At 45.9% G+C, this 266,607-nt stretch overlaps 1 protein-coding gene across 2 annotated transcripts; it reads left to right on the forward strand.

Moving 5' to 3' along the window:
* The first annotated feature begins 75,660 nt into the window (after positions 1-75,660).
* On the forward strand, positions 75,661-178,570 carry LOC146201570 (stearoyl-CoA desaturase 5-like). Of its 2 annotated transcripts, none has more exons than XM_084587652.1 (6): positions 75,661-75,687; positions 124,101-124,280; positions 161,614-161,809; positions 162,468-162,598; positions 174,408-174,613; positions 176,484-178,570. In XM_084587652.1, exons 2-6 carry the CDS (start codon positions 124,110-124,112, stop codon positions 176,941-176,943), a joined length of 1,164 nt encoding a protein of 387 aa, XP_084443778.1. In that variant the 5' UTR covers positions 75,661-75,687; positions 124,101-124,109; the 3' UTR covers positions 176,944-178,570. The 2 variants fall into 2 exon arrangements, with proteins under 2 accessions (XP_084443778.1, XP_084443777.1); XM_084587651.1 differs by lacking the exon at positions 75,661-75,687 and adding an exon at positions 88,711-89,029.
* Positions 178,571-266,607: the final 88,037 nt, after the last annotated feature.

The raw sequence follows: 266,607 nt of genomic DNA on the forward strand, positions 1-266,607 counted from the left end.
AAAAAGGTGTCCCAAATTCCTGCACTTGTTTTCGTGTACTAGTTAGCTTGCAATAAGCGCAACAACTAAATCAGCATTGCTAAAACTGGCTGTCGAATTTACTGTTATCGAATTTAAACGCTTATGAATGCACGCAAACCCACACAACGGCTTAAGTGGAGAGGCGCCGGCCAGTAGAAAAGACCTGAGCCGTCATCTATCAGTGCTCCCTGCCTAACAGCGACCAACCGTGAGGCGACCGTACCGGGTTCTTCTGCCCCCGTAAAACTTTCAGTCACTAATGCCAATCGTCTCTCGCTAATTAATATTTGTTGAGGTTTTGTTATCGATGATTTGTTCGTAATGTGCCGCGAAAACTTGGTCTAGAAATACGGCTGATTTCCTCACTTCTCGGTGGACACTTCAACCAAACAGCCACACAGTGAGAGAACAGAAGGACATGGCTGATGAAGGAGACGGTGGCGCCAGCACATGCTGCCCGGACGGTGGGAAGGTCCTAGAGTTTTGTATACTGCTTTCTGGCAATATACGCGTTGCGAAAGAAGCCTAGCTTATTAAAGGCTGTCTCCTTAAGACTCGAGGGCAGCCGCGCCGTCTAGGAGGCGCTCTGGAACGCGGCACGTTTGTCCGTTTGGTCATCTCATGTTTACATCTACTGTCGACGAAGTAATCGACTGTTAATTTTTGCACACATTAAGCTTGAGCGCTAATTACAAAAAAAAATCGCTTTTTTGTAAGCTCTCCTTGCGTTGTTATAGGAGTACACAGAAGGAGCTTGTGCACGTCGTCCCAGGGACAGCGTTCCTGAAAATAAGATGTCATAGCTAAAAAATTAGAATTATAACAGAGATGCATGTGAGAGAAAAAATAGTACCTTGAGCAGAAAGAAACGTAGAGTAATTAGCATATTGATTTGGAACCACTGGCTAATGCAAATGCAGCGAGAGATAACGATTTTAATAAGAGAAAAAAAAAAGGGGGGGGGGGAAGGAGCAGGCACATACGACACCTTTACTGCCATAACATTGCCTCTTGAAGTCTTCGCCATTTATATTTTCTGCAACAAAAGCGGGCTTACAGGGAGGGAGCAGGTGATCATATACATGGTGTGTAAAATATTACCGATGCTAAACCTTAGGCAGTACAAGATTTTTGTATGAATGTGAGACAGCATAAGGTGCTGCGGGAGTCTCCTCGGGGGATGCTAATCATAAGTGGAGTCTAAAGGCGCAACGCCAGCTCTGCCAAAGAGAGCTTTGCCTAACATGTTTGGTCTGGTATAGCGTGAGGTCAGAGACTCATTTTTCTGAGCACATTGCCGTAGAGAAGCTGGGCTCCAGGCCAAGAGAGTGCTTGTAACCGCTGAAAATCCAGTGTCTAGACGGTGGCATAATGGAGCTGGAACTCCACAGCTTCCGCAAAGGCGATAGACGTTCAAAACCCCTAAGTCATGATGGTAATCTTTCGCAGCAAGAAAATGCCTTTTTTAATAAGCCGAACAACTAATTTTCTCAGCAATGAGCCGCGGACGATTTATACATGCAGAATATGCAGATCACGAAGTAAGCCACTCTTGGCATGATTTCCGAAAGGGCTAAGCGAGTGTAGTGAAGTCATTGCTTTTCTTGATTGTTGTTGTTGTTTTTTTTTTTGGCTCTCGTCGAGGTGTCCGAGGAACGTTACTCAAGCGGTATACGGCGAGGGCCTGAACGCGCTGTCGTTACGCATTTAGATGCGTGCGTCGCCAAACGTCGCACGGCTCTCGCCCTGCAATTACAACGTTTACATTTTTAATTGTACAACCTGAGTGGCATGTGAGCCATATTTGTCTCGAAAAAGCATCAGTCTTACCTGCAGCAAAAAAAAAAAAAAAAAGTTATCGTGCAGCAAACTGCAGCCTTTGCCGACTCGTCTTCACTCATTGCACTTGTTTGCAGACTTGATGTCTACGCCACTTAAGTCCCTCGTGGTTTGTCGTCATATTTTATTCCGCCCTTCGGGATGTGATTTAAGGTAGGTCAACTTTATTTTTATCATTGAAAGCATGTCCGCTAACATCAACAAAGCTTAAATTATGCTGGCTCCATTTGAGGCAAAATGGTTTAATTAATACTCTTCGAGGCAACGTGGAGCACTAAAGAGTAATGAATTTTGATAGCTATAACCCATCAACCACAGTATCAAGCTATGTCGAGAGAGTTGCAACACATAAAAGAAAGAGTATCAGAGTAACTATAGCAATACTTAGTTTTATTGCGAATGTTCTGAACATTCTGAATATTTCAGTAACAAATGAGGAGATAGAAAAAACGGCAGTGTTGGCCTTTAACGACATTGATTTCGGGCAGCATACAGGTGTTTTCACATTCAGGTCCCATCAAAATGGAGTTGCAGCGTCCGTAACACGATACCTCGCGCTCAGAGGCACAACACCGTAGCCGCTGTACCGTCGCTGTTTGTTTCACCACTTGCAACTGCTGATATTGTGTAAGGAGTTCAGTAAGCCAATGTAACCATTTGAAGGTTGCGTCAGGGAGCGGGCTTGAAACTATGCCAATTGCCCGCACTAGTTTACTGCTCCACATGCCGCTTTTATGGGGACAGTATTACGTTAACCTTACGGGCGTGGGCTTCAAAGATTTAAACGAACAAAGAACTTCGTAAAACAGTCAGGCCTCGTCACCTTTACAGCCTTTCTAGCTGCTGCAGCAGCCAGCATATCACGGGCGGAATGATGAATGCCCGTCATACTTGAACGGTTCGCGGCCTAGGTTATTCCGCAAGAAAAAACTATGCGGCAGTAATCGCCGCCCATCCTGCACCGTTCTGACACGCTAAACGTTCGCGGGAATTTCGGCCCGTGACTTGTTGCTGCCATCTGTAACTTTCAGTTTAGTGTGAATGAAGATGTAGCATACAACGTGCAATAATAATAATAATAATAATAATAATAATAATAATAATAATAATAATAATAATAATAATAATAATAATAATAATAATAATAATAATAATAATAATAATAATAATAATAATAATAATAATAATATTAATAATCAATCTTTATTTATTTAACGTGCACAGGAACAACCATGTGGTCTTTGTGCTGCAGAACAAAAAAAATGCAAACAAAAGATTTTCACACACACACAGAACACGAACGAAGTAACAAATTTCACACGAGATGAAACAGACGAAATGAGTGACGGAGAGCAAGAAATAAATGAATAGCATGTCTTGTATACACGGTGAGAGAATTGTAGAGCGCATCACAAAGTAAAAGAAACGATAGATAGAGGAAAAAAAAACACAAATAAATGTCATTGACTATGTAATAAAGAAGTATACATAAAATAAACAACCACTCGAGGCGCATGAAGTATTTGGTATCTAAAACAAAGGATAGAAATAGAGGGAAATACAGTAAAGAAATAGAGTTGAACGTGGGACAGTAAGATTCGAATATAAAGTTTAAAGTTGAAATATAAGTAAGAAACGGATAAAAAGCCGTTCAAGATACAGGCAGCATTGAACAGGAGGAAAAAGCAAAAAATGAAGTAAATACAATAATTAGGCTAGAAAGTGGAATTTATATGTGGTAAAGTACTGTTCAAAATACAACGCTACGAACATCCAATATAAATGAACAAAGCGAGTTTTGGAAGATGTCAAGGTGAGGACAAAAAGAGTTAAATAACCACTGCATTCCGTCCAGACAGGAATGGGAATGAAGAGACGGAGAAACATGAAATGGTCTGAATTCCCTCATGCTCTTTCTCGGAACGTGCAGTAAGATGTACTTACTCTAAGAGCTGAGGGCACATAATGTGACCATGAAGGAATTTGTACAGAAAAATCATATGTACTCTGACACGACGGCAGTGAAGAGAAGGAAAATTCAGTTTGGTGCAGCTCCTGGTGGACCGAGAGGAGGAAGTTGCGCAAGGAAAGCAATATCGAAATATTCGTAAAATTTTTCTGTGCTCTCAACCTTGTCCAAGTTCGATTTGCAAGTGCCATTCCAAACAACCGACGCGTACTCCAAAAGCAGCAAGCATATGGACAGGTGCAGCTTTAAGAACGGAAGTGGAGTGCGGAACTCTCTCGAAAGTCTGCAAATGAATCTGAGTTTGCGCATAGCCCGCTGAGCAATGTATTTAGTATGTGAGGAGAAGCTGAGGGTGCGGTCAAAAAGTACATCAAGGTCATTAATTTCATCAACCCTGTCCAACAGCCCAGAATTCACAGTATAATGGTAGAGAAAGCTGTGCGTTTTACGTGTAAATGAGACAACCCTAGTTTTGGAAGCATTGAGGGTAAGTCGATTCTTCGCACACCAATCAGAAAAAACAGATATGTCCGATTGCGACAACAAGCAATCTTGAAAAGAATGTATGACCTTGAATATTTTTATATCACCAGCGTAAAGAAGAAACGAGGAGTTCTTGATCGCGGAAGAAACGCCATTAATAAAAACGGAGAAGAGAAGCGGGCCTAATACAGAACCTTGAGGAACTCCACTGGTTGCAGGGTAAACGACGGTCTGTCCATTGACATTGACAAAGCAGGAGCGATCAAGAAGGAGGAGGAGCAGAAAACATTTATTTACGATGATATGATTTGGAAAGAGAGGTGTGTTTCATTGTGGAGCTGAGTGGCAGACCCTATTCCGGGACGCCATCGGCCGCCGCCGCTTCCCGAGCTCTCTGGTCCAGGACACGCTGGGCCACCAGGTCCGAGCTGGACAGGGCCGCCTCCCAGCCCTCCCTAGTTGGCTGTTTTATAGCTTTTATTTTTGTATTTTGCTGGCAGCCCCACACCATATGGTATATAGTTGGGTAGGAGGGCTACGAGTGGGACTGCAACGCCAGAGAATAGTAATAATAATAATAATAATAATAATAATAATAATAATAATAATAATAATAATAATAATGATAATAATAATAATAATAATAATAATATTAATAATAATAATAATAATAATAATAATAATAATAATAATAATAATAATAATAATAATAATAATAATAATAATAATACCGGCGCAGCAGAGGACAACGGATTATTGTTGAGAAATGAACCAACTGCGTGTTTTTCGGCATCAAGGGACGTAGAGCCCGAGAGGTGAAAGAGAAGTGCCCCCACGCTGGACAGTCCCGTCGGCGCTTGGCAATGCTTTTGGTAGCTCCGGCCACAGTTGCAGTAGGCTCGAAGAGGGTGTGACAAAGGCCACATGCGCCTGCAACTGAATAACTCCTCCTACGACACCGATGAAGGCTCACCTGGCTTCAGCGGCTGCATTATAGTATACCATAGTATCAGATTCGTCCAAGATAAGCTGCACCTAAGCTGTTATCCAACAGTGGTTTTCAGCTGGTGCCGCACTCGGCAAACGGGCATGAACAGCTCCAAGAGAAGTAAAATTGCCATAACGCAAAAGAAGCATTCACTCCAATGTGCTTACAAAATTAAAGCCTTCTTAGCATTGGTGTAACGACGACGTTCTGGTTCTGGTTATTAAAGCACTACCTAAATCATTCCACCGGCAACAATGCTGCATTTCATCACTTGCGCATGCAAGCGGTCACTGCCGCAAGACGTCGACGGTGTCTGCAACAAAGGAAGAAATAAATGTCCTTGAAAGTAACTAAAGGAAAACACTCTACTTTATTTATCGCGCTGACGGGAAACACGTCTAGGTACCTGTTCGGCTCAGCAGACAATGAAATTCCCACGTTTGCATCGTGTCCAACAGCGCACCGTTCAACAACGCTCTTGAATATAATACACAATAATAAAGCAAAACTGAAATTTCACAGTTACGTGCATTGCGACACAACGCACAAGGACTAAAGCATATTTCTTTTCGTTTTTTTCCCTCACTACTTCTTTCTGATAGGTATCGATCGCCACGTCCCGTTAGCGAACTGGTATCATCGTAATTTGTTTTTTTCTATACTGTAGCTTTGCATGCGTCCCAGCTGTGTGTTTACTGTGCTGCGCACATTTTGGTTCTTTTGTTCTTGTTCACTCTGGTCCGACTGAGGTGGGATGGTTTGCCTGTAGAAAAGTACACTCTTTAGTCTCATATTTGTGGTTGCTTTAAACAGTTATGCATTCACGCGTTAATCCCCCTTTCTTTTGTTATTGTGCATCCTTTCGAATCTTGTATTATCAGTCCCCAAATTTCGAGGGACACATGTAGTCAAAAAAATTTAAAAAAAAAACAGGTATTCTACCTCTGTCTTGCTACTCAGTTGCGTGGTATTGTCGTCAGCAGATGAAAAACGAATATATACTATATCCTTTGTAAATAATATATACTGCTCAAACGTTTTGCTTTTAACACGTATAAGGACTGTAATACAACATCCCTGCAAGTCTCAAGTCTAGGAGGGCCGAGGATGAAAGTTCTTCTAACCGTCCATAAATTTGGAACCCTGCTGATGTATCACGCCATGTTCAGCAATGTCCAGTATATTTCTACAAATGGTGTATGTTCCGTGATACACTACCATACTTCAGGAGGCACTGACTACACCGAAAAAAAGAATTTCCAATGACCTGTCCCGCATACCTTTCCTACCGACAGCGCCACTCCTGCCTTGACAGCCAATAGAAAGTGGGCACTGTTCCCAAAAAGATATATATATATATATATATATATATATATATATATATACCGGGTGTCCCAACTAACTTGAACCAAGGGATGCAAAATAATGCATTTGAGGTAGGTCAGTGAAACCAATTGCATTCAAATGCCATCCTCCTTGCGCACTACAGGCGATTTTTTGTTTTGCAATTACTTAATTAGCGAATTATGTTAATTTTTCTAATTTAATAAATATCGGCTTTAGACCAAACATGTGAATTGGAAAGTTGTAGAGCACCTTCAGAAACCCCCATTCCATTAATTGCGAAAAAGAAAGTCTCACGTGTATCTTATTTTCTGGGCTCAAAAGAAAGCCCGCGAAATACAAATAATACCACGTGACTAGTGCATTTGTGCGCCGCGATTGTGGTGCTCTCAGTCGTGGTTTGAGCGAACGAAATTAGCTGCGGCCGTGTCTCCTTTGCCCCGTTAAAGCGGCAGGCCGATATGCCTGCGATGGCTTCTTCGCCCGCGTCCGGCAGCCGGCCCACGTGATGGTGCAGTAGCACCGAGAGCGGCGAGCCGACACCACCGGGATTCTAACAAACCCTCCTTCTCTCCCATCAGCGAACTTTACGGCAAACGGATCAGCGATAAGGTATCAGCTGAATCTGCGCATACAGGCTTGGGTAAAGGGGCGAGATGACATGTGACTCGACTAAAACTAGCGCTGCACCTTCATTTGCCGGTTCTTTATCGTCATCCGCCTGTCGTGATGTAGGCTGCTGCGGTGCACAGGCCTGGCCAAGATCGCGGTGACGACGGGCGAGCTCGAGCTCGCTCCAACCATCGCTAACATTTCTGCCTGCCGCTGCAACGGGACCATCGGGTCACGGCCGCAGCTGATATATATATATATATATATATATATATATATATATATATATATATATATATATATATATATATATATATATATATATATATATATATATATATATATTTCAATGCGATAGCATACAAGTGCATTGTGGGCGTATGTGTCTGTACATGACGACATAATAAAATATAACGAAAAACTCGCATATACCCCGAACTTCGATATAATGAAAAGATCGGGCATAACGAAAACTTGGATATAAGCTTTGTTGAAAATGCGCAATTTCCGCATTTCTTTCGCACCAACCTAATTGACTGCCACTGTATTTTTCTCTTTTTATTCTCTTTGGGGTACTTTATGTGGAGCACCCTTGCGTACTCTTTCTCCTTTCCACACCCTCCACTGGGCTCTACTTTACTGGCGCCTACAAACCAAGTGCCGAATCCTCAAGGAAGCTTTTCACTCCTGTGATAGAACAGGGCAAGACAAGGAGACACTTTTACCGTTGCCGTTCCACGACGAAAAGTTACGATTGTTGAAGAGAAGATCCCCCGCAAGTCACGAAGCATTCGTACGCATGGCATGCTCTGATCATTCAGTCCCCGATTTGTTGAAACCAAATTCAGCTTGCCCTTAAATCATTGCTGACAGCTTGCTAGAGAAAAGAAACCAGTGAAATCAAAAGCGACTGCTCTTATGCCCTGTTATTCCATTCGAATAGCGATAGAATAATCTCCTATTCGATTCGCTGAACGAATTAAATACTGCGCATTATAAATACTCTAATATTTTGAGGGAGCGCCCCCCTCTAAATATCGTCCACTCATAATATCTAATTCGCCAAAACGTCCCGAACACCGTCTACCCCTTATAAATCGTGGGAAGCTCGGAAAAAGCGTCAAGTGGTCCCAAACGACCCATTCGTGAACACTGCTGGTGAACCACTTAAAACAAAAGAGAGAATTTGGAGAAGATTATATTGATTCTTTTCCAGAGAGTAGGGTTCTAAGCGAGACGCAGGCCCTCCAATGAAACGAAGCTCCATGTGGGTGCATGTCTGTCCTCCGGCACGCCGACGTATGCTAAATGAAGCCGTTTAAGGATTCCCTGATAAATTTGTGACCTTCGCCCTTGCGGGAAGGGGCTGTCACCACTAACGGGAACTTCAACAAGCTGTCGTGCAGCATTTTTATAAATTTAGCGTCCGAGGCTCGGGCTGCTCTTTGAAGGGATACCATCCTGGTGTCCTCTACTACGGTATCTTGACGCGTATCGACACCTCTGAAGATGGAACATCTGACTACCGCATGGCATGTTCAAGCACTAAATATATCGCCGATAATAAATGAGGCTCGGGAAAGCGCGGGAGAAGAAGCGTTGCTGCTCCTGCATGATAATTAGTTTCGCGTCTTTCAGTCGCTTCACTGGCGATGACTGAGGAAATAAAAACAGTCGTACTACTGTTGCTTTATTCAGGCTAATCTTTTTTTTTTAGCTTTCTGGAACTTCACCAGAAACTTAACCCAAGCTCGTATTTTTTCTTGATACCTACGTAGGCATTCTCTCGAACTTTATTTCGAAACGATACGAATACGGTCTCAATTTTCGATTACTTTCGGAATAAACAACATGAACTTCTAACCTGGCTAGCCGTAGTTTTCTCGGACGGTGGTTTCAAAAACATCACCCGCACCGCAATGCCGCTCAAAATGCGTCACTGGTCTGCGCATTCAGCACCAGGACGTGGTCCTTTCTGCGCGGTCCAGACATACAAACATAAAATGCCTTTAGCTCCCGTCGTCGGTGCGCGCCGGTGACCTTAGCGCCAGAACGAAGAGACAACCCCAAGGCCACGATACTGAACGAACTTTTGAAGTTTCGTTGGTCACCTTTTATGGCCTACTTGCTGCGCTACCTCTGGAGCAGTGCATGCATCAACATATGTCTTCCTTGTACCGCGCTGGGCGAAGTCAACGTGCGGCACAAAAGTGACCACGCTCAGCCCTTCAGCCCCATCGCATCATGCGCAGCCCTGGCGGCGCTATAGACGAGAAAGGCGACAGCGCATAGTGAGTTGCCTCACTGTGCGCAAAAGTTATCGCAGGGATGATATATATGCACGCGACAAGAAGAAAAAATCTAGTGGGCACATGTAAGCTCCACCTTTAAGGGTATGACGCAACAGCGTTCAAGGCTCCCATCCTCTGCTCCCCTTGAGAATGCCTATCCATCAATGCCTTAATTCGTGCCTCTGTTATCTCACACAGGCTCTTTAGCAAACAGTCATAAGCTATCAGATAATGTGAAAGGCCACCCAACATAGAGATCAGTTCCGCTTAACCAAGCCTCACGTATATCTATCTACCTGCGTGGACTATTAGAATGTCCGAGTCGGAACCGAAGGGTCGTGGAAGGCTCGATTCCCCTCCCATACGAAATGAGAAGCCTCAGTTGGCAGCTGCTGTATAATCGCCTGTGTCTACGGCCAATCCATTCCCGGTCGTGTCAGCTGCCAGTTACCGCCTGCCAGAGCCACGTCTGTGAATTTTCACTCACAACGCCGACACCGTATTTCTTGCATAAGGGGGATTATAACGCAAAACTCAGCCAGAGATGTTGAGGCGTGCTACGCTGGTAATAAACGCATTTCATGCTTACACCTACGCCTAATTACAGTAACAGCAGTGTTTTTTTTTTTTTTTTTATGCCCCGTTCAGATTATCTGCATTTCCGTTCTTTAGAAGTTGCTTTTCACGGTAGGTGCAGCATTCACGCAAGAATTGCTGCTCCGATGCCGCAAGGGGAAACAAAGGGGGAGACACTCAAGTTCCACCGTTAGGAGCATGACGCAACTTCGTTAATGGCTGCCGTCTGTCTTCGCCAGTTGCAGAGCCTCGTGCTTCTAGCTTAATCATTTATTCCATGCTCCGTGCCTCATAAGCATACAGTCGTAAGACAACACAGTATGCGAAAGACCACCGGACCACTTGAACATGCCAGCGTGGCCTAAATTAGCGTGTCTTACGAGGGGCTCTAAGGTTTCGGAGGGTTTGATTATCCCCTCAGAGCATAAGCCTAAGTTTTCAGCTGCTGCCAACTCGACTATGCCGTGGATTTTCGTGAAGTCGGGCGATCCACCGACACAATCTTATCCGCCGGTGCCAGCCACCGCCTGCCAGCACCCTGCTCGTGATTTTCCGCTCAAAGCACGCCAACTGCAGATTTTCTATAGAACGGAAACTTTAAGATATCGCGTTGCTAAAGCACACATCCTCATCAAATTTGATCTTTGTGCAAAGCCAATGAAATTTTATTCATGCACTGTACGACAAGGCTGAAATACCACTGACAGTCTTGTTACCCAAGCTCTTCATCTTTGCGCTCTTTATTTTAAGCCTCAAAATATGCTAGGCTTAATAAAAAAAAAATAAAAAAACTCCCGTTTGGCGCCTGATGGCCTTAGTAGGCTACATACTATTAAATTCAACTCGACTCAACTCAACTAAAAAAAAAAAAAAAAAAAAGGGGGTAACATTTAGGTTCCGCCTTTAAGGCTGTTGTTAATGACTCCCGTCCATGGCTCCACTTGCAGTCCTTCGTTCGCGTGCATGCAGCCTTTAGTAACTTAATTACCAATCCCTTAATTTGCACCACTAATGTATCACACATTCTTATTAGCGTACAGTCATAAAACCACTTTATCTGTAGCTATCGGCCACAAGCGACTGCCCGGCATAAACCCATACGAGCATGCCGGCGTGGCCTAGGGAGAGCGGCCCTGACTCGGCATTTAAGAGCCCGGTAATGTTGATTCCTATCCCAACATCCTGCTCATATTAACAACTCGAGTTGGCAGCGCCTCCCAACTACGTGATATCATTTGATCTCGTTACGTCACGCAGCCCATCAAAGAATCAGTGTCACCTGCCAAAGTCATGCCCGGGATTTTTCGCGCACATCACGAACAACCCGACAACGACGGATTTTCTGCATAGTCGGGCATTAAGCGCTGTCCTATTAAAATCCCCCCGTTAAAATCCCCGTTAAAATCGATTTTCGACAAGTTGACTGCCATTCAGCCCCACTGCTGTTGCCATTTTCACGTTGTTACTACTCTAATAGGCATTCTTTCGCAGATTAACAAAAGTAATTCCATTCAAGTAACGTCTGACTGCTGTCATGATATTTATAAGCAGAAGCGGTACACTTTAACAAATGTTTTCCTTTCAACTTTCCCCTGACGACACTGGGACAGAATATCATTGCAGAAAACAAAACTGCAGTGAGAAAGAGAGTGGACGCGTGTTTTCGACCATTCGAGTACACAACTTCAAGCGCAGCAAATAATTCTAGACCCTTTACCACATGCGTCAATCGCCGTTGCCGCTTGGGAACAACTTGACGACGCGTCTCTCACAGGCCTGTGTGAGAGAAATTTTACTAACGAGGGAGAGCAGTTCCCCGGCTGAAGACGCAGTGACACCGCCCTTTCGGTGTAAAGCCGAAAAGCTCGATGCTGAATCGTTTGTTTGCGCGTTCACGTGTTGCGCGATTTTTTTCCCACCGGCTGCGCAGTTCGTGGAACGCGCGAGAATGGCGACTCCGCTGGGCACATTATTTGCCCGGCCGTTCCGCGTGTGGAATACTTATCACATGCCCTCTCTGAGAAAAGAATCAAACCGCGCTGTTCACCGTTTCTTTTCTTTCCCTCCTTTCTCTGCTTGCCGAAGAATGTTTAGATACGTGTCGAGAACGAGTGAAACCTGATTACCATTGTGCAAGCTCCAATTTAGGGCTTCTAGAAATAAATAAAGGCCTCGTTTTGCCTGCTTTCTTTGTTCCCCCTCCTCATGCTACAACGTCAAAGGCGCTGTATGCCCCCCTAGGAGCCGTGCTGATTCGAGAGAATGGAAGCACTTCACGTGCACGCTACGGAAAATCTAGGACGTGACATCGTCACTGCTGAAGAACATGGTGTAGGCATCGGGTTTTGCCCAGGAGCCAAATGCGAGTGAAATGCAGTGCGCCAAGCGGTGCTGACCTTGCAAGCGTGAGAACTTTTCCCAGAGAGGCTATCACTGAGTTTCCAATTCAGGAGGCATAATCACGCATGACGAAACATTTCAAATTTGATTTCCTTTTTTTTTTTTTTTTTTGCAAGGAAGAGGAGAGGCTATTTATTAGTCATTATTTTTACTTTATTTTGCCGACAACAGTCATGCTGGTATTCTAAGTGGTTAGAGTGGTTTGCTGGGGACCCTGCCCTGCTAGTGCGCTACAAAACGCTAGAAAACGCTAGTGCGAGCTTAACGTGGATGGACGCTACAAACTAGTGCCGTTGGTTAGTTTGGTGCACTCCATAGAACACCGGCTGGCCTTAATTTATCTGGTACCCTGCTATGGAACAAGTCATTCTTAACTCGTCATCGGCTTAGTTATGTCTGCGACAGTCTTCTGCACCGTCAGTTGTGCTCTCCCTTGCGCCTTTTATTGAAACGAAAGCCTCACTATGCCGTGTAAAGCGAAGGTCGTATTGCTGATCCGAAGCCGCTACTGCGCATGTGCTGTAACCATGGCAACCAGCTGCGCCGTTCCACAGGTGTTCCGTTACTGCGCTCGCTACAAAGAGGAGCAGGGCAAGGTCCTCACTGCGCATGCGCGCGCCCCCGCGGAGAGCTGACCGAGTGTAACAGGAAAGCGTCTGCCGACATCGCACGCGCAGGGCATGGAAGTGGATTCTACTTAGAACGCTGGTGAACTTTGATACGTTCAACGGAACGCTGGTTGTGTTCGACGCAACGCTCGGTCGCCCGCAGCCAAAGCTTCCGCTCCGCATTCGGTTGGGCAGCGTTGAACCCCTATCATTTTTGTTATTGCCTCAAGTCTGTGCTCGACTAAAATCTTCTGCGGCAATATTACGTTCCATCTCCCAGACGCACACAATTACATGGACACCTGGACACGAAGGCCTAGAAGGAAATGAGGTAGCGAATGATCTAGCCCGAGCTCTCACAAACCGGGCGGATCCCCATCCCTACCTCACCCCTCTCCTAGGACCCTACGGCGACAGGATGGAACACCTACGGTTAGAAAGAAGAATTTTCTCACCACCACACAAACAACTTCCTTCCTCGGACGCTATAGACTGGAGAAAAATACAAACAAACACATTCCCTAATCTTCAAATTTTAAATAAGATAAGCCCAACAAAATACACGAGTTACTGTCCTTGGTGCGGTGCAAGCCCCACACTCTATCACATCTCTTGGGAATGCTAGGACAAACCTGACCCAACGTTAATAGTGCCATGCCCGAGACACGAGCAGTGGGAGGCGGCCCTGGCCAGCGACAACCTGGACCAGCAAGCCTGGATTATCCAGCTAGTCTGCAAGTCAGCTGCTGCCAGCGGAGCCCTGGACTAGGGGCACCGACCACCCAGCTCCTGCGAATTTTTACTGAATATTATGCTCCTTAAAAGTTCTCTCTCTCTCTCTCTCTCTCTCTCTCTCTCTCTGCAGCACTTCGTCCTCCCCATTCTCTACGAATATAATGTCATTACCGTGGTATATTAAACAACTTGCTCTGAAATTGCATACCTCTAAGTTTATGCATAATACGAAACAGCCTACATTTACATGTTCACAAAAAATGATGGAACGGAATCTGAAACAAATATTCGGGGCAAAAACGAACGCAGTTTTGGTGAATTTCGAAAGCTAATGCTGGTACTCTGTCATTGGAGCGTTCCTTTCAAATACCCTGTTGATTCGAATAGGCTACATGCTTTAAAATATATGTACTGCCCAGAATTGAGCACGCATTCCCGTAATCAAAGCGATGTCCCCTTCTTATCCTGAAACTTGTAAGGCTCAGTTCCTCTTCCCAACTTATCTCGGCCATTCATATGACTCAACATGCGGTGGGTGGAATTACTGAGGTCGTTTAAAAAAATGGTAGCGTTTTAACGTGTTTTTTTAAACCACATAGGAAGAGCGACAGCTTTTGCGCCCAGAAGGAAGTTGGTGTGTGTGTGTGTGTGTGTGTGTGTGTGTGTGTGTGTGTGTGTGTGTGTGTGTGTGTGTGTGTGTGTGTGTGTGTGTGTGTGTGTGTGTGTGTGTGTGTGTGTGTGTGTGTGTGTGTGTGTGCGTGTGTGCGTGTGTGTGTGTGTGTGTGTGTGTGTGTGTGTGTGTGTGTGTGTGTGTGTGTGTGTGTGTGTGTGTGTGTGTGTGTGTGTGTGTGTGTGTGTGTGTGTGTGTGTGTGTGTGTGTGTGTGTGTGTGTGTGTGTGTGTGTGTGTGTGTGTGTGTGTGTGTGTGTGTGTGTGTGTGTGTGTGTGTGTGTGTGTGTGTGTGTGTGTGTGTGTGTGTGTGTGTGTGTGTGTGTGTGTGTGTGTGTGTGTGTGTGTGTGTGTGTGTGTGTGTGTGTGTGTGTGTGTGTGTGTGTGTGTGTGTGTGTGTGTGTGTGTGTGTGTGTGTGTGTGTGTGTGTGTGTGTGTGTGTGTGTGTGTGTGTGTGTGTGTGTGTGTGTGTGTGTGTGTGTGTGTGTGTGTGTGTGTGTGTGTGTGTGTGTGTGTGTGTGTGTGTGTGTGTGTGTGTGTGTGTGTGTGTGTGTGTGTGTGTGTGTGTGTGTGTGTGTGTGTGTGTGTGTGTGTGTGTGTGTGTGTGTGTGTGTGTGTGTGTGTGTGTGTGTGTGTGTGTGTGTGTGTGTGTGTGTGTGTGAGAGAGAGAGAGAGAGAGAGAGAGAGAGAGGTACAGAAACTGTGATGTTAATGCTCCATTGGGTTTGCTGCTCACAAAGAAGGAAAACATTTTATTTAGAAGTTTGTTACCGACAGTGAGGTGACAAAGAGCTTGTTGAACCAGGCCCCAGTATAAAGGTAGGTCTGGGCAAGGTTGTGTAGTACGTTGCATTTCGCGCAGCAGGCAGAGTGTATTGGTGGCACATCGTTTGAAGGCCTCTCTGACGTTTTCATAATACCTACTCATGTTGAACGGTATGCACCTGTGGGTGAAAAAGGCAAGCTGATTACATAAGCTGGTGTGCGATGCCGCAGGCGAGCTGGTGAATCGGCTCAGCTTCCGCGATCCCAGTATGACAATAGACCGATCATAAAGAAGGGTGCGAAGATTATCTCGAAGGTGTAGAATGCGTGCTTGTTTTGATGTGCCCTGATAGCCATCGTAGTGTCTGTATAGCGTTTTGAAATATGTTCATTTTATACACATTCCTCGTTCGCTTAGCTTTCCATGTTGTGAGCATTATGTACAAGCCTTTTCAATTGAAAGGCCAGCATGCACAGGCAGAAGACGAATTATCTGGTTATTTGTTGAAAATGACTTGTAAAGTAAATGGAAAGAAACAAAATTGGCGGAAATTATGTAAAGGCGTGCTTGTCACACACGTTAATGGTGTAATCATATTCTGAATGCTCATAGTGTAGCTTCCTCTTCGGTCTTCAAGTTCTTCCGCAGTCTGCTTGAAAGTGTTACACGTTTTATTAGTGTACAATAACCTCTAGTCACACATCGCCTTAACAATGCATGTGATGATTATGGTTATTTTATTGTGACCAAGATTTTGTAGTCATTCAGCAATCACTCTAGGCGCTGCAGCCTAGTAACTGTACACAATTCTCCTAGCAGCTGCTACAGAATTTAGCACTGAGCAAGATCTCTAGTAGAATACCATCCCGCTGGCATTGATGTTTCTTATATGTAACACGCAGGTGCGGACATAAGTAAACGGAGCATGCTTTTCCGTTCAAATTAAAATCACGCCTTCTGCACAGGAGATAAGAAAACAATATTTGTCCATATAAAAAAGGCACTGACGGTTCACACGTACCACGACTGCCAGTTTAAATTATGCAACGCGTGAGAATTTTTAGAAGCAAATAGCGTGCTCCGTTTACTTTTGTCCGCAGGGGTACTGCACCATGCGTACAGTACCTATTTGCATAGGTAGCTTCAATATAAAGAAAACGGCTTCTTTGGGCCCAATAATTTATTCTGATATGCACATGTCAATGTTGTATGGTCATTGTACATCAAGGTAAGTGTGTTTGTACATATGCTTACTCTTTTGGAATAAAACCACTTGATTGAAATTATGCGCCCAAGAAATAAAAGCATTTCTAGTGAATATATGTGGCAGTAAAATAATATCTGGTGGTATATTTCAACCAGCATCACGTACATTTACTGCCCTGCTGCAATGCTGCACTACCTCAATTTAAGCATGTTTACTACACAGCTAGTGACCACAGCCAATTGTACCAGGCTAGCAGAGAAGGGACAGCAAGTTGGGTCTGGAATGGCTTGTAACTGGTGTAAGCAACCATGATTCCAGGGGATAGCCCCTGTTTTCTGCATAACGACAAAATGACATCCACTTAGGCCTACCTTTCGCTAATCCCAACAGCCCTAGAGTATGTTCTGGCATACAATCGAAGGTCCATACAAAGTAGCCCATAACCAGAGGCGTAAACATTCATAGGAATGCTGGCAGCGTGGGACAGGACTGCTTAAGAGAGCATCTATGTAAGGACAGCCTTGTACCTTCATATTGATATAAACGATGTGCTATTATTACCTTCATAACACATGCGCCACGGTTCCTTAAGTAAGAAATAGATTCAAAAATTGAATATTTGTCTCCTGTTGCTGCTGCCATAACACCAAAATTGGCTTTTTCAGGCAATGGATCACTTACCGAAATCTAAGCAGCTTCTCTCCAAGGCTTGTTTTCCAACCAAAAGATATCGTACCAGACAACACTCTCCACTCGCAGTATTTGCTGAAAGGAAAAAAGCAGGCGCCTTATACGGTGCATTCAAAATTTCGGGTCGCGAACGTGTCTCAGCGAGGGAGCGTGACGAATGGGCCGAAAGCAGTCATGCTCTAGATGCAAGGCGCTATGCCCCCTACCCATTTCATTCTCTATTTCAGATATAAACGGGAATGGGAGGTATGCAGCCATTGAACCCTTTTGACAGCTCTCGCTGAGTCATCTTGAAGACAACTGTTGAGAAGAAAAGAAAACTTGTCTCTGCTCATTTATAAAAACAGTGCGAGAGTGGCGTATGGGAAAGAGACCTTTTGGTTGGAAAGCAAGCCTTGCAGAAAGGCGGACTTACAGTCCATTGCACAGGTGAGTAGAATAATTGAGATCGTTTCTGACCTACACGGGTTTTTTAGAGCGGACCCAGGAAAATGTTGCAGGCGCTCGACAGATCTTCGTTCACCTTTTAGTCACAGGAGTACCCCTAGACAAACAGGTCGTGGTGGAGGCGTTGTTCCGGGGCAGCGAGGGTCAGGAATGTGCATGTTCGTGTCTGAGGTAAAACAGCAATAGTACAAATTAACTGCGAAATTCTGAACTCGTACCCAAACACACGCAGTCAAAAATTGCCTAGCGACTTGTTTCAATATCTTTCCGCCGAGCCATGACAGCAATTAGCCTTCCATCCGGTGGCTTCCGCTACCTGCGCATCCACCTGCCGACCTATGTCAGCGCGATGAAAATGATATTACGTTCAAAATGTAAGATTGAAGCCTCTGGTAGCAAATATATATATATATATATATATATATATATATATATATATATATATATATATATATATATATATATATATATATATATATATATATATATATATATATATATATATATATATATATATATGTATATATATATATATATATATGCAGTGCGCATTCCCCGCAGTGACGGTGCACTCGCCCTCAATCCTTTGTCGATTGATGTTCGTCGGCAGTCTCCACTTTCTGCTGGCTTCCAACAACAACTTGTCCGGCAAGTCAAATGCGTCTTCGTGCTCCATTCTTCGCTGTGGATCGCGACAACACAACTGTCTCATAGCCTGCGCATCTCAATGTACACAGCCGCCATTTTCTCTGTACTTAATTTGACTGGTTTAGGGGCTACCCGTTTTGCTCACAACTCCAATCGCAATTCAGCGCAGTCACCTTTTTAGCCTTGTTTATTATGTAAACCGCAGGGACTGGTGAGTCGGTGGTGATGCAGAAATTCATTATGTCTGCCGACCAATAGGAGCGGGGCATACTGAGCGGTTTAAGACTGGTTTTTGTATTGAGAGCGGTATATAATCTCCCCCCCCCCCCCCCCCCCCCCCCTGTTTTGCATGCGTCTCTGCTAGCATCGCGGGCGACGAGAACGGAGCTACCTCTTAACGGTTACGCATAGTGCTGTTCATGACAACGTTGGTTGTGTGTCCTTCGTTCTGGATGAACATTAAGAAATAAATGAGAACAGGTTATAAATGCAGCGCCAAAGCACACACAGCGCCATGAATAGCTGTGTCCCTCTGGGTATTGAACTATTGATCATCAAATGCAGCGCAGAGTGCTCAAAATTATGATTTCGTGATTTTTAATAAACAAAGAGCAGCCCACAAAAGCCGCTTTCACACACAAGTTATTCTACTAGGTAAGGAGAAAATACTTAGTTTCATTTTGTATTCGATATGGGCCAAATTCACTATAAAAACGTGAATGTTAATTATCCGAGAAACCGTAGCTCTATCCCAACAGTTATGTATACTCACCAGAACAGACAGACAGCGGGAAAGAGCTCATACTACACGTACTGAGCCTAGGTGGGTGAAAGGCAGCACTGGCGGCTGCAGTGTTGCTTTGGGCACTGCATGTCTACACGTGGACAGAAAAAGCGGGAGACCAGGAGAGCAAAGAGCTCCTTGGGGGTCTAAAGAAGGACACCCAGGACATCAACCTACAATTTGTGAGAATAGGTAACTTCAATCCCCATATTGACACGCTGGTGAAATCCACAGACCGAAACGGTAAGATGCTTCTGCAGTGGGTGGATGAGAGAGTCAGTGATAGTAAACACAACGCCAAAGTGCTGAACGAAAACGACAGGGGCAATTGGGGATAGGTCTGCCATAGTGGAATATTTATTTATTTATTTATTTGTTTGTTTGTTTGTTTGTTTGTTTGTTTGTTTGTTTGTTTGTTTGTTTGTTTGTTTGTTTGTTTGTTTGTTTGTTTGTTTGTTTGTTTGTTTGTTTGTTTGTTTGTTTGTTTGTTTGTTTGTTTGTTTGTTTGTTTGTTTGTTTTAGATACCGTCAGGGCCAAAGACCTAACAGAGAAAAGTAGTTAGAGAAGAAAAATACAGGCATAAATAGTTCCTAGTTAGTTATGTTAGCTAAAAATTGTTTACAAATTGTGTTATATTCATAAATTATATAATCTTAGCTAAGGCACTGCGAAAACGCGACGGATCAACAGTGGAAATCACCGATCCAGGAAGGCAGTTCTAGTCCTGGGAAGTGCGGGGGTAAGGGGAATGAATGACTGAAGGAAGGTAATATGGTAGTAAACGCTGCCAACTTTTGGGGCATAATGATTGCGAGGAGAGATATACAAAAGAGGAATAAGAAGGTCATCACGCAGGACCGGATTATAAAAAAAAAATCCCTAAATAAACACACGCAAGAAAATTTACGTCGAGATGCCAGTGATGTAAGTTCGAAAGTTCATGGTGGAAACAGCGCTCGCTAACACAGGACGGAGCAAGAACACAACACAGGCGCCCACAACACACACCTCAGTCCAACTCTCCACTCTTCTGAGCTCTCATGAGGTTTTCATTGATGTTATTCTAACCATGTGTTATAATTACTAATAATGAACAGAACGGACTTATTTTGAACCAATTCAAGAGAACAGAGTAAGTTTTCGCCACTTGGGTCCCAGATGGATGCGGCTTGTCCAAGCTGGTGGCAAATTAATGATTTAGTTTTAGGAGTACAGCTATACTGTAAATGTTACCGCACAATGTCCTAACATGCGGTTACCACTGTTAACTAGTTACTAATATGTAATGAGCAATTACGTTTAGAAATGATGTTAACACTAAGATAATGATGTAAAGAAACAGATTCCAAGGTCGTGTTACGAAAAGAGTAGATGGGAGCAGTATAGGTGCAGGAGACACAAATTACTTTGCATTTAGAAATGTTTAATTGCATTAGCGAGAGGTAAAACCAATTGAAAATACACTAATATCATTTTGCAGTATGATGACATTGCTCGTGTTATTAATCTCACGAAAGTCTACACAATCAACAGCAAATAAATGTATATTAAAGGACACGCATTGGCTTAAATCATCAATACAGATAAGGATTCGGCTTTTGGTTTCTATGGCGTTTAACGTGGCAAAGCGCCTCAGGCTATGAGAGCCGCCGTAATGAAGGGTTCCAGAAATTTCAATCACCTGGGGTTCTTTAACATGCACTGGCAGCGCACAGCACACGGGCGCCTTGCTTTTCGCCTCCATCGAAAGGAGGCCGCCGCAGCCGGGATTCGATCCCGCATACTTGGGCACAGTGGTCGAACGCTCTAACCACTGCGCCACCCCGGCGCGGAAATATACATAAGGAATAACAGGGGACCTGAAACAGGTCCTTGTGATACACAGGAATGAACGGAATTTAGTGGGGGAGCTGAAACCATTAACTGAGACGAACTGCGATAGGTTAGATTGGAAATGCTCCAGCCAAGTTGAATTCTTGCTATCCATGTTCCATTGGTTTAGTTTAAAAAGAAGGAGCTTATAAAAATCTTTTTCAAAGGCTTTAGAAAAGTCAGAGAAAACACAATCAGCTCTTGATCAACGGTTTTCAACTCACTTAGTTTAAAAAGGAGGAGCTTATGAGAGACTTTTTCAATGCCTTTAGAAAAGTCAAGGAAAACACAATGAGCTCTTGATCGACCATCAAGAATGATATGAAGTTTATCGGTGAATGACGTAAGGTGTGTTTCGCAAGAAAGGTTGTTGCGGAAGCTATATTGCGCGTGTGAAAAAAAAAAGGAGTTAATTTCAAGGAAGTTGACAATGCCGTGTAAAGTGCGTGTTAAAGTGTTTTGCAGGGGATGCTAGTTAATCGTTGAGTGATTCTTTAGATCCTGATTTGTGGGCTGGAACTATCTTGCGGATCTTCCATTCTGAGGAGAGGGTGCTGTCGTCAAGAGTTTGCTGGAAAATCTGAGACAGAATAAGCGAGGAATGCGGTTTTTTTTTTTTTGCTTTCATGAATTTTGGATCGATTTGATCAATTTCCGGACTAGAAGGCATTTTCAGTCAGTTATCCATTCAGCGCCTATAGCTCCGATAATTACTGGGTCCATGGGTAGAAATTCACGACATGACATGGCTAGGATAAGGTTGCACCGGCGGAGTCACGTAAGGTTATTACTTCTTTTTTGTTAGGGGTGCACACAACGCGCTAGAATTTTAGGTTTTGTTTTTTTTTTGTGTTTTTTTTTTTGGTAAGCATCGACGGTAATGTATTTCTGGAAGAAGTTAGTTCTCGGGGCTTTTAGTGCGGATACACAAGCGGAAATAACAGCCCTATAAGTTATCCATCACTCATCACAGGAACGGCCTTTGGCAGAACGGAATATTCGTGTTTTTTTTTTCTTTGCTTAGTCGTTTATGTGCGCGTTATACCCGGGTACTTGTCATTGATAAGAAACTGTGCATTCGCGACGTAAACGGTTCAATTTCCTTGCACTGTTCGGCTATCAAATGTTTTGTTTGGAAAAAGAAAGTAACGAAATTAGAACTGTCACAGTTAATTGCTTCAATCTTCGCTTTACTATAATCCCGAATGCGCCTTTTTGTTCTTACGTTTTCTATGGGAGGATTTTTATTTGAAAAGAAAGAGACACGTGATGGCTTAAATCAGGTATGTATCATACGTCTGCAACCTGATCGAGCCCAGATGTTAATTATTGATGGTGTCACGCGTTGTTCTTGCTGGTTGGTTGGCAACTTGAACTAAGGATAATAGCGAACAAATGTTCAAAAATTCGTTAGCTGCGCATTAGGATGGAACAGAAGCTGGAAGATCAAAAGACCGTACAATGTTGAGGAAATTGAATATAATAAATGGTATAATGGTCTCCTGAATTGTTTGGCAATTAAGCTTGATGAAATGGAGATCGATGAGGATGGGAACCGAAGCATAGGAAGTGGCCACAGCAGTTTCACATTGTCTTTTGGAGAAACAGCATCGAACAAGATAGACCAACCATGGCAAGGCCCAAGACCACTTGTGCCTTCCACACAAGTAGAACAATGACGACGCCACTGGAGAAAGAAGCAGAGAATAAACAATGCATGTTTATGAGGGCTTCATATGATAGATATGCTACAAGGCCCGAACTATGCAGCCAACAGCTCCCTGTAGTCGAGGCCGGAGAAGAAGGAAGATGTGGTGAGACAAAGAAGTGTCTGCGACCATAGACGCCTGAAAGACGGCATGCCGGGAATACAGACAGCACAGATAGGGAGTTTATGAGAAAAATACAAAGTCGTTACTTATAACGGGGTTAGGAGTTTGCTTTTCCAAGAGGCCAATCGATGGTATCTTTGAAAATTACATAGCACGTCGTACACAGAATGTAGCATTAAGAGATATTCGAAGTGAGCCGATAGCCACCACAAAAGTTGCTTCATAGAGTTCTATTTTAACACCTCTAATATTTAATCTCTATGTAAGCGATCTTATTACCACGCTTAACAGTAGGGTCTTCCAATAAGCATATGACACCCTCCTAATTACTCGCCATCATAACTATAACCAGGCCATCTAAAATTTTCAACATAAATTACACCAAGACATGAGCTGGTCTCATAATAACTTAATCAACGTTAAAAGCGGGAAAACTAAACTTTTCTGTTTTCACAGTCCTTATAAACAAATTCATGATTAGTTGGTTGGTTTGTGGGACTTAACGTCCGAAAGCGACTCAGGCTATGAAAGACGCCGTAGTGGAGGGCTCCGAAAATTTCGACCTTAACCTTTGTTCGCTATTCTCCTTAGTTCAAGTTGCCAACCAACCAGCACAGCACCCGAGAGCGTTGCTTTTCGCCTCCATCGAAAGGCGGCCTTTTTGTTTCTTGTTTCTGTACACTCACCAACCAGTAATAAATGTACTTATTTTCCTATAAAATGTCCGCCATCTGTTAAACACCCGGGAATTCAACCTGACACATGTCCTGGAACACGCATCTAGCACGTGTATGCACTATGCTGCGTACGGTAGCATATATTTGCCCTTTGGAAACCCTTGAAAATGTCACTACACTAGCTTACTGTGTATTACGATATGGTGTAACCTGTTTTCATCACTGTTCCAGTTATAACATGATAAAGTTAACAGATTTTTGAAACATTTGCTGAAACCTCTGCCACGATATGTCTTTGTCTTTGAATACGAATGTGTTCACACACTTGCACATCCCTTATTTTGACCACCTGTACAAATTAACAGTTGTGCTAAAATATGTATGCACAAGAGAATTTTGCAATTTGTATACACCAGTAAGAGAGCTTCGGCCAAGGGAACGATTTATTTCACCTCGCGCGGGGCCAAAGTACGGAGAATCTGTACGGCCCTGTTACGTATCTCAGATGCTGAATTGCTTGTCTGATAATGTTCTTGCTCTAACAAGCCGAAAACTTATGAAACAATACATTTTGGGGGCAACTGCCTTCAGATCTGTATTTCCCCCTGAGTTGTATTTTTTCTTGCAATGTCTATTTTCATTTCGGTTTTTAATCTTGTGACTTTTTTTATATGCCAATGTGTAGCATTAACATTGCTGTTCGTCTACTGCCAGGCACTGTCCTCCCTTGTCTATGGCAGACCTGAGTTTGTATTATGCTCGTTGAAGAGAAAAAGATTATCATTAAATTATTATTTGAATTCGGCAGCGGCTGTGCAAACTAAGTAACAAGCATGGGATCTAAGAGTTATTCTACATTAATGTTACATCCGAAATTAATCCTTCCTATACAAATAGTAGCCACAAACCCTCTACAAAGCGAGAAGTAGACCACCTTTCCTGATGTTTCCGGTCTGCGTGTGTGATTTCGTGCGCACTAATCAATATAGAAAGCTAACACCACTATCCCTGGTGATCAGTTTTAAGCTTGATGACGAAGACAATCATTCCTTCGTTATCATTGCTTTCTGAGTTCAGATCATCCGCCAGTCTCTTGTCATCATGTGCAGTCGATCGTAAAGCAGAGCTAGAAAAGGAATATTTAAAACCGCTCTAGATCTTTTAAGAGTGCGAGCAAAAAAATGATAAAAACGGTTTTGAGGCGTTGCCTCATTATAAACCGTACATAAGCAGGATCTGGCTGTTTGTTCATCTGACACAGTATTTGCGCACAAATTTTCTAGGCGCTAAAAAAGGTTAACTTCGTTATAACCACTTCCTTTAAAAAAAAAAAAAAAAAAAAAAAAAACGATCTATGTGATCATCTCATTCTGTTCAGTCGTTCAGTCGTGTCCGACTCTTCGTGACCCTATGAACCATATCACGCCACGCTTTACGGTCTGTCACTATCTTCCTAACACCACATAACTTCATATGCAGCGCCTCGAGGATGCCATCTAACCATCGCGTTCGCTGCCTACCACTTCTCCGGTAACCCACCCACAACCTTTCCCAACATCAAAGCTTTCTCCAGCCACTCCTCTCTTCTCATCAGATGACCAAAGTAGCTAAGCTTTAACTTTAGAATTTGACCCTCCAGTGAGCAGTCAGGGTTTATGGTCGACAATATCGACTGATTTGATCTTCTGGCAGTCCAAGGAACTCTCAAGAGTCCCCGCCAGCACCCCAATTAAAACGCGTCAATTCTTCGCATAATCAATAAAGCAGAAGTAGATGGGCTTCTGGAACTCTCTTGCTTTTTCCATGATCCAGCGAAGGTTGGCTATTTGGTCTCTAGTTCCTCTGCCCTTGCGAAACCCAGCTTGCACGTCCGGAAGCTCCCGATCCACATACTGCTGCAGCCTACCTTGGAGGATTTTCAACATCACCTTGCTAGCATGCGAAATATGCGCGATCGTGCGGTAGTTGGAACAATCTTTGGCACTGCCTTTCTTTGGAATGGGGATGTAAACTGACCTCCTCCAATCCTGTGGCCACTGCAGGGTTGTCCAAATCTTCTGACATAAGTTAAACAGAACGTTAACAGCGTATTGTGGCTGGCCATAGGGTTTTCTTGGCAGAAAATACTGGAGTGGGTTGCCATTACCTTCTCCAGTGGACCACATTTTGTCAGAACTCTCTGCTGGGACCTGTCTGTCTTGGGTGGCCCTACACATGTGATTATCTAAATATAATAAAATATTGTGTGTGTATGTTTCTTCATTTGGTTCATTTCTAAATACTCTTCAATATTCCTCGTTAAAAGGTTAGCTAAAATCAGTATCAGTAAAGAACCAAGTAAACATTGGCCTACTGCATCTACCGTAAAGACTCATATTGAAAGCATAGAGACAGTCGCACGTACTCTTTTCGGCAACCGTGTTGCAAACTATTTGCCCCTAAAGTTTTAAAGAGTCGTCGTAGCTATATATATATATATATATATATATATAGAGAGAGAGAGAGAGAGAGAAGCATACGAAGCCCTGGCAATTCATTCCTGTCATGTATTACGCTTTCAATATTACTGGTATGTTAACAGACATAAGGGTAGGCTGTTATAGAGCGCACCCAAATTATGCCATGTCTACACAAGAATTACATCGAAAGCAGAAGAGGAGGTCAAAATGAGGATGTAAATAGGAAAAGACTGTTGCGAGGGCCCGCCAGCGAGCTCACGTGTCCTCGCCAGCCGCAGCCATCATGCTGACAGGTAGCCGCGTAGGCTCGGGGGCTGCGGTGTTAGCAGTTTTCGGGCCTCGTCTGCATTATGGCATTGCACCATGGCACCAGCAACTGCGCCACAACACTTCGTAAGACTCCAAGAGGCGCATACATTCGCGCAGACGGCCCGGGATCTGAGAAGAGCAGTTGATTGCAGCCAGAAGTGTTTCGGCCGCGGTCTAGCCCGTGAAACAAGATCCGCTTCGCGGGCCCGGCAAACTGTGGGAGTGGCGCCGGGCCATCTTGTGATTGTGTGCTGCATCGCGCTGGGCCTGCAAAGAAAAGGTGCGCCATGGCTGAGTCCACCGTGAGCCCCATACTTTTCGTATGTTTAGAGCAGCGATATGTAGGCAGCGCCGCAGAGGTAATCCTCCTCGAGAGGAAGTCCTCAAGCGCCTTCTGCTCGCCGCTGCCTGAAACACGTGCTAAACACCGCGAAGTCCCTTTTGCGTCGGCTGCAAGTTATCCGCTCGCAGTCGGTGCGGAGCCACATCGTTTAAGGTTGTGGATGCGCTGTTCGGCGGAACCAGAGCAACCAAAGTGTAGGTCGATCAAATGCGCGAACCGCTCTTTGGCTCAGCGTGCTTGGAATTGGCGCGTGGCTGGTGCGACGCTGCGCTGAATCTGTCTATCGATGCTCCATCCACTGGAACCGCAGGCTGACAGTGTTTCCCGCGCGCGCCGCGATCTTTTCCCGTGCCAAGCCAACGAAGAGGCAATCCTCGCCGCTTCCTGAACCCCGAGCGCTGGCCGTGAGGTCGCAAGAAGCGCCAGCGCACATCACGGCGGTGGAGCCTCGAGTTAAGACGCTGACCGATGCGGAGCTGCCACTTCAGCGGTGTCGGACGACACTGGCCGCGTGAGCTGTATAAACTCGTAATCTTTGACGCAGCTTCCGTGGATTGAAAGTCTTCCCCGATATTCCAAAGTGTATCGCCACGCGTATGTACTATGTACAGCCTGCGTCTTACACGTGCCGCTCACGGACGCTCTGTACTTTTTCGCTTTCGCCAAGAGTGTCTAACGTATATATAACTTCTAAGGCCCCGCACCAATGGAACAAAGATCCACTCACCCCGAATGCCAAGCGAGTGATGACAAAGTGGCCCATTGATTGCTGCCTTGTAGAACGCAGGCATAAAAGTGGCCCGTCACCGTCCAGCGCGCGATGCAACTGCAGGGTCAATACGGCGCACTCGATGTTGGCCAAGCAATCTTAGCCTCCTCACCCCTCCCTCCCCCTTATTCTTGTCTCTGCAAGTATTTCGATGCAGAAAGGCCTGTTGCTTTTGGGCCGGCTTCTGCAGAGTGATAGGCGGAAGTCTGACGAGCGCTCGACGAATGAAACGCGAAGACACAAGGGAAATGTCTTGCTTGTTTTTGGCGCTTCTTGATTCGTTTTGGAAGTTTCTTTTAGGAAAATGATAGATTCAACGAAAATATTTCTCAATACCTTATTGATCAGGCTCTCCAACGTCAGTAAACACATGTAAACGATTCCTGAAGCATGTGCGCGATTTCTTGAAGGCCGGATTCGCTCGCATTGCGTTTAATTACTTGACCACACAGCCCGAGCGGGATATTATCACTCTCCGCTACTCTGCCTCGGCTGGGATGGGATCGCGGGCGCGGCACTCGTTCCTCGGCTCTGCCGGTCATCCCCCCAGCAAACCAATCTAATCAACTAGCCCACCCTCCCACCACCCTAAATAAAAGATGGAATTGGAGTAAATCAGAAAAAAAATGCGGTACAACAAGGACATGACCCCCAGCCCAACGGGGACTCAAGACAACTCAGTTGGTCCAAGGCCAAGCAATGCCCAGAATGAGGCCTAGCCTCAGCAACGGAGCTAGCTACCCTCTATGGGTCAGCCCCAACTGGCTCACAACAATAAGCCAAGCACCTAAACTAAGGCCTCCGGCCTCCATACCACCAGAGCAGGTTACCCTTGATGGGCCCCGCAAATGGCACCGAGCAGGTTGCAAAAAACCAGCAATCGGTGCTGCACACTCACTTAGCGTCCCCAGTTAGAAACGCGAGTGGCAGAGGCTACACCAAGCTCGACAGCCCTGCTGCGCAGTACTGCTGTCTGCCGGCCACTGATCCAACACTAGGCTCGGCAAGGGCAAGGGCCATTTCACTATACTCTGTACACTGGCTATCCCACTACAGGATAGCAGACGGGTGAGCTCGCACAAGCAACATCCAGTAAGCCGAGGGTGGTCAGTCGCTCACCGAAGCGGCTCCCGGCGGAGGCTAGTAACCACGCCCGGGACCTTCAAGAACTTCAATATCCACCAGAACATCAAGGCTCGGGGTACAAAAAAAAAACACTGCTCAATCGGAAACAAAAGGAAGAGGCTGTGGGGGACTCTAACTTCCACTTAAGAATTCCTGGATCCCCAAGAAGCCACCAACTATTCTGCCACTACTCTACGGAATCAAGCAGGACAGTTTCAAGCCCAGGACATCCAGCTTCCACCAACTGACGCAAGCCCTGCCCCTTCATCCACCCCTCTCTCTGATCCGGAAAACAACTAATTAACGAAAAAGTTGTCAGCAAGAATTTATGTAAAACGCGCTACATCAAACTCGAGATCAAAAGAAAGCACGAAAATCGAAAGAAATAAAACCGCTATGAGCTGGTCCGTTCCCGTGACGGAGGTTGCGCTGGATAGTAGAACCTATTTAATTTAATTTTTTTTTTCCTTTTTCCCCCTCCTCTTTGTTTTTGTCTTCTCCTCTTTTCTTCAATGCAGGTTTTTTTGTTTTTTTGTTTTTTTTTTGGAGCAATCCCTATTCATTTTTCTCGCTATTAGTTTAAGACTGTTATACCTAGTGGCACGGGCAGAGGCATATTATTTTCTATTACTTTTGGGCAACCTCATCATAATATATGTCCATTAGTTGTAACAGGTACGGCACCTCTACGGAGACCCTTTCGTACGCATATGGCAGCTTCTGTCTGCTGTTAGGATAACTTCAAATATCCTGCAAGGTGCATCGAAGTGTGCATCTATCAGTCTGGTCATCATCTGATCGAATGTCATTATTTCCTATGAATTCGCAAATATATCGCAGATGAGATCTGCTTTGCTAACATTGGGAATGTTTACTTGACAAAAGGAAGCTATAATTAAAACAAGGTTATGCTACGTTATATACGCAGTTATCTACTACAGGATGTAAAGTTGACTCGTGTATATTTTATAGAAAAGAAAATGGTTGGTTGGTTGGTTTGTGGGGTTTAACGTCCCAAAGCAGCTCAGGCTATGAGAGACGCCGTAGTGGAGGACTCCGGAAATTTCGACCACCTGGGGATCTTTAACGTGATATTGCTCGAAATTTAGGGAGCCCCATAACAACAATAGCTTTGGATCACAGTTAAAAAAAAAAAGCTCGCCTAGTAGCTTAATAATATATTCCTATGGTGAGCAACTCTTCTGCACTATGTGAATATTTATAAGCATTGTGAAACGTTCCTTCATATTGCTGGCAGACAAAGCACCACCCATGAGACCCTTCGGCACTGCTCGACACAACTTCTAGTCGAGAGCAACCTCGTATTCTGCAACGTTCCTTAAACTTCAGCCATTCTTAGCTGGTCATTTAAGAGTTAAAGAAATTAACTTTGTAATATATGAAATTCTTATAACTGGGAAAATAACTTGAAGCAATGCGTGGCATGGAGGAAGTATTCTTTTGCTTAAAATATATGTTGCGTCCTCATGCTTCCATTCCAAATTAGGGCAAATTTGATGACAAAATAAATATTTCCAGAGCGTTGAATGGACAATGCGATGCTTCCACATTGCAGCCGCAATTCTAGAAGTGGTGAGAGGCATTTCTTCAAGGTGTTTCTTCAAGGCAAGATATTTTACTCTGTCGATGACATAAATTTGGCAAAAACTACAATGCGCGCGCAAATTGATCTCTCAGTGGTACTCTATCTACACCATCAATAATTTGTGGAATACGTTTACTTCTTTTAAACTGCTATAAAGCACAGTAGCTATGCTGAACCTAAAAAAGAACATTTTTATTTTTCGTAGCCATCCTAAAATTTCATGCTGTTTTGTGATTTCTTGAAATCTACCCATTGTTATGCCCCTATTCTTAGCAGATAGGTCAGTTAATTTTGTACTGTTCAGTAGGTAAGTTAATGTAGAACGCACAGTTAGGCACTTGCTCTTAGAGCCTACATATTTGTTTAGATATAAAGCTCCAAATGTTTTAAAAAATACTCTCCCTCTCCCAAATTTGCGGAATTTTTTAAAGAAAATAATATTTCAAAAATTAGCCAAAATAACTGGGTGGATTCTAAAACGTAGACCTGCATAATATTTTGGCAATATGTATTCAATTATTCGTCACCCAAATTGACAAAAACAGCAGTCTGCATAGCTCCCGAGCCACAAATGTTTTTTGCTGGGAAATATGTTTCGAAACAAAAAAATTGCAGATTGCTTATTTGCAAGCATCAGGCATTCATATATAAAAAATATTTAAAATATTTAGTAGGTCCGTTGATTTGAATATTTAAATGAATACTGTATGTGTTGATTCCTTTGATATATCGCGTGTAAGTGTCGCATAATGCTTTTTTTTTTATATACTTCACATACACAAGAGGTGTGTTCTATTGTCTGCTGTTCTCTGCTGTTTGTTTTGGGAGCCAAGGCCCAGTCAGACTTGCCACCTTTTGCCTTGGCTTCCCCTTTCTTTTAGAAAGAAGGAAATAAACTCCAACTCCTACTCCAATATATGAGATGCCCACCTGCCGCCCACTGCATAACCTAAAACCCAAATTTTCTAGAAGCAATTCTCTCTGCTTTCTGAATTTTCTCTCGTGTCTGAAGTGCTTAATGGATGCCGCTATTTGTCGAGTGATGCAGTTCATTAGCAATACCGGTTGGTGAGCTGTTTTGGAACATTCTAGTTTCCCGGCAGTTCTTTTTTACGAAGTTGAATTTATCAAGTTTCGCTCCTATGCAAAGAGACGTATTTTATTGCCTATTTGCTAGAAGCACGACTAATTTTAGAAAACCGCTTAACGCACAACATAAAACAAGAATACTGGAGTATAAAGACACCTCCGAGGTCAATAAGAACTACCCAAGTCTGCCATAAATAAGCGTTGAAAGGCATGCGTTTCACAGTGTTCGCATTTCCACTATGGCACTAGGCCACTTGTACTTACCTATACTTACCTATGAGGCTGAAACGTGGAGGCTAACCAAGAGGGTTCAACTTAAGTTGAGGACAACGCAGAGGGCTATGGAACGAAAAATGGTAGGGATAACATTAAGAGATAGGAAGCGTGCAGATTGGGTCAGAGAAATAACTCAAGTTACTGACATTCTAGCGGAAATTAAGAAGAAGAAATGGACATGGGCAGGACATGTAGTGCGAAGAGAGGATAACTGATGTTCGCTTAGGGTAACAAACTGGATTCCAAGGGAAGGAAAGCGTAGCAGGGGGCGGCAGAAAGTTAGGTGGGCGGATGAGGTTAAGAAGTTCGCAGGGGTCAAGTGGATGCATCTAGCACAGGACCAGGTTAATTTGGAGGAATATGGGAGAGGCCTCCGGCCTGCAGTGGGTATAGTCAGGTTGATGATGATGATGATGACTATGCTCTCACTGAACGTGTTCAAAAGCTGGACAAATAATTTAGAATAATTAAGTGAAGAAACAAAAACAAGGAGATGGGAAAATGATCGCTAACATGACCAGTCTGTTTTTACTAATAAACAGGAAAGGCTCAAGAAAAGCAGCTACTATAACACACCAGATAGACCTTTCAATGACATAACCGCTCATTAAAAAACTGATTTCTGCCTAATGCGCAAGGATAAATTTTGTGCATTTAGCGCTAACGCTTCTGCGGAGAAAGCACACGACATGGAACATGGCAAACGAGAATATCTTTTGTCGGAATTAAAAAGGAAAGACTGCAATTGGGAATTATCAAGACAAAACATTCATATGATATGTGCCAGTTTTCTTCACTTCCATCTCATAGCCAACAGAAAAGTACGGTAAAATCTCATGTCAGCTTTCACACCGAGTTTGCGAGAGATGGGCAGTGAAATGTGCACAGGGCTTTTTTTTTTTTTTTTTTTACTGTCTACCGGCCATTATTTTAAGCCCTGTGAAAGAAACGTCAGTGGGCTCTATGCAGTTGGATTGTACAGCAAGGTGCAGATTAGTTAGGTACGTAATAGGTTCAGTAACTAAATAATTAATTCACTAAAATTAACTAATAAACTTTCTTATTTTGTTTTAGAGGCCAAATATTTATTTTAAAAATGAAAGCCGTGAATAGAAAAGCTAAGTGCAGCTCTTAAATTTTCATTATAGGCACTGCAGTTCGAAATACTTAACGTCAAATATACGCATTTTTCAGCTCGTGAACCTGGATTCCCGCAATGCAAATTTTTAAAATGGTGTCGCTTTGTCCATTCCATGACGTTGAATCAGGGAGAGTTATTTTCGTGGCAATACCACGCCCGGCAAAGCAGCTTTAAAAATGTGCATTGCGGGAAGTCAGATTTAAGACCTAAAATGCGCATTTTTGACGGTAAATGTTTGCAACCCCATCCCATGTAAAGAAATTTAACATCTGGACTCGACTTTTGTATTAACAGCCTTCATTTTCTTTATATAATGTTGATTTCTAAAGTGAAGAATAAAAAAGTTGGTTTGTGAAGTTTAGTTCCTCAATTGCTTAATTACTGAGCTCCATCACGTGCATAATGTGCGCTTTGCTGTAGAATCCACGTGCACAGATCGCACTGTCGTATCTCGCGCAGGATTTAAAATAACGACCGGTAACAGTTAAAAAAATCACCCTGTATAGCAAAACGTTCACCACTTTTACAATCATAACGCATGTTCATACTTCTGTATTCGGTTAGCAAGGTTTAACATACCGAAGTGACGTTGGCTCTAAAGGTCGTCATAGTGCGGGGCTCCGGAGAATTCCATCACTTGCTGGGGTCTTTATCTTTACTGACATCACACAATACCCGGGTGCATCGCGTTTTGCCTACATCGAAACGCAGCCGTGACGGGTGGAACCGATCACTTAAACGCCACACTACGCATGACTTGCTTTGATCCTACAAAATATCTTCGCCTTATGCAGGGAATCTCAGCTAAATGCAACCAAACTTCTAAGGAAACTCTGTGTTCTAGCGGAGCGAAAGCAATTGAAGTCATGTTTAGCGTCGCTGTTCTAGTGTGCTAGATATTTTCAGTTTTTCAAAGTTTCTTACCATATCGAATACCAAATATCTAACTTCTTTCATTATTAGCTACAGGGACAAAGTGGATTTCGGTAGTTTTATACAGCCTTGAAAAACAGCTGACTAAAATATTTGCATCCAGCAGATGTTTGCGAAAAGTAATTGTTTTTAGCGGGCTTAAACGATAATTCGTGCAATAAAGAAGAGCTTGCACGTGACAAGGCGCTACTTTAAAGTCTCATGATGCGCCTCAGAGCACAAAAAAAAGGGGGGTTTTCTTTAAGCGCTCTCTCAAATGGGCCTTTTCTTATGCACTAGTCGAATGATTTTAGTGAGCAGCTGGTCACGTGATAGCCTTCTTTTAAGGACAGCAAGTCAAGCTGTCTAAACGACACCGAGGTGCAAACATTGAAACTAGCCATTTTTCAAACCTGTCTACAACTTCGAAACTGACACACTGTTCCTGAAGCCAGTCATTGCGAAGCTACCTAATTAGTCATCGCCAACCTTAAGGCGCTCAAAATGCCGCAGACTAGGCCACGTTACTCTCAATACCCAAGGTAGGCTACAATCGCTGCTAGTTTCTTCAAAAGCTAGATTATATTTTGCTAGGACACTTTGTGTATCATTTCACCTCGCATCACCGACACAATGCACGACCACTCACTGTTGTTGCAGGTGCCCGTACATGAAGGCATCAAAAGAGCTTTCGGTTAATCTTCCAAACAGTCATCCCAAAGCGATATCCTACATCAACCACAAAGGCATTTAAAGAAAGCTTCCTGGTTGCACTAGGCACCTAGTTGCGACGGTATATAAGCGCTCACTACCTAGACGACATAAACATCATCGCAACTGGGGCTCAACGGTGCACACTTTTACGAGGCTTGCAGCGCGTCAGAAAATAAGGGACGTTGGTCTCCGTCCGTTATTTTCCTAACCGCTATAGCCTCTCAAACATAGTAATGCACCGGAGCAGCATGATGCCAGCAGAGCTGAGATCAACCTCGCAGCTTACTACGAAACACTGCTTCTTCGCTTACCGGATACTCTTCAGGCCGAACAGTATCGAAGTGTTAACAGGTTAACAGCGTCAATAGCCGCTACAATTGTGCTGACAGAGCGGCCAAATGAAAAAGCACTCACACGTAGCCGACAATAACGCAGCGTTCGGAGAGAAATTCAGTTTACAATCGAATCTATCGGTACTACAAAGCACGCAGCCACAGGCGTCGATGTCACGAGGTTCGTAGAGGCCAGCCAAGGCCTTCATAAGTACATATGTTGTAAAAGAGTGCAAAGAAGAAGATAAATTGCTATGATAAAATAAGCATGGTGACTTCCAAGCGCATGTTCGTTACTGAACGATATTTAAGTAACAGAAGCTCCGAAGATCGTTTATTATTTTAAAGGTTTTAAACTGCGAATATAATAATATGCACAGATCACTTTCTTCACTAATATCTTCACATCCAATTCATAGCCGGGCTTCACCGTACTCGCAAAGGGAGGTGTTGCTTACAATTGATCCTGGACTACTTTGGAGCTTGGACTTCTAGAGAACTTCAATTCACCTAATACCTGAGAGAAACAAAAAGGGGGGGGGGGGAGGGAGGGGGGCTGGTTTAAAGAGCGATAACTGCTAGTGGTGCCACCACATGAATTATAGCACCATCCGAGATGACTTTATCAGACCTGTCAAACGAACCTTGCATGCGGACGTAACACAACCATCGTTGCAGGTGCGGCAGTGGGCACTGTGCACCATATAGTTTAAGGGAGAAGTATGCAAGGATTGGTCCAGGAGTGCTGATCTTGTGTTTGGTCCGTGGCACTGTTGCAGTAATGGATCCATTAGGGAGCGTCAACGGTGGCAGGCAAATATCCTTGATACGCTGGAGGCGTGGTGGGTGATATCACTTGCTTAACTTCTACAATTATCCACAGAAGAACGTCCCAGTGTCGTGGCGTCATACGACGCGCAAGTGAGGAGCAGCTCCTGGGCGCGTAAGCACAAAGCGAGAGACGTCTGCTCTCCGCCTAGTTAAAACGCTCTCGTCGAGAGAGCTAACAAGGAAATTGATGCATGTTTCATCCGGAAGCTTGACATTAATGGGTTTGCGAGAGTGCCTGATTACTTACATTGACAAGCCTTAAGTGAGACGATCACGTGGAGGAAATCAGTTGTGCCGTGTCACGTTACCGTGGTTACTAAGATGATTTTGTCCGTTAGTTTAAGCTGAAAATGGAACCATACTGGCGGTGTGCATAGACTGCTGAGTACATTATTTTTCTTGTTTCCCTTTTAAAGCATCCCTCTTCTGTCTCCACTGTTAGAATTTATTATCATTATCATTCGCTCTTTACCGCCGGGGAGCGAGTTATCTCTCGCGTTCTCTTTGAAAGCGACTAGATTTTTGCTCGAAAGAGCCACGCGTAGGCGATCCTCCCACATACGAGTCTATTCCCGACGACGGAAATTCGTTATCGGCAGTCCCTAGTCACCCACACAATCTACTGTCGTATCCATGGTCATTCTGATTGACACGGCAGCCAAGTTAACTTGCTGCTATCACCGACTGTCGAGTTCCTTTCTTCCTTTCAAGGGTGTGAACTTGTCCAATAAACAGATTTCTGCACGAGCGTTTTAACGCCTCTCTGCATTTCTTCTTGCCGCCCCCACTGCTTGACCATATTCAACTCATCGGTCGGTTGTGTTCGGGATATGTGATGCGGACAGCTCGTGGTGTATGTGAGGCACGGTGAGTACTGCATCAGTCTGCACCATTCTACAAATTCTGGCATAAGTGGGACTTTTCAGGAATAGATGGTGAAATGAAATTGCTTCCGAGTAAAATGAAGAGGCAATGCCTGCTCATTCCAGCGTGCACCTTACAGCCCGCAGCCGAAGTCCGATCAGTGCGAATGCTGCGAAGAAGTTGAAGTTCCTCATTTCCTTGTGTTCCTGTTATTTAAGAGTGACAGAGTGCTTGCTAATGTAGCCTGCTTTTAGGAGTGACACAGTGACACAGCGTATGCTTAGCCTGCGCTTTGTCACTGATACAAACGCAGAATGCACCTCTCAGCTTCTTGGTGCATGCTTGCAATTGTTGCGATCGAATTCGCTAGCATATTCTGCTGGATGCATGCCGTAAGTTTTGTAAGGGTAAATATGCTCATACTGGCTGCGCAGAAATACTGTGGTCAAATAGCGCGATATCTCAAGCATATCGCGCTGACTCTGCACGGTGCTTCACGAAATCTGTGCTGAAATTTTTTCACAAAATGAGCCACTACTCCTCATCACCGTAGTCATTACGTGCCCCATTTTTATGCACCAAGGTCAAAGTTTCCTGGAAAAAAATTATTTACAAAAATTCCAGAATGAATGTGAATTCATCGCGCCAAATTTTGTGGGGCGAGAACGTAAATTGTAAGTTGCCAAGTTTAACTTTCCGAAGAAGCAGACGGGCTTTGAAAGACACCATAGCTACGGATGTACAGCCTCCCACTTTTTAACCTGAACGCACGAGCGTCAACTGTCGAGTCGATAAGCGCCGTACGACGGAGCACAACGGCAAAATGAGCGAGAATACGCGCATGCGCGAAATGAGCATTCCGGTGCAGCTGTCCTCTGCCAGGCTGTTCTGGGAATGGGACCTCACCCCTGCTTCCTTTGAGCACCGTTATTGTCATCATTCTTTTTCTTTTCTGAACGCTCCCATCAAGTTATAAATAAGCAGTCATGTAGATAGCACCAGCGCGGATGGAATGCGATATACGCCCGCTGATTATACTACATGCGTATCAGCATTTTGTTTCTTTTTGCTATGTGATTACTTCGCATATCAATTCACACCTTCACCTTATGCAGGAAAGAAGGCGGTTACACGTGGCATTTTCTAAGCTTTTCCCAGCGGCATGCAGAAAACAGAAGGAATTGCAATAACGCACAATAAAGCAGGTGGGGTTGGATCCGGTTACAATAACAGCCTGGCAGCGGACAGCTGCACCGGAGTGCTCACTGCGCACACGCGCATATTCTCGCTCATTTCGCCTATGTGTTCTGTCGTATGGCGCTTATCGACTCGGTAGTCGACGCTCGTGCGTTCAGGTTAAAAAGTGGGAGGGTGTACATGTACTTTAACCCCCTTGGCTTCTGAAAATGGGCGCACACCGAACAATATAGGGGCGGTCTTGTAATTTCCTTCATCGAAATGAAGCGACCACGGCCGGAATCAAACCCCGTTAACTTGTGACCAGCAGCCGAATGCCAATACCGTTTAGCCCCACTGCGGCAGGTAGGCTACGGTAACGCATTAAGTTGGACTGAATGAGAACACAGAACTTCTTTATGCTACGAGGCGAACGCTGCGAACGCGTATAGTATCCAAATAGTGTTTAGTTGCGCGAAGCAGTCTTTGTTCTATGTAAAAACATTAGCCGTATAGAATTAAGCAACGTGGACGAAACGCCAACATTCATCTCGTCGACACTCAGGGCACCACAGATTACTTATCTGAGACATTTGTTGATACTGTTTGGTCACGTTTCTTGTTGCGCGGCTCCCGCATATAGCATACTTGTTCATTCCACCACTGATATCAATCGTTGCAACCTGACCTATTGCTCGCTCACGCTCCTTTTCATCTTCTCGATCCGTACTCCGTCCAGGTTCTATCCTTTGGGAGTAACACGCCTCGGGTGTCAGAAATAACTTGGCATTCGAGACTAGCCACTCCGTTAGTTTTTGCAACTGCTCTCTTCGGCAGCCTTGCGAACCTGATTTTGACGCGCTGCAGATGTATACCGCACGACCGCCACCCGGAGGGGGCAAAAGAAAAACCGGAAAATTTTGGGGTCTTTTGGCAAGCGGTTATCTCTCGAACCAGATGCACAGGGAAGGAGTCCCTCCTGTGGCACTTGACGACAGGCACAAAATTTAGGATTAAGGGGGAGGGGAGGGGGGGGGGGGAGGGGGGATCACAAGACGTAGGGTCACCTTGGCTGCTCACGAGATGCTCAATCTCGGCGATCTGCTTGCTATCCCATTGCGTAATCTAAATAAATTGCCGCAATTCACCTTCACGCACAAAGCCAAACAAACAGCTTTCCCAAAGCGCAGGACTGTGTCACTCTTTCACCGTGTGCCCAAAATTCCTGGCAGCGTCTTTTGGTTCGCGTGATGAGCTAAGCCCTGTGCAATCCTGCGATTCATTTCAAAGAATTGCGCGCGCCTAAAAAAAATACCCTGCCTATCAAGCAGCCGGAAGGATATATAAGCAGTCGTTTTATTACAGGCGCGTAAGAACAGTAGTTCACCAGCAGTGTAGCTGCATAGCAATGGGAGCTGCATTACAAACATGCTAGCTGATACGTGCTCACTTCTTGATAACTTGTACAGCCCTACCTGCCATCTAGTGTACAAGTTTGGTTAGGTTTACATGTTTTAACATCCCAAAGCGACTCAGGCTATGAGTGTTGTCGTAGTGAAGGACTCCGGAAACTTTGACCACCTGAGGTTTTTTACATGCACTGACATTGCACTGACATTGCACAGCACACGTACACCTCGCTTTTCACCTCCATCGAAAATCGGTCGCGTGGCAGGGATTCGATCCCGCGTTCTCGGGAACAGTAGTAGAGCGCCGTAACCACTCAGCCATCACGGCCGGGATTCTAGTGTACAGTTGTGGCTTGGCGTTTGTAGAACATATTTAGCATGCCATACTAGTCGTTTTAATAGTTATTGTAAACAACGTCACTCGAGCAATGATTGCAAGAGCATAGCTCCGTTCTCAATAAGAAAGTTGACGGTTTCAGTTTTGGCTATTCCAGTGACGTAAGGGTTTTGCGTGATCACCATGTTACCACCATGGTCAGTATTTTCGAAAACCGCTGATGGAGTGAACTCCACCCGTAAGCACATGCTACTTCAAAGGCATCTAGATACCTACCTGAAAAATGCTTAAAGGTACAACATATATTTCCTCACGTTGAATGACAGCTGTTATAAAAAGAGGTCGCGTATTACGCGCTAAGTCTATTTTTCTGGCTTGGCTTTAGTAGTTCGCATGGAAAGGCTATAGGGTCGTAATCGGCAATGAACCATTTGCCATGTACAAACAGAGCTCAATAGGCCAGCGGGGCAGTATATGTGCAGGCTCTCTACTTCGGCTCGCTCCGGTTGCTAACTTGTTCCTAAATATTTTGTACTTATCCCTTCATATTAGCGCCGTTCAGTGTATTTTTGCTGCCTTTATAGAAACTGAAGTAACAGCCCGTTTACGCAGCACAGCTCATCTGCAGAGCCTCAGAAGAAATGCAAGCGTCGTTGAAGAGGAAATTTTCTTCGCTTCACAACTGCCGTTCAATGCAATGTGTCGAATGCGGTGAAGTATGGCTTAGTAGCCAAACTTCGCTTAATTAGTGGTCCAACATATTCATTGGAACTTAGGTGACAGCTCTTTGAGTTGCCCTGGCTAATTTATAAGGAGCTGCGTTACGCAAAATTCAACCAGCTTTTCTGTTCTTTGAGACGTTCGAAGACGAGAGAGATACCACAGTAATATACTTTTTTCTCTTGGGCTGTGATCTGCAGTATTCAACTGTTTTATGGACGTATGCCCTGGGGACTTTGGCAGGTGATATTCTTGTAGCACATTTTTGAGTGATCGCTCTACGGCAAGTGGCAAGCAGGTAATTTTTACAAGGAATCTCCCCCCGTGAGAACCTTAGAAAAGAGTCGGCTTATGCAGACTCAAAACAAGGATTGTGGCAGTACAGGTAAATTAAAAGTTGTTCTTAATAAAATGGCATTGAGGCCAAACTAAGCTTCGCTACGGATGGTAGCCATGAACGACGTTACATGGATTGGGGTAGAGCTATGTATTTTGTTTCTTTATGGGGAAGGGCGGTGCTTCAACCAAATGTCTTTCTCCTTTCAGGCACTCCCAGCCTTAACACTCTTGCTACGCGATGTCTATTACCAACTGCATGATGACAGCGAAATTCTCGACGCCTATCCTACGAATGCAACGCATTCATCCCTAAAGTGTGCAGGTTTCTCCGCAAGTTAGGTACTACGTCCAGCATTAATTATTGCTGCTTGATTAATTTTTACCTCCGTCAGGGTTTCTGTGAGTGCCCAGAAAATGAGCTTTGAATGTAATACGCTTATACTGTTTCGTGATGTCAGACAGCTGGAGGAGACATGGAGAAAGCCGCTACACGAACGTCTCTGGCACAAAGTGCGACGGTTTTCAGCGTCGAGAGAAATAGAAATAACTGAGAAAGGAAAGGCCGAGTTGGACACCACTGTTGGTGGCGTTTCCCTATACAGTCCTCGTGTCGCTACGTTCCGCGTTTGGTCTCGTTGTAATTCTTTGCTGCGTGATACTGTACCAATTGCGCCAACTATTTTGCGCTGTTAGACTTCACACTGCAATACAGGAACGAACAGATAGCTTCACACACAACAACTTAAATCGTCTAGAGAGAAATTATTCCGCTGTTAACGCTCGTGCATAGGATTAAACAATCAGTTATTAATTAGACGACGGTCTTTAACGGTAACAAAGTTAGCTTCAAAAGAAGGCAAGCCCTGCTAGGAGCGCGGAAGTCAGGTGGACGGATGAGATGAGTAACTTCACGACGATAAGGTAGCTGCAGCTGACCGGTGACGTTGTCAGTTGGAGAGATATGGAACAGTCCTTTCTCCTGTATTGGGCGTTGCTAGGCTTGCGATGTTCATATTGGTACATCAAGAGTGATCATGGAAAGTGACAGCGCAAAAAAAAAAAAAGTGATGAAGGGGAAGAAACATAGACGACAGCAGAAGTGCTGAACCACCAAGTGAAATTTATTGAAGAAAAGGCAATGGCGTGCTTTTCAATAAAATTCAGTTGGGGTTCAACGCTTATCCTGTCGTCCATGTTTCTTCACCTTCGTCCCGGTTTCTTTTGTGCTTTTGGATGGTGGATCATAGGCTAGTCAGCACTAATATATTATTCGATGCATTAAGAGTTATAATTCACCCTGTTTACACTGTACGTTAGCCGTGCTCACGTGAAATCATTGGTGTTTTTGCAGGCGCCAAGCCACTCACGAGGATTCGTTATGGGCTAGTCCGTACGCGCTCTTGCCGTGGATGACCATTTTGTAGGCTCTCAATAAAACAAGGTTCGCAGACAGTGCTGACACTCGCCTTGTTTATGGGAACCCTTGACTGGTCAAGCAAGCTTCGCTCCAATTTTTCTGCTGCGCAGCCAGACAGTACCGAAAAAAGCCGAGAGCAACTTACATAGCGAATAAACCGAGACCTCATTCCGACACACATGCACCTAGCTGACAGCGTTCCTCGTTTTGGTGCGCGCGGTCCAACTATATTTTCCGCGATACCTTACATAAGGCAAGCAGACACCCGCTGTTGCGTCAGCTGAGTGCTAACTCTTGTGTCCCTAAATATTTTCGGGCAGGCGGCGTCGGAAATGCACCCCGAACCGTACTATTACTTTGTGATTCCACTCGGTTGAGCATGAGCCTGTTGTCCTGACTGCCATGCTGCGCCGCTTGGATCCTCGTTTCCTTACGAAACTCAAGTTTCTGGCAACTTGGACTACACGTTTGTCTTTAAGAAAGTCAGTGAAGGCGCTACCGACACTCCTAAAGATCTCAGTGCTGACTTCAAGGCTGGGATGTGATCCTTGAGCCCTAACAGTGATGGCCTGTGAACAATTTGGAAACTGATTAATATTGCCTCTATTGGTCGAAAAGCTTTTCTTACCGGTGCGGTTAACACAATGTGATCTTCACAGAACAAAATCATAGTGAACCATCGGGCCACACCCACTATCATTGATACCCTGTGATAAATGAGTGCTGGATTTTTTGTGCATAGACCATATATTTTCGTATTTCTGTGATAACGCAGGACTTTCTGTCATGTGCACACATTTAAAGTTAAATATAATATGTATTGTAGTCGACAGTGAGGCGTGTAGATGACAACTCATGGTGAACTATCAGCGCGAAAAATAACAGAGACGAAGGAGGGGAAAAACGTATACTGCTGGCACGCCTGAAATCTTTGTCCTGCCGGCGTCAACTACGATACTGCTCACAACAAGGCACAAGCAGTGAAGTCATTAAAATAACGAGCCTGTGCCTGTCATTGACACGTAGGCTTTCGGAAAATTCGTCCTGCAGCGTCCAGCTCACCGTTCCAAAGTCTGACACAGGTGCTGAATTTCCAAGAGACTTAACTGACCCTCCCTTAACGTGTCAGCCCCCCCCCCCCCCCTCGCGCTCGACGCAAGCACGCAAGCACGCACGTACACACGGACATACGCACGCGCAAATCACACACAAATGCCATATGAAACAATTTCACGCAGGCCGGATTAGATTAGTTAAATGACCTTTAATGCTCTAGAAAGAGCAGGAGGCAATAAAGATGCACTGGGGCCGGATAGCCCAGTGCCCGCATCGATACGATTCATAATGGAACAACAGCGCTAAAAACAGCGGAACGACGGGCTACACCAAAACTAGCACTGATCCACGCTGAACTTGAGTAAGCATGGCCGACTCACTGGACGGCCCTGGCTGTCCTTGCCACGCTGATTGAAGACTTGTGATGAACTTATCCGTCAGCTTGGCCTCTCCTTTCCCGTGCTCTAAGTTAATCATGACAAAGAAAAACAAAAAGCAGCCATGTGTGCGGCGCCCTTTGCATATCTTATGAACGAATTAACCTTGAGTAAAAGATGTGTCTAGAAATTCGGCAAGTTAGTTTTTTTTTTTCTGATCCGATTAGAAATTCAGGTAAAACCGCGCTTGGCTATATTTGAAGGCATTCTCTTTAATTGCTACAGGAAAACAAAAGAAGGTATAATTTATACATTATGTGCATCGAATGCACGTGATCGAATGTCACTATCATTTACGAACGTCACGCATGGATACGATGTTGGTGTAGCCTCTTTATCCATGGTGTAGCCTCGTTATCCAGAAAGTTGCATCGAAATTTGCAAAGAATTCTGGTCGCAAAAGGATTTTGATTGCGGTTATACAGCAGAAGAGCACAGTGCAAGGCACATTTCACGCGGTGTACGGAAATGAGTAGAAGACCTGGGCCCGCTTGCACGAAACGATCTTAAGACTGTCATAGTTAAGTCCGCATTTAAAGTTAAATATAATATGTATTGTAGTCGACAGTGAGGCGTGTAGATGACAACTCAAGGATAGGCTGCTTAAGACTGGAGTCAAGACTGGGCTTCAGTCCTGACTTGAGTAAGTCGCTTGTACGATTACGACTCTAGTGCCGTCTTAGTTAAGACACAAGGACGCCAGGTATTTAAATGGAGAAATTAGTAAAATACGGGGATGCGCTGTCCCTGTCCCCGCTGTAAGATGTAAACATTCCGTCATTCTCGCATGGTGTGAAATCCGTGCCATTACTTTTTGCGGCTTAAGATTTTATTACGAGGAAGAATTCCCCCAAGTGGTTGCTGAGGGCGTTCAGGGAAGCCACTCTGGTGAACACGAGCTGAACCAAGGCGTTCGGCGTTGGGAACACGAGCCGTTTTAAAAAGTCTGGTCTTACTAAAGACATTGTTTAAGTCTTGACTTAGCTCCGACTTTATCGTGTAAGCCGGCCTTAATATCTTTTTCCTGTTCAATAAAGGACGTGTGAATATGTCACAGCGTGGCAAAGAAGGCAGATGTGGACACATTTGCAACAAAAAAAAAAAAAGTGCTTCGGCTGCTCTGAAGCGCATTAATCAGCTATGGGGCAGCGCTTGATGTCCGAACAAAAAAAATATATATAATAATCGCAAATTTGCACGCCGGTCGGCGATCCGTCGCCTTTTCATGCATGGAGTACATCTTTGCCGAGCTTTATATAACCGAGAAAAATAAAAGGTATAGATTTAACGTGGTTAAAATGAATTGTCGAGCAAAGCTCTGTTTTACTTTGCTTAGCTTGATTTATCTTCGCAGCAATTCACTCGCATGATGAATTGCTGTAAATCACGCACGCGGTATGCATTCGCAGAAGAATTGATTGTCAAAGGTTGTTCTGCTTTCGCTGATAGTAGACCACTTTTCCTGCCAGTCTTGCTCCTGTTGCTCTTCAGGGAGCTTATCTTGGTAGATGTGAATGAGATCGTCACTCTTTTCTCACGCTCTGCACGCCGCTTGGCGCGGCGTATCTGAATTCCTGACAACTGCCGCGAAGGACGTCACTGTTGACATCGTGCACACGTTCAACGCCAGCAAACACAAAGGCAAGTGACTTCAAGACAAGTACGTCACAGAAATCGCCGACCAATCAGTCTCCCTCCACCAGCCAACTTCCCCTGCTATAGAGTCGCGCTCGTGAGGAAAAGAATGATGAACGATCATCCCCGCTTTAACCTGGCCTTACTAAATGTACCTGCGTGGCCTAGCGGCCCAGTGCATAACTCGGGTCCCAATAGCAATGTAAGGATCTCACCCTCCCATCTCACTGGTGGAGTCTGATTTGGCAGTGCCTGCTAGTCCGGCCATGATATGTGTTTTTTTCTAGTGTCACAGAAAAAGGCGCCCAATCACTGCATGCCTTGCCGTATGTCACCTACCAGCCACCACCTCCGAGTGGCTTCACACTCCGCCTGGCTTGCAGCTTTGGCCGTGGAGTACAGGTGTCGCTCCATAGGCATTTTTAAAATACCACGTCATGCTTGTCCTTCGCATAGTGCCTAAAGCGGGCTGAATTGTTTATTTTTGCTTTATTTCCACCGGCAATGGCACGCGAGCGCAAGAGACCTTTCTGTCGATGAAGAAATACTGCGAGCGTTATCGTGGCCTATGCTCCTCTATAAGCTTTCTTCTGCGTCTACTGAGCTCTCGTGGACGTGAGTTACACTCTCGGCTACTTCGGTAGCCTCTGCTTCAACCGCCAGTCTGTGAAATCCAGCTCAGCTATGTCTCTGTGGAGGGAAATGATGCGCGCCATCCCGAGGGTGAACTTGAACGCACCTCTCTCAACTGCGGTTGCATTCGCTTTCTGCTGGTCAGTATTGCACGCAGACGTGTTGTCTTCCCACAATTTCGCGGCGCCTAATTGGCAGCCTTCACGTGTGGAATAATGTACACCCTCGGGCGGATCGCAGGCAGCGGCGAACACTCAAACTTCTGTCTCCGCAACGGCGACTTGGGACGCTGGGGTTGGCTGACCCCATATCAGTCTTCGGTCGCACACGCTTTTTCTGTACCAAGGCACGTCCAACAATGTTTCCCACGCTTTTCATCTGTAGTCAACGAGCGATTTACGCCGCGCTTGAAATGCCGTCTCTCAAACTTAATGACGAGAAGCGGACAGGCGGAGAAAGGCCGCGACGCGTGGGCAAACGGCACCGCACGTAAGAAAATGTGCGCACTCCTTCGTAACACCGAGGGGCCAGCGGAGAGTCTTCATACGCACCACCTGCTGGCCACGCGCCCATCTAGGCAAGAAGCACGAAAGGGGGGGGAGACTCTGGGGATTGGCTCGTACTTTAATAATACCACTCTACCACTCTCGTCAACGCTGTTTTATTAGCTTTATTTATCAGTGACAAATATGAGCTTTCCTAACGTATGATATGATATATCGATCAGTTAGTACAGACTTCAGGTTACATATATCATATTGTGCAAATCACTGCCGGATCTCTCACATACACAATAAGTTTGCCCCTCAAGCCCCAAACTTTCACCGCCATGCTGGATGTATGTTCGAAAAGGTTGCTGGTTTATGCACTGCAGTCGTAAGCGATCACGATAGGCAAAACACGTAACGTATATGCCGCCTACAAACAGCACTATCGTCTTCCTCGGTTGCAGTGGACGCGTTAAAAAGCTATCCAGAACTGCAGGCGAGAGTGCAGGGTAACCGCACAGGTGTGCCATGGCTTGCAAGTACGACTGGTTTACTTTTTAGAGGCAAACCGGAAAGAAAGAAACTGATCGGAATTCCCCGCAGGACGCAAGGTCACGGTGTGCAGTATAGGGGAGGTTTACAAGGTTACAAGGTACCTCCTTTTTCTCGGTTATCAGACAGAGTATGGTCAAGGCTCGTCGACAGTGTATGGGATTTTCGCACTGATAGCTCCACAGCCAACTTTCCCTGCGGTGCACGTAATCCGCGTTATTTTCACGGTGTGCCGCAACAGAAAGCCCCCGCCTTCAACTATCAGTCTCTAACAAACTACAGCTAGTGAGCGAGGGAATGAGAGATAGTTATCTCTGAAAAATGCCCCAGGCTATTATAGTAAAAAAATGTGGACTTCAAACACATGTTCTGCGCGATACATGAGCGTTGCATGTTGACGCGATATGAGACAATTATTTGACGTCTTCTGCTACGTTTCCCACTACAGTAAGCGTATAACCAGATTGCAGTAGCAGAACACCACAGTTGCTCCAGATTAAAATAACTTAGTCACAACTCCCTCGGTCACTCATGCCACGTACTGTAGCGCGAAATTATGTCGCGTCTGTATACAAAGCAGTTGCAGAATGTTTTTCAGGGCTCACTTTCACGGCTCGCTCCCTTCATTCAACGGCGCCGTTACTGGCTACCCCAATCTGTCTTCTGCAATTGTCTCGGTTTGGCAAAGGCACAATCACTACGCACTCAGTGTAGAAAGGATGCTGACCACTTACCCTTACACGCTAATATGAAATTATTTTTCTTCTCTCTGCCACATACAATTCTCGCGGAATTAATGGAAATCCTTGTTTAGCTATATGGTAGAGTAAATTCAAAGTCAATGAGACCAGTCTTTTTTATTCCACTTCGGTTAACCTGGCCGATTATAATGATCGTGGGGACAGTTGTGTCGGTCACGGTGGTGACTGTGTGCTAGTGCGCATTTTAATGCGTTGTCATTAGAAGCTGCATCATGAAGGAAAGCAAGAGGTCGGCGTAGTGTCGTGTACACCTGGACGGAGGGCAGCCCCTCTCCACTTGTCAGGTGACTGCCATGGGAAGAACGCCCCCAAGCAATGGAATAATTAAATTACTTAGTAAAATTGATAATGAATATTAGTAACTAAGAATCACTGACAAAAACAAAAAGAGGCAAGTACAACTCAGCAAAGATCAAAATGACCTGGAATGTTTTAGCAAAGTTGAGCGCAGAACTTTTAATGAGCCAAGAAATGCATGACAAAACATATAAAAAAATGCGAGGAGTATATAAGGGCTAGAAGATAAGCAATCAAAGGAAAGGAAACAAAGAACCCATTCTAATGCACTGTTATCGTATAATTGTCATTAAGCGCCCCTGTAATTTTGTTTTTCTATACCTTGCAACAAGCTTACATTTGTAAGCATTCATAATCAAACGCGCTGGTGACCTGATGTAGTTGCGTCCAGTTCCTGAGCTCGACTGTTCCTCAATTTATAGTTTGGACCAATGTACATCGGCTAATGATTTTCTTAACTTTCAGTTAGAATGGCAACCAGCCGCTATCGATATGGTCACATCATGCTAGTCTTGGATTCCCCTTGCTATATCGCCTTTTGTTGTCATTACTGCAGTAGTCGTGCTTCATTGCGCTACAAATGCCATGTCTCCGAGCAAGGATTGTCTTTTTGAACATTGGAAGACACTCTCTACGTTTACATCATTCACACTCAAGAATACGGTCCCCCACGAACTTCAGTTCTCTGTCGCAGTATGAAATAAAGGTAAGCATTAGAAGTCCGACGCTGAAGCTCCTTTCAACAACGCTTTAGAATTAATGATTTATTTTTTTTCGCCGAGGAAAACGGACGCTTCAGAGATACCCAAGCAAGGGCGCGCCGACGAACAAACAAATAATAAAAAGAGAAGGAAAGTGTGCCGATCGACAACGAAAACATTAAATGCAGCCTTCGGTCATTGATCGATGTGAGTAGCGTGAGAAACGATGTGTCGCAAGCGTTAAATTAATTCAATAGCACGCCAGATTTTTTTCGCAGTCGCATCACCGTGTTAATTGGCTCAGTAGGTCACGTCCTTCGACACGCAGAATAATAGCGGTGCTTCTGAGAAATCTCGAACAGCCGACGCAAACAACAGAACGCGGGAAAAATAAAGCATAGCGGGACAACGACCGCGAGTTTTCGCAGGTTTCGTGAGTTGAATCCTGCGCGCAGTGATCTGATGGGGCAATCAGCACCGTGAATTTTCTCCTTCCTTACAGTCTTTGTAACGAGTTCGCCTTCTTGGGACTTCTCCGGTTGCCCTCCCCGATTTGCCACCAGCCACATATCTTCATTTTCTTTCAGCTATGAAACGCATTATTTTTTTTTTACTTCTTAATTTCCTCTGCCAATGCAGTAACTTTCAAAGCTACCGAGATGCATTGACTGTGCGCCTTACGTTCGAGTAAAAATAGCCCTGATTTCTTTTTCCGAGCAGCGTTTACCAACGTGAACAAAATATTATTTGTCATTATGCATCTGCGTTGATGATGCAAAAAAAAAAAAGTTTAAGACCCTGGTGTTTTTTACTACTGCCCTTGGTGTCATTCTTTCAGGCGTCATCCCCTGTATGCAGCGAAAACGTTAATTACGGCTGAATAAGTCACCTCAGCGCATCCCCCAGTACGCCTGCATTCCTCGGTACAAATTTGGCAGTGCTTGGTAAAATGAAACCTCTATTTTGCTCTGCTGGACTTTTACTGATGCTACTGGTGGAACCGACACGTCTGTCGCTTAATAAAGCTCGATGACTTTTTTTTTTTTTTTTTTCTGCGCCGAGGAGGAAAGAAGCTAGCTAGTCGAAGTTAGTCAATGCTGCAATGCTTGTAGTGAAAGAAAACTTAAGGAAGTCACTCCTGCGGGATGAAAATTGCGCTTCACTTTATTCACCGGCTTAGATCCCCCCCCCCCTCCCCGCACTCCTTTCAATCCCCCTCTCCGCATAAAGTTCCCGGACCCAGTCAAGAGATTAGATAAAATCGAAAAGCGTAATTTACGCTGAATACAAACCAGGTCATTTAACGATCCACGCTATCGAGCCAGGTTCCTCTTGGGCCAAAGTACATTTTGCGGGCAGAAAGCAGATTTGCAGCTGATCGTATGAGCCTGCCAAGCTGATGAGGCCTTGGGCACTATAGAACAGCAAACTTCGGACGGGTAGGAGGCACCCTGTCCAGTGCGGACCTCGAGGACCAATGCACCCTCGTGCAAATAGCGAGGGGCGCGCCCTTGGCCACCAGAATCCCGAACCAATGATCCGACCAACTTCCCCATATCTTCTCCTCCCTTTTTCCTTTCAATAAACGTTTTCACGAACATATCCGCCTAAGAACATAAAGCCAAATAGGAATTGATAGTCGCCTTTTCTTTTTAAAACTACAGTCTGCACTGAAAACATGTGACAACGCCGTGAAATCGCGCCAATATTTCCCTGATGCCGTTGATAAAGAGAAGTTCAACCAACCAAAACAACTCTGAAGCGCTTCTATCGCGGTTATTACCGTAATGAGCGATGAGAACAATGGGTCATGGCTTGCATGCGGGGATTCGTTCGCGTATATCAAGATATTCCCTGCAACTGCTACTTGCGCTTCAGAGAATGCGATTTGGGGGCATGTTCTTTGTTGTTCACTTGCTCGTGGTCCGAATCCTCCGCAGTCCAGCCCAGTTTTGCGAGAGAGACACTGTTATATGCCCTCGCACTCAGTTGTTTGCCTCTTCTTTTCCTCTTGCGCTGTCCAGGTGGAGCTGGAGTTGAAAGAAAGAAAGAAAGAAAGAAAGAAAGAAAGAAAGAAAGAAAGAAAGAAAGAAAGAAAGAAAGAAAGAAAGAAAGAAAGAAAGAAAGAAAGAAAGAAAGAAAGAAAGAAAGAAAGAATGAAATGAAAAAAATGAAATGAAAGAATGAAAGAAAGATTGAAAGAAAGATGCGTCGATTGCTCTTTTTCGCTTTGTATTTCTTTCTGAAAAGCTTCCTTGCTTTGATTCTGCGTTACCAGATTCTTTGCCCATGAAAACGCGGTCCGCACTGCCCGCTGTAAGGGAGACGTCCAGAGCTCGCGCTCTAAGCGACGAATACACTCCGATCCCACAAAGGCAGCACACGACGCTGTCATTCGTCTCAGTTATGATAGAACGGTAACAAGTTCTTCGTACAAACCTGCTCAAAAAAAAAAAAAAAATAGGCTCTGAAAACAGAACGTGGAAACAGCAGTAACACAAGTTCCAACACTTCACAGCGGTGTAATCGAAAATCGCTCGCTGTGTTCGAAAGCTGCGGTTACGTTATACCTAGATCAACCTTGACCTCCGACGCTGTTGGCTAACGAAACTACCTTCACAGTGCTAATCCCCGAGGCAGCGGCACAGTGCCAGTACGCGATCGAGGTTTGGTTTCACGGCCGCAGCGGCCGCGTTTCGAGGGCGGCAAAATGCAATAAAAGCACCTGCGCCGAGGCTTTTATGCGAGCAACGAAAACTAAATAAAATCGAAGCAGGCGCCTGTTGTGAGCCGTTGTCAGATGAAAATGAATCCATTTGTGCATTTTTTTTTTTTTTTGCTTAATCCTAGCATGGTTGTCTTTGAGCATGAAAGCAATGGGGCTATGGTGAGGGATGTATACTGTCCCTAAAGTTGTGGTTCCTGTGTCTTCGGTGCAAGTTTTCCATGCTGTGGTTACTCGACATTCGAAAAGAAGCTACGTAACCCTAATAAAGTGAATGTTTATCCTTGCTTGACTGCACTTATGGCTGTGAAATGTGCTGCTTTTACCAGAAACGAAGCTTTAAAAGAGTTGAGGCATCCATTTTTTTTTCTCCCGCGTTCTTTGTTTCAAACGGGGCTCAGTACTTCAGGATTCCTGTATCACGGGATAAATAATTTAGCATAGCGTTACTTAACCTGAGCGATTCCAGTTGGTTCCAATTTCTAGACGCCAGGCTGTACTGTGACGTCTGCAAAAAGCGCGTACCCTGGACACATGGGCCTCAAAAGTTGTGAAGCTTGTATTGCTGCATCGTTTTTTCTCGTACATACCATCGCTTTCCGAAATGATGGCCAATGTGGTCGGTACTACAATGAGATAAGAAAAACCAAGCGAGCGGAAGACACCGCCAAGTCCTAAAAAAGACAGCAGGTCACTGGGGCCGATCTCAGTCGACAGACCGCATATGCCAACGCGGCTTCTGCGCTGCGTTTAGCTTTGCCACACTACGTCGATGCGATGCTTGGTGAACCTCTCCCTCGGTGAGACGTAGCCGGAAACGCCCCTATTGGCAGGTATTTCGGACGAACTCGCTGCTCTAACCAATGTCCGTCGCCCTCTTCCCTTCGTCCGACCCTGAAAAATACCCCCCCCCCCCCCCCCCCCTTCTCTTTCCAATACTCATCCCTGGATAATACAGAGAGGTAATAGAGAAATAGATACCGTTTTTTTTTGTCTGTTTTTTTTTTTTTGACGACGTCATACAAGGAAAAAAAACAGGTAAAATCGTGAAATTGCACCAGTATTGCCCAGATGCAGTTGTCACAAAGAAGTTCCTGACAACCAAGAGAACTCTAAGCGGCTTCTTTCTCGATTCTTCCCGTAATGAGCGATTAGACCCCTGGGTCATGGCTTGCAAGATGGAGTGTATTACGCATATCAAGACATCCCAGCAACCATATATCATGATTACAGTCGGCCGTCTTCCGTTTTCACTCCAGAGGGTTAGCTGGTTAACTCCGCCTTTCGAATGTAGACCCTCTTTGGAAAAAAAAAAATTGCAGTTAGTATAAGGACTTGTGTAAGGGACGAGCAGCTAAAGGCGAACCCATGCTATTTTTTGCTCTATATTTCTTTCAAAAACGTTTGAATCTGTGCTGTCATATTCCTTGTCATGTGGTTCATGAAAACGCGATACGCACTGCCCGCCGTGAGGGGGATATCCTGAGCTCACACTATAAGCGACAAGGGCAACACTCCGGTCCAACAAATGCAACATATGTCTCTGGCATTCCGTACCAGTTATGATACAACGCTAACAATTTTTTCGTACAGAGCTGCTCAAAAGACGACCTTTGGAAACAGAATGTGGCAATCGCAGGAAAACATGTTCCAACACTTCATGGCGGTGTAGCTGAAAATCACTCTCTGTTCGATAGCAGTGGTTACATTACATCTAATTCAACCTTGACCTCCGACGCTGTTGCCTAACGTAATTACCTTCACGTTACAAATACCCGAGGCAGTGGCACAGTGCCAGTACGAGATCAAGGTTTCGTTTCACGGCCTCAGCGACCGCGTTTCGGCGGCGACAAAATGCAATAAAGGCACCTGCGCCGAGGCTTCTAGCAACGAAAACGAAATAAGCACAACGCAAGCGCCCGTTAAGCGCTAGTGAACTTTTGCTAGATGAAAATCAGTCTATTTTTAAGCATGAAAGCACTGCCTGTAGTAATATATGCTGTCTCTATATTGTAGCGGTGAGTGCCTCTTCTTCGGTGCAAGTGTTTTGCTCTGTGGAATAGGAGTTAAGCAACATCACGCGAAGAAACTATACCTGAATTGAATATTGGGTTGAATAAATTTAACATTTTTCGTTACTTCCCTTTTAAGACTGTCAAATGTGCTGCTTTCGCCAGAAACGAAGTTTTAAAGGAGCATATTTAGCGAAGTTTTAAAAGAGAGTGCTGAAGCATTTAAGGTTTTAAATGATCAAACTTTTTGTTTGCGCATTCTTTTCTTTCAAGCATTCCATGATGCTCCACGACGCGTAATGCATGCTCTAGTATTATATGTATGTCGTAAATAATTTGTTACTGCATCATATGTACTGAGTGACTGCTGTTTCGATGACATGCCGTGCTGCGACGTCTGAACCAGGAGAAGCGGCCGCCCTGGACGGGGGCCTCAAAAGTTTTGACGCGCGACTTGCTGCATGATTTGTTCTCGCACGTACCAGCGCTTTTCGAAATGCTGGCCAATGGCTCGGTCTGTACAACGATACGATAAGTAGAGTCGAGCGAGTGACAAACGCCGCCAAGTTCAAAATAAAAACGGGTCACTGGGACCGATCTCAGTCGACAGACCGCATATGCCAACGTGGTTTCTGTCTTGTATTAAGCTTTGCCAAACTATGCCGATGCCGGTGCTTGGAGGACGTCTGCCTCGGTGAGACGCATACCCGTTAGCGCCCCGATAGCTGTATGCCGTCGTCACATTTCAGACGAACTCGCTATCCGTGCCAACGATATTGGTCCCGCCCAGTCTACTCCGCCTTCTGTAACTAACGGTTTTCATATCTGCTGTGCGCTCTTTTGTGCTGCTTGTTATCGAACAGTCGGTGCATTCGCTAAATTGCTGCTTCCAGACAAAGCTGCATGACTCGGTTCAGCATTTACCGCCAGAAAGCGCAATTCGCCCGGAATGCTTTGACGGCTGCACCTTAGGGCTTGTTTACATAGCGTGCGTGCGTTGTGGCAGTAACTGTGTTTTTGTTCGACACAGCATTCAAGCGGCTTGTTACTTGGTAAAGCAAAATTTTATCTTTTCTTGCATCCGGTGTCTGCTTTGCTTGATTTCGTGCTTGGATAACTCTGCACAATGATTTGATGAATACGATCTCCAGCCCAGGAAACGCTTCATAGAAGAGCAGTTAACGCAGAGTAGAACCGGCGTTAATCACTCATTGTATCTGCTTTCTCCGATGCACCAGCATGGTTGATTTTAAAAATTTTTGTATGCAAAAGCGTTCTGCAATAAAACTGATAGTTGAGCTAGTTGGTGCAGCATTTATTAAGCTCACAGCGCAACAGACGAAGGACAGGCGAGTAGACGGGAACAGCGCTGTTCCCGTCTACTCAATTGTCCTTCGTCTGTTGCGCTGTGTGTTTAAGCAAACAAGTTCAATGCCCAACGGCTATATCTCAAGAGTAGCAAAACACTTCAGCTTAACGTTTAGAGTATAGAAGCGCTACGTCCTTTAACACCGCCTTTTCATTCCGCGAGTTTTCGACATTGAGAAACTGGCGCAGAGTTTGCCCAAGTTTTAGACATCTTTAGATGATTTGGCTTTCTTGGAGAAGCAGGCGCACTACCTATCTCACTTTTCGGCGGACACCTACAATTAACGGCATGCAATTGGAGGTAGATATGTCGGCGGTTCGAATCTCTATCTAGCCTCCAAATTGACTGGCTGATGGATGCTAAACGGGAAACTAAACGGTGTGACATCTTCCTGAAAGATAGTTCAAGAACGTAAGTTGCTGGGCAAGTTGGTTCAGGGTGTTTATAAAGATGGAACCAGCTAAGAAAGGCGCACGACAAGAAGAGGTACATGCACAACATCGCTGAACCCACCAGCACCAGCGGTGTTGTGCGTGTACCTGCTATTCTTGACCTGCGCCTTTCTTCGCTGGTTCCATCTTCCTAAACGCCCTGAAATCTACACAAAGGCCGGTTGCGTCACAGTTCTCACACAAAATTACTGGCGTATTTTTTTTTTTTCGGACAAGTATTTTTTTTTTTAATATAGGGCACTGCGACGACTTGATTTTAGGCCCAACGAACCCTATAAGCGCTATCGCGTAAAAGGGTGCAATTGGGGTTCGCAAGTGACGCCGATGGCTGCAACATTGGTCGGCAGACTAGGCGCCTATATATAGCCTGTAGCAACGGTGCTTCGCGCTCATTCTGTACGCGTCAGAGGATGTAAATAATCGTCGATTTCAGGTCACTGTCGTCAAAACTATAATCGATGAGCAATTTCATTCGCTAAATCTTCCGAACTCACTCTGCACACACCGACATCGCACTTACCAACCCAGTGGACTCGATAGGCTATATAGTCGACGCGGAATGGGCCCGGCGTCGAGTAAAATTCTGTGTTTACTGCTCAGCGTCAGAGAGTAAACATAAGATGCAATCCTCTTGTCGCTTATTTACAATGCGGAGAACATACAGACGAGAGGGGATATTGAGGTCGTTGTCCGAACGCCGTGAAGGCTTCGCTCGGCGGCCGATGCAGGTGCGTCACCGACGACGTCTGCCTATCGGACCACCGACTGCCCACGCAACACCTGGCCAATGTCGCGCGTCACCGATCGTAATACGTAATGTTGCTGAGGTCTGACACCAGTAGTATTTACTGATATCGTTCCCAGTCCCCTACGTGAGTAACTTTAACCCTAGCGATCGGTATATTGATCGCGAGGAAGTGCTTTGAACGACTCCTTGGAGTTGAATTAAAAAAATATTTTAAGTGTTTGTTGCCTCCAATACTTGGCCGCGGGTCACCTTACGTACAGAGGAAGCAAACGAAATACTTTTTATAGCCTCTGAATTTTGGTGTCTCACTAACTTTAATAAGCAACGACCGTGCTGCTGTCCTTCCGCACATGAATAAATTGTTACGAATTTAGGACGGGAAGCTTGTTTCCCCTGTTTAAAATAGCACTCACAGCACAATAAATTAAGGCATTTTCTGACTTAGAAGAGTTTCATTAAAGCTATGCATGAGCTTAAGAAACCAAAGCACGAACAGCAGAGAAACTGCAAAATAAAAAAAAATAAAAAAAAAGTCAGTAATATGTCATGCGTCACGCGTCCGACCCAATAGAGGGCACGATGTTCTGACGCCGCACATGACATCATATTCAAACCTTATGGATCCAGAGAATACAAATTTATTTACTCGGTTTTGAGAAAGAGAGAGCGAAAAAAAAAACTTTCCACGCCGACCCAAACAGAGGTAATTGTAAAGGGGTGCAACGTGTCCACCGAGATTATATAAAAGAAAAGAACCACGCGCAGGGCTGGTCAAAATTTCTCAGACCGCCGTGTTCGCTTTTAAGCATTATAGCCGGGCATTTAAGGCGTCTATGAAGCCACCAACAAGATCCTCAGAGGTGAGAACAATCCTTCACTAACTTGCTACGCAGATATTTAGTTTCGGGGGTGTCGTCAACACCCAGCAACGTGGCTAAAAAGCAGACCCTGTGAACTGGGAACTTTTGAGCCAACCCTGTAAAAAAGAGGAGGTCAATTTACACTTGTATTAAATGCCGATAACTTGCAAGACAACGCGTTAAAGCGTTCGTACATATGCCTCGACATTATGTACTGTCAAATTTAGGGCAAACAAGTCCAGCTTGATTGGAGATTAATTTTAATTGTGAAAAAAAAAAACTGTGGAATGTTGCAAAACGATGTTCCGGTAATAATGAATAGAATGGAGCGATCTTCCGATGCACAGTAAAAATATTTCTTTTAAAGTTTGTCCTTCACTCGCATCAAGTTGTCAGGACGGCCACAGAAGCACAGTACTTATTGACAATAGCAATGATGTCAGTAGCAAAACCTACGAACCTTTACAGGTGGAATCTTCTTGTGTATTGATTAATATACGAAAATTTTGCGACATGAAAGGAAATGACTTTATAAACAACTTCCCATTGTAGAACTATGCTCTCCTCCAGAATGCCTGGATATGCTTGCTTCTGCCCTATATCACTATATAGGTCAATCAAACTTGATTTTTCTCTACAGGCGTGGGTAAGTGAGAAATAAAAGAGGAAATGAATTAGAATAACTGTCTCCAATTACCTTCCGCTTCGACAACGGCAGCTGCACACAGTTCATACCGCGAATCGAACGCAATGAACGCACCCCCCTTCGGACGGGTGCGTTCATTTCGCTGCTGACGTACCTCACGCGGTATCTATGAGCTAACGAAGAAAATGCTGCCGAGCGTTCGAGGGAATTTAAACGGAGAGGCGAGCGTCTCTGTCGAATCAGTTACGCCGCAACCCGGTTTCATCAGAGATCGGATGCCGAGACTGCTGCGCTTTCGATGCCAACACCAATAAAACCAGCTAGCTCGGTCGCTTCACTTGGCCGCCAGCACTCGATGACACTCAGATATCGATCTCCCATAAGCGATGATAAACTCTACGCTGTACTGAGTGTACGTTATAAAAGCACTTCGGTATATCTTCATTCTCGTCGCATGAGCGTGTCCATATTTCTATATACAAACCCGGGGCCGCGCCTCTGCGGCTGTGCCGCCCCGGCGAATGCGCTCGTGGTGTTTGTGGCGTTAGCGGCGACGACTACCAGATTCCATATGGCCGCGTTGGCTAAGGAAGTAGTTTGACGGCCTTCACGCGAACGGTGCCAGTGTAAGCTGGTTGCCGTCTCGAGTTGAAAGCGATCCCGATGGAAACTCCTTCACCGCGACCTTTTTTTTTAGCCATTGTTGAGTGCGCCCAAGGGCCTTGGCGACTGGCAGTATTCCATACCATGAGTCTTTATTGGCATCACTCAAGGCTTCATTTTCCGCTATAGCTCGACATCCAAACTGCAAAAGGCACAACGGTCCCCGAGCTTGGATGGCTGCGGACTACTGGGGACGTCATAGCACAAAACTTACCTCTGATTGCGATTGCTTTGGGCATTTTAGCGTGCACGTAAGTGTCAGTGCTCAGCCTTTGCTTCGTGCTGCGACTGTGTCGAATCGCGGCCTCTTTTATCTCAGATCGAAACCGCGATTTCGAGATCAGCTAGAATGATGCCGCGCCCCCTTTTCTTCCTCCACGAGTTAGTCCTATATGAACAAAACGTGCCTGTCTCGGCAGTTGGCGGGGAGGAGGCAGTTTGTTTGCTGCTACGACCACTCTGTCCTACTGCCTTCCTCACTCGAAGGGCGCGCTGCTGAGTACCGGTGTAAACATAGAAGCGATCGGTGATCGGTGCTGAGAACGTTGGTCATTGGTTCTTATCCTGTGAAGGACATCCTTGTCACAGCAGCATGTAAACTCCATGAGGTACTGAAATATTCATCCGGGTGACCTTGCTAATAAGCTGGGTGATCGTCATTGAAAATTGTCATGGTTTCTTTCTGAGTATTACAGTTCTTGCGCAGCCAGCTACTCGATCTAATATTTAGGAATGGGAGAAAATTTAGAATATCCCTCAGCAATGTCAGTTTTACTGTTGTCATATATTCTTGTCAAGTAACTTCGCAGGTTAAGGGGATGAAAGATGTTTGGGGAAGCCCAGCCAATCTCAGATTTACTAAAGACATATTCCTGCCCCTGCCAAGTAGCTTACAAGTAAATCATAGCACTTATTTGACAAACTCAATGGCACGCTTAAAGAAAAACATGAACGTAATTAAGAGCGACATTAAGCAAGCTAAAAAGATATAAGTCACGGCATTGAGGTACTAAGAATGAGTTCGTATGTCACAAGCCTTGCAAAAGGACACTTAGAACGGGTTCCGGAAGCAACGCTTAGGCCATTTGGAGTTATTTGCCCGTTCCGTTGGAAACAAAAGCCAGAGGCTGTAAAAAATAATTATTATTTTATTAATATATCGCCTGTGGGAGCAAGTAATGTAGTTGAGGTACGCCACTAAAACAAGAAGCTAGCTTACATTTTTTTTCCTTCTGGAGGAAATTATTGATTCAAAGTTTGCGTATCCTCCTACATGCACTGCCTCGTTAACTTCTTTTCTTTCTTTTACGGCTAAATACTTCGCAAGAAGTTCAATTATAGATTATTTGTTACAGAAGGAAGCGTCACTTCAACTGGCTGCTGTAATTAGCGTTCAGTTCTTATTTTTTTTTATTCTTCCGAAGCAATGAAAGCAAGAAAGGTGTGCACGGTTTGAAAAATCCTCGCACGCTGCTTGGAACCAGAAAGCAACTAAGTCCACTCCGCGCAGTTATTTATTATCTTTAAATCGACATTGGCATAGCGCATGGATCTTTGCCAAATTGTGTCCGTTTAAAATCTGGTCCATCGTTTGATGAAGAGCGACCAATGTGATGCCAGGCAAACACTATAAATAATAGTGCACGTCGAAATCTTCCGAAGAGTTAAGAGGAGTTTCACACTTCATCATCATCATCAGCAGCCTGACTATACCCACTGCAGGGCGAAGGCCTCTCCCATATTTCTCCAATTAACCCGGTTTTGTTCTAGCTGCATCCACTTGACCCCTGCGAACTTCTTAACCTTATCCGCCCACCTAAATTTCTGCCGCCCTCTGCTACGTTTTCCTTCCCTTGGAATCCAGTTCGTTACCCTAAGCGACCATCGGTTATCCTCTCTTCGCACTACATGTCCTGCCCATGCCCATTTCTTCTTCTTGATTTCCACTAGAATGTCAGTTTCACACTTGCGTATACCATGAAGCCATTTCATCGGCTTCGTTGCGACTAAGCGAACCCCAGAGAAATAACTCAAGTTACCGACATCCTAATGGAAATTTAAAAAAAATGGGCGTGGGAGGACATGTAGTGCGAAGAGAGGATAACCGATGGTCGCTTAGGGTAACGAACTGGATTCCAAGGGAAGGAAAGCGTAGCAAGGGGCGGCAGAAAGTTAGGTGGGCGGATGAGGTTAAGAAGTTCGCAGGGGTCAAGTAGATGCAGCTAGCACAGAACCAGGTTAAGTGGAGAAATATGGGAGAGGCCTTCGCTCTGCAGTGGGTATAGTCAGGCTGATGATGATGATGATCAACCCCAAAAATCGGCCCCGAAGAGTTTTCTTTTTTCGCATTTATATTCTTAACTTCCATTGGCTAGCGATTATGCCTCACACATTTTGACGTTTACCCGTAAAAACCACAAAATGAGATTACGTACGCTTAACTGAACGGTAACAATGGTAGATGTCGGAGTAGTTACGCTGGCACCAACGGACAGTGCAGGTCGGTAACATGCATGCGGTAGCCATAGCGTACCGCTGGGTCTTCACTGTCTTGCAAGCAAGTTTCACAGGCAAATCCGCTTCCTCAGCGCTGTACGCGGCATAGCATGCAGGTTACATGGGAACGTGCACTTTTCCTTGCGCATGGGCTTATTTAGTTTTAGAGCGCAGCTCTTTGGCGCCCGTTCCTGGTTTCGCGTCATTGTCGTCGTCGTCGACCGCGTCGGCCTCGTAACCAGCTCCGCCCCCTTTCATCCCCCTAGCTCGAGCCGGCGCTTCGGCAACCGGAGCCTCGCAGGAAGAGGGGAGGGGGGTACACTTAGCGGCGAACGATAGGGGCAGGAGCGCGCGCAGCAACCGGAGAACAAAAAGGGGGGGGGGGGGGGGTGATCGCCGGAGGTAGCGCTAGCAGCGACTGACTGATGCCACTGCCGCCGCTAGCGAGTCAAGACGACGTGACTGCGTAGAACACCGTCGCCGCCATGTAGAAAGAGGAGGGGCTCCCCCCCTCTTCAATGCGTGGCGGCGAGGGTGCTCTCCGGTTGCCGGCTCGCTGTCAGCGGATCACGGTTCGTGCATCCCGTTCTCACTCGCTTCACTCGCTAGCGGCGTCAGCGGCATTAGATCTGTTCGTCGCGCAACGTTCCTTTGGGCCCACGCACTGCTCCCCCAAAACCTTCCCATAATATAATTGCTCTCTTCTTTTCTCCGACCACAAAGATTCTTTCTTGAAAGCCAAGAACTGTTAGTGGAGTGTTTCTTGATGGAATACGTGTGAAAAATTTGTAATTGTACAAACGTGTCTTGCTCGAAATATTTGCCTCAATCTATCGAAAAGATGAAACAGCTGATAAGATGCGCGTAAATTTCGCATTAGGAAGTAGGGTAATCATGGGCAATTTTTTTTTCTGTATAAAATAGGCATTCCACATTACCAAAGAAAATACTTCAGTGAAGCTGAATGGAAGTTAAAACGGCATGCATTGCAGCCAGTTTTCATGACGACTGTCTCCAATTATACTGTGGACGCTAAACCTACAGGGCTTTACGTGTATCCTACCCATTCGCCGAAAAGAACTGCTAAAGAACGTATCGCCTCCTGTTGCACGCAATATCCAGGTAATGAGGACAGCAAGCGTTAATAAACCAATAGACGAGGCACACCAACCGCTCCAAGCTTCGACTGATTTCTTGACACCGTTTTATAAGCAGCGCCGTGCCACGTATACTAGACTAACAAGCACTGAGTAGGGGAGGGGTAGGGGGCGGAAGGCGTTGTGCGGGCGCGCTCTTTGTCTTCATAAAGAGGTGTTTCATGCTTACACCCGGGTCGCAACAAGCAAGCTTTCAGGCAAAGAGGTTTGTTTCAGGCTAGTTATTGCTGGTGTGTTACTCTCGCAATAATGAAAGTGCGTCCATGAACAATGAACTCGATATCAATCGTGATATTTTGAATGCATGCAATAAATACGGCTCAGTTTAATTTTGAGAGCACTGGATATTAAGACGAAGGTTCCTTGGCCACGCGAAGCACTTGAGTCTGCCTAAATTAATCATTCGCTAGTTAACTTTCTGGAAGCGAAAGGCAAAATAATTGTATCACCTTTAAGTTCGCACATCAGCCGCGCCATAAGAGTCGGGAGGAAGGAGGGGTTGTAAGAATGAAGGGAGAAAGAGGCTCCGTAATGCAGGGCTCCGGATAAATTTCGACCACCTGGGTAAATTTAAAGCGCACTGGTATCACTGAGCACAAGCGCATCTTTTTAGTAAGCACTTTCTTCTGGACAAGTTGGTTCTTATTAGCAAAAAGGAATAAACTTGAGCGAAAATTTGAGGAAGAGGCATGACAACAAGACAGAGTTGTCCTGTGTCCTGTTGTCAAGTCTTTTTCTTCCTCAACATTTTGCGCAAGTTTATTCCCTTTTTTCGTTTTTTTTTTTTTTTTTTTTTTTACGTTTCGATGGAGGTGGCAGCCATGGCAAGGGCTAAAAAACCAGCTTCGCGTCTGGCTGTATCGCTGCAAGGTGTGCAAGACGTGACGAGAAAGCGTTGTGCTCGACAAAGGATGCACTCCTGATTTACAGCGGTGCTTTGCACCATGGCATGTCCCTTTCAGTGCCTTCTTATTTCCTGCAAGGATCAGTACAGGAGTGCGCCCAGACAGAGAGTGCTACTATGTCTTTTCTTTATACTTTTACTAATAACCCATAGGGGCATGGCTACTATTTTGCTTGTGATTACGTCCCTACTTTGGGCGATCGGGTGCAGGCCCCTTTGGGCAGGTCTCTCGTGTCTCGGGCTGGGCCGCGAGATTTTTGGCATCGCAAAATCCCTCAGGGGCCGCCTCAAGGCTGCTTCCTTCGGTCGCTAGCCTGGATTAAGGCATTGTCTCTAGCTTGGAAAACTTCCTTGGAGGGTGTTAGGGAGCGCTGACGTTTCACTGTCACGATATCGCACCAGTCGTGTGGCTGGAGATCGCGTCATTCGCCCGGAGGAACAGGCGGCCTCTGTGCCTAGCCAAGGTCTTCAACTAGAACCCAAAACGATCCCCCGAGCCCCAATGGCCCTAAGGGGAAGGTGTAGAAGGGACGATGATGGGTCGATGAGTTATGTGTGACTCCAGGGCACTTTCGGGTGCCAAGTCCCCTTTCTGTCTGACAAAGCTAGCAGCGCAATGCACAGTCTCGGGAGAAGAACGCGGCGCGTAAACAAGCGGCCAGGACTCGCAAACGGCAAGAGGTGTGAAAGTAACAAGCTCCGTCTCGTCGGCATAAGGTTTCACAGCAGGAGCAGAAACATGGAGGGACACTAAGGTTCGCCTTAAGAGTATTACGCGATGGTGTTAGATAGTTCCTTCCTGTACGTTTACACAATTCCACACATACACTTTTCAACTACGCCTTGTTGAGCTGTAATCTTTGTGGGTTTGTGGGTAGAAGAACGCGTGCAAGGCCTCCGTTTATCCCCACTGAGCGAGCGTTCCCTGGCGGCACATTTCTTCGTTTTAAATACGCACAACGTGTGGTTCCTTATGGCCAGCCAATATGACCACACGCCTAGGACATCAATTTTCTACATTCCGGTATTGTATAGTTTCTTCGGAACACATTTCGGCCAGATGATGCTGCAGGTGAGGTAAATCAGCGAATAAACGTGACTTTCTACCGGACTGGTTGGTTGATGTGCTGTCTTTTCTTGGCACCAAGATGTATTAGCTGTGTATTTGTGCTTATCTGTTTTTTGATTGCCAAGTTGCTGCAGCCCAGCACCTGGTGTGCTACGTACAGCCTTTGTCAAGAGTGTAGAGCCCAGGTGATCTGCTCCTGAGCTGTGTAGTACGCTGATTTAGCATTAGTGGAGGTCCTTCGCACTGGAGGGGGTAGGACAAAAAATCTTCTTACCTTCAAGAGATTCGTAATACCGGAAATGCATTACAAGCCGCGCGAAGTTGCTCAGAAGCAGACCCCCCATGGACTCTAAATTCTCACGAAGACTGCACTTCAAAGATAATCAATGCATATAGATCATAACGGCGTCAGATGGGCAAGTTTAATTACAAATCTTGAAAGCATAAACAGGATAAATTTAACGAGGGAACTTAAGACTGCTTATGTGCTGTGATGTGAAATTATTAATATGCACCTTTACAAAAAAAGTTGGGACGGATATGGGGACGCTAGCTACTCCTAGCTGCGCCCTTCGACTTTTCAGTGGAGCACGCTACGCTTACGCAATTACTCCTCGCTATGCCCCTATCGTCCGAGCTGATACAGTCATCCTACTCTGAAGCTCAGCGCCGCCGTAGTGCTGCAGTGGTAAGGACGCTCGACTGCTGTACCCAAGGATGCAGGATCGAATCCTTCCCCATGGAGGGGAAGAGCGAGGCGCCTATGTGCTGTGCGATGTCAGTGCACTTTAAAGAACCCCAGGTGGTTGAAATTTCCGGAGCCATCCACTAAGGCGTCTCTTGGCCTGAGTCGCTTTGCGACGCTATACCCCATAAATTAAACCAAATCTATTCTAAAGCTCACTAATATGCATCCTCAATTATTTTCCGAGGTTCGTTGGCCACACGAGATCACGTAAACCGTCCCTTAATCCCAAGCTGTACAGGCCTGCGTGCAGGAGTATTATACCGGTTTTTGCCTACGGGGGAAGGTTGCAACGTCCCACGTGATTTGTTTCTTCTTTTTCTTGCGCTCATGGTACTCTTTAGTCCCTGGAATAGCCTCATGACAGTTGGCCACGCACAGACGCCACATTCGTCGAAGTTTCTGTTCAAAGGTAGAGTGATCTGGTGCGGGGCCTGGGTTGCGCAATGTCGACCTTTTGTGCAACTGTCTTTGCTCGAAGCATGACTGTACCTTTCAGAATTTTCGCCTGCAAGCCGAGCGATAGCCTGATTGTGGTGTTATTATGCATGACCCATGATGCGGCCTGGATGAGTACACTGTAAAATATGTGTGAAATTACAGGTATTTTTAAAGAAAATTTCAGTCCTCGTACAGAGAAAATCTCTTCTAGTTCATATACCGAAATACGTTCACGAAAAAAAGCAGGAATGTTCTGTTTTCCACTCGAAACCTCAATTGGAAGGCAAACAATTCGATATATTTTTGTCGCCTGTTCTATTTTCTACCGCAAACTCATTTTTACTTGAATAGTAGGTAAATGCTGAATGGAAAGCGAAATGTTAGGACAACCCCGAAGGCGCTGTCCGACGAACGGGTGCGAAACAATTTCGATTCGAAGGAATATAAATAATGGCGCCACATTGAGGTCCATTGTTGGTTGGCTCCCTGCTGCAGTGGTATCTGTTAGGCATTCTTCACTTGCCTATTTTCGGTGGGTAGGCAACGACTGTTGCGCGGCCAACTTTATGGGTGTCATCGGCTATTGCTAGCGCCACGAGATATTTGTGACATGGATTTGCAAGGATTTCGCCTTAGAAATGGTGTTTATTAAAGAAATTGGCGCTTAACGCAACTTAACTTTGTTGTTACAGATAGAAAATGTGAAATGAAAGACAAGTAAAAAAAAAGATATATTTGGATCATTCTTTTCACGGCGACGGAAAAATAAAAAAAAAACAAGAAACGCCGTATAACAAAACAATTTTGCCAATTCACAAAAATTTTCTATCAGTTGTAAACAGAAAAAACTGTAAAATGACAGAAAAAAAATTTAAAAACAGAAAACATAGCAGAACAGAAAATTTCTGGCAGGACAACTGCCAGAAAATTTCTGTATTTTTCAACAAACATTTTTTACAGTGCATGGTTAGAAGTCAGGCAGTCAGTGTTGTTGTGGTTGCATACACACAAAATAAAATAATAAAGCGTGGGCTGCGTGACCTGGACAATGACGCGGTTGGCACGCAACCCGAGGGTTGTAGATTGAAACGTCGCTTATCACGCAAACTTGTTATTTAATCGAAATCAATTATATTATAAAGTTGAATCTATTCAGGCACTGCCTGTCATGTTTTAACCACTTTCACTCAACGCGCAAGTAGGCAAAGATTAACGTTAGCTTTGTGGCGTGTTTGAAATTCCCCCACGAGGTCACACTGCTGTGACGCCCTAATCCTATGCAAGTAGCTGTCGACATATCGTTTTTGAACGCTGATGTGCAAGTACTAGCGAACATGTGCTGCTATGGAACACTCGCTCTGTTTTCTGCAGGTGGCCCTGCTATGTCTGCAGCCAAACCCCTCGCACCAGGTGGTGATTACGCCGCTGTGTATTGCATCAGGACGAGCCATGCGCTACCGGCTCCGGACAAGCAACATAACAGCGAGCGATACAGGAGCGAGCGCATCGAACGAGGCCTAACTGCTTCAGCACTTCTTTGCAGGTGCGTAAAGTTTGATTTACTGTTAAAGAGACCACGAAAACCTATTTATTAAAAACAAAAAGCACTCCTGAATGATCAGTAGTGCGTTAACCCTGCCCGCAACGCAAAAATTTTCAAGCTTACGAAACTAACACCGAAAATATTGGCGATCTATAATCATGTTCCTCATTACGCCCTTAACTCAGTGCATGCCGGCCCACAAAAAAAAAGAATGAAAGAAAAAAAAAGAATTTAAAACTTACGATGCCGCCCCACCGCGGCCGTCCTACACGCGTCACTTTGGAGTGCCCAATCAGAGAGAGAACCCAGAAAGCCCAGTGACGCCAACAGGAAAGAGACGGCTACTAAAACGCGCTGAGGTGTTGCTCTAATCGGTGTTTAAAACGCATTTTCACGCATTATAAGCTGTACGCAAGAATTTTAAAATTTGACTCGAATATTCACAAAGACCACCTCTGAAGATTTGTTGCACTAGGATGTTGCCTCCAATATCATTTCATGGTCCCTTTAACAAGAGCATCTTTGTTACAGCTGTTCGAGCTACAGGTTCGTGCAGGTTGCAAGTAAAGAGAGGTCATCTACTAACGATATCATATTTTTTTTGTCAGCATTACAAAAAAAAAAATGATGCATTGCATTAAACATCGTTCGATTTCAATGGCTAAAGGAATGCGCAAAGACAAAAATAAGCAAATGGCTGTTAGGGAGCTGAAAACGAAAATACAGAATTCAAGACAGCACTTCGCGCACACCGAACTGAGTTCGTTAGGAATTAGCCCCAAAAGTTTTGCCGGCCTCCATGAAAACCTGGTAGCACACTCAGTAAATTGGAAATTTCCGGTTTAGTTGTTGAAGATACGTTTACCCTTACAAGCTTCTTCAATGCCTCTTTCCGGTCGGTGTTTTTTTAAGTACTAGCACCATATTTCTCGGCGACGGAGTGTGCGTCAGCAGTGCCAAGGATTGCGATAACAGAACCTTATATTCCTAACCCTATTTTGCTGATAGGGATAAAAACAAGCATCCAGTCCAGACAACATTTTCAGTACGTTTCTTGAACGTCATGTGGCTTAGCTAACCCCTTTCTTGAATACATTCTTATGTATCCCACTGGAAACGTGTGTGCCTCCTGCAAAATTTCTGGGCGCTAGGATCATGTCCATTAACAAAGGCGGAAACAACCAAGCTCTTGAGGCGTACAAGCCATGTTCATGTGGGTTCTGTAAAATACTGGAACACGTCATTAATAACGCAGCTTAGAGTAATCTGGCCGTGATTTACTTCCTGTAGTTAAGACAGTATGGATTCGGAAGAGGGCTCTGTCCTGGACCGCAACTGGTCACAATCACGCATGATCTAGACACAAACATTCTGGACTTCAAACTGATGCAAATGTTTATATTTTTTTGTCAAGACTTTCGACTGCTTCTTCCACCCTCAGTTATCAAAAAAAAAATAATAAAAAAAAAAGGAAGAAAGCTTGCGTGTTCCAGCACGCGTTCTAAAACTTAACTCTACAATCGCGCCCATTTTGTTATTGTACGGTGCTGTTCAGTCAGGTCACCTATACGTCTTCTCTGGTGTACCACAGGAGTTTGTGCTCGGTTCGACGCTCTTTTTCATATATGTGAACGAAATGTATCATAGGATGAAGCCATGGCGGCAACTGCGGCTTTCTGCACGCACAGAAAAAAAAAATCTAACGGCTAGCTAAAGTTCAATAGATCACTTCGGTATGTTACCTTGTGTAATAGCTGGTTAATTGGAATTAGTAATAATGAGACATGTAGCACCATAACTAGTAAAAGAACATCTCTTGATTCACCTATCCGGTAAACGGCACTGCCACAAGCCTGGTCTGGAGGGTTAAATGCTTATGTGTCCCGAAAGGGCAGCCATTAAAATTGGTCGCTGAAATAGTATTTCAATCAAGCAATCTAACTGTTCGGTTTCTTAAAAATAAGGCTCGCAGGAATATCCTGAGGTATGAAATTAACCGCGTAAAAAAATAGTAAGATCAACGTTAGAACATGCAGACATAGTCTGCAATCCTAACCAAATTCACTCGATTGAAACGTTAGAAAAAACGGAGATTGTGAAGCTAAGATTTTTCTGATCCAAGATAAATTAGTTTTTTCTTGGAAAGGCAGAGAGGTCCTTTGGAAAGTTGAATATCTGGCCTGCTACTCTGCTATGAGGAAGGAGAAGAAGGGGAGAAAGTGTAGCGTTAAGAATGGGTGACCATGTGGTGAGGGGTGTCTACTGAAAACATTCTAGGTATCGCGGCATAACGGCACACTGCATCCAAGCGCGTTTACCTACCTTGGCTAATCGGTGAAATCTGGCTTCTTTGGAGTTTCTCTTCGAAATTTATCATCTCCATGTAAATATTAGCAACAAGGATCTGCCGACGCGTTCGTACCGCGTTTTGGAGTGTATTTGTACTCTGCCTACATGGCACATTAGTTTTGTTTCTACTGGTAACAACCACGACGTCGTGAACTGGCGTATGCCGTTCAATCTTCAGTTTGTCCAAAACTACAATTATGTTCGCTCACTTGGCATACTGTGTTCTCTTCTTTGTTTTTGTCGTTGTCCATGCCATTGTGTTCTTACGTCTTGTCATAAAATTTCTCTAAAATGATCTATGTATTTTGAGTGCCCTTTCCTGCATGAGCGTGACAAACTTCGAAGTATTAAAAATTTAAAAAAAAAATGAAATAAATCTCCTTGTACCTGAATGCCCCCTATGCCCTAAGTCAGAACACTGCTTAACATGGCATTGCCAGATGAAAAACCAAATTCGCAGACGATAAGTAATCAGTTAAAATCATGCTCCATGTACACGTGAGCGTTAAGCAGAGGTAAATTAATGCTCTTTTCTGAATTATCATGATCATCATCAACCTGACTATACCTACTGTATGGCAAATGCCATCTCCCATATCCCTCCAATTAACCCGGTCCTGTACCAGCTGCATCCAATTGATACTCTCAAACATCCTAACTTCATCCGCCCCCCTAATTTCTGCTACCCCAAGCAATGCTTGCCTTAACTTTAAATCCAAACTGTTACCCTTAGTGACACCCTGCTATGTTGCATTCGCATTACATGTCCTGTGCACGCCCACTTTTCCTTCTTGATTTCGAGTATTATGAAATTAACTTGCATTTGTTCCCTGAACCACAGCATACCGAGGTGCGGCAAGCGAACACAATCCGTTTTTCTCCAAAACGTTCAACTTCCAGATGGGGCTTTCTGTGCGTGTGCGTTGGGCGAGTGATACGAGCCAGTAGCTGGTCACGAGATAGCTTTCTTTGAAGGCCAGTCAATAAGCTCCGTAAACTATATCTTAGAGCGTACGTTGCAGCTATCTGTGTTTCAAGAAAATCTACAACATTTCAGTTGAGACATTTTCGTAAAGCCAATAATTAAAAGGCTGGCTAATTAGCCCTTACCGATTGTTTACTTTGGAGAATAAAAAACTACGGCGGTTTATGCATAGCAGAACTTTCAAAAGCCCTCAAGTAGTTGCCCAGAGCTACGACTATACGTTACTTTTTTTTTTTCTTTTAATGTATGGCTACGTTTGGCTGGGATACCTCGTGTTGGCCTATTTTCATGAAATCGACGCCACGCCGCGGCGGCACCGCGAACTAAGGAGCGCGGTAGCGCGAAGAACCGTCTCTTTGCTCCTCTTCAACTGCTCCGTCGGCCTATTCAGAAGTTATCTCTTTTGTTTTTTTTTTTTGTTTTTTTTTACGGGAATATCGGCAATTTTCACGCCATCGACACCACACTGCCTTCGCTTCGCGATATCGTCGACTGAGCATACGCTTGGCAGATTCGTGCCGCATGCTGCTGGTGCTGCGTTGCAAGTACTTCCGGTTGCTTTCCCGGGAACTGGGTCGTGGCAAAAAGAAGGCTCGGCAGCAATGCTGCATGCCTTTACGCACGTCACCTGGGTAGAAAAGCCAAAGGCGGCATTCCATTGCTTTCCCTCTGCCAGCAGCCCGAAGAGGAGACAGCTTCGGGTACACAGACCGCGGACTGGCGCAAGCCAGTCATGACGTCAATGATTGCGGATTCGCTGCATTCTTATGGAGACCGCTTCAATACAAGCAAGGACTCGATGCATTTATAGCTTCATTTCCTTTTAGTTGAACGACTGAAGCGATTGTCGTGTCTGGTAACCCAATTTGCAGTTACGGCCGCGGCATCTCGTTTCTTTTTTATTTTATTTTTTCTTTCCGTCAGCATTTTACACTTTGGCAATCATGTTTCTCTGTTCTAAACAGCTGTGCCTCACTGTCCGCCAAATTAAACCTCAGAGTCACTTGATCGAAGCGGAGAGAGATGAGCACATTTGCGACGGTAGAAGCCGGCGGGCAAGACAAAAGTAAAGGGGTGAGGCAAGTAGAATTAACTCGTCTGCAAGGTAGGATTTCACGCTAGACCCGATCGATACATTGCTTTTAACCCGTTTCACGCCTCGAGATTGGATGATGGGCAAGGGATTAGTAGGAACAGAAGGCCACCTCGGTTGTCCGCGTCGTCGAGTTCACGTCACGATGTAAAGACGTAATAAGGTCTACCTCGAAGCACTCGAGCGGTCCTCTGAAGAGCAAACTAAGCAGCTTTTTACAGCAGGTACTGAGTTGCGTGGTCAGTGCTAGCGCTAACGCAAAGATGCATACAAACCTGCGCAAAGAACGAGCACTTGAACGCACTAATTGCGCGCTATGATTTGCCCCGTAGCACAGCGATCCAGTCACGCAAACACGCGAATGTATGTTTACGTACGTACTATGCAAGGACTTTGCTTCATCCACTGAAGTGATGGCTACGCATAAATTGTAGTGGCCTTCAGTGGAGTTCATTTCAAATCGAGGCATGCTATGGTCGGAAGTGGAGCCATCGTGAATAATTTCAGCTTTGGGCATCACGCAATCATTTTAAATAATTGCTTACCTGTAACAATGCAGAATAAGCCCGAGAAGTACCAGCATTTTTATCACTATTCCGACTTAAGGTAACACTCAGCGATTGCGACATTGATATTGCTCAAACGCCCTAGAGGCGGGAAACGACCGTCTGCTCCTTCTCTTGCACGGCGTAGGTTTGCATAATTGAGGAGTACTTGTAGATGGGCGTGCATATTCAGGAAGTCACAGGAGCGCAGAAAAGGGTGCACGGATGTGCTCCCGTACCTTCCTGAGTGCGTTTACATACCCAGATTGTCACTCCCGAGTTAGTCATCAGTAATTATTTTACGGAAACTAATGCAGAGTGCTTAGCGGAAACTAGACACTTGCCTACAGAATTTAATCATCATCATCATCAGCCTGACTATGCCCACTGCAGGGCGAAGGCCTCTCCCATATTTCTCCAATTAGCCCTGTTCTGTGCTACCTGCATCCACTTGACCCCTGCGAACTTCTTAACCTCATCCGCCCACCTAACTTTCTGCCGCCCCCTGCTACGCTTTCCTTCCCTTGGAATCCAGTTTGTTACCCTAAGCGACCACCGGTTATCCTCTCTTCGCACTGCATGTCCTGCCCGTGCCCAATTCTTCTTCTTGATTTCCACTAGAATATCGGTAACTTGAGTTATTTCTCTGACCCACTCTGCACGCTTCCCATCTCTTAATGTTACCCCTACCATTTTTCGTTCCATAGCCCTCTGGGTTGTCCTCAACTTAAGTAGAAATCTCTTGGTTAACCTCCACGTTTCAGCCCCATAGGTGAGTACAGGTAAGATGCAACTGTTGTATACTTTCCCCTTGAGCGATACCGGTAAGCTGCTAGTCATAATCTGCGAGTGCTTGCCAAATGCGCTCCATCCCAATCTTATTCTTCTTGTTATTTCCTTTTCATGGTCCGGATCTGCGGTTACTACCTGTCCTAAGTAGACATAATCGCCTAATACTTCCAGTACTTCGCTACCTAATGTAAACTGCTGTTCCTTCCCAAGGCTCTTGAACATTACCTTAGTCTTCTGCATATTGATTTTCAAGCCTACCTTTCTACTTTTCCTATCTAGGTCATCAATCATTATTTGCAGTTCATCCCCCGAGTTACTTAGCAAGGCAATGTCATCAGCGAATCGCAGATTACTGAGGTATTCTCCATCTACCCTTATCCCTAACTGCTCCCATTCCAAGTCTCTGAATACTTACTCTAAACAAGCTGTGAATAGTACTGGGGAGATCGTGTCTCCTTGCCTAACACCTTTCTTTATGGGAATTTTGTTACTTTCTTTATGCAGAACTATGGTTCCTGTGCAGTCCCTATATATATCTTCCAGCACTTTACCGTACGGCTCGTCTACCCCCTGATTTCGCAATGTCTGCATCACCACGAAGTTTCAACTGAGTCAAATGCTTTTTCGTAATCAATGAATGCTATGTTGCTATGTATAAGGGCTGGTTATATTCCGGGCATTTTTCTATCACTTGGTTGATGGTATGGATATGATCGATAGTAGAGTACCGTTTCCGAAAACCTGCTTGATCCTTTGCTTGATTGCAGTCTAAGGTTGTCCTGATTCTGTTAGCGATTACCTTAGTAAATACCTTATACGTAACAGACAGTAATCTGGTTGGTCTGTAATTTTTAAGGTCCTTAGAGTCCCCTTTCTTATGAATGAGGATAATGTTTGCATTCTTCCATGGTTCCGGTACCGTCGATGACACTAGGCACTGCGTATACAGGGTGGCCAGTTTTTGTAGCACGGTATTCCCCCCGTTTTTTAACAAATCTGTAGTTATCTGATCCTCTCCAGCTGATTTCCCCCTTTTGATAGTTTCTAATGCTTTCTTGACCTCGTCCTTCATCACTGGTGTAACGTCTGACTGTTTTTCCCTACCGCCAATCTCATTACGGTCCTCACTACTTTGGCTGCTGTAGAGATCTGTATAGAACTTCTCGGCTACTTTGACTATCTTGTCCATATTCGTGATGACGTTGCCCGCCTTGTCCCTTATCGCATACATCTGGTTTTTGCCTATGCCCAATTTCTTCTTTACCGCTTTACAGAATGGAAGATGGAGTCCAAAGTCAGACTCCGCCCGCACCACTAATGTATCGCGGGTAGGCACTCACCTACATATTCTATGCTGAGGCATGCAAAAGTAAAGAAAAATAAAGAGCCTCTGCCCGCTACAGTGAAATAAAGCAATTCAGTCATTCAATCAAGGAAACTTGTCCTTGAGCCTAGGCTCATCATTCCTGGAGCCCTTGCTAAGGTCGCCATCTGGTCTCGACTGTGACGCAGGCATATATATATATACGTATATACGTATATATCGAGTGGTCCGTAATTTATTTCGGTGAACTGATGATACGACATTGAAACATGGTGAAATTCACCGCCGCCAAATGTCATTGTTTCTCATTCTCATTCAATAATAGGGTGATTCGAAGAAATTTCTTTTAGTGGGCTGAGTTGTACGGTACTAGGATCACTCAAGTCAAGTATCGAAGTTGCATGAGCCGTCACTCTGATGGGCTATCGGTCTCTTGACGTCATTAATGCGAATGACGTAATTAACCATTGTCATAGCAACCAACACCCGGTGGCTGCGACTGTAGCACCCCGTTCGGAGCTCGCAGCCTCAACGAATCGCGCATCTGGCCGGTGGTATTTGGTAGGTGACAAGGCCGCGAGCGCTGATTAATTGGCGGCTTGTGTGATGTGACGGGACCAGATGCGGGCTCGAGTTGGAATGAACTCTCTGCTCAGGCAGCTCCTTCCATATGTAAAGGAAAGAGGAGAATCGAACACGGTCGAACATTGTGTGTTATCGCCCCGATTGACTAAGTTGTGTCGTGACGTCTGAACTACGTGGTAATTGAAACTATGACCTGTATAGCTTAGCCGATGTCTGATCAATGACTGCCCTTTGCCTGAACTTTTACCTGGACCTTTGATTTAACATTTGACCTTCACCTAAGCCATGAGCCAAACCAGTGCTTCTCAGCACACTCCCATAAAGAGGTAATTCTTCTCCTATGTTCTCTTGAGCATACATACCCTGGTCAGTCGCCATTCTCAGAAATACTTGGGGCTAACAATTGCGTTCCATTTATTTTAGTGCTTAGCACTCTCGTTTGTTCATTCTTTTTTCTGCTAGCAAGAAACCAAACGCAGAAGGCATGACCATACCGTGTGCGGATAGCTGGTGCAAAAGGCAGATTTTTCTCATGTAGATGTTCAGCCCCTCAAGGTGAGCAAATTCATAACTGCGTGAAGAAGACGAGAGAAAAAAAAGAGGCAAAGTCGTACGCACATAACGCAGAAGCCCAACTTGAGTCTTTTCCAAATAAATAAAATTTCGAAAGAGCCTCTGTCTGATTTTGAGACTTAAGTCAGGACGGTATCAGGCTTGATTTTCTTCGAGGCTTGATACCTGGCTTGCTTTGGAACACGGCGCGAATATCAATCAGTTTGATGTTCTTAAGGACTGCTTCTTGGACTTCTTTTTTTTTTTTTTTTAAACATGCCGTCCGCTATGACGATAAAGTCGCCCTTATTAGATTTCATTTTGGACATTTGGATTTTCTTAATGTAGGAAACTATTCTCTTTACCTAGACTGTCGTCGAAGTGAGGCGACTTATGTTTCGTAACAGGCAGTCAGTCCACACTGCCAGGCATGGCACGCTCCATAGCCTGGTGAGAGACAAGCTGACCGACACATCGCACAGTGGCAGTAGTTCTGAACGGGCAGTCGGAGGTTCGACGTAAAACTTCGATCCTTTTTGTAGTGTCTCTTTAATAACTTCCAGCAGGTTAAAACTTTCTAGAAGAGAAAACAGCACTCTCCACCGTGGGCGTTCATCTTGCGATCGTAAGAGTAAGGCGCGTTCTGTGCCACAGAAATTCGGTAGTGTGCGTGGAGAGGGGTAAGGATTACTGAAACAGCTTCGTCGTGATCTAATCGTCGAACCCCTCAAAGACGACGACGTTCATCCAGTCCGAGTAAAGCCTCGCTCCCTTCCATGTAGGCTTCTGATTTCAAGATCTTACATATTCTACGAGCGTGGCCACAGAAAGGTTCCAGAGCACCGAACATCCTCTCGGTTTTGGGCGTTAGAAGCTTTTGTTAGAGGCAGTATGCCAAGATTCTGGACTGCCACGTTCACGGCGCAATCAGGTTTGCGTAGGTGACTGCGGCTTGTTTTCTGTTTCTTTGGGGTGCCTTGAAAATAGACTAAAAAAAACACCACAACAAAATAAAAAATCCGGCAAGCAGCGCAGCTGTCACTCTGGCTGTCAGTGCATGTGGCGTTCAACTCTGGAGCCAGTAGTTGTTATCCGGTTCCCGCCAGCATATCCATGGAGGAGAAATGCAAATTATCCCTTATGTAGAGGTTTGCCTTCCGCGTCTCTCATAGCCTTAGTCGCTTTGGAATGTTAAACCCTATTAATTAAACTCTTGCTTTGCACAGTGGCGTGACGAGAGGTTCTCTGCCATGTACGTAAATTTTTGTTTTTGTTTTTTTAAATCATATTTGGAGTTGTACGTCGGCTGAGAATGGGGGACTGCTTGCAAGCATGAATATTCTTTTTGTTCCGGAAAGTGTAATTTTGTGAAAGTGATATGTCTGAACCAACGCTCCTTGCAGGTGCAAGAAGATGAATTTCACCGACTTATACCCTCCGTGTAAGGTGAGGTTGTGTTATTGCTTATTTTTGGTTTTTGTCATGCTATCGAATGTATGTTGCAAATCTGAACACCGCCTGAAATCTTGTGATCGTATTGCCAAAGGTGTCTATCAAAAGAGTATTACCATCAGGGGAAAGAATATTTCCGTTTTATAACTGTCGACCCTGTTGCACTATGTCCGAGTAAAGACGGTGTAAGTTCTGTTCCTTCGACTGGGAGTGTTCTGCCAAGAGTACAGTGAACTGGGAAACACAACAGATACATCACCTGTTTGTCGTGTCTCCTCTGAGAATAAAGGCCGAGGTGTGCAACCTCTGCCCTTATCGATAATATTAATACACAAGTGCCTTCCGGAGTGTAGCCTGATGCGATAGCATTAGGAGTGCCCCGAACGCCTGAACTGTCCTCTGTCAGCGTCAGCGTCGGCGCGGGCATCGGCGTCTGCGTGAAGACTACACCTGGTTACCGTGGCAGATGGTAGGTGTTGTTTATATGGATTTCCCCCTATTAAAATAAAAGCAGCCTACGGTGCCTTAGGTGGCGTGGGCTGGGCAATATTATATTTATTTCTTGCTTTTATAGCCATACTAACAAGCACATTTTCCAACTAACCTGCAATACTTTAAGCGGTGTGGGGAGTCTCCTCACATCAGACTCACCTACATTCTGCCCACCTGACACAGTGGCAGGTGGTAAAGGCGAGAACTGTCTGGAGTCGTCGAGAGCGTCTTTGTGAAAGCTCGGTGTTAAAGTGGTCTGAGGTCTGTAGACGAGAAGCGACTGCGGATACAAACAGAAGACAAATAGAATGAGAATTTAAATGGAATCAGAACTGAAATAGAATATAATTGCAAACGAATCGCAATAGATAAAATTGAAATTCAAATAAATTGACGAGTGGGAAAGAAGTGCAATCGCATTTCCTCAGTGTCAATATAATTATTCGCCCCTACATATTTTTTAATGGGAACTTCTATCCCTTTTTTGCGTAACCAAGCCAATTTAACATCCGCCAAACCACTTTCCCTAGCTTCCACTGTATATTGAGTGCGTGAGCTAAGAACTTTCCAATATGGGAAGATGAATGGAGCCATTACTTTCTCACATTAATTTTTTTTTTTGCTATTTTAGTAAACATCGCTGCTGGACTATGGGGAAGGAAAGTGGAGGCTAGCGAAACGGATCCAAACTGATATGCAAAGGAAAATTTTAGCTATAGCGCTAAGGTACAGAAAGAGATAGGAGGGGGTCAGGCAACTAACCGAGGTAATAATGTTCTAATCGAAATCAAGAGGAAGAAATTGGCTGCGCAGGTCATATAATCTAAGTCAATATAACCGATGGTCACTGAAGGCAACAAATTGGATTCGAAAAAAAAAAAAAAGCAAGCATAGCAGAATCAGAGTCAGGTGAGCGGATGCGGTTAGCAAGCTTGCGGCGAATAAGGTGGTGGTAGATGGCACAAAAACTTGTTTATGGCAGCGATATGAAAGATGTCTTTAGCCTGGAAGAGGGCGTATTCAGGCTGATAACATGGTGATCTCAGTAAAGAAAGAAGAATCCAAGAAAAACAAGAGCCAGAAGAGGAGTTTGGACTATTTATTGTATCGAAATGGTTTCGTTTAGTTTATAGGGTTTAACGTCCCAAAGCGAGTTCAGTATATGAAAGACGCCATAGTGGAGGGCTCCGGAAATTTCGACCATCTGGGGTTCTTTAAAGGGTAACTGCGCACTTTTTGCAGAAATCGAGATTTTAAGGGCTTATAACGGTTTCTCACGCCGCGAACTCGACTATCTAATTAAATTTAGGCAGAAACAAGCGCCAATTGTCTTTTTTTAAGTTAAAATATGCGACCGGTACTGCCGCACCTCGAGACACGCCGCGGACCGTACCGCCGCCTGCGATTGGTCCAGCTATCGTGACGTCGTCGTGAGGACCCGAGACGCTGCCGATATGCATCCTGCGCTGCGCGGCATGTAGATCGCAGCTGTCACAGCTCTATGCGGCTTTATAAAAGCTGTTGCGGCACGCTAAAGTGACTATCTGGGCCTCGTCGTATGTATACGCACCAGATACGGCCGCAAACGACGCAGCATCGACGAAGCGAAGGCCAGCCATCTGCGTCCACTAGCATCGAAATGTGGCTCTGGCATGTAGAACGGCATTTTGCAAAGCTGCATAGGTTTTTATTAGCCGAAATTAGATGTATATGTGGGAGCGTTTCTACGACGAAGCGCTTCTAACATTACCTTTCTGACTCGGAGGCAGATCCAGGCGTCCCTAACGCTCTGCCTAGTAGAGAAGTGACTAAACCCGTTGAGGTGTTTGCTTGTTGTCTGACTAGCTGCGTGCGAACCGAGTACACGGTATATTCTTGATTGTGGTGTAGAGTGTTTTCGATTCTCTCGAGACATGGTGAGACCGATGATTCGGAACTGCATGTTCCAGCCACATATTTTGAACATCGAATCGCTTCCCGAAATGTTTGCATACAAATAAGATTCAGTTACCAGTAAAATAGTGTCATCGCTGCTGCGCTTGACGGTACTGAAGCTTGGTCGCACTTTTTTCCTTGAAGAGTTATGCTACGGCTCCGTGTTCAGCGAAAATTACGCCCAAGGTAGCAGAGCACCACCGAAGAGCCGGCGCTGGTAAATATGCCAGCAATGTCAAAGTCGACATGTTAAAATGATATCAGTGCACAAAATAGTGCGCGTAGGCATCCAGAACATTAGGTGCAAGTCGTGAGAGCAGGCAGCAAGCTCCAATGGTCAAGAATTTGTAATTGTTGGAACGGCAGCAACGGCCTGTATATTTCGAAACATCAAGTCCCCTTATGGATGCGATAATGACGTAACAGACAAAAATGTTTGAAAGCATCTTTGTCTTCGGCGTGGCCGAGTGGTTAGCGTAGAGAGCTACGGAGTAAGAGGTACAGAATTCGAAGCGCGCTAGTGCTGCAGTTTATTATTTCCGCAATTTTCGTTTTTAGCTTTTTATAACATAGTTGAAGTGCTTCGTTACTTTTCAGCTTTTATTTTTATCCGAGGCGTATTTTTTCTCCGGGCGACCAGTACGGCGCGTGCCATAATGCCGCGCCTCAATACGCACAGTCTCCAGCGTCATACAGGGTCCATAATCAGGTATGGCACTGGGGCGCTGGGACCCAGCGGCACTAGTTTGCAGTAGGGATGCGGCAGTGGAATATGCTATTTTAGCTTTCATATGTGCCTTAATCCATAGCAGTATATTCGCAATATCGCTTTGTATGTTTATGCTCGAGTGGTAACTATACGGGAAGCTTGACGCAACAGATAGTCGAGGCTCGCAGCCGCTGGTGGAAACCCTCCTTCCGAAAGGGAACTGTCCAAATTCGCTCGTGGTCAATAAAAAAAAAAAAAATCGGCTGCATGCCCTTTGCTCGACTGCGATTTTTTTCGTGCGAATAATCGTATTTTCGCGTAGGACTTTATATTATTTCACAGTAGGTGTTTATATATTGCTAGAAAATAGCTCTGCCATGTGCATTGCAGCTGGTCTCAGAATACAACATACTGAATTCAGCAATTATTGCAGTTTCCATTGCCCAGTAAAATTGTCGGCGTAAGCTTGTCGGTTTTCACAGAAGCGACCCACTGCGCTCGAAGCTTTTTGTCTTGCGGGAACTTGTGGAAACTGACATCGTCGCAGCCGAAGGTGCTCGTACACCAGAAAGCACAGCAGTACCGCATGTTGGGACGGGTGTTCAACTCAAGCGACACGTTGAACTTCCCCAACTTCGAAACACGAGCAACAACACAGGCTAAAAACGCACTCGGGCTGCTGGGAGCGCCTGGCCTATCCTCACGGTGACGTCACGCACGCCGGCGCGGGTGAGGTTTTTCTCATCACTCTCCTTCTCTCTTGCGCCATCGCGGGCCGCGGGAAGTTTGAACGGTGCGCTTTCAATCGGCGATTGCTTTGGTGTTTTCGCAATAATCGCAAAAATAACTTCACAGACCTGACCAACAATGAGTCTACTTCAGTATAGTTGAAGGTGAGCAAGTTTGAAAACCACTGCAGTTTCCCTTGAACGTGCATTGGCATCACACAGTATGCAAGTGCCTTTGTTTTCGCCTCCATCGAAAAGCGGCTCCGCGGTCGGGATCGGAAAGAGCAAACGATGGCGACTCTGCTGACAGCAGAGAAATCTGGTTCGCGGGTATATTGTCGCCACCTATTATTTAGCACGTTAATCCTCCGAGGTCGCCACCTTCCAAGCGACAGTTCTACGAGCTGCTCAACGTTTTCCAACCAGTACCGACGATTGCATGAAATCATACACGAGATGCAGGTATCCCGCACTAGCTGAAGTGTCCTGGTGTATACATCTCAGAGTAGTCCTGCACACGCAATCTGAAATATTTGCTCACTCTAGTCACGCAGCGGTATTGAAAGCGTCGCCTTGTATACTCTTGACAACTGCAACAGCTACTGTTTCCATTTGTGCATCAGCGACGGCCTAACGAAGGACACGGCCTTCACTCTCGCCTCCCTTACGTACGATGAGATGCGGGACATTCTGGAATTCCCGTGATTACTGACACTGAAGCACAGTACGTCGAAGGCTATAGGAACCTTGCTCAAAATGCTTATGCCTTGCGAGTGCCTTATCAAGTCTGCTCGAATTGCGAAGCGCGCGAGCATCGCGTGATTGATGGCACATGTTCCGAAATTAAGAAGGACCCTCCGCGTTTGCCCGGCAGCTCAGCGGGTTCGCGGGTCTCATCTCGACCTCGGCTGCCTCATTTTGATTGGGGCGAAATAAAGAAAATTATTTTTATTCATATTGCACGTACGCTTAAGAATCCCGGGTGATCGAAATTAACCAGGTGCTCTGCACTTTACCACGGCCCTCCCAGTTTTCAGTGTTGCTTTAGAGTCTGAAAATTGTTAATGTATTGAAGCAATTCATATACAGAAGCAGATCAGGAGGAAAAAAGTTATCAGTGTTACTTTGCCCCTTTCTTACCGTAACATGACGCAAAAGTACAGTAGTTTTCCTCCGTAGAATAGCCTCGCAACCATATCAAAGTTATTGCGCAGAGATAGCTACGAGATATGATCCAGAGAGAGCATAGTCCTTTCTAGCACCCACTGTCTTCCACCCCATTTGAGTTTGTACTTTTGCCGGCAGGCAGGAACCGCGTAAACGCTAAAAGCTGCTTTTCCTTGTCCCCTCGACGGCGTGCATGACTCACTCCGGTTTCAGTGAGTACGTATAATACGTCGCTGCGAAAGACCTGCGATAGCATGACACGAGGTGAAGGAACGGCAGTGGGCATCCATAGGCATGAGCGCTGCATGCCATTTGTGGCGCGTCCCTGTAGACAAAGCGGCGTGTCATCACTGGGCGGAAAAGTTGCACTACGCAGACGATTGCACGTACCGACGCCGTGGAGTTTGTTGCGCGAGCAACACTTGATTGTTAGTATTATTTCTGTCGCTCAGTCTCTGCGAACACTCTTCTTTATTTTTTCTTTTTCGCCCCATCCCCCCGAGCGACATCCGCGAAAGAATTTCGCGAAGGCGTGGGCACCCATTCCTCGTCCCACTGTGCCAGCGCTCAGCGCAGGAGCTGGAGAAAGTTAGCCTCTGCTACGAGGGCCCCGCTTAAGCTTTCCGAAACCACAGGAAACTATGCGGGCCCAATAAACACTGTGCAGTATCTGCGCACAGATGCTCTTTTGCGGGGAATAGTAATAACAAGGGGCAACGCGAGGCCCAGATCAACTCGTTTCCACCGCTTTCTCGTCTCGTTTTTCAGCGTTTCATCATGGATAAGGTACAGAATATTTATGACAGGTTACGAGGTCCGCGTGATATTAATATTCTCTCAGGTGGCCTCGAGTTTAACCTGCTTAGGGGCACACACTCGGCCTTCATCAAAATGTGCCTAATTCTGTCTTATCTTACTTTATAATGGGCTTTTCATGAGACAGAATGCTTGGATTAGTACGCGAAACTCGCAACTTTAGGCGACCTCCATAGTGTGCAAACCAAACTGAATTCGTTGGGCTTCCTTTCTTTTTCTTTAACGAAAACTCAAATTCCGAGAAATATGCGAGATTCAGACTTTCATTCCGCTTCTAATGCAGAAAGAAATTCTCGAGAGTGCAACAAGTTTTAACTGAGGCCACTTCTAATAATGTTTGTTAAGTAACAGCAGTTGTTGGCGAGAATAAAAGTAGCAGTGAGAGCAGCCAAAGCAAGCATGCAACTGGTAATTATTGCATATCGCATAACGCATATCGTGCCATAAATAAAATACAAGCACAATACATCAAAACCTACATAAACAAGCAACAAGCAAAATAATTGTCGCACATCAAGTTTTAAGGTGAAATATATAAAATTGGCATCTAAGCCAACCTAAAGATGGTGCTACTAAACAGTACACCGTAACGAAATCTAAAATTTGGAAAATTAAACCACAGGGGTTTGAAACGCAAACGTAGTACAAATGTTTTGTGGGTAATATAATGCTGTATTACTAAAATTTGAATTGGTAAAATTATCAGTGATAGTAAATTGTTGCAAACTGTGACCAATAGTTACCGGTAACCAAGTGCATCAACAATAAATTTGGCGAGCTCTGTAATACGGAGCACATTAAGTACGCGATATAACCGGCGTATGTAGAGAGTACCGAGTGTTCCGAGTACCATACATCTGCAGGCATACTGAATATGCTGAAGAGGCACTAGTTGCCAGTGATATGTCAATAGGAAAGTTGTTATGCAGTAGTCTAAGTTAACTATTGAGCTCGTGAAATGTTACGTCATGAACGGAAATAAATAAAGGAAAATTCTCCTGAATAAAACCTTACCAACTACAAGATTAATTCACCCGTCCCCTTAGCCCTACTGGTCGTATTTAGGTTTTGCTTTGACTTGAGGTGAGTACGGGCTTCCTGAGGCGCGTGCTGTCCCAGTGCAGTTCGCCATGCGAAACAGTTTGAACATCATAACAAGGCATTTCCGCAACCAGGACATGCCACACGCATTATCAAAGCAGTTCTCTTCACCATTTTAACCCGTCCTTAGCGAAGGCTGCCACATTTCCCCTTGAATGCCACTTACGCGACGGCCACAACGTGCGTGTTTGCGACGATGCTCTGTGTCATGTCTTATGCAATAGACATACGATCCGGGGCTGCGACGCTTAAGTAAGAGCGACGCTGCTGATTTATGAAAAGAAGGCCCGTCTGCAGCTTCTGATTTCCGTGAATCATCTGCGGCGCTTAGAAGCCGGCATGTTGTGCACATTTCCGCCGAACTTCCAAGGCGACAAAGTTTGCCCCCATACGTTACGCAAACTGCTCGGATGGCTGAGCGTCAAGGCTGTAGCAGTTGCGGCGGAAGTGAAGCTCTTATCCTCTCACTAAGCCAGATTTGCTACGGGTTACTTCACCAGCCCGCAGAACTAGAGCGCTTCGAGAGAAAGGCGCAATAATGAGCACACCGCGGGCCCTGTTTCGTTTGACCGCTGGTATACGAGACCGCATTCGAGCAGAGCCTCCGATGTTTGTCGGCTTGAATACGCTAAGGACTGGAGTGCCGCAACCAGAGTTGACTGTTGATCGTGGTTTATCGTCAAAAGCAGCAGCAATATTCTCGGTCCCGTCCAGTGCCGCACAAATGCACTTCCCGGGTATCTCCAAAAGCCCAGTCCTTCGCGTTGTTGCAGCGTCTAAACATTTGGCGCATGGAGACAAAGAAATCTAATTATAAAAGGTTATGTTTTAATTCATCGAGTCATTTGGGGCGATAACAAGCCGCCCAAAGCACACCACCAAACCATATTATTAAAAGTTTAACTCATTTTTTCCTGCCTGACATAAATACCAGGCAGAGTGAAACCTTATGCTAATGAACTTCGGACTTACTTCGATAATAGTGAGTTCTGTTTTAGTTCTGTTTTAGTTCTGTTTTAAAATTTTTTTTACGCGCGGTTTTTCTTATGTTTTTAAATTGAATAGTAGACCCAAGGGTTCAAATCCGCATATAGTCTCGGGCAACGCGCGAGTAAGTACATTTTCCGTTTCTCTCCGCCTCTCTTCTTTCTCTTGATTCAAAGATGGTTTCGTTGGAAAAGTTAAAAACTCTCGGAACTTATTCTTTACTTGAGTTCGGAATGTACTCGCTTTCTGATGTGTAGTTTCTTGAAGTGTATTTTAGCAATTTAGCTGAATTGGCGCGTTGCGCCGAGTAAGCACATGGCTACAGAAGCAACCTGGGAGAGAAATATACGAAAGGACTCCGGGGAAAGGAGAGAGAGGGTAAAGTGGATTCGACAAAGCAGTGAAAGCGAGAAGGCCTTTTATGGTTTCATACTTTTAAGGTCGCTTGACCTCCTAAAAACGGCAAGGACTCGCTGTCTGGCACGAAGAGTCGAGGACTGGTTGCCCCACCTCTTCGAATGCAATTCTCGTCTGTCGAATTCACGAGGCACGCCGCACGCATGGTGAATAACATATCCGAGACGAAATAGGGTTTGGCTTGGCTGGTTTTGTTTATAGGGATTAACGTCCTAAAGCGACTCAGACTATGAAGACGCCGTAGTGGAGGACTCCGGAAATTTAGACCACCTGGGGTTCTTTAACGTGCACTGACATCGCATAGCACACGGGCGCCTTGCTTTTCACCTCGAGAAGAAAGAGGCAGGAGGACATACAAAAAAATATTGCAGACGATATTCGCTTTATTGATGTCCTCATGTGGGTATCCTTAAGTTCGTAATGAACTATATTGAAGCAGCTTAGACCAAAAGCAATGGCACATGTACATTAGGCTCTTTTTGTACCTTAAGTCCGATTTGGCAATTTATCTACGGAGGATGGATACAAATCCTGTACAAGGTTATCAGATAATTACATCCAAAAGCGTCGGGAGATAAAATGGCACTTTGGTTTGGTACCTAGTGGTCCGTCAACGCATTTCTTGTTGCACTGGATATTACAAAACGCACTGTGGTGGCATTAGTCCTTTTTTCCTTCGCATATCACCAGACGCCCAGTAACATAAAACATATACCTTTTTGACTTTATTTAACGCATTCAAACCTTTTGACAAGCAGCGAGAAAAGTTGATGCCGAAATGCTCCAACATCAAAAAAAAAAAAAAAAAAAACTCAACTACTTTCTTCAAGAATTGTACAGAAAGAAAACTGTCATTTTTAAACTAAAAATTACATTTTTTCAATACTTCGAGAAAGCTGCTTAAAAAAATAATCCAAGCGGTCTATACGAAATGGGAGATACTGACATTTATTTTAGAAATTTTGAGATGTTTGGCCTGTGACAATAACGCGCATCCGACCGGCCAGCAAGGAATGTGAAATGACAGAGCGTACCACCGCTGACGCTGAATTTTCAAATTCCGGCAGCGGCCTGTCCTCTCTGACCTTTCATGATCAAATGAGTCCACTGATCAAAGATTTAGCACTCCTTGCACGCTGCTGTCTTTCAGGTATCTCCGATAACGTCGAGTTGAGAGCGCCCGACTTTGTTCGCGATTTTTGGTTTTGACGGTCCCCAGCGGTCGAACTCTTGAAGTGATCTTCATTATCCCGCCAGGCCAAACAGCTGAGCGCCGTCGTGTCTTTTGCACCTTCCATCACATCGGTCAGGAAAGCTGGCCTAATGCGATACCGGCAAGATGAACGTGACACATTTGAGGACGCGGAATCGTGGGGTGCATTCGCAAGGCGCCGGGCGCACTGGCGCCGACTCGGACATGATTTCGGGAGGCCTATCGGGGCGGAAGCGCGTACGACTGAGGCGCCGAAGCTCTTGTTATTGAGAATCAGCAAGCAAAAATTCGTAGAGGCTCAATTTTCTTTTTTTTTTTTTTCTTATTGCGCTCATTCTGCTCTGCCCAGCGTTCCGCTGGAGACTGCGGAGCCACCACACCGCGAGAATGGCCGGGAAAAAGCGGTAGAAGCCGGTTTCTTTCATTCGCGCTGATAAGGTGAAAAGAGAGACTGCCGAGAGAGCCGGATACTGTAAAAGCAAACTTCAAAAACTCAGCTCTCAGACGAGGAAAAACATTGAAAGTAGAGAAATACGAACGGGAAAGAGAAAGTAGAAACTAACTGAAATTAATTGTGGCCAGCATTTATTGCCACTTGACACATTCGAGGCGCGTGCATGTGGGCTTTTTTTTTTTTCTCTCCTCGTGTAAATGTCTACCCTTTACATACCGCACTTGGTTTAGTTTAGGTTTTTAGGTTTTAAAATCCCAAACTGACTCAGGATGAGGGGCGGCGTACATGAGGACTCCGGAAATTTCGACCACCTAGCAATCTTTAACGTGCGCTGGCATCGAAAAGTACACGGGCATATCTCCATCGCAATTGTTCATTTAAACACCTCGAGGAATGAAAAAATATATCCTACTCACTAAAAGGATTGGGGGAAAGCGTATACTGGAACACTGCTTTCCGAACGCTGCTCTTAGCCGCTTACTTTTCGTCCTCTAATGGCAGTTGGCGTATATAAGACCGCCAAAATACGCTCCAGGGAATATTGAAAATGAACGTAGATGGAGAGACGCGTAGTAAAATCTGAAGCGTCCGAATAGTGGCACTCAAAGAAGAAAAAAAATAGCCCACTTAATAGCCCTATTCGTTCATCAATTAAATCACTCAAAATTTTCAGTGTTTACGTTTTGAACGCTCACCCGTGCAACTGTAAAAATTTGGGCGCCATTTTTCTTTTACTGCACTGATTGTGACTAAAAGAAAGTCGGTTCTATCACATTCATTTCGACATCTGAACAATGGCGCCCATTATGTGCCGGCCTTCACGCCTTATATAGGCAGTAATTTCGCCTTTCACAATCTCGACGCCTCCATCGTCGTATGGTAGGCTGCTCAATCAGCAACAAAGGCTACGAAAAATCTCAAAATTTCATCGCAAGCCCTCCTGTGAGTGCATTGTCCAGTTCACCTGCGGAATCCTCAGAGCTCTGCCGGCGGAACGCGTGTAGTGGGGTGAAGCAGGCTTGAGAGAAAGTTTTCTGCTATCCACCCTTATTTGACTCCTGACAAATTCCTGTGATATTTACGCGCCTCAGGTCTATCCTCTTGTTTCATCTAACACTTGCGAAATCTAAAAGAGGTCCTGAGTTAAACGCCAAAATAAGTTTCGTATATATAGGCCATTTACTCCTCGTGTATTAGTATTTGTTCTTTTTTTATTTTTGCTCATCTCTTGTAACACTCCACTGCGAATTATGACCTTTTTTTTTTTTTGTTAGGCGGTGGCGGTTCCTCTGATTTCTTTTTTTTCTTGCATGCATGTATTCTGTCTTTTTCCGCTGAGGGCACAAGAGTATTTGAAAGGTTGTAGTGTGGCCGTGTGCAGTGTTGCCGGCAACTAAGGTACCGAGACCTAGCCAAGCGTCACAGCTTATATTGCCATGATTATTTGTGTATGTGTCGAAGCATTATTGTGTTACCTGATTTTGTTGATAAGTAGACAAAGGAACAAAGAAAGTAATTAAGCAAGCAATTCAGCTCATATTAAAGCTACCGATTGAACACTCAGGGATTGAACGGATGAAGCCATACCAAACCACCAACCATACTGGCCCGGCAAATCTCTTAAAATTAAACGCAATCTCCAGCTTGCCGACCCAATGAATATAGACATTAACTTTTTTATGTTTATTTGATTTCTGTGTTTTAATGTCCCGAAATCACTCCGGGCAAAGGACGCCGAAGTGGAGGGCTCCGGATAATTTGGACCCCATTGGGGTCTTTAACGTGCACCGACATCGCACAGCACACAAGGAAATCGCATTTCGCCTCCATCGAAATACGGCCGCCGCGGCCTGGGTCAAACCCGTGTTCTCTTACTGTAATCAAGCTTCTTGATCCCGGAACCTTTCCTGAGAAATTGGGCAACCGTATTGAGAAAAATGATGAAATCGTGGAAAATCCTGAAACTTCAGCGGAAGCCTGAAAACGCCGCATGTTGCGAGAAAAAAAAAGACAGTTAAAACGAATCGTACTAAGGTAAACGCGAACTACTGCGGCGTCTCGCCGAGCTCGTTAAGTGACTAGAGAAAAGCGATAAGTCGCCCAGACGCAAACGCCCTCACTTCGTCCTCCTTTCTCGGGCGGCGAACGTATCAAACCTACTGGGTCGGCGACAAGAGCGAATGCAAGAGCGCAGCAGCCCGAAGGCTCTAGACTAGACGTATCCTCCAAGGTCACGTGATCCACTCTGCCCAAAATTCGGCATCAGGACCCGCGGGCACCGAGCAGCGTATGCAGCGTAAGGAGACGCATGCTATGACACAGGGGAAGAGTGCAATAGGGGGGGGGGGGGGGGGGGGGGGCGGCATCTTACTGGGTCACGGCTGCCTGCGGCGGTAGCAGCACCTTGACAGTGAAGATGGGAGGGAGAACGCATTCTTCTCAGTCACTTTGCGGGAGGAGCATTGCACTGAGGTCTCCCCAGTCTCGGTTAAGGCGTATCAGCCGCCAGGTGAGCAACTGGGCAGCGCCGCCGCGTGCCCGTCGACAGAATTCGGGCAGCGCCCGTGGCTGGCCCGCGGAGCTGAGGCAACGGCGACGCAACTTGTTCGCCGTCATACTCGCCGAAAGGAGGCAACGAACTATCGCGCGAGTGCGGAAAACGGGCGGCAGAGACAGAGGCACGCGGAGAGGGGGCGAAGCGGACCGTTGAGCGACCCAGACCCAGTTATTTTGTGTTTGCATCCGCGCTGCGTCCCTCCTCTCTCCCGCCGCTCCTCTCGCTCTTCCTGCATTCACTTCCCCTTCTCTCCGCTCAGGCCGGCATCTTCCGCGCGGGGCTACGGGGCCACGCATCGCCGCCTCCCACATCCTCTCTCCTCTTCTAGCTCTCTCTCCCCCACTCTCACGTAATATGGCCTCTCCCCGCTACACAAGCGACGTAGCCCTCCTCCAAAAAGACTGAGGGAGAGAAGAAGCCACCCGTTGTTAGGTCATAACGTCAGCCGGTCCTGGCCAAAAACGCAGTCGAGGCCCCACCAAGAACGTGACTCCTTCGCGGAGAGACCAGCCCTAGCGCCGGCACTGCGCCGCCAATCTGTCCATGTGCCATCATCCCGCACGCACCTGAGTTCCGACCTGCCGACTTCCGTCTTCTCGTCCGAGGAGTTTCTTGCGGGCTCAACTGTTTCGTATTGTCCGGTGGTGACTTACTGTTGGCGAGCGCGAGTCTAGCGCCGTACCCCTTCTCCAGCACGGACCCAAAAGCGCCGCCGCTGGGCCAAGATTTGCTCGAGGACTAACCGTCCACGTCAACCCAGGTGAGGGCGGCGACGTTCGTACATCTCGCTGAATAGGAGCCAACTAGTGCCTCCTCGCGGTACCCCCGCTCGGTTCTCGTGAGATTCTGTAGGGCAACCTAAAAGTGGCGACTTCAGATTTCTTCTTCGTTCCGGTCTGCGTAGTACAAGGCATGTGCCGGCGGCGTGCACTGGTCCAACCTGCGCAGCGAACGTGGGCGCGCGCAGGCGCAGCAGCCTGCATCCTCGGCTTTCTGAGCATACCTATATCTGTCCTCATGGGTTTTTACACAGCCTACTTTGTTCGTTCATATCCTGTCCATTCTCAGCGTCTGAAACGACCTCGGTCTCCTCTTCCTAGTGGCCTGTCTACAGAGCGCTTTGAATCCGCAAACAAGGCCGCAGATCGACTACTGTTTTCTTTTACCATTTGTGTTGTTGGCTGGTGCCCAGCGGTAAGAATTGGCTAACACAATCCTTTCAGGCAGCAGGTCTCGTTGGAGATAAAAAGGGGAGGCTTTTTTTATCTCCAATGACGCCGTCATCAAGCGATAAAGCAGTAGTGAACTAGATATGTGTACATCTCTACTTAGGTTTTCTGAATATCGGTTCCATCAATTGTCCGTCCGTTATTATATCCCGCCCGAATGTAAATTTTATTTGGGCTGCCCCTCAGGAAGTGTGGTGCAGATATAGGGGAAACGGGGAGGGGGGGGGGGGGGGGGGGGGGGGGGGGCACTGAAATTTCTAAGTGGCATTTGAATGACCGCAGGACATACTCCCCTTATCCTGTTTCCTGGAAATTTCATTTCCCTTTCTGCTGCTTGAGTGACCCACTACATTCATTTTTACTTGGTTGATGAAGCCTGGCTGTTTGTCACATGGGCCTTTTCGTAGCTCGGTCAGATCGGTGTATGGAGCAAATCAGCGAAGTAAAAGTGGGTGATATTTGTAGGGAAGCAACACTCTTAGGTATCGTCTAATGACTAGTGAATAAAGAATAGTTGCGTAGGGTAAATGTTAAATGCGACTCCATTTCGCCGGAGCTGCAGTGGCTCAATATCCTGCATTTTCCTTCCGCACCATAGCAGCAATGCGGCTCAAACAATGACTTGAATAATTTATTGTTCCTCAAAAATAATCAACATCAACAATGAAAGGACATCGCACGGTTCGCAAGATCCCGCATGTACCTACGCAGAAATAATTTTCGTTTCTGGTTAACGCTATGCAGCGGTTGGCGCGAAGCATCCGTATACCCCATACAACAGTGGTCCAAGTGTGACGAGGTCGAGCAAAGGTTTCGGAAACACGAGAACAATTTGAGACACGTGAAGCTGCATAAAGTCTTCAAGCACGTCGACGACAAAGCTTCGTTTCTTTTGCAGAATTCAGTATGTGTTCGGTAAGGTGTCACCAACAGTATGCATTGATGTAGACTCGGGAACTTGACGCTGTCATAAGGCAAATTACGGCCTTTCGCTGCATTCAAGTATTTATTAACAGCTCCCTCCTCGGATTACATGTTTCCAGTGTTTAGGGGTTTGTTTTCAGCTTTGGCGTGCCGTAGCCGAAAGGTCGCGCTCTCTCCCGCAGGCCTGGGCTACAGATAAGGATCACCTGAGCCGACGATCAATCCGGCACTCTTGAGGATGCGCAGTGTAGAGTCACGTGCTCGAGAAGTGAGTGGAGGAGTAAGGATTGAAGGACAATGCAGTGGGTGTAATTACGAATAATAGATGCCTCAGAGTTTAACATTTCTTACCCGTCTAGAAGCTGGATCTATTGCAATTACGAATACGCTTGAGGCGCTGAGTCCTTCGAGGACAACCAGAGTAGCCTTATGAAGCGTGAATGGGCTGTTTTCTTATACATCTGTGAAAGTAACAGTGTGCGATATGATGCAACGTCGTAGGTCCGGAATAATTCCGATCACCAGGATTTCTCCAACGTGCGCCATGATCTCGGTACAAGGGCGTTATCGCAATCCGCCTTCATCTAAATGCGGCCGCCGCCGCGGCGGGCATCCGATCCTGCCAACTCGCGGTCCGCAGCCAAGCGCCTTTGAGGCGCTCGGCCACCGCGCAGTTTCTCGGGTCTAGACGTAAGTCGCCGCCGTAAGTGGTTCAAGGCCGCAGCTGAAAGCGTTGAGAGTGTAGTAAAATAAACTACCTTAACGTATACCGGAGACTCTGCAGCACAGTCTATCAGTGTCTGCAGTACGAGCGTCGGGTTCGCGTGTAAAGCTCAGTTTAGCAGGTGCCGATGTCTCAGTGCGTGAATTTTCCTTAGCATTGTCATCAGACCGACAGGCTGTCCCGTGGCCTTGATATCATTCGCGCAGCGCGGGCCTATTGTTGTTGTACTTCGAGCTAAAACAATATGATACGGAAGCGGGCGCTGCACTGCAAAGGAAAACAAAAAGTTATTTTTTTTTTTTCATCACGGGAAAGCACCACTTTGCAAAAGTCACCAGCAGGACGCGTTTTCAACAGCAACATTGTATGCACGGTCCACTGAAGCGGACGACAAGTCTAAGAAAACACACACTGCGCGCGGTAGCTGGCGCTCACGCAACGTGCCTCCTCAGCGCTCCCCCGCAAAATCAAAAGTTGCACAACAACTCGGGGCTAAGAGGCGCACAGAGACACGCAGGGGGAGGCCGCTGAGACACCAAAGAGTTGCGGCCCCCCATCGGCCGCCGCCATGAGTAGCTGACCTCGAACTCTGCGCCGCGGAAACAAAGGGCCGATTGTGGCCTCGCGTTCTCACGTTGACCTCCTCTTGGGGCGGGTTACATAACGGAGCGGAAAGTCTGCGCTCATCGCGCGCCCGGACAGACGCGGAGGCGCAGCGCCGGCTGCCGACGGCCTATGAGAAGCAACGAAACACCACTCGGCACGTATGCCAAGCGGGTTGCAGTGACAAGCGCAGAAGCCTCCGGTACCGCCGGCGGCTGGTTGACCTGATCTGCGGCCGTCGTGGGCTCCTCAAAGGGCGGTGTTGCTTCCACGGAGAAAACTGCGCGCTCACTTGCCCATCCGCTCGGTCACTTTGGAAAATGACGGTCCCATTTTCGCCGCCGCAGCGAAGTGTTTCTGACAGCTTATAAAAGCGCGGTTTAGCCATTAACAATACTGTGTCTTCTTCTGCACAATAGACACAGAGTCGCGCGCTTTCGCGAAAGTCAGTACGAAAGCTTACCGCTTGGAGGCCCTTGTTATTAGGCTGGCCTCATTATCCTCGCGGTAAATGTGTCGGCAATCGTGCTATCTGTACCCTCCATCTGAAAAAGAATTGCAACTTCTAACGCGCAGCGTAAAGTAGTAACTTTAGCGAACGTAGCTTTCGTTAAAAGCGCCATTAGAGCGAACGCGCACTAGTGTTGACATATACAGCATGCCACACCTACACCAGTAATCGATCCACTGTTGTATTTGAAGATCTTTTCAGAAGTCCTGCAGATGCAAGGCGATTGTCCCATTGTTTTCTTGGTTACTTTGCCGCGACAAACTGTCAGCGAAGCTTCCTGCGGTTACTTGTGAAATCAGAAAAAGGGCTGTCAAGGAAGCCATGCTGTGCTTAGTGGCATGAGTAACTGTGCTTCTATAACAGAAATGCCTTGCCGGGCTGTGTCTTTAGCCGCTTTAACAGCCGGTATATTCTGTTGGATATAACGTCCCAAAGCTGTCCGTTGTCAAAAGGGGGACGCCTTAGGGGGAGGGGGGGGGGGGAGTTTGTTGACAACGAGGGATACCTTGGGAGGGGAAGCTTCTGTTAATCTTGATCACCCGCGGTCCTATAATGTGCACTGCCAACACACACACACACAAAAAAAAAATTGCCGATGGTTACTTTACTTCCTAATGCGAAATTTCACCGCAGCTCATCAGTAATTTCAGCTTTTCGATAGATTGAGGCAGAGCTTTCGAACAAGACATGTATATACAATTACAGACAACATTTTTTTTTCACACATATTCCTTCAAGAAACACTCCACTAACCGTTCTTGACTGTCATGAAGGAAGCTTAGTGGTCGGAGAAATGAAGAGAGAAATTAAGTTATCGGGAGGTTGCGGCAGGCAACGCGTGGGCCCATAGGAACGTTGCGCGGTGAAGAGATAGCAGCGACTGACTGATGCCGCTGACGCCGCTAGAGAGTCAAGACAAAGTGGCCCTGCATTTTGGCTTGGGATGCACGCGCCGTGATCCTCTGATAGCGAGCCGGCGTTTCGGCAACCGGAGAACATCGTCACCGCCACGCATGAAGAAGGGGAGGGGGCTACATACTCAGCGGCGAACGGTAGTGGCAGGAGTGCGCGCAGTAATCGGAGAACACGCGCGGTCTGGGGGCTGAGAGGGAGGCGCAGCTGCACGAAACCCTAGAACCGGCGCCAAAAAGGTGCGCTCTAAAAATAACGGGCGTTTTTGCCAGTTTAATTCACCAAGACATGACCGCCGTGGCCTGTATACACTCGATTGATGACGAGACCTTTGATCTCATTGACAGCAGTCGAGAAAACGTTAGACGCATGCAGCGCCGTATTTGCTGGGGCCGCTTCTTCCGCTCATCGCTTGGCAATTAATGGCTGTGGGTTAAGTTACAAAGGGTAAATTTGCGTGCAAGATCTTTTTTTTTTTTTTTTCATCCTTCGTGCCGACCTCTGCGCGCAGACTGTACAGTGGCGTATGCCCGGTCTTGAATAGCTTCAGAGACGAGAGCTGATCAGCAGATTCTTGTTGGCAGCTGCGTGAGCAATCATATGATCTTTTCTCCGGGGATTCCGCAGCTTGAGGAAAAGGCAACGACACCCTGGGAAGAGTGGGCCCGCGCGCACTTGAAAGGATGCCAAATGAGTATCGCCCTTCGTAACTCTAGGTTGTTGATCTTCCTTTTTGTGTTGCGCTAGAGTGCGCATTCCTACGACGCAGAAGCAAGGTGTTTCCTTGCGTCAACGGACAAAATATGTGCTCAGAGTTGCTGGAAACGGTATTTTTCATGCTAAAAACAATAATGAAAATACTAAAAACAATCCCAGACCCAGGTCAGTCCCGAAGGTAGAGGTTGCACAGTTAGTTGCTGTTTTTGCAGATGCACAACCTCAAAACCCTCAACCTAGCAACGCCTCAAGACCGACGTCTCGAACTATATGAAAGGGACGAGGTACTGGAGGTTTCCAGAATAATCACCTCCAAAAGGGCGAATAATAAGCTCCAGCAGGTGTCTCAAGAGCCCAACCTTAATTTAATGCGACCGCCGCGGGCGAGTATCGAAGTCACGACCTCCTGTCCAAAAGTTTAGTGCCACCACCTTCGCTCAGCTACCACGTTCACTGAAAAGTAAGGGAACTGGTGTCGTGAGGTGCCTTCATCGTAACAACAGATGTGTAGCTGACCGATATTAACAGCCGCAATTGTTTCTATGCTATCAGCTGTGCAATTCCCTTTGGTACAGGAGCTCACAGAATGCTGATTTTCTTGGTGCATTGGGGCGAAACAGTGAGTCCGAAGAGCGCACTCAGCTGCAATCGCCAGCAGATGCCACTCGGCAGCCTGATTGCTTGAACTGGCATCATTCGCCTGGGGCCCCTTGTCACCCTTCATCTTGCGTTGTGGGGTGTTAACGAAACCGGAACTCTTTCAATAACAGCGTACGACGCCGAATGATGTGTGCTCACGGACGCGGCTGAGCGCGGCCCGTCGACCTTGAATTTCCCGAACACAGCATCTACCGTAAAGTGGTACGGTCATTACTCGCTACGAGCTACGAATTGTTACTTCTCGGCTTCACTGAATATCTCTCGGCCGCTTTCTCACTCAAGCAAGCGCTGATATTATAGAGAACCTACCTTTTCAGCTAAAAACTGTACCTTTTATTATCAGCGAAAGTCGTTACTGAAACATCCGGCACATTTCGTATTTATAGACCACGGAGCAGTGACTGTCTAAATGGTTACCACGATTTGTTCCTCCCTCCAACGAACTTCACGCTGCAAATTACCCTAGAAAAAAAAAAATTACGCTGCTCACGATGAGCGCTTACAAGCGCGAGAACGGCTTCAATTACGCAGTGGCGGGTGAGATCCGTAGCGTCGGTGCAAATACGGTATGGCATGCATTACTTTGTCGCTCAGTCGCAGTTTTCCCACCGCACTGGCTTTCCTTTTCTCTTAATGCTCCGAGCTTGCAAGCAGAGATTCACGGCTGGTCGCGGAGTCTCCTTCGCCGATGGTTATCGGCGGGTTCGCAGGTCGTAACGAATGCAAAGAGCGGCAAAGCCGGCGGCGGTGGTAATTGCACGCGTGCATATGCGCGTTACATGCTTCGCCAACGCAGCGAAAGCGACAAATTCTCGTTGTTCGCGCTTACTGCATGCAAAAAGCGAAATAAATGAGAAAGGACGTTGCGGGCGAGGGGGAGTTTCGCAATCGCGGTGAGTCCTTCTGGGCCAACGTTTCTCTGTTCTGTCAAGTTTGTGGATTGTTTATTCACTGTGTGGGCGTGACTTTCTCTGCTGTGAAATGCCGTCATATGCAGGGGCAGCCGCCCCGTCAAGCTGCTCTTCGAAGCAGCTTTTTAGCGGCTGCTCCTTTCCTTTCCTTGTAGTAAAGGAAAAATAAACTGTTATTATTATTATTATTATTATTATTATTATTATTATTATTATTATTATTATTATTATTATTATTATTATTATTATTATTATTATTATTATTATTATTATTATTATTATTAAAGTGCAGCAGGAAGCGCATGTGTGGTTATATGACTGAGCTGTGCTCGTGCGTGCGCGTGTATTTCTTTGCATGGGCACAGTTCATAATTTGCATTGGGCAGTTTACATCTCTGAGTTTGCGACACTAAAATTGGTGGTAAAATATATACTAAACGAGTCCATTCTGTGGAAAGCTCTGAATGAGATCGCTGTTGAAAGTACTAGCAATTAGATAGCTTTAGTATAGGGAGCCCCTATTGGTTATTAAAATAGGAGAGAGAGATATATATTTTAATGGCAACAGGCGTATGGGAGGCGGCGGGTAAGTTGTCCGTGCAGCCGGAGGCAATTGCAGCCCAGGTTGGTTTGGCGATAGTGTGCAGCGGGTTATTAAAATAGGGTTATAGCAGAGTGCGAATGCGCATGCTCAAAGTGATTACCGCACCTCCCGCCTGTTCATCGCAGCACTCCGCGCGTGCGCATTGTCGCCCCGTAATTACCCTATCCCCCTAACCGGTAGTGTTCCCCGAAATTTCAAAGCCCGGTACGCCATCCGCATGTTGCCGCCGTGTGCTGATGCAGTGGCTGCCATGGGCCTGATTACGCATTTCTGTTGTGAAATTAACAAAATAAAATGGGTATCTTGGTGCTCTTACCAGCATTTCAAAGAGTTTACTACAAATATATATTTGTGGTCGTTAACTTTCGGACCTATACATATATATATATATATATATATATATATATATATATATATATATATATATATATATATATATATATAACCAGTATAGTGCAGTGTAAATAATCATGCGAGTATATTGTAAGATGCATTTTAGAACGCGGTTCCCAACTTTCCAGACGAAGTCCAGCTTATTTTGCACTTAATTCAATTGGGAGACAACTGTATTGAATGTTGGCGGATATCGTTAAGAACGTATTTATAAGAACGGCGCTATATTTCGATCCGCAGTAAATTCTTACTTTTAAGGTTTTTCCTGCGCTCGTACTGAGTGATTAAGATTGCTGTCGGAAGCCAATTGGTTGGGGTGTTTTAGATAATAAATAGCAAAATAAACTACAAGCGTCCCGACCAATGATCGCAATGATCGACGGCAAGGATAGTGATTGTTATCGGGTAATCTTGCGACATGAGTACAAATTGCGTTGATGACTTGCAGCTGAAAAAAAAAAAAAAAAAACGCTTGCACAAGATGTCTGGGTACACATCTATAGATCATTGAGAAGCACAGAATTCTCCCTTTGCCAGCACTATCCCTTCCTTTCCGCCGCCCTATGTCAGGTGCTTCAGATATTTTGATAGCAAATGCCAGAGCAGGCAAACATCTTTTTCACTCCCGTTTTTGTTTATTTTACAATAAATTACCACTTACTACTGCTACCAACCTGCTGCAGTGGCTCGCTGGCTAAAGCGTCAGGTTGTTGGTCCTGAAGTCACGGGGCCTATAATGCCGGCCGCGGCGGCGTCATTACGGTGTTGTAACGCGAATATACCCGTGCGCTGCGTGATGGCTTTGCGCGTTATAAAGAACGTCATGTGGATGAAAGTGATCTAGTCATCGACTGCGGCATCTCTTACAGCCTTTGCAACATGCCAGTGTAACATTGGGTAGCTGAACCCCACACACCCACCTGTTTTCCTCATAGCAGCCAGTTGGAGGTGCAGTTGTCTGCGCGTTACCATTTCCCGGGTTGAACGGAAAGCTTCCGTCAAGCCATTACAATGACTTGCAACATCGCTACAGCAGTCCAGGTGGACGCTGAGGTATAATTCGCAAACCGGCGTTAGTTTTCCTTCTTTTTTTATCTTTAAACACTTCATTCTTCACGCCAACTTCCCCGCTTAGGCTTCAGCTTGCAGTTCCAAACTCTTGATGCGCCTCAGAAATGCGAAGAAATACAACCACTAGCACCCTGTTAACATGAACCCTATAACCTTAGGATTAGAAGAATTACTGCCTGCCAATCTGAACACCAGATAAATTGCAAATTACGGCTTCGATGCAAGAAATCTTGAAGCTGCCAGCAAAATCTTGTCGTTGTCAAGCGTATACATCCGAGGCTATAAACGTTTTCAGTCAATCGAAACTGACGACCGTCTGCGAAGTTTATGGCACGCGCCTTCTGCTCAAGTCGTCGCCGACGCGTCTGATTCCTCAGTTGAGACTCTGCTCCGAATATCCATTTGGCTTGGTGCCCACTGCTTCCTGCTCGCTGAGGCTGTCTTCGGCGGCGCCGCGTTCGTGGAACATGTTTGGTTTCGGACTCTTGGCAACCTCCCGACTGTCTCGGTAATCCCGAGATTTTTCGAGAGGCTCTGACGTTCTTGCTCCCAAGAACCGCAAGCCTTCGAACTCGCTCGAACTTCGGCCTTCCCGCATCCGGCAGTCTTCAGCGTCGAGATTCTAACCAGACTATTGTTCACTATGTACACATAATGACAGCCAGTCTCATACTGGCAACTGATCTCATCGTCACTCAGATGCTGAGATTTCGCTCAGGAATCTGCTCCTATTGAGCCTAATAACTGACTAAGCCAGAAAGAATTCGCTTCAGATGTAGCTTCATTGCAGCTACTATCCACCGCATCAGCAAAAAAGAAGGAAGGGGGGAGGCAAGTGAAGAAAGAAAATCTACTACTTGTGACTCAATAATATATACAAGGGTACCAGTTGTCGATGACTCATTTCGTGGTAGGCTAGCCTCGAAACAACCATCCCTATAATGTTATGGGCTGACTACCACAGAGATTAAAGGTCGTCTTTCTCTCGTCAACTGCGATGAAGTCGTCAAAACGACCCACATTAGCCTCCTTGCCGCTGTGATTAACGGCCTTTCATTCGTTTGATCCAAACGAAAACAATACGACACTTACGTCTCTTGGCTACGTGCAGCGTTCGATGGACATTCCGAAGAGTTTGGTGGTGCCTTACTATATACCGCACATCCTGCCCGGTATCAATAACGTTTGTGCAAAGCAAGAGGTTCGAAGTGCGTGTAGCGTGTGGTTGCGTGATCTAGAGCGCGCGCGCAACCATAGCACGTCCAAGGTACTAAATACACTGTAAAAAGAAATTGCGCCATTGAGGATGCGTTTCCGCGTCTATAACTCCCGCCCTGACACCCTCAAAAAATAGGTGCAAAATATGGCTGCCACCCCTACGCAGGGAGACGTGGCAGGTACAGTTACAGCTTTTATTGAGAAAGCAATACTACTCTCGGTTTCGAGCCTTCAGCGTAGCGCGGCCGGTAGCCACGTCTTACCCACGTGACACTGTGACGTCACACCCAACGTGACACAAAAACGAGGGGCTGGCAGAAGCTGTCAACTTGGGTATCTCGTTTCACATGGAACGGTTATGTCAGAATCAGCCCGCTAGGCCCTGATATTCATATTACCCCTATCGGCCAATAAGGCACATTCATACGGGTTGGTTAAAGCGGGGCTTTATATGTGGACTGAGGAAGAAGAAAAAGAGAAGAACGCTCGGTCACCCGCAGCTAATGCTTTCGCTCAATATTTGTGTTCAGCAGCGTTGAACCCTTGTAATTTTATGTTTTCCGGCTGCTTTGCAGCTACACAGGCCTTAATTGCTTTACAGTTCTACAGGTATGGACTGCTTTAAAAGACGCATGGTCGTCTACGCGGAGCGCGCAAACGGCCAGCTCTATGGCGGGAGTTAGCCCTTTCAAAAACTGACAACCATCGCGCGCCCATCCTATGATTGCACATAGCGTGAACTCACTCTCTCTGCTTATCTTATGCGCCTTTTCAATGAGTTCCTGTATGAATCAAAGGGCGCATAGCAGTTTGTCTGAAATAATTCAGTTATTTCTGACTACGTAGTGCCGAAAATCGCAGTCGAAGCTGCGTATGTCACGTCTGCAACTATATAATCTAATTTGAAGGCTCGAATATCTGGCAGCATATTAAATGGAGGCTTGGTGAAAACCTGAGAACCTACTCGAAGAGTTGGAAAAGGCGCGTAACTCCTCAAGCATTCCAGGGTAGATGGGTGCTTTAAATGGCGTTGGCCTGCTTAGCGCACCCTTTTCGTAAAGATAGGAAAGTTAGGGGCGTGCAAATGGTTCCCTGGTTAGTGTTACGCCATTAAAGGTGCAATTTATTTTACATTCATAGGGCGTATGCATGGGGTGGTCGTACGTGATCGCACAACTGACCGATCTGGCGGGCTCCAGAGAGCGGGAACCTAACGATAGACATTCTAGCTGCAACAGAACATAATAGCACCAGTGTTCAGTGAAGCCTTCGCTCGTCGTCGTCACCCGAAAAACACCACGAGTTGGGAAAATGTCCGCCTGAATTGATGAAGCGGTATAGAGCGCTATGACAGTGTAAACGAACCCAGTGGGTCAATATGCCGCATTTCATAAGGGACCCTCTTTTCACCGCTGGAAAAGGCGTCCAGGTTTTGCAAGAGAGGAGAAAAAACGCTGCTGGCGGCTGGCGCGCCGATGAAGAGGAAAGCAGTCCACGCGAGCGAGATTAGGCAATCTCAGATAACGGCAAATGGGCCGCGCGTTCGCGGTGGGCAGAGGCGCGTGTCTCGGTCAGTTCCGCCTCTCGAGCCACAGCTTAGCTTTCGTACCCGGCGAGAACACAGTATTCTTATGGGCTGCTTTTTGGCAGCGGGCAATGCACTCTAGCCTTAAGTCAGCCGTTCCACATTGCTCGTGCAGCTACACACGCAGCCTGCTGGTTGTGCAATGCCTTCTTTACGGGGCAATCATTGCATAATTTGAGATAATAAAAGGGCATATTAATTGATGCTATCCGAATAAATACAGGCAGTCGTAAAAAATTATCTACATTTATGTATTTCGCCCCTGAGTGCTTCCCATCGCCAGCTTCAGCAAAAGAAACCGTATCAACTTCTGTTCCTTTTCTGAGCTTTCGTAGCTCTTGCTCTGGTCAGCCGAATTTTAGAAAACAAACGGATCGTCCTCCAATCCTGTGCCTTTAGAATAATGTTCGCCAGTTAAGTTAAAATAGTGCAGTATTGTAATATTGTTGCATGCTTCGTGTTAAAAATTAAGGGAGTGTTTGATTTTACGCTTATAGTGCTGGAACCTAAGCTCCTTCACACCAGCTACTTTCTCCCGAGCATGGCCCTTTTAGGAATCCGGTAATTCAGGAATATCATCTTTGGCCTCCGCTAAAACTGGTTTCGAATAGAGTCATTCATCGACGATGGTACTCGACGATGGAGTAAAGCCCTGGTAAAAGTCCATGCAATGGCGAATACGGTAACAGCCGCTATCTTCGTGGAAATCCCCCCGCCGAGTGGCGCAGTTGTTAGGGTACTCGACTACTATGCCGAAGGATGCGGGATCGAATCCCGGCCACGGCAGCTGCTTTTCGACAAGGGCGAAACGCCAGGCTCCCGTGTGCCATACGGTGTCAGTGCAAATGAAAAACCTCCAGGTAGTCTGAATCTCGCAGCCCTCCACTACGGCGTCTCTCATATAGCCTGGGGCGATAAACTCCACTAATCAGACCAAACGAAAGGAAACCTAAGTGCAAATCGGAAGGTTCGTTTACACACGTCAATTACGCCAAGTTTGACTAAGCAATTCAAATTCAACTAAACGTCCAGACTTACAGTTCGGTCAGTTAAATGAGCGATGTAATTATTCATACTAGCCACGATAACGCAGAAAGACCTTGCTTGGACCGCATATGGAGGTGATGACGCATTACAAGGCTTAAAGGTCACCGACGAAAAAAAAATATAATCTGAGATTTAACATCAGAAAGTAACCATTATTTTGAAAATTACCTGCCCACATGCGAAAACTGCTGCATCACAAACCTACTGGGCGCCGGCAGGTGCAAATAACGCAGTAGTTCCTTCACTGACTGCAAGGTTACGCCCGGTAGCAGTAGGACACTCAGCTAGCAAACCAAATTAAGTTACCGCCACTTAAAACTTGCCGAAATGTTGCGTTTCTTCGCATGGGAAACATTTGAGAGCCGCGGGAAATTACACGTGCTCACAAAATACAAGAAAACAACTCCTATAACAGCCTGATGTGCGTGATATGGCTGAACATCAGGCGATCGCCGGCAAACATTTTTCTTCTCTTCCAGATTGGGGCCGGGCCGATGCAGTCTTTGATTTCGCACAAGCCGGCTGTGTAAACACGTCATAAAGGAACGCTCTCGCGAAGCGTGAAAAAATCACGTGCTGACGCACGCGCGATTGAATGAGCGGATGTGTCCCACCTTGATGAGGCTAGCGGCGGGTTCATTAGGTTAAAATTCTCAACTGACTGACCTCCTTATTCGGGAATATTCGCTCTTTCGTTGAAAAGCTCAGGTCATCGAACTTCATGACGTGTATTGGTGCCCGAAATAAGAAAAAAAAAGAGTTCAAGAACAAAAAAGATGTAGGGAGACAAATGTACAACATTGGCTCCACAAGAACACGCTAGCTGTCGTTGACCATCAAGCGGGGAACCTGGCGACAAAAGACGCTGAATGTACTATTGATCAGCCCTTCACAAGGTGTCACTTGGTAAGTAGCACCATAGTAGCACGTCGCGAATACACAAGCCGTGTGACAGAAATTTGTAGAGAGGGGACAAGTGTCGGGCGCGGTGAGACGGTGAGGGGTGTTCAGAGGCCGAGTTGAGTAGAAGAGAGAGAGGACGGCGGCATGCACCGGGGAGGAGGAAAGCGGCGCCTCCTCTCCGTGGTGAATGCGACGCGGTTCGTTCCCAGAGGTGCGAAGGAGACGTCGCGCTGGCCGCGCAACACTGCAACTTTCCAGATCGAAGGAAAAAAGGAAGAAAAACGAAAGGTGAGGGTGAAAATACGAATTGTGGGCGAGCACCGCGCACTTCATCGCCCACGAGCGCCAGCGCGAGCGGCATCGGGTTTCCTCTTAAAAGTGGTATATATTTAAACAGCCACCCTTTTGCAAGTGCCAGCAGCAGGGAATTTGCCGCATCTCCGCATCGCCTCCTTCTAGTGCTCACGCAGTGACAGCACCGAGCGTCGAATTTGTTCACCGAAGAGCAGAGAAAGAAAGAGAACCAGACAGAAGGAGAGGTAGCTAGCAGATCACTGTGGAATAACGTGGTCGCAAATCGTCGGCTCTACCAGCTTTGTGCCCGGATCATCTCCCCCCAAAAAATTCGGATACCAAAACAGGTGAGCCGCTCGCGTCTGCTAATCCGGGGCACGCCGGCATACGCACAGCGCGGACATGTGACCGCAGTGTAGGACACATTTCCAGCGAACGATGGATTAGCAGCGGTGCGGCGAAATGTTGCCGGAACAGTCCCTCGCTTCAAGCTTGCCTCCAGCATCATCCACAGGCAGGAGAAGTATGTTAGTTTACTACTGACTATGCGTTGTCTTCTTTACTTTTGAATTAGTACCTCCGAATGCATTGGCATGGTGCAGTCAGGTTCACGCAAGATGATGCTGGAAGGGGGGGGGGGGGGGAGAGATGAAGCTTGTATTTCACTGCCCTGTACCGAGACAGGTCGAATTTATCTGTGCCAAGCGCGATTCACCGAAGTCACCCTATTCTCTATTTTCTTTGAACTGTGATGCTTGTCAAGAAGAGCAAAAGTGACGCCCCTGTTCGTGAAAGTCCATCATGATATTTTGAGGGTACTGCTGAAAACGGGGCATATTATAAATGAAGCTGAGGCAGACTAAGACAGAGAACGGTAACATTTCAATATTTGAATGGGAGTGAGGAGTCTTCTCTCTGTTTTTTTTTTTCTCGTGTCGCGTTATGTGTGTGATTGTGGACTTTTGAATGCTTATATTCAACATTATAATGAGCAGTGAATTGTTATTTGCTTCAACTAACCTTGTAAACATTATGAGCTTAAAGCCTTGCGTGTTTGTTGGGATAGTTGAAGCAACTCACAAAAATGGAGGACGTTGGTGTCGCGATCTGAGTGCTGTTTATGTATCCAACCAAAGTAATTTTTTTACTGTCACGAAGGAGGGAAAAGCTCCAATAACCTGCTGTGCACAGGTTTCATTTTATGTTGTCTAAAATGTTCTTGCATGCGATTATATTTCATAAAACGCGACAGTGTTTTGGTTGCTTGTGTTCATGTTGCAAAACTGCTGTTTGTGAATTCAGTAGTCTCATGTGATCCCCTCTGAACAAACGCTTGTATATGGATCATGCAGCTCAAATATTCTAGGCATTTTTAATAATAACAAAAAAAATTTTGAAAAATAACAACAGCGCTAATTATTCGGCCACCTTGAAGCCTCTAGAAATATTTTTTTTTTTTTCTGAGGGGGGGTGGTGCGTGTCATTGTGGAGAGCGCTGCACTAGAACAAGCACGAGGTAAGATCCTGTCGAGATGGCCAGGTGACCGCGGCATCACTAACTACCGATGGTTATCGAGTGGATACATCTCGCAAACTGAAACCTCTAATGAAACTAGGTATACAAGCACAAAAAAACGGTACTATTAAAGCATGCTTACGATACGTATAGTCGTGAGCAACAGCGGTACACAACACTCAGCCTGTGGCTGAGCTCGAGAAAACTGCATCCCTACTTTATCTAGAAACTGCTATCTAAGGTATGGAGAATAGTGGCGATATCCCATTTTATCCACATGCATGTGCCGATGCCGCTGTCCCATACGCTATCACTAGATGATATTTCAATGCAGTTTTCCCTTTTCCGAGCCCTGTCACTGGCTCAGTGTTTTATGCCACTTTTGCTCACGACTGTGCATTCTTACGCCTAATGGTGCTAACGCACATGTTCTTTTTGCGCCTACTCGGCAAAGGAAATCGTATAAAGGCCGTACACAATGAAAGCGTTGATGTCTTTTCACCTGCTTCGACTGCCCATTCATGTCCGCTTCGATGGAACACTGCGTGAAAAGCTCGATCACGGCATTAATACGAAGAGGCTAATAATATATTTGTAGGCGCTGGGCAGTCAAGGTGCCGGTCATTTGTACACCGTTTTCAGACTCTAAGCATTTGGGCCCAGCCCAAACAGCAAGTCAAGTCAACGTTGGTCACGCGACTCGACCAGCACCACCCATTCATTGTTAATAGTGCATCTCGTGGCCGAAGACCTTCGCGGCCTAAGCGTTATCCTGTGACCGCTTACGTCTGGTCTTCTGTCTCGGAGCGCAGCATGATGCGCGCATGGATGCATCGAGACACGTCGTCGTATTCGCATGCCAAGCGTAACCCGCGACACGAAAAAACAACATGGCAGCATGAGGGTTCGGGCTCGGACGGAGAAGAAGAAAGAAGAGAAGAAAAACAGCACTTTTCCTGCTCCTATCCTGTACGGTTCCTGCGCTATGAATTTTATAACTAGTACTCGTTTGCTTGTGCTTGCCTGAGCTTCCCTGCTGGTTCGTTTGAACGCATTGTCGTGCATTCTAGGGACAAGTTCGTACCTGGGGTGCACACAGACGCGAGGGTTTTCTCTTTTTTTTTTTCTTTTTTTTTTTTTTTTTTTTTTGTTCGAGAAGAATGCAACATCGGCCGGTGGTTGGTGCCTGCGCACGCGTCTTTTCGGTCAGCTTTCCGGCACAGCATACCATCTCCACGAGGGCGTGAAGGGGTGGCTGCGTTTCCGCGTTTTGGCACGTGTGGACAAAGGCGCTGCACTGCTGCCGAACTCACTACGGCTTTGGTGCACAAACGTCAAGGCGTCAAGGGTCGACTCCCTCCGAAAGCAAAGAGAACATCGTGGCGAGGACAATCACCTTGCCTCGGGAAGAATTTCTCGCGAGCGTGAGTCGCACGCTATTGTCAGCCGAAGACCGGACAATCGAGAATAACTACCGCGTCCACGTGCGCTTCTTCACCTGGGCGAGTTGCGGAGGGAGCATAATCGGGGGGAAGGGGCCGCTGGCGTCGACAATTGCGTAGTAGTGGTGCCGTGGTCCAAGTGTCCGCGCTGCGTTCATAGTATTAGTACTGGCTGGGAACCCATCTTCGCGTTCCTCCTTTTGTCATCTTTCCGAGTTCATAAACCACTAACATTCACGTTATTTGTCTTGCCTGTACCAGGATATAGAATGCTTTATTGCGTTTCCGTGTTCGGCTGTTGGCGGTTTTTGGACAATAGTTCGGGGATCTGAGGAGTTTTGTGGGCGCAAGGAGGGAATTTTTTGTCATCCCAGTCATGGCATGCGGCGAAATCGAGCGTTCGACACGAAGTCGCTGAAGCCTCGGCCCTCTGTATTCATGTTCTCGGCTGTGTGGTTAGTTACACGGCACCTTCGGTCCTTCCGCGAGAGGGCAGCTTGCTACTTGTGTTCCTTATTCTTTTATTGTTTGTGTTAATCGCTGTTTTCGTTTCTTACTTATTCACTTCTTTTATCTAACACATCGCCTGAAAGCATGTCATCATCATCATCAGCCTGATTATACCCACTGCAGGGCGAAGGCCTCTCCCATATTTCTCCACTTAACCCGGTTCTGTGCTAGCTGCATCCACTTGACCCCTGCGAACTTCTTAATCTCATCCGCCCACCTAACTTTCTGCCGCCCCCTGCTACGCTTTCCTTCCCTTGGAATCCAGTTTGTTACCCTCAGCGGCCATCGGTTATCCTCTCTTCGCACTACATGTCCTGCCCATGTCCATTTCTTAATTTCCACTAGAATGTCGGTAACTTGAGTTATTTCTCTGACCCACTCTGCACGCTTTCTATCTCTTAATGTTACCCCTACCATTTTTCGTTCCATAGTCCTCTGGGTTGTCCTCAACTTAAGTAGAACTCTCTTGGTTAGCCTCCACGTTTCAGCCCCATAGGTGAGTACAGGCAAGATGCAACTGTTGTATACTTTCCTCTTGAGCGATACCGGTAAGCTGCTAGTCATAATCTACGAGTGCTTGCCAAATGCGCTCCATCCCAATCTTATTCTTCTTGTTATTTCCTTTCCATGGTCTGGATCTGCGGTTACTACCTGTCCTAAGTAGACATATTCGCCTACTGCTTCTAGTATTTCGCTACCTAATGTAAACTGCTGTTCCTTCCCGAGGCTGTTGAACATTACCTTAGTCTTCTACATATTGATTTTCAAGCCTACCTTTCTACTTTTTCTGTCTAGGTCATCAATCATTATTTGCAGTTAATCCCCCGAGTTGCTTAGCAAGGCAATGTCATCAGCAAATCGCAAAAGCATCTACCAACCCCTAAAACCGCCTTCATTTTAGCGACATTCAGACTGTCTTGGAACAAGACAGTCTGGATGTCTCTGGGAGAACCGCATCAGTTCTTCAAATGTACGATGACCAACCACGCTGTATCATATTATGTCCTTGTGCTTAATGTTAAACAAACCATGCAGCTTCGCCTATCTTGTATAGCTTATATAGGAAGACTTTTGTTCGCCCATTCAGTCTTCACTGCAACCGCCGTAAAACAACGTCGCGGTGCCAGGTGACGGAACGCGCTGCAGTCTCTCGTCTTCGACGTGCGACGTCTTCGTCCAGCACGCGCGTCAAATACTCACGCATATCTGTGAGACAGGACAAATGGAAGAGGTGGCAGCCCGCCCGCCAGTGCGCTGTCGCGACCACGTCAGACGTAGAGGAAGGGGCGAAGTGGCGCTGCACACCGGAGCAGGAAAACGAGGCGGAGGATTCCTATACCCCTGAACTCGACCTCGATACGGGTTGCCCGCCGCGGCGCTCCCTCAGCCGCTTACCGCATATCCTCGATCGTAAGGCGACGAATGCACCGTGATTGCAGAACGCGTTTTCGTAGCCCCGCGGCAGTGTTGGTACAGCACGGTGCCGATTAAAAGCGAACCGCTGTTCGCCGTACTGACATCGTGCTTAACAGATTCACCTTGATGCGTTTGTGCACTGTTCACTCGACCCTGAACCGCCGGCTGTCCGAATGGGCACTTTCTGATCCGCCCGTCGAGAACGGAGCGTTACAAAACAAAGCAGTATTGTTGTCGTTGCACTCCACTCTCCGCCAGCTCTCGCTGACAACAAATAGCGCAAATCAGGACTTTTGCCCGTTTTCTGCAAGACGCAGCGCTTCCTGAAGTGACTCCGTTTTAACACACATCCCCTCGCCCCCCCCCCCCCTTTTTTTTTTTTTTTTTTTACAAATGCGCAAACAATTTGGCCACAAATACTCTTGCGTTTAAGCTTCTTGAGGCCGATTCTTTGCATCGCGCTGCCGGCTGGTGCGACTGGTATGGTTTCAAGTTGCGGCCGCGCTATTAACTTACTGCGAGCGCTGAGTGATTAGCCGACGCAGCAGCTTGGTCCAAGCAGGATAAACAAGGGAAAGAGTACCTGCCATCCGCATGCAACCTATTATGCAAAAGATTTGGTTGATGCCCACGCGCGTGATTCACAAATGTCCTCCGGTGAGCTGTTTTACTGCCTTGCTGGCGCCTCTTTCGGTGACCGTTACCAGGCCGCACCATTGACCATTTGATTATCTGAATGCGCCGGGATCGTTCCTCGCTCTTACGTAAGAACAGTTCCGCTTTCGATATTAAGGCAGACCACATGTGAATTTCTTGTAAAGTAAGGGTCCTGGCGATGCCATTAGCAGCGGGGTGCAAAGCTACCGTCACTAGAACTGTTAGATTAAAATATGGCCTCTCTTTCCGACTGGGCAGCATGAAAACACCAATCAGTCAGTACAGCTAGCAGGGCAGGGCGGCCGGGGAAGGCTCCGGTCTGAGGCGAAACACTGTGTTATACGGGGAAACGTGTAACGAGAGGTTTACGAGTACGGGGTCAGTTTCTTTTTGACCCACGTTGCTCGTACAAGCAAATAACGTGGTGGAATTTTAATGCGTGCCGGGAGCTGTCGCGAGAGAAAGTTGGACAGAATACAGCTTCGGAATAGGCTTCAGCAATGTTCGCCAGCTTTCCTCGGCAAAAGATCGGGCTTCCGCGTGGGAATAATTGCCTGACTCATGAGAGGGTTCGACTTCTGAACGCAGGATCAGGTGTATTGTTTTATCAAAAGACAGTACAGCATGGATAACATATTCAGAGGTAGACTCCGTAGTCAAAGACTGTACTGGTGCCAGTACAAACATTGTTCCAGAAAGTAAGTTTGAAAAAATAGTGGGCTCAAAAGAAACAAAAATATTTGCACTCTCTGCCGCGCAGACAAAATATAATGCAAAACTTTATCATTATTGAGCCAATATATAAAACCGACTTATTAACCTTTTAATTATCGCAGTGGGGTGGACAGTCCCAATGAGGAATTCGAACCTATGAGCAAAACGATGCCATATCAGTTTTTGCAACGAAGCAAAGCTCATTTCTTGGAGCCCTGGGAAGAGAGGAAATCCGACGGCTTTTTCTCTATGAAACCTAAACTGACCGCAAAAGATGCGCGAGAACCTAGTTTCAGAAGCGGCGAACTGTGATGACGCGAGCAGCGGCAATGACGCTTTGTTTGAAGAGCGAGCGGTATTTCGCCACGTTAGGTGCACTTTTTTGCTTCGCAGCTTTGCGCTACGGAAGCGCTAGCCATATACTGCCGCGTGGTCATTATGTTTAAAAGCGACTGGGCTAAATGAAGTGCATGACACATCACAGTAGAGCTGGCGATTCGAATTTGGCGCCTTTTCCTTTGCGTAACGTCATCACCGGACGTCGCTTGTGCGCCGAGGTCCCTGCCTGTCTCTTGCACTCAGCTTTGGTTTTGCACGAAAAAAAAAAAAAAAAAAGTCTCGGATTTTTTCAAACTTCAGGACTCGAGTAAATGAGTTCTTCGTTTCAAAAACCGGTATGGCATCGTCTTGTTACGGCTTCGAACTCTTCATTGAAGCTAACCACATAGCTGCTTAACTGAAAGTTGATTAGTGGGTCTTAGTTAATTACCTGAACAGTATAGGAGTATTGCAGCATATTGTGTCCGCTGTGGTAGAGAGTTTGTTGCTACACACATTTTCTTTTTTTTGTTATTTTGGACCATTTTTATTTTACAATTACTTAATGTCTTCCATGAAACGCCGTGTAGCCTGGAATTCTGGTTTCCTTCTCTCTTTTTTCTTTCTTGCTTCTTTACATGTGCTCTCTACTGTCTATCAGGCGTTAAGTTACGCAGAATTTCGGAATAAAAACAAGGAACATTCATGCCTCTGCCATCAGTGATGAGCATGATGAGCAAAGATTCAGTCCAGCACATTAACGAGGCGCTGCATTAATTATATTGTGCCGGGAAGAGTTTGGTACCTCCGTATTGAATTTCATTGTGCCCTGCTTTCATTCTTTTTTTTTTTTTCTTTTTTTTTTTTTTTACGCCGGTCTGAAAGGCTCAGCAATACAACTGAAAGGTTGGAGGATAGATTTTATTTATATTAGCATTCAAAGGGCACACGTCTGAGCATGAGTGGAAGCGTCAGTGTGTTGAAAAAATAAAAGGCTCGGCTGAATAAGGAGCTCTCTGGCACTATATTAGGTAAACTACTCTCTGTAGCCAAAGTCCTAAAACAGTTAGACGACGCAAGCATTTCGATGTCGAAAGCCGCCGCCAATGTTTTGCAGAAAATTGAAAGTTTTATCATAGCGCCGACGTATTAATAGCCAGATTCAGAATAACGTTGCCCTATTGTTAGGAGGATAGAAGAATAACGGGGCACAAATGCGCATGCGCCGAATGATACGATGAATGGGCGAATAGTGTGGCTAGGTGCTGTGCTCCGAGCCTATTTACAATGGGGTCGGAAGGGATAGTGGGACGCTAACCACACCCAGCCACACATTTAGCTCTTTCAACATAGGATTCTGCCCGTGCGCACTAACGCACAGTTAGTCCTCTATCACCCTAACAGGTTCACCCTGCACTAAAGCTGGCTATATTGTCATTTATGTCGGATTTACGTATGCCTGCTGCGCGCGCTCAGGATGAGGTGCAATGTGGGCACGCATATGTTGGGGTAAAGCGCATAAGGTTAATCTTCCACGCTAATAAATATCCGCTGTGCTGAGCCCATCTAGTGCCAAATGTTAACGAAGCGAAGGGAAGATGTGGAAATCCCGCCGCCTGGCTTTCGACGTCGCCTACTATAGTTAATGAAACTGCGCACTTTCGTTTGCTTGCAGGAATCACCACAGGCTATAAACAGACTAGTCATTCGTCGGCTCTTAAGGAAAAGACATTTCTGAGTGCAGGCAGCCAAGGGATAAGCGGAGTTAGAATTCCTTTTATTTATTTTTTTCACCCACTGTGGGCAATGCGCCGCGTGTAATCTGCTTCTGAGGCGCTGTCCTCGCGGCTTTAGCCATCTTGCCAAAATCGCCTCGATACGCGGATGACCGAGAACTTGGCGTCTTCCGTGCATCTCTTTATGCACTTGCATGTATGGATGCGTATTCTTGGAACCAGAATGTCGAGGGATAGTTTCTGCGTTTATTTTTGACTCGCATTTATGCCTTCTTGCCGTGACGCCGACATACAGAGAGAGGAGACATGAGAAGGGAGAGGGGGGGGGGGGGGGGGGACAGGGAAAACGTTGCGAGTTTTTCTACGCAATATCGACCAGACGGGGCATAAAAACAAAATAAAATGAGCAGTATAGCAAAACGTCATGTAGTTCAGCCCGAGATATGCCTGCCCGCCATATATAAACAGTCGCTAAAAAGGCGATAGCAAATGGACAGCGCTATCGTTGTGTGCGCGGAGGCGTCTAATGAGGGTGTTTTCTTTTAACGCGCGCGCACAACTGCCTGCGGACCGTTAGCGCTCGCCCGCCCGCCAGCGGTACGTCACGTGGCTCGGCAGCTGAGAATGGGCATCCGTTGAAGAGCGCCCATTACGAGAAGGACCCCTTAATTGCGAGCAATCTGCTGCTGCCCGCGTTCTTATTCACCCGAGCCCACTATCTCTCTGAAGTCGCACCTTACACGCGCGTCTGTGTGTATGTCCTTACGTCTCGCCGGGGGGTGGTTGCCGGGAGCCCACTTTTCGACCGACGGCAGCCAGTGCTGAACCGGTTGAAACTACTGCAGCGCCACCGGACAGGAAGCGAGCCCGGTCGTTTGCTGGATGTGACGCGATCTGGCGTGGCACCGCTGCGGTACACCCGGTGCGTCGGGGACCAGCTGAGGCCCGAGCGAGACGCACACATACACATACAAAATGACAAAATGCGCGAGGTATGGCAGCGGTCACGAAACCGTTCTCTCAGTGTCAAGTGCGCGGCTGCGGCGATCACGAGAGGCGCTCCGCGGCCGGCCCCGTTTCCTACGTGTAGCGCTGAATGGGGCGTGTACGGCAGGATGCGCTGCTCTCATTTGTTTGCTTTCGTCTCACCTGCTTGAAATATATTTATTTTGTTTGCGCTTCGCACTTGAGAAGCCTCCGAATAGAGGATGTAGTGACTTCGCAAGCTGCTTTGCCGTGCGCCGTTGCTGTCGGCGGCTGAGAACAGTGCTCTGAAAGCTTCCAGCAATAGGCACTGCCGTCGTGGCCCAGTGCGCTGCGAGGCGTAAGGATAGGCCTCGTACCCTCACTGTTGGTTTCCAGGGCTCGCGAGAAAATCTGGGCGATGAAGTATTGCGAAGGGGGACGAGGAGTGCGCGGAGTGGAAAGAATAGAAGCGTCCTCCATTACCTGCATCGACTGAGAGATCGACAGGCAGGTCCGCTTGTGTGGCCGCTGATAATAAACATTGACTTCTATGCTCGCCTGAGGCGAATTAAGTGCAAAGACGTCCTTTTTATTTTATTTTTTCTTCTCCTGATCGAAACAGGTTTTGAAGGGTTCAGGTGTGCGACGAAAAGGCGTTTCGCAATGTTGCGCCCATCAGCGTCGTTGCATAAGTAATAACAGCCTTTCAGACGGAAGCACTTTTATGTGGATTGCTGCCTTTATGCGCCATTTTTAGCGTTCATTTATTACGACACTGCCGACCTGCACGATCACGCTTTAACGCAAACCTTCGGATCTGTAAAATTCATTACAACGATCGTTTTTAGCTGCACCTGCATCCATAACGATTTTCATCCCAGCGTTCACGGCCAGTCAGAGCAATTCCAGAACTGAAGCCAGATGCTTTTATGGGCGCACTTGGTTTACGGTTGGTCATGTGCAATTGGGGAAGGCGCTTCGCAATAGGGAGCTTTGAAACATACAACTTTCGAATGTTTATATTACAAACTGATAACAATTGTTTTTTGATAACGATACGTTCGAAACATGGCAGCCTGAGAAGTTACGTTGCGGTGGGATACAACTCGTCTGCAGCGACCGCCGCATGCGATTCGTCTGTAACAGAAAGCAGTAATCTGCCAAAGCTTTTCTTTTCGCCTAAAGGAAAACCTGAACATCAGAGCGAATCATAAACGGAGTAGTTTTGATGCTTTTGACTTGTTTGATATAGTCACATGTCAAAAACAGAATTCTTCTACTATTCAACACAGTAATACGCCGCGTACCAGGGCCCATAGTTAACAATTATACAATTTTTTTTAATTTTTATTCTACTATAGTAATAAAAAACCGTCGTTTAAAAATCCCTCGAAATATAAATTGCAATGCGATCACTGGAACTAGATACGCGTTCTTAATATGAAAAACTCATTTTGTCAATATTGTAAGCACTGTGAGTGAACATCATCTTCATCTGTACATATCCACCATCATCGGTCATCTCGTCGGAGAGAAAACGAAGTGAGAATAAAACGCTGTTGGTTTGTAGCTGCTGTTTCGGCTGGGCTGACAATAGAAAGTGAACCTGCCGGTGCTTCCTCCTGTCTCACAAATTAAGATGTGTATCTTCGCGCTTGCCAGTATCTTCATGCGTCCCTCGTAGCTTAAGTCGCTGTGTGATGTCAAATCCTATACACTAAACCACACCTATGCACCTTCATGCTTTGCGCTGAAGAAGTTGCATAAAATGTGTCGAGTTGTTTAATAATTTTGCAGCATCTCTTTCAGGTTCAATGATTCACACCAGGCTTCATTCGAACTGTCTGTAGGCTGATGTTGCCGTCGGTTAGTCGTAGATCGCGTTATGGTTCCCCGCGTCGCTTAATGCAGCCCAAAACGCACTGCCTCTCTCGTGACCAGCGAACACACTCACATTTAGTCACCCGTAGTGCCAAGTGCACGTCAGTTTGCGTGGCAAAGAAAAGTCGTCGTTCGGCCCATTATCCTTGCCAATCAGCGCGGTATTTCGTTTTAGGTGCACGCCATCGCGGGTGTCCGTGCGTTTCAAACGCGTCGAATCGTGAAAACGGGTGCATATTTGCCGTATATCGTCAAAAGTCAAGCTCGCGCCTTCATCCTCCAGCCACGGCACCCCAGGTTGCTCCAGATGCGCGGCCTGTTCCGAGACTCGGGAGCCACGCCTAAGGCAAACAGCAAAGCGTGCTTTACACGAAAAATTCGCCGAGGCGTGAGAAGCGGTGCGGCTCTGAAACGACGGCCACCGCGCATTAACGCGAAGAAAAAAAAAAAAAACAAACGGGCCGTCCCTTCGCGTTTTGACACGGCAGCTGTGTAGCAGAGCGGGCGCGTGCGACGTCCTGGAGGACACGTTATGCAGTGGCAGTCCGAGCGCCACGGGTGGCGTTCGTGCGAGGCTTCGGCCGGTCACGGTTGTGTGCGTTGGGATGCCGCGTGGCCATCGGGACGCGAGCGTGCGCCACTCGGTGCGGGGGAACGGACACTGCGCACAGACGGATCCCGCTTCGGCTTTGGCGTTAGCGTAGCAGCGAATCGGTCACGCACGACCGTCACTCCGGCGGACAAATTTTTGAGATCGCCGGCAGTGCACGGCGCCACCGCTTACTTTAGAGATCCGGCGAGCCATGAAAAAGAGGTGTGAATGGGCGGCTGTTATAAGTAGGGGTTGGTCATTGCGGTTGTTACTTTTAGTTTTTTTTTAACTTCAGTGCCCCCCCCCCCCCCCCTCTCCTACTTTTTTTGTTAAAGCTCGCTAAAGAATAGCATTGGCGCTTTTTATTGTTTTGTTCTTTTTTTTTTTTGCGTCAACCGTGTAGTCCAACCCTCAACGATGGCATACATGGCGAGTGATTGTTGTTTGCGTGGACGCGACAAACCGCGCTTCGGCGGCTGCGCGAAAAGAGAGTGGCGAGTGACGAAGTCGCACGCACATGTCGACCAATGTTTCACCCGTTTCCTCCGGCCCAACACGCGTTGCAGGACCTCTGTTGCATGCGGAGAGCGAAGCGCAGACCTGCCATCTTAAGGACACCCGCGGAACAGAAACACGTGATGCAAGCGCTTTAGCGCAGGGGCAAACTGGGGTATTCTCGTGGCAGGACGGCCCTGCCTCAGATTGTTCGCGTAGTGCCGTCAGTTTTGTGCTGCTACCAGCTCGGCTGCAACAGCGGCATCAGGTGTTTCTGGTCTGCTGGTAACGGCGTCACAACTCGCGGTACGAAAGCGACACTCGAGGTCGCTCTCGTTATAAGAACTCGCCGATTTACCTTGAAGTATACGGTGAATCGTCCCTAAAAGAGGTGAAGGCAAAAGCGGTATCAGCGCAACTCTACGGGTGATTTTGTTGCAGTTGTGTGCGGCACTCCAAGTGGTCTTGGAAGCACGACCGAAACGAGACCATTACGCTTTGGCGCCAGTATGGTGCTCGCGTCGCGGGTACCGCCAACAGACGCACTTGATGACGCATTCCGTTCAGCCTAATATCAGGGCTACACGCACTCCAAATATAGCCCAGAATGTTGCAAGCTGTCATGAGTTGCCTACTGTTCCACGCGAACGATTTTGATGTCTTCCGATACGATGTAATGCGGAGCCATTTCAGCACAATTCGTTACCCTCGCCCCATTGGCCATGAACAAATGTATTCTAGCTCATGCGAAACATCATAGTATCAGGTAGCAATCCATACTATGAGATATTCATTTAGTCTTCGGCTTAGCATGAGTGCTTGCGGTGCGGTGGAGCGTCGAGAGGCGAAACAAATCTTTACTTATTGTCCTTTATATTGCTGAGCCACTCAACCCACTCGCGCGCCTACCCATGACGGTGCTAAAATGCAAAGCAATGAAGTGCTATGCCTCTTGAAGCTTTCTCGTTGGAACCAAAGAGAATTCGGGAAAATTCGAGCATCGTCCCTCTTACACATGTCCTTGGCCCTGTTGGTCCTGCTTTGGCTCTGTCGTTCGAAATATTTAATTGCACGCCCGTAGCAACAAGCTTGCTGAGGACATATTATAGCACAGCCTGACGCACGCAAGGCGGTCATGGATGCCTGCCGCCACGACCGATCAATAAACACACGCACACGTCAGAGGCATGGCTCCGTATTCGGTCACGGTGCCTGTCATGTGTGTCACGTCGTCATGCGAGTACCACGTCGCCGATGGGTTTCCCTCGGCTGGCAGCTGGTACGTGCACACTCAACCCTGGTGGGCATGTGTATGTGAATGTGTGTGCGCGCGTACGCGCAGCCTGCGTCCTTACGAGTGCATCACGAAAGATGAAGCGTGACCGCGAAGGCCGAGGCCCATGCGCCGCGCATTAAACATCCCTCGCTACTTCCTCCAAGAAGTTTGTTTTCTCTCTCTGTTTGTGCTTCCCCCCCGCTTTACGCTCGTACTTCGGTTCTTGAAACCACGGCGTTGTGATGGTGAAGTCGCCGTATAAAATAAGCGAAATTTCGCGCCTCTAATGAGGGTCGTCGCCGAGCCACCTCGCGGTAGGCAGTCGCTCAATATCGGAGTGAGCGGCAGTGTAACAATAGCAGACATAACGGCTTCCGTTGCTTCAGCAATCTGAGGTGTTTCGCGCCGTTGCAGATTGGCGCATGCGCTCTCTCGTCGAGAGTAATTTGATAAACTGCACGGATTCCAGCCACCCCTAACCCTATTGCATTTTTCCATGACATATACGGTGACTTGTGCCGACAAACGGTTGCCGCGACACTCCATTCTTGCTAGGAAGCGTCTACTCCAAACCCAATATACGCCTTGACAGTACCGAAACCAAAGACTTGGCAGGATTCGCTGCGCATTTTCCCTAAAGGAAGCACACTCCGTATATTTTGATGTTGCTTTCGATGTATTAAATTCTCAATATTCTTCTTAGTTCTGTCATTTTCACGTGGCCACCAGGTGAGACTTCTGGGGGCTCCGTGCAACCGGAAGTACTATCGCTTCGAGACGTACAAGCTTTAAGCGTGGCCTCCACATTCACTGCCCGTAAGAACCTCGCACACGGTTCTCAATGTCGCTTGCAGGAAAAGCTCGTGCACGATCCCCGATGGCCACGTCCTAAAAGGAAGTAAGCATGGCAATTTCGATAGGATAAAATGCAGCAAGGGCAAGCAGTCGCTGAAAGGTTTTGCTCCCTGGAGTTCTCGCAGTCCGCATTAAGAGCTGCACGTGCTTGTATCCTGCTTCAGCCACGTACACTCGCGCACACAAAACAGGGCTGCCTTGCAACTGTGACTCCAGTGATTAAAGAGAGGTGATAAAAAAATTTAAAAAAAAATGTGGGGCAGGGGAACGATGGATTAATTTGCTTGTTTGGTAAGCGGGTAAAAAGTACTTTTGCCCTCCCCGAGTGCAGAGTAGCAGACCAGATGCTCAATTTTCCATTCCATAAACGCATCTATCTATCTGCGTGTGTCACTTGGTGCTAACAATAGCTGCCATTTCGATGCCCGAGTGCCCCGTTCTGTCGTCCAGTGACGACGTGTTCGACGCACATCGCGAACTTCTGCGTTACTTGCAGTATCAGCTGCTATTTTTTCAAGCGAGAGACGATATTACCTCTTTATGCCGTACTGTGTTGCTCGATTATGAAGCTTTACTAGACTAGCGCAGTAAGCCGTTTGCTGTGCGATTCGTACTCATTGATTTTTTGAGAGGCAATACATTAAGATGCGAGCTCACCGCGTGCACCTGCGCCTCAACCGTCCGCACACACGCTTACCCACGTACTTGCCTTCATAGCGCAGCCGCTCTTGTCACGCGCGCATTTTCACCGGACGCGAATGGCCTTTGGGTTTTGTCTCCGGTTAGCCGCAAAATGCTGGTCGACCGCAAAGCCCCGACATGGGCTCGTGTCAACAACGTCGCTCCTACGGGCCAGCGCTCGCGGGAACTGACGCCGCTGCAAATTGGGTTACTGAACCGCGCCCTAAACTCTGAGGCGGCCGGCGGCGGAGACGACGGAAGGGGGCAAACAGGACTGTTCGCCCCGTAATCTCGGTTGGAAACAACCCACATTGATTACGAGACCGACTATGTCGCACCCGCGCCCACTCCGCCTGCATGCAGAGCTGGGATGCTTTCGTAGGGCGACGGTTGCTGCGGCCCCCCTGAGGTTCCATTCTTCTTCTTTCTCTTCCCCCTATTTTCTTCCTCATTCGTACGTTCGAATAGTCACGAGCGGGTCGTGCACGTAGGCTTTGGAGGGAGGACCGGTTCCCGAATGACGCCGCGTGGGCAGCGCCGGCGCGGTGATGAGATGAACTGCTTGATGAAACTTGATGAAAGACGCGCAGCTGTGTCCTAATGGCGAGTCACGCTTGAATGATTTCCAGGAAAGAACTAATAAAAAGATTCGTCTCGGCGGGCACCAGCACTGGCGCACAACAAATCTGAGCCGATATGTTGCTCTGTGAGTAAAACGAGGAAGAAACTAACATAGCATGCACAGAAATATCGTATCAAGGCCAGGAATTGCATGTATGGTGGCGTATCGAAATATCAGCACTTATTGCATATACGGGTTAGAAGTGATACCGATCGACTTTTGATTCAGTGAAATTTCTTGAAGAAACGCGTCGCCGTTCACTTTAAGCGCGGTGCTGTTCACAAGCGTTGTCTAAGTTTCATCGTAGTCGCCGGATTCGGCCTTCGTCGCAGCCTGTTATAAATAGTTGATGCGGGTAGTGCGTGGGGAGCGACAGCATGCATGTGTCGCTTTTTTTTTTTTTTTATTGCAGACTTCTATGGTACCCACACAAAGTTCTTGCTCTGCGCTGCCAAACGTCCAACGGGGCTTACTGACACCACCATTTTTATTGCGAAAGCAATACTGCTTACAGTTTGAGCCTTCAGCGTGGAACGGCGGTGACCACCATTGACCTTTGACCTTTAGACGACCCCCGTAGACGAGCCCAAGCTGGCAGGAGCATGCCAACCTGAGTCTCTCGTTTCACATGGGACGGTTATGTCAGAATCAGCCTGTCAGGACCCTGGCATTCACGTTACTCCTAGAGCCCAATAAGGCACGTTCATACGGCTTGGTTAAAGAGGGGCTTTATATGTGGACTGGGGAATAATAAGAAGAAGAATTAGAAGAATGCTCGGTCACCCGCAGCTATTGTTTTCGCTCAATATTCGGTTCAGCAGCGTTGAACTCTTCTAATTTTTTTACAGAAGGCGAATGACTTCAGCGTCAAAATGAATAGTAACAGTTCCCTGCTGATGAATTTAGCTGTACGCAGTTTGGACATTTGCAACTGAAATTATAGCTTCAAATACGCAATGACCTGGTATTCATAAACAGATATAAAATGTTCAACACAACTTCGGCGCGCCAAACTCACCTGCGATTTGAAGCGTAAATGTTTTGCCCTTTCATTATTACATTCAGACTCACCTCAAACGAAACATGAAATAGATTACCGCTGCCTTGTTATATAGGCTCCAAAACAACAGGTGACAGTGTTTCCGCAGAGCAAATGGCAGCGTCTGCATCCATTTTATTTGTCGTGCTGACAAGGAATGGAATAACGCCACCAAGAATAATATGCCAGAAACAGAGAGGGGTCAAAGGCAGGCTTTGACGATAACTAGATAATTTTAGTTCAGCCCTAGCGTTATAGCCTGGTTCGTTTGTTCGGGAAACAGATTAAAATGTATTTGCTCCGCATTTTTTGTTTCTTTTCTTTTTCTACCCATTGCATAGATTACATATGACAAATAAATTTATTGTTATTTTTCTCTGTGGTTCCCGGAGCCGGTAGGAATAGCCACGATCCCCTTAAAAAGTATTTGCTTTTCAGGAGCTAGTCATTTGCCTTATAGAGAGGGGCAATTGTTTTTCTCTGTATGGCTCTGTGCGCAGGCTTTTCTATGCTGATTTAACTCTCCCAGGACACACAAATACGAAGACAATGACGTCCATCCGGCATACAATCAGGCGAACGAGTACAAGCAGGTACAGGAAGCAGGCGCGCGCACGCACTGTTAGAAAAGCTAGTTATTCAAGCGTACGTAATCAGCGTGTCACCCATGATTGCTGCCCAACGATTTGGACTGCTCTAAACGAGGCGCAAAAGGAAGACCAAAGGAGAAAAGGAACAGGACAGTACCACAGTCTGCGCCCGCGTCGAACAATGTTCATCGCCTATGCTTTCGCATCAAGACCGTCTTCTTCTTCTTCTTCTTCTTCTTCTTCTTCTTCTTCTTCTTCTTCTTCTTCTTCTTCTTCTTCTTCTTCTTCTTCTTCTTCTTCTTCTTCTTCTTCTTCTTCTTCTTCTTCTTTTCCTTTTTCTTTTTCTTCTTCTTCTACTTCTTCTTCTTCTTCTTCTTCTTCTTCCTTGATATCAAGACCGCCACCGTGTGTGTTGCGATTTCCTATTTCACACAGAATTCTACACGTCTCCCTATATATCGTTCTGCATTTTTTTCTACACTTTATGAGCATGCTGAATGATTTTGAGCACTCGCGTTCAATCCCCAAGTATCTAATTGTATGTGTTTCAAATCCGCTCCGAACAGAAGGAAACAATTGGTATTCGAGGAGAAAGAGAGGTCGAAAACAAGCTTTAAAGCGACACTGAAAAGAAAATGAGGTCGGATTGTATCGATAGAATACCTGCTCCTTATCGCAAAATACCACTCTTACTGAACACAAAGCCCTCCAATATGTAAAAAACGACTGCACCAGCGCAAAAAAAAAAGAAGAAAAAAAGAAAAAAAAAAAAGAAGAGTGCCCCGCCGCGGTGGGGCAGTGGTAAGACGCCCGTCTACTGGGTCGGAGTTCCCGGGTTCGATCCCGACCGCAGGCGGCTGCGTTTCGATGGAGGCGAAACGAAGAGGCGCACGTGTGCCGCGCGATATCAGTGCACGTTAAAGATCCCCAGGTGGTCGAAATTACTCCGTAGCCCTCCACTACAGCTCCTCTTTCTCTGTTTCCACTTTCACTCCCACCTTCCCCTACGGCGTGGTTCAGGAGCCCACAGAACAGATACTTCACCTTTCCTTTCCTCTGAACCAATTATTATTATTATTATTATTATTATTATTATTATTATTATTATTATTATTATTATTATTATTATTATTATTATTATTATTATTATTATTATTATTATTATTATTATTATTATTAACTCCAAAGAGAGATGCATGGTTGCGTGCCGTGTTTTTTCTATAATTCGCTCTTCTTTTCAGCAGCGTTGGCATATTCTATAGTTTTTTTTTTCGCCAAAATTGCAAAACCACACGCACTAAACCACTCATCCACTGCAGAGGCCACTTTTTATCCGCCAGAAAGCCCGTCATAAACGTGGAGAGCACCCGGAGCCGCGTAACTTTCTGCCAGCGCCGCCGGCTGCCGATCCACACTACCGAAAGGACGGTGGCAGTAAACGTTAAATGAAAGAGAGGTTGGCTGCTTTACATTATGAAATACAACAGCGAAGGAAACTGAAGAAGTTGCTAAATGCAAACCCTGTGTTCTCTTTTTCGTTTTTGTTTTCTTCCTCGTTTCATGGTTCACCCATTGCTACAATTTGTCCCGAAGCGGTGGTGCAGTGGTTAAGGCGCTCGACTTCTGTGCCCAAGGATGCGGGATCGAATCCACGCCGCGACGGCCGCTTTTTGATGGAGGCAAAAAGCAAGGCGCCCGTGTGCTGCGCGGCGTCAGTGCACGTTAAAGAACCTCAGGTGGTCGAAATTTGCGGAGCCCTCCACTACGGCGTCTCTCATAACCTAAGTAGTTTTTGGTACCTTAAACCCCACAACCCAACCCAAACCAAACCTTGCTACAATTTAAAAACTCTCGTAGGTCACAGTAAGCCATGACGGTGGCCCGGCGATGTCAACGGCTGCACACGCTTCGCTTGCCGCCGACAATGTCGCCTCAAGGTCACCGTGCGCTCTGTGGTGTCGAATTCGCTAAAGTGCTGGCCGGCGTACGCGGCGAGAACTTCGTTGTGGAACTCGGGAACGATATCTATGCCTGGCGCAAAGATAGGCCAGGGGTACTTTTGATATCGGTTGCTGCTGGAGCACTTCGGTCGCTGCGCACCAGCAATGACGGAGTTCCCGTTTAAGTCAAGGTTGGCCTCATTTCCTTGGTAGGGGAAAGCATTTTATATCACAGCGACCGAAAAAAAAAAAGTATATTCAACTTCGAATCAAAATATCTCAGCAATAGACGCTCATTTATTGCCGGACAAGGGGCAAGCATAGCGCGAAAGGCCACGCTATCGGAGTTTGCTGACATAAAAGTTGTAATGGAGATGTCTTCAGTGCACCTTTAATGAGAAGTGGATAGTTCTAGTTCTACCATGGCCATTACCATGATAATCGGACACGAAGACAGCTATCGGGCGGCAGTGAGGCGCCGCTTAGCCCGCCGGTCTCCTGGAAACCGAATTGCTGTTAAATACTGCACGTACACTACACTGCCGCCCGTATTCGTGTCTCTTCTGCTCTCCCCTAAAATCAGGATCTTTGACAGCGCATACCGCGACGGCTAAGGTGGACAGTACCGACCATCGCTTTTCCTTCGGCGACTGTGGTGCTCCTCTGAGAGCGGCCGGGTATCGTCGGTGGGCGACCGCCGCTTTCGACTAATATTGGGTTCTTCTCCGCTGGTGGGTCTCTTAGGCAATGGCGTCTGCGAAAGAAGGCGCGCGCGCGGATGTAATGTGCGGCTTGTGCCGAATTCGGCAGCACTCGCGAGCTAACGGAGAGGAATGTGAGTACAGCGCTGCGATTCTGATTGCGCTTCCTCTGAGGCGCAAGACCGAAAAGAAAGAAAAACACGAGAAGGGAGAACTCCTGCCGCCGCGGGCGCCTCGCTTGAGCGACTCCAATTACTCGACGGAGGCCCCGCATGGGAAGCGGTCCGCGGCGCGCCAAGGGCGATCCGAATTTTCGCTCGCTTTGCTCACCGAGGTCTAGGCCGCCGTGAACGCTGGAAGAAGCGCCTCTCCCCCTCGTCTTCCGCGTGTGTGGCGGTTGCCACGGCGCTGCTGCACTGTCTCTACCTTGCCGTGCGCCGTCGAGTGGCTGGCGGTGTGGCTTGGGTTGCGGGCCTTCGGCCGGAAATGCGCGGGAGTAGCGTCGGCCGCTGACTGCGTGGTCGAACCGCACGAGCCCAGGATCGTCATCGAACGCGGAGTGAGGTGTAGGATGCGTCCATTTATTTGTGCGGTGGTTGAGTCTCGGACACAGTGCAGCCTGCGGACAGGCCTCGCCACAGCTGCTCTAGGCGTGAATCTAGGCGGAAGCGTCCTGGCCTCCAAAATTTTACTTGCCTTTATTTTTATTTTTCTCCTTATTCTAGCCCGTCCTGAAGGAAAAGTCACTATATAACAGAAGAGCCAATAGCCAAGCGTATGTACTACATTGGCCGATTTGCGTTGGTATTAGAGTCTGTGAAGCGAAACGAATGCCACACAGCCACTGCCTCGACTTCGCTCTTGTGTCAAGCGGGCTACCCCAAACTTTTGCTCCAATTTTCTCTGTTGGGAGAGCATTTTTCTTCGTTTCTTTTTCTTACTTCCAACTGTTTGTGTACTTCGCAGCTATCTGTGCTCGCTTTAGGGCTGCTATTTCTCACTGCCCTTTGCTACGCACGAAAGCTGCAGTTGAGTTTTGCGTCTGTGAAGTTAACGTGTCGGCTAGAAGCGGGTGAAATCCCGCATGGCGTGCGCCCTTGTGAGCACCGCGACGCGGCTGGCATGACGAGCTGACACACATTGCAATACTGTGAACGTCGAGTCTGATCGCAGTCCTCCCGCTTAAGTTTACGAGAAAAAAGAAATGCTACAACCGGTGTACCCTCGCTATAAACGCCCCCCCCCCCCCCCCCTTTTCTTTTCTTGTAGGCCAGGAAACCATTTCATACAACAAAAAAACCCTCAAATCACGTCACCGTTTTCGTGGCTCCAGTACTCTGCCGCCGCTCGTTGCAGCGTACAATTATACCTAAAGGATAAAATCTCTCTCAGCGGTCAGAGGGGAAAGTCTGCGTGTAGCTGGTGGCACATTTTGAGGCTGCTCATAATCTGTATACCTGCAAACTTGCATTATGTCCACGCTGTTTTTCCATGAGGTTTAACATTCGACTTATCGCCCAGTTTGCTTTTTTTTTTTTTTTTTGCTCACTCTCCTTTGTTATCTTGTTTTGTGTGCAGAGGTTCGCCATGAGCAACGATATGAAGCCTGAGAGGACCGCTGCGACCACGCCGGCCGACCTGCTGCCCCGCAATGGCACGGGTCTGCGGAAGCGTGATTTGGACCTCATCGACGCCATGGATCTGATCAAGCAGACCGAGTACGTCTCCCTGAGCAAGACAGATCTGCTCGACCACGAGGTGGGTGCTCCTCTCGTGATATGCGCGCATCGATCGAATACTAAGCGCCTAAAAAAAAAAAAAAAAAGAAAATAAAGCAGAAAAAAAAAATGGGGGGGATAAGGTGTTGTCGCGCTGTCTCTACCTGGCTCCGCGCATTTCAAATTCCGCGAGTCTCGCTCGACCTCGTTCTCTCACCCCGTTCGGCGCACTGGAAACAGGGCTTCGGTTTGGCAATGAAGGGCGGAAAATACATATGCGCCAGATTTTTTTTTTTTTTTTTCGAACGAGGCATGGCGCCCCGACTTCTCCTCGTGAAACCTTCCTCGGCTCGAGGTTAAAAGGTGAAGCGTAAATCCCATTTTGCGCGAGCACAACAGGCGCGCTTCTACCGCACACAGTGTCTGTGTGAAATGCAAACTTTAAAAGCTGGTGAAATTGGGCATAAAAGCCGCTCTAAATATGCTCGTTCTGTGAAGGCTGGGCGGAAAACCTGTCACGCAAGATGGCGGGCTAAAAACAAAACAAAGAAGTGGAAGATAGAGGACGAGACGAAGAACTAAACACCAAGAACGAGATCTAACGGTGCACTTATCTCGACGCCGGAAGCAGCAAGACCAAAAAGAGTGATGCTTGTAATCGGGCTAAACTTGACCCATATTTGAGTCAGGATGCTCTCGGGAAGCAGGAGCTGCGCGCGCCGGACGTTCTTCGGCGGCGGGCGGCGTGGAAGCGTGCGTTACGGCCAGGACGGAAAGAAACCGGAGCATGCTCGCGCGTCTGCATTCTTCTCTTGCGTGGCCGCCTCTTACCGCGCTCTGCGTTGGTGTGCATGCATCGAGTGTCGTTATAGGCAAAAGAGTCCGATGTTGGCTTCACCCGTCGGCTTTCTCAGATTCACACGCACAGATCTGTTATCGTGTTACTTGCATACAAATGTCTCGCAAGCGTTGTTGAACGCGAAATCAGTTGGGGCTTTTGCTACACAGCTTGCTTTTTTTTATACCGTTGGTCTACGCGATCACCGAAGTCGCATTTTTACCGTGGGAAGTAAGACAGGCCTACGCCATCGCAGATCCACTTTCTCATTCAAGATGCATCTCTTCAGGTTCTTAATCGGTATGCTGTGCGCGCTAGAACGTTTCATTCATTACGCGACGCTGTGCTGTCCACGGGTTTGCTCAGCCGTGGCGAAATCGATTTGCGAACGTTCTTTCTTACAGCCCCTTTATGCACTTGCCCGAGACGCAAATGTTATCGCTCCATGGTTACCCCATTTTGCGTTGGATCACCACATCTGCAGTTCGCTGGCAGCGCGTAAACTAAGTAATAGACAGCGATAGAGAGAACGAAAGTTCGCTTTCCTGTTTTCTTTTTTCGATGTCACCACGATGCTCTCGTCTCGTTGGCCTGAACAGAAGAAATAACCGGTGGGGCGTAACGCGCTAAGTGCACATATTACAACCTCACCCAGCGCGAGAAAGAAAAGAAATAAGAAAAAACAGACTCCTGACTAAGTCTGACTTACGCTAAGCAATACACAAGACGACGAATCATATCAGGCATCAGGCTATAAGTAAATATATCCAGCGGTGCAGGTAATTTATTTCCTCCATGTTGACTGAGAAGCCACTGACAACCCTTCGTTTTTCCTCCTGCTGCCCTCGCCCCTGAAGTTCATCACTTCGAAAGCCCACTTTGTTGTATATGCCAGCCCGGGGGGCCATAGCAACGCTGCGGCCAGGTGTTTGCTGAGCTGCCAGGGCTGGCGCACCGCACGCAATGTGTGGCGCGTCGAGCCAGGGGTCCCGTCCTTGGTCAACCGTCATGTAGTTGTTCCTTCCCCATGATAGCGGTCGCGTTCCTTCCTCATTGGGGTGATTAGTTCTCCCCGCGACTTCGGTGTAACCATACATGTGCGCGGCCTTGGGTGTTCGCGGAAGAGAAACAAAAACAAGACTGCAGAGTCAACGTCGATGCGGCCCGATCCGCGCGGCGGCACGCACACAGCCGCCACAGGTCCCGGCGCTGGGGGCACCGCGGCGGACTCTGATGATGACGCTTTGTCTTCGGGAAGATGTCGCCCAAGAAAATACGGCGAATTTACGGCACGAGGAAGGAGGAAACGACTGGCCGCCTCGGGCCGGAATTTTCGACGCCGCTGTCACGTTACAGGGCTCATTTCCAGACGATTGGTCGCCTCCAGTCGAAAGTTGTTTACTGTACTTCCTTTTCTTTATCTGCGAGAACCCATCCTTTCATTCTTTTTTTTTTTTTTTTTTTTTTTTGCATGCTCAGCATATGACAACATTAGCAAGGAGCTGGGTCGTGAGGTAGTGCTACAATTTTTTTTTTCTTTTTTTTTTTTTCTGAGACCACGGATCCCTTAAGCTTTATTGGCTGGTAGCACATACGAAATGCGCAAATGTGCATTGTGTGCTTATTGTTAAGGGGGCCGTCAAAGTACAATTTCTATGTTAAATTTTGTTCAAAACTGAATGTCAAAGCACATCCAGAGCATTACTTGCACTCCTGTCAATTCTGTCGTTGTGTTTCTCTTTTCTCTGTTACGTTCGGAACATCCTCATATCAATTTATGCCATTGTTCTTGTCAAGTATGAGACCAAATATATACAGCATCTGTTACGGGTGGCTCTCTTGGCCGAGTTCTCCAGACTCATTGCATATGCCCAGCTTCTCTGCTGCTATTGTTTAGAGAAGCGTAAATTTTTGTGATTATTCGGACAATACTCGCCTATGTGCTTTATGCCCTGCAGAAGAAGGCGACGCTTCATACACTAAATGGCTTACCAGCTTAAAACGAACAAAGAAACAGGAATATTTCACAGCCAAACTTGCCCTTCGCGATTAAAGCTTGAGCGTGCATAACTATTTCAGAGGTCGGGTACGCTCTTTGATTGCGTTGGTTAGGCTGTGGTTGTGGTTGTACTGTGTATTGGTTGGTACAGGTGCAACCGACCACTTTCGGCGCGTGGAAAAAAATCCCACAATTAATTTCGTAACATCTTGTGAAGTAGGAAACTTTTAAGTAGTCATACAAATACACATCGTCCGTTTCCACTTCTCACATTTCTCATTGAACGAACCTTAGTTTATCAGCTCCCGCTTCTTGTTTCTTGTAACGCAGATGCAGCTGCGAATGCGAGTATGGAGTAGTTAGTTAATAAGTGTAAAATAGCAGTGATGGCAGCATTCAGGTGAGCACCGTGGCATAATTTGGCTTTGGGTGCTAAGGTGTGGCTGTTGAGTACAATGGCGACTTCCTTTCTCAACCATGGCATACACTGGCACAAAGCGGTAGTTCTTCTCTTTTATACAGTATAAAATTTGAAACATGTGCGTGAAATTTTTTATTTTCCCTATCGGCATCGCCAGTGAACATTTTGATCGGACCAGGCTAATCTGCGGTCATAACACGTGGTTACTTATCTCGTACGCAGCTGAGAAAAGAGGCGATATAGTTACTCCCTGAACCATACCATTTAAGAAGTGTTACATGATTACACCAGAATAAGGAGATCGTCTAGAAAAATAATAAGATCCACAAAAACTTTGTTCGATAACACTGTTTCTGGCATCTCCAGTTTCCATTAGCAAAACTTTCCAGTTTTGCACTAAGACCAATGCCGGCTTTCGCAGGAAACAGATGGCTTGGAAAGGGTAGCAATCGCGTCCTTCGACTGCCGCAATTTCCTAACTGGACAGAGGTGCCATTGTTATGGTCCGCATGCTAATGACTTACGCCATAAAAACTAGGCTAGACAAGATTTACATCTCCTATTTTTTTTGTGCATACTTTTTAGTGTCTTACTATCATTCCCTGTGGCTATTGCGCTCATTTTTAAACTCTTTGGTCCAGCTAGGCGCACGGAACCGCTGGTAACAGGTGCAAAAACGTAGCTCAGTTCTGGACATCTTTCCGCGAGGTATACGTGCGTACACTGAGCGCCGAAATTTCTTTGACGCCTGAAATCGCGACAGCTCCATCATCTTTAAAAAGCAATGCCCTGGCGAGTGAATTTGTAGAGCCAGGATAGTAGAGGGGAGCTAATTTGTACAAGAGCGCTCCCGCGCGATTGCATGCAATTGAAAATTCAGTGTGGCGCTGAAAAAATGTACATTGATTCCAGCTCTGCGAAACTTTACAATGGCTTTTTTTATTTACCTTATAGTACAATTACGTAGGGAATCCAAATGCTTCATTGTTCGCAATGTGACCTGCGGCTTTTTGTTACTCATGAGAAAATTTTCTACTGCTGGTCACAATTAAGGTATGATCCCGGCCGCTTTTCGATGATGCATGGTGAACAGCAAGGCGCCAGTGCGTTTTCTGCGCACGTTAAAGAACCCCAGGTGGTCGAAATTATCCGGAGCCCTCCACTACGGCGTCCCACATAGCATGAGTCGCTGTTGGACGCCAGGGCGACACGCCATTTTGCTTTAACGGGAAGGCGAAACCCATTCGCTTAGCCTATGTAATCGTCTGGTAATGGCGAAAACAAGACAGAGCCCGCGTGTAGCCAGCAGTCTCTCTCAACGGCGACTTCTCGTCCACCAAGGCGTCGGGATTGCCGTTCGGGAAATGGTACTACGAACCGCTCTGCCTATCACAAGGGCGGGCACGGCAAAACGGTCTGATGTGCTATTATTTAAGCAAACGGACGAACAGACGCACATATTCAATCGGCCGTGTAAAGAGCCGTCTTGCATTTGCCGTACGCCGACAGTGCATCGGCGTTTCGCAGCTCCAACACGTATTCCTCTTTAACTGTGCGAGCCGGTCTCTTCGGTTCGCCGTGCAGAGTGCACAGTGCCTTTTGACGTGGGCAGCGTCTTGACCGGCAAACATTTATTGCGTCAATACGGCCACGCTGCGCTCTGCACCGCAACCGTCGTAAGCGCCGACACGCTGCATTTAAACAGCGCCATGGAGGATTGCGAGTTTTTTTAATGGAAGTATACCCTCGACAAAGGGGAAATTAGAATTGATTTTTTCAGTGTAAACTGATCTGTAGCTCCGGCCGGAACTACAAAATCATTCGTGGTAAATGCATCGATGTAGTGATCATTTAAATGCCGAACTGTTCAGAAAAAGATTGACTTATTTATTGCCTGATTTCAGAAGCGGGAAAGCAACGCTGATATCTACGCAGCCTGCTGTAGACGATGACTTTGGATTGTTTCCGGCCACCTGGGCTTCTTTAACTTCCAGTGAACAGCATTTGGTCTCCACCTGAATACGGATGGCGCGTTCATCGGTGACTCTTGCGAACAGTTCTGAGCACCACGGTGGTTGTACAATGGACGAAGATGTCATGCAGTTCACACTGAAGTCCATTGTAAGACGTTCTCATGTTTGTTCCGGCCGCGTAGGTCCGATTCATCGACATCAGGGATCGCGGAGTTTCGCCCTGCTGGCAAAACAGAGAAAAATAAGGAATAATCAACTTGTAAGAGGACAGCGCCGCAAATGCGTGCACGAGCTATGCAAGCGATGCATTTGTGTGCAGATTAGCTTCGGCACATGCGAGAAAGGCTTCGATGGAAGAAAAAAAAAAGTGAGGGAAAAACAACAATGGAAAGGATAGAGTCGAGGAACAGAGCGAAAATCTCCGATACAATGAATTAGGCGTTTCTTTTTCTTTGTCGCCACGTTTGAATACGCGACTCCATTGTTCCCCACAGGGCCCCCCCTCCTCCGGTCCGTCTTTGTCCTTGCTCAGACTTCGCGCTGAGTGTAGATCCGAATCAGCCCGACGCACGCGAATAACAACAGTGCGCTCGAGCTTACTCGAAGAGCAGGACAACCAAATCGTAACAAATTACTCGACGTCCTGTGTGTGCGGTACATGCGCGCGCGTGTTTAGTTTCTTTTCATTTTTTTGTTTTGTTTCGTTTCCTGGAATGTGTGCGCGTGGTGCTTGCTTCTATAGCGCGGGCCACTCAAGTGGCAGACATCGGTACGGTGAGGAAATTAACTTCCGTAGGGAGCGCAATAATTAACAGAGATAAGCACTAGTATTTTGGTGTGACAGAATAAGCACCGAAATATAAGAGAACGCCAGCCGTGCAGCGTCACAGGATCAGGTGCAATCGCGACGCCTGGTAATTTACTTGGATAACACGTGGCTCGACATAAGGTGAGCAGGAAATTCGTACTTCGTTGTGCTTAACCGCGCCTGATGTTGAATTAAATGAATATTACCAGAACTATAACTAAAATAAAAGGCCGCATAAAACTGATTCAATAAACAGTGGTATTTTCTATGCATTCGTTTTTTTTCTATCTCTTTTTTTCTTTGCTGGATACAAACGAAGCGATTACAAGGTGCGCTCTTTTTAAGTAGAATGTGCGGGGTGCGTCCAGAATCGTGCGTTTCTTTTCGACGACGCTACAGAACATTACATTCAAATCGAAGAGTGCGGTGCTCACCTAGGACACGCTTCTTTTTGTTTTGTCAGCTCTAGGTTCTTCATTTTTTTTCCCCTTTCGTTCACAGTTTTTTTTTTTTTCTTTCTTTCTGAGGCCATGGAAGCAGCCATTCTTTCTCAACACAGTATCACGCTTGCATTCATTCGTCATCTGGCTTTATTCGACAGAGTATTCCTTGACACAGAGCGGTCGCATTGGTCGAAAAGCGACTGTCTCGGGCCAGTCGAGCATTGCTAGCTTTTCCAGCCTTGCGACTGCAGGTTGCATTCTGGTAACCGATCAACTGCGCTGTTGATGCGAACGGAAATTTGTCTTTACATCCGGCTTCTCGTTGCTAGGGGACAGTCAAGATCGACAAGTCTCGTTTCGAACTAGACCAATTTGGGAAAGCGACCCGTGGATCGCCTTTGCAAATGTAAACGTCGGTCGAGCTGAGCGGCATCCCGGTCGTACGCCCTTTACAATTCTAAGTCGCAAGGGAGGAATAGTGCTAGGAAATTAGAATGGGGAGCTCTGTGACTTCATAGTTTCCATTTCTTTTTTCTTTTTCTTTTTTTTTTGCGTTGATTGTTTCTTTTGTGTCCGTGGCGCGTGACTCCACGCATCATCATCATCATTATCAGCCTGATTATACCCACTGCAGGGTGAAGGCCTCTCCCATATTTCTCCACTTAACCCGGTCCTGTGCTAGCTTCATCCACTTGACCCCTGCGAACTTCTTAATCTCATCCGCCCACCTAACTTTCTGCCGCCCCCTGCTACGCTTTCCTTCCCTTGGAATCCAATTTGTTACCCTCAGTGACCATCGGTTATCCTCTCTTCGCACTACATGTCCTGCCCATGTCCATTTCTTCTTCTTAATTTCCACTAGAATGTCGGTAACTTGAGTTGTTTCTCTGACCCACTCTGCACACTTTCTATCTCTTAATGTTACCCCTACCATTTTTCGTTCCATAGCCCTCTGGGTTGTCCTCAACTTAAGTAGAACTCTCTTGGTTAGCCTCCACGTTTCAGCCCCATAGGTGAGTACAGGCAAGATGCAACTGTTGTATACTTTCCTCTTGAGCGATACCGGTAAGCTGCTAGTCATAATCTGCGAGTGCTTGCCAAATGCGCTGTACGCAGCATGTACGCTCAAATGGAAACCGCCAGCGTGTGTAGCTATGTCCTTGTCATTTGAAACATTCTCTATGCTTTGCCAGTCATAGCCCAACTATTAGTCATGATGGTAGCGTCGAATAACGTATGCACCTAGGTATGCTGCCGTCTCGTTATCTTTAGCGTCTCATGAACTCTGTTGTCGCAAAGCCTTCACGGGGCTGTGAGACTAGGTGCGACAGGGCCGCGGTTAGGCGATCGGCCTTCCGGTCAGCGACATTCTTCTTGCGCACTAATTAAGGTGCCCCACTCTTGCGCTCGCTCATGATGCGTACGCGTTGTGAGGCAAGTAGAAACTTGGAAACCTCTCAACATACCCCAGTCATAGCGGTACGTTTCAAGCCACACGCGCCACTTTGAAGTTGTCATTGAGTCGTGTGACCGGCCTACTGCCCCCCTGCCCCTCCTTTCCCCTGGTTCGCTGCTTCCCGCTTCGCTCTGGCGTCGTTGCATCCGCGCCAACGTAACGAAACGAGCGTGTTGTGACCCTCGTCGCGTTTCCCACGTGGTGCGTCTTCTCCTCCTCGCCTTGGCCGCGCGTGCCGTGGCAAGGCCGCATCTCATTGATTGGGCCGCCGATGAAGAGGAGCCAAGCGCGGCCACGCGTCATTCGCGTGTCCCTGGCGCGAGGCGAGGTGATACACCTCGGAAAAGGAAAAAAGGGGGGCGGGGCATTTCTCCGCGTCCGCCACCGCTGTCTTGTCGGCGCGGGTGGCCGAGACGAGGAAAACCAAATCGCAAAATTAATTTGAAAGAAAACGCACATAAAGGAAGCACGCGGGTTTTGGGTGGCCACCCGTCCTCGTAACTTACGCGACCGTGCGAGCTGCGAAAGATCGCTTCCTCCCTCAGCGATATTCGGTTAATTTTCCTGGAACCGAGAAGGAATTAAAATACTCGAGAAACGCAACCAAGTTGCCACCGGAGACGTGCCCGTTTCTGGGCGGAAGGGGAGGGCGCTCGCTTTGACGGGCGGCCCTGATCTATCGACGACAGATGCGCCGCTTAACGCCGCCACCACCGGTGCTTCCCCGTGCGTCAACGCGTACACACTCGGGCGCCACGTAACAAGCTTGTAACCTTCACTACCGTGGCAGAGGAGGGCGCGTTATCCGAAAATAATTACCGCATCACCACCAACTCTCTCTGCAAAGCCACGCGACCGCTGTTTCACGCGTAAACGTGTCTGTTTACGACGAGGCCGTGGCGCTTTCTTCCAGAAGGGACGATTAAAGAAAGAGGTTCTTGTAGGGTTTGGTCAGTGAATGGCTGCGTTTGTGGCGTTTACCTGAACGGCGCAAGGGCAATAGCGATAAAGTCCAGGAATAGATCGCAGGAATTAAAAAAAAAAAAAAAGGAGAGGGGGGGGGGGGGGGCGAGGCGGCGCGAATATCTCAAGGTAATTGCACAGTAGATAAACTAAGGAGTCACCTTACATACACGCACAACTACAGAACAGTTTTAACGCCAAAGCGTTAAAGGCCCCGTTCACCTAAAATCCGGCATCGGCGCGGGCGTTGTGAGCGAAAAATGGTGAGCCTGGCGCTGTCGAGCGGTAGCTGGCAGCTGCCACGTGGCCCAGCAAAGTCTGGCTTAAAGTTGCATGACGTTAAGTTTGCCAGGAGCTGCCAACTCGGGCCTCTCCTTTCATACGGGAAGGTGATACCAGAATCAGCCTTTCAGGACCCTCACATCCACGTTGCCCCTAGGCCACGTAAGCCCGTTCATACGGCTAAGTTAAAGCGGAGCTTATATATATATATATATATATATATATATATATATATACCCTCTAGTTACCTCTTACCCACGTGGCGCTGTGACGTCACAGCTCACGTGACACACGGGCTGGCAGGAGCTGCCAACTTGGGTCTCTCGTTCCAAATGGGACGGTTATGTCAGAATCAGCCTGCTCGGACCCTGGCATTGGTTAAAGCGGGGCTTTGTATGAGGTCTGAGAAAGAAAAAGAGAAGAAGAACGCTCAGTCACCCGCAGCTAATGCTTTCGCTCAATATTTGGTTCAGCAGCGTTGAACCCTTGAAATTTTTATTTAATATACACCTTGTTGTGGGCCTGTATAAGCTTAATTGGAGATATTCGAGCCACGTATTCGGCAACAAAGCACTTCACCGAACCAGAGTTATCGAAGTTGGCGAGTTTTATCTACTGCGAAGACGACGCGCACCAGCTGCAGCGTTGCTTGCTGTTATGAAAAAAAAAAAAAGAAGAAGAAGCTGCCACACAACCAGTCAGAGGTAAGCGGGCACTGAATCCAGGTAATACGATTCATCTGCAAGAGCAGCGGAGCTGTTAGGGGCCTAACAGATGATGAACGGTTTCAATTAGCGCCGGCGGAAGCGGCACCGTTCATCGCCTCCTTTTAACGTAGCAGAGCAGACAAGTTGGACAGCAGGGAAGACGTTGATTAATTTTTATAGCAACTGTGAAGAAGTGCGTTCCTCGCTGCTAGTTACTGCGCACTGATTACCGTCATTGGCATTCTTGGTTCGGACGGATGTTTGCTTTCCCCGCGAATAGTAGTTTTGTTCACACATACCACAGCACTGTACAACATGCATATGAGGTTCTTTCTCTCGTTTATTCGCATACTCTGTCCTTTGAAGTTACTACAGTACTGGAGACGCTGCATGAGACAACTTGATCATGCATACCGCTACCTCTAGCGGCAGAATACTTCACTTCAGTGAAACTTCCGTGTCAGCGTCTTCATTCGGAAGAATTTTAGATCTGGCTTTCGCCCACGACCCTTCCTCTATCTGATAGGGTGCTGCTCCGGCAAGAAGCCAGCATCTTTTCTATCCTGCCAACAATAAGTTTTGTTAGCTTCACAAGTGAAAAGCGCAAATTAAAACGCGCGCGCCGTTCCTTCTGCCGCTCACCGAACTGTTTAGCGCCAACTCCTTGGACGATATCTTGCTCGCTGAAATATCTGCAGCACACATGAGAATAACCACTCGCTTCTATACACATCCAAATCTTGATTAAGGAAGATCCTGCAGCTTATGTTTCGGGTAGCAATGGGAGCTTGCTCCGGGTTCCGTCGCTTACGTCCGTGTACAAAGCAGTAACGGATAATGACAACGTTTTAAATAAAGTTCAGCAACCTCAGCAACGATGTAAGATAAAAAAGTATAATGCTGGCACTCGTTATCAAGAACAAAACTACAGAAATAAACGCGGCTACTAGCTTTGAAAACGCACAAATTCAATCTAGCGTCTGCTCCAGCAGCAGTAAGAGGAGCCACGTGATCCCATTTGCTCCCCTATGTCCACCATGGGTCGACGCTAGCGCCGTTCGATCCAGTGATGGCGCTCGCGCCCATACTGGCGGCAGGCCTGGCGTGTCGCTGTGACTGCGTGGACCATGTGATGCGCTTGAGTGGCGAACGTCCACGCGTCCATTGCCGATACTCGCGTAGGCCCTGAAAGGAGCGCCAGAGAGCGTTCCATCTAGTATCGATGTCCACAGCCATCTCGACGTCACTGTGTACCACTGACTTTTTCCTTATCTGGCTTATACCGATGAATGTGTCGTTTCGAAATCGATTGCAGGAAAATAACCCAGTCGGAAAGAAAGAATGGAGAGCGAGAAGCAGAGGAGACACAATATACACGCCTGCGCGATTGGCTGGCTGGGCTTGCGTCTGCCCGGCTTGGGTCACCGCACGCTTGATGTGAATAGAGATTTGGCTGCACATGTCGAAGAAAAGGAAACCGGCGTAAAATATTAGCACCAAAATCAACCGATGCATGATGTCCTTGCAGTAGCAACCGGCCACAAACACAAGAACAATAGTCTTAATCCGTGCCGCAGGCAAGGTGAAGCGATCGAGCGAGCACCAGTGAAACGCGGTGAGCACGTGTCGGTCATTTGGAGTCTGGCCCTCTTCATCAATGCCTTCCGTGAGCGCTGACAAATCACGCACAACCACGACAGTCCGGGCTCGTTTCGATCGCCGTCTTCGCCCGCTGCGAGCGTGAATAAATTTGCGCTCACTGAAACACACGTGGTACGCAGCCGGCCAGCACCTTTTCCTCTCTTCCTCGGTTGTGCTCCTCTTCCGCCTCTCTCCTCCGCTTCTCCTTAATCCTTCCACCGAGAAGTCTTCTCCCTTTGCCGCTTAGCGCTCCTCCTCACCGTATTGACGACGAATCTGCAGATGAAATTCGGAGTGATCGCTTTGGAGACCTATCGCCTATCCAGAGGAGGGTGGGGAGTTGCGGAGGAGGGGAGAGGGCAGATGGGGAAGGGTGTTGAGCGAGAAGTTTGCACGTTGGCGCCTGTTTGCGCGCGCTCGTGTGCCGGACGCAAGTGTTTTTTCCTCAATTAAATGCACTTCTGCCAAATATGTTAACGTGTATCGACGACGAGCGTGGCGCACAGTACTCCCATCTCGTCGCCGGGTGAGCACCGCAGAGAGAGACCGCGGTCGTATACCGTCGGTCACCGTCGCTGCTGCGCTCTTGGACTATAACCGCCCGCTACTCGGATTCGTCACCGCAGTCATCTTCCTCGAGCCAGGCCCTGCACCTTCCCGCGAGTACCGGATAGCCGTAACGAACGTTGCGAACATGTCGGTAAGAGATCCTCCGACTGGGACTTGGGCTGGCATTATCTTTCTTTTACGGCGGTCTGGTTCCCTGAGAACCCGACCGTGCGCTCAAGCCATATAACCTTGCATTTTTCTTGGATTTTGTTCCCGTAACTTACTGCGGAGGTAACGGAGTGCTTTTTTTTCACGAGGCTAACAGCAGATCAGTCGCAATTGTTATATTTGTTTGGAGTATGGGACGCAATCGACCAGTCACCAAATTTTGTAAGCAAAGAAGCTGAAAACTCGTTTGCAAGCTGAATATCTACCACTTTCTCGGTACTCTTGAAGCGAGGTTGCTATCGGCTTGGCACTGATGCATTACAATAGTTCTCAAGTGCGTACTAAAACTGGTTCGTTCTTTTTTTTTTTCTTTTTTTTTTTGGTTGCCCCCTCTTGAGCTAAGGACAGGTTCAGGCGAGCTAGAGATTCCTTCCTTTTCACAGCTCACTTTCGCGCACAGTTTCAAGGCAGCGTCAGCGTACAGTCGCATCATGAGTGAATGCATTAGCAATTTCTATTACTTGTTATTTTTTGGCAATAAACTACTCCCTGTCTTTTCAGAAAATATGGTGCAAACTTCAGCCTTATCTTCCATAGGTCCCTCTAGTTTTATTGAAAGGTGCTTTGAACTGGCAGTTGTGACCTAGCAACGCGGGGACTGGCCAAACTGCGTTGAGAGGTCCGACTCATCTTTTTACAATTCCTTAGTCTATGCAATGGTGAGTAGGCTTTTGCCATACGACGGAAGCGCCTCTACTGGCGGGTAAGATATGAGCACAAGCTGTATGCGTTGGTTTCTGCGTTGAAAATGGTCTGCTTTGTGAACGAGCTCAAATCAGCAAACAAGTTTCAGGGAGCGTTCTCGGTAGCATAGCCAAGCCCAGTACACGGTCAGTGCAGCATCCGCATTCGTGGGCTTACTGCTGGTAAGAACTCCTGTCCATGAAAGGCCTAATGTCCGCGCAGTGAACCACGTTCTCCAACCTCTTAGAATGAAATGGATAGCATGAAAAAGGGTGGCACCCCATTCACTGATAACTTTCAAAGAAATGAAAAGAAGTAACATGTTTTATTTGCAAGTAGGGCCTCTTCTCTGGAGGGTCAGAAGGTGTTCTTTTCAACATCCATTAGGGAGATTTAGAATGGGGGGACCTAACCGGTTAGGGGGATATGGTAATAGCGGAGTGACAATGCGCACGCGCGGACGGCTGCAATGAACAGGCGAGGAGTGCAGTAACTACCCTGGGCACGCGCAATCGCGCCCTATTCCCCTAATCGGTAGGATGCCCCTACTCTAAAGCTCTCTATTGTACCTCATCCGACGCACTGAATGACTCGCTCCCTTCGCCGTAAAAGTGAAAGCTAAAATAAAATCTAGCGAAAGTCGCTACCCAAGCCTGTTGCAGGAATCATACCTTAGTCAAGTTTGACCTCGGTTATTTTTAACCATGTATTATCGAACTTAACTGCGGTTATCGTGAATCGCGGTTCCCTGCTGTTGCACAGGCAGCAGCAGTCTGCCGCTGTCCTCGGTTACCGTACCCAATGCCCCCTGTGATGGAACAAACGACCGGACGCGGTCATCGGCGCAGCGCGCTACGTTGGCAAATAGCTCACTTATTTGCAACACAGCAATTTCTCCCTTGCCATGCCTTCCGCAAACCGTTCGCGCCAACACCTTCGTTACCATGGATCCTTTGCATCGGCGTTGAGAAAGCATGCTAGGTTGTGCTATTGTGGTAATAGTAACTCGAACCCTCGTGGTGGAAGTGATAGCTGCGCATCGTAACAGCGGCCGTCGTTGCGGCGTGGCTCACTGCGCCAGCTTGTACGGCAGCTCCGCTGCTGAGGCGTCGATGAACGTGATGATATCTTTATATTATTATGAAACAATGGCATTCACAATAAGGCAGCACCATACGTAGATCGCTGGCCAATGAACCTTTTTCATGTAGCGCTACTGCGCATGCGCGAAGCCTCCTCGGCCGCCATTTTTGCCGGGATGCCATGCGAAAAGTTTTAGTTTCACGTGCGCACACAGTTACGTACGCAAACGTGAGAAGTCTACGTGCGCTACACGCATTTCGCCAGGACTACTTTTAGTTTCACGTACGTGGTGTACGTGAAGCAAAATGTATGGACCTTTCATACAAGCCTCGAAAAACTGTGCGTACGTGTTATGCCGCGCCATCTAGTACAGATGAACCAAACTAATTTTGTTTAGTCGAGCTGCCTTGAGCCGAGCCACGCTGCGGCAAGAGTCGGTCGAATTGGAAATTGCTGTTCTCAACGTCGTTGCTCTACAGTGAACAATTAGCAAGACGCATACCTATATGCGTCCACCGCACAGCGTGTCGCATGCAGTCTTCGAATGGATTGCATTCTCTCACGTCGCGAAGCATATCCAGATCGTCGCTTTTGGAAAAGCGAATTCGCTGGGCAACAGAACCAGCAGAACTCATGCTTACAACTTCACAACCTTCCCCCTACAACGGATTGGCTCTGGTTGGCTGCCAGCTTGTATCTGGCACTCTAGCCACTTCTCGCTCAACTCTGGTCGGGCGTGACCTCGCGAGATCGTTGCTATGGCGACGACAAACGCTTCTGCGTCAGGCTTAACAGCTGAAAAATCGTCGTTCTATCTAAAAAAAAAAGGCTGTTTGTCACTTGAAACTTTACGCGAGGATAAGATTGGGTAAGCTTAAAGCGAATACAACAGTTTAGTACACGATATCGCGCCGAGTAATTAGCGGCGACGCTGTTATTGCTGTGAAGCGGGCGGGCAGGGCGTCGCCATGTTGTCAACTCTACGTACGCCAGCAACGTGAAGACGCCAACGTGAAAATCCGAATCTCACGTACGTCCGTGTAACTCCCGCGGACTCTTCACGTTCTGCGCATGCGCACTGGTCACACGTAGGCGCTTCACGTACGTGAAGCTCCCACGTACGTGAAACTAAAACTCTCCAATGGGGGAGCAGATAGCTAACGTGCTTTTCCACGAAACGACTCCCTCGCGTCATCGCTGCGACGAACTGATGCACAGAAATTGCGTGTAGTGCTAGCATTTTCTAGGTTTTCTTAATGCACGCATTGCATTGTCCCCGCCTCCCCTAGCTCACCTCAAGCGAGACGACAGGGCCAGGTTCGCCAGCATCATGTTGTCATGTGTTAACAAGGGGTGGGGGTTGTTGGGAGTATGCCACGGTGTGCCCACAGGTGAGTCACGCCTCTAGCCGTGCTTACGCGAAGGCGACAGTAGCGCATCGTATCGCATCGCATTTCGTAGCGCCTTAAGGTAATGCGATTCGATAGCGTTTACATGTAGCACATCATCTCTAGCGTGGTGGTGGTGACACGTGGTGTCGCATATTGAAAGCAACGGTGGTCCCAGGTTGTAAAATTTCCAGATTTGATTTAATACTCATTTTATTTATACCAGTGTAAGAGGAAAGCGGTAATAAATAATAAAAACAGCGTTTAATACAAAATGAATACTTCGTCTCCTCTGTTTATCCAACCCGAATTAATTTGAATATTCCGCGCTTTCGGGCCATGGCACCCAAACAGCGCTTACTCGCTAAGCTTAACAGCTGTCCGATTCTAGAAGATATATGTTAAAATTAGAGGAATTTTGTCGCTTCGCTCGCTATTCGTTTGCAGCGAACGCGAGACATAGTGGAGCGGCAACGACAATTGGTGGTGAGGCGAGCGGCCGCCGCTTCGCTGGACGCCGCCATTTTGCCCTTAAGGTTATGCGGCTGGGTTTACATGCACTGGGATAGTCGACTCACCCCTCTCAATCCAGTCCTGCCTGGCGCATTAATGCGATGTGCTTTCATAGCGCACACCCCTGTTTACAGGAATACGATGCGATGCGCTAGTTGTCGCATTCATGTAAGCGCGGCTTCTGCCCCGGCTAGGCTAGAAGAGCCCTGCAATCAACTACTGCTTATAAAATAAACATTTTTCGCTAGGGACGGTCAAACGCGCTTTTTATGACCACCGCTAGAGGGGCTGGAAAAAGGTTCATTCCAAAGCGTCGTCCGTCAGGGTTTCGATGTGAAAGAAAACAAAGAAGCGCACGGTCAGAGTGTCTTCTACAGCCATCTTGGGAGCCACTATGGCCATTCGGTGCTACGAGCATTGGGAGCTTGTCATCCACTTCCATGATGCGGCTGAGGCCGGACCTTTTTCGACATACGTTCCACTTAACAGCAAGCCGCTCATACGATGCTGCAGAGACTGGAGGGCGTTCGAAGGTTGCATAAAACATTCGTCAGATGGCACTTTAGACACTGCCTATTTTATGTATCACTCTTGAAACGGGATCTAGCGAGGAAAGTGTATACGTTGAGGCATGCCAGCTCATGCCCTTATCACACTCGGGCGCCGACGCCTTCCATCTACAGGCGTCGCCATTTTCTTGGTTAGCGAAGCTTACCGAGGTCGCCAAGCTCGATTCGCGACAACCGCAATTAGCGGCGTAATTCCGGCTTGGTCCGCCTTGTGAACAGCAGTAACGGCAGTTAAGCGTGCTCGTGTGACAAGACTATTAGTCGGGTGTGGCGGACCGTTTCATTCAGTCAAGGAACCTATCCTTTTGGACAGAAGACTTCATTTTTCACAAAGGCAGGGGCATATTATCTTCCGCTGGAGATCAATTCTACTTTTCCACAAAGCTATAATCTCTTGAAATGCAGTAGATATAATATGTCTGCTCTAAATGCCCCAAGCGTTGCCGCTGCATAATATTTTTGAGCTACGCCCCTCCCTTTGCAATAATTTTCATTGGTAAATACTGGAGCAGTGACCGATGCCATCAAATTGTGTGCTTTTCTTATTTCAGTGTCGTTTTCCCATCCATAAATTGACGGTAATGTTACAATGGTATAATTTTTCATTCCATAGCCCAGCCCAGAGGGCTATGGAACGAAAAATGGTAGGGGTAACATTAAGAGATAGGAAGCGTGCACAGTGGGTCAGAGAAATAACTCAGGTTACCGACATTCTAGTGGAAATTAAGAAGAAGAAATGGGCATGGGCAGGACATGTAGTGCGAAGAGAGGATAACCGATGGTCGCTGAGGGTAACAAACTGGATTCCAAGGGAAGGAAAGCATAGCAGGGGGCTGCAGAAAGTTAGGTGGGCGGATGAGGTTAAGAAGTTCGCAGGGGTCAAGTGGATGCAGCTAGCACAGAACCGGGTTAATTGGAGAAATATGGGAGAGGCCTTCGCCCTGCAGGGGGTATAGTCAGGCTGATGATGATGATGATGATGGTGAATGCTATAGAAGCTCGTTATCGTTTATATTTCTGCTATCAGCTGGTGAACCGCAATGAGCAAGTCGAAGCAGCCCCGCGAGGCACTACTTATCAGCGGTAACAAATAGCAATTATGACCATTTTACTTCTCTCAGATTACCGCGCCGCTTTCACTGGTTCTAGCATCAAATATTCCCGTGAGGCGCAAAGAAACCAAGAGGTCGTAGTGAATGCGGGGCTGCCTTCTTTTTACTTCACGCATATCGTTCGGTGTAAGTTTCTGCTGTAAAGACGAGTGTTTTTTTTTTTTTTTTTTTTTTTAACCGCAGAGAGGGTGTACGCTTATGACATTGTGAACTCTTTAGCTGTACCTTATGCTGCTCGACTACATTACGGCAGAAGTCTCGAAGCGGTGCCCTTCTATTGAAGGGACACTTCAGAGCATGAGGTAGCGAATGTCTTCACGGTGTTGACAAGGTTGAATTCATAGGTTATCGAAAGCTGACGGTTTCATTCAAAGGTGTCTTGCGCGAATACCTTAAACAGCGCTCGCCTTCGTTTTAACTGGACTCTTAGAAGGCTCTGGATTTAGCCTGCATACGTAGCTTACCTTGCCCTGAATTAGTGACAATGGTCTTGGTGCACCTTGTCATCAAGTTAACAGGCTATGTAGATTGATATGTGATTTAAACGTGTCATTTGCGGTACGCAGAAAACAGCACAGTTTACACTCTGTCAAGAGAAAACGAAACAATAAGAGGGGAGCTACAGTCCACATCTTTCCTTGTCTCTTACATCACGCGAACTGCCTCTGTCTCAAACGCAAGCCGTGGGCGTGCTCTGAAGGTGATACAAAAATGGCAATTGTGCGGGCGAAGCGAGTTTGCATAATGCCGTGTGTCATCAACTCGGCAAAACAGCTATTAGAATGAAAGCTCGCAGCGTCAAAGCAGCGTCTGGGGCTGAACGATACACACTGGAGGTGGCGGCATTGGCCAGGCATCGTCAGAACGAGGAAGGATAGTCTCTATGACGTACGGAACGTGCCTCTGCCAGCATACCTCGCAGCTGCCTCGTTTACCGGGAAAACAGAAAGTTCGAGATTAGTTCGATGCCGCAAGCGTAATGAACGGCTTCGTATGCTGCCAATGGAAATATATGTACGCCGAAGAAGCAAAAAAGCAAAGTGAGAATAGACAGAGGAAGGGAGAGAACAGTTCGAGGAAAAAGTTAGCGCGTGCGCCGAGATTCGTGTTTTCATAAACCAGGCGCGTGACAGCTCCGCGATAGCTGTTTCAAGGCAAGGATAGTGCCCTTGTTTGGAGAAAAACTGAGGAAGAGCGCGTGGTCAGGACGAATAAACTGCGTTGGACTGGTGTTAAATTACTTGGACTGATTGTGTGTCCTTCAAGAGCTCTGCAAATGGGTCAGGGTCTACGCTTGGAGCATTGCTTGTCGTTGAGGGCTAGAACTCTTTTGTTTGAAAAATCGATGCAGGAAGTTCAAGCTCAGATCTGGGCGTTTGTTTGGTCACCTAAAGTGTGCGACAGGCTTTCCACTGGTCACTTAAGCAAATTCTTCATTGCAATATATATATATATATATATATATATATATATATATATATATATATATATATATATATATATATATATATATATATATATATATATATATATATATATATATATACATACGTTAGTCGTTCGGCGCTGTCCATATGAGAAGGACGTTCTTGGAGAACATTCTTTTGTTTCCACTAAGCTTCCTCCTTTTTGCGTGGCAGACTCTTCGCGGGGCAAATGTTAGAAGGAGCAGGTTAACATAACAGCCATGTGCTGACTGAAAAAAAAAAAAAAAAATCGTCCTTTCATTGCCTCCTGCTCCGCTACAAGAAGTGGCGGCAAGAGCTGTATGTATAATCTCCTCACAACGTGGCTAAACTTTTACGCGACGGTTTTTGCTACCCATAGATATAACCACCACAACGCTAGCCCAGTTGTGTTACGTGTGCTGGAAAGACAGGGTCACGGTCCAGCTGACGCGTGAATCCAAGGTGATACGCGGCTACTGACGAGAGTTGTAGCCCTTCCGTGACCCGGCCACTTCCTTGAAAAGCGGGCGCAAAGGGTTTCCTGTCATAAGGGTATCCTCATCCCGGGGACGCCGGGATTTTCCTCTCAAGGTTCACATGACCGAAGGAAGGTAGGCAACAAACTGAGCTTGCCACCTCTAGATGTGAAACGTGCGGAGTCATGGGACGCAGATTTCGTCAGCTTGGTACCGGTTATTCCTAGGGAAAGCCAGCTGTTTAGTCACTGATGCTATCTTGTAAATGTCTGAGAAACCAACCTTTGTTTAGTTGCAGCGGTTGTGGCTAGAAGTGTTGCGATTCTGTCATACAAGCGAATATGGTCCCTGTCAGACTTTTCCAGTGTGCAGAATAGCAGAAGGTAAGATTTGTTCTGTCTTAGGCAAGAGGATAGTTATCAAGGAATTGAGCGTTTGCTACGCGGGAAGTACACATCGAATGTACGCGTTTTGTTCTGTGCGATGTGCGAAGTGAACAAGGTTGGATTGAGCGCAGCAATGATTATTTCCGATGTGTCGCTGATTAGTCAGTAACCACACGTGTATTTTTCTGCGTTGTTACTCCCTTGGAGGCGTATGTTCGAAGTGGGGTTCGCATAACACAAGCGCGTCAGAGGTGAATCGATTGCGTACGTTTTTCTGAAAAATTCCAAGCTCTGGGGTGTGCTGGAGCGTTGCCAAGCGGATATATTTAGAATACAACGTCGCAACTTCACACACTGTGGCTGAGACTGATAAGGAAATACCTCTACTGCCCTGCTGACGCATAATGCGGTGCGTGAAAACAGTTGCCTAATTGATTAACTGATAAATAACATGGTGCAGGTAAGAGAATCAAGTCGTCGGAAGACGCATGTAAAATGAAAGAAAGCATAGTCAAGCAAGTATAGGGGAATTCATGGTGCAAGAAAGGACAACAACCGACTTAGAACGAAGGAACGTGCACCGAAATGGCATACACTCTCATAAGGTTAAAAGACTAGGCGCTGCTTCCATTAGGTGGCCACCCTCTCCAATGAAGTGAATTCACACCTATACTGCACATTTCTAGGTTACTTGTGATGTGTGGTTTCATGCGGTGTCGCGTAACGTCTTTGTTTTCTGTTTTTTTTTTTTTTTCTGTGCCCCTCCTCGTTTCAGTTACGACCTAGATTCGTGTTTCTTCTTTCGGTTTGCTTACAGCGCTATAAGGGTTTCAGCCGCCCTAAATGAATACAAGAATGCGCGACACTTAGTATCTTATAGTTGTGGTTCTGAGAATTAGAGCAAAAGCATATATTTAGGAGTTCGCGCATTTTTTCGGGACGCTTTTTTTTGCTGCCTATTTTGGCAACGTAGCACAATTGTAAACTAATGGCAATCATATTCAAGATAACTGTCCACCACGTGCAATCAGATACTTCCAAGTACAGCAACTCGCTCTCGTTTTGGTGGCAGCAGGTGAAGCCATGTTAGTGCAAAGTGTCGCGAGGGAAAGCCAATTTTCCGAGTTATGAACAGTGTCTATTTCTTTCCGGATTTTCAGAATGTCTCCAAAACACACTCGCTACTAAATTATTGCAAAATGCATTAGGCATTGTCCGGGGTCTCCCTCTGGGCCTCATGATGCCCGCATCAAAATCAGTTTGAAGTATGGTTGTCAGCTTCCGCTGATAGCAGGGTTTCGATTCAGAAAATTTCGGGCAACGGATTCAAGATTAGGGTGAGGGTGGTTGGTGAGGTGAGTACCGCATTACTGCAGATTACGAATTCTCAACGGTTGGCACGAGATCACGGTAGTTTTCGCGTTGGCATACTACGCGGACAGCTGTACTTTGTCCGTTCTGCAAAACAGCTCCCAGATGTGGCTATCGGCGTAAAAAAAAAACAAAAAAAAACAACAACAACAACAACAAAAAAGCAAGGATGCTCGTGAGCTACATATTGTGAAAGCGGTGGAATCCTGCGACCGTGAATTATGAATGTCAACACCGCGTAGGCGATCACTGCCATTGATGCTATGGTTTGCCTCGTCGTCCCATTAATCTGATAAAACAAAAAAATGCGCTGAAGATTCTTTTTTTACTTTATTTCCATTCATTACCCATAAGGGCCCTCGTGCGGGTGTATTACACGAATGAAACAGAGGCATCCGAACACTATCATAAAAAATCCAGTACAAGCACTCACACTACAGCTAATTATGCGTCTAGTATGAAGTATAACTGATATGGGATACGAGGCATGATCTGTGAGACCTCATCCTCATCGTACAGCTGTTCGTGACGTGCCAACAACATCCAAAACTGGCAGTGTTGCTGAAGACCATCGAAAGTTCCTGAAAGCAAACGCGCCTCACGAGTAACTTTTTGTGGGTGAAGATGTAACGCAAGAAAGCTGAAAAGTTCACTGTGCAACAAATGGTAACCAGCGCCAAGAAGTGCAAAAAAAAAAAAAAAGCAGCAACAAATTATTATGCCTGGAAAACAGGTCCGCTTATATTTAATGGCGAAGCAATCGAAGTCCGCAACGTGCCTCAGTTTTGAATCCCCTCGAGGCGGTTCTGTGAAGAACCCGTCATAATAGGCGGGTTGCAGAAACCTAAAAGTCAGCTTCTCTGCAGAGCAAAAACCCCTTCACCATGGCAGCCAAACCTGTTTTGGGGCCAGAAGTTATGATTGGCACTCACAAAGGAAGGGGTTCTAAACCCCATAATTGCGACAACAAAAAGAGGGGTGCAGGAAATGGACGGGGCCATTATTGCCACAATAGACGTATCCTGCACTGCACCTAATTTCTGCCCCCAAAACAGGTTTGGCCGCCATGGTGAAGACATTTTTGCTCTGCAGAGAAGCTGACTTCTAGGTTTCTGCAAGGCGTCCTTATATGTTATGCACCGACCAGTGTCGCAAGCGTCCCGATAGCTTCTTTTCTCTGTCTTTAGTTCCGCCCGTTTTTCGTCTCTCGTTTTATTTATTGTTTTTATTTTCTTCTCTTTTTCGTGTTGAGCTGCGTAGAGTCGTCGGGACAACATCGCCGGCCGTACTCCGACCAGAAGCGCTCCCCCGCTTTATCGCAATCTCCGCCTGAAATCTTTCGCATCTACGTATTGCGCCAACGGCGCGGAGTATGTGTGGCACGTATTTGCGTTTCATCTTATCGTTCGCTCCAGGAAACTTAACTACTACGCTATGGCAGCTTTCTTGGCTGCCTGAAAATATTTTTCTCTTTGCCTCTGTCGCTGTTATTTCATCATTTGGCCGAGTTTTTGGATGCTGTCCTCGCGGCCAGTGCTCCGTTTAAATGGGTGCCAAGAAGTAAAGTCTCAATATCAACAAAACAGCATTTGGTACGCTGCTTGCGGTCGCTTGTCACGCATTCGCGCAGCAGCAGAACAGGCTAGCTGTCTGCAGGTCCAACTCGTGTTCTTCTCGCGGGCTTCCCATAACTGCCGTAAGAAAAAAGTGAATGTAAAATATCGGCTCATCATTTCAGCCAGGTCGACGAATGAATAGAGCTGACCGAACTTTCGAAATTGATGTTTAAATAAATTACTTTCTTACTCTGGTTTTCGAACTAGATGAACATAAATTTGTTACCGTTTTGCGCTCCTAAGGGCCCGCCTAATGACTATCCTGCGCCACATAATTTTTTAGATAGCTTAGCTCGCAATTATTTCTACTTCATGTCTTCAGCGCTTTAAGCATGAGTTTTACCGGGATAGAATGAACAGAGTCGTGCGCTGTTACTGCCAACTCGATTGTGGGCGGCCGCTCTTTAAAGGATACTGAACAGATATCTAAGAATATTGAGAAAGAACCGCAATTGCATTCTTAAGACATGATTACACTAGTACAGACACATAATTCGGGTTAGTTTTGAGCGGATGGCTGTATTTTTGACGTTTTCTGAGCGGCCGCCGGGTCAGAGGCAATGCGCTCCCGACTGTGAGCTGGCGGGTGTGACGTCACAACTGCCGTCAGCAACGTCATGGCCCCGCGATTCCCCCGCCGCCGCCCCCGCACCTGAAGATGGTTGACCGGCTGCACGCAGTGTCGGTTCCCCCGCATTGTGCCGTGCACAATGCTGCGAAGTATGGAATGCTGCATACGAGGGAGTTCGAGGGGGACGCGTACGGAGGGTGCGTATTGCGCGTTGGGAGGGAACGATGAATTGCGCGCAGGAACGTGAGCAGCAAAAAAAAAAAAAAAAAAAGCACTTCTGTTCCTGCTCTTTGTGAGTGCCACGGGGGAAAGGAAAAATGAACAGGTGCGACCGGCCGCGATGGGGGTAGTTGTGACGTGATATCCGGCTTTGTCAGAGCTTTCACAAGAGCCCCCTAGGTGCGGCGATTTGAGAAATATTCATTAAAATACTTACTTTCTGCTCATTTCTGTTCATAAAGTGTGTTGTTTTGGTCACCCTCAATGCGATAGCTACCATCTATCTGCGCTAGAAATCTCGGCGACAATTTTTTTATTCAGCATACCTTTAAAGCGTTCGACGTGGCCGTACATGAAATCCGTGTGTCGCGGCTCGCGGCCACAGAAGGGCTTGTAGGTGGTACTTCGCACTGCCTGCCACTTCGTTTAAATGCGCAGCCGGGTAGGTGCACAATGGCGCATTGAAGAGAGCGACCACTTGTTCGCATCCGGAGTGAACGACCCTGTGCAGGTCTCTCCGATATGAAATGGATCAATGTTCGAGGTTTCAGTTAATGTTTACTCTGTAATTATGCGTGACCAGCCAAGTTTTCCATAATAGAAACGAGCAAAAAGCATGTTTGTAAACGACAAGCGCATTCGTGCAAAAGTAAAAAGAACACCAACTGTACCAGGTACAGCCTAAGCAAAACTAACCTTCAAGGGAAAAAATTATGCACAACTGACTACATAAATAAAGTACAAAAAAATGCAAAGTTGTTCTATGCATGTTAGATGTTTCACACTGGGAGGCTCGTTAGTAGACGTACGAGGCTGCCCCAAGAGCAGCGGTTATGCAGATAGTGAAGCGTTGAATACATCGGCATAAATATAATACCCTTGACAAGTCATCCTTTTTGCTTTAGCAGTGGGGCACCTTCTTAGGCGCTCATGCACTCACAAAATAACTACTTAATCAGTGAATGTGCACACATTGCGGAAACTACCTCATCGGGGAAAGAACAAGGTGTTTAGGCGACTTGTAGTTTCTCAACATCGTTACGTAACTCATTTAATAATTCAGTCTGCTTCACTTTTTCTTTTGCGTGTGTGAGACAGATGCACGCTGACACCTCGCCGTATTTTTATGTGCGCTCGAGCCATGCAAATGAGCCGACGGATGCTCTATGTTGGCATGATAAATGTCGTGCTTTGAATGCATGTATTCGTTACTTCAAGTAGTGACACTTGCTGCTGCATGCGTGTTGCTTTATCACAGCATGCAATTCGCTCTTTTAATGAGTCACAATCGCAGCAACACCGAGTGGAGGGAAGGGAAGAGATCGCGTGCTCTGCCGGCCGCTACCGGTACCATTTGTCGCAGTCTTATAATTCTCTCTTCTCTCTGTGATATCGTTTGTTTCCCGCTTTCTGAACCAAAATGCTAGTTGAGTGGGTAAACGCTAGATGGCACACTTTTTCCGCCTGCGGACGGCCACCGCTCGGCCGCTTGTTCCTCTTGGCTCCCTGCCTGGCGTGACGTTTCTCTAAAGCAGAAGTTAATGGAAATGGGAAAGCCGCAAAGGGAAAATGCCGCTGACTCGTTGCGACAGCTTGCACATTCGTACGAGCGATGGCGCCACGGTGGTCATTCGTTATCATCTTCCATCTCACTCCAACGATTCTTAAAAAGCGGCGAGCAGCCCTAAACTTTGCTTTAGAGTCGTCACGAAGTTGGAAAGTCGTCTCGACGTAGCTCCAGTTTCGTGCGAGCACGGTTGCAAGTTCACAAGTACAGCTTGAGATCGGTTCTTGAAACTCGCTGGTCTACTGTTGGCAGGAAAAAAAACTCTCCCCCATACCACCTCACTGCTTCATGCAAGGGTGGTCAAAAGAGACTCAAGCAACAAAATCACATTAATATAGTCTTCTCAATGTCCAATGTCCGTGAGGTGTCGAAAAAACACTGCAGGTTTACGGAATGCCACTTAATATTTCTTCATCCCCATTATTGCTCACCCTTTCTTTAGTTTTATCTATACCCCTCTTGTTAGCCGATGAAAACAAGACGCCCGCAGTAAGTAAGACATTAGTCATCGACGAGGCAGATATTCAGACCATTGAGCAATTAACTGTCCCTCGCTGCCATGGACAGCCTCCATCCCAGTGTGCGAACCTAACTATATATATATATATATATATATATATATGCAGGGCAGCCGCCCCGTCAAGCTGCTCTTCGAAGCAGCTTTTTAGCGGCTGCTCCTTTCCTTTCCTTGTAGTAAAGGAAAAATAAAGTATTATTATTATTTTTAATATTATTATATATTGAAAACGTACTTTCTTTACCGTTTGCTGCTATATAGCCGCGCAAATAGAGAGGTATTTCTTTATTCATAAATTGTAGCGTGGACAAGGTAAGTCTGAAAACGTTGATGCTACATAAAAATTATATTAGAAGTTTTCAGAGCTCCAAGCGAAAATATTTGGGAATGTGTACATTCCCCCTTAACCTTCTTTGCAAGAATTCAGAGGTGTTCTCAATCATCCAAACCGCACGGCACTGCATCAGCACGCGTGAATGATGCCCCCCATCTTACCCCGTTGGCGGGCCATTTCAAGCATGGAGAAGCGTCCGCCGCCAGGCGCGCGACTTTCAAAGTGATCTCTTACGCTGGAGAGTTTCACGCGCTATATTATAAACGTCCTTCACGGTTCCTGCGTGAATTCAGGCCCTGTTAAAGAAGTGAAAACATTTTTTTTTTCGATCATTCAGCGCTTTCTAGTCGAGAATTTCCTTGAGACTCCGGTGGTTTGTTGACTTAATACTATATTCCCCTTTTGCAAAGTATTCCCCCACCCCCTTCTCTCTCGTTTTCGAGCGATGTATTCGAAAAGCGCGGAATATGAACGTTGTGTAAAGTTCCTGGCATTTTTTACTCCTAAAATTAATCGTAAGAAAAGCTCACTGTAAAATAAAAGCGATCGGTAATAAAGTATCCACTTGTGCTGTGAGAATAATACTACGCTGCAAACGCATACTACACTGTGTACAGCAGTCGTGGTTTAGCTGATTCGGATTCTGATCATTCAATCTGGCTGGGCCTGCGGGAATGGCGCTGCGAAGGCAGTCATGGTTAATTGACTCCAGCTTGCTCGCACGCGATGAAACCAACCTGGCAAGCTTGATGAGCGTTACCTTTTCCCGCGTGTTTCAAGGAACTCGGCACTCCAGGTGGCAAAATACCGACAATTAAGGAGCATTGAAATTTTAAGATTCGCAGATGTGCAGTCGCGAATAGCGCGCTGACCTCATTTTCCTGTTCCCGGCATGTAGCGGACGACGAACGAGATTTGTTTCACAGGATGACAAACTCGACGATCCCGGCATCTCGAGCAGTATGTCCGCATCACGCGCACGGAATAAGCAGCCGTCACCGACAAGAGAACTCTACGCGCCAGCGCACCTCCTCTGACTCACGTTTTCAATTACGAGCAAATTAGCGTTTGAGACTGCTTCCCCGAGCACTTTTTCGGTTTTGCTTTCTACCAAAAGCCTCGTTCCTTATCGGAGCTCGAGAACAATGCCGCCCAGGGACAATGGGAGGAATACAACAGATGACGAAATAGTCGCAAAGACCATATGAGAGTGAATGTTTCCGTATTCTCGCGAGACAGAGATGGATGGCGAGACGGAATAAATGTCTCCGACCACGAGAGGGCGCATTTCATTGCACGAGCCCCGACGGAATAATGGAAGCTGATTGTCAAGCGCGCGGCTGCGGCCTTGAGAAAAAAAACAAGGCAACCCCCCCCCCCCCCCCCCCCTCCTTTTTCTAAATTATACATGGTCCGCTATTTGCGAGTTTGGGTAGACTATGCTGTTTTTTAATTATTTTTGATTTGTAAGATTCAAAGGTGCATTATAATTTGACATAACTGTTCCAAATATAAGTTTAGTGAAATCGTAGAACCTAAGATCTGCGAGAACTGATTCTCTTCAATGTGCTGCTATTAGCACACTCTCGTTCCAAACAACAGTATACACTCTGTTAACGGTTGACGTCTAAAGTTAAAAAAAAAAAAAGGGAGAAAGAAATGGGCAATTGGAGGTTGTCAGTCTGCGGTCATGATTTTGACATTTGAACTACGTTTGAGTACTGCAATAACCTCCTTTTTAATAGGAGGCTATGGTACTGCTTATTCACTTCAACAAAACCTGAAGGTATTAAAGGCGCCGCACTATTTAAATTCGGCGTTCTGTTTAATTTCTCGCAGTCACACTCCAGGCTTCCTCAGTCACTTCACGTTTCTCATGCTGTCCTATGGCACACTGTTAAACAGCTGCCCTTTTCTATCGGACTATCAAGATGTGACACAGCGCACGTGACCAAAATGTCATACGTGTCTTCAAGAATGAACGTGTAGGCGCTCTCGTACCGGACGCTCGGTCACCGCATACGTGATAGCATGCTAGGGGAACGGCTTGCTGATTGGTCTCACGCCAGTAACACATGCGTTTCAAGTCACGATCATTTTCTCTTCTCTCTCTTTACACTGGGCTTGCAACTTTTTGTACGGCTGCGCAATTATTTTTCCGGGAATCAGCGCGTTATGGGCGACGGCGGTACAGACGAGCCAAAGACTGTCGTAATTTTCAATAAAACCTTGCGAAATGGTTGCAGTGAATTCACACGGTGTACAGGGCAGATTCACACGCCGCCCGCGCGGAGTGCGGACGTGCTGGAACTACCTCGGTCGACCATTTCATTCGAATGAGTTTTGTATTTTTTTTCTCGGGCTTTATAGGCTTTTGCATCACCAGTTATAAGAAAATTAGCACCGCTCGTTGCAGTGGCCGAGAAAAAAAAAAAAACTAAATTAAGTTGAAGGCGGCGACGCAGTCACGTCTAGTCGATATCCATTCTTACCTGGAATACCGCGCGGCCGCTGGCTTACCGTGGAATGGGCAATGCGAAAGTTGATCCTCCGACAAAAATTTTCTCAAATCATTGCCGATTCGGTGAAACCGGACGTATCAGTTTCCTGCGAATTAGCTGACTTCATAATTGGATTTTGCGAGCGATGACATTCACGAGAGTATGATTGTGATGATCTTGATATAAGTCTTTACAATACGCGTTGTAAAAAAAAGGAAAAAGAAAAGATTATATTGAACATTTTATGCCCAAGCACATGCAAAACTGGAGCCAGGTTCCTGCCGAGTTGGTTAAGAATCGTCATTACATCGGGCTAGCAGTTTCTAGTTGGGCAATATTTGTGCAAATTCAATTATAAAACATGGCTTTAAACGACATTGCTTTCACATCGTGTTCTCGAAGCACCATGAGTAACCGTTCACCCTTTTACTTATTCGCTCCTTTCGGTATGAAAAATGGACATTTGTTTGTATTAAAGCAAACTCATAATTTCATTTGAGCTTGGAACTCAGTTGTGGATTAGCCGGTGCTGTAAATTCCAAGGAGGACGAGGAGGAGGAGGAGGGGGTTGAGTTCAAGGAGAATCGGAGCAAAAGCAAATTGATAGCGGAAAGAAAAATGACCGCAAATGCTATCTTACCCTATATCGCGGAATTTTCAGTAAGCACGTCTCATTCCCGACCGTCAGAAGCAAAATTATGGCATTTCCCACAACCGTCCGAATAAAGCGCGGCAAGAGCAAATTCAATTGGAACCAGTAATTACCGCGCGGGCACTATATAGGGCTCCACTTTTCTGCGGGGTCTGTCGCGCGTGCCAGGGTGCACGTAGACAGTGACTGCTCATTACTGCACGAGACAAGAGATCCCGCGGACCATCGAATGAGTGAACTCTCGGTTGCTCTCTACGGCGCGTCCTTGACTGGCTGCGTATTGGCGCGGCCAGTTCCTCTTGCTGGCCTCAGTCCAGCAGCTGTCCCGATGGCGGCGTTGAGTCAGGGCTGCTGCGGGCGATGAATCGCTGGGCGCGTTGCACTACGCATAATACCCACGCGGTGACGGCGGTAGCGAGGTCCCGTACAACGGCTCGGGGTCCAGCGCCGCCGGTACTTCCTCAATCCGGCGAAATTCACCATGAACGAGCGAAAACACCAACGAAGCTCTCTCACTATCCTCTTCAAGGCAGCGCGCGCCGCCTTCTCGCGAGACGACGAACGACAGCGGCGGTTCTTCGAGGAAAAAAAAGGATCGTTTCCAGAGTGTTCTTGTCCATGAAAGAACGCCGCAGTTGCAAGGGACGCCGCATAAGCTCGTGCTCTCTTCGAGGACTTATGCTCACGAGTAGAGCCCCACATATATTAGGCCCGCGAGGTTTTAGTTTCTTGACCGTCCGTGTAAGCGCGTCAAGGAGGACCTATAGGATGTCTTGTTATTTCACGGGGTAAGGAAAAAAGAAAGAACGCGAGGCGCTCATTATGTATAACGGCGGCGCGAAGGGCGCATTCGAAATCAATTAGAGGCTGCCGACGACGCGCACGAGGAAAGAGACGGCGAGACATGTACGCACGCGCCGCGAAGGGAGTCCGGGAGGAAATGAAAAGCGTGCAAGTATCAGGTGATCGCAAGGTTTCACCACGCCTGCCTGGCTCCGTGACACGTTCCTGCCGCGGGATTATGCGCCGGAAGGTTCCAGCTTCCTTCAAAGAGACTGCATGCATTGCATTTGGGGCAGTACTCGGGCTCATTTCATCGCTCCACGCGGTAATTGTTGTACAATTGCGCTCTGAAAGACGGATGAGATACACCAGATTGTGTTAATTACTACACCTCATCTACTCCTGCTCCGCGCAGTTGGGAGTGGTTCAGATGTTACGCGTGAAGATACCCGCGCGTGTCCCAGCCCAATTTCCGGGCGAAAAAAGCGCGGGCTGTGAAAAGCGTGCCTGCCGCTGGTGCACACACTTGGAAGCAACGTTCCCGATAACAAGTGCGTGTTACACAGACGTGAATTCCATGTAAGCCTACTCTCAGGCTGTACCCAGCGCACGGTCGGAAGCAGATTAGTATGGCCTTCGTGGGTCGGTGGAGGCATTTGGGCGTGCTCTTTATCTGCCTTCATGGGTCGGTCACCTTTGAGATTATCTTGAACGGACACATCCTCTTTGTGCTGTCAGAATGATACGTAGCATACTCTTAGCCGGATGGAGAGAATAATAGAGGGTGTAGTGGTGGAATGCTTCTCATTCCCCCCCCCCCCTTTTTTTTTTTTGCATTGTATTACGTAGGGTGTCATAACGGCTAATCGGCTCGGTTGAAGTGTCTAGTACCGGCACCGGCCGCGCCCACAAAGTTGGATGGATGTGTCGGCGTTGGTGGTGTATATAGCGGAAAAGTTGGAAATCGTGCATTATTGATACCATGGTTCATGATCTTGTTGCCGCGCATAGACTTCGCTAACTCGGCGGTGGGTACTGTGTGCAATTAATCTCAATGCTGTAGCGAGCTAGACGAGGCACTCCGTGCAAGTGGCTGCATTATGTAAGGTGTTAGCCGCAATTTCAATTGATTTATTCCGGCCGCGCCCGGCCGCTTTTTAATGGAGGCGAAAAGCAAGGCGTCGCTGTGCTGTACGATGTCAGCCGCACGTTGAATAACCCAAAGTGGTCCAAATATCCGGAGCCCTCCACTACGACGTCTCTCATAGCCTGAGTCACTTTGGGGCGTTAAACATCACCAACCAAACCAAACCATGAATTAGTTTAGTGCGTAGCAATAAAGAAGGCAGAAAACAGTGATCTTGTCATCAGCTGAACAAGGAAGCTTTTACATTCTTTACTTGCAGTCATTCCAAAGAAAAAAAAAAATGCGTGCACCGAAAATTCCGGTCCAGGCTTGTTGTGTATTGGTATATATATTTTTTTCGCAATGCGGTAAAAATTTTTTGCCGAATCCGACCGGAATCCTGTTGCATAAACTCCTAGATACTGAACTGCAGAAAAATGACACGAAATAAAGAGATCGTGGTGGATGCATAAATCTGCAGCCTGACGGCGTAGTGTGGTAGCCGGCCCGACGTCAGAAGCGATCATGCAGATAATGTAAACATCTGTTAGTGATAAAGTCCGGCGGCAGTTTGTGGTATTCTTCGTTACCAATAGGGGATAAACAAGTGGTAGAATTGTATTTTGTTGCTTTCACCTTATTGTTTTTTCTTTAATGCGGGGAAAACTCCGGGCATAAGTTGTAGTCTCCTAATGCTGTTTTTTTTTTTTTTTTAATCCGAAATGGTGCAGCATGCGGCCCAGTCTTCCGGCACAGTTTCATCGAAATTGTCATCTATAGAGGTCCTAGCGACATGTGCAGCACAGGTGTTGCAAACCGGATTTGGGGACGGTTGCTTCAAAGTGCATTTACCTATTGCTAATATAGTGGGAGTATAGCAAGGCAATCGGGCTCATTCGGACGAAGTGATCAGCGTCAGGTTCCAATCTCATGGCCTAAGAAAGGGCGCAGGCAGCGGTTCGAGCCTGCTTTAGACCGCGAAGTGTCTTCAGTTTGCATGCTTCCGAAACACCCTGACATCCACGCCCCTGCTTTTAGCATAGCGAGACGTACTAATGCAGACGTAAGCCGGGATACCAGAACCCCCCTCCCCTCTTCACCCCTCGCACGCGCAATGGCCACGCCTTGCCCCTCATGTCTCCGTTACGCTAAATCTCACTAGTGGCTTCGGTTTGGTTTGGTTTGTGGGGTTTAACGTCCCAAAGCGACTGAGGCTATGAGAGACGCCGTAGTGGAGGACTCCGGAAATTTCGACCACCTGGGGTTCTTTACCATGCACTGACATCGCACAGCACACGGGCGCTTCCCTAGTGGCTTCAATCGGCGTGCTACAGTGTGGTCGCTATATATACGTGCCCTTTTGTCGGCGGCTGTAGAATGCTGCATGCATAGATTACGATGGACGTAATCATGTACGATGGTCGCTTATAAATGGGGAAGCCCTGGCACCGACATTCCTAAGGCAAGAGAAGAAATACAAAGGATGTGCGCAATGGATCTGGCTGCACGCACGCATTGTAGCAGAACAAGGAACGAAAAGCCAGCGTTGCGTGGGGACCTTTAGCTAAGGAACACTCAAGTCCGTCTCTAACCAGCAACAGCACGGGTTTTCCTTTTGTTCTGCACGCATTCCATGTGCAGCCCGTTGCTGAGAGATGAATGTGGTCACGTTTTCAAGCGTCGGTCAAGATGAGAAAACGCTCACTGCTGGATGTGTTCTTGCGGCCTTAAAGCGCCTTTCCAGCTGTTTTCATATCTCACTACCACCTGCAGCGTGTCGAAAGAACTGCGCGGATCTCATTCCCGTAATATTGGCACGCGCTTGCATATGGTCCTTTGATCACGCCAAGAAAAATAAAAAGGACGCTATTTTCTTAGCCGTTGGAAAGGGTCTTGAATGTTCCATTTATATTCATCGTTACAGCACACGGGGATGTGAATAAGGGAAGCAATAGGAATTGGTCCCGCCGCGGTGGTGCAGTGGTTAGGGCGCTCAAGTGCTGTACCCAAAAAAGCGGGACCGAGTCCTGGCCGCGGCAGGCGGCTTTTGATGGTGGCGAAAAACAAGGTGCCCGTGTGCTGTGCGATGTCAGTGCATGTTAAAGAACCCCAGGTGGTCGAAATTTCCGGAACCCTCTGCTACGGTATCTCTCATAGCATGAGTCGCTTTAAGATGTTAAACCCGACAAACCAACCAAACTTTTTGTTTATTGCTCTTTCAGTGTTTTGTAAGTGTGCTAAATATTTGTATTTGTGCTAGCATTGACTGCGAGTCTCATTAGTGCAGATTCAGCGCTACATACAAGAATAAAAAAAGAAGAGAAAAAGAAACATCATTTGCAAGGTTTTTTCTTTGAATGGTTGCAGGCTTCAGGGCATGTACGGAATGAGTGATGGGGTTACGGCTTTTGAAGCCTTTACTTTGAAGGTTGTCTCGTTCGTGTCGGCCAAAATGTGGTAATAATTTTTTTTTTCTTGGTGTAACGGTCGCTTAGTATCCAAGTAAAATGACGGTGCGTGATAGAGAAGTCGTCGGCTAGCTAAATAAATAATTCATTCTTTGATTTTATTTATTTATTTATTTGCTGAAAGTGAACTGCGTAGTAGCTTTTAATACCCGGAGGTACGGCTGAAGTGCTTACCTTGAATCCGCGAGTTTATTATTAAGATGCTGGCGCTGTAGCGTTCACGGCACTAAAAGGCGCGCGCAAGGCAATAAAGAGAGCAGATTCGCAGATTACCCACCCGAGGTTATCGTGCTTTTGCGGCGTCTTCTTGGTTGTCAAACAGAAGCAGCATTCTCAAGCGCTACAGACGACCACGCGCGGACGGGCTAAGGAAAAAAAAAAAAAAAAAATGTCATTTACAGCTTTGCTTTGATTAAGCTTTAATACCACTGACCAAATTTCCATTGTAATGAGTTCGCCTCAATTCATAGTTCATGAAATGCGCGCTGTTATTCCGAGTGCTGGCGCAGAACCGCTTAATTGACTCTCCATTTTTGAACGGGAATTTTTATTTGTAACGCTGTATTGTCGGGCTATAAGCAATTCACTCAAGGCTTTCATTGACACCAGTCATTTATAAAAGTTTTTTAGTGCGACTTAAGCCAATTTATGCTGTTTATTTACGTGGTCTCACGGCTACTTCTCCGACCTAGTTAGCAAGAGCAAAGACTTTCGTGATGCCCCAATAGTAATAATATATTTTTATCAAAAACATAATAAGACACCAGATGAATTTTAAATATAATTGAGTCTAATTCGCGGTATCTGTAATAACACAGGCCAAGGACAAATTAAAGGATTGCACACGCCTCGGCGCCAGGTTTTCAATCACCTTTACTCTGCCGCCATCTTGTTTTGTTCAGATGCCCCTAATTTATCCCTATGATATGCCTTTGGACCTGATTCCATGTTTTGTGCTAGTGTAACGCGTCGAACCTAGTTCTTATCTTGCTGCACATGCCAGAATCTAGTCGAAGATGTCCACGGAGCTCCCGGTGCGATATGAGAGCAGGATGGCATAAACTGTGACCGTGACGCTTCTAACATTCACGAAATGGCTGAGATGTCTTTCGCGTCGTCTATATTTGATTGTTTTGTGCTTCGGCCTTTGTAACAATCTCTCCGTATATATATATGGTTATAACAAACGCTCGCTCGTTCAGAGTATTCATGACAACAACCACACGTGCCTTCACGCCCACATCCGGAAGCAGCTGCCAATCGCTATTACTGCCTAGAGTAGCCAGCCACAAATAGGCTCAGTAATTCTGTTGACCTCTGCACTTCCACGTCTGCTCAGAGAATGATAGGCAGCTTCGAAGTTTGCTCAGTGTAACATGCTCCGACCACCGGGCGCGGCGAAGGCAATCGCACGATATGCTTCCTTGTCACAAGATTGGCATCTTTCTTTTTTTCTCCCACGATTGGCCGGCGAATGCTGGAAGGAAGGATGCTAGACGAGCCGGAAGGAGCGGGAACTCTCGTGGTGTACGTGACCTATTAAGTGTAGGCCGACGGGGGAAGCTGTCCTTGGGCAGCCACCGGCAAAGGTTGCTTGCTCGACCTTGCTCGCACTGCTGGGGGGAAAGCGACCGTTCGAACGTGAGGTGCCGTACTGCCAGTCCACTCAAGCGGAGAGAAGGGGCGACGAGGAAGCCATTTGTTCACTGCGGGTAGGAACGCCACTCCCCCTTAACCCTTCCCTCCCCCCCTTCAAAGTTCCTCTCGCCCTTGCCACAGTGCACTGATAGAGAAAACGGTCGTCTCCCGTTAATGGAAACCGCTTCCGAGGCTGGCTCAACCGGCAATAGGACGCTGCTCTTTCGATGCATATGACAGTATTCAAATGGGGCGGTGCCAACTAAAATCAGGACGCGAGGATGCCGGCGAGCGTATTGAGTAGCTCTCATTTCTTTGCTGATTCGTGGAAAACAAGCGAATTTATGCAAGCAGCCCGATAGCGAGTTGCTGTCAAACCTACATGGCTTCTGATAACTCCATTGACATAACCTTACAATATAAATAAATAAATAAATAAATAAATAAATAACCGAGACAAACGAAAAAGATAAGTGGGCTTTGTTGTGAAGGTTAGTATAAATCTTAAATTTTTTTATTTCGTACCTACGTCTTCAATAGGGATTACAGCAGGGGTACGTTTCACATTGACGAAACAAGAAAATCGTGCACTTAAAGTGCAAATAAAGGCTTCATTTGATACAACTTGAACAGCATGTGGCAGAAATATCTCAGAAAAAACAAAATTGCTGAAAATGTCTCGATTATTATCCCTTAAGAGCTTCTAGCGTGCCATGGATAATCACGATGTTCATTAGGCATTCGGAAGTTCGTGTAATGGTTGTAATGGAGATCGTAGCTCTATGTCGTCCCGTGTACTACGCAAATCGAACAGGCAGTTCTCCTTTTGGAAAACACTCCGCTTAGTAAAGCCAGAACGGGGTTCGCGTGGCCTACGTGCCGAAACTGACGACGACCCCGCCTGTCCGCCGGGGCAGCAGCTCACGTATGCCCGCCGTGGGAAGAAAGGAGCGAGCGCAGCCGCCCAGTGAGTGCAAACACAAAAAGGATCCATTCTCCAAATACACTGCGAAAACGACTAAAAGCCCGCCACACAAGTAGTGTCTCTTCACCTCCATATCCCGTTCGCCTGTTTGCCAACTGACAAGCAAGACCTTTGTCCTCCCGTCTTCCCGCAGTTTCGGTTGGAAAAGGGGGCGTCCGTAGGAAAGGGCATAATAATGCCGGAGCGCGGCTGCCGGTCCTCACTGGTCTTTTTCGGCGGCGGTCCTCTCAGTACAGGAGTCGGGATCGTGCGGTGTGTTTCAGTTCAGTCAGAGAGGGGTCTTCCGAAAGGACGCAACTGTGGTGGCCATGGAGTGGCGCTGGTTCGTTACGCTATCGTCGCTGGACAGCGAATGCGGAGATTTTTATGCCCGAGTGAGAAGCTTTTTTTGGAAATTTTGCACTGACATGGCGCAGGCTATGCGAGTGCCTTGACTGCAAAGTATAGGGCGCATTTCGTTTCGTTCGGGCTACAAGGAAGACGCTGATTGCAGCCGAACCACTAGCAATTGGAACTTTTTGAAGTATAAGCCGGCACCAGCGGATCTCGTTCGGGTGTGACAGTTGTGTCGCTACTTCCTTCTCCTCCACGCATCGCGAAAGCGAGGATGAAGTGGGCGAGAGACTGTTTTGTTCATGTCTTATGACAACAACAAAAGACCGCCGTCATGGTAGTGCGAAAATCGTGCGACCGCAGTTTTACCTCAGCAAGTTTAGGTAGGCTTGCCTTACATAATTGTGGCGATTTCGAGAACAATAATGCAGTGGGACACGCAAAACACAAAAGAAAAGTATTTTGTAATTGTTCGCTGAGTCCTCTTTGGAAAAAGGGAGTTTTAGGTCTATGTTTAGTGATACAAAAGCGCCACGCAGAACCCCACTATCGTTGGTGTTCCACGATTTGCATTATATATGTAGTCCGTTTCTAGAAGCAGGAACATGCGTACCCTAAGTGAGTAATCTGTTGCGAGCAACTGGAATAGGCCGTTGACTCGTGACGGCCCCTGTGTTTCTTCCGGAAAAATCGCACGTTCTTATGTCTTATCTCCGCGATCGCAGATCATCACGTCGCACAGCACGACAGTGCAGCAGCAGCAGACGGTGCAGAAGGAGCCCGAAAAGGCCGCGCAGCCGGCCTTCAAGACCGAGGTTGTCTGGCGTAACGTGGCCGTGTTCGCCATACTGCACTCGATGGCCTTCTACGGCCTCTACCTGGCTTTGACACACAGGGTCATGTGGCTAACGGCAATTTTTGGTGAGTGCTTCTGCTGTTCCTGCGTGATCCAGTTCTAAGCATGATGCTTCATTCCCGTTGATTCGTGTATTTTTTCCAATGCAATTCCTAGTCACAAAAAAGCGTAGGTGCTACCTACTATTTTGGAAGTTTGAGCAATTTCAAGCCGGCGCGGCTTGAAACGTTCAAACACTGGCAGGGCAAGTAAACACTGTCGATGCATCTCTGTGCCTATAGTGGCCGGTGCTTAAAAAATTTACTCAGAAAAAAAAAAAAAAAAAAAAGCTTTACAGAGTTTTTACTCTAAAGCGGCTTGCCAAATAAAATTAAATGACAATGTAATGACATGTAGTTACACTTTCCCCGCAGCAGACTTTTTTGGACAATTATTTCTGTCCTAAATGAAGTTTCCACGCGGCTGTCCTTTTGAACGCTGTAAAGTGAGCCTGTTGAGCTATCCTTCAGCTCTGTCCATACAGGTCTTTTGACGAACCAACAGGGCCTATTGAAGGAGTGTTATTAAATTGAGTCAGCGATGGTGAGGCGGTATACAGTATTGTTTTTTAATTGTTGCGTTTATCGCCGGCCTTAACTGTCATGCTGCCGCACGTGCGTAGCCGGTACCTTTTCCCTCGAGGTTCATATCACACGCTCACGGCGTGGTTGTCATTCATTACAGCCACCACTTGGGGAATCTGCGCCGGCCTGGGAGTCACGGCCGGGGCGCACAGGCTCTGGTCCCACCGAGCGTACAAGGCACGCTTCCCGCTCAGGGTTGTGCTCATGATCTTCAACTGCATGGCCTGCCAGGTGAGCAACACTCGACAGCACAATATACACGACATGTGAGTCGCATTCGCTTCGGATGCACGGCTCCCACCAAGCTCACACATACACACACACACATCGCCTTTTTTTCTTCCACACCGTGAGCTAGGTTATGTAGGCCGTTGACTCTGTTACGGTTCTGTCCTCTGCTGTCCGCAGACACGGCCGCCGGGTCCTCGGGAGGTTTTCAGCTTTGGCTCCCCACGGCGGCATATGGCCAAGCTTCCTTTACCTTGGTGTCCACCTCGTTTTCCGCGAGCGAACAATGCGTACCTGTTATCCGTAGTAGTACGTGGTATTCTTCGCTTAAATAAGAAAGGAACAAATGCGCTCGAGTGGGGCACGAGCTCGCGTTTGCCCTCTGACCCACAGTCCCTCTCCTCCCCCCCCATTCAAGGCATCCGTTAACATTATCGTTTTTCATAGTTTGCTGCTTCGTTGTCCTTAATGTAATTTCAAGCAGTTTCAGCGGATACGATGTTTCAACTTTATAGTTGAGCACCTGGAACATGTAGCCTCCTCGGTATAGACTAAATTGCGAACTTTCCAGTCCCCATGCTTTTTTTGTGTCTCTCACTCCAGTTAGCATGAAACTAGAAGCAAGCTTGCTATCAGCACGTCTGCGTAGGCTGAGGCGTTGGTGCGTTCGCGTTGCGATGGCCCAAAGATTTAGAAGCGCTACTGCTGCCCTCGTCGCATTCTCGATGGAGCCTTCTTCCCGCTCTGCTATTAGACGTGGGGTATCGGTGATCGAAGCTTCGTGGTGCACCAATAAAAGGAGAGTCGGTTTACTGATAGTCACTCTAAAAGTGGAATAATAGAAGGCTGAAACAGTGTGGCGCAAGTTATACCCTGGGTGCTTCATTTTCCGTAGCTGTAATTTCCGATCGCTAGCACCACCTTGTTTTGTGTTTATGTTATTTCTTTGCGTGCAATGCTGCAGACTTCTCTGTAGTTAGAATAAAACTTCCTGTCGCTCACGGATATTTTTTAGAAACTGGTTATCGTTTCAAGACGAACAAAATGCTTTAAGCAGGCCTCAAATAAGCGTCATCAAGAAATCACCGCACATATGTTGGGAGAAGAACGTTTTCTTGGGATTGAAAAATGAGCAGCACAAGACCATTACGCCGTTTTTATAACCACATCCGCTGCCTGCTAACCTCTCTCAACGGTCCCCGCCCTTTTCTTTCTGTTCAGTTACTCCTCAAATGTCTATTGCAGTGTACGCTATACCGCTGAATGGATCCAGATCAGCTGTGGTCATTCTAAAGCCTCGCGTGTGAATGCTATCATGCGGTCCGGCAAGGGCGACAAACGTCTAGCCCCCCGTTGAGAATACAAAACTAAACGCATAACATAAAAGGCGGCGCGGGCGAGCGTGCACGGGCTCTTCGAGCGACCCGGTTACGTCGGTGACGCGAACACGTTGTGGCGTAACGCTGACGCAACGGCCATTTAGGTCGTAGCCCTACGCCGGCGCACTGCGCGAGCGCAGGGAAAGGCGAACCGCGCTCTGAATGTATGTACACTGTGCGCCCGACTGCAGCAAGTATATTGAGGCAAGTGGACGATCCGGCTCCGCGAAGCGTTCGCTCGGTGTGTGCGAGGCCGCTCACTCCTTAAGGAATGCCTTCGTTTCGACAAAATTCATTAGGCAGACAGACAGAGAGAGGGGGGAGAAAAAGAATTGGCACTTGACGGCTTAGGCGTGCTCAGTTATCGCGTTTGGTCCCGATACACGTAGCAGGAAAATGAAGTGAGTTGAGGAGCGCGCCACGCGCAATTTACTCGGCGAGGATGTATAAGGGCGTTGCGCAAGTTGTTTACGGAATCATTCCCCCGATTAGGAAGGCTGTTGCGTCTTGCCCTCCGTCCAGAAACAGTTGCGCCAGAGAATGCCTGTAGACGGCGTTGGTGTCTGGAGTATTGAAACGCATCGAACAGAATCAGAAGTCGGAGCAGATGCATGCGCTAAGCGAAAACATTGCGGTTTTTTGTGGTGTAATCTCACTTTGACCCTTTCCTTCAAATGCAAATGCAGCTCTGATGCTTTAGGCTGTTATGCCGTCTGTGGACGCCCATTCCCATCTCATCGCAATGACACCAACGTGTGAGCAATGTGAATGTGATGAAACGATTGGGCACGTACTTTGTGACTGCCTTTGAATTGAGCGAGAGAGTGCCGTTCCGACTACACCATTCCGCCGCTTGGACTCTCGTCCTCTTACACAAGCAGATTCCGGGGCCTTGGACAAAACGTTCATCACAAAGGAAATCGGTGAAGACGCTCCTGAAGTTCTTAAAGGACTCGGGGTTGAGTTCCCGGCTATGAACTTTAAGCGTGCCCCCTTATCATAGTGGACTATGGACACGCGAAAAACTCATTTTGTGGCCGCCTTTTCTCTCCTTGCCCCCCTTGCCCAGTAGGGTAGCCTACTGGATATCGCCTAGTTAACCTTCCTGCCCTTTACGTTCTTCTGTTTCTCTCTTCTACATTCGACAAATTAAATGGTGCTCTGATTTCGGTCGGTAGATTTCGTGTGTTACTCTGCCTTCAAATGTGAAAGCTAAAAATTGAAGATTTGTTATTTGAAAGTGATAACCTGGAACAAGAAAATCAAACAAAAAAAGAGGCCGCATCACTGGCAGCTATTTTCACAATGAATTCTTTTGTCTCGTTTTATTTGTTTAGCCGACGAAGGGGGTATTGATTAGTACCTATGAGCAATGACGTTGCTGTAAGCAGCTAATGCGCCAGAAATTTAAACACGAAAAAAAGAATAATAAGCCGTTGAATAGTACAATTTGTACTAGCAATTGCATGCTTCTCGCATTTTGCATTTACCTCCCCTTGCTCCATTTCTCACGGACAAACACACACAGTTATTTTTATTACGGGAGTGGGACTAAACGACAGGATGCCTAGCTTGTAGCTTTAGGCACAGTAGCGTGTACTGAAATATGATGCTCATGTCAAGCGTAATACACAGCTGAGCTAGCTGCATTCCTATGCGTACGTCTAAATTGGTAACTTTTTGCCTTCTCTGTATGCCGTGCACGGCAACTACTGCAGGCAGCTGCCAGAGGGGGGGGGGGGGGGGGGGAGGCAGAGCGTTCTCAGAGCGCTAGCACACGCACGCACACAAATTCGACAGACGATCGTTATCGCTGCCTCCGTGCGGTTCATTTGGAAGTTCATCCAGATATGTAGACCGTTTTTTTTTTCTTTCCGTTTCGGTCTCCTGTCTCTCCCATGTTTTTTTTTTCTTTTTGCCGCGTAGGGAAAGCCCGTACAGGCTCCTCGACCCGACCAATGTCAATGCGAAGCTAAGAAATCTATGAAATCTATGTGGAAAAGAGATGCAGCCACGGGGGGAAGCGGAGGGGGGTGTCAACGCGTCGAAGCACACAGCCACGACCCACAGGTGTATCTTGCGACGGAGCGCGATCGTTGTCGAGGCCGGCTCCGCTCCGTGCGTGCGCATAGGCAGCCTATTGCGTGGAATGTAGGTCAGCGGTGCTGATTCCCTCTCCACCGGTCCGCTCTCTTGGCGCCTCCGCCGCCCCGAGCGAGTGAATGACCCGCGTTGGCACTGACCTTGCAGCTGGATTCCCTGCGCCGAGCCTTGCCTTCTCGCCCCCTCTTTTTCTCTCTCCTCGGCTGAATACAAGCAATGTTGCCGCTCGCGCTGCTTGGTCACCAGGTCTAGGTACTCGTAGGGGAAATTGGGCGCAACAGTTCTGCTGCAGGAGATGCGGATAGCCATGCCGGAACTTCTTTGTTTCTCCAAGGCCCTACCTGGATTTTGCGGCGGTGTTCGTAACGCCAAAAAATTACAGACACGTTTTTCCTTCCCGACTTCGATGTTTCAAGGCCTTTACATTGCGGCATTTCTAGTTGAAATGCACTAAACTTTTGACCGATTATTAAGGGTCCGTTAGCGGATTTTTTTCGGTTTGAAGAAGTGCGAGTACCAGGAAGAGGAAGTTGTTGAAAACTACTTTGCTGCGTTCGCGAGTTCCACGCGAATGCAGGCGTCATCTCCCTTGAGTGTGAAACAAAGCGCTCGACGTACTGTAATTTCTTTAATCAGCGGTCCTCGTTAGTTAAGCAAAAAGTGACAATTATACTATTCCCACCTGACTCTCTCCGGCTCATAGGAGTTAGGAGTACTGCTAAGGTGGGGGCTAGCATCTTGGGACATGCGCGGACATTCTTGGCTGTCAACAGTGATGCCGGTTCTGCAGCGCCAAAAATGACTTCTTGTACCACATTACTGCTCTTTCACTTATGACCCATCAATACAATCAAGAATTCGCCGAACTCAGCTCTCCTCTTCATTCTCAAAAGCGTTTTTTATTTTTCATCCAAAACCGTAAACGCGTGCACTAAAATGTTATCGCTTCGGCCTTCTCTAACTGGTCTCTTCGATTTGGCTGCACTAGTTCAAGCAGTGCAGCACCGCCGTTCTCGTTTTGCCGGTGCCGCGCGCGCCGTCTGCACTTCTCGTTTTGTCAAGGTGTAGGGCTAGGTTTGCACGAGTTCTCGCCCATCCTGCACTCGCTCCATAGGAGGTGCAGAAAAAAGTACAGCATGGCGTATGCGCCGCTCGGCCAAGAGCAGACGACGCAGCGCATCGTTCTGCGGAGCTTTGTAAAGTCCGTCTCCTTCAGAACCCGGGCGGTTGGATCCGTGAATGGTTGCATATACGGGGTAGTTGAACTGCATGCTGCTGGTTAGCATTTTGTTGATGGAGGAGCGGTATCATATATGTAGCTGTGGCCACATATGTAGTGGTACGTGGCCGCGATACTGCCCTATGTAGCATGTTTTTTTATCGTGTTGTGACCTAAGAAGGCGGGTAGCTGCGAACAGAAATCAGTTGCGATAGATCGAGTTTCTATCGTGCCAATTGTGTGGACCACACGATAGCATGCGCAACGACTCTGCGACATCAAACTTGTCGCCCACGGAGTACATCGACGTCTGAGAGCGCGTAGTGAGGTGCGGGCGTCCTTTCAGCAGCTAGCGCTTTTAGACAGAAGTCCGCGGAAACCAATCAAGCGTCTTGTTAGGCAGCCTTATTTAAACTAATACTCGTGGCAACTGCTTACAACGTTAATTCTCTCGTACCCAGGCGCATGAATGGCATCTTCGCAGACCGGCCGATATAACGATCATGCAGCCGCGCGTACGGTGGTCAATTGGTTGCAGACAACGTCACTGTTAGTCGTCGTCACTTTCCGATCGAGTACTGTAGGTCTATGGCAACTGGCTTCGAAATTGGACGTGACCATATGTTACAGCACGCGATACATGATGCGCGCACGCGTCTGCTATAGGTTGCAAAGTCCTACACTTGCGTTCTCGTTTTGGCAGTTGCCGCCACGCCAGTGTCGGAACTGGCACTGCACGCTCACGTGACCGCCTTGCACCGCTGCAGCACTTTTCAGAACTAGTGCAGCCAGTGCAATCCAAACCGAAGACACCTAACGTCTCCTTCTGGCTGCCCGTCCCACTAACTGAAGGCTTTCTTTCCCCGTATTTGTCTCCAGCAGCCTTTTGTCAAATCATCGCCTGCGCTCTTAGCGTTGCCTTGAGAGGACCTCTTGAGCTATTATTCCACCTCTAAACCCAAGCAAGGCGTTTTTCTATCTGTACGACTCAACAAACTGCTACATTTATTTGGTTCTGTCTCAGAAGTGCTGGTCCTCCTGTACGTGGATTAGCAGTCGCAAGATGATGAGCTTTGTGCTGTTACACTGCAATACAATTATTTCGCTTACCTGTCTCCATCTCGATGTTCCATTTGTGCATATCATTCTGTACTGAAAAAGCACCGTTAAATGAAGTTTTCATTAAATATAATGCCGGCAAAACCTAGAATGCATTCTCCTGGCTTCGTATACGTTTAACATACGTACTTTCTGTGCTTCACTTTTCTCGGCAAGTTTAGTCTGGACTGTGATGTGCTTGTTGCGAAACTTTCTTAGAGCTAGGTAAAATGATCATTCAAAGACTGTTGCACAGCACGCGAGTGGAAAAGCCAACGTGTTCATGATAGGAACGCTCGTTCGTACGTATCGGATCGATCAGGTGCGCACCATCGTGTGAAAGGAAATGAAGATAATTGCGTGCGTATCGGAACCCCGGATGACCCCATGTCTGGATAGAAATCCTTGAAATCAGTCTGGCTAGAAAGCGTTGCCCGTCGCGGCTGTAGTCAGCGTCACGTGGACTGTCCGTGCTGCTGCAAGTTGCTAAAAACACCACCGAATTGACATTGGTGTTCTAAATACCTCTCTAAACGTCGGTGTCACCCCAAATGTGTTCGAGGAAAGTTCCACTAAAACAGACCCATTGTCCACGAATGACGAAGACACCATCGCGAGCACGACATCGTGCATCTGACGTGGACATTACAGAGCCCCAGGCATAAAGGCCACTGGGCCGAAGCCGGAAATTTCGCGCTGGCTCTGTGTTGTTCATCTTCCTTGGCTTTCGCGTATTCGTGACCTAGCGATAAGAGGGAAAACTATAATGCCGGCACTGGCGGGGCGTCCTTGTCAACAACGTTAGTGCCTATACGCCGTTCGAAAGCAGTGATGAGCGTCGCTTTACGATAGCTCCTACCGTGGATATTACAAGGTCGACAGGTACTGCAAAGTGGACGACAGACGCAGAGGAACCGATGTACGGGTTAAGGCGGAAGAACATCTCGTTTGATGAAAGACGTCGCGCGAAGGTCAGACATTTTTTATTGGTCACCGAGTGCAACAGAGATCCGTGAGGCTCATGTCCATTGATTGTATTCGATATTGCTTAGTCATTATATACCAAACTGTCAACGATGCGAAGAGAGCTACCATGGGCGCCGCGTGCTGTCTCATGCGCACACGCGACCGGTGGATCAACGCGATTTGTAGAGAAAGCTGCTCGCAAATGAAATGAAATAAATAAATAAATAAATAAATAAATAAATAAATAAATAAATAAATAAATAAATAAATAAATAAATAAATAAATAAATAAATAAATAGCTGACTGTCCTAGTGCAAATTTTCGCTCTGCTGTGAGGCCATGCTGGAAATGCGACCACTTTTTGTAGCGAAAGCCAAAGCAAGACGAGTGATTCTGGTCTCTCAACGGTAGGGTCCTCTGAGCAGCTTCACCTGGTGACAAATAGCGGTAATATTGTAAACATGAATAAAAGCGCATTTAAAGACGGCCGTTCTCTGCTTCTGTGGCGCAACGGATTGACACTACTTACCTGAGCACTGGGCGAATGAAACATCTGTTCGAATCTTCTAAATGCAACATTTTATTTTCTTTAAACTCGCAACGTTAAAATAAGTTACAAGATCATTCCTGGGGTTTGTTCCCCTTTAAGTTGCATTATGCGATGTTTTTAATCCTTAATAGCCGCAAAACCAACCGTGAACAGAGCCACGAGGTGACGGCATGACAACGGTAACACTATTCAATAAGCTTCACCGCAATCATTTCCTGCCTTCAGTGAGTGTATGCTACCTTTAGGTTGCGTTCAGAGACATCTCTCGGTAACAATCACCGTTTAACCCGCTGAGAGGCAACCAGTCAGGAGAAAGAAGTTGCGGGACCCTACCGTTGAGGAAACGGAATTCCGGGTGGCCGCAGCTACGAGAAGGAGAAGAAGGAGAAGACGAAGAAAAAGAGACAACAAAGAAGAAGACGAAGAAGAACAAGACGAAAAAGAAGACCAAGAAAAAGAAGAAGACGAAGCAGAATACCAAGAAGAGGAAGAAGAACGCTTGGTAACCCGCAGCTAATGCTTTCGCTCCACATTCGGTTCAGCCCTTCTCATTTTTTTTCTCCCCCTTGTAGTAGCTGTACGGAAAAACTAATGATTTCAGCAATAATTTTGGATTTGATCTATCAGCTGACCTTATCATCTCTCCTTGTTCTGTTTGCCAGCCAGATAATCTTGTTTACTGGAGTCAATACACAGCAGTCAGACCATATCGTGATCGTGAAGTGGGTAGGAGGGCTGCGTGATCGACAAATACGATCTCTGTGACTAAAAGCATACAGGAAAGACAAAAACGAAGAAAAAAAAAGCCGGGGAGATGGAGAGAATTGTTTCTTGTTTTTCGTGAGGGACTTTTTGTATGCATGACCGAATATTTAAATTCAGTCTTTTCGTTGCAGGACCAGTGTATTTCGAAAATTCGAGGTTCCCCTGCAGTTGTTTAGACGTCGTCAGTGGAATGTTCTTGAACCCTAACTAACATTCTGCTACTCGAAAAGACTTCATTAAACATCGCCAAACATTATCCGTGGAGAGACACCGATGCCGAAAGTAAATTTCAAGGACCATTCTTTTCATTTTAAACCTAACATGTGTTTTTGTACGCAATCGAACACATTATGAAGACCTTGAAATACCGTATAAATGTAGCGAGTGAAATCAATCAGCTCACCCGTGTGCTTTTAGATATCTTGTCCTCATTTCAGTACACTGCAATTGCCGCTTGTCGCATACCCTCAGTTGTTAAGATGTCACAGCGTACTTGCCGCTAATGACATATAGAAAAAAAAAAAACCACAATGTTGCACACCGCCCCAATAATTTGATCGAACTCAGGACTTGTAGGATGCACGCGGATGACGTAGCGCAGAAACCGTCCGTCTCCAGTTAGTTTTTATTATTATTTACTGTTTCGTTCATCATGCCCGCACGCTTCCTAAATATCTTCGGTGATGACCAAAACGTCGCATTTTGCGCTATTCCGGGGAACCAGCGAAGAGGTCCCACGCCGCCCAAATCTCATTTCCCAAATCTCATTTCAGGAGCTTGGGGTACAATCAACTATAATATCCTAATAGCAGTTTCTTTTGCCAGAGACGTGCACGGCCGCACGTGGGTTTGTTCCTCGCTTCTTTGGCACCAATTTGGAAAGAGCGTTGTGGGACTTTCAGCGATAAACGCTCCACCTGTTGCGCTGGGTATTCGCAGGATTGTCCGTTCGCATTCCCCGCTTCTCTTGGCTGACCAACCCCTTTGTCTCTTTTTTTCCTCGACCGAGTCGGTCCGATCGCCTCGGGGTTCACGTTGTCCAGCGTGCTCGGCCGCTGTTCCGCCGAGTCGTCCTTCGCAGTGTTCTCACGGCCCCATGTTCTCAGCCGACCTTGGCAGCACCCGCAGAAGGAGTTCGCTGGCATAGCCTGGCGGTATTCTATAGGTCGGCGGTTGTCGCACTCATTGGGTTGAATCGTCCTGCGTGGCGCGTTCTTATCAATTACACACCAAATTTCACACCCGTGGCACATGCCTGCGGCAAGGGTGAGTTAGTCACCAGGTGCTCTGTTGTCAGCATCATGTCTTAACGCGATACTAGTCTTGGAGGACCTCAGGAACGACCCAGCACGTCTTTCCTTTCCCTAACCCTGTATATTTGCCTTTTATTCCCGTGACAGAGCTCTGCTGTTGACGAAATGCAAAAAAAGAACGGCATTTCTGCCTAGCAGGTGCATGCTAAAAAAAAAAAAATAATAAAAAAAGAAAACGCGGCTTCATTTCGTTTCTGCCGAGGCTTTCGAACCACACTTTACAGCAAGCACGAATGAAATGAAATTTTTGCTGTCATTCCTTATCCATCCTGTAGGTTTTGCATCTCCTCTTCATCTCAAATTGCAGAGCGGTTCCCTCCAAGACTTTCCTCGTGAACAAATCCTCGCCTTCATTCGCATGACTTCATAAAAAAGACAAAAAATAAATAAAAAGGAAACCAAGCTTCGCTTTCCAGAGTACTGATAATGCATTGTTTCATGCACTGACAAGAGTGTCGCCAGACCGGTCGATTTCTGGTACCAATGTACTAACACAATCTGCGTCTTTAGCAGGGAAGCGCAGACTTACAGGACGCTTACACCCCCTCCCCTTCCCAAATGTGATTACAATTCTCGGCTTTATTCGTGCGATGGATAGTTACCAGAATGCGCCGCCGAGACTGGCTATTCGCGTCAGTTATCGATACCACCAAACTAAGCTGGTAGAGTTCCGGGATAGCTGCTTCTCAGCGGCGCACGGACTTCGCGAGAACCTTAGCAGCTTATTCGTAATGTTTTGCCTTTGTGCTTCCAATATGCGGAAGACTTCCTTCGCCTCTCGGCGGCGTCTAATCCTTCACGAGCAGGTGGGCGTGGTGATGCCAGCATGTGGTGTGAGCAGCTCTCGCACCGACTGTTTGCCGGCCCCTCGACGAGGCCAGCGTCAATATTCCGACAAACGAATCAGCCGGGCTTTTCCTAAGCGCATGTAGTGTGTTTTCACAGAAGTTTCCGCGAAACGACCTGACGACTCCAGACGAGCGCGAAACCGAGAAAATGTTCCGACAGACTCTAGGACAGCATACGCCACACATTCAGTCCAGAAATAGACTGCAGCTCGGTGCTAATCGAACCTTAAGCTTTTCTGAAAAGGGTCTCTCGGGTCTCGTAGAATGTGCTTGCGAAGTGCGGTCAAAAATTTATTCGTACGCAAAGGGAAATAAACAAACTACCAGCTTGAGTGACGTATGCACAATAGGAGAGGCTGCACAGCGCACTGGCAAACTCCGCCGGAAGATGGCGCCCCATGCCTTGACGCCATAACGCATCGATACAGCATAATCTGCAGATATTTTTTTTCTTCCTTCCGAACGAATCTTTGGCGGTTGTTTGTTTTTTGATCGAGACACCTAATATCGGTTTCCATTGGGCAAACAGGAGCGAGAGCAACGAGCAGCCAGAGCAGCGCACGAGAGCACTGAGGACGCGCGTTCTCGTCTCCCCAACGGAACATTCGCGCTGCTCGGAGGGAGAGCGCGTGACATCAGGCGTCATGTTATCAAACTTTTCCGCGCTCGCGTCGCCCGTATCCCGTCCCGACGTTAAAAAGGTCACGTGACTTCCCCCGTTCTCCCTGTACTCCACCGCTGGCGACGGAGCACCGAAGACTGCTCTCGGGGCCCCAAAAGCGCGCCTCCTCTGCCAATAGAACTCAACGCTACTGCTCCTGTTCGACCACTGGTAGGCGCCGAAACTCGCGAGAGCACTTCTAGTGCAGCTAAAAGTGCTCCTGTTCGCCCAATGGAAACCGGTATAAGTTTCTCAGCATAACATAAGGCGGCGTTTTATTTCGAGAAGCTGAATGCCCTGCGAGCTGCGTACGTCAAAATGAATGAATCGCGGAATAGGCCAGAAATATACCTATACCACTCTGTAAAAACAGGAATCGAAAGTAAAGCTCGGGGTGCGATATATGAATGAATCAAGGTATCAATCACAGCTGGTTTATCTCCAGGATTTGCTGCTTGGAATGTGAGCAACTGCTCACTTCTATTGTGTCGAGACGTTTACACTTGTTTTCGAAAAAAAAAAAAAAAAACATACCCGTGTATATGAAAGCGGTGACCGAGTGCGATTCCACCGCCAAGTTCTCGTCCCTGCGACCTGGCAATGGTCCAGCAGAAAAACTTCGATAGACAGTGGCAGTACGGCCACCGACAAAAACAAACAAACAAAAAGCAAAATAAAAATTGGCTGGTATTTTAAAGCCTATCCTAGCTGCTGGAGTGCATCAATCCCGAAACGGGCCTGCGGTATATGCAAACGAAATAAATTTCTTTTTTTGCCTACGTGCTTATGTGGTTGTAAACGCGTGAAGTTTATTCTTAGCCGTCCAGTCACGGCAACAACCACCTGTCTTGTGCCTGAACCGGGCCACTACATGACCCGTGTCACGTTGCCCTCTCTCCCGTTCTGCAGAACGACCTGTACGAGTGGACGCGCGACCACCGGGTGCACCACAAGTTCTCAGAGAGCGATGCCGACCCGCACAACGTGAACAGGGGTTTCTTCTTCGCTCACGTCGGCTGGCTGATGTGCAAGAAGCACCCGGAGGTGATGCGCAAGGGAAAGGCCGTGGACTGCTCGGACCTCCTCAAGGACCCGGTCATTAGGTTCCAAAAGAAGTAAGTGTGTAGTGAGCGCAACGCGCGTAAACACGAGAGCGGAACTGCCGCTTGTCTCGGAATAAGTGCGCTATACTGTCCCACTGGGCGCTAGAGGAAAACGGGGAACAGCCCACGCACAAAACATGTGCGAGAAACGCGCATTATGGTGCGATGTGGCTTGACCGCACGGTAGAATGGACGGCACGCGCCCCACGCTCGTGACGTCACAGCGGCCTGGTGACTTGACGGTGCAGTTTGAGAAACACTTTGTTGCTCAAGTCCTCTTTCGAAGCCGTCACCGTGACACATTATATGGCGATCTGACATAGGTGCTCAGCCTATCAGCCTAGAATTTTTCTGGAGGCCCAAAGGTAATTTCTTATATCAAGAGGGAAGGGGGGGGGGGGGGGGGAGGGGAACTGCCGAGGTAGGGCTTGATTTCGGGGCCTTGCCCTCCTTGGAAACGTGTGTGATCTGTCGTCAGAGCTATATACATACGACCGGAGTCTGTAACAAAAACTGATAGATTGCTAGGATAGTTTCAGCTCAGCTCGTTTAAATCAGTCATCGACTGCGGTACATACGTATAATGGCTAGCTAACAATAGCTATTAGCGATAACTAGTGCAAGTACAGGTAGTTAGCGTTATCTACTGATAAACAGCCCTTTAGTGACGTCGTCTACTGGAAGTTTTGGCTCAGTGTCTTACCTTTGAACGAGGTACGGAAATTGCCGTTGAATTCGACCGCTAAATTTTGCTTTGTACCCGAGCAGTCTTTTTTCGTATACCGTTATCACCGCTTGCAAAGCTGGGTCGCTGTTGCTTTTGAAGAAATCATTTTTATTTTAATGAATAAGTGTTTGGTCATTAGCTGTTACGTTCTCGTATTGGGCACGTCATAGCTTAATCAGGGCAGGGCACAGATAAAGATATCATCGCAGTTTGTCGGTATTTGCAGCGAAGTAACGCGACAACACAGCCGTGGTGTTCTTTTTTTTTTTTTTTTGTTCTCTCAAAAAATAATCACAGTCATTAGTTGTGGAAGCTTTCGCTGAAAGCAAGAAGTGAATAGAAGATGCTGGAGAACTCGTTTTTCAACAAATGACAGAAAAATAAGCATCAATCTGGAACACCAAATTACTTCATACATTTCGTTGCAGTCAACGCCAAATCATTACTGGCAAAATTGTATACTTCAACCTCTTCTTCCTCCCTGTTTCAAACAATGGGAATCATTATGCAGTCGCCTATTACACGATACGAGAGACACAGTACAGTGGTAAAATAAAATTTAAAGCTTAGCAAATGCTGCTGAGCTCGCCGTTAGCAGTGAGCTTGGAGGCTGTGTTTCGCATGGGCAGTTTATACTTTATCCTACAGCCTTCGGGCTCCGCTTTAAAAAAAGCCAAATAATGCTATCCAGGTGTTCAGTCCGCAGCTCGTAAGAGTGCGTAGCTTGATGCTGTAGAAAGTAAAAACGCGATCTGCTTAAGGGCCAGGGAAAAAATTGTCGTATCACATGCCATTAGCTCGCTGCAGCTTTATCGGTACGTTTCGTGCGATGCGAGAAAATGTAACAGCACTTCAAAGGCATGTTGCACTGCACGTTAATGTGGCATACAACCCTCTCCTGCACCATGCGTTCTGTTGATGGCGATGTGATTCTTTTTTGTTTAATGTCTTTTCTGGAGGGAAAGTGTCATTTATTGGGACATGTTGGCACTCTGTCGTCAAGTGGTTCAGAAAAAAAAAACGCACTCTTGACATGTTTTCATATCTGCCTTCTGAGCGTATAGTAGTGTGGAGCGAAAAAAAAAACTCCCCTGTAGGTTGGTCGCTCCTGTTCCAGCTCTCTCTCATGCGCAACTCTTTTTCTCGCGCTCGCAGCTACTACGTGCCGCTGACCACCTTCTTCTGTTTCTACCTGCCGACCGTGTTGCCACACCACCTGTTCGGCGAGAGCTACTGGGTGTCCTTTTTCGTGGCAACCATGCTGCGATACGTGCTCTCGCTCAACTTCACCTGGCTGGTGAACAGCGCCGCTCACCTGTGGGGCAACCGGCCCTACGACAAGAACATCTCACCCGCCGAGAACCGCTTCGTCTCGTGGGCTGCCATCGGTGAGGGCTTCCACAACTACCACCACACCTTCCCCTGGGACTACTCGACCAGCGAGCTGGGCTGGACGCTCAACTTCACCACGTTCTTCATCGACGCCATGGCCAAGCTGGGCCTCGCGTACGACCTCAAAACGGTCCCCAAGGATCTGGTCGAAAAGAGGAAAGCCCGAACGGGCGACCACAGCTACGACCACATGCACATCAAGCACCGCAACAACCACCACTGACGAACACCGACCGTCGCTCGGTCGACATGAACCCGCCGAGCCCTCTTGAAGCCGTTCGCCGCGTTGATACGTGGGTTGCCATGATATACTCTTTTCCTCGCAAGGCATTTTTTTTTTTTATGCTGGTACGGCGACTTTGTTTCGTCGACACTGCGTCGGCAGCGACAAGACTTAAGTCTGCTGGAGTGTCTATACATATTCGTGGAGCGGAGCGTGCTATGCCGCTTTGAATAGATTTTTTTTTTTTACGCGTGCTTTGTTACTTTTTCTTGCTTTGAAATTCTAGCAACAAGAAGTGATAATGCCCTAGCTGCATGCTGTCTTCTATGCGCGAATCAGGCTTGTCACGATTGTGTTGGTGTCAAGGTTCGATTCAGACCTGCATAGAGGGATTGTATACGGTTCTGGCGCGTTCAGGAGATATGTTTCTGATGCGACCTCAAGAAGACTGCAGCACTTCATTTTTTTTTTTTTTTGTGAGGAAGGAGGCTTATTTATACGCAAGCAAGGGGGAGTGAACGGAAGAGTTCAGGGAAGTGAATTGGCATAATTGGAGGGAAGCATTAACGCTGCTGCATTCTGGCTTATGAGCGAATCACCAGCGCTGATATCCGAATCTTTTTAGAGCTGTTGTTTATAGAACCTACATGATTCTTTGGACAGCCTCCAAGCGGCTCAACCAGTACCACTTCGTGATATCTAGGCATAGAAGAGAGCATGCCCAAGTCAAAATATTTTTTTTTTACTCGTCTGTGCGTATGTGTGAGTGCCTTTAACGTCAACTTCGTGCCTGTGCTGATCGTGAAGCGTAGCCCATTGTCCGCTCTTGCTCAAAGCGTCACCGACAAGTGAGGTGGTGTCATAAGTGTCCTCAGCTCACCCCTATTAAGGAATTGCAACAGCAGCCTAATCCCGCATCACACACCTTTGATCAACGTTTTGCGCTAAACTTGTGCTACACGCATTCGCGTCGAGCATCGCTTTCAGAACAGCATGTTACGCCCTTCTAGCTCTCAATGACGCACGTTACGTTTTCTGGCTTTCGCTGAATTGCATTGCTTGGCTCACTGCGACAGACGCGTTCCGTAGCTTTTTTATTTTCTCTCTCTTCATGTGTACGGATAAATCCAAGCCAGGACATCGGCGCAGTAGCAGGCGGCTGGCTGCAACCTTGCAAGTGACCGGACTTTCGGATCGCCGAATCATAACCGCGTCGCCTCCACCAGAATTTCTAATATACATGCTGCCGCTGTCATTGTTACCCCCCCTGTTGTTGTTCCCGCTTCATTTTTTGTAGCGTCGCTGGTTGCTGCCCGCAGCCCACGTTTTCTTTTTTTTTTTTCGTTCGGTTGCTTGCCTAGCTTGGCATTTGTTTTTCTGCAATTTCCGTATGACGGTAACTGGCATTGTCTTTTAAAAACGTGCCTAACAGGTGTGCACGTTGTAAATATTGTTGATGCGAGATTTATTGAACAAGAACAAATTATATGTTGTACATATAGAAACTGTATAAGAGCGAAGAAGAGATAGTTAGGCTTTTGACTGTGCCTAGCCAAGCTTGTATTTGTCAAGCTTGATGGACACTGTGCTGCTCGCGCAAAGTCAAGGTCTGAATAAAGCAGTAATAACATCATCGCGTCTGTCGTTTATGGCCGGGAAAAGTGATGTGCTTCGAGCAACTGTGTCAGAAAATGTTGCTCCAGGTTCGTCGCTTTGGCCGTTCTTAGCCATACGCATGCACCACTTCGTCCCACATGGCCATTTCCTACGTTAGTCTGGCCCTTTGAATGCATCTCGGCACTGTATGAAAGATAGGAAATGTTTGCGTTGCGGACGCCATATGTAAACGAATTATGGTGGTCGCAGGTGATGATCGTCACTACGTTCATGTGCTCGGGATTATAGCTTCTGGAAGATACATCCCCTACTGCAAAACAGGGACAAGTGTCATTGAATGGGCGCCATCGAACGTCCCGTAACCTCAATACAATCGAGTTCATGATCTAATTATTGTCATTGATTATCACAACTGAATATGCACGCAATAGCTATCGGAGCATTTCTTTTTTTCTTATCCGAGGGGCTTTCGTCTCTCCATTTTCGTTTGCTGCTGCGTCGTTTATCGCGGTCGTTATGTGCGACCGAGATGAGAAGTTCAATTTATTTGGCTTCTTTACAGCAAGTAAACAAACCTGGACAGGACAGGCAAAAGGTGTAAGATAGAATATCCTACCATAAAGGCATAGTTTTTTTTTTTTTTTTCTGGCAAAATACTTGGCGAAAAATTCAAGAGCATGGTCTAGTGGTTCACTTTCTCGCTTTCATTGAAATACTGGACGCTCTTGCTTCTCTGCAGCTTGAAAACGTGCGAAATCAAATTAGTATATTGAGAGGTGAAATGTCAGAAATGCCCGATATATAGTAGACTGCTTGGTACAAGATATGTTTCCGATACCCGCTTATTGTTGAACAGGGACAGCAACATGTATACGCTTGCTGCCAACGCCCGCTACACATCTCGCTGCTATGTGGAGTGTCCACTCTTGATAGAGGACACAGAGCCAACGATCACGCGGAAATCTGGATCAGGAGGCTGGGAGCTCAACAGTATGAAAGTATATTTTCTGCTTCCTCTGTTGCCACTTGAGGCTTAGACTGCGTTTGTCCGTGACTAACTGCAGTGATTTCATCCATTGGCGTGCAAGCGATAAAGGACGAACTTTGTGAATGCAAGGTGTTCATAAAACAACAATGGTGAGCGGAAAAATAGCAGTCAAAGGTAAGTGCTTCTACGGGTCATTCTGCTGTTCAACAAAATCACCGAAGGTTGTAGTTTGAGCGCTTATAAGGCATGACGTGCACTTTCATGATCAAGGTGTGATGTGGCGCCAAAACCCACCTTGCTTACTTCTGTTCACAAAAACAACAGATTCCAATACAGTGCATTTTCTTGTGTACGTGGACCACTGAGGAATTCATTGGTTCTTCGGGTCATTCTTCGCTTGGAGACGTTTCTTTGCAGAGGTTGTTTCTTCAGGCTTCTTTTTTTCCGGGGTAGTTTTTTTTTTTCCTACATACCTTAATCCCCACTCCCACATACGAACGCATACACACGCATACATACCAATAGAGTGCAGCATGTATGTCTGCCGACCGTACCAGTTATCTCCTCACTATGCACATCCGACAGTTTCCTTCTTTACAAGGCTTATTCTGAAGCTAAGGAGACTGGTTGTAGAAAACGCACTTTATTTGAGAATATCTAATAATACCCCAATCAATGTTCAAAGTAAGAACTTTGGGCATCGAAACACCGAACCCAATAAGTTTCCAGCTGTGTGTAGCCGTCACGAAGCTCCTTTTAGAGAACCTCGTTGAGCACTTTTGTTGCACTCCTTCCATAGTGTCGTGACTCGTGTATGTGTTTATTCAGCACTCGTTTCAGTCTTGGAGAAAGAAAAAAAAACTAAATGTCACAGGGTTAGAGGTCGAGACTGTAAGGTCGATGGGAAGGTGGGCTTATGCCTTGTTCAGTCAAAAAATACAGACGGTTGAGTCGGCTAACCATGGAATACTGTGCAGTAACATCAGCCTCCATTCATTCTCGCTGGCGCTGTTTTTCCCAGTGTTCTCTCCGACGAGCACGACGACGAACTTCGTCAGGAAACACGAACGGCCCCTGATTAGTCTACATGCAATGCAAGCTCGAGATTCAGAACCGTTGAAGAATGTTTTCAAATTTTGGTGGGATTGCGAAGCAAGGCGAGATTGTCCTGTTCCCTCAGCGTGGCAGCTGCGGTGAGTAAGTTGTGACGTCTCCTGTGGGGCGAGCACTCCGACTGGTTGTGCCGTCTGCAATGTCATGAATGGCACGCGCTTCTGACTGGTTCTTCAGCGTCGCAGCTGTGCTCCTTATCTCGTCAATCCGCCATCGCAAAGTTCGTATCGGTTTCAGATATCGGTTTTTGTGTGAGAATGCGGGTAGTATTGCTAGTGCAATAAAACTCGGTCATCTAGTAGAGTGTGCTACGAAACATTGTAGTGGTGCAGAAACCATGAACTTCGCGATCTCTGGAGAATTTTACCATCGTTCAGGAGGGAATAAGTTCCTTACGGATATTCTCTTCCCGTCATGGGACAGGTTTAATATGGGTTTCACGTATTTCGACATCCGAGCTTTCTTCTGGCGGGAAGATTCACTAGCGTGCCACTGGTGTCTTGTCTGTGCCTTCCCTACGGCCTTCTGTGTGCGCTTTGTGTTATTTGATCATTCGCGTAGAGTACAGTGGCGCATGCGCGCGCAACACCATGACATGTCACCTTGCTTCCAGGACAGACCCTGTACACTTCAGGATAAGCGATAGCAGGGAAGGAAGCCACAGCACGCACTGCTTCTCTGCACCTACGTGCATTACGTAAGCATGCAATAATGATCCGTTTTCTAGCAGCGTGCCAAGCTTCCTCGTTCATTATCTTTGTGTTGTGAGCAGCTGAATTTAACGAGGACATTATTTCAGCCATTTCGCCGAGTCATTTCTCGCTCATTCGAGGAACACAACGGCGAGTGCAAACATGTACAGAGAGAGAAGAACCAAATGACGGTGGGAGGTTAAGCAGTCACAATCGCTTGGTTGTGTAGCCAGCGCACGGGGAGAGAGATCAAGACAGTGAAAGCAATGAAGAGAGGGAAAGTTAAGTCACGTTTTTCGCAACAGGCGTAAGTAGTTTGCTGTAACACATTTCATCACATGCGTTTCTGTATACGCTTGACCGTAAGGCAAGTTGAGTTTTTTGTTTTTTTTTTTTTTTGCTTGTAACAGCTGGTCTACAGAAAGCAGCGTCATTATAGTTGTCTGAACCGTAGACTATCCGCCATACAAGTGGCGAAATAGACTTTCAGACACTTGCACGGGTTTCCACGGGCGTTAGGTCTGTGGTTTCCAGACGCCGGTTGTGCCTAGCAGAACACTGCCACATTTTCCTTAGAATACAGGTCAAGTGGATGATTAACTTCGTCATGAAGCGTTCTCGCCCCCTTCTGCTTCGTCCTTCAATAAATCATGCATCTGTTTTTACTTTTCCTATTCAATTGTGTCAGGTGAAGCAGGTCTGGTGTATGCAAGCAACAAGGACGCTATAGCTTTGGCACAGGTATACTTCAGAGATTTCAAGCATGCGACGAGCCAACCAGATGCCCAAACGTAATCGCAAACCAGGACAAGAAACCCGATCACTCCAAGCATGTGCTAGTACGGACAAGAACTTGAGTGATGTAGGCTACGTATGCGTTCTCGAATGCAACAGAGCGCATCGTAATAGAAGGCACCCTGCGCGTTTCAAAATAATAACAGACAACCTTTACAAAGAGTCCCTTTTCGGTCTACTCGCAAGGATGGCGCGCATTAATAAAAAGATAAAATTCCTCTCTGACATGGTGTTTTTTTATATATGTTTGCTTGAGAGTTGAAAGTGACTGCGTTCCCTCAGGTCCCACGTTGACATCTTGCTTTCACTAAGTCCATCGTTATTCAGCTTGAACCGAGTCTTCAGGGCCTACGGACAGCATGCCCGTGTCCCAATCCGAGGGTCCTGCAAGGTTTGATTTCCACCCCGCACAAACTAACCCTAATTTTTTTTGGAGCTCATTTACTTTTTTTGGATTGCAGGAGCCTCCCTGAGAAATTTGGTGTTAAGCCTAATACTGGACTTGGTTCTGCATTTATATGGCCCAGTTGAGGGGTTCACTTCCACGCCGCTGGGGGGGGGGGGGGGGGGGGGATGCATGGGGGAATTTTAGAAGTGTTCTCATTAAATATATACCTGCACCAAAACCAGCATAATGTGGCCTACGACAGCTGGATGGCATTTTTGCATTTTCCATTCATTGAAATGCAGCAGCAACTGCAGCAGCCAGGATCTGATCTAATACGCAGCTTCTTATGGATAAAAAACACCGTGATCACTTAGTCTCCACGACACGCACACTCAAGAATGGCTTGCCTAAGAAGCGGCATGCCACTTAGTATTAATGCCAGTGGTGTAGATTTTGGGCAATCTATAACTCGATACAGACGCATAAAACTAAACAAGGCTACAATAAAGGAAGAAAGCGGCTTTTGCCTCTCAAAGCCCCGCATCAATACCCACAAACCCATACAGCCAATGGCGTTGGCTGTGCCTCGTGACGCCCTGGATAATTCGCCTAGACCATGCTCCCGTGACCACGCATGATGTGTTAGATGAAACGGAATTCACCACGGCCACCACAGTCACCACATTTAGCCGAGACGTCATGAGTATCGATCCGCGTCGTTGATTGATGGGTCTTTTTTTAGAGGAATCTGCCGAGATGGCATGGCATGCTTGCGCTTCACCCCCAACCAAATGTGGCCGCATCGATGGAGAATGTAACCGGCAACTCGTTCGTGGCGGCGTTCAAATTCAAACCCATACGAGCAGAGCACAGGGAAAAACTGTGCGCCGACATATGGATGAATGGATGGATGGAATATAGGAGCGTCCCCTTTTAAACGGGGTGGTAGCAGTAGCTATCATGCTCATTTTTCTCCATATATCTTAATTATTGATTTAGATTAGTTAACTATGCCAACGTTCTATTTATTAAATTTTTGTTTCTACATTACTAACATTATGTCGATTTTCTGCTTTTAAGCCACCAATCTTCCAGTCGTTTTTTGCTAGCTTCTACCGCCGGTTTATTCACCCGGCCACTGGTGTCTCTAAACCCCAGAGCTTGAAGAACAATGACTGCGCCTGCATCGACTTCCGGATGGACACCATTACATTCGAGTATATTATGGTCAGAGTTACCACATACAACACATGTGTCATCTTCATTGTTAAATTTCTTTTTGTAGCTGCGTGTTCTAAGGCACCCTGATCTAGCTTCAAAAAGTAGGGCACTGCCTCTTGAGTTATCAAAGAAAGCTTCCTTCCTGATCTGCCTTTTCCACTTTGCGGTATAACTCCGCACTCTGTTTCTTTTCAATCGAATTTATCCAATTTTTACCTACTGTGCTTTTCACCTGTTGCTTAACGCTATTTATTAATTCGTCCTTGTGACCAGCATACTTACTGGTTAGTTTCCTAGTTCTTTTCCTCCATTGGGAGTCAACGCGTTTTAGGCATATGTATTTAAATACTTTAGCTGCCCATCTGTATTGAAAGATATTGAAAGTTCCCAAGCGCCATCCTTCGGACGGGGAGAAAATCACAACTTGCGGACTGCAACAGGAGGTGACAAGAAAGAGCATACGGGAGAAACGACCAGTCAGAACCTGGTAAATGCTGCAGGACCGAAGGGAACAATATCTAGCGCACCAAGACAAGGACAGAGAAAGAAGACACACACCGGTTAACGTGTGAAATAGTTGAAGCTGAATGGATTGCTCTTTTGAAAGATGAATGTATAAGTAGCCCTTCTGTCGCGTTGTTGCCAAAGAAGATTGCGTATCTGGCTGATACGACTTGCTAGCGTATGTTCTCTTGGCGCCTGTGATACGCGTTGTTCCCTTCGAGTATCTACCCTGGTGCAGGACGCTTTAATAACGGTGTAATAGAAGACCTTGAACAGGGCGCTATACGCCGTGAACAGTCAAGGGAACGTTCGGCGCTGCGCCGGGACAGATGGCAGGCGATGGGGTTGGCGGTTGGTTGGCGGTCTCAGGCATCGCGGAAGTGGTAGGCAACGCTCGGCTGCGAAGCTCCAGGTTGAGGGGATTGCTGTCACCTCCACCACTTGTAATAGAAGACCTTGAACAGGGCGCTACGCCGTGAACAGTCAAGGGAACGTTCGGCGATCAGTCGTAGAACTTGTGTCAGCACACGCACGAGTGTCGGAGCGAGCTTCGTTGTCGTTGTCTTTCATGACCGTCAGGCGTTGAACATGGTTGTCGTCCTTCTCTTCAGCATTAGGCGCTGAACTTATCAGAGCCGAATACCTGGTTTACAATGGACATAATTTATTTGCAGTGAGCGTCTTATCCTGTGAGAGCAAAAGCCGGCGAAATGGTGCAAGCAGGGTTCAGTAATGCAGTCAGTTTTGCTCAGAATGATGCAGGCCTTCGTTTGTGTGATAACGCGAGAGTACGTGTACTCAGTACTTCGCCACCAAATGTAAACTGCTGTTCCTTCCTGAAGCTGTTGAACATTACCTTAGTCTTGTGATATCGGAAGGACTGATATCGTTTTGCCGACCTGCAATACCAAACCCTTCTATGGCGCCTGCTGCGAGCCACGACTTACGAACGTACTGCGTGTCTGCAAGTTACGAAATACAGGATGTGCACAGATTAGAAGAACCCTTACGAAGAGTTGTACACTCATAAGTTTCGATCATTTGAGCTACAAATCCATGGCAACGTTTAACGTTAGAACCCTTGATAGTGAAGCTAGCTTAGCAGTGCTGTTAGAGGAACTAGAAGGTATGAAATGGGATGTCATAGGGCTTAGCGAGGTTAGGAGGCCGAAGGAGGCATATACTGTACTGAAGGATGGGAATGTACTGTGTTATCGAGGCTTACCAGAGAGGCGACAACTAGGAGTAGGTTTCCTTGTCAATAAGTATATAGCGGGTAATACAGATGAATTTTATAGTATTAATGAGAGGGTGGCAGTCATCGTAATTAGGCTTAATAAGCGGTATAAACTGAAGGTTGTACAAGCCTATGCACCTGCCGGTAGTTATGATGACCAGGCAGTTGAAAGCTTCTACGAAGATGTAGAATCGGCAATGCGAAAAATAAAGACGCAGTATACTGTACTAATTGGCGACTTCAATACCAAGGTAGGGAAAAAGCAGGCAGGAGACCATGCAGTAGGTGACTGTGGCATCGGTTCTAGGAATAACAGGGGGGAGTTACTAGTTGAGTTTGCAGAGCGCAATAACTTAAGAATCATGAATACCTTCTTCAGCAAACGGAAGAACCGGAAATGGACATGGAAAAGTCCTAACGGGGAGACTAAAAATGAAATTGACTTCATAATGTGTTCAACCCCCGCCATTGTGCAATATGTAGAGGTAATCGGGAAAGTGCGATGCAGTGACCTCAGGATGGTGAGGTCCCGAATTAGCCTAAATCTGAGGAAGGAACGCAACAGATTAGTAAGAAAGAAACCCATCAACGAATTAGCGGTGAGGGGGAAGGCAGAAGAATTCAGAATCTCGCTACAGAATAGATATTCAGCTCTAACCGAGGATGGCGACATTACCCTAGAAGCAATGAACAATAATTTCAGAGATATCATTACTGAGTGCGCGGTAGAAGTAGGCGGAAGGATAGTTAGAGAGGATACCGGTAAGCTGTCTAAGGAGACGAAAGATTTGATTAATAAACGCCAGAGTATGAAAGCTTCCAATCGAACAGACCAGATCAAATTGGCCGAGATATCAAAGCTAATCAATAAGCGCAAGGTGGCTGATATAAGGAAGTATAACATGGAGAAAATTGAGCATGCTGTAAAGAACGGGGGAAGCCTTAAAGCGGTAAAGAAGAAATTGGGCATAGCAAAAACCAGATGTATGCGATAAGGGACAAGGCGGGCAACGTCATCACGAATATGGACAAGATAGTCAAAGTAGCCAAGGAGTTCTATACAGATCTCTACAGCAGCCAAAGTAGTCAGGACCGTAACGAGATTGGCGGCAGGGAAAAACAGTCAGACGTTCCACCAGTGCCGAAGGACGAGGTCAAGAAAGCATTAGAAACTATGAAAAGGGGGAAATCAGATGGAGAGGATCAGATAACTACAGATTTGCTAAAGGACGGGGGGGATATCGTGCTAGAAAAACTGGCCACTCTGTATACGCGGTGCCTGGTGTCATCGATGGTACCGGAACCATGAAAGAATGCAAACATTATCCTCATTCATAAGAAAAGGGACGCTAAGGACCTTAAAAATTACAGACCAATAAGCTTGCTGTCTGCTACGTATAAGGTATTTACTAAGGTAATCGCTAATACAATCAGGACTACCTTAGACTGCAATCAAGCAAAGGATCAAGCAGGTTTTCGGAAACGGTACTTTACTATCGATCATATCCATACCATCAATCAGGTTATAGAAAAATGCTCGGAATATAAGCAGCCCTTATACATAGCATTCATTGATTGCGAAAAAGCATTTGACTCAGTTGAAACATCGGCGGTGATGCAGGCATTGCGAAATCAGGGGGTAGACGAGCCGTACGGGAAAGTGCTGGAAGATATATATAGTGGCTGCACAGCAATCATAGTTCTGCATAAAAAAAGTAACAAACTTCCCATGAAGAAAGGTGTTAGGCAAGGAGACAAAATCTCCCCGGCACTATTCACAGCTTGCTTAGAGGAAGTATTCAGAGACTTGGAATGGGAGCAGTTAGGGATAAGGGTAGATGGAGAATAGCTCAGTAATCTGCGATTTGCTGATGACATTGTCTTGCTAAGCAACTCGGGGGATGAACTGCAAATAATGATTGATGACCTAGACAGGAAAAGTAGAAAGGTAGGCTTGAAAATCAATATGCAGAAGACTAAAGTAATGTTCAACAGCCTCCGGAAGGAATAGCAGTTTACATTAGGTAGCGAAGTACTAGAAGTAGTTGGCGATTATGTCTACTTAGGACAGGTAGTAACCGCAGATCCGGACCATGAAAAGGAAATAACAAGAAGAATAAGATTGGGATGGAGCGCATTTGGCAAGCACTCGCAGATTATGACTAGCGGCTTACCGGTATCGCTAAAGAGGAAAGTATACAACAGTTGCATCTTACCTGTACTCTCCTATGGGGCTGAAACGTGGAGGCTAACCAAGAGAGTTCTACTTAAGTTGAGGACAACCCAGAGGGCTATGGAAAGAAAAATGGTAGGGGTAACATTAGGAGATAGGAAGCGTGCAGAGTGGGTCAGAGAAATAACTCAAGTTACCGATATTCTAGTGGAAATTAAGAAGAATAAATGGGCATGGGCAGGACATGTAGTGCGAAGAGAGGATAACCGATGGTCGCTTAGGGCAACAAACTGAATTCCAAGAGAAGGAAAGCGTAGCAGGGGGCGGCAGAAAGTTAGGTGGGCGGATGAGGTTAAAAAATTCGCGGGGATCAAGTGGATGCAGCACAGAACCGGGTTAAGTGTAGAAATATTGGAGAGGCCTTCGCCCTGCAGTGTGTATAGTTAGGTTGATGATGATGATGATGATGAAACCCTGTGTGTGAGGTTGAGCAGTACCCCTTGCCTGTCATACACGACATTTTTGCAAATCTATGTGGAGGAAAAAAATTCAGTACTTTAGACCTTTCCGATGCTTATAATCAGGTTGAGCTAGATGAATACTCGCGGAAATTAGCCTTGAGAAACACACACAAGGGGCTCTTTTGCTGCAACAGGTTGCCGTTTGGCATCGCATCAGCTCCAGCGATATTCCAACGAAAGATTGAATCGGTGCTACAAGGACTAAAAGGGACTCCGGCTTTTCTAGACGATGTCCTGATAGCCGAGAGCAGCGATGCTGGAACGCAAACCTGCAAGCGGTGCTACAGCGTTTCCGCGAGAACGGTATCAAACTTCGTTTGTTACCGCGTAGCTGCCGGCCTTTGGCCGGTAGAATGCAACATAAAGTTAACGTGCATCATTCATCAGAATAACGGCCTGGGGGGCGAGTTAGTGCATGATGGAATTGAATGGCGATGCAACACGGAAACGGACACATGTGCTGTCCCTTTCTTGTCCGCGTCCGTTTCCGTGTTGCGCCGCCGTTCAATTCCACCAATCATCATTGCAGCTCGCCACGGGGAAACGCAGTCTACTAGCTTCCTATAGCGCAAGGCTTCAGTCCCCATTCGGAGGACATTTTTCGCTACTTCGCAAATAGGGACATTTCTTCCGGGGCCATTTTTTTTCCGGGGACGTTTTTTTCCGGGGACGTTTTTACCGGATCCCGTCAATCCATATACGCTTAAGGCTTACGCGTCATTACAGCGAAGAATATAAAACATGCAGTTGAAGTCGCCTGCCTCCAGCACATTAGGAAACATTCGGCCCCTGTGGGAAAGACCCATCTCTCGTTTCCCTGGGCGCGTAAATGTGCTAAAACATGAAATATTTTTCTTTCCACTTGTTTGTAGTGTTTGTAGGGTTTTTTCATAATCACTGAGGAAGTAAGGAGTGTGAGGGCTGTTGTCGGAAGCCTGGCAGCCAGCTTCTTGGCAGAAATCAGGAGCTACCACTACGGTGGCCAATATAGATGCCTTGTATCCTGAGGGCTCTAAGTTGAACCTGCAAGTCTCAGTTCTTGGAAATCATTCCTACAGACTCCTAGCGATGAGCGTGAGCACTAGAAGAGAAAATTGATGGGCCATTGAGTTGCAGCTATATAAAAAGTGTGCGCCGGTCAATGTTGGGGAGTGCGGAGAAGGAGCTATCCGTCCTCAGATCGGTCTCTCTCCAACGATGAGGCGCGCATTTGGAGGCGTTTACAAGTTGGAAATTACATCTGTCCAGTTTGGGTCTTCCTGACACAGACTGGAGATGAAAATGATTCGAAATGCAAAAAACTATGGTCAAAAGGGCACTCTCGATCACATAATTTGGGAATGCGCCGATTTCCCACGCGTCAGCTTAAACATAGATAGTAGAGAAGCCTGAGAAGCTTGGCTGCGAAGCGGAGGTCCCGCCATCCAGCAGCTAGCCATCTGCCTGGCGGCTGAGGCCATGAAGAAACAGTGTAACTTCTTTAGTCCGCGGGGTATTTTTTGACCCGCGCCTTCGGCCTGCGTGCCGAGGCCGGGGAATAGAAGGCCCCTTCTCGGTGGATCATAAAGTTTTCATACATACAAACATTACACCGACGGTTGCCTTCAAAGTGACACCGAGCAGAATTTGACGACGGCTTCATTCAAAAATGGCACCTATTACTCCGAACGAAAACAATAGGCCGGTTAGAGCTTGAATCAACTCGCACTTGCGCCTAGACGATAGATGTTGGTTCACAAATACAGTTGAAAATATATAGTTACGGTTTAAGGCAGGCATTTGGTCAAGAAGATATGGATTGGTCTGTCGCAGGGCGCACCGCAGGAAAGGAGGAGCACAAAAAAAAAAAACGAGAAAAATGTCAGCTCTTTTACATAAAAAGTAAAACTACAATAGCTTTTTCTCTATTCTTTATTTTTTCCTTTGAAAGCCATGGTGGCTGACAGGAAGGAAAGAAGCCTAGGAGAACTGCTGAGTAGCGATTGTTCTCTGTCTCAGATACAGCGTCTAAAACTGTACAACTTTGAAACGTGAAAAAAAAAAAAAAAAAAAAAAAACTAACTAACAAACTGTGATTTAGGAGTATATAGGCAAATAAAAAATAAAATGGGAGTGCGACATAAACTACGAACATTCCGTTACTTTTAAACACCAGCTGACATTCAATCGGAGACCGTACACCCTCGGTAGCGGTTCAAAAGTGGCTGCGGGCGGTGTCCGTATGCATAAAACATGAAGTACCCTGGTTGCTGTCGCACATTGTGTTGCAAGACTCAAAAGGAAAACGGGCAGGTATGCATGAACCTAACTCTTATTGCAAGCATGTGCTGCAAGAAATATGCATAAATCTGCAAAGACACTTAGCAAAGCCATGCAGTTTACGGCGGCGGCTATTTAGACAATGAAATTCATCGTATGTTTTTCCCACATTACATGGGCGGTGACCCGGGGGCAGTTGGCGCATTCAAGAGAATACTCACGCTCGTGGCAAGCGGTTCAGTTCTGTCGTATTAGGGGCTTGTAACATTCAGTTTGTTGTATACCTTAAGTACCGCCGCAGCCGCACAAGGAGCATTATAGCTTGAACGACACTGCAGACGTGAGAAGTTTTTTGCGTGTCATATATCCATAACGGGCGTACTTCAAACGCACAACACGCAACGAAGGAAACTTTCCGTAACATGCATGATTACAAGGGCAGATTAAATTAACACACATCTGATTGCGCCACAAAGTGAGCTCAAGGTAACATTCGATGCGATAAGGCCGAGGAAAACCGAAAATGAGAGAGCTCTGTCTGCAGGCTGAGGTTAACGGAAAGCGAACAAGGCAAGCGGCCGCATTTCCGTCTGTAATTTGTCGAGTGACGACGCAGCCAACGAATCGGCTGTGAATGCTGTTAACCTAGAGGTCGCGACTAAGTTCAGATATGTTTGCCTGAAATGCACCTATTAAACAAGATCAAAAATCGCGACTTCAGACCAAATGAAGAGGTTTTAGAAGTGAAATGGAAATATTTACGCTCCAGTGCAATGAGCATCGTTGGGCAGTGATTTCTCAGCGGCAGGCACGGTCACATCTTGATTACCGTAATGAAAGTAGAGTAACTTAACCATTTTCTCAGTAATTAGTAATTTAATGAGTTATTTCCCTGCTATACTTACCTCTTCAATGGCCCATGAAGAAGAAATACTTTGCGACGAAATTCGGTTGTAATACCGAAGAATGTGTGTATTGCTTGTAGAGGTGTTTTACTTTAGCTTTTTGTAATCATGAAAAGCAAAAAGTAATTTAAGAGTGTTTATATGGCTTTTCTGAACCAATCGTTATGTAACACCACAACCTTTTGCGAGCAGTAGCTGGTATGGTAATGTAGTAGCTTCCGGGAAGTAATTTTACCATCTATGCTAAGAGGCCTATATGGCGGGTAACGAATCGAGTGAAGGAGTCTATTGACAGGCCGAGCTGTCCATCAGGAGAGCTCCCGCACAGTGAGACCATGTGTGACGTTGCCTAGCATCGGCAGGCCAAGGGACGTGAGGTCGCCAAGATACATATACCCTCCCTCACGCTTTCGACGTAGGTTTGCGAAAATAGACCACTTCAAAAGTAGGTGTCTAATACTTGAGATGTTACAGCGTTGCAGGCCGGGTAGTTGGTAACCGCCGACATGTCCATCTTCGGAAGCTATAGCTTCGCTTTGGGTCGCCGCTAGTACAGTAAGCATTGGGCTAGTAGTAACTACTGGTACCTATTAGTTGGCGTTTCGTCAAATTTGAGCGCGGGTTTAGCATGATTTCACCATCACGCTAGCTCGTCCGGGGCGAGTGCCCTTCGGCGCAACTACTTTGCATTAATTTCTAAGGCTATACACTGAGCTTTATCTCGCAGAAAGCCATTGTGATTATTGATGCTTGGTGGATGTGCAGCCGCATGAAGTTAACAAATGACAAAAGACAACTGCTTGTGCCTATGCCAAGGGGTAGATGTCTCTCCAATACCCTTTCTTAAATGATTCAAAGCTCACCTAGAGTCATTATCATTCTGATGTTATAACGCCAGCTCTAAAAGCACCAGGTTACATAAAAAGCAAAAGTTGGATCCGCTCCTTAGAGTAACATATTTCTAGCACAGAGGTAGCGTTTGGTCAATAATAGAATATACTGCTATTCACTTGTATCCTTGCAGAAAAAAAAAAAAAAAAAAAACTACTCAGCTTAGGAGCGTTAGACTTCAGGTCATTAGTTCCTTTTGTTAAAATACACCCTGGAAGACGATCCTTTAATCACCCAACAAAACCATAGATAAACGTTGCAAGCACGTAAGACTTTCAGTTGACTAACCTTACCAATTGCCTCACAGGAAAAAAGAAAATGGATTACCGTGACTTCCTTGTATCCACTCTGCTTCTTCTAGAGGAACGTGTCACGCGCATGCTTGCTCACTTGCGCCGGTTTTCGCGAAAACAAATGTTTCAGAGCGCAGTTTTTTTCCCCGTAGTCAACAACAGCAAGGAACTACCTTCAGTGTAGTGTTTCCCTCTGTATTTTTCGAACAAACTGAATTGTCTCCTGTTCCAGCAACAATAGTCTCCTTCCACAGCAGTACATCTCATGTGCCATTGCTGCGGCATTTCCGTTTAGCACGTATCATCTATTGCGTTGTTGCTGCTCCCCTTTCTTGGACCAAGCTTTGGACTGCAGCACATTCTTCAATGAATGAATGAATGAATGAATGAATGAATGAATGAATGAATGAATGAATGAATGAATGAATGAATGAATGAATGAATGAATGAATGAATTCTGGACTGACGTCGCTCTCGGAAGATGTGAGCACTGCTACCACATAAGCTTGATTCTTCGCCACAAAAAGCCCGAAGCGTAACACAGGCCGAGGAGGTCGCCATCGCGTTAGCAGCAACACACTATGATTCCAAAACAATCATAACGGACTCGCGAGGGGCGTGTAGGAACTTTCAACAGGGCTGGGTCCCATACCTGGCCTACCGGCTACTAAAAAACAGCTCGGACCTGGCCTACCGACTACTGCAAAACAGCTCGTACGTGGAAAGTCCATCCCGCCGCTTCATAGTCTGGGCTCCGGCCCATTCTGGGCTAGGAGGAAACGAGGCAGCAGATGCCGCCGCCCGCGCGCTTTCTAACCGGGCAACCTCATCTCTTTCCTCCTCAGAAGAATTCACACCAGCCTACACTTTCAGAGAAATTACGCAGCTGTACCAAAAGGGACACAATATTTACCCCCACCCGTGTAAAGGGTTAATAATAGCGGAGGAACGCGTGTTTCTTCGCCTCCTTACGAATACCATGATGTGCCCGGCGTCACTTAAACACTTTGTCAGTGCCTTCTCCGGGGAATGCCCGCACTGCGGGGAAATGTCCTCGGACCTTTTCCACATGGTGTGGGCGTGCCCCTCCAACCCTGCCTTTGCACCTAACCAAAACACCAGCCGGGAGGACTGGGAGGCGACCATACTCGCCTGCTCCGACCAGAAAGCCCAAAAGGCCTTGGTCGGACGAGCAGTGGCGGCAGCGGAAGCCACTGGGCTCCCGTACTAGGGACTCCACCTAGTGTTTGTGAGGGGAAGGGCACTAAGCCTGCCCCAGAGCAACCTTCATGTAACTCCTTATTTTATTAAACGTTTTCACCACCACCACCACCACCACCGCCACAAAGCTAGGGTTCCTCGATACCTTCGCCTCACAAAGCTGTTAACCAGTGTACCAGTGTACCCGTTTTGTGTGCGGGTGCAACAAACTAGAGGTTGACTTTTGCAACCTACCACCCAGGCGTCGATCTCCGATATAGTCCCGTTACCTTTAAAGACATCAAGCACGGAGACCTTGGAAAAGTTCGGCGTAGCATTACACAGATATCTTTCACCGCGATGCTTCACACGTTAGGGAATTTTAGGATAGGGTGACGTTATCTTTTAGGGGGATAGGGGAGTAGCGGAGCGCAAGTGTGCGTGCGCAGAACCCTATCGCCCATAGGGCCCTCTGGCGAGCTGGCGACGTTAACCCAAATTCCAGATATGGACGGGCAAAATGCCGGCGTCCGGCGAAGCGGCTCCGCTCGCTTCATCACCAGTTCGTCGTTGCTTCTACTCTGTTTAGGGTCTCTGCAAATTGTGAATGAAGCCTTTTCTTTGTCTCAAGATGCCCGTACAACACAATTCTAGCGACAAAACGCCTTATATTTTAATATGGCTTAAGGATTTTGACAGCCGCTAGGGTTAACAAGTAGGCGATATTTGGGCGCCGTGGAGAGAGAATGTCAGAAAGCGCGGGATTTACAAATAACTTTGCGTTGTTGACAAAAGAAAGATGAACAAGTGCTGAATTTCCCATGATGCGCCGATTTTATTAGTCAGTAGATTTTTTTGTTATGCTGGCATGTAAGCGAGCAGAAATTAAATTAAGTTGTAAAATTTACAACCTTGCATTTCATTTTTGAATCGAAATGCCGTTGCGAGCGGCGAACACTATTTATAAGCGACGGGTCACCGCTTCGCATGTGCGCATCGGAAAGGACGCTTTGCGCCCCGCGAATAAGGGGCTCCGGACCTAATTTTCCCTATTCTAAAGTTTCCTGTGACGCATTTATAGTGAACACCTGTGTTAGTGGCATTCATTGCGTCTGGCGCCAGCACCTGGGGTCGTATTTACTTGAAATAAATATCCGTTTTGTATTTAATTTTGAGCGACGTGAGCGTGACGGCGTCATGAGACGAAAGTGATGAGTGGCCATTCACAGATGCTACAATGTAGAGGGTCAGCACGTCGGCGATATCCTTTGCCTCTCGCCGCAAGCACCGGCCAACCACTGGCTGTGATATGCTGCCAAAGGCGTGTTCCGAGAGCATGGGTCAATGGACCGATCAATTCCCCCGCTTGAAATCTGCAGCTACATCAATGTGCTACAGGGACTAAGACCAGGGGACCAAACCGATCTGTGTGGAATAATTGGCTCCTGCCCCTATACTTCATCGATGTTTTCTGTAGCCCTATACCTTTAGAGTGCACGTTTGCCGGAAAACGCTAGGGTTAAACTAAATTCTCAAACTCGGCATATACAGTGATGACGTCACTGATCGTGACGTCATTCAAGTACCGTTGCGAAATGCCCCTTGAAAAACCGTACCGTGGAAAAGAAATAGCGGTCGATCTACATCGACCGCTTTTCATGAAGTGCAGATCTGCCGTGTGCCCCCGAAGTGTTAATTGCATTCCAAATGACGCAACCGGTCTCTTTTGTGGGCACCCTTTAATGCATCTTAACAACGAGCGCGTCGCTTTTGAACGCTGTTATAACAAATAAAATTGAATCATTATGGGCGTGACAAATCAGCACACACGGCAATGTGCCTGGTATGATATGGTGTACATGGCTTAACTTCCAAAGGCTGCAGATGTACGAGACTATGCAATAGAGTGATCCGGATCAATTTTAGTCATTTGAGATGGCCTACTTACTGGCGAACCTAAGAATGCACCGTGACTGGCTATCTCTGAGAGCATGACTATAGCATGAATGAGTGCCTTTAATGTCAAAGACTGCCTCTTCTTTCTCAAAATAGTCTTCCACTGATATCATCACCCGCTTACAATGCTTCTTTACGTTAACTGATCGTCCGTTTTATGCGAACATTTATTTCCAGTTGGATTTCCCCTGATAATGAGCCAAGATTTATATGAGCACCGGCGACCTATTAATAAAAGGGTACGGTAAGTGGATAAATGAATGGGATGATGGAAACCTCCTTGTGACTGTAAAGGCGTGCCTCGTTTGGCAGGAAAAAAAAAAAAAAGAACATTACGGATGACTTATTGGAATTGAAATGTTGTGAACAATGCAAATGAATTAAAGTGTACCAAATCAACGCAACAATACAGTTTTGAGTGCGTACTCTAGCTCCAATAGCCGAGAAGAGCTAGAGACTGCTTCGAATTCTGTTCGGGCAGCACAAGTCTCAAGGATGCAAATATGAAAAAAGTCCTCCTCTGCGCGGAACTGCCTAAAGAGTGAAAATCGGTAAACATGGACCTAGCGGTAAGGTAGGTAAATGATGATACGCGTTCAACTTACTTGGCGAGCTTTTCGCAGGGGCACACGCTTGCCAAGCTCACATTCGAGGCACTTGAGTGGTGTAATAATGTATTTAGAAACCTCCTAAGCACTTTAAGCATAGAGATTCAGGAACTTAGCGCTTCCTTTCGGCCAAGTGTCGCACTATTTTGCGGGCGTTACTGCTTTTCCCACAACGCTGCTAAATAAATAAAAAAAAGTATCGGGCTAGGAATCGGAATATAACCAGCCCTTATACATAGCATTCATTGATTACGAAAAAGCATTTGACTCAGTTGAAACCTCGGCGGTGATGCAGGCATTGCGAAATCAGGGGGTAGACGAGCCGTACGTGAAAGTGCTGGAAGATATATATAGCGGCTGCACAGCAACCATAGTTCTGCATAAAGAAAGTAACAAAATTCCCATAAAGAAAGGTGTTAGGCAAGGAGACACAATCTCCCCAGTACTATTCACAGCTTGTTTAGAGGAAGTATTCAGAGACTTGGAATGGGAGCAGTTAGGGATAAGGGTAGATGGAGAATACCTCAGTAATCTGCGATTTGCTGATGACATTGCCTTGCTAAGCAACTCGGGGGATGAACTGCAAATAATTATTGATGACCTAGACAGGAAAAGAAGAAAGGTAGGCTTGAAAATCAATATGCAGAAGACTAAGGTAATGTTCAACAGCCTCGGGAAGGAACAGCAGTTTACTTTAGGTAGCGAAATACTGGAAGTATTAGGCGAATATGTCTACTTAGGACAGGTAGTAACCGCAGATCCGGACGACGAAAAGGAAATAACAAGAAGAATACGATTGGGATGGAGCGCATTTGGCAAGCACTCGCAGATTATGACTAGCAGCTTACCGGTATCGCTCAAGAGGAAAGTATACAACAGTTGCATCTTGCCTGTACTCACTTATGGGGCTGAAACGTGGAGGCTAACCAAGAGAGTTCTACTTAAGTTGAGGACAACCCAGAGGGCTATGGAACGAAAAATGGTAGGGGTAACATTAAGAGATAGAAAGCGTGCAGAGTGGGTCAGAGAAATAACTCAAGTTACCGACATTCTAGCAGAAATTAAGAAGAAGAAATGGACATGGGCAGGACATGTAGTGCGAAGAGAGGATAACCGATGGTCGTTGAGGGTAACAAACTGGATTCCAAGGGAAGGAAAGCGTAGCAGGGGGCGGCAGAAAGTTAGGTGGGCGGATGAGATAAAGAAGTTCGCAGGGGTCAAGTGGATGCAGCTTGCACAGAACCGGGGTAAGTGGAGAAATATGGGAGAGGCCTTCGCCCTGCAGTGGGTATAATCAGGCTGATGATGATGATGATGATGATGATCGGGCTAGGTTTCCATTCGCGGCAAAAGCCAGCAGGGTGGCTGCTCAGCTACACATGAATCGGACGAGGCGTCACGTCACGTATGTCATGATAGACGTACTAAGCCCACCTTCTGCAGCGTACAACTGGGATTGCTATAAGCGGATTAGAAAATCTCGCACGCTTTCACCGCCATCTCAAGCTCCATCAACAATGGCGGCCATAATGACGTCGGTGAAATTCATTCATACATATGAAGGGCGTTAGCACGTCTAGAAGTCAACAGTTGTGCCTACCTACGCATACTCTCCTGGCAACAAACAATTTGCGACCCGGTCAGTACACATGTTTGTGGATAACGCCCAAGTGGAGCACCGTGCGGTTGCATTGTTCACGCCGGCAAAGCTACCGTGCGGAGAGCGCTCGGTGCGTGCATCATTCAAGGACGAGAAGGTGCTCCCACCTTGTTTTCCTGCGGCTCAGCGCGTCGCGGGAATGACGTTGGGCATGACATCACGCTGATTCACGAAGACGTCCAAGGATCGTCGTCCGAGGTGTCTTGGAGGCGGAAGATTCCGGCACTAGCTGCTCTCGAGTCTTTGTGTACCGGCGACTGAGTGAGTGATAAGATGGGCGAGAAAGATCAGGTCGATGTTATACTACGTCGCATGATGTAAAAGGAAAGGAACAACACAAATGCGTATACATAGGGATAAATTTTCGGCTAACGCAATTTTTTTTTTCATTTATTTACCCTAAAGGCCCAAGTGGGCATTACATAGGGGGGGGGGGGGGTGGTAACGTCATGAAATAAACACAATGAACAAATCGGAACAGTAACATGGCGGCATGTAAAAGTGCTAAATATACAAGAAGAAGCAATTAGAAAAAACATGATCACAATATGATGACACGGAAATATGCAAGAAAATACATGACACACAAAGGTTAAAGCAAAAGGAAAAATCGAAACAAAAGTAAACCACAAAAGGTGAAAATTTCCCACTACGCTGTTAGAAAATCGTTAAGTAATGAAGTAAACTGGTCATAATCGATAGTATTAACTACAGAAGAGGGGATAGCATTCCATTCTCTTATCGCTAGGTGTAAAAACGAAAATTTAACTGCGTCTGTTCGTGCAAATGGGGGCTCGATTTTTTTATCGTGGTCAAAACGATGAATCGTGCGTGTGGCGGGCGTAATTATCGGTGCTGAGAAAGAGGTAGGGTTATGGTATAGTTTATGAAAAAACGCAAGGCGTGATTGCTTACGTCTTCTTTCTAATGTTGGTAGTTTAAGATTCTCTTTTATTGCTGTTATGCTTGAATAACGTGAATACTGACGTGAGATGAATCGACTCGGTCTGTTTTGAAGTGCCTCTAATTTGTTAATAAGATACAGTTGATGAGGACACCAAATGAATGACGCGTATTCGAGCTTCGGTCTAACCAGTGTGGTATAAGCGATTAGTCGGGTATCTGTATTAGCTCTGCAAAGTGACCGGTGGATAAAACCTAGAGTTTTATATGTGTTAGTCAGAAGATTATTTATATGCACAGTCCATGATAAATTAGGGGTTAAATAAACTCCTAAATATTTAAAGGATTCGACAGGCTCTATTTCCGCGTTGCTAACATAGTAGGTGTTCGACAAAATCAGGCTGCAGGTACTGAATCGCATTAATTTAGTCTTTTTAGTGTTTATAGTCATTTGCCATTCAGAGCACCACATGTCTAACCTAGATAAATCATCCTGCAACATAACACAGTCAGTAAGATTAAAAATTGGACGGTAGAGGACACAATCATCTGCGAATAGCCTGATTGATGATGTAATGCTGGAAGCAATATCGTTTATATATATTAGAAATAATGTGGGCCCAAGGACAGATCCTTGAGGGACTCCAGATTTCACGGGCTGAGGAGAAGATTTAAAGTCGTCAGTAATAACCGATTGAACTCTGTTGTTTAAATATTCTTCTACCCATCTGATAACTTTAATATTTATGTTGATGCTACTCATTTTATATATGAGGCGATTATGGGGCACACGATCAAAGGCTTTTGCAAAATCAATGAAGATGGCGTCAGTTTGGATTAACTGTTCTAAGTTTCGGTGAAGGTCGGTAGTTAGTTCAAACAGCTGGGTTTCACAAGAACGACCGCGCTGAAATCCATGCTGGTTGGGAAGCAAGATATGATTCTGAGTGATATATTTCATTATATGAGATGATATGACATGTTCTAGTAATTTGCAAACAACTGATGTCAGTGATATTGGTCTGTAGTTTGTCATATTATCTCTATCCCCTCCTTTAAATATAGGTAAAACATGTGCAAGCTTCCAATCATCAGGAATCTCAGCCGTATCAATTGATTGTTGAAAGATGAGTGCCAGGATGCGAGATGTATATTGTTTTGTTATTTTTAGTAGTTTTGTGCTAATTTTATCAGAGCCCGGGCTCGAAAATGCAGGCAGGCGTTCAATAGCCCTCTCTATACCCTCAGGATGTATTTCAATACTAGGCATTGTGAATTCAATGCTAGGTGCGGGTTCAAATGTAGGCAACGGCTTTTCTTCTCCAAAAATGCTACAGAAAAAGGAATTAAACTGATCACACATGTCAACTGGGTCAATTGAGGTACCATCTGCAGAGACTAAACACGGGAGTTCCTTTTTTTGTGCAGGAGAAATGACTTTCCAAAATTTTTTAGGGTTGGTTTTCAAAAAGTTTGGCATGTCAAAATTAAAAAACCTATCTTTCGCTTCTTCAATTTTCTGCTTGCAGGATTTTGCAAAGTTCATATATGCGGTCCAGTCCAACGTTGCCTGTGTGCGTGCAGCTTTCGCATACAGGCGTTTCTTTTTGTTCAGGCATCGTTTGATATCCCTTGTGAACCATTCATTATTTCCTGTGGTTGAAAGCCACCTTTTAGGAACGTATTTCTCCTGCAAACTTTTTAACAAATCACGGAAAAGCAACCAGTTTTCAGAAACACTTCGATTACAATACGCAGATTCAAAGGAATAATAAAAGCTCTCAAGGTGGGTATGAATACTGTCTATGTCTGCTTTAAAAAAATCATAAATCAATTTTTTGGACACAGATACTTTCGGGGTAACTAACTGGAACATGCAGTGAACAACACGGTGGTCACTGATGCTCTCAAGCACATTTACAGAGGCACATTCAGGGTGTGTTGTAAAAACTAAGTCAAGAATGGCATCATCCCTTGTCGGAGAACAAACAAGCTGCGTCAGTTGGAATAAATGCAACAAGTCAAGAAAATCAGTACAACCACGGGGCTGACAATCAGCAAGTGAAACAGATGACCAGCTGATATGTGGGAAGTTAAAGTCACCGGCGAGGATGACAGGAGAGTTAAAATACTTGTTCTGAACATGTGCTAATACGTCGTTTAATTCTACAGCAAAGTCAGTGGAATAATCTGGCGCCCGGTAGCATGCTCCGATAACTATGTTAAAGTTTAGCAGTGAGCAAGAGACCCACAAAATTTCTAGTTGACTATCTATTGCGATAGGCCTTGTATGAATACCTTTGCGAACAGCAATCATGACGCCACCACCTCTTTTATCTGTTCTGTCTTTACGAAAGATAGAAAAGAACTTTGAAATCTGAAGTTCTGAACAGTCAATTTCTGGAGTTAACCACGTTTCTGTTCCCACGATGGCATCAGCAGAGCAAGTGTGGACGAAGGACGCAAGCTGGTCTTGCTTATTGATTATGCTACGGAAATTTGCTACAATTAAAGAAAATGAAGTTGCTTTAGTAGCCTGTTGCCGAAATTCAGCTGGTCATGGTTGACGATTTTGCCGAGTGCATAAGCAGACTTTGTCGCTCACAGCATCATATCGATATTGTTTCTTCGAGAGAATAAGTTTGTCAAAAGAATACTTCGGCTTTTCATTCGGATCACGGTTTTCACGAGCAAAATCTCGAAGTTTTTTCCGGGCAAATTGGATTCGGGGGGAAAAGTCTTCCTCAATATACACCTTGGGATCCGTGACTTCTTTGAGCTTAGATGCATTGTCAAGGATCATGCATTTAGTTTTGTAGCGGAGGAATTTAACAATTATTGGGCGATGCTGGTCCTTCTTTCGAATACCAACACGGTGGGCTCGCTCAATTTTAAAAATGTGTACATCAAGATACTTACTGCAAAAGTCGACAATTAGTGACTCTGAGGCTTGATAATTTTCTGTTTCTTTTTCTGGTAAGCCCTTAAATATCAAGTTTTTTCGGCGCATACGGTTGTTCATGTCGTCCACAAGGTTAGTCATGCTGCTTTGATCATCATGAGAACAGGAAAGAGCCGATATGTCTGTTTTCATGTTGTCGACTGCGTCCTTAAGATTCGAGACCGTTTCGGAGCTATTTTCCAGTTCTTCTAGCGCTTCCTCAACCTTTGAAAGGCGTTTTTTAATGTCCGTTATACCAGTTGAAATATCCTTCACTTTACCTAGTAGTTATTTCTGCAAGTTTTCTTGTGAAGACGCCGCACTCTTCAAAGCCTCAAGGATTCGATCATTTTTGTCAGGGCCTGGATTTGTCTCAACGTCCCCACAACAGATGAGAAGGTAAGCCATGCAAAAACATGCCGCCAGAAGCGTGCCTCCAGGGCAGTACCTAGCTAAAAGCATTGCGGTCGCAAGGTGATGTGTTGTCCCAACATGCCGGGACGATACCCTCTGACTGAAGCAGCCGATTCGTACACGGTATGTCACTGTATCAACACCCATTTCAAAAAGTGCACATATAGGCGTCACTCATACATTGGGATTTGCGGCGGGTTGTTGCTTATGAACACATATTTCCCATATCAGAAGGTTGAAACATAAAGCAAATATTTTCGCAGATTCTCCCTCAAGACGCTTGCAGTTTTCTGCTATTGATTGTTGAAGACTCACCTTATTGCTTTTCTGTGGCAATCTTTACTCGGTCCGAGCGCAGAACAAGTTAGAAAAAAACCATTTTGCAACGCATTTGGAAGATTAGACCATTCTGATCGATATGCTTATAAAAATATTGGACAATATACGACACTTTCCTCCCAATATTTCTATAAGCGCGTCCAATTTTCTTTTTATTTGACTCTTAGCTACTCAGTTAAGCAACACCTAAAGTTTTACTACGTACTGGAAGGCTATATCGTTCCCAAAAATATGTTCATGACAATATCTTACAATATTCTACAGTTGCCTCACGATTAAAAGTGTCCAAAAAAGCTGGACTTGTTAAAGTCAGATTAGGAATGCAAGTGGAGAGTCAGCATGCTTTCGTACCATAGCAAGGGAGAAAGTTTACAAACAAGAGAAGAAAGGGAAATTGAATAAGAGCAGCAGTACTTGAAACCTGTGAAAGTGTTCAAACGGTGCAGAGCCCGCTTAAACACAACAATGTGGGGTTCCCTGGTGACGCACTGTTTTCTTCTGAACTGCTGGCTATTTCACAGCAGGTGGCTTGACCATTGAGGAAGGCGCGGTGATGGCTGAGGTTGGAGCGGTGCTTAGCGGCATCGTGGTAGTTACTGACATTAGTCACCTTGGCAGCTAAAAGTGTATGCGAAAATGTTCTGTCACACTCGAGCTCACCCAGTAAACTAAAGCTGCTGTTTTGAAAAAGAGGTATGCAGCTTCTCTTTGGCCACGGTGCGCTATTCAGGCCATTTTTGAGGTATAGGGTTTTGCCTGGTTCATACTCTTGTGGTTGGCGAGCTTGCACTTTAAAGAAGAAAACTGACTTCCACATTCACCTTTCATTGAAGAAGAATACAATAATAAAAATACATACCTATTAAGATAGTGTCTATTCATGATGAGGAAATAATGTCACGTAAGGTGATGGTAAAAGCGAAGCTACAATGGGATCGCTATATATTTATTGACGAAATACTGCAGTCGGTGACGTTATTTGTTGATGCTCGCGTTTAACAATAGCCCTCTACCATAAGTTCAAAAGGCTGAGCTATAGCGCTGGAGATATTTCTCAGAGAGGAGGCAACTTTACAGCGACCAGTTGAACAAAAAAAAAAAATCTGTACGTTTTCTGTTTGCCGCTTTTCGCAACTTATTGCCCGTGAGTGCCAGTCTTATTTTGTGCAAACAAATTCGAACTTAGTGTCGGCGAGGCATTCTTCGAAATGTCCTAGTCAAAGCGACATGAAACGATAAGCGGAAAAAGCAGGCTAGCAAGGAAGTCAGCTAGCGAACCTCTTCGTATGAGGGGCGCCCAGGTGATATATCCTGTCGCAAGATATTTAACTCCGCTACCAAGTTTTCCTTGTAATAGCGAACAGAGATCCGCACTGCGTTGCATGCCTCTAGGCATAAGACAGTCTTGAGGATAACATGTACTCGTAAGAGCTCGTTATACTGATAACTGGCCACAGATCGAGAGCTTTAGTTTTTTTTTTTTGTATTATGGTGAAGTCCGATAATATTTTTTCTCCACAGCCGTAAACACGGAAGAGTGAATTTTCTCTCTGCGAGCATTACTCGTAGAAAAGGGCATTGAACGAAATAAGGACGCTGTGACTACTCGTTTGTGTCTTCTGTAGAAGCTTTATGAAAGAAAGCGAAAGGCGAACTTAACACATAAGGTAATGAGTATCATTTTAAAGGATCGAAGATTATTATTGATGTCATTGTATTTGAACGAATACCTAAGCACTTTAGTTCGATAAAGCAGATAGAATAATTGATGATTATGAATCATAAATCTATACATAACCCAAGTACACAGGGTGTCCCAGCTTAATGTCATCATGGTTCTAAAGAGACTGGGGGCCAAAGTTTAGAAGGCTCCTTAGCGTATTAAAGATGCTTTAAAGGAGCCCCGAAACGATTTTTAAGCATATTGTTTTGCCTCTTGGTTACGTAGATTGAGTTATAGTGACACTATTAATGGTGGTTGTTTTGTGTATTATCTAGTATTTAATATTTTAATTTGTTCGTGAAAGCGAGTTCGAACCACTGATGGTGCCGGCACACAGCGGCCATATTTTGGCAGCGGATATGACGACATTGAGTCCGATTTGATGATTGGACGAACAATAAATTCACGGCTAAATGAACTTATCATTAATGATACGCTCTGTAATGTTCTTGCATTTTCTAATATACTTACAAAACTGAGATATTTATTTTAGATTAAAGCACTTCAAATAAAATGTTACAAAAAATAACGCTAGAGGCTCTGTCTATTTTCCCGAATCCAAGAATTTTGCGTCCCTATAGTAGAAATAGTAGGGTCCCTGGAAATATTGCTAGTCTGTCGTCCGCCGGCCGCGGCGGGGGCTGCCGCTGAATGATCGCCGCGGTGGCGCTGCGGTGAACCGGAGTGCGCCACTGCTGACGGAGCAGACGACGCGCGCGCCCGTGCGCTTCGAAATGCATTCGCCGCATGCTCATTGTCAGGTGACTTGTACATGCGATGCCGCTCTTTAGTCTTTGATTTCAGTTTAGTCGTAATATTGAATTCGCAGCCGAGTTGTTCGCATAACCACGGATGCGACTTTTTTTTTTTCGTGAGCGAAGTTTTGCGCGCATGCCCCTGAGCCGATGTAGAAACGAAGCTGCTTTTTATACCCTATTATCCTGCTGAAGCTACCGCCGTGCCGTATTGTAATGCAGACTGCTGAGGATTTTGTGCAAACAATTGCGCTTGCACGGAGAACTATACTAGACGCACATTCTAGGCTCCAAGGACCATGTGTGCGAGCAACAGAGCGCTGTCGCCGGCGTTTTCATTCACGCTATAGTTTCATCTTAACTTCTTAGTTTAGCTAAGTTATAACACGTATGTAGAACTAGAAACTTTCGAATGCATGCACAATTAAAGCACGCAAGATGGGAACCCGAGCCCTTCAAATCGCACCGCGCTTCAGGCAAACTGCTGATAGGTATTCTTTGGTACTTAGGAAGCCTAGTAGCCACTCATCAGAAAATGCCATCACTTTTGTTGACTTCCGTTTTGCAACCTCTAAAACATATTTTAACAGCCAGCTGTTAGTTGAGAGGAAGGGCACTAACACTTCTGTCAAACTCTGTCCTTGAAGGTGTTCATTTTCATTTTTCATTTCACCGAGAGCTTTTACCAGCTTTGCCACCTTGTCCTTCGTACGACAAACTGCTCGAGACATAGAAGTCTGTTTCTTAATTTTTTCTTCTTCTTGACAGGGTGTTCTGAGTTAACTTTCGCAAGTACTTGCAGGCTATATGCATGTTGCATCAGAAATAATGGTGCAGTTCGTCGCAAATTAAGCAACGCCCATTGTAGGTGGGAAAGGTCTTGGTAATAGGCTTCAATCCGCTGCCAGGACACAAGCTGAGTTTCGCAATGTCCTGAATAAGATTAATTACCTTTTCTATGTCGACTTTACAGCTATCTCCTTGACTTTGTTTCCTCGAATGCACACAGCAGCATTCATGGCAGCTTCACCACTGCGATGGAACAGAACTCGTCGATGGCAATTGCCTCCGGAGATTCGTCCTCGCTTGAGTGGCACTATGCGAATTTTCATTGTTCAACATCAGAAAGATCGACATTTGTCCCAGTGGCGGTGGCATGCAGCTTTCTGCATTCCTGGAGCAGGCTCACGTCACACGATCCACCATCGCTGTATTCTTCAACTGGCTCCAGATGCTTCAGGATCAGTGCACTTTTTTTCTTTCTCCACAGGTCTCCCTGCTGACTGTTTTTGCTCGTACAAGTTGCGCTCCTTTCTCTTGAGAGGCAGGGGTTTCAACAAGTATTTTGGAGTGTCAGAAAACAGCGTTGAGATGGCATCCTTCGTGAGTTGCGTAACATCCCGGGGAATCGCAATTACCTTTAGGTATTAAAACTTCGCTCAATAAAGCAGGGTTTGAAGTGTCGCTCACAAACGTCGACACTAGCTTATTCGTGTTACAGTAATGTGAGGGCAACCCCGATCCGGATCATCCGATATTTATATATACCGATATTTATATCAACGTCCAGGATTTCCTGTCTGCAACTCACAAAATAATGAGGAAGATATTCACCACTTGTGGGTTTGCCCGCCACTGAAGCCGACAATATCGGCACCTGACGGCAGTGGGCCTTTCACCGAGCCTTTCATCTTCGTACATTGCTTGCACGCAAGGGCCTTATCATCGTTCTCTCTTCAATTTTATTAGAACACAGCCAACCTATTTTCTTTCATTTATATACGCCTTTTAATTTTCGTTTTGCATATTCCTTTATGCCCTAGCTGAGACAATAAACGATGTTATTGCCTTTGCCGCCGCGCTTGATGTTGCGCTCCCACTCTTGCCTCTTCCCTGCGTCTTTCGGCGTCCTGAAGAGAGAACATTTCACCTTGCACGAGCGCTACCCGGTCTTGCACCAGGGCAAGAAACACGTATAAGTGCTATCACGCTTACCCGGTTTTCTGGACATGACGCGATCACATATCCATAAAAAAGGCACACTTGCACACATGCTAGCTTATTTGCGCGCATTCCGGCTCGCGAGCGAAAAAAAGTGCAAGTGGTGCACGAGCCTTGTCACGGCACCAACGGATCAGCGCGGCGCAGATTCGACGGTACAATGCATTCGGACCACGCTCCGAATGCGTACAGCGCCCCCTGCGCTTTCATTCGGGAAGCGGCCAACCGGTTCCATTGGGAACCCCGCTCGGACGGCAGACTAGCAAATACTTCTAGGGGCTCTAGAAATAGCTGCTCATGTAGCTCTTGTTTGCCCTGTGTTTACCTTTGCACGTGGTTTGCCGTTTGTTTATTCCTAGTGGTTTGTTGTAGGTGGTTCTCCGTATCCCAGTAGGCTGTCTGCCTAGACCGATCGGTTTTCGCTGGTGAAGCTTGGTTATATTTCGTGCTGTCATGAAGGAATTCTGCGCAGTCCCAGGCTGCTCGAGCAGCGAGGGCGTTGGAGGAGTGTCGTGCCACAGAGTTCCTTCCCATAATGAAAGAAAAATAATGTGGTTAGAAGCTCTGCATTGAGAAAGAACCGAATAGGCGTGTGTGCTCGGCCCACTTCACTCCAGACGCCGTCGAGTGTTCATCGGTAGCTTATGCATCCGTAGGCTACAAGCAACGGCGGCTACGCAGCAACGCGGTGCCAACGATGCCAGGCGCTCTGCGAAAAACAGTCGAAGACGGAAGTATCGTGACGGACTGAGCAGTGAAAGTTGTGCCAATGACCACGTTTTTGGTCAGCGAGTCAGTCGAAGTTCATACACGATCAAGGATTCAATGTTTTAACTGCTGTTGTATACTTTCTCAGAGAGTCATCGTTACGAGTAACGACCTTGGCAGCCGCTCACTGTTCTCTCGACTGTCAACAGATCGGGCCGCGTGAGCGCGTAAGCACACTTGAGAGCTCGAGCGGTGCTATGAGGAGGAATGGCAACGAAATTTTAAGGTCGAGCGCTGCGTACAACCTCTCGATTTATATAATATTGGTCAACTGTCGATCGCGTGGCTTGTCTGTGAGTTTGCGCAAGCTTGTCGATTTTTTTTTTTTCAGAGCATGGCTTGCCGGAGCTCCGACCGCATTATCGAAAAAAAAAAGGGGGGGGGGGGGGGGGGGACGGAGTACATCCCTAGCACGCGTGTTCCCCTGTCCCTTGCCACAAGGTCTGTTGACGCAACAAAGCAGATGAAACGCGTTTTTACCCCCCCCCCCCCCCTGCTGTTTTTTTTTTCGATAATGCGGTCGGAGCTCCAGCAAGCCATGCTCTGAAAAAAAAAAAAAAGACAAGCTTGCGCAAACTCTCAGACAAGCCACGCGATCGACAGTTGACCAATATTATATAAATCGAGGGGTTGTACGCAGCGCTCGACCTTAAAATTTCGTGTCTATTCCTCCTCATAGCACCGCTCGAGCTCTTAAGTGTGCTCACGCGATGCACTCACATTATGAGCGCATCTGCTACTTTGGCTGCCAGTTGTAGTTCCTTTGCCACACTGGCTGTGGCTGTGGGTAAATGCAAGAGGGGGGGGGGGGTAGTTGCAATTTTATTGTAGTGTTTGCAGACTTGGAATATGGCCACATCTTCAAGGCAGTGCTGTCCCTATGGGAAGGATATGGCTGCTCCAGCATGAACATTTCTAAGGGGCCAGTGGCCAGTGCTGGGGAATCGGCCGTGGGTTAATGGAGCTGCCAGACCATGAGAATGAACAACAATTCAGCGCAGCCACATCACTCAACGATCACGAGAAGTGACAAGATAGTGGCTGGTATAGCAATGTGGGCAATAAGAGTCTGAAGCAATGAATGGCGTGGATTTCGGTGACACTCCAACGGCGAAAGGCATCATTTTCAAAAGGCAAAGCTTCATCATGTTCCTTATGAGCCCATAGTACTAGTACTGGGATCAGCACCGACTCGCAGCTGATTCTCAATGCAAGGGCTTGCACATGAATGTTCATACAGAATAGCAAGTCGCATTCTTCTCATCTCATACCGCCAACATCACAGTGAAAGCCTGGTTTCTGCAAGCCACGTAAGAGGAGATGTGTTATCAAGGTTTTATGACATAATACATGCCTTGCTCACTGACTGCTACAAAGTGTTTATGCACTGTTCTACTGTGTTGTCCTGACATTTGCCATAACAGCATATGCCACAGAAAATTTGACTGCTGGTTCAAAGAGCATGCAGCCATCGAGCTTGCTGAAATGCTTTCCCATTGCCTTAGATACAAAATGTCTTAGACAAAGTTTTGTACCAAGAATCACTGCTGCATGTTGTGTGGTTTCATCCATGACTTCAAAACTTGCAAAATGGACTTTATGCGAGCTGTGGTGATCATCCAGCTGGTTTCGATAGCTGCTCCTACTGGCTGCCACTACACCATTGAAAGTTCCTTGTTGCCAGTCCCAAAATCTAACCATGCCGTGTCGACCGTGTGCATGACCTGTGTGTTGAAGATGGATATTTTTCTGCATCTGCAAAGTGTATCCATGTTTTTGACCAACTGCATTTGATCCAGTCTCCACTGTCCCCTGAGTGCAAACAAGTTCAAACGGCTGTAGCAAAAATGTTCACGTTCTTGAGGGACCAGGCGACGTCTCAGAAATGAAGATCTGTCCTTCCTTCGTTTATATTTTGTTCGAAGCCCTGTGTTCATATGTCCAGCGATATTACCTGAAACCTTCACCAACGTCCTACAGCTGTGATTTTCTTGTAGTTAATGATTAGCACTTAGAAAGCAATGCTTGTTGTGCTGTATATGACCCTGTTGAACTGTGCAGAACTCAAAACCAGCGAAATGTGCCAGTTGCAATGCAGGGCAGCTGCGCTGGGACGAACCTGAACTGAAAATATTCTTGAACAAAACCTGTGGTCCAGATTGTAGCCCTCTCTGAAACTAGCTTGCTAAAAGGAAGATCTCTGTCTAGATATATGACCGATAAAAACTGCCACGTAAACTGTTTTTCTGATATAAGTCTCACTGCTATACATACTCCAGGAAATTCCGCATGTGTCTTTTGATAACATCACCAATCTTTGGTTGGACGTCATTAAAGTAGCAGCTGTGAGGATACAACTCTGCTCACAAGCTCTTTCTGTTGTTTCTTTGTATGTGCTTCCACAGAATATTTTAACTGTAGCTTTGTAACTGGTGCCCATCTCCTCAGATCTCATGTTGATTTAAATTTCTATCCGTCTCTCAGGGTGACAAGAACACAGATTCCTATTTGTGAAATCTTCTAGACATTGTTGACAGTGCTAGAAGCCATACTTCCTATTATCCTTCAGCCTCTGCTGTAGACCTGCCCCTGCATTCATCCAACATCCAAGTGAAGTGGTCACTGGCACCTTGCTGCATTTGGAGTGACCATTGCTTGCATTTAGTGCTGCCTACCATCTATGTGGCTCCAAAAGTGCTATCCGGGTTAGTATACTTGGCAGCAAGGAGTAGGTGTCGAATCTTGCACATCAAGAATATGAATCCTCTTTTTCTTTTTTGGTATGCTCTCGACATTGGAAGCTCAACATGGTCTGCTTCATACCTTACTGCCTTCATACCTTCATACCTTGCTGCAATACTCCATGCGTCAACATAGTTGCAGGTCAAAGTTTTGCAATGCCAGAACTTTTGCCTCACTATCAGAATATAGGTATTGTTGTGGCTGAGCCTTGGAACAGACACCTAAATGTATATCCGAAGTGCCATTGGCACAAGAGCCTTTCCAAAATGCATCACTGAAAGTAGCCTGGCCAGTTGGTGCATGTCTCTTTGTGGAGCAGCATGCAGTATTTCATGCCTGCAAGCAATATATTTATTCAATTGCTAGCGAGTTCTGTGTTAGTGTCTTCATGACTCTGTTCCGTCACCCTGTGCACTGTTTTGCTAAGGAGAATTTAAAAAATGGCCATTAACATGGCCACAGGGGAAGCATTTGCTTTTCTTGGTTCTTGCCGGTGTTGCAATATGGTGTTGTAGTTTGGCCTCATGGTTCCGGAAAGTGTAAGACCAAAAATGAAGAGCCCTGAAAAAAAGTGTTTCAAAAGTTGTATATCTGTGTTGCCCTTTTCTGTCTTTGCCTGACATACTAATTGCTTTTTGGCTTAACAGTACCACATGCTGTAATCCGTGCTGCAAGCTGTGCACTGTATAAACAAATGAAGCTTGAAAAAAAATGAAAACTGGTTTCTTTTTTTTACCTCTCACAGTTGGGAAATTTTAACCTCGTGTAGCGTTCCTATGGAAACATCTTCGTAATCATGGTCACCGCACTTGAAGAGATCACTCTTTGTTCTCCAGTTCAGTCTTTCCCCCAAATCCATCTTGCAAACTGATGGTAGGCCACATAATATTTTCTAGAACGAAAAGAAGAGAGACATCTGTGAAAGAGCAATCTCAGGATTTACAAAGCTCCAGTCCACATTGGTTTGACTCAAATGTCTAGCATACTGCAAAAAGAGTACCACCACAAGTCACCTCCATACCTTGAGACAAAATACCCTATGTAGAATGTTTTTTTTTGTTTTTGTTTTTTAACATTTTCTCTTCTCAGGGAATAAAAAAATATAAACGAAAAGGTTGTACATTCTAAGTTCTGCTATAGATTAGTCATTACATTACTGATAGTGCTTTCTGCACATATGCAATAATAATAAATGAGTAAGCTGCACTAGTGAATCCAGTGAAATACTGTGCTTTTGCAGCATGCACACATGTTGGAAAGGTTCAAATGTCCTTAATGTGGAAACCTAGTCTGCCAGTTTCTTGTGCACTGCACCCTTCTCACTTTTGATGGGCATGCGGTACGCTTTTAGAAGGCCTCATTCCAAAGAAGAAAACGAAATGCGCTACGTGCACAACGCGCGAGCCACCATTAGTGCTTTTTTCAGGGGATTCAACTTCGGAAATACCTTGTTGTGGATATCCATTTCAGGCTCCTAGCTGGCCCCTCTCAATGAGGTCTCCAGCAGAGTGCAAATATATATATATATATATATATATATATATATATATTCGTCTTGGCATATACAGATATGCAGTCCCGGTTCCTGGCTGCACATGGCTCAACATCTCGGCAGCACAGAGGCTCCGTACACCTGGACGCAGCAACAGTTTCAATTAGTCATCAGTGTGGTGTTTTCTCCGCTCGCGTGACTTCCGGGGTTAAAATTGAACGTAATGTTACCACAGTGGCTCTATCACCACGCTTTTAATCGCGATATGGACAAGGCACATTTCGTCAATAACACGTATGTTGTTTTTCGAAGTTCGCGAGGCGTGCCTGCGTACCGAGAACGACTTGGCGGAAACGCATGTCGCATCTAAACGCATCTAATCGAGCCACTGCATTCTACAAGAATTCGTTTCAGTCCCAAGAAAGGATGAAAAAAAAGTGCTGCGGTTCATATTTACCAGTGCGCATCGTCAGCTTGGTGGTGGTCTGGCAGCGTTGCTGGGCGATCGTCGTCAACACCGCGCGGTGGACGCGACGACGCTGGTCGGCTGCTGTTCGTCCCCTTTCGGCGTATCCCCGCACGGAATAACGCGCAGATCGTCGCTCCGTCGCGATATTTCGCGTTAGAGTTCCGATTAGTCTGGCAAGTCCATTTACGGTGACTTCTTATGCACTCCTAAGGTGCTAGCAGTGCTGATATCGGATGGTGAAGCGTCGCTGACCATCCACCTGTTTATCACCATGGGAGCGACGCTGCTACTTACGCCCATGTGTTCCTTGTAACCATAGAACCATGTGTTCCTTGTAACCTTGTAGCCATCCTTGGCAGGAACGAGTTAAAGCAAACAGGCAACCATGCTGTGATAACTTCCGCGACGTCATCGGTTTGCCTCTTTTGATTGGTCGCACCCAATGACGTCAATGGGAGAGCGAAATGGGAATGGGAAGCCCCGCAAAATTTGAGTTGAGGGCAGTTTTTTGTTTGATTCTATTTTTAAATTTCTTCATTGAATAACTCCCGTTCCTGTGCACCGATTCTTGTAATTCTTTTTGAGATAGTATCCCTGTGACATAAAGATTGACCTGAAGCATAACCGACATCACATTACGAAGCGCTTCGCGGCTCCTTTAAGAAGGGCGCACCCGCAGTCGGGGAATTTTCGAATACGCCTCATTAATCGCTTCTTACTCGAGGCTTAAAAAAAAAAAAGCACCGAAGGAGGGCGCGCTGCTCTTATGGCCACTCACTGAGTTAAGCAGTCTTGTGAAATTTTCGCTCTGAGTGTCCTAGCAGTGTGAAATAAATAAGAAGCTTTCGAGGGCCACGTGGCGTAGTCTGCAGTATTTTTCTACTTCTTGCAAAGATAATTATTAGTAAAATTAATCATCGAAGTATTGGTTCGAAACTCGCCGTGGTGGCTCAGTGGTTAGGGTGCTTGACTGCTGATACTGCTGACGCGTGTCCAATCCTTATCGCAGCAGCCGTGTTTCGGTGCCGGCTAAATGCAAGGCCCCCGCGTATTGCGCCATGTCAGTACACGTTAAATAATCCCAGATGATCGAAACTGTTGAAGATCTAAGCTGCAGCGTTATAAGCCTTACTAAACTAAGCCAAACCGAACCGAGTCAAACCAAGCTAAGCCAAATCTTGTCCAAACTGAGCCAAAACAAAAGAGAACCAATTATTGGCTTCAAGTATGTTTAGAAGCGGTACATCGTATTGAGAGTCAGCTGACTGAAAGTTTTGCAATTTGCTACCGTTAGCGTAAAGTAGGTTTTCTTTTTTTCTTTTTAGCGGCCATAGAAGGTAATACACAGAACAAAACTTTGGGGATGCTCCGCTCGCATCGCGTACTGAGCACGACACACAACGGTTTACTTTTCTTTCTCTTCTTTCTTTCGCTCCCTACTACCGCCTAGCGGCCTCCACAAGCAGTAAAAGCTTTCCGCTTCCACGTTTTAGGTGTGCACCGAGTGATGAGAATATTAGTGCGCCTTCTATTATTGCGAAAGCATTACTTCGCTATGTTCACATATTTCTGTCCGCAGACCGCATCCGCATACCGCGTCCGGTAGAGGTTAATGAGTGGGGTGAATCGATAAAGGGTGCCGTAATGTTGTGTCCGAAAAGTAATTAGGTCAATAAGTTAATTAGGTAATTAATTAGAGGCAAGCAATATAAAAGTAAAGTCGAAATTGGTCTCATTAGCCAATGGCTTGGCGCCACATTTGAATGTATCAAATACTAAAATAGTTAAGTCAGTCAATTAGGGTGACACCAGATGTATCAAATAATAAATAGTTAATTACTATTAATCAGTTGAGGTGACCTCAAGGATGTGACGTCACGCAGATTGAAGTCGAGCCAAGAAAGGGCATAAGAAGGGATTGGCGCGCAATTTGAAAGTACCAAAGACAATGAATTAACAAGAAATTAATTAATGTGACGTAGAGGACGTGACGTCACGCAACCGGAAGTAGAGCCGAAAAAGGGCGTAGGAAGGGATTGGCGCGCAATTTGAAAGTACCAAAGACTAAACTGGGTAAATAAGAAGTGAATTGAGCATCTAGAAGCAACCGGAAACAACCAACAACAGCATCCGTGCTTTCGCATTAATCCAATGCAGATTCTGGAGTGCTCTTTAAGTTTTTGCTCTAAGGCGACATTCATTTTGTTTCCAGCGTCTATGAGTGTCCACGCGGCGGGCTCTGCTATACTTAAAGACAATTACGTAAAGAATCATAGTGTCCACGTTGCAGTGATCCATGTTCGCCTTATTGGCGTAATTATTCCTTATTGTGTACTCGTAATTACTCATGAACGCATAAGCACATGCCTCTCAGACAACCACCAGGTCGAATACAGCAGCGCATTCATTAGGTCATAATTGTTCAGCCCGAACCAACGAGACATGGTAGCCTATGGGTAGCGTGCTGGTCTCGCAAACCGGAGGTTCGCGGTTCGAATCCTATAGTCCAGCCCACCTTACCCGAATTTTAGTTTCAGCTCTATTGCTTTCTTTGACTGGAGGAGCCTCCCAGAAACTTCTAGCGGCCATCAGAGCAATACTTGACGTGTTCCTGAATTTTGTTATTATTATGAGCTTCCAGTGAAATTTTTCACTTGTATACGACATCGACATGTGTACCAAAAAATCTGTCGACGATTGCAATACTGTGCTACGCGAAATTCGAGCGCATTTATTTAGGTATGTTGGTTTGTTGATAAGCTCAGGTAGATAATTTGAGAGAAATGTATTGCATATATTTGCAGCTATAGAGCCTGCTTTATATTTTTCTATACATAACCATCCTTCAACTGACACTACTTTCCTAGTTCTGGGTTATTGCGTGAAAAATGCTCCGGAATGAGTTTTGCGGACACCGCCGCCGTGTCATGCTCGCCTCATCACGAGCGGCGCGAGGGCAACACGGGCACTTTTCTGTTCTGCGCGATCATATACCGCTCCGCCAGGTTACGCATCAGCCGGTGCGAACTGCGCGGGTAAGCAACGGAACTAACTATATGCTGTTTTGACAGAGAGGGAAATGCAAATGACTACTGCTCCAACGCTGCCCTCCTGACTTTCCAGTCTTATCCCAATCCTCCGCCTTTCATACTCTCTTTCCTGCGGTGAATTTATTCGCTCGTTTCTACCCAGTTTTGCGAAGTTCCCGAGATACCATTAGACCGGGTGAAGAGCTACATTTACGCCAGGCACATTTATGCCAGGCACATTTACGCCCGGCGCATTTACGCCAGGCGGCAAAAAGCTGCTGTCTAGAAGCTCCCACGTGACAGCGGTGGTGTTTCAGCGCCCGAGACGCGTTTCGTAAACACAAGCCGCTTTCCTCGTGAGAGCTCTCCCCGTTGGGGCTTTGCGTGCACACTTGGCGAGAAATATACGCCGGCAGTTGATCATTGATAGATGTCTTATTAACACCAGTAAAATAAAGCTGTCTAGTTAGCGACTTCATGCAAACATTGCAGCGGGAAGTTTTTCAAGACGATCAAGAAAACCTTGAATTGCGCTTTGTTCCTAAAGCCAATAAATGAAAATTTACTTATTAAACCTTTACTACTTATTTAACTTGTAACAAGGAAAAAATACTGCAGTGTCGGCCACGCCATGCTGGAGAGCTCTCAGTTTATTTAATTAGCCTAGGACGCTTCTTTTTTAAAAGCTTGCTTTAATGTAGCTGGGATACCTGGTATGTACAAAGCGGTTAGCCTACGGCTTCTCAAGTTATTTCCCTATTGAAGCGTAAATAACTGGGCAAATATGCGCAAGCTTTTCTCTCATGCTGACGTGCAGTCATTGAAGTGATGGTTGTAGCTTAATATATTACACATTGTTATAACTGTTGATGTAAAAGTCTGGTCATGTCTGCACACAGTAATGAAAGGATACTTCGTGGAAAACCCTGTAGATTGGAGACATAATTTTCCGCTTTTTTTTTTCTCCTACCTTTCTGGTTTATACCACCTCAAATGATAAGTCCAAACGCCTTCATTAGCGTTTCCATTGCCGTGGATGGTGGTGGTGGTAAAAGTTTGCCACATCGCTTTTTCCTGCATTACGGCTTTGTAATGGCGTTCAGAAATATGCTTTCGCTGTGTTTTCACTGCTCTCTGAGCGCTAATACCTAGAGTGATAACAAACACGGGTATGTTGATATCTTCAAGATGAACAGTGGTATTGCCATCATACGCACTAAAAAGCAGACTCTATGTAACCATCACAGGCCCACAGATAGCTACAGTATTCCACGCTACTGTCTCTTGTAGATAGCTCGCACCCTCATTGATGGGAAATACGCGATATTATATTATATATTTCTCTGTCAAGTGCCAAAGCGTCCCTGTAGTCACTAATTCGATACCCGTGAGGTATAAACAGAGCTTGAATTCTGGAATAAAACAAAACAAAAAAAAAACGTTTTAGCTTCCAAATGTTTGCAGCTGCCTATGAGGCTGGTCGTTATGAGGATCTACAATTTGATTTTAAACACACTGTGCATCAAGAATGAAGCTCACAGGGGCTATTGCCCTTCTGACCCACCAAATGCACACCATCATGACAAGGCACCGAACGCAGGATTTCGTTCTCTGCAGCAAATAGACTTAAGCCCTCAGCCACGGGGCGGAGGCTTCACAGCGAAGTCCACCTTTCTAGGACATCACCTGTATTCGTTGGGAGACTATGGAATGTTCTAAGGTAATCTCACGAAAATATTGCATGGAGGGGTTTTATTTTCCGCTGCGCAGCAAATTGCCTTCTGCGCCAAACAAGTTAGCCGCTCCATGTAAGCAGGTCGACGCCGGCATGACTCAGAGTTTAATGAGAAATAAAAACACCAACGGTAATTTATTGCATACAAATCAAAAGTAGTTTACGGAACTCAGCTCTCAAATGGTAGGTTATGCATATAGAACACCTGGCGGTGCATTAATGACAGGTTGCGGTAACACGCTAAATAAAAAAGAGTGACAAAGAGTACTAACATTGTGATTCAATGAGATCATTGTAAATGTTGCTATCCCCCCTTAACCCAAGCGCATGTAAACACGAAGTATTACGACCAGCCAGTGTGCGAGGTAAGGAAGCATTCATGTCCAAACAGAAGGAATTACACTGTGCGATCGAGTACATCAGCTGCCTCTCTATTTGCAAAAGAAACCGCATCTTTAGATAAGCGAGCGTCTAACGCGCGCGTTGACGAGACAATGGGGGTAGCCTTGGCAGTGTTTCACTTCATGTATGAAACGGAGTATAGCCTGCCTCAGGCACTGGGAGTTGAGAGGTCACATGGATTGTAGGCTTACAGAGGGGGTATAGACTGCTACCCGAGTGCCGAACTGCCAAATGAGTACCTGTCAGATAGGAAGGTGACATCAGAATCGAGCCCGCGGGACCCTTCGATTCCGAGTCTATTCTACTCCACCTTGGGGGTTTCCCCTAAACTTTTGTTCAGCCTCTAGGCCACGCAGAGGAGCTCGGAGGTCTCGATCAAAAACGAAACTTTGTATCCAGGTAGGATGGCTTTTCATATAATGTGGCAGTGCCCCGCTTCGGTGGCTCACTCGTTAGGGGGATCGACTACTGTGCCCAAGAATGCGGGATCAAATCCCGGCCGCGGCGGCCGCTTTTCGGTGGAGGCGAAGAACAGGGCACCCGTGTACTCTACCTTCTCAGTGCACGCTAAATAACCCCAGGAGGTGCAAAATTTCCGCAGCTCTCCACTACGGCGTCAGTCATAGCCTGAGTTTCTTTGGGACGTTATACCCTACAAACTATGTAATGTGGTCACTTATGAGTCTATTCTAAGTATGCTTGAACGGACGTGTGATGTGATAGGAGCACAAATTAAAATACCAGTGTTTATACCTAGTAGCGAATGGGCATAAACGGGAACGTAAATAAAAAATGTGAGCTGCAGACGGGAGCCGTTAATAAGCATATCATGCCCTTCAAGACATTATGTCCCGTAATGATCGAGGCGAGACCGTTAGGACATGGTGAAAGTGCAGGCCGATGTCATGAAAATGCCTTATCTTGTAACAATCAAGAACCGGTACAGGATTAAGGGCTTGTTAAAGGGTAGTTATAGAGAACATTGTAGGGTTAGCTCAAAATCTACATATCTAAAAGCATATCTTTCAGAATCTTTACCTCAGCATACTGCACATCCGAAATGCCTCGAGCGCAGCGCTCAAATTTCGCATTGCCTGATCACTGCCTCGCTGTGGCGGAGGGGCTTGCGAAACTTGATGAAGTCGTGAGCTCTGCTGTGTAGGGCCACCCAAGATAGACAGGTCACGGCAGAGAGTTCTGACAAAATGTGATTCACTGGAGAAGGTAATGGCAACCCACTCCAGTATTTCCTGCCAAGAAAACCCTATGGCCAGTCACAATACCATTAATGATATGGCGCCGGAAGATGAGCCCCCCAGGTTGGAAGACGTCCCACATGTTACTGGGGATGAACAAAGGGCGAATCCTAGTAGCTCCAGGACGAATGAAGCGGCTGGGCTAAAGCCAAAAGGCCGCTCAGTTGTTGATGTGTAGGGAAGCGACCGGAAAGTCCGATGTTGCAAGGAGATATATCACATAGCAACATGGAATGTAAGATCTATGACGCAAGGTAAACTGGATGTCGTCAAGCGAGAAATGGACAGATTTAACATTGATATCTTGGGTATCAGCGAGCTCAGGTGGACCGGAATGGGAGAATTTAACTTCGGCGACCATTATGTCTTTTATTGCGGGCACGAATCCAAGAGAAGGAATGGGGTCGCTCTCATAGTAAACAGAAGAATGGGCAAAGCAGTGCTAGGGTAGAACCCCAAAAACGACCGAATGATTTCACTTCGGATCCAAGGTCACCCTTTCAACATAACAGTTATCCAAGTCTATGCACCGACCACTACTGCTGAAGAAGCTGACGTTGAGAGATTTTATGCGGACCTACAATGCCTTTTAGACCGCACCCCATCATCAGACGTCGTTTTGCTCATAGGAGACTGGAATACTAAGGTCGGGAGTGAAGAAATATCCGGAATTATAGGCAAGTTCGGTCTTGGCGAGCCAAATGAAGCTGGGCAGAGGCTAGTAGAGTTTTGTCAAGAAAACAACCTGACCATAGCGAATACTCATTTTCAACAGCACAAGAGGCGCCTGTACACATGGACTTCACCGGGCAGTCTGTACAGGAATCAGATCGATTATATTCTTTGCCGGCAGAGATGGAGAAGCGCTATACAAGCAGTAAAAACAAGGCCTGGGGCCGATTGTGGCACCGATCATCAGCTTCGTTGCCAAAATTAAGCTTCGATTGAGGAAAACGCATAAAACTAGAAGGCCTTTCATGTATGATCTGGATCAAATTCCATTAGAATATGCTGTGGAAGTGAGGAATCGATTTCAAGAATTAGATCTAAAAGACAGAGAGCCCGAAAAGATGTGGACTGATGTTCGTGATATAATATAAGAAGTTGCTACTAAGGTAATTCCAAAGCAAAAGAAATGCAAGAAAGCAAACTGGTTATCTCAAGAGGCTTTGCAAATAGCTGAGGAAAGGAGGATGGCAATAGTTATGGGGGAAAGAGAAAGATACAAGGTTCTCAATGCGGATTTTCAGAAAATAGCAAGGAGAGATCAGAATGCCTTCCTGAACATACAGTGCCAAGCAGTTGAGGACAACAGCCAATTAAGGAACACAAGAGCTCTGTATAAGACAATCAAAGATATCAAAGGAAGCTTCTGTGCTAAGCTGGGCGTGATAAAGGACGAACGAGGCAAGGACCTCACTGAAGCCTCAGAGATAAAGAGGTGGTAGGAATAAACAGAAGAACTGTACAAGAAGGACCCGAATGTGCAAACCCAACATAAGACGGTTGTGATTACTGATCTCGAGCCGGGCATCCTGAAGAGTGAAGTTGAATGGGCCTTAGTCAGCCTTGCTAAGAACAAAGCTAGCGGAATTGATGGCATTCCAGCTGAGTTGCTTCAAAACCTCAACCATGACGCTGTTAACATTCTGCATACATTATGTCAGAAGATTTGGACAACCCTGCAGTGGCCACAGGATTGGAGGAGGTCAGTTTACATCCCCATTCCAATGAAAGGCAGTGCCAAAGATTGTTCCAACTACCGCACGATCGCGCTTATTTCGCATGCTAGCAAGGGGATGTTGAAAATCCTCCAAGGTAGGCTGCAGCAGTATGTGGATCGGGAGCTTCCGGACGTGCAAGCTGGGTTTCGTAAGGGCAGAGGAACTAGAGACCAAATTGCCAACCTTCGCTGGATCATGGAAAAAGCAAGAGAGTTCCAGAAACTCATCTACTTTTGCTTTATTGATTATGCGAAAGCGTTTGACTGCGTAGATCACAGCAGATTGTGGCAAGCTCTCCAAGAGATGGGAGTTACAATTCACCTCATCTGTCTCCTCAGGAACCTGTATGAAGGAGATGAGGCCACAGTCAGAACTGGGCATGGTCTTACTGATTGGTTTCCGATTGAGAAAGGAGTGAGGCAAGGCTGCATACTGTCGTCCTGCCTATTTAACCTATATGCAGAGTACATCATGAGGAAGGCCGGTCTGGACGAGTCTTCAGCTGGAGTGAAGATTGCTGGAAAACGTATCAACAACCTTAGATATGCGGATAATACCACTTAAATGGCAGAAAGTGAAGTGGAACTCAAGAGACTTCTGATGCGCGTACAAGAAGAGAGTGAGAAGTTTGGGCTTAAACTGAACATTAAATAGACAAAGATCATGGCATCTTGCCCTATCAAGTCCTGGAGCATCAATGGACAAGAAGTGGAAGCTGTGAAAGATTTTCTCTTCTTGGGCTCCAAGATTACCTCGGAAGGAGACTGCGCCATGAAATGAGGAGACGCCTGCTTCTGGGAAAGAGAGCAATGGTGAGCCTTGACCGCCTAGTAAAGAGCAGAGACATTAGTCTGCCAACCAAGATCCGTATAACTCGTGCTATGGTCTTTCCAGTTGTGATGTATGGATGCGAGAGTTGGACTGTAAAAAAGGCTGACCGCCGAACAATTGACGCGTTTGAATTGTGGTGCTGGCGAAGACGCTTGAGAGTTCCTTGGACTGCCAGAAGATCAATACAGTCGATATTGTCGACCATAAACCCTGACTGCTCATTGGAGGGTCAAATTCTAAAGTTAAAGCTCAGCTACTTTGGTCATCTGATGAGAAGAGATGAGTTGCTGGAGAAAGATTTGATGTTGGGAAAGGTTGAGGGTCGCCGGAGAAGGGGTAGGCAGCGAACGCGATGGTTAGATGGCATCCTCGAGGCACTGCAGATGAAGTTATGTGATGTTAGGAAGATAGTGAGAGACCGGAAAGCGTGGCGTGACATGGTCCATAGGGTCACGAAGAGTCGGCCACGACTGAACGACTGAACTGAACTGAACTGAATATACGTAATCGTCCGCTTTTTTTTCCTCCCGCCGTGCTGAGCATGTTGTAATTGCCTTGAATTTTTATTTTTGGTTCTGCTTGTGACAGTCAAGGTGGTGGCGGTATTTTCTTTGTGTTTGTGTTCATTTCTTGCGCTTTTTTCTTTTTTTTTTTTTTGGGGGGGGGGGCAATTCGCTACATTCGCACAGTAGATCCTGTAAAATGAACCATGGAATTAGCTCTCGTTGGGTTTAAAAAAAAAAAAAACACACACTGCGCCTGAAGGACAGCGTGAAGCCTCTATGTCATTGCAAAATTCTCTTGAATAAGTTGACAATTTAGGACGGCACTAAACGATGAAAGAGATCCTTTGTAGAGGCTCCTATTGACATCACGCAAAAGTATTTGCCAAGCCTAGCAAAGAAAAGTGGGATGATTCCTGTGCAGCGCACTCTTTGTTATTTCAAAGAGAGCGAAAAGTCCTGGAACTGACATCGGTAGAAGCGCACGGAAAGCGACGTGGCAGAAGAGAGATATATGCCGCGCACCAGTTACAAAACTTAGTGCAATGTGTCGACAAGAACACGTTATTGTGACATGATAGTGCTCACGCTCCTTTATGTAGGCATAATACGTATAACGTGATGCTTATAAGGGCTTATAAAGCGTGTAAGGGCTTATAAGGCTTGAAAAGGGAAGATTAATATATGGCTCAGGTTAATCAGTTGCGATTTATTTGCTAGCGAGAACCTTCGGATAGCTAAGATTTTACCTGCGGCCTAGAATAAACTTAGTTGTTACTCAAAAGGTTTTGCAATAATCAAAACGTTTTTTTGCTTTCCCCAAGACCAACAAGGAAACACAAAACATGAGAATGACTAGCGATGTACAAAACACATTGAGCCTAGAAGCACGTCGAAATGTTCAGTGAGTAATATTTTCTATGCTTTTTGCAATGTATTTGGCGGAGAACTCTAGCGAAGTCAGGAAGACGTTGGAGGAGTGCCTTGCTTACGAAGATGCGGGCAAAAACAGTGTATCATCATCATCATCATCATCATCATCATCGTCATCATCAGCCTGATTATACCCACTGCAGGGCGAAGGCCTCTCCCATATTTCTCCACTTAACCCGGTTCTGTGCTAGCTGCATCCACTTGACCCCTGCGAACTTCTTAATCTCATCCGCCCACCTAACTTTCTGCCGCCCCCTGCTACGCTTTCCTTCCCTTGGAATCCATTTGTTACCCTCAGCGACCATCGGTTATCCTCTCTTCGCACTACATGTCCTGCCCGTGTGCATTTCTTCTTCTTAATTTCTACTATAATGTCGGTAACTTGAGTTATTTCTCTGACCCACTCTGCACGCTTTCTATCTCTTAATGTTACCCCTACCATTTTTCGTTCCATAGCCCTCTGGGTTGTCCTCAACTTAAGTAGAACTCTCTTGGTTAGCCTCCACGTTTCAGCCCCATAGGTGAGTACAGGCAAGATGCAACTGTTGTATACTTTCCTCTTGAGCGATACCGGTAAGCTGCTAGTCATAATCTGCGAGTGCTTGCCAAATGCGCTCCATCCCAATCGTATTCTTCTTGTTATTTCCTTTTCGTGGTCCGGATCTGCGGTTACTACCTGTCCTAAGTAGACATATTCGCCTACTACTTCCAGTATTTCGCTACCTAATGTAAACTGCTATTCCTTCCCGAGGCTGTTGAACATTACATTAGTCTTCTGCATATTGATTTTCAAGCCTACCTTTCTACTTTTCCTGTCTAGGTCATCAATCATTATTTGCAGTTCATCCCCCGAGTTGCTTAGCAAGGCAATGTCATCATCATTCTCCATCTACCCTTATCCCTAACTGCTCCCATTCCAAGTCTCTGAATACTTCCTCTAAACAAGCTGTGAATAGTACTGGGGAGATTGTGTCTCCTTGCCTAACACCTTTCTTTATGGGAATTTTGTTACTTTCTTTATGCAGAACTATGGTTGCTGTGCAGCCACTATATATATCTTCCAGCACTTTCACGTACGGCTCGTCTACCCCCTGATTTCGCAATGCCTGCATCACCGCCGAGGTTTCAACTGAGTCGAATGCTTTTTCGTAATCAATGAATGCTATGTATAAGGGCTGGTTATATTCCGAGCATTTTTCTATCACCTGATTGATGGTATGGATATGATCGATAGTAGAGTACCGTTTCCGAAACCCTGCCTGATCCTTTGCTTGATTGCAGTCTAAGGTTGTCCCGATTCTATTAGCGATTACCTTAGTAAATACGTTATACGTAACAGACAGTAAGCTGATTGGTCTGTAATTTTTAAGGTCCTTAGAGTCCCCTTTCTTGTGAATGAGGATAATGTTTGCATTCTTCCATGGTTCCGGTACCGTCGATGACACCAGGCACTGCGTATACAGGGTGGCCAGTTTTTCTAGCACGATATCCCCCCCGTCCTTCAGCAAATCTGTAGTTATCTGATCCTCTCCAGCTGATTTCCCCCTTTTCATAGTTTCTAGTGCTTTCTTGATCTCGTCCTTCGTCACTGGGGGAACGTCTGACTGTTTTTCCCTACCGCCAATCTCATTACGGTCCTGACTACTTTGGCTACTGTATGATCTGTATAGAACTCCTCGGCTACTTTGACTATCTTTTCCATATTAGTGATGACGTTGCCCGCCTTGTCCCTTATCGCATACATCTGGTTTTTGCCTATGCCCAATTTCTTCTTTACCGCTTTAAGGCTTCCCCCGTTCTTTACAGCATGCTCAATTTTCTCCATGTTATATTTCCTTATATCGGCCACCTTGCGCTTATTGATTAGCTTTGATATCTCGGCCAATTCGATCTGGTCTATTCGATTGGAAGCTTTCATACTCTGGCGTTTCTTAATCAAATCTTTCGTCTCCTTAGACAGCTTGCCGGTATCCTCTCTAACTATCCTACCGCCTACTTCTACCGCGCACTCAGTAATGATATCTCTGAAATTATTGTTCCTTGCCTCTAGGGTAATGTCGCCATCCTCAGTTAGAGCTGAAAACCTATTCTGTAGCGAGATCCTGAACTCTTCTGCCCTCCCCCTCACCGCTAATTCGTTGATGGGTTTCTTTCTTACTAACCTGTTGCGTTCCTTCTTCAGATTTAGGCTTATTCGGGACCTCACCATCCTGTGGTCACTGCATCGCACTTTCCCGATCACCTCTACATCTTGCATAATGGCGGGGGTTGAACACATTATGAAGTCGATTTCATTTTTAGTCTCTCCGTTAGGACTTTTCCATGTCCATTTCCGGTTCTTCCGTTTGCTGAAGAAGGTATCCATGATTCGTAAGTTATTGCGCTCTGCAAACTCAACTAGTAACTCCCCCCTGCTATTCCTAGAACCAATGCCATAGTCACCTACTGCCTTGTCTCCTGCCTGTTTTTTCCCTACCTTGGCGTTGAAATCGCCCATTAGTACAGTATACTGCGTCTTTACTTTTCGCATTGCCGATTCTACATCTTCATAGAAGCTTTCAACTGCCTGGTCATCATAACTACATGTAGGTGCATAGGCCTGCACAACCTTCAGTTTATACCGCTTATTAAGCCTAATTACGATGCCTGCAACCCTCTCATTAATACTATAGAATTCATCTATATTACCCGCTATATACTTATTGACAAGGAAACCTACTCCTAGTTGTCGCCTCTCTGGTAAGCCTCGATAACACAGTACATGCCCATCCTTCAGTACAGTATATGCCTCATTCGGCCTCCTAACTTCACTAAGCCCTATGACATCCCATTTCATGCCCTCTAGTTCCTCTAACAGCACTGCTAAGCTAGCTTCACTAGCTAGGGTTCTAGCATTAAACGTTGCCAGGGTCAGTTTCCAATGGCGGCCTGTCCAGCGGAGCCAGGCTTTCTTAGCACCCCCTGCTGCGTCACAGGTCTGACCGCCTGTAAACAGTGTATATCGTCTACAAATTTTGCAACATCTAATGAACCTAATTTTCAGTAATACTTAAAGTAGCAGGGCTGGAAGCCTCGGATACAACACTGAGCGTATAATAGGCTGCCAGCATACTGGCAGCTATAGCCTATGCTGAATGTCGTTCAACAAAGAGGAAGAGCCTGATATAAGTCTCCTCTTCGCCCTATATATGGTTATCTCACTTATGTTACTCGCAAGCGAACTGGGCATGTACGGTAACAGGCCTACGCTACGCTTCACGCTAATTAAGCGCAACTGCTGGAACCGTAATCAAGAATGAAGGCGCTGCCAAGTGACGCATGTTAATGTTAAATGATGTGCGCCTCAGAGAGACTTGCCTTCGCAGAAAACGTTATGCAGTGCTCCTCTACTGCTCCTTTGTCCAGTGTTCATAAACAACATTTCATATACCTTATGTTTTAAGATGCCTGCGAATACAGAATGGCTTGACAACATTTTTTTGTAGCAGCTTCGGTTCTGTTTAATTTCTGAGTCTCGAGGCGCGAAACGATATATTTAAAAGGAATCTTTCTGTCCACGAACTCCGGAATAGTTTACCTGTTAATTATGCGAGACGGCCCTTGGTGTTAAAGCTCTATAAGAGCTCGTTTTCCTCTTTACTTCTTGGTAGTTGTAAGAAGGATCTTGTTAGGACGTGGGTTTCTGAAAATTAGGTCAGGTGTGAGTGCGCGGACGTCCAAGGGCGAAAAGCTGCGTCAAGGAAACTTTACAGACGTAATACGTTGTGTCCGACTTGCCTGCCTGAATAATAATGGCACATCACTTCCAAGATCTCACAGTTAACCAATTCGAGGCAACTAGGAAACGACTAGAATGGGAAGCACGTAAGCCAAGGAGACAACCCTTTGTTTCTTCGTCCGGTGGTTTGCATACATGCGTGTCAGCTTTGTATTGTTATTCATTTTTTATTATATCTTTCTTTTTTAATGATGAGGGGGGGGGGGGGGGGGGGCTTCCATTTCCAGTATCTGGGATCCAAATGCACTCCAAAGCATCGAATCTTCGGCATTGATGCCCGGTGAATTAACATTTCGCACACCTGTGCTCTACGCTACAGATTAAAACCTCCCAAGCAGTGCGAAAGTTTCACACTGCCATTTTGAATAGCAAAAAAACGTGTTTCTTAGTTTCGCATTGGTTATGAAGTCGATCGATGCCAGCTGCTGGAAGCCTGTCTACCGACCACACATCGCGAAGAATCATTTTAGCGATACCCGGTACTGCTGAACAGCTCCCCAAGGAAAGGGGCGCAGGTGAGCGTCGCAGAAACTCTCACATTTAAGGGGCACCGTTCAAGCTGCTCGCGCAACTGAATTTACAACAGCTTTCATGCGGTCGCTTAATTAAGCCTTGTGGTGGAAAGTGCATTTCATTTTTATCTTTGCTTGTTTGCAGCTCGTTCGGTCAAAACGCCGTCCCCGTCGTACCCCAAGGTTTGGACCGAGTGTTGTCGCGAGCTGCCGGAAGTGTTCGGAGCATGGCATGGAAATTGGAGCCCTGCAATCGATCGATAAGTGCTAGGTAATGGATGAGAAATGTGACGGTGATTGGTGACCAATACTAACGCAGTAAAGGGGTGATTCATATTCGACAGTTGACTGTAAAAATTAACAAAAATTAAAATTAAAAATTAACATTAAGAATAAAAAGAACTGGAAAATAAAAACAAGTTAAAAAATAATAAAATAAGATGTGTCTCCAAAGGGGTGAGTGATTGCGTCGCAGTTCGCAGTAGCTGAAGACCAATCAAAGCGGTGAATCGTCGTGTCGTATAGCCGTCGTTCAAAACGTGCTGTGTCATTGCGTCTTAGCCCGACGTAGCCAAAAAAGTAGATGAAGCAAACAAACGGACTCGATTGCGTCTAACCCCGCCCTGGTGGTATAAAGGGGTTAGGGCGCTCGACTGCTGTGCCCAAGGATGCGGGATCGAATCCCAGCCGCGCGGTGACCACTTTTCGATGGAGGCGAAAATCCTGGACACCGTGTGCTGTCTGATGGCAGTGCACGTTAAAGAACCCCAGGTGGTCTAAATTTCCGGAGCCCTTCTCTACAGCGTCTCATAGCCTGAGTCGCTTTGGGACGTTAAATCCCATAAACCAAACCAAACTATGGCGTCTACTCTTAAGGCGATAGCTTAAGTGCCTTTCTAAGTTTTTATCCTCCGTGATGTACTCAGGTCACGCGATGTGTCCATTATCAGCGGAATCTTCCTTTCAGAATGACGGACCTTGAACGTGACACCGAATCGAAAAAAAAAATATCACTGTCTCTCCCGTAATTTATAATACAGTGGGGATGAAATGGGCTTATTACCGGCGTAGCACATTAGGCAACGCAGATCAGTATCGCTAGCCACGTTTTCTTCTTATCGCGCTGTCGAGCAGCGACATAGTAAAATTATTAGAGCCGATCACAGCCACTTTGATGGATGACGCCACGGAACGTGTGGCCGGCGCAGGCCTTATGTAAGATGGCACTTCACGCCAGGAATTCGCATATCCGCTACCGGGGCTGCAGGACAGAGCTTAAACTCATTCATGCAACGCGACCGCTTCGCCCATCGCGGTACAAAAAAGGACATATGTTGACGCATGTGCTGCTACAGCGGCAGCACTGCATGTGGACACCAGGGGATGATCCATGAAACTTCTCAAGTTCGTTTAGGTTTGTGGCCTTCGGGTTTTCCCTCAGTTCTGACGCCAAGGTCACTGCCGGCGCGTCGACAACGGAAGCTAAAATCATTTTATGCTTTAAAAAAAATTACGGGCCATACATAGGTGACGATGGCCGCTTGTCTCAGTCAGCATGTTAAGAGTGCTGCTTACCGGACATGCTTTGATATTATCTACACGAATAATTTTCCATTCGAACTTAATTAAGCTCGCCCACGACTATGCATTAAACATCCTTGAGGAAATGCAGCGTGCAATTTGCAACAAAAGCAGGCCTGATATTGCGGCGGTGTCAAGGGTCCCAGGTCGCTGAAACTCCGACGTCGGTGGCGTAGGATAGAGTAGAAAAATGCTGTTCGGTCCACAAGAGGATGTCTAAGCTACAGCACAAGCACGGGAACTTTAAATATGCGACCACGCCTACGTTATATCTGAAGTGGAATGAAAGTGATAAGAGCAAGACTTGTATAGCGTAATAAAGGTCTCCGCTAAATGTCGTCGCATGTATTAACTGAATGAAATATTTTAACAACTCCAGCCTGGTTTCGCACCCACGACTCTTAGACCGGAAGCCAAGCACGGAAAGGGTTCGCGTGTACGCATTGCGTGCAAGTGGGATTTGTTATACATGTGCGGGTTTCCACATGAAGTGGTAGGCTTACGGCTATACGCTACGAACGAGCATGTGGGTAAATAGTGAAGACCGCAAGCCGCTATCGCGACATACCCTTACAGCGGAGTGTTCTCTTTATTATTACGGACGGATTCGTTGTGTTTATACTGTGGTTCTCTCCATCAGGTTAACAGTACCTTCAGTCTACGAGTTGCCCTTTTGAATTCTGAGCACGCAACTGAGAAGTTTGGTTATTTTTTGCTTGGATATGAGATTTAGTCGTCCAAACAGCTCATTTACTCTGTGTGCGTAACGCACGCATCTAGATCGGCCAAGTATATGCTCTATCCTCGGCAAGAATGATGGATCCTGTTCTGTCTTTCTTCGAAGCGAACAAAGAATCATGCATCTCATTTCTATCGAGCAACGCGGAGACAAATGTAACCGAAGAGAAGAAACTAGTGTACCGTGTCGACAAATATCAAATTCTTCTCTTACACTCAATCGAAAAGAAATAAAACACTACAAACCCATGTCAAAAATACAGCAAAATATTTTGTACTTTCCTCATAATGTGGCAGTTTACTGTTGTTCTCTAGAACCTTTTTTTTTCTTTTTCTTAGTTCGGCAGTGTTTCGGCAGTGCTTTATTGCAGACCTTTCTATATCTTTATTTATTTGGTGCTTTTCTGTTGGAACTTCACAAAACTCTTATATTAATGACGAAATTTCTGTTGTCACAATAACTTCACTGTCGAAAACCGCACAGAAACTCTGTTGCGACAGCAGAAAATTTCCTGAAGCTTTCTCGACTGGCGGATGGACGACCTATCCTACATGCAGACATATTGCGTATAGTGTGAAACATAAGTCGAAAAGGAAAGAAGAATATAACATAGCGGTTAGGGTAATTCGTTGTGATAATTAATTTGCGAGAGATAACGTTCGGTTAGCTGTTTTTAACTGTCGCTTAATATACTAAATTTGCTTAAGAGATCTTGAAATAATTAAAACATTTATCCGCGCTCACTAAGACTGAAAAGGCAATAGAACATGACAATGACTGGAAATAAAAACGTTCGCGTTAAGTTGAGAAATGCCCAGGTCGAAATATTAACAGGCACTTGCCACAATGTGTACTGCGCAGAAATATTTCGAAATGAGAGCACTGCATCCACTACCCACTGCTGCGGTCGAAAGGGATTTCCATCTGAGGCAAATTTTCTAGTTCTAGTTCAGTCGTGTCCGACTCTTCGTGACCCTATGGACCATGTCACGCCACGCTTTCCGGTCTCTCACTATCTTCCTAACATCACATAACTTCATCTGCAGTGCCTCGAGGATGCCATCTAACCATCGCGTTCGCTGCCTACCCCTTCTCCGGCGACCCTCAACCTTTCCCAACATCAAATCTTTCTCCAGCGACTCCTCTCTTCTCATCAAATGACCAAAGTTAGGCAAAGGCAAATTTTACAACGTATCTAAAGAGGTTGGCTTGTGGGGTTTAACGTCCCAAAGCAACTCAGGCTATGAGAGACGCCGTGGTGGAGGACTCCGGAAATTTCGACCACTTGGGGTTCTTTAACGCGCACTGACATCGCGCAGCACACGGGCGCCTTGCTTTTTGCCTCCGTCGAAAAGCTGCCGCCGAGGCCGGGATTCGATCCCGCGTCCTTGGGAACAGTAGTCGAGCGCCGTAACCACTGCGCCACCCCGGCGGGGTGTATCTGATTACCAGTATAATGCTTCAAGTATCAGGCAGTATACGCCTTCGCCACTGCATTGAAGATACTGTGGTCTGCTAGAAATTTGGCAGCGGCCATACATGCAATGTCGTTTACCAAAGAGCAGAAACCTAGAGGGCTATCTCGTGTCGGTTGCTCGCAAGAAAACTGCGAGCGTACGGTAACGACAGACCAACACTACCTTTGACGTTAATTAAACGGAAATGCTGGAACCATACTAAAGAATGAAGCTGCTGTCAAGTAAAACGCACCAGCACTTACAATTGTGTGCTTCTCATTAAGACTCGCTCCGCAGAACACGTGATATGCAGTGCTAATCTACTGCTCTTCGGTCCAATAATCACAGACAATTGCGATAACTTGTCTTTTATGGCCACTGTGCTCCAAAACAGCTGCACAACGTTTTTGTGCTGTACAAAATTTCGAGAATAATGTTTTTCTCTCTGTCCACGACCTCCAATATAGCGCACCGGCTACTAGTGATTCAAGACGGACCTTGGTGTTGCAGCTGTAATCGCTTGTTTTGCTCTTTGCCACTTTGCAGTTGTAGAAAGGATTTTGTTAAACATGGTCTATCTTAACTTTGGTCGCGGGCCTCTCGTGCTCTTGTATCTTGTAGTGACGCCTCTTTGCTGCAGGCTACGTGCACGAGCGTGCTCACTTCCAAGGGCGACAAGCTGCACCGAGGAAACCTTACAGACGTAACACATTGTGTCCGACTTGCTTGCCTGAATAATAATGGCTCATCACTGTCAAGTAAGATTCCGCAACTAGGCAAGTCGAGGGGACTAGGAAACATTCACAGCATACGCGAATGAGAAGCACGCAGGTAAAGAAGATAAACCTTTTGTTTTGTCGGGTGGTTTGCATGCTTGCGTGTCGGCTCCGCTTTTTTTTTTTCTTTCGAAGACGTCACTTTGTTTTCTGTTACTATGCTCAATGTGGACTCGAAAGCAATGACTGCGTGGCGATGGTGTCCGCTGAAGTAACATTTCCGAGGCATGTTCTCCACGCCACGGATAATATAACCTCTCTGCGAATCCATATACCTTTACAAAAGCATCTTGAATCGTAAAGGAATATTGTTCCTTAGTTTCACATTGCTTCCGAAGTCGTCAGTACCGGCTCGCGGATACCTGTCTAGTGACCATACATAAAAATGAAAATATCCTAGAGATACCTACCAATGCTGAACAGCTGCCTGGAGAAAGTAGCGCAGGTTTGCACTACAAGAAATCCTAACTATTGTAGCAATCCTGAAGAAGAGAAAAACATAAAAGAGAACAGGTAAAGAGACGTTGAGAAAGACGTGGAGATTCTCGTGCCCCTGCCGGACTAGTAGCCGTGGACCAGCTGAGTTCTCTGTCTCCTCAGCCTGGGCAGAGCTCTGACGTCAAACCCCCATAGTAACAACTTGGTGGAGATGCTGGGTGCCAATGTCCTCACGACGCATCCTCAACCGCTGGAGCCTCGCCGGAGTCGTCTCCTCACTAGTCTTCCTCTCGTTCCTCTGAGAATTCAACAGACAACTGAGCAGTCCCGAACATCAACGCGAAGCATTCTGTCCCCGTCTGGTGATGTATCACCTACTGCCTCAAACGCGACGCTACCGTATCGAGAACCTCGTTCTTTTGCCGGTCAAGCAGGGGAAGATGTTGATGAGTGGCTCACTCATTTTGAACGTGTGAGCCGCTTCAACCGCTGGTATTTGGTGGCGAAGCTCGCGAATGTAGTATTCTTGACAAAGACCGCCTTGATGTGGTACGAGAACCACGAAGATTCTTTGACCACTTGGGATGGTTTTGTAGAAGCTATCAAAGAACGTTTCGGCGATCTAACTGCAAAGAAGAGGCAGGCCGAGCAGACTCTTGCTCAGACAGCTCAGACAGCTCAGACAGCAGGTGAGGCTTGCACCACATACATCGGGGCAGTACTGAAATTATGCAAGATCGTCAACAGCCGGATGACCGAGGAGGACAAGGTAGGCTATCTGCTCAAGGGCATCGCGGAAGACGTCTGCCACTTCCTCATTGACAAGGACCACTTGAGTTTGGTCACCGACGTTATTCGACACTGCCGTAGATTCGAGACCCTCAAGACACGCCGCATTACACCAAAGTTTGGGCAGCTGACAAATGTCACTACCATGGCCAGCGTCGAAGAATCTTCATCCAAAAGTCTCCGGTGCGCCATTCGTGAAATAGTTAGGGAAGAAATTCCTGACGTGAGCTGCTTGCCCGGCCCTCTGGCTTCGCGGATGAAGCATATGCCCATGTACATGCGTACGTGCCCACCAGCGTCCAGCTATACACCAGCCAATGACACCGACTTCGCCTGCCGCAAATATCAGGATACCCCGCGACCAAGGCCCAACCAGATTTACCGGCAGTTCTCGTATCATCAGCGCTAAGACCCTTGGTCCTACTCCAACCGTACACCGCGCCTACGGCCGGAAAGCTACGTCGACCCGGAACCTACATTTGAATATCCGTCGCGTCCTACCTTGCAAGAGTCCAATGAAGCGCCTTTTTTTGATCGGCTTATTCCCGCGTGCTACCGGTGTGGTGTCGCGGGTCCCATTTCCTGCTATTCCAATCGGCGCGCACCGTTCAGGAATCATCCGACGGCATCGAACCGATGCACCGTCCAGTCCTACACCGACACCTATCGGCCAGAACATCCTCCCCGGAGGGGACGTTTGCAAAACGAAGGGCTCTGCAGCCATTCTCCAGTATCTGGCCGTAGTGTGACACCGCCTCCATCATTTTGTGTGCGCCGTTCTCGTCAACACGACGCCGACCTCCACCATCCTTGCAGGAAAACTAGCCAGCGCGGCCAATGGAGGTGAGGTCGCTGGACAATGTGCGCTGCTACCTATTATTCCTCCATCTGCATACATGTTCAAGAACAAGGTTATTTGCTTGTTGATGGTTTGTTTACGATGGCGTTCGTAGACACTGGTGCTATTGTTTCAGTAATGAATTTAGATTTTAAGAACCTTTTGAAGAACAAAGTTATGTTTGTTTTGGGACAAAATTGCTTATTTTTATGGAGGTATGCAGGTCGGGGTATGCAGCCCTACAGTTTCTTTTGGGGGCACCGTATTTTCGGCAGAGTTTACAGTACTGCCCCGATCTACACATGACGTAATCTTGGGAATTGACTTGCTGCGTATGTGCAGCGCTACAGTTGGTTGTCGAACGGGAGCGCTAAGTGTTAGTGATTCTCGTCGTCGCGAACTTTTGGAAGAGACATCAAATTATGAAAATGTTTTGTGTGTGTGTGATGAAGTCGTCGTACCGCCACAATCTGCAGTGTGCGTTTAGGTGTCCCGCTCCCGTCCTATTGATGACTGTTTTGAGGTTACTGTGGCGCCTTTTAATTTACAGTGCGTAAAGAAAAATGTATTAGTGCCGCATAGTTTGGTTTGCGTGAAAAAGGGCCGTACCGGACTGTGGACTATAAATTGCTCACCAGAACTGGTTGTTTCTTCAGCGGGCTCTATGCTAGCTTCATGTAACGCACTTCTCCCGAATTATGTGACTCTCGTTACTCCTTTCCTTGATAACACCGCCACTAACTCACCTGCTGACCAGAAGCTTCTTCCGATGATCAGCGCATCGTTGAACACCTCACAAGGACAGATATTGAAGAACCTCATGTCCCAGCACCTGTTCGTCTTTGATTTCGCGCAGTCCGACGGCTCGCAACGTTTCCCGCTGTCGCGCGCACGCCACAGGATTGACACGGGATCTGCCCATCTGATCCGCCAAAAGCCGTACCGCGTGTCATCATCAGAGCGCAAGGTGATCACCGAGCAAGTTAAAGACAAGTTGAACAGGGGCGTAATTCCAGAGTCCGCCAGTCCTTGGGCTGCTCCCGTGATATTGGTTAAAAAAAAAAAAAAAGGACGGAACATGGAGGTTCTGTTCGACTACCGTCGCCTGAACTCCATCACTAAAAAAGATGTGTATCCTCTCCCGCGCATCGACGATGCCTTAGATTGCATTTTCTCTGCATCTTATTTCTCTGATTGATTTGCGATCGGGTATTAGCAGATTCCGATGGGGCCCTGATGACAAGGAAAAAACTACATTTGTTACACCGGACGGCCTATTTGAACTTAATGTGATGCTCTTCGGCCTATGCAATGCGCCGGCGACATGTGAAAGATTTATAGATACAATACTGCATGGCCTCAAGTGGGAAATCTGCATGTGCTATTTAGACGGTGTTGCTATTTTTGGTCGGACTTTTACAGAACGTAACCGGCGACTCGATATTGTTTTAGATTGCCTGCAGAAGGCTGGCCTCGTCCTGAATTCTAAAAAGTGCAGTTTTGGCGAGCGTCAAGCACTTGTACTCGAACATCTCGCCGACCGCGATGGAGTTCGGCCAGATCCACAGAAGACTACAGCAGTTGTAGCATTCCAACGACCTCAGACTCAAAAGGAGCTCCACAGTTTTCTGGGGCTGTGCTCTTACTTTCGACAATTCATCCCAAGATTTGTCGACGTCGCTTATCCTCTGACGTCCCTTCTACAAAAGTACGTCCCTTTAGACTGGACCTCAGGTTGTGACGCGTCTTTCTACCAGCTAAAGTTGCCGCTTACGTCACATCCCATACGCGCACTTCAATCTCTCCGCTCCGACGGAAGTCCACACTGATGCAAGTGGGATTGGTGTTGGCGCTGTGCTTGTGCAACGTTCGGCAACCGGCGAGCATGTAATTGCGCATGCAAGCCATTCCTTCAGCAAACCTGAGCGTAACTACACTGTTAAGGAGCAAGAGTGCCTCGCTGTAGTTTTCGCTGTTCAGCGGTTTCGATGCCACTTATATGGACGCCATTTCGCTTGCTACTTGCTACTTATATGGACCCCCGTCGTAACAATATAAAGGGCACGGTTCAAGCTGTTCGCGCAAGGGCATTCACAACAGCTTGCATTTTTCTCAAAAGTTTTTTATTGCCTCAAGGCATAAAGGAGGCTTCATGAAAGAGGACGCAACTGCTATTCTGACATTGCACTTGAAAAGATCCCCCTGGTGGAGACCCCAGTTGGCTGCGCTTAAAGCAATGCTGTCTCGGCGTAGAACGAAAGTGAATGTGTTTCGTTTCGACTCTTTTTGGACTCTTTTTGGACTCTTTTTGTTCTTCGTCATGTGCTTAGGCAGTACGATGTGTCCGTTTTCATCTGAATTTTCCTGTAAAAATGACAGACCCTGAACGTGACACAGAGCCGAGCAAAAAAAAAAAAAAAAAAAGCGATTACCAGGAGATGATACGTAGGTTGCGTGTGCGCCGCTCGTTCTCAGCGTGTGCGTTCAAGCGTGCCTTACCGGGCATGCTCTTCGACGTAATCCACGCGAATAACTTTCCATTTAATTTCGCCAACAGCTCTGCATTAAACGTGCACGAGCATATATAACGTGCAATATGACACACGTGGACAAATTTTAACGCAACAGCGTTAAAGTTCCCGTGTCGCAAAAAAAAAAAAAAATCCAAAGTCGATCATGTTCAGTTTGCGCGGCGACAGGATTATGCTGTCGCCGCTCGACGACCCTGTGCAGGAATTTTGAAGACCGTACAATGTTCACGTTAAACGGGACTTAACGCGTGGAATGAAAGTGAATGAAATATGTACGATGTGAATATAGCGAAGTAAAGGTCGTCGCCTGTCTGAACTGAGTGAAACGTGTTAAGAACCCACGACACTTGGGTTGGGAACCCGACCCGCTAGCGGCTAGGACAGGGGACATGGGAAGCAGCGGCGGTGGATACGTATGTCGTGGGGTCTTTCACGTGAAATGGTGCCTTTCGACTCTATGCTGGCGAGTATGTGTATAAATAGCTAGGACCACAGGTAGCAATCGCGTCATGCCCTTATGAGGAGCTGAAATGTCCCCTTAATTTTTCCCGACGGATGCACTGGGTTCCCATTACGAATCTTGTCGTTAGATTAGGGTTGTTTTCATTTTAACGATTGCCTGTTCAAGTGCTGAGCACAAAGCGAAGAAGTTTTGAACATATATTTTGTGGACATCAGCTTCTGTCGTTAAAATAAAGGGCTTCTATCGCCGCCCACCCGTTGTCTTACTTGCGGTGCGTATAGCCTTAACTGAAACGTCTGGCGTCTTAAGCGCCTAATTTTATTTCGCTATTTAAGCAGTGCGCTCATACGCGTGATAGAAAGCCAAGAGTGGTTATTGTGCGGCCTTCTATTTAAGCGTGTTCGAAAGATTAAATAAACTGCTGTCGCATATATTGCCAAGTTACGCGTTGGATGAAGAGGATGAAGATGCACGCGCTTATGTCGGATATCTCCACTAACGTAACTTTACTTAAAAGACAAGAGCAAGAGAAGAAAAAATGGCAGCATGCATGTTTTCAGATGTAAAATTGCCCGCCCCAAACGCAATTGCTTTTCTTTTTTCACAATACAAGTCATTTTGCCCCTTTTTTGTGACCATGAGTCAAACTGGAGATCAGAAAGATTAGAATCCGAATAGCCGTTCGAATATCTGCAGTTCGATGCAAAAACCGGCGAAGTTAACTTTAGCCTGAGTATGTTAGGGGAGTTTCTTTAAGCTTCGCATAGCGACTCTTGAATCCCAGCAGTTAATTCCCTTTCTGGCGACACACTCTTCATAACAGCCCACCTATGCCTCATACCCCCTTAATGAACTGTTCCCGAATTTCTGCCTTGTTTTTTTGGCGGAAAAAATGAAATAAAAGAGCAGATTGCGACTTTACCCCCGCGCACTTCCTGTCCTTTCTAACATAAACCTTCTGTTGTTCACGCAAGTGCCTCCAAATGTATGTAATCTGTCCGCCTATCATCGAGGAAGGCTCTAAGCTTAGACGCATAAAACAGGCCGTCACAAGGGGGTCTCGAGGCGGCCCTGCAATTACGCTGTCATTGTTTTTGACTCATTCGTCCCAGCGCTTCTAGGCAAGGCGCAATCTCATATCGCGCCGCGCAGACGGGCTTGTCCTTTGTGAATACTTTCCTCTCCGCCCGGCGGCTGACTGCCGCAGGAAGTTATTACTTTGCCACTCCTTCGGAAAACATGATGTCCTCGCGCATCAACCACCACAGCTACATTTGTGACCAGATTTCGATTTTTTTTTTTTGTCTTCACCGCGTGAAAGCTGCTCCGGCAGTAATCGCGTCATTTGTCGGCTTGCGCATTCGCCGTTGTCAGAGCGCTCGGCAATTCACTATTGCGCAGTCTTGACACCCTACGCATTTCCTGGACACTGTTTTGTACGTGGCGCCATTTCGTAAAGTAGGATTCCTTTTTTACTGTACTTCAATTCTACGTTGACTTTTTGTTCCCCTTAACGTAACTGACGCTATATTTGCACAGCTGTTCCAAATCTGCTTTCCAGCACTGTAACGGTTCTTCTTAATTAGACGCGAGTGCACTCAGCCTAGTCGCAAATTCGTGTTTCACTTGCCACCCTAGCTTTCTCCTTGCTTGAAATACACAGTTAGAATAATAATGATAAAATACATCTCCTCACATATTCCCTTGCAACGTTCTGCTAGCCAAGCTTCCGTCTTCTGTTTAAGCGCAAAGATAATCAAATCGTCAGCTCTTTTTCATACACGTTTTTAAACAATGCGAGCCAGGAAGAAATTTTAACTCAGAGGTAATAATAAACCGAGTGACATATTTCAAGCCGGCGGAGGCAGTCTTCGAGGCGACCCAACGCCGGCAGTATGTTTTTAATTATTACTGACTTTATTTACAAATCTTTGAAAACGCGGCAGTACTGTTTGTGCAGGTTCACTGTATGGCATGTCGGGCAACTCGTCCGTGGCAGCTGGTTGTTATAAGTGGAAGTCTGTTTGATCAGAATAGATGTAATGCAGGAATTTCACCCATGAGGAAGGGGAAAAGGAGGGAACATTTCTTCCTGACAGGGCCTTACCTCAGAGCGCAACAAGGATGCAACAACAGTGGCAACGTCAGCTGTTTCAAAAAGAAAACGAAGAAAAAAATGTGCATAACGTTACATTTTAACTACATGTACACAAGGAAACATAATAAGAGTTCGTATTTCACACCCGCAATTTTCAGGCACTAATGTAGTTCATTTGCGCAAGAAGCAATAATAATAATAATAATAATAATAATAATAATAATAATAATAATAATAATAATAATAATAATAATAATAATAATAATAATAATAATAATAATAATAATAATAATAATAATAATAATAATAATAATAATAATAATAATAATAATAATAATAATAATAAAAATAATAATAATAATAATAATAATAATAATAATAATAATAATAATGTAATAATAATAATCAATCTTTATTTAATGTGCGCAGGAACAACCATGTGGTTTCGTGCTGCAGCACAAATAAAAAAAAATGAAAATGCACAAACATGTTTACACACAGAGAGAGAACACAAAAGAACAAATAAATAACACATGAAATGAAACTGAGACGAAACGTATCACAGAGAGAAAGCAATCAATGAGTAGCAGCACTTATATACACAGTGAGAGAATTGTTGAGCACATCACGAAAGGAAAAAAAAAAAAGAACGGTAGATAAAGAGAAAAAACGACAACAAATAACTGACATTGATTATAGTAATATAGAAATATAAATAAAATAAACAACCATTCCAGGCCCAACAAGTGCGTGGTATTTAAAGCACAGGCTAGAAATACAGAATAATACAATAAAGAAATAGAATTGAACACGGGACAGTAAGATTCGAATATAAAGTTTAAAGTTGAAATATAAGTAAGAAATGGATAAAAAGCAGTTCAAGCTACAGACAGCATTAAACAGGAGAAAAAGCAAAAAGTGAAGTAAATACAATATTAGGCTAGAAAGTGGGAGTTATATGTGATAAAGTATTATTTAGAATATAACGCTACGAAAATCCAATATAAATGAACAGAGTGAGTTTTTTAAGATGTCAAGGTGAGGACAACAAGAGTTAAATAACCACTGCATCCTGTCCAGAGGAGAGTGGGAATGAAGAGACGGCGAAACTTGAAATGGTCTGAATTCCCTCATGCTTTTTCGCGGAACGCGCAGTAGGATGTACTCTAAGAACTGAGGGCACATAATGTGGCCATGAAGGAGTTTGTACAGAAATATGATATCAAGTCTGATACGACGGCAGTAAAGAGAAGGAAGATACAGTTGGGCGCTCCTGGTGGAGCGAGAGGGGGAAGTTGCGCAAGGAAAGCGATAATGAAAAATCCGTAAAAAATTTTTTTGTACTCTGTCAACCTTGTCCAAGTTCGATTTTCAAGTGCCATTCCAAATAACCGACGCATACTCTAAGAGCGACAAGCACATGGACAGGTACAGATTTAGGAACGGAAGTGGAGTATGAACTCTCTCGAAAGTCTGCAAACGAATCCGAGTGTGCGCATAGCCCGCTGAGCAATGCGTTTAGTGTGAGAGGAGAAGCTGAGGGTGTGGTCAAAAAGTACACCAAGGTCATTAATTTCATCAACCCTGTCCAACAGCACAAAATTCACAGAATAATGGTAGAGAAAGCTATGTGTTTTACGAGCAAAGGACACAACCCTAGTTTTGTAAGAATTGAGGGTAAGTCGATTCTTCGCACACCAATCTGAAAAAGCAGATATGTCCGATTGCAACAACAAGCAATCTTGAAAAGAATGTATTACCTTGAATATTTTTATATCATCAGCATAAAGAAGAAACGAGGAGTTTTTATCGCCGAGGAAACATCATTAATAAAAACGGAGAAGAGAAGCAGGCCTAGTACTGAACCTTGAGGAATTCCGCTCGTTGCAGGGTAAACGAAAGAAGTCTGTCCATTGACACTGACAAAGCAGAAGCGATCAAGGAGATAGTTGCGTAGGAGGGCTACGAGTGAGACTTCAACGCCAGAGAGTAGAAGTTTTTCAAGAAGTAGTGAGTGAGTAACAACGTCGAAAGCTTTGCTCATATCACAGTACACAGTGTCAACCTGACCCCTCTCAAGGACTGCTGCAGAGGCATACGTCATAAACGTGACTAGGTTGGTAGAAGTAGAGCGGCCTGACATGAAGCCATGTTGATTCGGTACTATGATATGTTTGAGATGGAAGGAAAGTACGTTGTGCAAAGCTAATTCGAAAAGCTTAGAGGTTGCACATAGAAGAGAAATCGGACGATAATTGGAAACACCAGATTTGTTTGCAGACTTGAAGACAGGAAACACGCGTGCCATTTTCCACACGCGAGGAAAGGCAGCATTTTTAAACAGTTATTAAATATGGCAGTCAGTACTGGTACAAGGATATAACTGAAGGCTTTTATTATAGCGGCTGGAATGCCATCAAGTCCAGGAGACAAAGATGGTCTCAGACGCTTAAGACTCTCAGTTATCAACTCCTCGTCAAAGAGAATGGAATTAGATAGTGCACCAGATGGGAGGCAAACGGAATCACAATGTGGATGTTTGTAAACGGAGGAAAAATGTTGGGCAAAACTGTCGGCAACATCCCGAATTTCCGAACCCTGAGAGTCAACTAAGCTGATACTTAAATCTGATTTAATTGAACGCTTGCGAACGTAACGCCAGAACTGACTAGGACGATTTGAGGCATTCCTCTCTAAAGACTCAAGATAGGAGTCGTAGTCCCGCTTGTATAAGCGTTTGCAAAGAGAACGCACACGGCGAAACTAATCTGCCCAATTGTGAAACCCAGGGCATTTCGCTTTACGATGGGCCCGTTCCTTGAGCTTTAACGCCGTTATTAGTTCCCTAGAAAACCAGGAAGGGAACTTCCTACGCGTAGGAGTATGCAAAGGTATGTACCGACGCATACCATCAAGAACTATTTCTGTAAAGTGACTGACTTGTCCATCTGAATCATTAATGTCATTTAAAAGGGACCAGTCGACGGAAGAGAAGAAATTGAAAAGACCGACATAATCACCACGTGCATATGCGAAACGGGGCGAATTCCTCACCCGATCTGAATTAGTAGAAGGTGAGGCAGAGACAGCAGTAGTAACTAGAAGCGGAGGGTGAAATTTGTCACAGCGAGTCAGCGGTATGTCTGAACTCGAGACTCGAACACTTTCAAAATTCGATAGACAGATGTCAAGAATATTACCACAGCAGTTTTCAATGAAAGTGTGTTGCTGCAAAGAGTTAAAGGCTATAAAATCAAGTAGAGCGTTACACTTACTTAATATGTAATGATTGTTGTGAGAAGAAATAAATGAGTTCCAGTTGATACCAGGAGTATTAAAATCGCCTAAAATAAGAAGTTTGTGTTTGCTATGACTGGTTATAACATGTTCAATTCAGAGCAGAACATCATCATAGGCTGGAGGAGGAAGATTCGGACGAATGCAGAAAGCTGCAAGTAAAAGTTTTTCATGTCGATTTAAAGTGAGCTCGAGCCACACTCATTCTTCAACAGTTTCCAGATCGGAACGTCGAACACACTTCACAAAACTGTCAATAGCAATGAGCACTCCACCTCCTCTTGATTTGGGACCTGTTTCAGGGCGGTCGCTACGAAAAACAGAGTAATTATTTGGAAAGAAATCATTGGAAGGAATATCACTTGACAGCCAGGTTTCGGTAACCACAACAGCGGTATAACAAGAGGACAAGACGCTAGAAAAAAATTCAGATCCATTAGTCCGAATAATAATAATAATAATAATAATAATAATAATAATAATAATAATAATAATAATAATAATAATAATAATAATAATAATAATAATAATAATAATAATAATAATAATAATAATCAATCAATCAATCAATCAATCTTTATTTAATGTGCGCAGGAACAACCATGTGGTCTTTGTGCTGCAGCACAAATAAAAAAAAAGAAACAAAAATGAAAAAGCACAAACATGTTTACACACACAAAGAGAACACAAAAAAAGAAATAAATAATACATGAAATGAAACAGACGAAAAGTATCACGGAAAGTAAGCAAACAATGAGTAGCATCACTTATATACACAGTGAGAGAATTTTTTAGCACACCAGGAAATAAAGAAAAAAAAAAAAACGAACGGTAGATAGAAGACAAAAAAAAACAACAACAAATAACTGCCATTGATTATAGTAATACAGAAATATACATAAAATAAACAACCCTTCCAGGCGCAACAAGTGCATGGTACTTAAAACACAGGCTAGAAATACAGAATAATACAATAAAGAAGTAAAATTGAACAAGGGGCAGTAAGATTCGAATATAAAGTTTAAAGTTGAAATATAAGTAAGAAACGGATAAAAAGTAGTTCACGATACAGACAGCATTGAACATGAGAAAAAGCAAGAAGTGAAGTAAATACAATTTAAGGCTAGAAAGTGGGAGTTTTAAGTGATAAAGTACTATTTAGAATACAACGCTACGAACATCCAATGTAAATGAACAGAGCGAGTTTTGGAAGATGTCAAGGTGAGGACAAAAAGAGTTAAATAACCACTGCATCCTGTCCAGAGGGGAGTGGGAATGAAGAGGAGAAACCTGAAATGGTCTGAATTCCCTCATGCTCTTTCGCGGAACGCGCAGTAGGATGTACTCTAAGAGCTGAGGGCACATAATGTGGCCATGAAGGAGTTTGTACAGAAATATGATATCAAGTCTGATACGACGGCAGTGAAGGGTAGGAAGATTCAGTTGGGCGCTCCTGGTGGAGCGAGAGGGGGAAGTTGCGCAAGGAAAGCGATAATGAAATATCCGTAAAAATTTTTTTTGTACTCTGTCAACCTTGTCCAAGTTCGATTTGCAAGTGCCATTCCAAACAACCGACGCATACTCCAAGACCGGCAGGCATATGGACAGGTACAGTTTTAGGAACGGAAGTGGAGTATGGAACTCTCTCGAAAGTCTGCAAACGAATCCGAGTGTGCGCATAGCCCGCTGAGCAATGCGGTTAATGTGAGAGGAGAAGCTGAGGGTGCGGTCAAAAAGTACACCAAGGTCATTAATTTCATCAACCCTATCCAACAGCACGGAATTCACAGAATAATGGTAGAGAAAGCTATGTGTTTTACGAGTAAAGGACACAACCCTAGTTTTGGAAGAATTGAGGGTAAGTCGATTCATCGCACACCAATCAGAAAAAGCAGATATGTCCGATTGCAACAACACGCAATCTTGAAAAGAATGTATTACCTTGAATATTTTTATATCATCAGCATAAAGAAGAAACGAGGAGTTCTTTATCGCCGCGGAAACATCATTAATAAAAACGGAGAAGAGAAGCGGGCCTAGTACTGAACCTTGAGGAACTCCACTCGTTGCAGTGTAAACGAAAGAAGTCTGTCCATTGACACTGACAAAGCAGAAGCGATCAAGGAGATAGTTGCGTAGGAGGGCTACGAGTGAGACTTCAACGCCAGAGAGTAGAAGTTTTTCAAGAAGTAGTGAGTGAGTAACAACGTCGAAAGCTTTGCTCATATCACAGTACACAGTATCAACCTGACCCCTCTGAAGGACAGCTGCAGAGGCATACGTCATAAACGTGACAAGGTTGGTAGAAGTAGAGCGGCCCGACATGAAGCCATGTTGATTCGGTACTATGATATGTTTGAGATGGAAGGAAAGTACGCTGTGCAAAGCTAATTCGAACAGCTTAGAGGTTGCACATAGAAGAGAAATCGGACGATAATTGGAAACATCAGATTTGTTTCCAGACTTGAAGACAGGAAACACGCGTGCCATTTTCCACACGCGAGGAAAGGCAGCATTTTTTAAACAGTTATTAAATATGGCAGTCAGTACTGGTACGAAGATATAACTGAAGGCTTTTATTATGGCAGCTGGAATGCCATCAGGTCCAGGAGACAAAGATGGTCTCAGACGCTTAAGACTCTCAGTTATCAACTCCTCGTCAAAGAGAATGGAATTAGATAGTGCACCAGATGGTAGGCAAACGGAATCACAATGTGGATGTTTGTAAACGGAGGAAAAATGTTGTGCAAAACTGTCGGCAACATCCCGAATTTCCGAACAACAATAATAATAATAATAATAATAATAATAATAATAATAATAATAATAATAATAATAATAATAATAATAATAATAATAATAATAATAATAATAATAATAATAATAATAATAATAATAATAATAATAATAATAATAATAATAATAATAATAATAATAATAATAATAATAATAACAACATAGGTTCAAGGAAAGGAAAGGCGCAGTATCTGCCACATTTGTTCGGTGGACACCTGAACCACGCCATATGGGAAGGAAGGGAAATGGGAGTGGAAGTGAAAAGAAGGAAAGAGGAGTCGTAGTGGAGGGTTACGGCGTAATTTCGACCACCTGGAAATCTTTAGCCTGCGCTGACATCGCACAGCACACGGGCGCCTCTCCGTTTCACCTCCCTAAAACGCAGCCGCCTGCGGTCGGGTTCAAACCCGGGAACTCCGGCGCAGTAGTCGGGAATTTTAACCACTGTGCCACCACGACGGGGTAAGAGGCGAAAAGGGGGTCGTCAAATTTAACAGTGAACAGTGAACGGTATAATGTTATTATTTAATTATTTTTAGCTACATATGGTTTAAAAAGTTGCGTTTAGGGAACAATATTATATGGCGCAATCGGAGATATTCAAGATAGTAAGGATCAGATTCTTAAAGTCCCCAAATGGGCGACGTTATCCGATTTATCGAACTATAATAACGTGCTCAAAGAGAGCCCACACCACAAACAACGCGCGGGATACGCCGGAAATATTGAACTTCATACCGTGAAGACGTTTAAAAGAGCTATAGGGCAAAGAAGCATTTCTGAGGCGTCGGAGTAACCGGCGCCTTTCGTCTCTGCTTTGGCGGCAAGAGCTCGTCAACGTACAAAGGAAGGCGACGTTCCGAACGTAGAGTTGCAATTCAAGAAAAACATCGCTAGATTTCGGCAATTAATTCCGAGGCTGATGCTCTCTTCAGCGTGGTACCACGAGCGGCGAAAACGCACCGGCGCGACTGATTAGGTAGAACAAAAAGGGACACTGGCAGCTGTTGCCGCCTTCCGCGCTTTATTTTATTTTATTTATTTATAGGTACTGAGATCTGGTACAGATCCTAGCAGGGTGGGAAAAACAAAAAGAAATACAAGCATATAAACGCACTCAAATTCATAATATTTGCAGGCACTTTTCAAACATTAGTAAAGAACTTTGAGTTACAGTCTCGCTATTAAGTTTATTCCATTCCGTAATTGTCCTCGGAAAGAAAGAATATTTAAAACAGTTATTTCGCGCGTTCACAGGGATTATTGTTAGTGCATGCCTTTGTCTCGTATTATAACCTGAATAGTAAGTAATATAATTGGAAGTGTTAATATTATAATGACCTTTTACGAGCTGGAAAAGAAAGTTTAATCGGCAGGTACGATTGCGCTCAGTCACAGAAGGTAATCCACTACGCTTCACAAGCTCGCTGACAGACGCACGGCCATATTAATTAAATACAAACCTAACGACCTTATGCTGTATGCGCTCAAGTTTATGAATGTTAGTTAAGGTGAAAGGGTCCCATATAATTACGGCATATTCTAACAGTGGACGGATGAGGGAGTTGTAAGCTAATAGGCGGACACTGGACGGAGATGACTTCAGTGAGCGCCTCAAGAAAAAAAGTTTGCGCAGTGAATTAGCTACAACCGCATCTATGTGTTTTGTCCATGAAAGGTTGTTAGTAATCCATAAGCCCAAATATTTATATTCTGTTACCTCCAATAATGATGTGTTGTTAGTACCGTACACAAAATGAAGAGGACTTTTCTTGTGTGTAATTCTCATGAAAACGGTTTTCTCACAATTAATACACATCTGCCAATCGTTGCACCACGCAATCACCTTTTCTAGATCATTATTCAAACACACCTGGTCATCAAATGAAGAAACCTCTTTGTGCAATATACAATCATCTGCGTAAAGCTTCACGCGGACAGAAAGGCCAGACACAATATCATTAATAAATAGCAAAAATAAAAGTGGTCCCAAAACGGATCCCTGGGGGACGCCGGACACAACTTGGTCACTGTTGGAAGAAGTATGGTTTAGGGTTACAAATTGACATCTGTTTGAAAGGTAGGCTGTGATCCATGTAAGTATCTGGTCGTTTTTTATATAATAGCTTAGTTTATGAATTAGTTTGTTATGCGACACCTTGTCAAATGCTTTGCGAAAATCCATGAATATGGCGTCGGTTTGTTTTCCCTGATTAATCGATTGAGCGAAATCGTGTACTGTCTCAACTAATTGTGTAATTGTAGAAAACCCACGCCTGAAACCATGTTGAACATTTGTAAGTACTTTGTGCTCTTCCAAGAAACCTAATATATGTTTATGAATTATGTGTTCTAAAATTTTACATGATGTGGACGTCAGGGATATAGGCCGATAATTCTCAATGTGTACTTTTTTGCCGATTTTGTGCAAAGGTTTAATCTCGGCTGTCCGCCAGTCATCCGGTAAAGAACCATCACGTAAAGATCTAGTGTATACAATTGACAAGTATTTCGCGCACCACTCTGCATACCGTTTCAAAAATGCGTTTGGTATCTTATCGGGGCCTGAAGATTTTTTCACGTCAAGATCCAGGAGCAAATTAAAAACACCGGTCTCTGAAATGACAACATCAGTTATGGCAGGGAGCGATACCGAAAAGTTGGGGACACAACCTTTGTCTTGTGTGAATACCGATTGGAAGAATTTGTTGAACGCAGAACAAATCACCGCCTCATCACGTACACATTTGCCGTCTACAATAAATTCATTCGTGGAGGAAGACTTTGGCGTCTATAACCACAAAAGCAGCGGAAGCCCCACGGAGCATGCGTCTACATGACTACGTCGTGTTTAGTAGCCGATTCTCGAGCGCCTAACGTAGTACGCTACGGGTCATATGTTCGTCTTCTGTTATTTGCAACGTACGCGTGCTTTTTGTGCGACTAAGAATCGCCAGCTTGTAAGGGGTGAAGAGAGGATGGAAGAGAGAGAGGCATGCCACTTCTGGCGCATGCCGCGCGACGCTATTGGTATATAGTGTCGCTCTGCGCATATGGGCGTCGAATTCTACTTTCGACACTTTGGGGAAAAAAAGAAAGAATGTTGTGTTCGAATAAGAATTTTGAAGACAACATGTTTGGCGGTATGATATTGTGCCGAAGTTAATAAGCAAAAATTGATTTGTTTTAAAAAAGTTACGGAGGATATACACGCACATTTTGTGTTTCGGCATTTTTGCTCTGCTCGATCTCCGTTTGTCCAAACAGAGGGACTGTAACACAGGGAGCCCCAGCACAGGCCAATTAATTAATTAACAAAGCATTTATTAAAAACAGTTGTTTTCGATCTCTCCGAGCATGCACGAGCGCGGGCGGAGCTCCACAAGAGCGCACCTAATGTCAAGACCAATGATCACGTGCAAATAGAATGTAATGACTCATACGGGTATCCTTTTTCGTCTCCTTGCGGTAGCACGTGCAAGAAAATGTCGTCGAGCAATGCTTCAGTCTGGCTTCAGGCTCTGACTCCAAGGCTATTTCACTTGGTGGGTGACGCGGGCGTTGCACTGCCAGGCACTTTGGTTTCAACCATCTAGCCAGCGATTACAGCGATTACAGCGACAAAGCAGGAAGCAGCAGCAGCAGCGACGACGAATTAGAGGGTTGTCGAGTTGGGAATGTAAATTAATAGCCAGTAATAAAACATGCTGAAGAAAGGAAGACGTGTTTAAAGAGTGTTGGAAGCTTTCTTTATAAGAAAGAGAGCGAGGGATTGTGTCAGTTATACGTCTGTGGCACTGTACGACTCAACTTCTGTATCCAGCTGCACGGTAGACATGCGCCGTTTTAAACTGCGCATGTCTAGCTGCTTCCTTGAACAGTGTGTTGCTGACTTAGGCAGAAAATGAAACCACGTTAAAGCGAGCGTAGTCTTGCGTCCTTCTTTCTGCTTTGTCTCTAAGACGCGCTATAATGATTAATGGGAAACAATTGAACTGATTACCGTGAAGATTCTGCTGTCTCGATCAGCCCGACCCGCCAGCACTGCCAGCATATTCTGCGCTAGAAAAATGTTGGTATTGTTTCTTCGCGTACGCAACAATACTTTGTAAAGAGGGCTGCCAATAACGAACAGATTGTGGGGATCGTTGGACAATACTGAGGTGTTGGTAGCAGTGATTACTGCCATGCAAGCGAGATTTATTTTCCAACAGCCATTTTGTTACTACTACCTAGTGCAACTCACCTGATGTATGCTAGATCCTCTGCTGAATGCGTCGTGCAAGTCGAGCTTATCATTATTTTATTATGAGATGGGCTTCCCAGTAAAACAGTGACAAAGGTCCAACCTTCATTATAGCGTTGACCCGCTTCGAAGCGTTATCCGCTGCCGCTTCGATGAGAAACCGGCTAGGCCTAGCGACGACTAGGGCAGGCAGGGAGCAGCATAGTCATCATATCAGTTTATTCAAACGTCCTATGATGCTTAGGGGCACGGACAAAAAGCCATCGATGGGCTTGACGAGGTCTGTGCCCCCTACAAGCATACAGTGGACAGCGTTTGATGCGTCAATGGTAGAAATGCACTAGCAGGACGCAGCTGCTCATAAATAGAAAATCATACAAAAGGGTAAACATGTGATGCGAATAACAATGACAAACGTTTAGGGTATGGAAAATGACAGATATGATGAACGAAGATTGCATAGCTCTGGAAAACACAGCTGAATGAGTACATATGACATGGTCAGACAAAGAAACTAACAATATTACTATACGTATTTGTACAAAAAAATACTACGCAAATCCTTGAATGATTTGTCAGTGACGTCTATGCCATCTTCTCCGGAAAGTTCGTTAAGAAGAGATGGCAAGCAAAAGTTCAACATTTGTTTCCCGTAATTTGTACTGCAGACGTCAACTTTCCATTTTTGCGGTTTTCGCGTACAATACAGAGGATCGTTCGCCGAGAGCCTAGCTAGTTCAGCTAATGAATTATTGTGTTTGATTATTTCTGATTCGTAATAGCGGATCAGTCTATAGGGGTATAGACACTGTATACGGATAATGTTAAACGTTTTGAACAATTCGGCTATGTGTGTGAATAAGAAGGCACTTTACCAATTATGCGAATCGCACTTTTCTGTATACGCGAAAGCTTATTAATATTTCCGAGTGTAGTAGTTGCCCAGACAAGCGCGCCATAATTCATGAGAGAGGAAAACAGGGAATTGTATAACAATATATTAATAAAAATGGGAAGCAGTGAACAGTGGCTGCGTAAATAGCCAGTTGTGCGCGATAGTTACCTCACAGGGTAGGTAACGTGGTCGTCCCATGGCATATTCTCAGAAAATTATTCCCAAAGTTTTAAATTGCGAAACCACTTCAATGGGTGTGTTATTGATCACAAGGGATGGAAGATGGAAAAGCTTATGACGTGGATGGAAGATAACTGTTTTGGCCTTATCAACGTTAATTTTCAGTTTGTTTTCAGTTGCCCAAGTGTTTATCAGCGCCAATGTCCTGTTTGTTCTTTCGGCTAAAGTGAGGCTTGATTGTCCGGAGAAAAACACGCTTGTATCGTCGGCGTATATAATATAGTCAGCAGACTTATCAATCTTAACAATATCATTGGCGTATATTAAAAACAGCAATGGCCCTAAAATACTCCCTTTAGGAACGCCGCGGGCGCCGTTGCTAAACGCTCCGCAGTTTTGCAGGCATACAGTGTTGGTGCCCGAAAACAGCAGGCAGTCCGGTCCTGATAACATAGCTGTTTTGTATTTGCTGGTAAGAACGTGAAGTACTAGATCAAGGCCAGCAGCACTTAGTACGGTGATATCGGCAGTGGGCTGAGCTCGAGGGAATCCATTCACCGGTGCTTGCTGCTCCGTGTGTCTCTGCTTGCACTGAGGCGGCAGTGCGCAAGCGGCGACAGGTGAGTCGCGCCGGTTTTTGCACATGTATCCATCGATAATTGGTGGTGCACGGCACCCGGCTTCGAGCGTGACTGTTTCGTTGACAGCCCGAACTGCATCATTGTACACCGGGTTCCAGTTGTATGAGACCGCCGTAAAATGAAGCGAGAAAATTCAGCTCCCATTTTCCGGAGTACGCACGTCCGGCCGTGCGCTTCAAGTCTACTCAAGCCTTGAGCTTGATCACGGGAAAGCTTGGAAACACAACCCTGTGGTATGCTTTGTTTTGGCAGGAGTCTACAACGCAGCGATGCGTCATGTTGAGCTTCGGAATTTGTCGGCTAGGAAATCGACGCCGGATAAAGTAAAGATATCACGCACCAATAATGCAAAAATCCCTTCTAATGAGAAGTGATCAGAAGCGCAAAACTTCATCGGGGCGCACACTCGACACAGACACGGCGAGCTATCCTGTGTCGCTACTGTTCTTTGCTCGGCGGAATTTACATGGCATTTGCTCGATGACGTCCTGTTATTTACCTAAAGATGTCCCTGTCAATGTTTTTTGAAAAACAAGGAAATTACCCGGATTGTAATTAAAATCAAATAAAATTACATTCGCGGCCACGCGAGAGGTTGTGATTGCTTGGGGAGCACCTCGTTAATACATCGAAACCATTCCCAATTGTTTCGAACGCTTAGAAAATGGGTGTGGAACTCCTTAAGAGTACTTATCAGTTTTTACTCTATGCGCTAAATCACTGCAATCAGATTTAATTTCACTTAATCTACCATTATCTACCGCCATAACCCCGGTTCAAATCCTTCTCACGGCACTATTACCTCTGTTCTTTTACACCTTTTTTTTTTTTTTTTTGCTTCCGATTTCTAACCTTAGGTGCCTTTTATTTGACCGCTTACACAATGTCTCTTCAGGCCTGTAAAGTATTTGTAAATAAAAAATAAAATAACTCGGCGCCGAGATGCATCCTAATGCCCCTTATGCCATCATAATCCACCCAAATTTACCCCACTCAAACGTAGTCCATCAGAATCCACCATAAACCTTACACAGTTTACCATAACGCAAGTAGTTCAACTATATGCCCCTACTGCAACTTAATCCACGGCAGTTTACTCGTAATTAACCGCAGTCACCAGAATCCACACTTAATCCATCACAATGAATCCTAATAAAACTTTATCCAATGTAAACCAATTTTAATCCAGTCCAATCGACCAGAATATGTCGCAGACTATGCTGATCCAACTTAATCTTCCTAAATCCAACGAAATGTTTAACGCAGCCTGCTGTCAATCCGCCAAATCCATCTTTAAGCTAACGTAATCTAACGTCCTTATTCATTTACTATCTAGTAGACCACTGCGACTACGGGACCGTCCAAAGACGTCCCATCGTGTTTTCAAGACAACAACGTCAGTTTCTGCTTCAAATGAGAGGTAAGGCTTTTGCTCTAATAGTTCACAGGTAGCCATTGAACATTTTTTTCATGTCAACGTGTAAAAACTGAGCAACCCCATCTCGATGGATCAGTATTCAGGGCGCCCGACTACTGAGCCGGGCGACCTAGAATTCTGTCCTGGCAGCGATGGCCAAATTGCAATGGAGCTTAAAGAAAGCAAGACGAGCGTATGCTCTGCAATGCCAGTGGAAGTTTAAGAACCCCAGGGAGTCGAGACTTTCTCTACGGTGCCCCCTCATAACCTGAGCCCCCTTTTGAGGGTAAACTCGATAAAACAAACGAAACTGGAGTTACGGCAAATTATATATTTTTTTCATTTTCCTCTACAATATGTCATTTACATTTTGCTTTGCTACTAGTTTATGTTGGGTGATCGTTGAGGTCATCACAGTTATAATTCTTAAGGGTTAAAGGGGCTAAAAGCTCAAATTTTGAACTGTGGCACCAATTTCGGTAACATTTTCAGGGATGGCTCTTGTTCGAATATAAGTTTCATCGCCTTAGCACAAATGAAAAAAAAAAAAAAAAAAAAAGTTGGAGCTATCAAAATATCTGATTAAGTTGTCAGCTTAGGAAAACTCGTTTCAAAGATCATGATGATGATAGGACTTAGATAACTTCTAGTTAGTTCATTGTGCAGAATATGGCCGATTGCGGATTTTTTTTTGCGATTTCTGCAAAAAACTGAGCACATTAAAAACTAACTTCATTTATTTCTATCACTATATGTCAGATAATCAATATTTTTTCATTATTTTTCTTTCAGAAAGCACATTGAAAGCAGCCTTTGGAGAAAGAGTTTGGAAATGGTACTTTTTCTAACGGCTGTGCTGTGGCACAAAGTACAAATTGAGAAAAATGAGTTCAAAGATTTCGGAACATGCTATTCAAATTTAGGGCGTAAATTGATAAATCAAAGTGGCCTGTGGCATACTTTCGGCCGTCCTCAACACGACACTGCTATTTGGCGATTTCTTCGAGTTGCCTCTTTTCTCTCTTTATTTTTCAGCTTTACAGCGCCCTTGCCTGTGCTCGTGAAATTGCTTTCCTTGGTTGCTTGCTGGACGTGTCTCTTCGTCTAGGCTTCCTATTCTATCTTCAGTTTGTGGAGCACTTTGATTAGCCAGGCTCCCAGTGGTGGGAAAACAACATTCTTTGGGTACGTGCTGCCTATCAATCCAAGCTTCTGTTTCTGTTTACCAACTAATCTTCTGTTGCCGCGGAAAAAAAATTTGCCTTTTCTTTTTGCTTTTCATTTTACCTGTTTGTTGTACTCTCGATATCTGGTCCTTTTTGCTAACGTGGAGTCTAACGTGGAAATACACTCCGCGTTCATGTTCTTGCCCTCTAGCGGCTGCGTCTTGAAATCAGCGTTCGTAGACGTTTTCGGTACTGAGTCCACCCTATTTCACACACACACACAGACAAAAAAAAAATAAAATTATAATTTCCTACTGCTTAGATGACAACCAAACATGCTAAGCAGCTGTTTTTTTAATACATGCACAGTAAAAAAAAAAAAAAAAAGAGATTAAAAGCACGTTTTTTTGTTTTTTGGTGAATGTGACTCTAACCGCGCATTCCCTCTTAATATCCAACCATTAAAATATTTTGGAGTTTATTAAATGTACGAATAATTTAGGTTTTCTCGCAGCCAATGTTTGTTGCGTCCTCACGCAGCAAAAATTAATGCTAAAAAGGAAACTGTTACGAAAGTAATGAAGAGCACTGTAAGATTTCTTGCTTAGAAAATGTGAAGAACTATATACAGCCAGTTTTTATCTGGGTCACAAGAACTTCAACGCAGAGGTTCCTTTTTGGAAAACTGACCTATGGCAGTAGCAAAGCTCAACGACATTGAATACTGCTCTACCTTTAATGCATTATGCAGCATGGCGTAAACGGTGTCAGTGGTTGCCTGTTAAATATGCCGGAACAGACTTGTGAATTCTTTCCGGCAGCGCGATGGAGGGCAACGACACTGGCTCATGGTCTGTGTGATGAATGTTCCTATTGTTTGCGGGCGGCCACCCCTCTTACACAGAGAGAATCCGAAAGGTGCCATGAAGCGTCTGGCGGCGTCCGATGAGAAAGTGTCCCTCTTCGATAGGGACAAAAATTACACACACTTTACAAGATAAAGGTCAAAGTTCAGGGGGTGATCACGTGATCATAGGGGGAGCACGTCACGAACACGAAGACGACGAAGTTCGTGTGATCATATACCAAACCTCGCGCGGGTCGTCGGGATATGCCCGCTTGTAGGATTTCACAAGAACTTAAGTCCAGTCATCATACCTTGCGAAACGCTAACTGCTATGGAAGACTGAACAGTTTTTCGAGGAAATGCTCTTTTTTTTAAGCTTGCGAAGGCACCTTGGGGAGGTAGCAGCTCGTCTGCTGAAACTTAGAAGGAACGACTTGCACTTAAAAGACTGGTTCAGGCGACATTTTCATTGTATGGATGGGAAATGCCATTGCTCTTAAAACGGAAAATTTCAACAAACTTCCCTAGGCATTTTAGATGTGGCATATTTTTTCTAAATAAATAATTTAGAAATCATATGTGAATTTTAAACAAGAATTTTTGATTTTCGAACACTGTATCAAAGCGCTGCTTTTGATTAAAACGATAACTGTCAAATATTGCACGCCATGTCGCACAACCCACTTGTAAAGACTGCAATGTCACCTCTCTCATAGTTGTTTAGAAAAACTTGCAAATAAAAACAAAACGCACACGCCCTATAAGCCAGAGGCGACAGTGCAGCTACTATCCTATCTCCCTGCCTCCTTCTGGTATGCTATAGAGGTTCGCTGAAGGCATCAGATATCTATCTATTGTGAGACAGCACTTGCACAAAACGTCTGTTCTATTCCAGAACCAGCTGGCACACAGCGCGCGACGCTCCGAGCAGCAGTCAGCGATGATGATGATAATGATGATGGATCTATACAGATGAAAGAGGTGAAAGTTCACGCGTTGCGCTCACACTATACACTCATTCTTCTTGTTTTAATTCAGAAGCATTGCTACCAGCATTCTTGCATCTTGCCAAGGTGGCTCTGGAGCGTCGTTCAATAAAAAAAAACAAGCCCCCCCCCCACACACAAGTGGGTCCCGAACCAAGGCTGATGCAAAGAGGCCAGCCCAATTGACATCTGAGTTATACCCCTGCATCATCATTTTCTTCAACACGCTGTGTATTAAAAAAAAAAGCAATATTGTACATACAAGAATTTTGCACAAACGATGAGGACGACAATTTTGCAACAACACGGTGCAGAATATGACACAAATAAGCAGCAATGCCTTAAAGGAAGCACCATTCCGGCTCTAAGCCTGTATTCAACGTATACAAATATATTAAATGAAATAATCACTCAATTGAGGTATTCTTTTGCTGATACAACAGATTCGCAATTTCGGTCCTTCATACGCGTTTTCCAGACTTTGTACGCCAATTAAAAAGAACATGCCTAAAATAATATGACAAATAGCAGTGCCATGTGACATAGAATGTGGTGTCAAATTAAACCTATTTTTAATGATCGCTGCGATATATCAGAATAACATCGACTATTTGCAGTTAAGGAAGAAATGCTCTATTTTTCTGGAACATCACTGAGAAAATTTACAGTGTACAGAAAAATGCCCTTTCAGACTAAACATATTTTAACGGGAATGTCTCAGTCTGCAGCTTATAGAAAAATGTCTTTGCACAAGGCATCATGACGAGAGATGCATTTTACCTACTCGTAGGAGTACGTCACGTCCCGGTAAACCAAGATACACAGAGCGATACATCGGCGAAGGGAAAAACTTAGAATTTAAATCATCGTACAGTTGTTTTCTCGACACTGAAAACAAGAATATCGATCGGGGAAGAATCGAACAAGTAGGATCGAACAACCAATACGGCTCATTCATTACACCCCCAAAAAACGAACAGTCAGAAATATGAGAAGAGGCAATGAGGCTCGGTTAAACATTCGCTAAATTGGCTTGAAAGAAAGCATGTGCTGGCGGGTGTGAATTTTCATGGAAAAATATGACTCATGACATTATATGCCGCACATAGAGGTGAACTAAACCAATCCCACCCGCGCTTACAGGCCGAGAAAAGGTATCACGATTCATACATTCAAAAAACGAATTCCAATCAAATGAGGTGAACGCTTTATGAACGGGATGAATATAAAGCCTTGTGTATGTGAAGTACATACTAAATAATAGTCGCGTGAAAAAAATTGCAGGCGGTAGCCTCGCCATATACTCTCCGCACCAAAGCCCACATCTCCCGGAACACAGATTTCGATTATCGTAGAGGTTCGGCATGGCGGTGCATCATACAGCTCTTCCACAAACTGAATTGTCTCATCAACATAATTAAATCACAAGGCACATCATAGTTTTTCTGAACAGGCTAAGAGCCAACACTACCCGGTGTTACTTCAGTGTCATTCTTAATTTTTCCCTCCAATATGTCCCAGAACGCAGCATTACGGCTCCAAATAAAACAATGATCAGTGGTCTCCTGGTGTATTATACACACAGGACAATTATGACACAAACCTACCCTTGGCGTCAAGCCATGCCTTGACAGGGAGCGTTCATGTGTGCAACTTAAATATTTTAGGGCGAAAGCCTTTCTAGGCTCATGCAACGAAATCTCGCGCAAACGAGAGTTGTGCGCGAGATCTGTCATATCCCGCGAGATTCCACGAGATTAGTTCTTTTCTAGCGTTCCTGCCATCTGCAATGCGACACTAGAATGCGCGCCAAGGAACTCCATGCGACAGGAGCGATGGTGTAGACCGTCCAAACTCACACTTGCCGGAGAAAGTGTGACAGATACTGCGCCTACTGCGCCTCTTAACCAATCATATTTATATGTAGCACTGCAACGAACGCCGACAAAAGGCAAACAATGAGAGACAAGTGATAGAAGAGGAAGGGTAAGCTTTCGCCATTCTCCTGTTAAGAAATATCTAAGAGACCCTCTCATTTTTTTTTTGTGTACCAGATTGAATGCACATGAACTTAACGCGCGCTTTAAAGCGCTAGTGTCAAGCAAACTCTTTTTGAGTATTTCCAGTTCACAATGAAAAATACAGTGTAATAAAATCCCAATTACAATACAGTATCATTGAAAGCGGCAGCAAGAACTAATGCAGCACTGTGTTTCAATAATGGTTTTGGTTAGCCAGCTCGATCCGACCTGACATCAATTCAGTCTTCTGACTTTGGGCATTGCAGACTGCTTTTAGATAAGCCGCCCTTTAAATGAAATATTCCCTCGCTGAGCGAGCATCTACATTAGCGCGTCTCCACAGCCATTCTCTCTCTCTCCTCTTCTGCAATCCCCTTCTGCAGAGCCTAAGCTTACGAAACAAGATTATTGGAATGCAACTAGGCGGAAACGTCTTGCCCAGGAAACTGAAGAAGTCGCACTACTTACCGACCCCAAGAACGTATTTAGTGGGATTAATAAACAAGCTAGATAAGCTATGCTTTGTCTGTCTACGTAGATAAACCGAAGCGCAACCCAGCTACCACAAAGCGGGTCATAAGTGTGGCCAAGCAGCTGTTGCCTTCGCAACACAACCAGGTTTAACCAGAGCTAAAGCACAGCTAATTTTCATTTTGAAGCGAAAAACTTCACTAGGCTAGTCAAATCCGAGTCTCGCGTGTGCTCCATCGTTAGAAACACATATAAAGCCCCACTTTAACTAAGCCGCATGTATGAACGCGCCTTAATGGCCTATAGGGGTAACGTGAATGCAAGGGTCCTGGCAGGCTGAGTCTGACACAACCGTCCCATGTGAACGAGAGACTCAAGTTGGCAGCTCCTGCCAGGGGACCACGGTCATGGACACGGCACATAGCGACGAGCGGTTAGACCTGGCATAGTATTGCTTTCGCCATAAAAGCCACAGCTGCGCATGCGCAAACCACGTGACGTCACAGGAGAGGCGCAGGTGGTCGGAGCCGTCGCTGCCGCCGCAACCGCCGCCGCGACTCCGCCGGTTGACCTTTAGCCGGTGCCGCGCGCTTTCACAGAGCTGTGTTTATGTTTATACAGAGGTGTAACGGTGATGATGATATGGAATCGGAATAAAGTTTATTCTTATGTGATGTACGGCTGTAATCAATGTTTCACCGTGATAAGCCATGGAATATCTATAAGGTGCAACCGTGAACAACAAGGTAAGCCACGACTACGCCAAGGAACCACAAGCTAAACTACTACCAATTTTTTCGACCGGCGACGTACAACAACCCATGAAAAATATTACTGGCTACGCTACTGTGGCACACCTCCTTTCTGAGTGACGGGCAGGAGCCATATACCATATGGCTTAATTGGTAAGTCTTTATTTAAAGACCTCTGCAAAGATATGCCAGAACAATACTTCTTCCCAGCACCCAAGAGAAATGTGGTCTGCTGTTCCCGGTTTATGGGAAATCAAGCAGCCCGAAGAAGCTTTTTTCCCTTAACCACGGTTTGAGAAGTGATAAGCCGCTATATAAATTTTTGCTGTTGATCATACTGGTATACGGTGAAGTCTATTTAAGGCATCCTTGCATTTACCATTACCGTATACTCAACCATAAGCATTAATTCGTAACATGGCATCAAGAAAGTGTTTATAGAGCCACTTTTGGGTAAAAGCACTTCGGTATTAAGGAGCGTCACCTTTGACGGGTTAACAGAAACCACACTTCGCGCGCAAAAAAAGAAAGAAAATACTCAGCCTTCTGCGTTTGATGCTTCTTGACGACACAAAAATTTGGGCAAGTCACGCATAGTCAAACTTGTGAAACAGTACGCAGAAAAGAGTCAGTTTGATCATGCAAGAACAAAAACCTAGACGCTACGTGCAACACACACACGCACTCACGCACACACACACACGCACACGCACAGATAGACAGACAGAACTTAGCCACCGAACCCTGACGAGAACGGCTTGCTGACCCTTGACGTAGATATCACCTGCAATACATACCAGACTCTCGCAACATTAAACAAATCACATACAGATGAACGTACAAGTATTGATAAATCAAGGTTACCCTTCTTAGTTGTTTTAAACTGCGCATGTTAACATTAATCAAGTAATATTTCTTAAAGTTGGAATGCTCAAGCAGCACGCAGGCGTTCCTCGCAGGTGTAACAGATCATAAAATGTAATCAAAAAGTTGCATGCACTGCACCAGGCCTCACGCCAGAGCCCCAAACATTTCTCCTAGTTTACTTGGCGGGCTGTCAGTTTACAAAATCGAGTAAGATCATTGATGGCCCTTCGAAACCCTTTCTTTATCATGACATAAAATAAATATGTCATCGGCATAAATCAATGTCTTGACTTCGTGTTCCATGTCTAAAGCCTGGGATCCTTTCATTCTGAAGGAATTTTGAAAAACGCACATAGCAAATAATAGAGAAATCGCGGATGTCATGGTGTGATAGAGTATCTTATCTGGACAATCTGTGACCTTCTTTTTTGTGATTATGCTAATGAAACAATTTGTATAACCCATTTCAACTCCTTTCAATATGACAGCGTCTATTGGCATAATCCCATTCGGAAAAAAAAAAAAAAAAAAAAAAAAAAAAAAAAAAAAAGATTCTAGTGGCTAACCCAGCCGAAAGCTTTTGGAGTTCTATGTTGCAGCATTGAGACGTTGCCTACAAATGCGTCGCAGCATTCCAGAATCCTCCTTGCTACATCACTCCCATTGCTTCAGTTTATGCATCTTGTGCTTGTATTTCATCGTACTCTACGTCTTGTATGCCCCTCCTGCCTGGGCCTTTCGCCTGCAGTATCTTATAAATAAATAAATAAATAAATAAATAAATAAATAAATAAATAAATAAATAAATAAATAAATAAATAAATAAATAAATAAATAAATAAATAAATAAATAAATAAATAAATACTGTATGTATACGCACTTCATTCACCCTTCAATTGCTTACAGCGACGCATGGAAAATATGCTCGAAGCGGAGCCCGAAACAATGCTTGCCTTGATGGAAGCACTTCAAATAGCAGGTTGCAAAAATACACGCAACTGACAGTGAGGCCTCGCTATACAGAGCTCAACGGGACGAAGAGAAAGAATCGCAAGCCGAGTGTGACTTTTTGCTGAGCTTAAAAAGTGAACAACCAGGGAAATATACATGTGAAATTTGACGGTTTAAAAACCACCTAGAGGCTATTGATAATTTGATATAGTCATGCACAAAGGAAATGTCGTGTGAGCACGCGGAGAAAGGATATTTGACGGAAAGCGCGCTTTGTAATTGGTTGGTTGGTTTGTGGGGTTTAACGTCCCAAAGCGACTCAAGCTATGAGAGACGCCGTAGTGGAGGACTCCGGAAATTTCGACCACCTGGGGCTCTTTAACGTGCACTGACATCACACAACACGCGGACGCCACTCCGTTTCGCCTCGATCGAAACGCAGCCGCCGAGGCCGGGATTCGATCCCGCTTCCTTGGGCACAGTAGTCGAGCGCCGTAACCACTGCGCCACCCCGGCGGGGCCGTTGTAATTGAAATATATACGCAACGAAGAATGATCAAAATTGTATAAAATCAATAACGGAGTCAAACGCGACAGGATATATATATATATATACGGGTGTTCATTGAATATTTTCCCTCCCTGCTGGGCCGCAAAAGTCAAGAGCAAGAAAGATTCGAAAAATACTTCTTGTAGCGACAGCTACATTGGCCACAGTTTCGTCATTTTGCCATAGCTGTCCGTGCCTGTCTGGTGCCTGTCCGATTAGCGAAGAAAGAAAACAATGAAGAAGAAAAAGAGGACAAAGAAAAAGAAGTGACAGAAGAAGAAGGAGAAGAAGATGATGAAAAAAAAGAAAAAGAAGGAAATGAAGAAGACAAATAACTCGGTAGTTTGTAGAGGCGAACGACAACAGCGAGTTGCTATAGGACAGGATTTTCGTTCTTACCGTTGTGACGGCGGTGTGCCCTATAGTTCGACGTAGAGACGATGTCATACCACTAGAAGTCTTCGGCACCCGCATGAGAATGTTTCAACGTCGACAGGTAAGGGGTGTTCATACGTGAAGTGATTCCCCTATGACATAAATAAAGCTGAAACCATAGAGTGAACTACAATGTGCAAAAGCGCCTTCTTTACTTCCAAGCCGATCCTAAGTGTACCCATGCTGATTGCTCTAACTCCAGGTTTAACCACAATCTAAACCACAACAAATTTTTCGTAATTGATGTCAATTCTTGATGACAGTTTAAAAACAGACTTGGAGATTGAAAATACGCTAGGTACACGAACTGAGAGCAGGAAAAACACCTGGTCCTGATTGATTGGGCGCAGCTTTTTATAAATGTACAGAAATGAGCTGACAATGCATTGAGTTTTGAGAGAGTCATATCGTAAGAAGCAGGAGTCACCATGATACGAAGAACGTATGTGATATTGATGCCCTCAATTCCTCTCAGTGAAGTCATATATGCCGATAGAACCTGCCACTGTAGATCCCAAAATGTTCATTAAGATCCTATCGAAACGATTCCAAAATGTAATTAAACATATTGTATAATCTGATTACTGCGCCATTACAGTTGCCGGTACTTTCACGTGCTAATATGCCACTTTTTCGAATCAGCTAGTAAGCTTTTTCATCGATGCAGGAAAACCATCCCAGAATCGGCCGCAATAGTTCTCACAGTCGTGCACAGCTGTCGGACCAACAAAGGACTAATCATTATTAGAGACTCACAGGAAGCGTGCAGGGACTACATGAACGGCAGGATCGATATGAACATCCTTGGAATACCGGCGAAATTAGCTAATCAGAATTATACCCCGGTGTACATTTGTTGGATACTGGAACATCAACGATTAACCGGCAATGAGAGAGTAAACAGGATAGCTTGGTCTTACACCACCCGAGCAACACCTATGTTATATCTCACTCCTTGGAGGCATGTCCTTCGCTGATTAGCTTGATTATCATCATACCCTTAGATGCTTTTATGTTCCTCTACGCAGGAACATTGATAAACAGTCTGAGGACTGGCACAAAAGACAAATGAGGGTTTACTTAAACCTATTCGTATATAGCACCACTGACACGACTAGGTATAGGGACAATTAATTGCCTCTCGTTTGAGGACTGGACTCCTTTCCTAGACCACATTACGTGGAAATGTTAGTGCAAGCCAGTCTAGCAGAACTCATGCGCACTTCTAGAAAGCAGTGCGAGTCCTTGCTTGTCTGCTCTGGTATTATAGCGAACAACTTAAGGACATTGTAGAGGTCGAGAGCACGGCAAAAGACAGTGGAAGCCTATAACCTCACCGTTTTACGTTGTCATAGGAACACTTACGGTTTTGACAGCCACGTGAACCTCACGTGATAGGGTTCTACACAAAGCACGGTCTGAAATCTCGCTTGGCAGATTACTTCGCCGTCTGTGTGCTGCAGCTACAAGGGATGGTTCTGATGATGGTGGTGCTGTAAGAGAAGGAGTACATAAGTTAAATGAATGAAAATTTAGCAGGCATGGCGAAGCAATACTAAATGAAGCAACGTTTAGATAAACGAGTTCTGAATAATGCTTGCGCATGTGGCTACATGTGAAGCTAAACTACGACTTATTTTCCCCACTGTTGCTTTATGTATGCGATTTTATTTCGAACACTGCTTATGTCAAAGCCTGCTCTTAAACATGGACCACAAAAAAAGTAGCTTATCTCATGTAATAGAAAAATTGGGGCGAAAATTCGATTGATTTTCCTCATTTACTATATAGCAATTACAGCAGATGCTTAAACGGATCTCCGTTCCCGTCTTTTCATCGTTTAACACAACAGAGTTTGGGGGGTGATGCTATTAGCAGCGCTTTAGCAGCGATGCTGTGCATAGCGCTTCGGACTTTTGCCAAGAGAAAGTGCAGTTGGAGGTTGTTGCAAGCCGCAGGTTGGATTGATCATCATCCGGACTATGCCAAATGCAGGGCGTATATTCCTTCAATTAACCCGGTTCTGTGCTAGCTGCAACCACTTGACCCATATGAACTGCTTGACCTCATCCGCCCACCTTACTTTCTGCCGGCCCTTGCTACGCTTTCCTTCCTTTGGTACTTGATTTGTTACCCTCTTCGACCACCGGTTAGCCTCTTTTTGCGCACATGCACATTTATTTTCTTGATTTTCACTAGAATGCTATTAACGCGACTTCCCTGACCTGCCCGATAATCGTCCATGACGGAGTACTTGGGACCCCCACACTCCTCAAATGCCTCTTGTGGCATGGCTGGGTCTCGGACATACATTAGGAAAAATGGCGTCTCATGAGTACTCTCGTGGGCTGCGATGTTGTATGCGAAAATTACACACGGGATCCACAAATCCCAGTCTCTCTGGTCGCGTACCACAACATGCGAGAGCAGCTGCTTAAGAGTCTGGTTCAGCCGCTCTACTGCCACATTACATTATGGGTGTTATGCTGTTGTTTTTAGCTTTTTGACCTTAGAAGCTGACACAGTTCTGTCATAACCTTGGAAGTGAAATTACTCCCTTGGATAGGTAAGTAGCTGTTTGGGCACACCGTGGGACAAAACGACTCTCTCCACAAAATTCCTCGCTACTGTTGGCGCCTTCTGGTCACTCATTGGAATGGCTTCCGCGAATTTGGACAGGATAACACTAGCATGTACTTGTTCCCATAACTGGTTGTCGGTAAAGGTCCGATAACAGGCTGTCCTCTTAAAAGGTGCGCTCACTTTTCCAATCTCCTGAAGCGGAGCGCGTTTCCTGCTTTTCGGTGCTTTTCGTAACTGGAAGGATTCGCACCGAGCGCAGTACTCGACAATCGACTTCCTCATAATTCTGGCCAGAAATACTTCAATTTTATGTCTAATTTTCTTGGTCCCGAAATGACCAGAGTATGGTGCGTCATGGTATGCACGTAACACATCTCTAATCATGCTGCGAGGTACAGTGTATCTTTCTCTTGTAGTCGCGCCTGGCCATTGCGTCGGGTACGGGCACACCTTTAAGAGAAAGCCAGATGCGCTCAATGCGTATCCGCTTGAAGTTTCGGGGTCGTCATCTAGTTTATCCCTCATTTCTTGAAGTTTCGCGTCCTTCTGCTGCTCTTGTTTCAGCTTTTCTTCATCAATAACCGTAATAAAAGCTGTGGTCCATACTTCAGAGACTGGTTCCCAGCGCACCCGACTCAAGGCATCGCGTTTGCATGCACTTTTCCAGCTCTATGGTCTATTTCAAAATCACAGCCTTGAAGCTGAAGGTTCCAGCGTTCCAGTCGCGAGCTTGGATTCCTGGCGTTTATAAGTCACTTAAGCGGTTGGCAGTCTGTCACTATTTTAAACTTGCGACCATGGAAGTAACAGCGAAAGTGGCGGACCGCGCATACAACAGCCAAGCATTCTTTTTCTTTCGCTCTGTAACTTTGTTCCGCCTTATTTAGCTGACGACTGGCGAGAGCCACCGGATGTTCATTTTGTTCTAACCTTTGCGACAGAACAGCTCCAATCGTGCACTGTAAACCATCGGTTTGAAAGATGAATTTTTTCCTAAAATCAGGGTACTTGAGTATATATTGGCGCTTCAACGAGCTTTCTTTTCAGATTCTCGAAAGCAGCTTGTGTACTATAGTTCTCGTTCGTCTGATAAACCTCGATAACATAATATATACCCGCCCTTCAGTACAGTATATGCGTTATTTGGCCTCCTAACCTCCTTAAGATCTATGATGTAGCATTTCATGCTCAATAGTTCCTTGAAGAGGATTGCTAAACTAGCCTCACTAGCTAGGATTCTAGCGTTAAACGTTGTCAGGGTCAGTTTGCAATGGCTGCCTGTACGGGGCCAGACATTTTTAGCACTGAAATAATACGGAGAGTTGAGCTAGTTGGTGCAACATTTCTGAAACACACAGCGTAACGGGCGAAGGACAAGCGAGTAGACGGGAACAGCGCTGTCTTGCACACAAGGATGCCATCCGTGCTTTGAAAGCCCACAAAGAAGGTAGCGAAGGCAGCCTGGTTGTCGAGAAGAACAATATTGTCACAAGGAATAGAGCTCTATGTAGTAGAAATGAACTGCAATAATACGGAGAATCGAGCTACTCGCTTGACCTTCGTCCGTTGCGCTGTGTGTTTAAGAAATTCTTAGCACTCAGCGCTGCAGCCAATTACTGCACCAGGGTGCCAACTCCTGTTCTGGTGAGGTAGTGCATTTCCCGAGGTGTTCACCGGCATCAGGTCGCACCCAAAACCTGCTTATAAACGCTGGCAATCACCCACTATGTACTCAATCACCCACAATAGACAACTATTGTTGCCGTAATTTTGAGTCCAGATCAGAGTTTCGTCGGGATTTCAGAGGGCGTCGAGAAGCCTCCTTTCTGAACGCGTGGCTGCTTCTCGGGAAACATTGTCGTAAAGAGAACTGTAGCGCTCTTGCAGGATTTAGCTAAGTAAGCAAGGCGTACATTTCCGAGTTTTGAAGTGGATAACGCATGAAATAATGTTTTGAATCCCTGCACACACCACAAGAGAAACACAGCGCTGACGATGTCAGAACTGTGTTATGCAGTCACGCCGTGAAAAGGAAGTAAAATCGTGCGAGGTCTTCTCAGCCACTTTATCACATATGACTTGTTGGCTGGGCACCACAATGCACTAAAAGGGATGAACACAATTTGTAAATAGTGTCTTGATATCTTGTGGGACATTTCTTGATGCATTCCAGACAGAGCTTCACGAGAGAGCTTGTCCAGCATCTCGTTGCCCCTGACAATATGTGTGAGGGCACCCATTGGAAACGTGCAGAAAAGTATCTTATGCGCTGATTTTGCGGCAAGCGCAGAGAGCTAAGAGACTATATCAAATGAGAAACCACACTCTAGCCTTTGAGCGGCAGATTTTCAATCCGTCAGTATCGCTTTTGTAAGGCTACCTCAATTTACATTTAGCCACGAGTTCACACATGTTATGCACTTTGCTTATTACCGTTTCCTGCGTTGCATTTTCTTACTGATAAAAATTGCACGTGGGCAAGTCTTTGAACCATGGTGGCAGTATACAAAATGCCACTTTCATTTTCTTGATGGATCGGCTTCACGTATAGTTTTTTATCCCTTTCTATTGTCTCAGGAAT

The sequence above is a fragment of the Amblyomma maculatum genome, chromosome 1, assembly GCF_055883805.1.
Source record: "Amblyomma maculatum isolate TAMU_Amacu chromosome 1, ASM5588380v1, whole genome shotgun sequence".
Classification (NCBI taxonomy): Eukaryota; Metazoa; Arthropoda; class Arachnida; order Ixodida; family Ixodidae; genus Amblyomma; species Amblyomma maculatum.

Bases quoted from the DNA above. Each gene is read 5' to 3' on its own strand.
- LOC146201570 (XM_084587652.1), top strand. From the start codon at position 124,110: ATGAGCAACGATATGAAGCCTGAGAGGACCGCTGCGACCACGCCGGCC. The intron at 161,810-162,467 runs GTGAGTGCTTCT...CATTCATTACAG, and splicing joins GTGGCTAACGGCAATTTTTG to CCACCACTTGGGGAATCTGC. The intron at 162,599-174,407 runs GTGAGCAACACT...CCCGTTCTGCAG, and splicing joins TCAACTGCATGGCCTGCCAG to AACGACCTGTACGAGTGGAC.